Source organism: Stegostoma tigrinum, chromosome 1, assembly GCF_030684315.1.
Source record: "Stegostoma tigrinum isolate sSteTig4 chromosome 1, sSteTig4.hap1, whole genome shotgun sequence".
Classification (NCBI taxonomy): domain Eukaryota; kingdom Metazoa; phylum Chordata; class Chondrichthyes; order Orectolobiformes; family Stegostomatidae; genus Stegostoma; species Stegostoma tigrinum.
This window is the reverse complement of record NC_081354.1, coordinates 154,197,300-154,485,657: the sequence shown is the minus strand read 5'-3', so window position 1 is coordinate 154,485,657 and position 288,358 is coordinate 154,197,300. Positions and strand designations below refer to the sequence as shown.

The 288,358-nt window shown below is 42.4% G+C and overlaps 1 long non-coding RNA gene across 2 annotated transcripts; it reads right to left on the bottom strand.

Annotated features, from left to right (window-relative positions):
- Positions 1 to 95,768: 95,768 nt before the first annotated feature.
- Positions 95,769 to 243,569, bottom strand: LOC125456460 (uncharacterized). Of its 2 annotated transcripts, none has more exons than XR_009446745.1 (3): positions 243,325 to 243,569; positions 104,569 to 104,690; positions 95,769 to 96,182 (listed from the first exon to the last, which is right to left on the bottom strand). It is a non-coding gene; the product is annotated as an uncharacterized LOC125456460 (long non-coding RNA). The 2 variants fall into 2 exon arrangements; XR_007248450.2 differs by lacking the exon at positions 243,325 to 243,569 and adding an exon at positions 106,731 to 107,703.
- Between the last annotated feature and the right edge of the window lie 44,789 nt (positions 243,570 to 288,358).

Sequence of the window (288,358 nt, the reverse complement as noted above, 5' to 3'; positions counted from 1 at the left end):
TTTTCTTCATTTTATGCTTTTATTTCAGACTTTTGGTGTCCATGATATTTTGCATCTGCGTCGAAGGAATTCAGCCGCATTTAAATATTTTGACTATACATTCTGAGGCATTAATGAGAATGTGGGAAAAAATATGCACAAGCACACACAATGGCAACTGGATAGAATTTTATTGATGGAAAGAGCCAGATGCAAACATACCTAAAATCTGTTTGCTCAATTTGCAGACCCCCTGCACCTGTTCTTCACTGGGGCAACTGGTATAGGCGATTGGAAAATCGACACTGAAGATTAAATAATAGCGGTAATCTCAACATGGAATTTAATTCATAATTCTGAAGGGCAAAACTGGAAGCAGACGTTCTGTCAGCATTCGTTTTACTGAGTGGTCTTTGTCATAAAGTGACTTTCGGGGCATAAGTAAGGAAGTAACATACAACACAAGCAAAATATTAGTTGCATTGTGGGGAATTTCTTGAGCATTATATAATCATATTATACAGTTATATGAGAGTTACTCTGAAGTTTCTTTACTTTTCCATCATTTGTTCAATGGTAAAAATGTGCACTTTGCTCACGTATTGCAATCCAACAGATATGTTTGACATTTCTAGACAAGTTTGCTTTTAGAAATGAGTTATCAAGAGTTTTTCATATCAGTATAGCACTTGTTTTGTCATACAGAGCTTCAAATGACAAGAAATAAATTATCATTATCTTAAAAATATAAACACAACAGTGCAGTTTTTTAAAATAATTCAGCAGTAAAATTTCTGGCATACATCGATGTAAGGAAGGATACATGATTTTCTACATGTGCGCAATGAGTGAGCAGATAGCCATTCGCATCTCAGTCTTTGTGCACTGGGATATGACAAAACATAGGCCAGTTTGAGAAAAGTGTTCTCGCCTTGTCAGTACATAGTTTTTCCTGAATCTGGTGCCCATTTGTGGCTCACTGCCCACAAAAAGCTGGCATATTGACAATGTTCCCACTACAGCTCAGTACCGCACTAAAGGGACATGATTTACTCTACCTGAATGAGGCTAAATCACAATGCTGTGACAGCTCAGTCAGAAATCAGCCAAACAGCAGGCAGGTGCTGTAGTACACCTTACCATTGTCAAGAGAAGTCTCCAGAGGCTTCCACAAACTAGGAGGTGAAGCTCACTCACACCCACAGCCGCATCATGCTAAGTTCACTGAACTTTGCATCCTGTACCCACTGAATAAATTTCCAGCGTAGGTCCCATTTATTACCTGACATAACTTTGTCAAAGGGTCTTTGGAAAATCAGCTCAGTATCTTGCAGCCAGTAGCACGTTATGAGAATTTCGGTGTAAATGTCAGCTAATCCCACATGACGGACCTGTTGGTCTTCAACACACAAAGTCCCAATGTGTAGTCCTGCCAGGCAAAACTTTTCACCCAGAGTTCAAATGCACAGATTTAACCCAGTTGTGCATGACAGTGACCCAATTACAGTTACTTTGATAACCAGTTTTAATTTTCTATTCATGAAGGCAGTTTATCCATTCAGCGTGCTTTTCATGTCTGTAAGACATATGTGGACTGAGATTTTGTAGTGGTAATGATAACAAAACTCTCAGCACAGGCACTCATTATATCTCCAAAACTGACAGCGTCATCTGGAATCTAGGGCAGCACGGAAATTCAGAAGTAGTTGAGAGAGTGATTTTCTGCTCTTCCAGAGGATGCGGTTTTAAAACAATGCACACACCACCTCCATGCCAAACTACAATCTCATGAAATCAATTAAATTGATGAGCATTTCTACTTTTAACATTGGTAAAGTCATTGTAAAAAATCTTGAAAAGGTTATGGCTAGATGCATGAGGTGTAATTGAGTTCTTAATAGATTCAAGATTATTTCCAAATAGCTTTTCTACCCCAGAAAAACTTATTTTTAAATGTATTTGTAGTTTGTCAACTTTCTCCATGATGATTAAAGATGCCACCTATTTCTTTTAAAAAAAGCCATGTTTTTCTTTTCTGACATTTTAAACTTTTATCCTAGTTTCTATCTTAATACAATCAGAGTTCATTGTGCCATCTGAAAACCTAAATAAGGAGTGAAAAATACAGAATATTTGTAACTCTGAGACTGCGAATATTTCAATGTGAATGCCTGCTTAACTGATTCCTGCTGCACGCTCTAACGTCTAAGAGATTGAGAATCACGACCAACACAATTGCACTACAAATCCAACAGTTTTATTGCCCAGAACTTAAAGTTGAAAACAATACAGAGTGATTTAATACAAGTAATTACCCACTAGTTAGTCAGACTAGATTGACTGCAGGCCGATTAGATTCAATCCGGTGAGGACCAATTCGCTTCCAGTGGGAATTCTCCTGTTGCTGGACTTGCCTCGGTCAGCACCATCATGATGAAGGTTTTTATAGTTTGGCTGCTCAGCAGATTTTGCTGTGTTCTATTCCTTTGAGTCATTCGATTGGCAGTTTCAGATTGGTTTCTGGAGTGGGTGGTGGCATGTTCCAAGAATTGTCAGCTAATTTCTGCAGTAAATTTAATCCATTTTAGTGCATATTCTTATCTCTTGAATTGGTGCCAGACTGAAAATGTCATTTGAAAAAGGAAAAACTGAGTCAAAGATCCCAGGATATTTGTGAGTGTCTTTCTTCAAGGCGAGTGCTTGCTTTTGCTGCTGACTGGAACTTTGAGGCCAGAATAATAGATAAAACACATTAGGATGTTTGGGGGAGATATGGCTGGGGAGTTGGAGAAGGGTATGGAGAAGCACAGAAGCCAAATTAACTCCGTAGGGAGCATATGTCATGTACAGGGAATTAAAAACAGAGGAGTCTCTTCAAAAGTATGGCTCGAGTAGGAGTTTGCTTAAAGGAGATGTTAGGAGGGCAAAGAGGTGACACAAAAATATCTTTGGCATATGAGATCAGGGAAAACCCCAAGGATTTTTATAAGTATATTAAGTGTAAGGGGATTACCATGGCAAGTGTGGGACCCATTAGAGACCAAAGGGCCAACCTGTTGAAGCCAGTGGACATGGGTCGGGCCTTAAATGAATGCCTCTGTTCTGCATTTACAGAGGAGAAAGACATGATAGGGATTTCATTTGGGATGGTGAGGTTCTAGAACACAGTAAGATTAACGAAAGGAGTTATTAGATGTTTAGTGGGTATAAAGGTCCATAAATGCCCAAGTCCTGAGGAGATGTTTATCAGGCTATAATGGGAGGCAAAGCTTTGCTGGCCAAAGGAAAAATGCCAGATGACTGGGGGATTGATCATAGAATCCCTACAGTGTGGAAACAGGCCCTTTGGCCCAACAAGTCCACAATGACCCTCAGAGCATTCCACCTAGTGGAACCAGTTACACACCTATTCTACGCATCTATTCACATATCTATCAAGAAACCTCTTAAACATTGAACATAGAACATAGAACATTACAGCTCAGTACAGGCCCTTCGGCCCTCGATGTTGTGCCGACCTGTCATACCGATCTGAAGCCATCTAACCCACACTATTCCATGTACGTCTATATGCTTATCCAATGACGACTTAAATGTACCTAAAGTTGGCAAATCTACTACCGTTGCAGGCAAAGTGTTCCATTCTCTTACTACTCACTGAATAAAGAAACTACCTCTGACATCTGTCCTATATCTTTCACCCCTCAATTTAAAGCTATGCCCCCTCATGCTCACTGTCACCATCTTAGGAAAAGGGCTTTCCCTATCCACCCTATCTAACCCTCTGATTATTTTATATGTTTCAATTAAGTCACCTCTCAACCTTCTTCTCTCTAATGAAAACAGCCTCAAGTCCCTCAGCCTTTCCTTGTAAGACCTTCCCTCCATACCAGGCAACATCCCAGTAAATCTCCTCTGCACCCTTTCCAAAGCTTCCACTTCCTTCTTATAATGCAGTGATCAGAACTGTACGCAATACTCCAAATGCAGCCGCACCAGAGTTTTGTACAGCTGCAGCATAACCTCTTGGTTTTGGAACTCGACCCCTCTATTAATAAAAACTAACAGCTAAAAGCTAAAACACTGTATGCCTTCTTAACAGCCCTGTCAACCTGGGTGGCAACTTTCAAGGATCTGTGTACATGGACACCGAGATCTCTCTGCTCATCTACACTACTAAGAATCTTACCATTAGCCCAGTACTTTGCCTTCTGGTTACTCCTACCAAAGTGCATCACCTCACACTTGTCTGCATTAAACTCCATTTGCCACCTCTCAGCCCAGCTCTGCAGCTTATCTATGTCTCTCTGCAACCTACAGCATCCTTCGTCACTATCCACAACTCCACCGACCTTAGTGTCGTCTGCAAATTTACTAACCCATCCTTCTACACCCTCATCCAGGTCATTTATAAAAATGACAAACAGCAGTGGACCCAACACCGACCCTTGCAGTACACCACTAGTAACTCGTCTCCAGGATGAACATTTCCCATCAACTACCACCCTCTGTCTTCTTTCAGCAAGCCAATTTCCGATCCAAACTGCTATATCTCCCACAATTCCATTCCTCCGCATTTTGTACAATAGCCTACTGTGGGGAACCTAATCAAACGCCTTGCTGAAATCCACATACACTACATCAACCAGTTTACTCTCATCTACCTGTTTGGTCACCTTCTCAAAGAACTCAATAAGGTTTGTGAGGCACGACCTTCCCTTCACAAAACCATGCTGACTATCCCTAATCAATTTATTCTTTTCTAGATGATTATAAATCCTATCCCTATAACCTTTTCCAACACTTTACCAACAACTAAGGTAAGGCTCACTGGTCTATAATTACCAGGGTTGTCTCTACTCACCTTCTTGAACAGGGGAGCCACATTTGCTATCCTCCAGTCATCTGGCACTATTCCTGTAGACAATGACGAGTTATCCAGTTGTCTGGCACTATTCCTGTAGACAATGTTCTGCTTGCTTCTAGATGAGGAAGTTTGGGAGAGATTGTACATCTGGGGAGACATGAAGCTGCCAGAGAGTTAAATGTTGCATCATGGTGGGGAGATCAATGGGGAAGACATGGGACTACCATAACTGGATGGTCAGGAGATTACAATGGCTTTGTTTTGTCACGAGAAGAGAATCCCTTGAATGCCATGGTTTTGTTAGACAGATTTCTAAATAGGGTGTTTGGGAAAGGAACTGAAGTAAATACTTCTGTTCCTTTTCCCCCATAAGCAGTATTTAGATGCTGGAGCTGGCATTTCTCTCCTTACTAGCTGTCTGGTTTTCAGAGTCCTGGGAAATGTGGCTGGTAGCTGTTAGATCAACAGGGCTGCTAAAATCTGAGGCCTCTCACTTCATTTATCCATTGTAATTATTTACACAACTCTCAAGAGCAAGTTACTTGCTTGTATACTAACCCATCGTGGACCTGGTTGATTCACTGGATCTTTTTGGTTATATATCTTCCACACTGGGATTATGTAGAGAGTTCCAGGATATTGGCCCGACAAGAGTGAAATTAGAAGTCTTTGCCTCAGAAGGTAACTCTGATAGGTGTTGGTGTTCTCACAACATTTGGATTTTTGTTCTTCTTGGTAATGGAGGTTAGAGGGTCAAAGGGAAAGAAAGTGCTGTTGAAACATAAAGAAACAGATTGCCATGGAAGTCAATACTTATCTACTTCAGTTTACAAAAATTCTAGCTGTGTGTAAAAATAACGTAAATTTATTGTGTTGTGAATTGCAAATCATCACAATGCAGAAGAATTTGCATCTTGAAGCTGGTGGTTGAGGGACATCTCATGAGTCACAAGAAACTGCCTTGCACACAAGCAAGTTTAATAAAATGTGGGGCTGGATGAACACAGCAGGCCAAGCAGCATCTCAGGAGCACAAAAGCTGACGTTTCGGGCCTAGACCCTTCATCAGAGAGGGGGATGGGGGGAGGGAACTGGAATAAATAGGGAGAGAGGGGGAGGCGGACCGAAGATGGAGAGTAAAGAAGATAGGTGGAGAGGGTGTAGGTGGGGAGGTAGGGAGGGGATAGGTCAGTCCAGGGAAGACGGACAGGTCAAGGAGGTGGGATGAGGTTAGTAGGTAGCTGGGGGTGCGGCTTGGGGTGGGAGGAAGGGATGGGTGAGAGGAAGAACCGGTTAGGGAGGCAGAGACAGGTTGGACTGGTTTTGGGATGCAGTGGGTGGGGGGGAAGAGCTGGGCTGGTTGTGTGGTGCAGTGGGGGGAGGGGATGAACTGGGCTGGTTTAGGGATGCAGTGGGGGAAGGGGAGATTTTGAAACTGGTGAAGTCCACATTGATACCATATGGCTGCAGGGTTCCCAGGCGGAATACGAGTTGTTGTTCCTGCAACCTTCGGGTGGCATCATTGTGGCAGTGCAGGAGGCCCATGATGGACATGTCATCAAGAGAATGGGAGGGGGAGTGGAAATGGTTTGCGACTGGGAGGTGCAGTTGTTTGTTACGCTCAGTTCGTAACAAACAACTGCACCTCCCAGTCGCAAACCATTTCCACTCCCCCTCCCATTCTCTTGATGACATGTCCATCATGGGCCTCCTGCACTGCCACAATGATGCCACCCGAAGGTTGCAGGAACAGCAACTTATATTCCGCCTGGGAACCCTGCAGCCATATGGTATCAATGTGGACTTCACCAGTTTCAAAATCTCCCCTTCCCCCACTGCATCCCTAAACCAGCCCAGTTCATCCCCTCCCCCCACTGCACCACACAACCAGCCCAGCTCTTCCCCCCCACCCACTGCATCCCAAAACCAGTCCAACCTGTCTCTGCCTCCCTAACCGGTTCTTCCTCTCACCCATCCCTTCCTCCCACCCCAAGCCGCACCCCCAGCTACCTACTAACCTCATCCCACCTCCTTGACCTGTCCGTCTTCCCTGGACTGACCTATCCCCTCCCTACCTCCCCACCTACACCCTCTCCACCTATCTTCTTTACTCTCCATCTTCGGTCCGCCTCCCCCTCTCTCCCTATTTATTCCAGTTCCCTCCCCCCATCCCCCTCTCTGATGAAGGGTCTAGGCCCGAAACGTCAGCTTTTGTGCTCCTGAGATGCTGCTTGGCCTGCTGTGTTCATCCAGCCCCGCATTTTATTATCTTGGAATCTCCAGCATCTGCAGTTCCCATTATCTCTGACACAAGCAAGTTTGCCTTCTGCCCCTGTCCAAGCAACATTATAGATGTATCCCAGCAGATTGTTGAAGCAAAAAGTTGATACACACTGAAGCCTTACTGCATTCTCTTTATTTGCAAAGCTCTCTTCTGGATTTTTTAAAATTCATTGATGGGATTTGGGCATTGCTGGCAGATCAGCATTTATTGTCCATTCCTAATTGCACAGAGGGCAGTTCAGAGCCAGCTACATTGTTGTGGGTCTGGAGCTACATGTAGGCCAGACCAGATAAGGATGGCATATTTCCTTCCCTAAAGGACATTAATGAACAAGATGGGATTTTCCTGACAATCAGCAATGGATCTCTGGTCATGATTAAACTCATAATTCCAGATTATTATTGAATTCAAATTCTGCCACCATGAGATTTGAACCCAGGTCCCCAGAATATGTGTGAAAATATGAAAGAAAACGACAGGGGAGGAGAGCTCAGGAGAGGTTCTTAAAGTCTCCAGCACAGACACAAATAGAACAGAGTGTTTGGAAAAGGCTAGCAATCAAACACTGGAAACATGAATGAAAAGGAGAATAGGGACGGTTAATCCAGGACTGAAGGTGTTATATCTGAATGCATGCAGTATAAGGAATAAGATAAATGAGCTTGTGGTGCAGATTGAAATTGGCAGGTATGATGTGTTAGACATCATGGAGATATGGCTGCAAGGGGATCGGGATTGGGAACTGAATATCCAGAGATATACATCCTATCATAAAGATAGACAAGTGGGCCGAGGGAATGGGGTTGCCTTATTAGTCGAAATGAAATTAAATCAACACGAAGAAACGAAGTAAGGTCAGATGGTGTAGAGTCTGTGTGGGTAGAATTGAGGAACTGCAATGGTAAAAAAACCCACAGTTAGAGTTGTGTACAGGCCTCCAAACAGTAGTCAGAAGCTGGGGTGCAAGTTACACCAGGAGATAGAAACGGTGTGTAAGAAAGGCAAAGTCACAGTGACTACGGGGGATTTCAAGACGCAGGTGGACTGGGAAAATCATGTTGGTAGTGGATTGCAAGAAAAGGAGTTTGTGGAATGTCTATGATGTAGGGGAGATGACTGCCAGACTACGCGGACCCCTTGGCATCAGGGTAGCCCACAAACCCACCAACACACTAAAACAGCAGCTAATGAACTTAAAAGACCCTATACAGACAACAAGCAAAATGAACGTCATCTACAAAATTCCTTGCAAGAACTGTGACAAACACTACATTGGGCAAACAGGCAGAAAGCTAGCCACCAGGATACATGAACATCGACTAGCCACAAGACGACATGACCCACTATCCCTAGTATCCTTACATACAGATGAGGAAGGACACCACTTTGAGTGGGACAACATATCCATCCTAGGACAAGCCAAACAGAGACACACACGAGAATTCCTAGAAGCATGGCATTCCAACTGGAACTCCATCAACAAACACATTGATTTGGAGCCAATCGACCACCCTCTGAGAAAAAGAACAGGAAATGATATCACCAACACAGGAAATGACATCACCAAATCAAGGAAACCTAAACAGATAAACAGAACGCGGGACATAATACTAGTGCTTCACTGGAGGCTCACTGATGATGTTACCTAGAATGGTGACGGAACGTCTGAAAACGAACCTTCCAGCTCAGCGAGCAAACTTACATCCAGAACCTCAACCTCAGCTACAAATCTTCTCAAAACTCGCTAGTATGAAGGAGGAGCTGGGCAAAATTGATTGAAAAAGGAGCCTAGCAGGAAAGACAGAGGAACAGCAATGGCAGGAGTTCCTGGGAGTAATGCAGGAGATGCAACAAAAATTCATCCCTAGGACAAAGAAACATGGTACAGGGAGGATGAGGCAACCATGGCTGACTAAGGAAGTCAGGGACAGCATAAGAGCAAAAGGCAAAGCATATCACATGGCGAAGGTCAGTGGGTAACCAGAGGACTGGGTAGCTTACAGAGAGCAACAGAGGGCAACAAAAAAAAAGAAATAAAAACTGAAAGAGCTGCAGTTGCTGAAAATCAGGAACAGAAACAAAGTTGCTGGAAAAGCCTAGCAGGTCTGGCAGCATCTATGAAGGAGAAAATAGAGTTAACGTTTCATGTCCGGTGAACCTTCCTCAGAGGAAGGGCTACTAGACCTGAAACATTAACTTTGTTTTCTCCTTCATAGATGTTGCCAAAAAAAAAATAAGGAGGGAGAAGATCAAATATGAGGGTAAGCTAGCTAGTAATATAAATGAAGACTGGCATCAATTATGCAGCCAAATAAATGGAATAAAGTGAAAGGAGCTTTATCCTGCTTTTAATAGCAATTCTAACACCAACGTCTATAACTGGAAATTATCTAAATCTCTATTTCTATCATCTAACCCTTTGGTGAACCCAAAATTTCACCAGGAGAATATCTTATCATACTTAGTGCTGGCTGGACACGACATTTTTATTTCATTTTGTCAGCACACTGACCTGGACCATGAACAAGCCTAATTTTAACAAACGTATTGACGGTGACTCTTTTGTTGCATATCAATAATTTATTCAGGATTTCATTCCAATATTTATCCCTCAATCAACATCATTGAGAATAAAAAACAAATTAACTGATCCTTTAACATATTGTTTTTCCTGACATCGTGCTGTGTGGAAATTCATTCCCACACTTTTCCAGACTACATTTCATTTGCAACATTCTGAGTTAATGCTTGGAGATAGGTAAGTGAAAGTCCTTTCTTTCTATCTAATCTATGCACTTTAGAAACATTCTTTTGTTACTTTTCCATGCTCATGTTCTACTCCAATTAATGCAACAATAATTGCTTGCTGTATATTTTTTAGAATCCCTGAAGTGTGGAAACAGGCCGTTCAGCCCAATAAGTTTGGAGCAGCACAGTGGTTCAGTGATTAGCCCTGCTGCCTCACAGCGCCAGGGACCTGGGTTAGATTCTGCCCTTTGGCGACTGTCTATTTGGAGTTTGCACATCCTCCCCGTGTCAATGCGGGTTTACTCCGGGTGCTCCAGTTTACTCCCACAGTCCAAAGATGAGCAGGTTAGGTGATTTGGCCATGCTAAATTACCCGTGGTGTTCAAGGATGTGTAGATTAGAGGGGTGTATCTGGGTGGGTCGATGTGGGCTTGTTGGGCTGAAGGGCCTGTTTCCACACTGTAAGGATTCTATGATATTATGTCCACATTGACTCTCCAAAGAGCATCCCACCCAGGCACACCCCTCACCCTACCCCCGCAACACTGCATTTACCACGTCTAACCCACCTAGCCTACACATCCCTGTACACTATGGAGCAATTTAGCATGGCCAATCCATCAAACCTGCACATCTTTGGACTGTGGTAGGAAACCCACAGAGAGAACTTGCAAACTCCATACATTCATTTGCCCGATGATGGAATCAAACCTGGGTCCCTTGTGCTGTGATGTGGTGGTGCTAACCACTGAGCCACCATCTGCCCCATAATGCATTGCCATTAATGAATGTGGATGTTGTTTTTGAAAAACAAACACCTTGAATTCAAGATTGCTCAAATATATCATTCGCTTCAAATGACTAAGTGCCCATAACATAAAGGTTTCTATAACAACACAGTAAATTACTTGGCCTAACAAGCTTGTACCCCCATTTGGTTAAGCTCCTCAGTTCTATTTTTTTCCACATTTTCTACATAATCCCCACATTTCTTAAAACTAACTCTTTAAAACACCTCAACCAAATCTGCATCTGTGGATTTTGAGTGCAGGGCATTTCAGACATTTCTATGAGCAAATTTAATTCCCAGCTTGGCCTGCCCTTTTACCTACACTGTGAGGACATCAAACCCTTAAGTGGGCATCAATTTCATTTTTTTAAACATAGCTGCAAGAATTCCTGGCTTCCCAGCATGCACCCAACAATGCTGCTATTGGTTCTCATGGAGATGGTGGGAGTCATTGCTAATTGATTACCTTAGAAATTACAACACATTGTTCTCTTCAAGGCAAAGAGAAACATTCTTCAGAAAATCCTCAAGCCTTTGAATGACATCAATGACCTGATTCACCATTTAATGAGTTCATGGCTGATCAATGGCTTAACTCTTCTTACCTTGCCTTTGGCCCCACATAAACCTTAAAATCTTTGTCTAATAAGAGTTTATTTATCTCAGGGTTCTGAAATGTTCTCATACTCTTGGATCACGTATCTTGAGCTCTTAAATAAATCATTCCTGTGTAGTGGAATGCAGCCTGTGAATCTGTTTAGTGGAGATGTGTCTCCTGAACCTTGCAGCTTGCTCTTACAATACCACAGTGCCTAACCGGAAAACGGTGAAAGAACTCAAACTCTTTCTTTCAACCTCTGAGCAGTTTAAGAGCTGTCAAACAATAATGCTCTCAACTTTAAGAAGCATTAAATAAACCATGACTTTTTAAATTGAAAGAAGAATCCGTTTCTCATTTTACTGCACTGCTAGCATATTGTGAGGAAAATAAATCATTTGCTTTGGTTTCCTTTGGAATCTCCAGCCTGATCTCTAAGCATAATAATTGATGAACCTTTCATAGTTGATGGAAAAATCTGCATGCCTCAGAGGAGAAAATATTTGGGTTTCAAAAAGTAGAAATAAATTGTCTCATTTGACTATTCACAAAACGTCCCTTAGATTGCAAGTTGCCTATCAATTTCAACTTATTATTTATTATCTGAAGGAAATTTCCTGCTGAGAAACATTTACGATCACAAGCCAACAAAAAAAGTCACTTTTATTTTAAAAAATTGATATTTGATAGTTTTGTGATAAAGCTATAGGCTATTCCAACTACTGTATGATGGCAGCTGTCTTTGGTTGGGGCCAGTTTGAAGGGCTAAACATGTGTGTTGCTGCCTTTGTGCACTCTCATCCTTGTTTCCCTGTCAGTACACAGCACAGGGACAGACACCTACAGCTTAGCTGCCACATTTATCATTGGACCCAGCCAGCAGGACTAATTGCTTGAAGAATCTGAACAAACTATGAAGCATTTTAAAACTCCACTGAACCTCCTAATCATTTCACTTAAATATAAACAACATAGTGATTATTGCCATGAATGCACATTAAAAAGAAGGTGAGTTCAAACATCTGTATATCACCTTGTGGTCTTTCAGCAAATGTGCAACTCAATCTGAACACAACGGTCTTCTTGTACATAAGCTCATTTTATATTACAGTATTACCTCACTTTACTAGACGAATCCAAGATTCTAACAGGTTCCAGGCAAAACACTCCAGTCTGTTGTGGAAATGACTCTGTTTAAAAATGTATATTATGTATATCCTTCAGTGTAGACCATCTGTTCTTCCGATTCTAAGGGCCACTGGTTGCTACTTTTTAAGTATCCAGGGAAGTCAGAAATGCATCTTAAATTCCTTTAACTTAGTCATGGGTGACCCCTGGCTAAACTTGTTCATTTTTTTCCCTTAAAAACACCAACATATCAAAAAAAAGTGTCAGTATCGACGTGTAACAAAATAGTTATTTGAATAGTTTCTTTTGCACCTTTTTTTTGGCTTATTTAGAGTCAGTGTTAATTCGAGCATTTTATTTTGTTTTGCTTAAGAAGGTTGGGATATATAAAGAATTTTTTTTTTCTCCTGTATATAGTAGGTGCCATAACAGCAGAGTGGAACTGGAGGCAACTGTGATATAGACAGATGTCTCATGAATTTGACCCTGCTGATTGATAGGAAATGTAGAAAGATTTAAAGGAACGTTACTGGATTCAATAACAGCTGAGAAGGTTTCAGAATGGTAGACCCTGCTTTACTACCTTCTTGATTTATTTTTGAAACCAAATTGCAAGTAGTTGCTGTGAAGTCTTTACCCTGAAAGGAGAGGCTAATCTGAGGACCCCATGACAGTCAGTTAGTATCATTGCAGGAAGTGGTCAGCATGAAATTTCCTTGAGATCCTGAGGGAAAAGGAGACAGTGGGTCCTGTTGGGTGGTTGCCTGAGTAGACTGTCAAAGTCATTTAGCAGAATGCCTCATCACCAAAACTTTCCAACAAACACCAAGGCATCGCTTGGCTAGTGGTGAGAAGGGCACCATCTGTGAGATCCTTCATGTATTCCCAGTTGGTCTGCGCCACCCCATGCTGCCCTCAAAGTGGCAGCAGGGTGTTGAGTGTCACACATCTCCTTCTAGAATGTACCTCTGAAAAGGAAACTCGGAGAAAATGCAATGGTTTCTGTCGAGGTTCATCCTGAGTAGCTCTTTGATATAAAACTCTGCTCTACAGTCTGTTCCCGGGGACACACACGGAGACAACACTGACTGTGCCTGGAGGATCATACACTTGGTGAAAGATACTCTTTGGTCTGCCCAAAACTTGTGGGCCTTCCAGAACAATGCGTTGACCTCAACCATTGTTTACGATCTGGTACATTCCAAGGGCCAACATTATGTGCTGAGGGACGCGCTAAAGCTTGAGGGAACTACTGCCAAGGCATAGTGGGAAAAGACCACTCTCTGGGGTCCTTCCACCGAAGTTAACTTGGGGTTCATTCAGTTATCAGACCCTCCTGGTGACTCAAATTTTCATAAATATAGTCTGGTTCAAGTAACAGGTGCCTTCGGTTTGTTTGGATACAGTCAAACCCCAATGTTTGTTTGTTTCCTTGATACGTGACTGTGTAGAGCTGAACTGCGTTTGTGACTGTGCATATATATGTACACATAAAGAACGATAATTTATGAATAGAGCATATTTCAAAATAAAAGGAGGGCAACATCCTGAGACGAGCGGGTGAGGTGAGGACCCTGTGATAGACAATCAGTGTCACTGTGAGGAGCGGGAGGATTGGGACCCTGTGACAGACAGTCAGTATCACTGAGTGGATAGCCAGTCTCAGGATGCAGCCACCCTGCAGCTAAGGAAGTGCGGACAGAGAGGGAATGGGTAACTGTCAATTCGAAAGGGGGACCAAGCTGGTGGTGAGGAAATGCCCCAAGTGCGTCTCACTTCCAAACTGTTTTCTGGATGCCAGCCAGAGGTAAGATCATGGCATTGTGAATGATCCAGCTGTTTGGGGAGATGGAAGGAGTGCAGAAGGGATAGGCGATTAATTAGTGGTAGGAGCAGACAGGTATTTTTGTGACTGTGGATGTGACTCTAAGGTGGTATACTGCCTCCTATGTGCCGGGGTCAAGCATGTCATGGAATATCTTCAGGGCATTCTGAAGCGTGGAGGGTGAACAGAGGCCATGTTTCATGGTGGGACCATCGGCATAAGAAGAAAGAGAAATGAGATCCAGCAAGCAGACTTCAGGGAGTTAGGTGAGAAATTGAAAAGCAGAACTTTAAAGGTACTCTAAAGGAACTTTGAAGATTACTCTGGTGCCTTGCAATAGTGAATGTAGGAACAGAAAGATAGAGCAGATGAATGCATGCTAGAGACATGGTGCAAGAAGAGAGGGCTTTATTTAGGATCATTTCTAGGGAAGATAGGAACAGTACAAATTAACTGTGTCACACTTGAACAGGATCTGGGCTAACATTCTCATGGGGAGATTTGTTAATACTGTTAGGGGAGATTTAAATTACATTGACCCTGGCAAGTAGTTCAGAGAGGAGAAAAGCCAACATGTATTAGATGTTAAAGTATGAGTAATTGAATCTGGAAGGCAGAGGAAACATAAGCTAGACAAGAAAGGAATGAGTTTAACAATGCTAAATACAAAATATTGTAATGTAAGAAGTAAATTGTATCCAGGAGAACGTTTTTAGCCAGAATGTAGAAAACCCAACAAGGGAGGAGGCAGTTCTGGACTTAACATTTGTAGATGAGCCTGGCAGGTGCAATGCGGGGGAGATTTCTGCAAATAGTGACCATAACACAGCTGGATTTAGGGTAGAGTTGGAAAAGGGTAATGATGGGCTGGGAATTAAAGTTCAAAATAGGGGAAAGGCTAATTTTATTAAGGTAAAAAACCATTTGGTCCAAATGGACCAGGAGCAGCTATTTGCAAATAAAACTGTATCAGAGCAGAGGGAGGTATTCAAGATGGAAGCAGCAAGAGTACAGGGTAAACATGTTCCCATAGGGATAAAGGGTAGGATCAAGGCCAGAGAACCCAGGTTGTTAGGGACATTTTGTTTATGATTTTTTTTTTAAAAAGGCGATGCTTCTGGCAGATACCAAGGATTCAACATGACAGAAAAAGGGAGGCAATAGCCTAGTGGCATTATCGCTGGACTGTTAATCCAGAGACCTAGATAACATTCTGGGCACCATTTGGATCCCACCACAGCAGATAGTGGAATTTGAATTCAATAAAATATCTGGAATTGAGAATCTAATGTTAATCATGAATCCATTGTCGATTGTCAGAAAAACCTATCTGGTTCATGAATGTCCGAGAGGGAAGGAAACTGCCATCCTTACCTGGTCTGGCCTACACGTGACTCCAGACCCACAGCAATGTGGTTGACTATGAACTGCCCTCTGGGCAATTAGGGAAAGATAACAAAATGCTGCCTAGCCAGTGACGTCCTCAGTCTGTTAATGGATAAAGAAAAAAAGGATCCCCAGACAACTATTAAAGAGAGCAAGTGGGAGATCTTAAAATAGAAATTAGGAAAACAAAGAGAACCCATTAGTGATAATGGGAACTGCAGGTGCTGGAGAATCCAAGATAATAAAATGTGAGGCTGGATGAACACAGCAGGCCCAGCAGCATCTCAGGAGCACAAAAGCTGACGTTTCAGGCCTAGACCCTTCATCAGAGGTGGTTAGAATAAAGGAAACCCAAAGGGATTTTTTGGCATATAAAGACCAAGTGAATCACTGGGAAATGATTAGGCCCATTAGGGGGCATAGAGATAATCTGTTTCAATATGAGGATGAACATTAACAGTACTTCTGAATGAGTACAAAACTCTGGTTCGACCGCACTTGGAGTATTGTGTGCAGTTCTGGTCACCGCATTATAAGAGGGATGTGGAAGCTTTGGAAAGGGTGCAGAGGAGATTTACTAGAATGTTGCCTGGTATGGAGGGAAGGTCTTACGAGGAAAGGCTGAGGGACTTGAGGCTGTTTTCATTAGAGAGAAGAAGGTTGAGAGGTGACTTAATTGAAACATATAAAATAATCAGAGGGTTAGATAGGGTGGATAAGGAGAGCCTTTCTCCTAGGATGGTGACGGCGAGCACGAGGGGGCACAGCTTTAAATTGAGGGGTGAAAGATATAGGACAGATGTCAGAGGTAGTTTCTTTACTCAGAGAGTAGTAAGGAAATGGAACGCTTTGCCTGCAATGGTAGTAGATTCGCCAACTTTAGGTACATTTAAGTCGTCATTAGACAAGCATATGGACGTACATGGAATAGTGTGGGTTAGATGGGCTTCAGATCGGTATGACAGTTCGGCACAACACTGAGGGCCGAAGGGCCTGTACTGTGCTGTAATGTTCTACGTTCTATGTTCTATGAGTGAATTCTCTCCCAGGGACCTGGGAAGACAATATCTGCAAATCCCTTCCAAGTTATACACAATTCTGACTTGGAAAATATTGGCAATCTTGTATCATTAGAGAATTCAAATAGTGTCCCTACAGTGTGGAAACAGGACCTTTGACCCAACAAGTCCACACCCACCCTCAACGCATCCCACGCTCATTCCCCCTAATCTACACCTCTCTGAACACTACAGGCAATTTATCATGGCCAATCCACCCAGCCTGCACATCATTAGACTGAGGAAGGAAACCCACACAGATACAGGGAGAACATGCAAACGCCACACGCGCGGTCACCTGAGGGTGGAATCAAACTCACGTTCCTGGCAATATAAGGCATCAGTGCTAACTATTACACGACTTGATTCAGGCATTCAAGAATTGACTCACCATGACATTCCTCAGGCCAATTAAGAATGGCACTAAATACTAGCCACATTCATTCCCCAATTTTTTTATGAATTAGTTGAGCTGAATAGCCTCCCTTTACTGCACTATTTGGAACCATGGGGTATTTGTGGAGTTGCTCCAACAACTCAAGGTCAGCAAGCAAAACTAAAATCAAAATAATTGAGGAATCAAGAATATTAGAAGTAAAATAGGCAAAAAGAAAATGATAGTTAACTTTGTATTTGAGGTCCTGTGCATTTGGCTAATCGGCCTGTAATATTCCGTCTTTTGCTTTATTCCTTTTTTAAACAGGGTTGTCGTTCATGATTATCCAGTCTCTGGGATCCTCCCTGACTCAAGCGATTCCAGAAAGATCACCACTAATGCTTCCACTACCTCTTCAACTATCTCCTTTAGAACTCTGGGATGTAGTCCATTTGGTCCAGGTGATTTGTCCACCTTAAGGCCAATCAGTTTTACTAGCATCTTTTCCTTGGTGATGGTCACCATACTCAGCTCTGCCCTCTGATTCTTGAATTTTTGGGAGATTACTCATGTCTTTCACTGTGAAGACTGACATGAAGTAATTATTCAGTTCCTCAGCCATTTCTTTGTTCCTCATGACTATCTCTCCAGCATCATTTTCCAGTGGGGTCCAATGTCCACTTTTACCTCTCTTTTGCCCTTCATATACCTAAAGAAACTCTTACAGTCTTCATTTATATTACTAGCTAGCTTACCCTCATATTTGATCTTCTCCCTCCTTATTTCACTTTATTCCATTTATTTGGCTACATAATTGATGCAATTTTCCTGGAAGAATCTAAGATCTGCAGTGGGGTTCAAGCAGTAATCCTTGGCGTATTCTTCTCTTTAATATTGCCACATGCCCTCCGGTGCCTATTGATAGACTGGTGGAAAATTTTTAAATCTAGCCCAAAGAAAATCCAAGACAAAAATTTGCTGAAAGGAAATTATGTCATTGTATTAGTGGTGGAGAAGTCCAGGCTAATTCCTGATGCATAGTTTCAAGTATTAACTGGTAGAATTTAAATGTAATTAATGAAATCTCGATTTTAAGGAAAAGCTAGTCTCAGTCAACAGCTCACTGCCAATTGTCATAATATCCCATCCGACTCACAACTATATTTTAGGGCAAGAAATCATTCCTGCTTTGGCTGAACTCAGATGCAGAGATCCTTCAGCATGGTCTGGACAGGTTGGGTGAGTGGACAAATCAATGGCAGACGCAGTATAATTTAGATAAACATGAGGTTATTCACTTCGGAAGCAAAGTCAACAAGGCAGATTCCTACCTGAATGGCTGTAAATTAGGAGAGGGGAGTGTGCAGTGGGATCTGGGTGTCCTTGTGCACCAGCCACTGAAGGTAAGCATGCAGGTGCAGCAGGCGGTAATGAAGGCAGATGGTTTGTTGGCCTTCATTGTGAGAGGTTTTGAGTACAGGAGCAGGGATGTGTTGTTACGGTTGTCCAGGGCCTTGGTGAGACCACACCTAGAACATTGTGTGCAGTTTTAGCCGCCTTTTCTGAGGAAGGATGCTCTTGCTTTCAAGGGAGTGCAGTGAAGGTTCACTTGGCTGATTCCGGGGATGGCAGGTCTGACATATGAGGAGAGATTAACTAGGCTAGGATTATTTACACTGGAGCTCAGATGAATGAGGGGGATCTCAGAGACTTGTAAAGTTCTAACATGACTGGATGGAGTAAATGCAGAGAGGATGTTTCTGATGGTGGGTGTGCCCAGAACCAAGAGTCACAGTGGGCAATGAGAATTCAGGGTAGATAATTTAGAATGAAATGAGGAGACATTTCTACACCGAAAGAGTGGTGAGCCTGTAGAATTCATTACCACAGAAAGTAGTTAGAACATAGAACATAGAACATAGAACATAGAACAGTACAGCACAGAACAGGCCCTTCAGCCCACAATGTTGTGCCGACCATTGATCCTCATGTATGCACCCTCAAATTTCTGTGACCATATGCATGTCCAGCAGTCTCTTAAATGACCCCAATGATCTTGCTTCCACAACTGCTGCTGGCAACGCATTCCATGCTCTCACAACTCTCTGTGTAAAGAACCCGCCTCTGACATCCCCTCTATACTTTCCACCAACCAGCTTAAAACTATGACCCCTCGTGCTAGCCATTTCTGCCCTGGGAAATAGTCTCTGGCTATCAACTCTATCTATGCCTCTCATTATCTTGTATACCTCAATTAGGTCCCCTCTCCTCCTCCTTTTCTCCAATGAAAAGAGACCAAGCTCAGTCAACCTGTCTTCATAAGATAAGCCCTCCAGTCCAGGCAGCATCCTGGTAAACCTCCTCTGAACCCTCTCCAAAGCATCCACATCTTTCCTATAATAGGGCGCCCAGAACTGGACGCAGTATTCCAAGTGCGGTCTAACCAAAGCTTTATAGAGCTGCAACAAGATCTCACGACTCTTAAACTCAATCCCCCTGTTAATGAAAGTCAAAACACCATATGCTTTCTTAACAACCCTGTCCACTTGGGTGGCCATTTTAAGGGATCTATGTATCTGCACACCAAGATCCCTCTGCTCCTCCACACTGCCAAGAATCCTATCCTTAATCCTGTACTCAGCTTTCAAATTCGACCTTCCAAAATGCATCACCTCGCATTTATCCAGGTTGAACTCCATCTGCCACCTCTCAGCCCATCTCTGCATCCTGTCAATGCCAAAACATTGAATGTATTCAAGAGGTGACAAAGTATATGGGGTGAATGGGATCAAAGATTACGGGGAGAAAGCAGGATTAGGCTATTGAGTTGGATGATCAGCTGTGATCGTAAAGAATGGCAGAGCAGATTTGAAGGGCTGATTGGCCTCCTCCTGCTCCTATCTTCTATGTGTCTATGTTTACAAGTGACTTCAGACTTACAGCAATGTGGTTGACTCTTTCATGCCCAGAAATGGCCTAGCATGTTTCATTAAATTGTTGTGAAATCTGAAAGGAATGACAGCAGATGGATCCCTTTGTATTGATATTGGCAGTAGAAATGACCACGGCAAACACAGTCCTATTGACATTGCAAAGTCAACAGCTGGGGACTTATGCCAACATTGGGAGAGGTATCACTCAGATTGATCAAGTAACAACTTGCCATATCATACTAAATTAAACATAATGCGCACAACACCATCTCTGGGTGACTGCGCTATCATCTCTAGAGTGTCCTGTCCCACCCGTAGGACAGACCCACAAGAGATGATAGCATAGTTGCACACATCATGAGAGTGTAGTGTGCCCTCAACATTGACTCCAGATCCCATGAAGTCTCATGACTCTAAGGCAGAAATGGGGAAGTAATTACCAATTACTTCCTACCACCCTCTCTCCACTTCAGCTGGTAAATCAGTACCTCTTCATGTTGAACCCCAATTGCAAGAACTGTTGAGGGTGGCAAAGACTGAGCATTCTGAGGTAGCAGATTCATAGTAGAGATAAAGTAAAATTACATCTCTCACAACAGTGTAAATCTCTAGCATTCACTATGCCAGTGTGCAGTGGATACAGGGACATTAAATAAAATTAAGGAGGAGATAGACAGGTTTTTAATAAGTAATTAGCTGAAGGGCTATGGAGAGTGGATAGGAAAATGTAGTTGAGGTCGAGAGGAGACCAGCCATGAATTTTTGAAGCAGGCTGAAGAGAATGAACTGCCTACTCCTGTTCCTACTTCTGATGTGAACATGGCTATAAAGGTAGGTCAGAGGCTACAAAGTGTGCAAAGCTGTGAAGAGTAATTCATCTTTGTCTCACCAAAACCTATCCACCATCTGCAAGATATGAGTCAGGAGTGTCAAATCAAACACCCTCCTCTTGCCTCGATGAATGTAGCACCAACAACACTCAACAAGCTTGGTCCCATCCAGGTCAAAACCATTCACAACCTTCAAAATTCATTCCCTTCACCAATGATGCTCATTCGTTGCAAGTTGAACCAGCTACAAGGTACATTGCAGCAACTCCCACCTTCCATTAACAGCACATTCCAAATCCGCAAACTCGTTGCTCCACATGCCTGCCCTTGACTGTCCCCAGGCTATGATTAATTAAGCCTTCACACCCTCAAAGCCAGCAGTCGATCGCCCAGGTTTTCCGTTTCGCTCTGCTGCTGGAAAGACAGGTAATCAGGGCTGCTGATGGGTTAAGCCCCTTAAGTACCTGTTATTTGACTACTTAAATGGTAGTGTGTCAACAAGCCCCAGTAGACTAACTCACCCAGCACTTAATGGTTGAGGTGATAGGAAGGCGGTGAGTATCTCTCCAGGGCTAATGTGCACAATCATTTTCCCTTCTTGACACTTTGCTTGTCAACTCCAGGCAAAGAAAACTTGCATGTCCAGAGTCCTCAAAGCTCAGGAGGTGACTATTCAACCCATTGAGCCAATGACAGTTCTTCCTAAATGCATTTGGCCCATGAGCGTGGAGCTGAACCATTAACTCTGTTTCTCCCTCCACAGATGCTGCTGTCAGGTATCTCCAGTATTTTGTTGATATTTCAGATTTTCAGCATCCACAGTATTTTGCTTTTGCTTTTGCTTTTGTTGCCCTGGTGTCTGTCTATATTTGTACATATTTATTCCCAGGCGTGTTGCATCCTCTTGAAGCATGAAATCATTCCTTTCCAAAAAAAATAGACACAGTACACACCTAAAAATGATTTTTCGACATCGGATTCATGTTTTAAACAGTTCATTGAACTGGTTGAAAATGGTCTTGTAAAAATATGGCAAATGTTAAAAAAACTAGATTTATATTGACATGCAATTGAGCCTTGTTCAGTTGAAATACTGAAAAAAAACTATGAACAGTCAAAATTTAATTTGTAAACTAAATACTGAAAAAAAACTATGAACAGTCAAAATTTAATTTGTAAACTAAATACAGATATCCAGTTTCGGCATTGCGCCTAAACTGTATATGACCCTAAATGAAAGTCCCTTCTTACAATTTCAGCTGGAGAATTCCAAAGGCCCTTGTCAGAGTGGATGCAGAGAGAGTTTTTCCCCTTTTGGGATTATAGTATAGTTTAAAAATAGTGGGTTTTCTGCCTGCAATGGAGATGAGGCAGGATTTCTTCTCTCACAATACCATTGATCTTTGGTCCGGCATTTGTCATGAATCCATGATTAACTAAAAATTTTCAATGTGTTTTGATTACACACTCTAACAAATTCCTGAACTCTGTTTTTAGGCTAACTGCTCTGTAATTCCCTAGTTGTCCTCTTTTGGCCCTCTTAAAACACGGAGTGTCATGGCACAATTTTCCAATTCAGAGGAACAACTGCGTCTAGGAAACTGTGAAAGATTATAGTTTGGCCATCCACAGCGTGCTCCCCTGCTTCCTTTAACTCTCTTGAATGGAAGCCATCAGGTCCTGGGTGGTGGAGTGGGGTGTGAGAGTGTTGTTGGGTGGGAAACAGGGATGGTTTGTCCCTGCTTATTTCCATTAATTTTCTCATTACCAATGTTTTACTTCCAAAAGGACAAAGAGCAGCACAACATAGGAACAGGCCATTCAAGCTCACCACACCTGCACTGACACATGATACCTTTCTAAACTAAAAGCCTTTTGCTTCTATGCAGTCTGTGTCTCGCTATTCCTGGCCTATTCATATATCTGTCAAGATGCCTCTTAAATATTGTTATTATATCCACCTCCTCTGACAGTGCATTCCATGCAGTTACCACCCTCTGTAAAAAAATCTGCCTCTCACTTCTCCTTTAAACATCCCCTCTTTAACCTTAAATCTATGTCCTTCAGTGCTGTATTTGACATTTCTACCCTCAGAAAAAAGAATCCAACTATTCATTCTATCCGTGCCTCCCATAATCTTGTTAACCTCTGCCAGGTTGCTCCTCAGCCTCTGATGTTTAAGTGTAAACAAACCACGTTTTTCCAATCTCTCCTCATATCGAATACACTCCAAACAAGGCAACATCCTGATAAACTGTTTCTTTTTTTTAAATTCATTCACAGAATAAGGGCATTGCTGGCCTGGCAGCATTTATTGCCCATCCCAAATTGCCAGAGGGCAGTTACGAGTCAACCACATTGCTGTAGGTCTGGAGTCACATGTAGGCCAGGCCAAGTAAGGATGGCATTCCCTAAAGGACTTTAGTGAACCAGACAGGTTTTTCCCAACAATCAACAATTGATTCACCGTCATCATTAGACTCTTAATTCCAGATTTTTATTAAATTCAAATTCCACCATCTGCTGTGGCAGGATTCAAACCCAGGTCCCCAGAACATTATCGGGGTCTCTGGATTAACAGTCCAGCGATAATACCACTAAGCCATTGCCTCCCTTCCGTATTCTGTCCAGGGCCTCTACATTCTTCTGGTAAGGTGGCGACAGGAGCTCTATGCAGGATCCAAATTTGATTTCGTTTATTAATGTGGCCTAACTAAAATTCTATATAAGCTGCAACATGACGTGTCAATTTTTATATTTTGCTCTGACCAATGAAGACAAACATGCCATGTACTTTCTTAACCACCGTATCGACTTGTGCGGCCACCTTTAGGGAAATACAGACCTGAATGCCTGAAACCCTCTCTATGTTAACGCTTCTAAGGACTCTGCCACTTACTGTACTCTTCCTTCCTGCATTAGACCATCCAAAATGCATCACCTCACATTTGTCCAAATTAAGTTCCATCTACCATTTTCCCACTTGAGTCTCCAGCCTATCTATATCCAACAGTATCCTCTGGCAATCCTCCTTACTATTTGTAGCTCCACTAACCTTTGAGTCATCCGCAAACTCACTAATCAGCCCACGTACATTCCCTTTCAAATTACTTATATATATATTACAAACAACAAGGGTCTCAGCACTGATCCCTGCGGAACACCACTCGTCACAGATCTGCAGTCAGAAAAAACACCCTTTCACCTCTGAGATAGTAGGAACTGCAGATGCTAGAGAATCTGAGATAACAAGGCATAGAGCTGGATGAACACAGCAGGACAAGCAGCATCAGAGGAGCAGGAAAGCTGACTTTTCAGGCCTAGACCAATTTCTGAAGAAGGGTCTAGGCCCAAAACTTCAGCTTTCCTGCTCCTGTGGTGCAGCCTGGCCTGCTGCATTCATCCAGCTCCATACTTTGTTATCTCACCCTTTCACCTCTACACTCTGATTTCTATGACTTTTGTTCGTTTTTTTCAGTCCCTGTTCCTGATTCATTATTAATTTTCTTGAGACTTGCCGCAAGCTTTCCTCCTTTTCTGCACTAAATACTGAGGAAAAGTAATTATTCAACATCTGCCATTTTCCTGTGGTCTTTGACAATATCCCTACTTTCAGTCTTTAGTGGGCCATCATTCCTTCTGACCACCACTTTCCCTTGATGTAACTATAAATTAGTGATTTTGATGTCCCAAGCAAGTTTCCTTTCATGGCCCCTTTTAGTAGCTCTCATAAGCTGCACTGTTGCCCTTTGCTTGTCTTTATATTTTTCCTATTCAGCAGGATCTCTGTTGCTTCTTTTGCAATTTTGTAAGACCTGTCAGAGCTCTAAGGCTTTCTCTTATCTCTTAGTTGTCTGTGGCCATTTTTCTGCGAAGTGCCCCTCAGGGACATAAATTGGTTTTGTAGTGTGTTAAATGATTCTTTAAACGTCCTCCACTGTTCTTCAGTTGTTTTACCCATTAGCAGATTTTTTCAGTTTACTAGGCACTCTCCATCTCATCTTATTTAAGTCAGATTTACCTAAATCCAAAACTCAATAGCTGATTCATGATGAGAGATAATGGGAACTGCAGATGCTGGAGAATCCAAGATAACAAAGCATGAAGCTGGATAAACACAGCAGGCCAAGCAGCATCTTAGGAGCACAAAAGCTAGCGTTTCGGGCCTAGACCCTTCATCAGAGAGCTTTCTGATGAAGGGTCTAGTCCCAAAAAGTCAGCTTTTGTGCTCCTGAGATGCTTCTTGGCCTGCTGTGTTCATCCAGCTTCATGCTTTGTTATCTTAGCTGATTCATGATTTTCACTTTCAAACACTATGTTGAGATGGATCATGTTATGATCGCTATCTGTTAAATGTTCACACACAGTTAGGTTACTAACTATATCTGGCTCATTATCAATTACTAAATTCTAATATTGCTTGTCCCCTTATTGCCTTCAGGGCATATTTTACCAGAAACTACCCCGGACACATTCCATAAACTCATGACCATTCTGACAGGCACTTCTTCCCCTCAGCTAGAGTTGAAAGTGTTTTGTCTTTTTTGCCTTTCAGTACGGACACAAAGCCATGCAGCTTGTCATGACTGTCAATAGGTATCAGATAGAGGGTGGACATGTTAATGTATGGCATCATGTGCCTCAGGCATACATGATAAACATACTGTGTGTCCATAAAATGAGTGGCCATGTCTCACAGTCTTAGAGTTACACGCTCAGTCAGATCAAGGGAAACATCCTTCAGTCAGTATTCTGGGACTGTAAGTAAAGGACAGGTATCTGACCAGGTACTTGAACACAGTCAGCAAATCACCTGGGGCTGTCTTCGTCAGATGGCCCATATCTTTACAATCTGAGAAGAGGGCCATGGTCAGCCGTTTGGGTGCAGCCCAGAGAATTGCAGGGAGATAGATTGTACCGGTGTCCCTGCCCATCCATGTACCTGTCCAGATACATCTTAAAAGACAATATTGTGTCTGTGCCTACCACCTCCGCTGGCAATGCATTCCAGGCACCCACCACCCTCTGTGTAAAGAACTTTCCTCGCATATCTCCCTTAAACTTTTCCTCTCTCACTTTGAACTCATGACCCCCTAGTAACTGAGTCCCCCACTCTGGGAAAAAGCCTTTTGCTATCCACCCTGTCTATACCCCTCATGATTTTGTAGACCTCAATCAGGTCCCCCCTCAATCTCCATCTTTCTCATGAAAATAATCCTAATCTATTCAACCTTTCTTCATAGTTAGCACCCTCCATACTGGGCAACTTCCTGGTGAACCTCCTTTGTACCATCTCCAAAGCATCCACATCCTTTTGGTAATGTGGTGACCAGAACCGTACGCAGTACTCTAAATGTGGCTGAACCAAAGTCTTATACAACTGCAACAGGACCTGCCAACTCTTGTACTCAATACCCCGTCCGATGAAGGAAAACATGCCATATGCCTTCTTGACCACTCTATTGACCTGCGTTGCCACCTTCAGGGAACAATGGACCTGAACACCCAGATTTCATTGTACATCAATTTTCCCCAGGGCTTTTCAATTTACTATATAGTTCTCTCTTGAATTAGATCTTCCAAAATGCATCACCTCGCATTTGCCTGGATTGAATTTCAGCTGTCATTTATCTGCCCAACTCTCCAATCTATCTATATTCTGCTGCATTCTCCAACAGTCCCCTTCACTATCTGCTACTCCGCCAATCTTAATGTCATCTGCAAGCTACTCCACCAATCTTCATGTCATCCACGTTGTGCAACATCAGGAATTGATCTGCTAATGGCTGTAATGCGCAAGCAATGCAATGTGGCCTGGAAAGATTCACCTGAAATACCAAAGGAGCAATTACCTTCCAAGTTTCCATTGCTCACGCATTCTATAGGAGCAACTCCCATCTTTACCCTTAAAACATTGTGTAGTATTAAGTATAGCTAGACTCTACTTACATCAGCATAGTTATGGTTGAATTGATATTTACCCAAATGACTGATGAAGAAAAGTGAACATGCATTTCCAATTGTGCAGGAGTATTGTCAATGAATGCACTGAACTCTTGATACCTATGGCACTCTTACAAGACCTTCTTCCTTCTTTCCCTTCCAATGTAATATCGGACAATCCCAGGGTCAGCTGGCAGGGAGTCTGTCTAGAGTTTAAATGATGGAATCCATACAGCGTGAAAAGAGGCCATTCAGCCCAATAAGTCCACACTGACTCATTCCCCCCTACTTTGTAACCCTATGTTTTTTATGGCTAAACCACCTAACTTAAGCATCCCTGGGCGCTATGGGCAATTTAGCCAAACAACCTAACCTGCTCATCTTTGGACTGCGGGAGGAAACCTACTCAGGCATGGGGAGAATGTGCAAACTCCTCATAGACAGTTGCCCGAGGCTGGAATTGAACCCAGGTTCCTGACACTGTGAGGCAGCAGTGCTAGCCGTGCCTGGAAATTTTTTATCAGGCAACCCTAGGGATATTTGTGTTTCGAGGGACCAGACATGCTGAGTGTGCCCTGCCCAGCAACAGGTGCGCTCTCTGTGTTTATACCCAAGTTCAAGGGCTGAAAGTAGCAGGCAAGGTGAAGGCAGAAGGCCTGGATACCTCTGGAATATCCTGAAAGGAGACTTCTGGAGGGTCTTTATGTCGATTCTGCTCCAGGTGAAGAAAGTTCTCACCATCAGGCTCTTCCTTCCATAATCAGGTAAAATTCCCAACAGAGGCGTCAGTTTCTGAGCTGGTGGTGGGTGCAGCAGGCAGCCTTGCCAATGCTTCCTCTAAGATATCTTGGCTCTTTTCCTCAAGGGTCTTGTAGCTAACTCAGCTTGACCATGGAGCCTGAGGTAATCATTGTCACAGCTGCAGGTGACAAGAGGCAGAGTTCATCACTGACAAGGGGTAGATGTTGGGGAATGTTCACAGAGGAAATAATGGGGCAATGGCACAGCAATGGTCAATGGTTACTTGATTTCCAAAACATGGCAGTTCAACATCTCCACAGAACCAGTCCCAGTCATTCCTGGAAGATTGTCTCTTCACAGAGGGAAAGTAGGAGAATATCAGGCACTCCCACTACCTTTCTTGCTCTTTTGACTCCAATATGGGCCATTTTTTTCCAGAACGGGACAAAGGGAGGGATTGAGTCAGGTGCAAGACTGTTAGTGTTGGCGCTGGTTGGGGAAAGTGGAAGAAGTGTAATGAGATGCCCTGAATGAGTGAGTATGTATCTCAGAGGGCATGCACAGTTAGCATTGAGATAGGACTGAGCCAGTGAAGGAGGATACTCCAAGCAAAATTGAAATGGTAGGGCATGAGCCTTGGTGGGAGATGGGTACAGAAGTAGAGTTAGCATGAAAAAATGGTGACACCTCCCCTGGCAGAGCAGAGAAAGTTATTGACCATCTTGAGAAAATGCTGGACTTTTCCACTGGACGGTCAGTACTTCAGCGACCTGGGTGGTAACCTCCAATCAAGTTGACAGGTACTGGCACCCTCTGATGGTTCTGGAGGAAGAGAGTGGACCTCCTCTATGTCACTACCAGATGCCCCAGGTCCCTGTCTGCAAAGTGGGGCACCAGTTTCTCCCTGTGTGCCATCTCTGGACAACTATCATGAGCCATGCAGTGCAAATCTGGACTGTCAGCACTTGACCAGATGTGCACATCCTTTTCTGTATGACACTGCTCCAGGATTCCAAGGATATTCCAGCAGCAGTAAATGTGTCTGTCTACAGCGAGAGGATGATTGGCTAGCAGGTCACCACGGTGGCGCAGTATATTGTAAATAAAACACTTTGCTTATTTTGGGTAAGACTCAGCCTGATGTCTGATCAGGGTTGGAGATTGGGTTTCTGATCCTGATCGGAGGTTTTGGTGCCAATATTTTGTATTTGTAGTCCTTTCATTGTGACTGATCTACTATAATCCAACATTATGTTTGCCTTAATTTCAAAGGTCTCAGTCACAAGGAACTGTTCCCCTTATTGTGCTTTGTGTCCATGACATCAGGAACAAAAACAAAGTTGCTGGAAAAGCTCAGCAGGTCTGGCAGCATCTGTGGAGGAGAAAACAGAGCTAATGTTTCAGGCCCGGGTGTCCCTTCTTCAGAACTGTCCATGACAAGAGTTTAGTTGTGAGAAGAGAAGTTAAATGACGGTAATGCAAATTCTTCAAACGGAAAACTAAATTAAGAACTCAGGCCATTGCGCAAGGTTTACAATTTTTTTGGAAAATTGTAAAACCATACAAAGATTTGGAGAAGAAACATTTTAGCAGAGTTTTGCAGACTTGTGGAATAAGCTGCCACCTAGTGCAGTAAACTGTTGAATCTGCTGAGGTTTGCAGAAGGAGGCTGGATAGCATTTCATAAAAATAAGAAACAGAAGAAAAATATAAACCTAAAGCACTATCTGGCTTTAAGTTTCTACCATTTACATTGTTCTCATGCCTACATCTAAAGATGTATTGAACAATCTATGGAGTTCCCCAATAGGGCCAATCCACAATTACTGCTGCCCAGGTAGAATATAGAAAGGGGAACAAATCTCAATTGCTCAGCAACAAATAATAATTATATTTCGAATACAGAAAGAGAGTATTTTTATTTCTCCCCTTGTGGGAAGTGAGGTCCTGCAATTATCTTTCTCTGTCAAATAACTTGTAGCATTTCCTACCCGCAGAAATTTACAAAAGCTTTGCAACAAAGTGCCAAAGCCAGTTCAGTCTCGTGGTGGGCTGCAAACACTAAAGATTCAACGTTTATTCTTGAGCTCCTGGCAGACAAACAATGGGAGTTAAACAGACCATTTTATAGGCCCTGTTCTTTGTAGTCATTGTAGTAAAGTCAGCCAGGTGGAGATCGTAGAATATGAGTTCCTTGATTTGGGCTGTTAATCTGGTCCAATCAGGGACCCCTGTCTGACAGATATGAACAGGAGTGTCAGACATCCTGTTCACTCTGAGAGCTGGCTCAGAGTCAAAGATTTGCCATGTGTAAATATGGGTGGATATGATATCAGGTTACTGTCCCCTGTGGAGTTATTTTAATTGTGCCAGGAGAAAAGTGTGCTCCTGAAGAAATTCACTTGGCACAGTCATCTTTGAGTTGGGGTAAGCATTTCTAGCTTCAAGCTGTTATTTGGGAAACTTGACTCATTTGATTCTGCTGTCAAAGACTGGACCCAGCATGTAGAAAGAATGTATTACTGTTTCCAGACAAATGACATTGGAGCAAATGGAAAACAATGAGTAATTCTCCTGACAGCTTGTGGACTTGCAGCTTTTTTGGTTATTAGGAACCTAACTTCGCTGAGACATCAGATACTAAAGCCTTTCAAGAATTGATGGATTTAGTTAAGGAATATTGTGACCCCAACCTACTCTAATTCTGTGATGTGATCGGTTTCACTCTGCAGTTCAAGAACCAAGGAGCCTGCATCAGGATTTTTGACGAGGTAAAGACAACTGTCACAGTGATGTGACTCTAGTTTAAACCCTAATGATGCTGAGAGATGATTTGGTATGTAGGATTAATGATGTAACCTTGCAAAAGCATCTACTAGCTGAAGCACAGCTGGGCTTCAAACAGTCTCTACAACTGCATTGTCACTGGAAAATACAGCAAGTGGAGCATATGAGTTGAAGTGGGCACCCTTGCTGAGCTTGGGGAACACCACTTGAGTGAAGGCAATTGTGTAGCCTCATGCAGGACGTATCCTGAACAGAGGGACTCTAGGTTGGGCTATGGCAAAACCCCAAAACAGTACCAAGCTTCAGCCAAATGGTTAACATTTTCTTAGGATCTGAGCTGGCAAGCCATTATTGTTGCTGCTTGTATGCAGACTTGAGACAGCAAAAGAGTCCACAAGATCTAAGTTGAATAAGGAAACTCATTTCACAAGGTCTGCACAGGTTGCCACTTATCTGGACAACATGCTAATAACAGGGAAGACCAATAAGGAGCGTACAGAGTCCACCCTCAGGAAAGCCCACCCACAACTGATTGGATCAGTTAAATTGCTTAGCAGCATCTAAATCAGAATCAATCAAAATAATGTGGTTAAATGGTAACCTGGTTTTAATGGGGATTGATACTGGGGCAACCCGGTCTGGTGTCCAATCCTTAAATTCGTACAAGATCTGAGCTAGACTGAGATGCCATAACAGAGACCCTCACAGATTACGGGTCCAACATCGGTTCCAGTCTGTTAAGAGAAGCAGCTACTTTAGTTACCACTGATTGTAATAAAAGGCTCGGTCCCAAGCTTGATGGGGTGAAAGTGGTTGAGAAAAATTCACCTAGATTAGCTCAAATTCTTTTGATTAGAAAATAGCTGCCTGAGCGAAGTCCAAATTAAGAGGGATTATCAAATGAGCCAAGGCCACCTTACATGTTGACCAAGAGGCAATTCCATGATTCTGCAATATGCACCCAGTGCCATTTGTCTTACATGGAAAAGTACAGGCAGACATCAGAAGGCTGGAAAGTGAATGTGTCATCAGGCCCATCCAGTTTGTGCAATGGGCAGCACTCATCGTGCTGCTTGTGAGACCTGATGGGTTGGTTTGCCTTTGTGGATGAGGGTTCCCAGAAGTACGCTACAATTAATGCCCATAAGATTTTGTACCAATATATGTGACTGTCATTTAGGGTATTTTCAGCCTGCGCAATTTTTCAGCAGATGACGGAGAATATTTTATTGGAACTATCCCAGGTTGCCACTTATCTGGAATAAAAGGGAAGATGAATATGGAACGCTTAGAGAACTTGGGCATAGTCCCTAGGTGTTTCTCCTTGGTGGATGTATACCTGAGAAGGGAAAGATATGTGTTCCATGTCACCTCAAGTCACCTACTTGGGCTACAGAGTCAAGAAGATTGGGTTACACCAGCTGGCAGATAAAGTGAGGGCAATCAAAGATGCCTTGGTTCCCATATCTGTACCAAAGCTTAGGTCTTTCCTTGGCCTGGTGAATTATTACAGAATGTTAATTCATAAACTGGTCTAATGCTGGCAGCTTTGCATCAACTCTTTGAAAATGGCCAGGCTCGGTGGAATGGCAACAGAACGTCACAGAATGGCACAAGAGTCCAAGAAGCAGGAGAGACAGTTTGCTTTAGTGGATGAAGTTTGGTATAGGAACCACAGGAATGACCCTACATGAGTAAGAGTCATGGTTGATGCATGGTTGGGCCCAGTGACCTATAAAGTTCAGGTACGTGCGATGGGCCTGAACAAGCACGTGGATGATATGAAAGCTACAAATAGAACAAAATATGTCCGGCAATTTGATAGCCCTTCTGACTGTTCAGGAACCATGGGTTCTCCATCTCCATCAAGCATTGAAGATACCTCAGAATCTGGGATGTACACAGTGGATGACACCTTTTTCTGCCTGAAGAATAGAGTGAATTACTTTCATGGTGCTCCGGGCAGAGTTGGAAGAACCTGACCCAGTGATAAAATGCCCCAGGAAGAGCTACAAGAAAAAGAACTGGCCTATGCCCTCTCTCTCCAAGGGAGAGGGATATAGTGATTGTAATGAGATCAGGCAGGTGGACCTGAGAATGATTGACAGCCTCAGTCAGGGAACTCAATCTAATCAGGGAGCCCTGGCTGACAGATAAACAGGAGTGTCAGGGGTTCTAATCACTCAGAGCTGGATAAGCATTAAAGATTCTTCATGTGCGTATATAAAGTGTGAATGGGGACAGGATACTAGCCTCTGGAGTTATTTCATTCTCATTTCAAAAAGTCCTCTGATTCTATCAATTTGAAGTCTTTGTGGCTGCTACTGGTCATCTTGTTTCTGCTAGCTAAGAGCTCAGCAGTGGTTGTGTTGTGACTCATTAGCTTTACTTAGATTACAAGCTAAGTCAGGTAGCAAGACTGGTTAATAGTCATTTAGATCATTTCATCATAATGTAAGTAGAATTATGATAGTGATAAGATCGGTATTATCATCAGTTTTTACATTGGTGTTGACTTGCTAATCTATGCTATGAAGATTTTATGCTGAATAATTTAGACAGAATGCATGAAGTCTGCCAACGTGAATCAGAGACAGCCATTTGAAGGTGTTTAATTGTATTTCCTTACCCTTTCTCCACATCCTTTTATATGCTTCCTTTCCAAATACTTAGCAGTTTCCATTTTTGAATGTTACAGTCTCCTGTTCAATAGCCTTTGCAACAACTCATGCTATGTTCTAATTGTCTGTGTGAAATAATTAGCTCTGACTTCCCTCTTTGTTTCAATGTTGTGCCCAAAGAGGCCTAATTCTAACTATGTCGATGAATTTTTTGATTTAAATGAGCTGAAATTACCAATAAATTTGCAATGGACCACAAATTCACATTGTACATTAACGATCTAGACGAATGAACTGTGGGCATTTGTTTCTAAGTTTGCAGATGACACGAATATCGGTGGAGGGATACATAGTGCTCTAGAAATGGGGAGGCTGCAGAAGGACCTGGACAGGCTAGGAGAGTGGACAATACAATGTGGGAAAGTGAGAAGTGGGTGTGTGCATTAGCAGGTAGAATAGAAGCATTGATTATTTTCTAAATGGAGAAAGGCTTTAGAAATCTGAAATACAAAGGGACTTGGGAGCCATTGTTCAAGATTCTCTTAAGGTTAACATGCAGGTTCAGTTGGCAATTAGGAAGGCAAGTGCAATGTTAGCACTCATGTTAAGAGGGCTAGAATACAAAAACATGTACTGCTGAGACTGTACACAGTCTGACCACAGCCTTATATTTGAAATATTTTGAGCAGTTTTGGGCCCTGTATCTGAAAGGATGTGCTGGTGTTGGAGAGGGTCCAAAAGGAGGTTGTTACAAGATTCATCTTGAGGATGAAGAGCTTGACATGTGAAGAGCAGTCATTTTTATAAATGACATGGACGCAGACATAGGTGGATGGGTTAGTAAGTTTGCAGATGACACTAAAGTCGGTGGAGTGGTGGACAGTGTGGAAGAATGTTGCAGGTTGCAGGGATACTTGGATAAACTGCAGAATTGGGCTGAAAGGTGGCAAATGGAGTTCAATGCGGATAAATGTGAGGTGATTCACTTTGGGAGGAATAATAGGAAGGCAGAATACCGGGTCAATGGAAAGATAGTGTGGATGTGCAGAGGGATCTCGGTGTCCACGTACATAGATTCCTGAAAGTTGCCTCCCAGGTTGATAGTGCCGTAAAGAAGGCTTACGGTGTGTTAGGTTTTATTGGTAGAGGGATTGAGTTCCGGAGCCGTGATATCATGCTGCAACTGTACAAAACGCTAGCGCGGCCTCACTTGGAATATTGCATGCAGTTCTGGTCGCCCCATTACAGGAAGGATGTGGAAGAATTTGAAGAGGTGCAGAGGAGATTTATTAGGATGTTCCCTGGTCTGGAGCGCAGGCCCTATGAAGAAAGGCTGAGGGACTTGTGTCTGTTCTCATTGGAGAGAAGGAGGCTCAGAGGGGATTTAATAGAGACATACAAGATGATGAGGATTAGATAGGGTGGACAGTGAGAGTCTTTTTCTGAGGATGATGACTTCAGCTTGTACAAGGGGGCATAGCTACAAATTGAGGGGTGATAGATTTAAGACAGATGTCAGAGGCAGGTTCTTCACTCAGGGTGGTAAGGGCATGGAACGCACAGCCTGCCAATGTAGTTAACTCAGCCACATGGGGGCATTTAAACAGTCCTTGGACAAGCATATGGATAATATTGGGATAGTGTAGGGGGAGGGGCTTAGATTAGTTCACAGGTCGGCGCAACATCAAGGGCAGAAGAGCCTGTTCTGCGCTGTATTGTTCTATGTGCTAAGGCTGTGTGTATTTGATGGAGTTTAGAAAAAATGAGGGGTGATCTCATTGAAACCTACAGAATACTGAGGGGCCTGGATAATGAATGTGAAGAAGATGTTTCCATCTTCTAGGACGAGGACTCGAGAGCACAGCCTCAAAGTGAAGGGATGATACTTCAAAAATGAGATGAAGAGGAATTTTCTCAGCTAGCGGGTAGTTAATCTGTGTAAGTCATTGCTGCAGAAGATTGTAGAGGTCAAATCATTGAGTGTATTTAAGACAGTGATGGATGGGTTTTTGATTGGTAAGGAGCTGCTGGATTATAGAGAGAAGGCAGGAGAATGGTGTTGAGAAACATATCGGCCATCAAATGATGGAGCAGACTAGATGGGCCAAATGGCCTAATTTTTCTCATATCTTCTGATCTTATGGTATATGTTTCTTGCTCAGACTTGTCGTTTGTTGACTGTGCTGCTCTCAAGTGTAAATGCCAGAACTACTAGTTTTTTTGAGGGTATATATGTGACTTGTTTGTTGGTGTACAGAATAAAATCTCAAAAATTTGAGAATGATTTCATACTTGACTGATACTAAGAATGAAAGGGATTGATTGAAATAGGTATGGATAGTGTAGCAGAATGGGCAAACAAGTGGCGATTGGCAAAATACTTGAGGCAATATCAAACACAATAAGTCCTCACTTAAAGATGTAGTTGTGATCCAAAAAAATGCAAGGCCAAGAGAAAAATTCAGTGAAAAAGCTGGAGTTAGGTTCTATGAGGCTTTTCTTTATAAGAAAAGCAAACTTTGCAGGTGGGATTTTCCCTCCGTGGAGTGACAGGGCAGGTACCACACAGGGCAAACAGTTGTATGGTTTAGCACTCTGGAGTTACCTGCTCCCTTCTGCTAACTCAGCAAAGACTTGTGGCAGAAAGGCCCACAGGTGACTTTCCCAATCTAATAATGGTCTGAAATTGGCCAGCTCACAGCCATTTTGGGGCTCCAGTTCATCTCTGGGCCAATTACCTGCCTTCCACAGCCAAGTAAAATGGTTTCCACCTTCCATTTGCATAACTTGAGGCCAGCTGGGGCGTAGATGGTGGGCAGCATTCTGGCCACTGAAGACCATCTTTTGTCCTTGCCTCTGACATCCCGGGCATCCCCTCCCATCATGCGATCCTCTGTGGTGACCAGTAACTCCAGTTGTTAATAAATATCCCATGAAGTGAATCAAGCAGGCTGATGATGGAGCCTCAGATACAGCTAACCTCAGGTGGCACCTGAGATGGATCATTCATCCAGCACTCCTGGCTTAACATGTTTTGTGCTAATGCGCTTGGCCCTGCATCATTGAAGGTGGGAATACTCGTGTAGTCTTTTCCTCCTTCTCCTATTAGTTGTTTAATTGGCCACCACCGTTCCCAACTAGATGTAGCAGAAAGGCAGAGTTTAAATTTCATCAGCTCAAAGGGTCAGTTAGCTGTATCCATCAAATGCTGCTTCTGCTATTTGCTATGTAAATAGATCAGAACTGTCGCTTCACACGGTTGATACCTCACCTTTAGTCATGTTTCTGCTCCTGTGCAATTTCCTGTGCTCTTCATTGAAGCAGGGCTGTCCCTCACCTTAATTGTAATTAGTCATTTGGTCGTGGGGTGGGGGGAGGTGTTGGTGGAAACAAGTCGCATTTAGTTGAAGCTTTTTTGCCTTACCCTCATCAAGTCCATTCATAAGAAAGCCATAGGGAAAGGAAAACATAATTTAGACTGTACAGGAGAAGAGTACTAATTGGTTGGTTGGCAAGTGAGCTCTGGTATCACAGTTGCTATGGGGAATGTGTTAGTTACTGATGAATGACAGTTAATGCCTAGGTTTTGTTTAAACTTAAACCAGGTGAATTGACTTTAATTAGTCAAGGCATTACCCTGAGAAACGTTTCAGGGGATCTATTCAGCTCATCTATTTTGTTGTATAGAAATAGGTACTGTGATTGTACACGTTCTTTCCATCTGCCAAAGAGAAGGTATGTATACAATACATATAGTTTGCAGCACACATGTGCACCACAATGCAGACTCAACTGACATTTCTAAATTGGCCATCAGTGTAATTCTCCATATACTTCATAATTACGAAGAAAAGGTAGCCAGAGACTTTTCCCCAGGGCAAGATTGACTTCCATGAGGGGTCATAGTTTTAAGGTGTTAGGAGGAAGGTATAAAGGAGACGTCAGGGAGAGGTTCTTCACCCAGAGAGTTGTGAGAGCATGGAATACTTTGCCAGTGGAAGTCGTGGAAGCAGAGTCATTAGTGACATTTAGGCAACTGCTGGACATACATATGGACAGCAGTGAATTGAGGGGAATGTAGGTTAGGTTATTTTATTTTTGGATTAGGATTATTCCACGGCACAACATCGTGGGCTGAAGGGCCTGTACTGTGCTGCACTTTTCTATGTTCTATGTTCTATTAGCAGAATCGCATCAAATGTTGGACACTGCAATGTGAGTTTTGAGTGCAGGCTGGTTGGGTACAGTTAGTATCTTGCTTGTTATGAACAGCTGAAGGGACACATTGACTGATACAATCTACCAGTCTAGGGAATATACAGATTATATACCTAGCATCACACCAGTTCTGAAATTCATATACCATATCACTCATTTGTGGAATTGATAGAGCATTGTTTGTTTATGCCAACCAGTCATACAGCACAAATGTTTTCCCTTTACATTGGCATTTCTTGCAAATTGTCCTGATAATTGCAAGGTGATATGTTTTGATAGAAGTGTCCTTCTTGATGGTAATTGTAAAATGGGCAATACGCGTCACCATGAGGTTATAGATTATAATCGAATACCATTCTGCTACTGATGGTCCACATTGCCTTATGGATATCTAGTGCTGATCTGGCTCTGTTCATAGTCTACTTCCTACTCCACAGTGCTGTACCATGAAATGAGATGAAGATTGTCATTGATGTGAAGAAGAGATGCGATAATTAATAAACTCGACACCATTGTGAATAAAGCATTAATTGATGCCCCATTCACCACCTTCAACATTCACTCTCTTCTTCATCGATTATACAATGGCAGCAACGTGTACTATCCACAAATGCATCAAAACTCCTCTACCAGCTCCTTCTAAACCTGTGGTTTCTACTACCTAGATTGATGGTAAGGGCAGTAAATGCATGTGAACACTGCCACCTTCGAGTTCCTGTACTTGGAACCCACCATCCTGACATGGGAGTAGATAGCAATTCCTTTTTTGTTGCTGGGTCAACATCCTGGAAATCTCTTCCAAGTAGGGCTGTGCATGTCCCTTGATCCTCAGGACTGCACCAGTTCAAGGAAGAAGCTCACTATCATCTCTCCAGGGAAACTGGGAATGGGCAATGATTGCTGGCCCAGTTACCGGAACACAAATCACATGAATGAATCAAAAGGAGTCTTTCCTCAAAGGACAGAGAATTGCAAATACATTCGGCTAACATTAAACCAGTGATAAAGTTTATTCAACAGACATGGGGAATACTTCACAAAATATACACTGGGAGATAGAATCAGCAAGGGTAAAGATAAATTGTAACACTACATATGTTAACAATTGTGGCATACCCAGTTTAAGAATGACCCTGCTTTTAAGATTGCATCCAAAAAGATTACGCCTGCAGGGATGGTTGAAAGGGCTATCCAGCAGTTGAAGGATTATAGACAGTTTTTATTTCTTTTTAATAATCTTTTTTAAAATGCTTCTTTCAAAGGTTTGCTGAAATACATCATCTGCTCATCGTTTTAACAAAATAAAGTTCACTTGCAAAGCGCTCGAAACAATGGTTGCTGACCTTTTACAGATCAGAGGCTTTTCTTTTCTTTTGTAACCCAAAATTATGGGTGTTGATGTTGTATGAAACAGAGGGTATTCTTAAATTGACTGCTTTTTAAAAAAATAGTAGACTTTTAAAAGTGTTTGGATTAATTTGGTGGATGTCATGAGACCAAGGCTCCTGCAGGGGGAGAAGTAGTTCCCATGGAGGCAGAGGCTTGCAGGTTGACAACTGTCTATGGCCTATTTCAGTGGTTTAGTGGAAAGTAATTGATACAGCTTATAGGATAGCTGCAATTTGTAAGTTTATTGTTAGGTGTTTTGTTTGAAGACATGCCTTTGTAATTGGTTATAACACAATAGAAAACATTCTAGACCACTCAGAAGTTAGATAGTAGGAACTGCCGATGCTGGAGAATCTGGATGAACACCGCAGACCGATCAGGAGCTACATGCATTTTGATTGTCTGGTTGACATTGACTTCTGAGGAGTCTCCAGAAAGTTGTTGCTAAGCCTGAACACCTGATTAAAGCAGTCACCTTTGCTGGGCTGTTCCATGAGTTTTTAAAATGAACACTAATAGGTATGTATTACAATTTGTTTTTAATGTTCATGACAATGTTTGAGATTAGCCTTTCTTAAAAAATAACAGATTTACTAACCTAATTTAAGTTTCATAAGCTGCCATTGGGCAATTTGAACTTAGATCTTGACAGCATTATCCTAGGCCTCCAGATTACTTGGCTAGTGAATTTTGTCACTACACTCTCTCCTCCCACCAAAAGAAAGGATGATGGTCTTGTGTAGCGAGAAGAAAGGAACAACAAAAATAAACTGGACTAATATAATTGAAAATAAACGATCAATAATAGATAAACTTAGGTGGAACACAAACTGTTTATTTGAACATATGGTGTAAAAGAAAAGTTTGTTAGCACTAATCGATAACTGTTCCAGATGGAAAATAAGAAACGTGTACTGGGACTCACTCTTCATACTGATGATGCGATGATGACCTTCCTGTCTAAATGAGAAACCAGTTGTTCTGTTTTATTGATGATTAAACCTATTAAGACCCTTCTATATAGAGCTTTGCTGATCTGCTTGAAAGCACTTGGTTGTAAATCACTTGTAGAAATAGTGTTGAAAACACAAAAAAACCTCGACGGAGCATCATCTGCAAACTAGCACGGGCATCAGTCAAAAATTAGCTTGGAGCTGTCCATAATACACCTATTGTCTGAAATCTTTCAAAAGCATCAAGTTGGAGAGGATGTTTTTAATGCTGTTATTTCTGACAGTATATCTGGATGTGTGCACCATAGAAATCTACAGCACAAAAGAAATGCTCTTCTGTTCATCACTTACACATTGGTTGAAAACAATTTGAAGTGTTGAGGATTTGGGGTGGAAGTTCAGGAGAGATGTGCAATGAAGTGGTGAGGAATGCTTTTGAGTGCTGAAATCTACCATCAATTGACGTATTAGTAAGTAGGCACAGGCAATTAAAAAGCTAATCTGGGCAAATAGGGGTGCTCTGGATCATGGATACAACCTTCCCACCCAGCTTCTTTGTTGACACAAGATTTGAGCATGAAGGGGCACTGGGGTTTTCCAAAATTATATTTGACTCATAAATACCTTACTTTACATCAGTTTCACTTCATTGATATGTGTGCTACTACTGGTTTTTGAGGCTGAAATTAACCAGAGAGCTAAATGAACTGGAATGCTTTACTGTTGGCATACTTTGATGGTGCCTTTATTCTTGCCTTTATTGTGGCAGAAATAAACTTTGTTTAAAAACAAACACAAAGAACACCAGAGAAACTCAGCTGGCCTGGCAGCATCTGTGTACAGAGAAACATTTTTGAGTTTAGTATGACCATTCTGAAGACTTGAAGCGTGAACTGTTTCTCTTTCCTCAGATGCTGCCAGACCTTCTAAGTTTCTCCAGCATTCCCTGTGTTTGTTTCAGAATTTCAGCATCTGCTATATTTTACCTTTTATAATTATCTTCTTCTTTTTGTCCTCACTCTCTCTTTTTTTATTGAATGTTTATGTTAGCATCCAGTGTTGCAATTAGTACTGTGTGGTTGATGGCTGAAACTGCAGGCTCAGTTAGATTGTAAAGAATACTATCACTCTCAGGAGGGATAATTGAAATGTGTTAGCTGAGCTTAAAGCCCTGCAAGGTCCCTGGCAGCCAACACCATAAGGTGTGGGCATGTGGACAGTACTGGCACTGCCTTTTATGCCCTTCATCTTCTTAACAAGTTACTATTTCCACTATACCTCAGCATCCCTCTGAAGGCTGGCCCTTCCCATTAAACTCCTCTATGGGAATCACCCCACTCCACAATACCACAGGTACCACTGACTCAGAGCTGATGGTCCTGAGCTTTCGTACAAGCTGCTGTTCTTCTGCTCCCCTCCACTGTGCAGTAGAACAAGGAGAGCTGCTGATCTTACACACAACTGCATAAAAGCACCTAATGCCATCAAGAACTTGGTGTGATAAGATTCTCAGGCCCTGTTAACTTTATTGTGAAGATAAGCACATGTGATCTAGTGTGAGGTTCAATATGTTGCAAACATGTTCTGACTTTATTTCATTTCCGCTCCCCGCCCCCCCCCCCCCCCCGCCCCCCTGCCATCAGGAAATCCTACATTACCAAGTCAACACGCAGACCATATTTATTACTGTCTTGTTGGCTTCACCAAATCTGTCCTCCGTCTCCCCCCCCGCCTTAGATTTATAGGTTGTTTTCTTAAAAAGTTATCCAATTTCAATCCTACTTGTGAGAAGTAGGCCCTGGCAGTTGTCAGCATCTCCTTTTCAGTACCCATTCTTAATGTATGATCTTAGATAATTACTCTATGCAGACTATTCTTCTGCATATAGAGTACAGCTCTATTCATCCCTTCAAGTGGAGGGCATTATGTAACATTTTACTTTTGTCCACAGCCAACATCTACACTGTGCGGGCTTTTTCAATTGGACGGTTGAATCTTGCTTCTGCTTCTGAATCCACTTCCTGTCCTGCATTTGTTGAGTGATCCCTAGGCACAGTAAAATAGGTTGTCTGATATACATCAATGTTATGCCAATGCCAATTAGAAGCATTAACATAACCATTTATCCTCCACTATCTTCTCAGATTACCATTTTATGCTGAAATAAAAGAGCTTGTTGTTATCAAACCTGTTTAGGAGTTTTTATTTAGCAGCAGCAATGAACAACGCATTGTTAAAATGTTCTGAAAAATGGACGTACTTGTCATTTAGTTAATAGTCTGCTCTGTCACTGACATTGAGCATCTGAATCCCCATAATTAGAAATGGAATGTATGCATCAGTGAGACTGCATCTGGAACGTTGTGGACAATCTCTGCTCCCTTACTTGAGGAAGGTTGTAGTTATATTGGAAGTAGTTCAGAGGAGGTTCAGAAGATTGATTCTAGAGATGAGTTTGCCTTAAGAAGAGATATTGAGCAGTTTATGCCTATACTTTCTGGAGTTTAGAAGAATGAGGGAAGGTCAAAAGAAGATGTATAAAAGAGATCAATAAAGTAGACTGGAATGAGAGGTCATAATTTTAGGATGGGTGTGACAGGTTTAAAATACAAAATGAGGAGAAATTATTTCTCTCCATGGGTATTGTGAATCTGTGGAAGTCACTACCCCAGAAAATGGTGGATATAGAGACATTGAATAAATTTAAGCAGGAAATAGACAGATATTTAATTAATAATGGGTTCAGGGTTATGGGGAGTGGGCAGGCAAATGTAGTTGAGGCTGAGATGAGATCATCAATAATGTCAAATGGTGGAGCAGGCTCAAGGAACTGAATTGCTTACTCCTGCTTTGAGTTTTTATAGCATTCAAATGGAATCATGGAGGAAAGCATAGGGAATTGTACTAACTAAATTAGAAAGGACCCAGCTCTCCTCCCAAAACAGATGAAACAACTAATTCCTTTTGGAAGTAATGAATATTTCAGGAAAATCAAGTAAAACAAGATTATACATTTTGCTCCTGTCTATAATATTTAAATGGTAATTTAGGACAGTTATTTAGGTGCTGCCATGACACCCAAATCCTTGAGAGCTCATATGTTCCTGCTTTGCTTTACCTTACAAAGTTGGATTCTGAGGGACAAGAGGTGCCCTCTGCAACCCTAGTCAATGACTCCATTTTGCAAAACCCTAACTGGAATATAGATATAATGCAGCCCATTATTCAAACATGGCCATCAAGGAGCAGATGATAGGCCTCTTGGAGATAAGTTTCCAAGGCTTGGATATATATGAGAGTCCTGCATTACACCCAGGCAGAGTATGGTGCATAATCCTTATTGACTGTGCTATGCACAACTGGAACAGACAAAGAGGGGATATCATGGATACTGATGTCTTTTGAGTAGAACTATAGTCTTCAGAGGATGAAGATGAGGAAATCAAGTTAAAGGAACATCACCCTCGTCAGGATAGAATGGTGTGGTCAGTCATAAAAACTAGACAGGATTTCTTCTCTCTGATGAAGGGCCTAGGCCCGAAACGTCAGCTTTTGTGCTCCTGAGATGCTGCTTGGCCTGCTGTGTTCATCCAGCTTCACACTTTATTATCTAGGACTTCATTGATACTTGCTATCAATAGACATAAGTTATGTGCATTGATCCTTCACTAACTACAAACTTGTTGTTGCTCAAGGGGATGTGACATTTCTGTTCCCAGCTTATTTTTATCTGTTATTTTTCTCCACACTTGGTGTTGTTGAATAAAAGTGCGCACTTTAAACCATTTAAAGCCTTTTTCAGCATGTGACACTCCTAAATGGAACAATTAGGAAATGTATCAGAGATAATATGAATTGCAGACGCTGGAAAATCCCTGAAGGGTCTAGGCCCGAAACGTAGGCTTTCGTGCTCCTAAGATGCTGCTTGGCCGCTGTGTTCGTCCAGCTCCATACCTTGTTATCTCTTAATTAGGAAATGTTATGCAATGTTGGGTATTAGGGAAGGCATAGCAATTCCTTTGACAGGGTTCTACGATTGTGTGGCACTAAGGATGGGTAGCCTGTTGCTAGAAACATTCTTGTGGCTGCAATACAATGACAGGTAGTGACGTAGAATGGTGATACATTTACAATTTGTGCACTAGTATTCATGATGGTTGTCCCAGCCATGTGCCCTCAGAAGCATTTCTTTCTAATTTCCCTCCCCCTGCATTCCCAGTGAAGGGGACTGTCTGGTTGGCTGACCTTGACTGTGCATATTTAGCACCACTGCCACGACATCGCTATAGACTATGCAGTCCGACGTAGCTAGCCAGACAGGACTTCATAGATAATAAAATGTGAGGCTGGATGAACACAGCAGACCAAGCAGCATCTCAGGAACACAAAAGCTGACGTTTCGGGCCTAGACTCTTCATCTGATGAAGGGTCTAGGCCCGAAACGTCAGCTTTTGTGCTCCTGAGATGCTGCTTGGCCTGCTGTGTTCATCCAGCCTCACATTTTATTATCTTGGATTCTCCAGCATCTGCAGTTCCCATTATCACTGAGGTCTTCATTGATACTTACTATCATTAGACATGAACTGGATGCGTCCGCCATTGCTCAGTGTATGATGCATACCTAATGAAGCAAGCTGCAAATGTTACACAAAGCAATTTGCTCAACCTCATGGAAGGAAACCCTTCATGACATTGCCCAAAACTGGCACTAAGGTGATTAGTTTAAATTTGTATTTCTTATGGCAAACACAAAATAAACCGACAGACTATACCATACACACACTAATCTCACCTTTGGAGAAAAATATTCTGTTAAATGAAATTTTAAATCTGCATCTTCCTAGATTTTGTTGAACACCTGTAAAATAATGCTGTTGCAGCATGAAGGAGAAACAATGGAGAGCTATGACAGGTGATTAATAAAAATATAATACCATTTTCAGATTTTTTTCAGGGCAGCACTTGACAAAGAATAATAAATGCAAGCCTGGTGATACTGTCTTTGTGAATTCCCACAGAACACAATGATTTTGGGAATATAAATTGTAAATAAGGCTTTTTAAGTGGAATGCTGTGCACGTGTCTCTCAAGAACACTTTTAATAATCTTAGATAAATCTCAAATGTTATGGGCACTGGTTTAAACTGCTCACCTGTGCATTTATACAACATGAATAATGGGAATAAAACGATACATGGCATGATAGGACATTATGTGCTAACTTTACAATATACCCAGTAATTTCCTTGTCTTCTTCAGATCTCTGGGCTGCTTTAATGTTCATAATAACTATTTTCTGTAACACAAAACACAATTAATCCAGTAGGATTAAATAGTAGCGTAATGGCCCAAACAAGTAATAATTCACAAGAGTGCAAAAACAATGACCCCACCTCAAGACATTTAAGGATGGGGAAACAAATGCTGACTAGCTAGCGATATCCATATTATGTGAAAGAAATAGTAACATGCAAGCTGTAACAATTTATTGTAAATACTTTCCTTTTGTTCATGCATTGGGCATGGCATCACTGACTAGCCCACATTTATTGACCCCCCCCAGTTGCCCAGAGGGCAGTAGTTGCAAGTTACCACATGGCTATGGGTTGAGAATCACATGTTGGTCAGGCCAGAAAAGGACTAAAGGACATGATTGAACCAAATGGGTTTTTAATGGCAATCAACTGTGATTACATGAACGCTGTTAGACTAGTATTTTTATTCCAGATTTTTATTGAAGCTAAATTTCGCCATCTGCAATGATGGAATGCAAATCTATGTCTCCACAACATCAGCCTGGGACTGTTGGTTTAGTAGCAAGTAACATTACCATAACACCACTGCCCACTGGAGGTGGGAAAGGAACGGTGAATGGAAATGTTGTATTCTGATTCTTGCCAATTAAATTAAAATTAAAGCAAGAAAAAATGTTCTAGTGATGTTTTACGTTAAGTGTCCCATAGGATGAACAGACTAACTCACTGTTTCTTATAAATACAGGTGCTGTTTGTTGTACTCGTGTGAAAGAGTCACATAGCTCACTCGCACCTGCAGTGAGTAATAGAGCTTTCATGTTTTGCAAAAGAACATCCTTGTTTGCCTGAGTTACCCGAGGAAAAAAGGGAGAAAGCAAAAATAAATATTTTTTCAGTGACATAGTCTTTTCAAGCATGTCTTATTTATTTATTACCCCATTAAGTAATTCAGTAAAAATGAGATATTTGTGTGCACATGCTGTGATTTCCATTCAGAGGTCTAGGCCCAGGGCACCAAAACCACAAAATATGAATAATGTAAACAACCATCTAAATATGGCCATTGTTGTGTTGTAAAAGGAAAGGATGAGGTCATCATTCAGACCAAAATCTGAGTGGCCAGCAGCACAGCTGTGTTAGTTTATTGAAATGTTAACTCATAGAAGCTAGGAATAGCAGGAGGCCATTCAGCCCTTCAAGCCAACTCTGCCAATCATGATCATAGCAGATCCTCTATCTCCATGCCATAATATCTGCTTTACCCCTGGATGCCTCTAATGTCTAAAAATTTATCTATCTCTTCTCAATTACATTTGGTGACTCAAGTTTCACAGTCTTCTATGGTTGAGAATTTTGCAGGTCCATTACCCTCTAAGTAAAGGATTCCCTCCTCGTCTCAGTTCGAAATGATCAATACCATATCCTGTGACTATGTTCCCTTGTTCGAGACTCTCCGATTAGGTAAACATCCTCTCTGAATCTAGTCTGTCTAGCCCTGTTATACAGTTCAATCAGATCCCCTCTCATCCCTCTGAACAGTAGCAAACACAGGCCCAATCTCTCCTCATAGGACAGTCCTGCCATCCATGATGTCAACCTAGTGAAACTCCACTGCACTCCCTCTATGGCAATTGTAACTTTTCATAGGTAGGGAGATCAAAACTTGCATGTAATACTGCAGGTATTGTCCCACCAGGACCTGTATAACTGTAATAAGATATCCCTTTTTTTGAACTCAAATTCTATTGTAATGAAGGTCAATATGCCATTTGCCTTCCAAGTTACTTGCCTATCTACATTCATTGAATTGTGTACATGGACACACAGATCCCTTTGCATATCTACTTTTCATGATAAATAATACTCTTCCATTCTGCTTTTTGCACCAAAGTGCATAACCGTATTGTACTGCATCTGCCATGCATTTGCCACTCATTGGCTTGTCTAATAACCCTGAAGCCTCTTTGCATTCTTCACCCAACTCACAATCCTGTCCCTTTTGTGCCATCAACAAACTTGTAAAATCATCCATGCCATTTATATATATCATTTATAGCTGGGATCCAAGCACTTATGCCTGCAGTATCTTGCTAGTTGCTGCCTGTCACCTGGAAAAAAAGAACCAATTATTTACACTGTAGACAAACTGGAGGCTGGAAGAACACAGCAGGCCGGGCAGCATCTGGAGGAAAGGAGCAGTCAACATTTTGGGTATAACCCTTCTACATGACTGGAGGAGGGTAATACCTGAAATGTTGACTGCTCCTTTCCTCCACATGCTGCCCGGCCTGCTGTGTTCTTCCATGCTCTAGTTTGTGTACCTTGGATTCCAGCATCTGCAGTAATTTTTTTTGTCTCCAATTATTTATACTGTCTGGTTCCTGTCTGTCAACCAATTTTGAATCCATGTTATTACATAATTCCCAATCCCTTGTGCTTTAAGTTTGTTCACTAACTTCTTAAAAGGGACTTTATCAAAGCCTTCTGATAATCCAAATACAGTAAATCCATTGGTCCTCCCTTACCTATTTTATTAGTTACATCCTCAAAGAAAATGCCAGTTGACTTGTTAAGCATGTATTGTCCTTTAGAAATTGTTTATCTGTGTCTATTTTTATGTCTTTAAAAACTATGGACAGCAATGAGAAAGAACTCAGAAATTGTAACAAATAGACTTACCAGGATTGCTATATAATCTCACAGGAAGGAATTTCATACCTCTTGTGAGCTCTGTTTTTGTGGCTGGGTGCTACAATGTGCAGATGATCAGGAGCTGAGGATTTGTTTACAAGTTGAAGATATTTGTTTTCACCTAACTGATCAGGTTGGAATTGGAAATAGGTTACAAATATACAGCCACACAGGTCTCAGAAATGTGTGCAGTTATTCTGTCCAGCAGAAACTGTCTGTTCTCTGCAGTAAAGAAAATCAGTTTAAACTTGAAGCAAACAACTTATGTTTCCTGCATCAGTTGCTTGAGCTGTAACTTTAAGATTGACAAAGTAAAGACATTTTTCAAGCGAATCAGTTCATCTGTACTTCTTATAAACCAGTGGAAGCTTTGAGAAAAAGACAGCTGGACACCAAAAGCCCAGCTAGCCAAAGAAGGATCATCACATACTGGAATGGGGAAGGCAAAACTCACTGAAATGACTTACCATATTTTCCTGTGATAATGGGAACTGCAGATGCTGGAGAATCCAAGATAATAAAATGTGAGGCTGGATGAACACAGCAGGCCAAGCAGCATCCCAGGAGCACACCTGGGATGCTGCTTGGCCTGCTGTGTTCATCCAGCCTCACATTTTATTACCATATTTTCCTACCTTGCTCAAACTATTTTCTCTGTTTATTTGTTTGTAAGGGTTTTAGGGGCTTTTTTTTAGAAAAGGGGGTTTAGCAATGTTATACGCTAATGATTTTATCTGTTTTCCTTTAGCTATAGTCTAATTACTTACACTAAATAATAATTCTTGTTTAGTACAGAAATCTGGTCAAGTTTTCTGTCAACTTCAGTCTGAAATTCTGGTAAATTGAAACACTGTGCATATACATTAAAAAAAACCTTTATCATTTGTTACAAAAAGTGGGCTGCCTTTTTCCAATCCCATTAATCCCATAAGCATTCCAAATGTCCTGTTATGTCATTTATAATAGATTGTAACATTTTCCCCAGTACTGATTTTAGGGCATCAGGTCTGAAATTCTCTGCTTTTTCCTGTACTCTCACTCTTTTTAAATAGTAGGGTTATGTTTGTTGTTTTGACATGAAAATCGAAAAATGTTAAGTACAATACTGTTAATGAAGGTAAAAATTTAGAGTATTACCAATAGGAGTAAAGCCAAGGCATATCATACTATGCATCTTCATGCCATGTTAACTATATAGATTATCTGCAATTATTTGTTTTGCATTGGGATTTTAATAGGAATTGGAAGAATCGACTTATATCCCAACTGTTGAACAAACAATAAATCTGGCTAAATCCCTGAATAAAAATCATTGGAGTTTAGCTTTCTCTTTTTTCGGCTTCCTAATTTCAAAAAGAGGAGCCAAATCCTCCTTTCTAACTTGTAACTCATCTAAGATCCACAGAAGTTTATTTTGCTCTTCATTTTACATCAGTCCTTAACTTTTCTGTGTGTTGTAATTAAGGTAACTTGTTTTAGAATTGGTGTGAATTTTCTTTCCTTCAATTGTACGGCAATCTGAATAAATAGGTTCGAACAGTCTGCCATTACTTACAATTCTGCAAGTATCCCAATGGCAATTAGGGATCGGCGTCATGGTTTTGCCAACAACACTTACATCCTTTGAACGAATTTTAAAAAGGCAATAAAAATGGCTCAGTAGTTAGTAAGGGAAGATTATCTAATTATAAGGTGCATCAAAACCGATTCTGACCTCCTCTAACATCCACACCCAGGTTAAAAGCCCAATGTCACCATTCAACCCATTATATCTTTCTAACGTCTTTTAAGAAATGAAACATACTATTCTTGACAAATCTGATTTACGCTTGACTCTAAATCATCAGTAATCTGGACTCCCAACGGGGCAATTAGGAATGAGGAATAAATGCAGGCTGTGACAGCAACATGAATGAGTTGAAAAACATACTTCCCTCAAAAGATGCAAAAGCCTTGGCTTTGATTTCTTTTGATTTATTATTCTCAAATGTTTCTCAATACAGGGAAAAGTTTTGTTTTGCATGCTAACCTGACAAATCATACCTCATCTGGGTAATAGAACAGAATGCAGAATATGGTGCTACAGAACAGAGAAGGTGCAGAGAATGCAGAGAAAGTTCAACTGTAATTTATGACAGGTCCACTTGTAATAACAACAGGGAAGAAACTGCTTTTGAACCTGTCAGTACATGTTTTCAAACTTTTTTATGTCCTGCCCGATGGAAGAAAATGGAACAGAGGAGAAACTTACCCTATGTCAGTACATTGTATGAGGAAATGATTGGCTGATTTAATAAAGACAGAGATGGCTCAGCCTTCTGAGAATTAGTATCTATGGTTAAATTCATGGCTATGAGAGTAAGATGTAGAGACAGAGAATATCGGAACTGGAGGTGGGATTCTCCCTATTAAACCTGCTGCAACATTCAAGATGATAATGGCTGACCCTTTGTCTCAACCTGACACTCCTACACTTTCCCCATGCTTTCAACATCTTTTTATTCATGAAACTATTTCTTTCTTAAACATGCTTAGTGAGTTAAAAGAAACATATGTCAGGTCTCAGAGAATGGGAACTGACAAAGCATATAAGGAAAGTAGAAAAGCATTTTAGCAAGGAATCAGAAGGGCTAAAGGGAGTCATGGAATGTCATTAGCAAACAGGATTAAGGACAATCCCAAGGCTGTTTATACACATATAAAAAACAAAAGAGTAGCCAGGGAAAGTATTGATGCACTCAAGGACAAGTGTGGACCCAGAGGAGGCAAGTGAGGTCTTAAAATAATATTTGGTAGAAGCAGGCACAAGAACATCATTCAAGTATTCATCCAGGTGTTTCTTGAATAGGAAGTGAGTAGAGGGATACGGATGCTGTAAGTGAAGACAGTTTTAATATGGAATGGCAAAACATATTGGTGCCAGCTTGGAGGGCTGAAGGGTCTTTTCCTCTGCTGTCTGTGACACTACCCATACCTTCCACGTCCTCCAGGACTTCCAATTCCCCAGTCCCCAACACCTCACTTTTACCATGGATGTCCAGTCCCTATACACCTCTATTCCTCATGCAGATGGCCTAAAGGCCATCCGCTTCTTCCTGTCCCACAGGCCCGACCAGTCCCCCTCCACCGACACCCTTATCTGCCTATCCGAACTCGTCCTCACCCTCAACAGCTTCTCTTTCGATTACTCCCACTTCCTACAGACAAAGGGGGTGGCCATGGGTACCTGCATGGACCCAAGCTATGCCTGCCTCTTTGTAGGTTATGTGGAACAGTCCCTCTTTTGCACCTACACAGGTCCCAAACCCCACCTCTTCCTCCGTTACATTGATGACTGTATTGGCGCTGCCTCATGCTTCCAAGAGGAGCTCGAACAGTTCATCCATTTTGCCAACACCTTCCACCCCAACCTCAAGTTCACCTGCACCATCTCCAACACATCCCTCACCTTCCTGGACCTTTCTGTTTTCATCTCAGGCAACCAGCTACAAACCGATGTTCATTTCAAGCCCACAGACTCCCACAGCTACCTGGAATACCCCTCCTCCCACCCACCCTCCTACAAAAATTCCATTCCCTATTCCTAATTCTTTCGCCTCCGCCGCATCTACTCCCAGGATGAGGCATTCTACTCCCGCATTCCCAGATGCCCACGTTCTTCAAGGACCGTAACTTTCCCCCCGCAGTAGTCGAGAACGCCCTTGACCGTGTCTCCCGCATTTCCCACAACTCATCTCTAACACCTCATCCTCGCAATTACCACCCCAAGAGAATCCTCCTAGTCCTCACATACCACCCTACCAACTTCTGGATACAACGCATCATCCTCCGACACTTCCACAATATACAATCCGACCCCACCACCCAAGACATTTTTCCCACGCCACCCTTGTCTGCCTTCCGGAGAGACCACTCTCTCCGTGACTCCCTTGTCCGCTCCACACTCCCCTCCAACCCCACCACACCCGGCACTTTCCCCTGCAACCACAGGAAGTGCTACACTTGCCCCCGCACCACCTCCCTCACCTCCATCCCAGGCCCCAAGATGACTTTCCACATCAAGCAGATGTTCATCTGCACATCCGCCAATGTGGTATACTGTATCCACTGTACCCGTTGTGGCTTCCCCTACATTGGGGAAACCAAGTGGAGGCTTGGGGACCGCTTTGTAGAACACCTCTGCTCAGTTCGCAGTAAACAACTGCACGTCCCAGTCGCGAACCATTTTAACTCCCCCTCGCATTCCTCAGACGACATGCCCATCTTGGGCCTCCTGCAGTGCTATAATGATGCCACCTGAAGGTTGCAGGAACAGCAACTCATATTCTGCTTTGATACCATTGGGCTGCAGGGTTCCCATGTGGATTTCACCAGCTTCAAAATCTCCCCTCCCCCCACTGCACCCCAAAACCAGCCCAGCTCGTCCCAGCCTGCCTAACCTGTTCTTCCTCTCACCTATCCTTTCCTCCCACCTCAAGCCGCACCTCCATTTCCTACCTACTAACCTCATCCCGCCCCCTTGACCTGTCCGTCCTCCCGGACTGACCTATTCCCTCCCTGCCTCCCCACCCATATTCTCCTCTCTCCCTATTTATTTCAGAATCCTCGCCCCATCCCCCTTTTCTGATGAAGGGTCTAGGCCTGAAATGTCAACTTTGGTGCTCCTAAGATGCTGCTTGGCCTGCTGTGTTCATCCAGCTCCATACTTTGTTATCCTGCATTGTTCATCTCTGTTCTATATAAACAATTTAGATGAGAAGAAAGGGAGCATGTTAAGCAAGTTTGTGGATGACTCCAGAATTGGTCGTGCAATGGGCACTGAAGAAGGTTATCTAAGAGTAAAATGGAATCTTGATCAGCTTGGCCAAAGGGTTGAGGAGTGGCAGATGGAGTTTAACTTAGATAAATACAAAGTGTTACATTTGGCTAGACAAACCAGGGGAGGACTTACACAGTTGGTGGTAGGGCCCTGAAGAGTGTTGTATAACAAAGAGACCTTGGGTTCAGGTGCATATGCCCTTGAAAGTGGCATCACAGGTAGACAGGGTGGTGAAGAAGGCTTTTGGTATGCTTGCCTTCATTGGTCAGAGCATTGAGTATAAGAGTTGAGATGAATTGGTACAGTTGTCCTGGATGTTAGTGAGGCCACTTTTGGAGCACTACTTACAGTTTAGGTTGCCCTGGTACAGGAATGATGATATTAAATTGGAAAGGGCTGCAGAAAAGATTTACAAGGCTGCTACTGGAGTTGGAGGGTTTGCATGATAACGAGAGGCTGGAAAAGCTGGTACTTTTGTTTTACTGGAACATAGGAGGTTGAGGGATTACTTTACAGAAGTCTATAAAATCATGAGAGGTGCAGATAAAGTGAATAGCAAGGTCTTTTTTCCCATGGTAGAGGAGTTTAAGACTAGACAGCGTAGGTTTAAGGCGAGAGGGGAAAAATTTGAAAAGGTCCCTAGAGGAAAGTTTTTCACACAGAGGGTGGTGTGCACAGAGCAAATAGCAGAGGAGGGTGCAGTTCCAACATTTAAAAGATATTTAGACAGATACATGAATAGGAAATGTTATTGAGTAAATGGGCACAAAGCAGGCAAATGGAACCAAGTTTGGGAAACATGGCTGACATGGACAAGTTGGACTGAAGGCTATTTTTCCATGATGTATGACCACGACTTTGAACAAATCAGCCCCAACCTTCTTAATTCCATAGAAAACAGCCCTAATTTGTATAATCTCTCCTCATGAGTTAACTCTTAAAGTCCAAGTATCATTTGTGTAAACCCATTTTACTCCCTCCAAAGTCAGTATATTCTTCCTGGGGTGTGGTGTCCAGATCTGTTGACAGTACTCCAAGTGGGGTCTAGCCAGGTTTATATAGCTGCAATAATGTCTACATCCTTGTACTCCAGCCCTCTAGACATAAAGGCCAGCATTCCATTAGCCTTCATGACTAGATTCTGTACCTGTTCATTGCATTTTAAAGGTCTATGAACTTGAACCCCCCAAGTTTCTTTGAACAACCATTGCATTTAACTTCATACCATTTGGAAAGTACCCTGATCTGTCCTTTCTCTGTGGATAACCTCACACTTACTTACATTGATGTCCATCTGTCAGATGGTCATGCCTCTAATAAAATAAAGGACTGCAGATATTGGAGATCTGAGACAAATACAGAAATGGCTTGAGAAACTCAGCAGTTCTGGCAGCAACTGTGGGAATTAAACGGAGTTAATGTTTTGAACCCAATGACTCTTATTTAGAACTTTATCGGAATGACTTCAGACAAAAACTTCTCATTTTACAGTGCTAAGCCTGTTCCCTCATTTATTTCTCTAAAAATCCAGCATACGCACACTCTCAGTTTTCATTCAGTTAGATTACTACACATATTTTTGTCAATGTGTTAATGAAAATCACTTGTGATTAATTGTCATGGTCTGGCTGTGTGCATCTCTGATTCCCTGCTACTATCCCACCCCTACCTAGTTAGATATAGAACATTACAGCACAGTACAGGCCCTTCGGCCCTCAATGTTGTGCCGAACTGTCATACCGATCTCAAGCCCATCTAACCTACGCTATTCAATGTATGTCCAATTGCTTATCCAATGATGCCTTAAATGTACCTAAAGTTGGCGAATCTACTACCGTTGCAGGGCAAAGCATTCCATTTCCTCACTACTCTCTGCTTAAAGAAACTACCTCTGACATCTGTCCTGTATCTTTCACCCCTCAATTTAAAGTTATGCCCCCTCGTGCTCGCCGTCACCATCCTAGGAAAAAGGCTCTCCCTATCCACCCTATCTAACCCTTCAATTAAGTCACCTCTCAACCTTCTTCTCTCTAATGAAAACATCCTCAAGTCTCTCAGCCTTTCCTCGTAAGACCTTCCCTCCAGACCAGGCAACATCCCAGTAAATCTCCTCTGCACCCTTTCCAAAGCTTCCACATCCTTCTTATAATGCGGTGACCAGAACTGTACACAATACTCCAAGTGCGGCTGCACCAGAGTTTTGTACAGCTTCACCATAACCTCTTGGTTCCGGAACTCGATCCCTCTATTAATAAAAGCTAAAACACTGTATGCCTTCTTAGCAGCCCTGTCAACCTGGGTGGCAACTTTCAAGGATCTGTGTACATGGACACTGAGAGCTCTCTGCTCATCTACACTACTAAGAATCTTACCATTAGCCCTGTACATTGCTTTCTGGTTACTCCTGCCAAAGTGCATCACCTCACACTTGTCTGAATTAAACTCCATTTGCCACCTCTCAGCCCAGCTCTGCAGCTTATCTATGTTTCTCTGCAACCTATAGCATCTTTCGTCACTATCCACAACTCCACTGACCTTAGAGTCGTCTGCAAATTTACGAACCCATCCTGCTACGCCCTCATCCAGGTCATTTATAAAAATGATGAACAGCAGTGAACCCAACACCGACCCTTGCGGTACACCACTAGTAATTGGTCTCCAGGATGAACATTTCCCATCAACTACCACTCTCTGTCTTCTTTCAGCAAGCCAATTTCCGATCCAAACTGCTATATCTCCCACAATTCCATTCCTCCGCATTTTGTACAATAGCCTATTGTGGGAAACCTTATCGAACCATATACACCACATCAACTGGTTTACTCTCATCTACCTGTTTGGTCACCTTCTCAAAGAACTCAATAAGGTTTGTGAGGCACGACTTTCCCTTCACAAAACCGTGCTGACTATCCCTAATCAATTATTCTTTTCTAGATGATTTTAAATCCTATCCTTTATAACCTTTTCCAACACTTTACCAACAACTGAACTAAGACTCACTGGTCTATAATTACCAGGGTTGTCTCTACTCCCCTTCTTGAACAGGGGAGCCACATTTGCTATCCTCCAGTCATCTGGCACTATTCCTGTAGACAATGACGAGTTAAAGATCAATGGCAAAGGCTCGGCAATCTCCTCCCTGGCTTTCCAGAGGACCCGAGGATAAATCCCATCCGGCCCAGGGGACTTATCTATCTTCGCCCTCTGAAGGATTTCTAACACCTCTTCCATGTGAACCTCAATCCCACCTAGTCTAGTAGCCTGTATCTCAGTATTCTCCTCGACAAAATTGTTGTTTTCTAGAGTGAATACTGTTGAACAATATTCATTTAGTGCTTCCCCTATCTCATCTGACTCCTCACACAACTTACCAATACTATCCTTGATTGGGCCTAATCTTACTTTTGTCATTCTTTTATTCCTTAAATACCTATAGAAAGCCTTAGGGTTTACCCTGATCCTATCTGCCAACAACTTCTCATGTCTCCTCCTGGCTCTTCTGAGCTCTCTCTTTAGGTCCTTCCTGGCTACCTCGTAGCCCTCAAGTGCCCTAACTGAGCCTTCACATCTCATCCTAACATAAGCCTTCTTCTTCCTCTTGACCAGAATTTCTACCTCCTTCGTAAACCACGGCTCCCGCACTCTACAGCTTCCTCCCTGCCTGACAGGTACATATTTACCTAGGACACACAGGAGCTTTTCCTTGAATAAGCTCCACATTTCTAATGTGCCCATCCCCTGCAGTTTCCTTCCCCATCCTATGCTCCCAAAATCTTGCCTAATCTCATTGTAATTGCCTTTCCCCCAGCTATAACTCTTGCCCAGTGGTATACACCTATCCCTTTCCATCACTAAAGTAAACATAACAGAATTGTGATCGCTATCACCAAAGTGCTCACCTACTTCCAAATCTAACACCTGGCCGGGCTCATTACCCAGTACCAAATCTAATGTGGCTTCGCCCCTTGTTGGCCTATCTACATACTGTGTCAGGAAGCCCTCCTGTACACACTGGACAAAAACTGACCCATCTATAGTACTCGAGCTATAGTGTTCCCAGTCAATATTTGGAAAGTTGAAGTCCCCCATGACAACTACCCTGTCTGTCTCACTCCTATCAAGAATCATCTTTGTTATCCTTTCCTCTACATCTCTGGAACTATTTGGAGGCCGATAGAAAACTCCCAACAGGGTGCGCTCTCCTTTCCTATTTCTAACCTCAGCTCATACTACCTCAGTTGACGAGTCCCCACACATCCTTTCTGCAACTGTAATACTGTCCTTGACCAACAATGCCACACCTCCTCCCCTTTTACCATCTTCTCTGTTCTTACTGAAACATCTAAATCCCGGAACCTGCAACAACCATTCCTGTCCCTGCTCTATCCATGTCTCCGAAATGGACACAACATCGAAGTCCCAGGTACCAACCCCTGCTGCAAGTTCACCCACCTTATTCCGGACGCTCCTGGCATTGAAGTAGACACACTTCAAACCAACTTCTTGCTTGCCGGTGCCATCTTGCTTCCCTGAAACTTTATTTTGGACCACCCTACTCTCAACCTTTTCTATAGTCGAACTATAGTTTTAGTGCCCATCCCCCTGCTGAATTAGTTTAAGCCCACCCGAATAGCCTTAGTGAATTTCCCCCCCAGGATATTGTTACCCCTCTGGTTCAGGTGAAGACCATCCTGCTTGTAGAGGTCCCACCTACCCCAGAAAGAGCCCCAATTATCCTAGAATCCAAAACCCTCCCTCCTGCACCATCCCTGTAGCCACGTGTTCAACTCCTCTCTCTCCCTATTCCTCGCCTCACTAGCACGTGGCACGGGCAACAAATCATTCATTGTTTGAAGGCCTACAGATAATACACATTTATTGTTGACACTCTTTGATGCCTCTTAGTTTCATCTGGGCTGATTCTACGTTTAGATCCAAGTATTACTACTAACTAGGTAGCATGCTGGAAATTTCTAGGGACATCACAAAAGTTAAAGGCTTTTAAAAGTGTGCAAAGTTCCTCAATTTATCTATTGGCTTAGGTTTCTGTACTTAACAAGAATTACCATACATTAATATTTTCTATTTACTAGTAATTTGATTGAAGCCTCAGATAAATAGTTATAACTATCAGCTATTTTAATTTGAACTATATTCCCCTTATAAATTCCATTGCACACACAGATACAAAGAAACAAACACGGAAAGTAACTTATTGTACAGAGGGAAAATTGGAAAGATTGTGCAGTAGCCTTTATCCCAGGTCCTATGGCTGAGATGATCCTTATGACTCTTCTGCTTGCCAGCATTTGTTTCAGTCATCTTCCTATGGCTGTTTCCACTGGCTTGTAAGGGACACAGGTGGCCAATTCAATTTTATATGCCTAAAAGTTACTGCATATATTAACTGTTACAAGAAAGATAAACTGGTTTTCTTCAAGTTTGAGATAACAAAATGTGGAGATGGATGAACACAGCAGGCCAAGCAGCGTCTCAGGAGCACAAAAGCTGACATTTCGGGCCTAGACCCTTCATCAGAGAGGGGGATGGGGAGAGGGTTCTGGAATAAATAGGGAGAGAGGGGGAGGCGGACCGAAGATGGAGTGAAAAGAAGATAGGTGGAGAGGAGAGTATAGGTGGGGAGGTAGGGAGGGGATAGGTCAGTCCAGGGAAGACGGACAGGTCACGGAGGTGGGATGAGGTTAGTAGGTAGGGAATGGAGGTGCAGCTTGAGGCAGGAGGAGGGGATGGGTGAGAGGAAGAACAGGTTAGGGAGGTGGGGACAAGCTGGGCTGGTTTTGGGATGCATTGGGGGAGGGGGAGATTTCGAAGCTTGTGAAGTCCACATTGATACCATTGGGCTGCAGGGTTCTCAGGCGGAATATGAGTTGCTGTTCCTGCAACCTTCGAGTGGCATCATTGTGGCACTGCAGGAGGCCCATGATGGGCATGTCTTCTAAAAAATGGGAGGGGGCGTTAAAATGGTTTGCGACTGGGAGGTGCAGTAGTTTATTGCGAACTGAGCGGAGGTGTTCTGCAAAGTGGTCCCCAAGCATCCGCTTGGTTTCCCCAATGTAGAGGAAGCCACACCGCGTACAGTGGATACAGTATACCACATTGGCAGATGTGCAGGTGAACATCTGCTTAATATGGAAAGTCATCTTGGGGCCTGGGATGAGGTTGAGGGAGGAGGTGTGGGGGCAAGTGTAGCATTTCCTGCGGTTGCAGGGGAAGGTGCCGGGTGTTTTGGGGTTGGAGGGGAGTGTGTAGCGGACAAGGGAGTCACGGAGAGAGTGATCTCTCTGGAAGGCAGACAGGGGTGGGGATGGAAAAATGTCTTGCGTGATGAGGTCAGATTGTAGTTGGCGGAAGTGTCTGCAAGTTTAAAGTTAGTTTTGACTGAAGCGAATAGAGGGACAGTTCTTAAGCTGGGGAAGGAACTAAATATTTCTCTCTCTCTAAAACTTGTTCTTACCTCAAAGCTTTTTAATTACCTGCGAATGTCTATACAGTTGTTGATGGGCTAAAAACCTGTCATTGAAAACTGGTCACTAATCCATAGACCAATCAATGTCTTGTTACCAACAAGAGCCACATCTGTGCACCCTTCTCAGCTCTAAATCATCTTCAACTCAAAACTCATTTACTGCTTATTCAAAATTTTGCATACTAAATGCCTGCCATCACTGTCAGATTGCTTGCTTTCAAAACATAAATTCATTCTTTCAAAGACTGTTTTATTAAAATAGTCCTTTAGCATTTAAACAGTTTAAACAAAAATCAGAAACAAAATGATCCTGACAAGACCCAATATCCATTCTCATCATTGCACAAATATAGTCGTTCACTAATAATGCTCCTCACCTATTTTTCCTTTATGTCTGACCATCCAAAATATGTATTACGTTTGCAAATTCAGTTTCCACCCTGGTCGCCCTAAACCAGCAATAATATTATGACTGATCACAGCTATTTAATCTGCAAATTCATTCACCTTATTGCAAGTGCTCCATGTTATGATAAACAATACCTTTACATTTGTCATCTTGAAAATTTTATTTGCACTAAGATCATATTTGCTGTTAGCCCTTGTTTCCTTCCAATGTTGCTTTGTGGTTTTTGTTTATCTTTCAGCTCTAGCTTTGTTTACCTTTCTTGAATCACCCAGATCCTACTCCTCTGTACTGTTCCAGCAGGGGGTGAACGTCCCTATGAGCATAGTCATCCTGGCTCTATTGGCTTGCAACTGATCAACTTCATCCAGGTTCCATGTTCCCCAGAATCAATCCCTATGTCAAAGAAATCTAAAGCCTTCCTTCCTACACTATCTTTCCAGTTTTGTATACATCTGATATATGTTTTGGTATTTTCCCGCAGAACCTGAGCTGCTGTGGGTAAATTCACTGCCACCTATCCTTCTTATTGGCATTAATCTTGAATTGCTGATGCCAAATTCTGAAGATGCCAACACAAACTCTTCAGCAGAAGGGAGGATTGGTCTTGAGAAAAAGCATTGGTTTATTACATAGAACTTCATAGAGTCATAGAGATTTACAGCATGAAAACAGACTTGTCCATGCTGAACAAATACCATAAATTAATCTACTTCCATTGGCCAGCATTGGCCCATAACCCTTTAAACTTGTCCTATTCATGAACCCATTCAGATGCCTTTTAAAAGTTGTAATTGTACCAGCCTTGACATCATCTCTGGCAGCTCATTCCATACCCGGACCACCCTCTGTGTGAAAAAGCTGCCATTCAGGCCCCTTTTAAATCTTTCCCTTCTCACCTATGCCCCCTAATTTTGGAGTCCCTTTTTGTAGGGGACAAGATTATTCACCCTTCCCATGCCCCTCATGATTTTATAAACTCTATGAGGTCATCCTTCAGCCTGCGATTCTCCGGGGAAAATAGCCGAAACCTATTCGGCCTCTCCCTATGGCTCAAACCTCTAATCGTGGCAACAACCTTGTAAGTCTTTCCTGAAATCTTTTCAAGTTTCATAATACCTTTCCTATAGCAGGGAGACCAGAATTCTAGTTACATTACATCTGAGACACATGATTGTTCCTTGTGAGACACCAGGTTCAAGTGTAAATATATGGTAGTATTACTGAAACATTCTGGTGGCATAACTTAGACAACAGCTCACACCAGTAAACTCCTTTAAGGATCAAACCTTTCTATTCTAATGGGCAGGGTTATCGCAGGATGTCACTTAACCCTTTCAGGTGCTAACTGTCTTAAACAAAATCTCCTACCGCGATTTTTTCTGATTATTAAATTCTTTAACACTACATCATTTTTCCTCACTTTATAAATGGCTGACAACTTGTTAGAAAGTTGCTTGTTAGAAACTTGTTGAAAGTCTGCTGCTGGAGGACATTTTGGGTTTAGTTTCTTGCTATAACCTGTTTGGATCTTTGCTTTCCTGAGCGCTCCGTGCAGAATACATTCTCTGGCATCAATGTCATTGTTGTATGTTTGTTTCCCTTAGAGTGTCTTCAGTTTCCTCAAATCATGTCAGAGAATATAGTTTCTAAAAGCAACAATCTTTTCCGTTTAACATTGTAATAAGGTAGACACACAGGTGAACCTTCTGTATTCTTTTGGGTAGCATTATTATTTTACCATCTTCATTCATGGACAGGAAGTGTGCCATTTTGGTACTGTTTCTCCTGAACAGCTGAACTGGCTGCATCGAGAGCCTTTTACTAACTCTGGGTGGTTACGGTGTCAAGGATATCTGATGATCAGATTTTGATGATTCTTCTCTATGGCTGGAAGATAGGTGAATAATTCTTCCAAATCAATGAAATCAGTAATGTTCTGTGATCACTCAATTGTGAACAGTTGTCAGAACCAATATAATTAATCTTGAATGGTGTATGATTTCTTATAGGTTCAGCAAGTGTTCTTCTCAGATCCATGTAGTCTTTCCCACGTTGGGTGGGGTTACTTTGACCACTGACACTTGGTTCCTAAACTGGTTGAGTTTGTTCAACGTACTGGTGAGGGCGTCAGTGTGAGTAAATGAAGGAATCATGTAGGGTCAGAACAGGTTAGTTTTATAGTTAGATAGGAGTTAGAGTTAGGTTTTAATTCCTCTCTCGTTTCCTAGCTAAGGCAGCTTCTGAAGCTCCTAACTCCAAGTTAGAGCTGGGGACATTATTGGAGAATTGAACTTCCTGTGGAGTCAGCAAGGTCAGTCTGAGGGACCACAGCACATCATTTAGGGTCACCCGGTTGCTAACAATGTGGAGATTGGAAAACCTGGACTGATGTGTTTTGAAGAAGAATTGTTCTAACCATGAGTACTGTGATACTTAATAACAGACATAGACAAGTTTCTTTACAAAACAAGAAAAGCTAGGTTCTTTTTCAGGTAGTTTCCCTCTTGGCTGGCCAAGAGTACATCACTGCTGATGCTACCTGCCCCGCTACCATTTGATGCTCCAACAAATGCAAATGCCATTGAGATGAGACTTCCGCCCTTCACTCAGGAAGACATCCCAAGTCAGAGAGCTGCAGACTAATCTGATCCGGCACCATCTCTTTGATCACAGCAGTACTTGAAACTGTAGTGTAGGTTGCAGGGACGTCAAGCAAGGCCCAAAAGTCCTGGAGTCCAGAACTGTACGGGCATCTTAGAGTGGATATGGAGATTTGGAGGGATTTGGGGATATCAGTGGAGGAGCTGGGGGATAGGAAGGGGATTGACAGGAACGCCTGAAGCGATCAGCCCATATTACGGAAGGCAGGAGGCAACTGGGAAGGCTTGAGCAGGATCACTTTCAAATACCGTCCTACTCCTGTGCTCTTCCTTCTAGTCTGAAAATTAAGGCTGGGCAGAACATACTCTTTAAGTGGCCATTCATTGATTAAGTAAACACCTCTACTGGAATAAGGAGAGGTGAGCTGCCTAGTCTTGTTTGTCTGACTATGACATTGCAGAGAAGTCGGGTGAGTGGAGCCCCATGGCAAGGCCAGCAAAGGAACTGAATTTACTCTGCACTCCCTGAGACTCCCGCACCAAGACTAGAACAGATGGAGGTAAAATATTAACAAATTGAATTTTAATTATCTAAACAGTGTTGAGTCTGAGTAACTGTAATAATTTTTAACCTCACAAGCAATAGATTTTTAGTTGTTAGTAAAAGGAAATGAATGTCAGATGGTGTCATTTGTTTTCAACTGACCCAAGCAAATCATCATTTCACAAAAAAAATATAATCCCTTTAACCACCAGGTCAGAGAAGCACTCTGCAGAATCTCTCATACTCTCCTCAGCTCAGAGCTGTAGTTCTCTGGTACTACATCTGGACATCAAGTTTCATGACATAATCTCATAGCACTTAGTTATGTTTGATGCGTTGTCATATCAACAATTTTACTCCTTAGTTCGCGCTGTAATTTCTGTTCCTTTGCAACGGTGTCATATCAAAGCAAATATAACATGTTATATATATTTTCTTATACTTAAATGCTTGTGTGGCAGTTACATGATAAAAAGGGACGGTTAGCATAGAAGGCTGCCATTCGGAATAACACCAGAATCATGTGTTCAATTCCTATTCCAGTTGAGGTAGACTTGGGACACGACTCTAAGTGAGGAAAGCAATGGCAAATCACCGTTGATTAAAAAAGTAAGAACAGCAGAGGATGAAGCCTCATCAGACAATGAGCCAAGGATGTGCATGCATGAATAAATAAACTAATAAAACAGAAATAGTATTGATGTGTGTTGACTGCTGAGTGCAACGTCTCGCATGAAACTCACATATCATGAATGCACTTATACTGTCGCCAAAAGTTAAACTTTTTCAGCAACAGATGTTAAAAATATATCTCACCATGGTAGTAAAAACACTCAACACAGGACTATTACTGTTACGAGTGCTTTCCATCAATGTATCAATTCTTCAGTCAAACAGATGGATCAGCTGAAGTCCTCAATCAGGGAAATTAAGTTAGTTAAATAGCGTTTACAAAATGAAATAGTGGTCAATACAACTTCCACTGGAAAGCACTATTTCATAACAGCATTGATTTTTATTTAAAGGAAATATTTCAGCTTGCCTTTTTTGACTGCAGCTATGGTATTTGCATTCCCGTTAAACACGAGTTTAAATGAACTGCAAAAAGGATGTTACATCAGAATTCAGTTAATTCTTCATCCACTGGAGTGGAACACAACAGATGTAGATCCACTATGTAATTGCTTGTCTGCTTTCACTGGGTCTGATTAACTTGCGTTGCTCTTTTGTCAAAATGCACGAATAAGCAGCGTCCCATAGTGCACAGCATGGGACTAATCACTTTTACAGCCAAGCAGTTTTCTGCACCCTTACTCCTTACTTCATTGCTAATACCACAGCTGATAACACTGCTGGGTTTACCCCCAGAAAGTCTACTCTATTTCTTTTCCCCAAGGTCATCTGAGTGCTTCAAGGATGACGTTTTTGTCATTTATTTTCTGGTACCCACACTCATCAAGATGAGTGATGACAGTGTCATGAATAGAATATCCTGCTCTCAGTGACAGCATCCAGCACTCCAAAGTCAGGTATGGCACACATCACATGCAATTAAGAGTATCACTTTGACATTCCCATTTCCCACACTCTCTATCCTTATGGCTTCTCTGGGGAAGTTTGTCGAATTAGTGCCAATTAGTGCCGAATTTAAGGACACCGGGAAGTGGATGGAGACTGCCTAAACTCATTTCACTTAAGACCCTCAACATCCATCAGGCAAAGATCTTCATCTAGTCTGTCTGGACTGAATTTAAACCCAAGTCCCAGAGGTGTTTGAACACACAGTGCCACTCAGTCTCATTTTAATTAATTATTTTTAAAAAAACTCATTAATGTGTGAGCTGGTGAATAAACAGATTTATAAGCTATATCTTGTGACAGCACTTGGCACACCCTGGCCAAGTGAGGTGCGAGCCAATATCAGTATATGCTGCCTGAAAAGTTGCCTGAAAAGTTGCAGTCTTGGAGTGTCATTCCAAGTGCCAGAAAAATAATTCCTGTCTCTCACTGTAAATTGCACATCCTTTCAGTTGCAGTTAAACTGGATTTAAAATATATCTTTAAGCCCGCTGTTCTACCTGCATATCAATTCTCTTGGGAATATTTGAAGCATGGGTGTACGTATACATTCAATTCTGCTTTGTAGTGACATGCATGAATTCGTTTGAGAAATTATGTCCAATGTAAAGATACTATAATGGGCATTCACTGCTACAGTGAAGACCTGAAGATACTACAAGTCAAAAAGCAATCTAAGGATCTAACGCTGGAAATGCAATTCATATTTTGAACAGCCTGGGGCAATGAAGAATTCCTACTCCAGTTACTGATACCTATTCACTGGTGATTTACATTGCACTTCTGCTGTGGGTAGCTCTCTGTGGCTTACTGGGGTGTACACTCAGCTAACCTGTGGTCCAGATGTACAGAGGCAAGAAAAATCATCTCACAAGGGGATTTTTACTCATATAACATTTGAGCTCCTACTATGAAAAAGCACTTGGTTTGAAGCTGATATCTCAGTCCCAGTATGGAATTAGATTACTGGCTACTCTGCTGGCTTCTATCAACTATGACAACAATAGTAGGAGTTTCTGGGTATAATTGAGGACGCAGTACAGAGGTTCGTCCCAAAGAAAAGAAAGATTATCTGGGGTGGGATTAGACAGCCATGGCCGACAAAGGAAGTCAGGAAATATATCAAAGAAAAAGAGACAGCCTATAAAGTGGCCAAGAGCACTGGGAAATCAGAAGATTGGGAAGGCTACAAAAACAAACAGAGGATAACAAAGAGAACAATAAGGAAGAAGAGGATCAAATATGAAGGTAGGCCAGCTAGTAATATTAGAAATGATAATAAAAGCTTCTTTCAATGCATAAGAAACAAACGAGAGGCAAAAGTAGATATTGGGCCGCTCCAAATTGATGCTGGAAGGCTAGTGATGGGAGATAAGGAAATAGCGGAAGAACTTAATAAGGACTTTGCGTCAGTCTTCACAGTGGATGATGTGAGTAGTATGCCAACTATTAGGGAGAGCCGGGTCCAGAGTTGAGTACGGTAGGCATCACAAAAGAGAAAGTGCTAGAAAAGCTAAAGGGTCTAAAAATTGATAAAACTCCTGGCCCCGATGGGCTACATCCTAGAGTTCTGAGGGATGTGGCTGAGGAAATAGCGGAGGCTTTGGTCATGATCTTTCAAAAGTCACTGGAGTCAGGGAAAGTCCCAGATGAATGGAAAATTTCTGTTGTAACTCCTTGTTTAAGAAAGTATCAAGGCAAAAGATGGAAAATTATAGGCCGATTAGCCTAACCTCGGTAGTTGGTAAAATTCTAGAATCCATTGTCAAGGATGAGATTTCTAAATTCCTGGAAGTGCAGGGTCAGATTAAAACAAGTCAGCATGGATTTAGTAAGTGATAATGGGAACTGCAGATGCTGGAGAATCCAAGATAATAAAATGTGAGGCTGGATGAGCACAGCAGGCCAAGCAGCATCTCAGGAGCCCAAAAGCTGACGTTTCGGGCCTAGACCCTTCATCAGAGAGGGGGATGGGGTGAGGGTTCTGGAATAAATAGGGAGAGAGGGGGTGGCGGACCGAAGATGGAGAGAAAAGAAGATAGGTGGAGAGGAGAGTATAGGTGGGGAGGTAGGGAGGGGATAGGTCAGTCCAGGGAAGACGGACAGGTCAAGGAGGTGGGATGAGGTTAGTAGATAGGAGATGGAGGTGCGGCTTGGGGTGGGAGGAAAGGATGGGTGAGAGGAAGAACAGGTTAGGGAGGCAGAGACAGGCTGGACTGGTTTTGGGATGCAGTGGGTGGAGGGGAAAAGCTGGGCTGGTTGTGTGGTGCAGTGGGGGGAGGGGACGAACTGGGCTGGTTTTGGGATGCGGTGGGGGAAGGGAAGATTTTGAAGCTGGTGAAGTCCACATAGATACCATTGGGCTGCAGTGTTCCCAGGCGGAATATGAGTTGCTGTCCCTGCAACCTTCGGGTGGCATCATTGTGGCACTGCAGGAGGCCCATGATGGACATGTTATCTAAAGAATGGGAGGGGGAATGGAAATGGTTTGCGACTGGGAGGTGCAGTTGTTTATTGCGAACCGAGCGGAGGTGTTCTGCAGAGCGGTTCCCAAGCCTCTGCTTGGTTTCCCCAATGTAGAAGAAGCCACACCGGGTACAGTGGATGCAGTATACCACATTGGCAGATGTGCAGGTGAACCTCTGCTTAATGTGGAAAGTCATCTTGGGGCCTGGGCTAGGGGTGAGGGAGGAGGTGTGGGGGCAAGTGAAGCATTTCCTGCGGTTGCAGGGGAAGGTGCCGGGTGTGGTGGGGTTGGAGGGCAGTGTGGAGCGAACAAGGGATTCACGGAGAGAGTGGTCTCTCCAGAAAGCAGACGGGGGTGGGGATGGGAAAATGTCTTGGGTGGTGGGGTCGGATTGTAGATGGCGGAAGTGTCAGAGGATGATGCGTTGTATCCGGAGGTTGGTGGGGTGGTGTGTGAGAACGAAGGGGGTGGCCATGGGCACCCGCATGGGCCCCAGCTATGCCTGCTTCTTTGTAGGTTACGTGGAACAGTCCCTGTTCCGCACCTACACAGGCCCCAAACCCCACCTCTTCCTCTGTTACATTGATGACTGTATCGGCGCCGCCTCTTGCTCCCCAGAGGAGCTCGAACAGTTCATCCACTTCACCAACACCTTCCATCTCAAACTTCAGTTCACCTGGGCCAACTCTAGCACATCCCTCACCTTCCTGGATCTCTCAGTCTCCATCTCAGGCAACCAGCTTGTTACTGATGTCCATTTCAAGCCCAACGACTCCCACAGCTACCTAGAATACACCTCCTCCCACCCACCCTCCTGCAAAAATTCCATCCCCTATTCCCAATTCCTCCGCCTCCGCCGCATCTGCTCCCATGATGAGGCATTCCACTCCCGCACATCCCAGATGTCCAAGTTCTTCAAGGACCGCAACTTTCCCCCCACAGTGGTCGAGAACGCCCTTGACCGCGTCTCCCGCATTTCCCGCAACACATCCCTCACACCCTGCCCCCGCCACAACCGCCCAAAGAGGATCCACCTCGTTCTCACACACCACCCCACCAACCTCCGGATACAATGCATCATCCTCCAACACTTCCGCCATCTACAATCCGACCCCATCAAGACATTTTCCCATCCCCACCCGTGTCTGCTTTCCAGAAAGACCACTCTCTCCGTGACTCCCTTGTTCGCTCCACACTGCCCTCCAACCCCACCACACCCGGCACCTTCCCCTGCACCCGCAGGAAATGCTTCACTTGCCCCCACACCTCCTCCCTCACCCTATCCCAGGCCCCAAGATGACTTTCCACATTAAGCAGAGGTTCACCTGCACATCTGCCAATGTGGTATACTGCATCCACTGTACCCGGTGTGTCTTCCTCTGCATTGGGGAAACCAAGCGGAGGCTTGGGGACCGCTTTGCAGAACACCTCCGCTCGGTTCGCAATAAACAACTGCACCTCCCAGTCGCAAACCACTTCCACTCCCCCTCCCATTCTCTAGATGACATGTCCATCATGGGCCTCCTGCAGTGCCACAATGATGCCACCCGAAGGTTGCAGGAACAGCAACTCATATTCCGCTTGGGAACCCTGCAACCCAATGGTATCAATGTGGACTTCACCAGCTTCAAAATCTCCCCTTCCCCCACCGCCTCCCAAAACCAGCCCAGTTCGCCCCCTCCCCCCACTGCACCACACAACCAGCCCAGCTCTTCCCCTCCACCCACTGCATCCCAAAACCAGTCCAACCAGTCTCTGCCTCCCTAACCTGTTCTTCCTCTCAGCCATCCCTTCCTCCCACCCCAAGCCGCACCTCCATCTACTACCTATTAACCTCATCCCACCTCGTTGACCTGTCCGTCTTCCCTGGACTGACCTATCCCCTCCTTACCTCCCCACCTATACTCTCCTCCCCACCTATCTTCTTTTCTCTCCATCTTCAGTCCGCCTCCCCCTCTCTCCCTATTTATTCCAGAACCCTCACCCCATCCCCCTCTCTGATGAAGGATCTAGGCCCGAAACGTCAGCTTTTGTGCTCCTGAGATGCTGCTGGGCCTGCTGTGTTCATGGTTTTAGTAAGGGGAGGTCTTGCCTGACAAACCTGTTAGAATTCTTTGAAGAGGTAACAAGTATGTTAGATCAGGGAAACCCAGTAGATGTTATCTATCTAGACTTCCAAAAGGCCTTTGATACGGTGCCTCATGGGAGGCTGCTGAACAAGGTGAGGGCCCATGGTGTTCGAGGTGAGCTACTGGCTTGGTTTGAGGATTCACTGTCTGACAGAAGGCAGAGGGTTAGGATAAAAGGCTCTTTTTTGGAATAGTGATGAGCGGTGTCCCACAGGGTTCAGTGTTGGGGCCGCAGCTGTTCACCTTATATACTCATGATCTGGATGAAGGGACTGGGGGCATTCTGGCGAAGTTTGCCAATGATAGGAAGATAGGTGGACAGGCAGGTAGTACTGAGGATGTGGGGAAGCTGCAGAAAGATTTAGACAGTTTAGGAGAGTGGTCCAGGAAATGGCTGATGAAATTCAATGTGAATAAATGTGAAATTTTGCGCTTTGGAAAAAAGAATACAGGCATGGACTATTTTCTAAACGGTGAGAAAATTCGCAAATCACAAGTGCAAAGTTATCTGGGAGTGTTGGTCCAGGATTCCCTAAAGGCTAACTTGCAGGTAGAGTCCATAATTAAGAAAGCGAATATAATGTTGTCATTTATCTCAAGAGGGTTGGAATATAAAAGCAGCAATGTGCTCCTGAGGCTTTATAAGACTCTAGTTAGGCCCCATTTTGAATACTGTGTCCAATTTTGGGCCCCACACCTCAGGAAGGACATACTAGCCCTGGAACGTGTCCAGCGGAGATACATACGGATGATCCCTAGAATGGTGGGTTTAACGTATGATGAACGACTAAGGATCCTGGCATTGTACTCATTAGAGTTTAGAAGGTTGAGGGGAGATCTCATAGAAACTTACAAGATAATGTATGACTAACAAGGGGTGGACGCTAGGAAGTTGTTTCCGTTGCGTGGGGAGACTAGGACCTGTGGGCACAGCCTTAAAATTAGAGGGGGTAAATTTAAAACTGAAGTGAGACGACATTTCTTCAGCCAGAGAGTGGTGGGCTTGTGGAATTCATTGCTGTAGAGTTCAGTGGAGGCCGGGACTTCAAGGCAGAGATCGACAAATTCTTGATCTCAGAAGGAATCAAGGGCTACGGGGAGAGTGCAGGGAAGTGGAGTTGAAATGTCCATCAGCCATGATTTAAATGGCGGAGTGGACTTGAAGGGCTGAATGGCCTTCCTTCCTCTTCTATGTCTTATGGTCTTATGGACCCTCACAACATGTGTTTAGTGAGAGTGCTGCACCTTTTTGATGGTGCTGCAGTGAGGAGAAATGTAAAAAGAAAATTGAACGCTCAAAACTCAGGAACCTTTTGTCACTATTTCCTCAAACTAGATTTGAACTTCAGCAGTGTCAGCAGTACCATTAGCCACATGTACAATGTAGAACTTTTCAAAGTTGCTACCAAGGCATTTATGTTCCAAATCCACTTTTCCATACAGTTATCTAGTAGTGTTAAGCATATTTTCTCCAGAATAAGTGTAGGCTATGATAATAATGTGTTGTGATTTCTCCTTCTTAATGGGAATTTTCTTTTCCATGTTATCTTTCAAGATCATTTAAACATCTCTGTATTCTTTTCCCTCATGTTTTTTTACTTGGTCCTGCACATTTTAGCCAATAGTCCTGTTTATAAAGTGGCTACACTATGGATTAACTCTGCCAAGTTCCAATGCAAGGCCTTTAAGTCTTAATCTGTGCTTCAACATCCATGAAATTTGAATACATTTATTTAATTCCTCACTAATTGATTCCTGTGTTCTGGTAATCCACCTAATAAAAATGATTATATTGTTGGTATTTCTTTCAGCATTTTATCCCTTCTTCTTTTGCTGAAGATTTTGTTTTTACTTATTCACTTGTTGGATGTGGGCATCACTGGCTGGCCAGCATTGATTGCCCATCCCTGGTTGCCCTTTTGAAGGTGGCATTGTTTTGCTTTCTTGAACTGCTGCAGTCCACATAATGTAGGTCCTTAAGGAGGGAATTCCAGGAGACCCAGCTAAAGTGAAGGAATATACTTCCAAGTCAGGATGGTGAGTGGCTTGGAGTGAAATTTGCAGGTGACGGTGTTCCCATGCATCTGCTGCCCTTGTCCTTCTAGACAGAAATGGTCGTGGGATTGGAGATGCTACATTTCTGTGTGGCTTTGGTTAATTTGGAACTTCAACCATTTGGCACTTCAACCCAGTAGCATTCTTCAGATTTGAAGATTGACAGACTACTTGATCAGAGGAGATGTAACAAATGATTCAATCTGTGTATCTTCCTGATGTCTATCTCTGGAGGCTTGGCAACATGGTCACTGACTTGTTTGTCCTTTCCCCAGCTTTGGGCAGCAGGGACAATAACTTGCCTTCAACTGCTGCCGTGTTGACATAATCTAACTTAACAATCAAATTTAAGATCATATAGTAGTTCATTTAATTCTGTGGTTCATATCTGTTTGTGATGGAATATGGTTGCTGGTTTCTTTCATTCAATGGCATGTTCTGAGGATTTGTGAATGAAGCAATGTAGGGATTATTGTGAGAAATAAATTAATAGGAAATTAGATTAAGAGTTTCGATTAAAAGAACAATTCTGGTTGCTTTTTGATTTGTGTTAAAACTCAACCAATTCTCTGTTTAAAAGAGGCCAATGATCCATAAGTTGTCAGAAGCATATGTAGCTGCCCCATTGATGAGGTACTTGTGGGCTTAATGTATCTTGGAATCTGTAGCTCAGGATGAGTCAACATCCTAAAGAGAGGAGGGCAGAAGACTGACAAAGAATATGCTTGTTTGATTCCTTAAATGCTTATCTTATGTTACACTAACTAATATTCTAGATCATTTTAAAGATTTTTGTTCTGAAATTCAAACGTCATTGATGATTGCAATAACATTAAATATGTTGTATCAAAGAATCAATATGCAATTGAAACAGCAAGTGGCTAGCATTGTTGCCTCACAGTGGCAGAGGCCCAGGTATGATTCCATGCTCGCTTGAGTGCCTGTGAGGAGTTTGCACGTTCTCCCTGTGACTGCATGGATATCTTCCGGGTGCTCTGATTTCTTCCCACAGCCCATAGATGTGCAGGTTTGGAGGATTATCCATGCTAAATGCAGGGTTATGGGGATGGGGATGGGGATGGAGTTTGTTTGGGTCTGGGTGGGATGCTCTACAGAGGGTCAGTGCAGACTTGATGGGCAAAATAGCCTCTTTCTGCACTGCGGGGATTCTATGGCTGTATATGAGCTTTGGCTCATATTAAATGTATGTACTAAATGTGTTAATCTCTGAAAGAGCAATAAGAAGTGTTATTATAGTTGACAGTGGCGTGTCTGGATTACAGAAAGTTGAAGTGAGACAGGTTGTTACTTTTCATCAATGAGGATCTGCATGTAAATGTGTATATAGCCATCAAGTGAAGACAGGATTGGGCCCAGCTGTGGTACGCTGCTGACATTGTTTGAACTCCAATACCACTTGGACAAGCTTCCTGAGTTTGGTGTTCTTCATGGAATTCTGAGCAAGCAGGATTACCTACATCAAAAGAGATGGGGATAATTTTGCAAAGAGAAGTGAAATACATTTTCATTCCTTTGAATTTCTACGAGTGAGCATCTGATATGATCAATAATGGAGGCCAGCACCAAGCAATGACAATAAGGCAAGAAAAAAAAATACAAGAACATGTCGTCCTGACAATTATGTTTTACAGTTTCAAATGTTAGGAGAATGCTTCCAGTTCTAAAGTCATAGAGTCATACAACACAGAAACAGGTCCTTTGGACCACCATGTCTTAGCTGGCCAACAAACTTCAAAATACACTCTTGATAACAGAGTGTGGAGCTGGTTGAACACAGCAGGCCAAGCAGCATCAGAGGAACAGAAAAGCTGATGTTTCGGGTTGGGAGCCTTCTTCAGATTTCTGAAGAAGGGTCCCAACCCGAAAGCTGCAAAACATCAGCTTTCCTGCTCCTCTGCTGCTGCCTGGCCTGCTGTGTTCCTTCAGCTTCACACTCTGTTATCTCAGACTCCAGCATCAGCAGTTCTTGCCACCTTCCAAACTACACTAATCTTGTTTATCTTCACTTGATTCCTGGAATTTGAAGTGCTCATCCAGCTGATTCTTAACAGTTGCAGAAGTAGCTACTTCCACAGCCCTCTCAGGAAGTGTGTTCCATTTTGCATTTACCCTTTGGGTGAAAGCAATTTTTCTTCAGATCACCTCTAAATCATTTACTCCTCGCATTAAACTTGTGCCCTCTGGTCTTAGACACGACTGCAATAGGTAAAGATTCTCACAATCTAACCTGTCTATGCATCCCATAATTTTGTATACCTCAGCAGACTAAAGGGAGATCTGATTCTGTTCTAAGAAAACAAACCCAACTAGAAGGAGAGAATCTCAGGCAGGGATGAGGACAGAAGAGGAAAGTGTAGAGAAATAAATAATAGCATAAGTGGTTGAGAAAGCTAGACGAAGAGCTACCTTGCAAGACAATAGCAAGTCTAAAACGTGCACCAGGGAAAGCAAAGTAGATCATTTAGCAGTGATTAAATGATAGCAAATAATTATCCAACCTGCATAACCATTGAATTATTAGCTGTTTTTAATCTAAGGATGATATTTACAAATATTTAATGCTGATTTTAAAAGAAAAGGAAACTGTCGAGTCTAATAATTATTATTAAGCAACATTGACAAAGAAGGATTGCATTATCATTGAATAATACTCTTTAGGATTAGTGTTGTTATGGCAACAAGAATAATGCCCAAATCTAAATCTGAAGGGGCATTATTAACCGACAAAGCACACATTCCAATTGATTATGGCTATTACGTAACACTTCCGTTCAGAATATTTTTGTGTGTGTGTGTCTGTTTTTTGATGGGTTCTCTGTTTTCCAATAACTTGCACTTCTCAGGCAATCACATTTCAGTAAATTGACCGTGGCACTGCATGATTTTCCCCTTTGTATTACTTTAGGTCTATCTGACCCCTCTGATTAAATGTCAAAGCCTGTCAGCGCTTGTGAAGAACTAACTGTAGAAAGCAGCAAACAGAAAGGTTCCTTCTTGACTCCATAAAAAAAAGATGAAATAAATTCCACTGGCATCTTGTAAATTTTTATTTTGCACAATGATTGCAGGTCCCATCTGCAACCCAGCTGTTATTGAAGGGAATGCTGGCCTCCTGCATTACAAATAGCATTCTGCAGTAATTGCTGGTGGTGGAAGGGATTAAATGTAGTCGATGAAAATGTGCACTAGCGATGAATATGCATTACAGTCAGTATGAAATGGCACTAGAAGATTAAAAACAAGGGGTTTTGTTTACAAGGATGAAGGAAGCAGAATGTCGGCTGGCCCAGAGCCTAAAGTGGGGAAGAGAAAACCTTTGGGCAAGGCATTAGGGAGAAAAAAACAGATGGTTTGTGAACCTTTTATTAAGCAGAAAATCATTAATCAAACCCAGGCTGAAAACAGCAGGGATTTTTTTGTGGCACCACATATTTTATTTATTTTTTTTTCAAAGCTTCCGTAAGAAGTAATATTTCAGACGATTAAAATCAAAATGTTGTTAATGTTTCTCCATATTTTAGGTCCAACTAATTAGCATTTAGCTTTTTTTAAAAACCCAACATAACAATGGAATATATTGATGTTGTTGTAATACTTAAAATGCACACATTTCTAATCCATATGTTTAACACATTTCATGTCCTGGACTTTTTCAAAGGAACCAGGTTTCATGTGGCCAGACAGGCAACCATTTGCAGTTGAACCTAATAAACGTACAACTATTTTGCCAAAAACTTGAAGGTAAACGGCGGCTGACTAGGGAATTCTGTATAATGATGGTAGATTGGAATGCTACATTGAGTTTTACACTTGGACCTGAATTATGCCTGCATCATATAGGTGTTTATCTAGACTTGACTACAATTAAACAAATGCTTCCTCTGTGCCGTCATGTGTGCATGCATGCGTGTGTGTGTGTATGCACGCGTGCCCGCATATGTGTGTGTGTGTGTGTGTGTGTGTGTGTGTGTGTATCTGCATTTGTGAGTAAGAAACAGTTCCTGTTAATCACAGAAATAACTCTTGCTGATTGTGAGAATGTTTTTAGATCTGTCTGAGCATAGGAGCTCTCTCAAATACTGCATCACAGAGCTCTCAACTTTCTACCATTGTAATGCCAATATGAAACTGTTATGACTTGATTCAAATGCTGGGGAAGCAAAAGTATGATGTTTCTGTTCTCTGTCCACCCTCTTTTGCAATTTTCCTGTTTTGTCTCCCAAGTTGTACAGAATTGTATTGACTGACTCCCCCTGGCCCCCACAGTTCTTTCCTAGGATGGCTGTTCACCGGTAATGATAGAAGCTGTTGTACAATTATATCTGGATACCTTTGTTTCCTTCTATGGTTAGATAATTAATATTTGCGTCTATTATACTGAATTGCCTGTGATTAGAAATATGATAGTATGAGAAAACAACCCAAACCTGAGTACTTCTATGTCGAAGTAAAAATTGAAAGGACAGCGGATGCTGTAAATCAGAGACAAAAATAGAAATTGAATGAAAAGCTCAGCAGATCCGGCAACATAATTGGAAAGAAATCAGAATTAATGTTTCGGGTTGAGTGACCTTCCTCAGAACAGAGATTCTAAGGAAAGGTCACTTGATCCAAAGCATTAACTTTGATTTCTCTGCACAGATGCTGCCAGACCTGCTGAGCTTTTCCAGCAATCTCTATTTTTTTGCTTCTATGTCCGATAGTTGTTCATTGTTAATTCCTGAACAGTTTTCTGTTCTTCTCACCAGAAAGCATACAGTCATATAGGAATATAGACTCCGGCAAACCTTTAACGCTGGTCCAGATGTGACCCAAAACATTTAACATCTGGAGTCTTGACATATGTAGCTTGCTCAGAAAATGCAATATTGAGAATTTCCTGCAATCGCTTTTCAAGAAGAAAGCATGTTATACTCGGAACTCGATTAGAGAACTCGTATTGGAAAACAGAAGAGATCTGTTGAGCATTCCTTCCTTCTTTTCCCTAACTAATTTCAGGTGCCAAAGTACTTTCCATCCAGCTCCAGCAGGCGTCAACCTTCTCACTGGTGATGTTGAGGAAGCCTTGAAAGAAGAAAGTCTCCATGTCATTTAAAAACAAGGCTCCAGATATTTCCACAAAGCTAGAAATAAATCCATTATTCCACAATCCTTCGAAACTCATGCTCCAAGGAATAACAATCATTAAGCATCTTTGTAATAATTCTAACAGCATTGCCGCACTGAAAACGCAGTTAACTGAAGCATAACAACTCTATTTTCAATGAAAATAGCAGAACTGACTGTGATTGAGAGTTATTTGCTTCTTGGAGTGGAGCTGTGCCTAAGGGGTTGAGATGAGCATATATGAAATACATATGGGTATAGTAAAGTAGTTGTTATTTCACTAGAGTCAAGGCCTGAACTAATCTTTCATTCAATAAAGCTTCATTTTTTTCCCCAGATCTGTAAAGGGGCTATTTGGGGGTGGGGTCAATATACATTTGGAAAGATGCACATTAGGTCAACTCCCATGTGTTCCTGCCTGGGTGTTTTGGCAGAGGTGGACTAGAGGATTTGAGAGAAACCCATGCAGAAGTGGGATTTTAACTGAGGCAAAACAGACCCACTTATCTTCAACTGTCCATATCACAGGGCAGTTTTCCAGTGGCAGACGGGTCCTTACAGTTTTGGGAGCCCAGCAATTAATCAGAGTTGGCTGTGCAGTCGGAAGCCCAAGCTGCAGCTGAATGAATTTATGTGCCAGCAGAAATTCACAAAGAGGATCCTTTACTAGGCAGATGACGTACCTTTACAACCATTTCATGGAGACTACATCTGCACTGATGCTTGTCCTGCTTCAATGGCAGGTACATACTTCCCAGTGGATGTGCTTCATGACAGTTCTGCTTAGGCTCAGTCATTATTCCCCCTTCCTTTCCCCCCCACTGCAGTTCTACAGAAAAGGGGGTTTTTGGTCCTATCCTACTAAGTACTGTCCCCTTACCAAACACTGTCCCAAATTAACCAGCCATCTCCAGGGATATCAAATGTCTGGTCCCACCAGTGTCACTCCTGGGTCTTGATCCAGAATTCATCACAATATTAAGATCATGGTCCTTTGGGAAAACATAGCTAGTCTGCAGGCCTGGGAAAATTCAAGCTTTATTGACACATTGGTTAAGGCGTTTGGTCTGGTGAAATATTTTCATTTTTTAAAAAAAAAGTGACCCAGTCCATCCTATATATGGTGCTTGTTCTACACCAAAATTGCTGACTCCTAGCCAGAAGTCGCATCAAATCACATTTTTATAGTTTTGGTGGGGCATGAGACTCAACATTTGAGACATCACCACCAGGTTTTGCCATACTGATTAGGAATGTATGTGCTATGAATTTGCTATAACTTAGGTAGTAATGAAAACAGGTACTACTTTATCTTATCACTGTTTTTCAGGTCTATTTCATGAATTTACCATGTTTAGTCAGCAGATCACTGATCAGTCGATCTGCGTCTGTTAAAAACCAGTAATGGCAAGTGAAACAGTTGCAAAATTTTGCTGGATTCCCAATGACCTGCTACCATTGGCTCCTACAAGATTAGGATGAATTTTCATTGAATGAGTTACTTTTTGCTTCATTAAAAGGATACAGTTCAATAACAATGCAGGTAGTCCTTGATGCCAAAAATATAGTCATCCACAAATTTCCAAGAATTTAGTATTTTATCACAGCTAACTCTTGGGCAATGTTCCCTGTAAAATGCTGGGCTTCCCAGCAACTCAAATGTTCTCAACGCGAGCTGTACACATGTTGGCCCTTTACATTACCACATGGGATACATACGCATGAAACAATTTAAAGGGGCTTCACGCTTAAAGAAATCAGATGCACTTCAGAAAATTAGGGGACTTTGCTGTTGTGATGCATATAATATCAGCAAAGCAACATTTATCACCAGTCTTGAGTTGGCTTGCGGGCATTCAGACGCAGCTAGGGACTGAAATCAGAGGTAGGTTGGAAGAGGGAGTGCATTTCCTAATTGGCATTGGGGAACTACGAGTGTTTTTACAAAATGTAATAGTTGCCATTGTTATTTTTCCTGTATTGTTTTTTAACTTCCTTGATTTATGGATATTAATTTTCAAAGGTGTCTGGCATGCTCCCTTGCTGAGTCCATCCTTTGGTGCATTTCACTGGGAAGGAATTGCTTTGCCTTTCTCAAAGCTTTGCACTTATCTATTAACTTAGATCCTCTGAAGATCTTAACCAATGGTGCAAAAAAATTTATTATGGAAGGCAAGAAAGGAGGTGCAATAAATGAAGACAAAATATCTTGCTCAAGTTGTAGATGCAGCTCTTGATTCAGTGGAAATACACCTAACTCACATGGGTAGGTGGTCAAAAGCACCATTAGGGAGCATCCCCTTCGCTTAAATGCCCCATGGAGGTGTAAAGTGAGCAGGTACATCAACAGCACCTATCCTGACAGTGAGCCTAAATGTCAGACCACGACTGTGCTAACGAGATAGCTGCCAGACTATCCTCAGCACTGATTGTTTATTCCTACAATTTAGTGCTTTGGAAGGTTCAGCAGAAAATTCCAACAGAGCCCACAGGAAGTAAGCCGGCCACAATTTCTTAACTAATAATGAGAATTCTCCTAAACACAACCCTTTGATGAGGGAGGGTTTGGCAGAGAACCCACACATACTCCTCCCACCAACCAGCAATTCTGGGCCCCTTCTGAATCCCAGAGGCATTAGGGTCTGTTCAATTCTCCAAATTGCCTCTTGAGGAATTCTTAAGACAGAGTTATGTCAGGGGCCAAATTAGAATTGTGGTCCTATTGTGCTTCGTGGTGAAGAGAAAGCTGCAAAGATCTATACTATCATCACTTTAGAAATATACACAAATGCTATGTATGATTAACAGCTTTTACACACAGTCTCTGCAGGTTAACAAGCTGTCCTTTTCAGCCTTTCTAATAATAGATGAAACAGGATTGAATTATTGCTTTTTGTTGTTGGAGATTCCATAATTCCTGAGTTTTACACCAGTGTTTCCAACTGGTCTGCTGATTTTAAAAGCAGGTGCACCTGTAACACACAAGGGAATCTTACAATGTAGCTCTCTACACACACTTTATAAAACAGTGGGAGTTCTGTTTCCCCCCAAACAGATGTATGTAACACACTGTTGGAATTGTGAGTTCCTGGGAATAAATGTCCATATGTTTATGTTCAAACAGGTGGGCCATTAGAAATTTACTAAAAATGAATCATTAAATGCATTGATTGAATAATAATTAGACTAATAAAGAGAAAGGTCGTGTCAAAGTGAAAGCCGTTATTGCTATTGAACTCAAAAGTACCAATGTTTTATAAAAAAAGTCTTAAAACATATATATGCTGAACTTGCTTGAGAGATCTGTTTTTATTTTATTCCCAAGCTTTTTAGGTCTCCCAGGACAATGCATTAAACAACGGTTGAGATGAACATGTAGCTCTCATCTAAGTCTTTTCTTTGTTTCCCGTTTTTCCTCCCTTGCCTATATGGGGTGGATTGATTGAGGAATACTACATTTTGGGATCGGTAAAAGTGTAATTTCTGATCTAATGTTCAGATTTATGTTAAGGTATGAGGGCCAATTCCCCACAATCTTTGGAAAACTGGCCCTGGGATCATCAGGTGGATGGGGAATAATTTGGAATGGAAATGCAATGACCTTATCAAATTCAGCATGACTGAACCCATTTAAGTTTTCAGACCACAGAATGGATTTTGCTCAACAATCAGCAGAAATAAGAGGAACCCATTGTTTTCAAAGTGTTGCTACTCTTTAGGAAACTGGTAGTTGTTGTAGCTCAATGGTACTGTAAAAATGAGCTCATGCCCAAAGCAAGGTGGTAGAACGTCCTCTTGCAATGTGATTTTGGATGTTATATAATAGAGAGGGTTATAATATTTTGGGTGAGGAATACAGTCTTCTTTGAACAGAAGCATAGCAAGAGAGTACTAAAAGATGAATAATGTTTGCCATGCTGATAGAAATGAAGAGCATACCTCCAGGGATGTGGCTATCCGTACAAGACCAACAAGTTGCTTGTTTTAGCAATACATTTTTGTAGGCAAGGCCTCATGTTGACCAAATTGGAATCACTGATTGGGAGGTTCTCTCTGCTAACTGCAGTGCCTACAGACGTGCAAACAGTGCAAAAGGCAGACAATGAAAGGAATATAGGTGGCAGAAAAGAAAGCCCATAGAAGGAAAATGCCGACTCCATTAGCTGTGATAGCTGCACATGGAACTGTCACACACAAGTTTGCCCTATATCTGCAGTGACCAATGTTCAGCCCAGAAGCAGTATAAAACCCTGGTGCAGTCCATCATTTATCATAGTGGATGGATGCCATCATTATCTTCAGATCAGAAGAAGAGTAAGATGCAGCTTTAACAATGTGTATGGGAAACAATGATATATCTTCACTCTACATATTATATCTTCATTTTAATCACCAACTTGATATTTAGAGATGCACAGGGAAAGTGTTTTAATATCATAAAGACTGTTATATGCTATATGTCCTCAAGCAGTGTAGCCTTCCATTCATGTTTGAATTGTTAGAATCAAAACTGAAAACATGGGCTAAAAATCCACATTGGTTTTGGCAGGTTACTCACATCATGACCAGAAAGGTTGTGGAGTTTAATTTCTAGGCTAGATGGAGAAAGTGTGAGGCCTCTGCCTTCTTAGCAGTCCAACTCACATTAGAATTGATTTGATGCAATTTATGATTGGCATCCTTCTGTCTCCACGAAATGTAGCTACTGTGGTGAAGCCAGACAAGATAACATGCTGCACTTATTCTTAATGTCAGAATACGTTAATTTCTCAATTAGGCTTGGGCAAGGCTGGTATTTGCAATCCTCTTGAACTGAATAGCTTGCCATTTCAGAAGGCAGTTAAGAGTCAACTACATTGTTGTAGTCTGGAGTGAAGCGTAAGCAGGACCAGGTAAAGTTAGCAGATTTTCTTGTTTAAGATTTTCTTAAAGGATACTCATGAACCTGATGAGTTTTTTTGACAACTGATGATAGTTTCATTTAGTTTCATCAATGCTGAGACTAGCTTTAGATTTCAGATTTTGTTGATTGAATTTAAATTCCTCAAGCTGCCACTGTGCCCAGATCATTAATTTGGATCTCTGGACTACTAGTCAGGATTACAGTGACATTACAAACATGGTGCTATATCCCAACTGAGAAAGGCAAAGACTGTCATAAACGCCACGCATGTAGTTGTAGTTTGCCAGCAGTGCAGGATGATTTCTGCTGACACCTTGTTTGCATTGCCGACATCTGCTTTGGAACTTCTGAAACCACACGTCATCATTGTGGCAAATTCATGCCGACAGCTGATGTCTACATTTGCATCAGCCATCAACACGAGTGTCCCACTTGTCACGATTGATGTTGAAAATTTCCATGTCTTTTTGGACTGCATCCTTGAATCAGACTTTAGGGGTGCCCGGCTGACATCTTGGTTCAAGCTACCTTCCCGAAAATGGTATATATCCTTGGACATGTGGCCATATTCCATGCCCAAGCCGATGATGCCCTCTTTACTTCTATAGTATTAGTATGCTTGGCATGTCTACCTTGCAAAAGACTGATTCCTTCGTGAATAATGCTCAAGATGTGTTGTTACTTTAACAATAATTTGTTATTTAATATTTCTTATTATGTGATAATTGGGCACTGAGGAATCATAATACGTTGAGACTGGGTCAACATGGTTTTATGCAAGGAAATTTTTTTGGCTACGTAAAAAGCAGTGTAGATAATAAGAAACCAATGCATGGGTATATTTGGATTGTTAGAAGGCATTCGATAATGGGTCACACAGGATTAAGGCGAATGGGATAAAGGAGAAGGTGAAGAACAGAGTGAAAAAGAATGGAGCAGCAACAAAGTGACCCTGTGTAGTCTGCCAGTGAATTGATGATCATTGCCACTCTCTACATTTCACCTAGAATTTCAGTTCAAATCCTTACATGGACTCATGCTCCCTACTTAATCTCCTGCAGCACTATAGCCCTCTGCAGCTCTGCACTACTCCAACGCCATCGTCTAAAGATTCTCCTAGTTTAATCAGTCCACAATATTGGGAATTGTGTGTCCAGCTGTTTACTCCCTAAGTTTTGGGATTTGCGCTGTTCTATCCTTCCTGTAGTACGATGACCAGCACTGCCCTGAAAGCTTTAAATGATCTAATTAGTGTTGTACACAGTTCTACTATAGCCTTCCTGCTCTTATATTTTCTGCCTCAGGTAATAGAGGATAATATCCTGTTTGTGCTTTTAACTATCATACCTGCTACTATTTCATCTACTCTCAGGCTTCCAAGGTCCCTCTGTTCCTTCACATATTTCTATATCCAATCAGTTATGTGTACCTTTTGTACACATGTATTATTGATAATGAAAACAATTAACAGAAGCAAGCATGTTTCAAAGCCTTGATAGAGCTGGTGAGAAAACTAGTGAAATTGTCTTGGGACCAATTTACATATGTTTGCTGATACTTAGGAAGGATAATAAGACCAATACATATTTTGTGTTTAGCCTTAAAAATCTGCAAATGTCAATGGGTACCCAGGTCTATTTTCCTGTATCAGCAAAGCAAGTGAATGGAGTACACTTTCTCTAACTGAATTGTCTGGGAATTGGATGCAGGCAGCAGTTTGGTAACTCAAATGGCTATCCTTCCTCTGGTAGCAATAACGTGAGCTGCTGCAGTCTATTTAATTGTAGTCACCATCAGTGAGCTCTATTTTATTCATTCTATAAATTCATATCTTTATAAGTACCAGTGCAGTTTTTGCTCATTGACCAGAATGGGGTTGTTCTTTGCCTACCTATTTAAAGGTGCCTAACTTATTAGCCTCATCAGGCACACCCCTATGTCTCCTCCTGCAGAAAGTACTCAAGGAATCAGAAATTTGTTGTACAACAAATGGATAAAGTTATGGCAAACCCTTTCTACCATTAGGGTGCAACAACATTATCCTGAAGCTATCACAAAGCAGTTAAACCATTCCCTTTCATATTGTACCATATCTCATTTGATTCAGTAGCTCTGGCATTCGAATTCACATTTAGAGGCTAAATATTGGCATAAAATTATACATAACAGTTGTCTCACCTAGCCTCGATCTATCTTTGCATACCTCCTCTGCAGGCCAGACAGTTCTATGGGAATAGTTCTGAGGAAGGGTCACCAGACCCGAAATGTTAACTCTGTCTTCCTTCACAGATCCTGCCAGACGTGCTGAGCTTTACCTGTGCAGGTGTCGCCTGTATGCCTCATTTTGTCTAAGTACCCTATGATCTGGTATTTTCTTGTTTGTTATGATCGACCTGTACTGCTCGCAAAACAAAGCTTTTCACTGTACTTAGATGTGTGCGATTGCAATAAATCAGATCAAATCAAATCAGCACTGCCCTCAGCAAGATTATTTGATAAAATACCTTTGATGGCATTATCTCATATTTTAGAGATGTGCGCGAATTAGCTAGGAGAAGACTTTTGCCTCAAAATGGGACTTGGATTAACTGGGATTGAGAAGCAGTTTTGCTAGCATTGGTAATGCCTCCGGTGGATGTTGGACAATCTGCAGGTGCAGAGTGGTGGGCAGAAGGTAGAAATGGTTATAAAGGCAAGAACACTGACATATAGCAAAAAGAATCTCATATGAAGGAAGATGTCATTCACACAGCAACAAACTACTGAAGTAACATGAACTGTTATGATTGTTTAAAACAGTGTGAACATTTTGTAAAGACAACATTTTGAGAAACCATAAGGAAAAGGTAGAGGAAAACAGTGAAGAAGTATTTTGAACAGTGCCACCACTGGGTAAGAGATGGTTCTCCACATGCTTCATGATAATTAGATCAAAAACTCACTCCATGACATGAAAAAAGGGCTAAAGGAGCAGCTCATTAGTTTGCTAAAACCATTTGAACAATCACTTAGGATGCCTGGCCAACAATCCAGTGATATGGATTCTCCAACAGATGGTGGATAGCTTCATAAAATGTCCTTGTGAAGTGGTGATGGATGCATTTAAATGTTTTAAAGATTGAATCAAAAGGTGCTTTAATGGCAGTCATCAGAGGAAGAAATACACTTTAATCAGATTAATAGTTCTCTGATTCAAACCTCCTGCACTTTGGTTAGAAGTGTCGACAGAACACTCTTTAATGATTTAAATATAATGAAGGGCAGATTCTTGAACACAGCTGCCTTTGAGAAGATGGGCTTATCGGGTCTTTGATTTTTCATAACCTCTCCAGTTGACATATCACCAGTTGGTCAAATGAAAGAGAAGTGTGGGGTTAGGTGCATGACTTGCAGCCAACTGTGCACTGATGTATCAACAAGTGATGCTGTTGCCAGGGCTAACTTGTTCGGGCATTCCCTTCCTATGAAAAGGAAGCAGCAACACAATACATTATGCATATCACGAGCTTCCCAAAAACGAAGGGTACTATTGTTGGCACGTGCACCATATCTCTGCATCCTCTGGAGAAAACTAGGTGTGAAGTTAAATGGGTTGCTGATTCAACATCCTCCCCATTTCACACTATGCTTATTCTAATTTAGCCACAATCTAACCATATTTGTACTTAGTACTTAAGAAGAAAGTGACACTGTCCTGTTGTTACAGGGGTGGGGTGAGCATTGACTTTTGCATCTCTTCATCAATATAACTAAAATTTCAGAATATGCTGGAATGCTATCAATGAGCCTTTGCTTCAAACAGAGCTCACATGTCAAGGTATTGGTGTTGAATTGAATGCATGTTCTTAGCTACGTGGCAACTTAAAAATTCCACTGCAGCATGCGCAGGAGATGGTCCTATAAAGTTACACACACGCACATTAAACTAAAACAATTTCAAGAGCACACACGCTTAAATGAATTGACCACCTTCTTCAAGAAATACAGCCTATTTTGGTGGAATTCCAGAAGAGTTTCAAGATCTCCAACTTTATTTTTGGCTCGACACTGGAGAGACAGCGCATTGTTCTTTTTTAATGAAATGTTTCGATCAGATATAACATACTTGTGGGCCTTTCTAGATCTCCTGGATCAGAGGAAGGTGCCTTACTACTTTGCCTCAAGCGCACATATTTTTGAATTCACCTGGTCAGAAATTTCCTTGCATCGCTCTGGAGAGGGTGGGACTTGTTCCCAGGTCTCCTTGGACTAGAGGTAGGGACACAATCACCAAATCATGGGATTCCCCTGCAGATTGTGGAGATATTTTCCTAACCAAGCGGTTCAGTGATGTTTTCACAAACCTTTAGAGCAGGTGATCCACAGGAAGTGTGATGGTACTGTGCCTTTAAGAAATATATTCTGTCATGTCTGTCTTGCAGAGGGATGTTGCTACAGTGGTGACAAAATACCTTCTGCAAACCGGACGTTGGTAAACAGCTTTAAGTTCTTTCTGGCTTTTTTTTAGAAATGAGACAAAGGGATCATGAGTGGATGAATTCATGGATGACACAGACCCAGGAAGATTTTTAGTTTTACTTTCAATTAGTTAAAGATTTCTGCTCGCTGCTGAAAGCTGCTAGAGCGAAGTCTTAGACGGTGGGGTTTCCTCTTAAAACCTAAATGGAGCAGATTCTTTTTATTTCTGGACTGGAGAGAAACAGCACATGAGAGTCATGATGTTTTGCTGAATTGCATTTTTGCCAATTGGTGTGTTTAGCGGATGCTACCTGTACTGAAAAAATTATGACTGTAGTCAAATAACACATTATCTCCTTAGCTATTTCAGTTGAGTAAAGTTAGGCTAATTCTTCTGCTTTTTGTATTTTAACTGTGTTGCAAAAATAAAATGTAATTTGACTAAAGAATGGTGGTGGACCAATCAGAACATAACACCTAACACATGCCTTTAAATAAATACAAAAGTTAAGGTCGAGCTATCTCCTTACAATTCTTTCTGTAGGATAGGGTCCGGTCTAATTCTTAATGGAAGGGGCACTACCACTGTCTCACATGTGTCTCGAGTTCAATCAGATCGGATTTGCCTGCTGCAAAAAAGACCCATAAAAGCCTCAATTGGTGGCTCAGCGGTTAGCACTGCTGCCTCACAGCACCCCAACCTGGGTTCGATTCCACGCTTGGGTGCCTGTCTCTGTGGAGTTTGCACATTCTCCCCATGTCTGCATGGGTTTCCCCCATGTGTTCCAGTTTCCTCCCACAGTGCAAAGATTTGCAGGTTAGGTGGACTGGCCATGCTAAATTGCCTGTAGTGTTCCGGAATGTATAGATTAGGTGGATGGATCTGGGTGAGATGCTCTGAGGTTTGGTGTGGACTTATTGGGCCGAAGGGTCTGCTTCCACACTGTAGAAATTCTATGATTGTAGCTGTATGCTATAACTGTACCCCAAGTAGAGAACTAAAATGGAGTTCAATATTGATAATGAATGCCATCAACAGCTTATGCCAGGGGATATTTCAAAATGATGCTCACCTCCACATACAGCTGGCAACTGAAAGATAATCTTTTGTATATGCAACATCAACATAGATTTTATTAAGCCTACAACATTAAGTTGGAAAAGAACAATAAAGAGAAAGGGAAAGACCCTCCCAACAAGTGGGGAGGAAGAGGTATAATTCATTAGCTCCTATGCTTAAAATTTACAGTTTTGTTTTCATTAAGGAATTTATATTAGAGTTTGTCATGTATACCAGAGTACAGGAATACAGGAATGCAATGAAAAGGGTACAGAGATGCCACTGTCTGGCGCCAACTAAAAATACAACAGTTAGAATTAGAAACAAGAACTGAAATGAAAGAAACAGAAATAAATGGAAGTGAAAATGCCCAGATCAGCCCAGCCATGAGTCTTCAGCTGGAGTCACCAACACCATCTTCAGCTGGGGTCACCAACATCGAAGTCACCATGTTCTGGCACCATCTCTCACCACTGGGTCCACCAACATTGAAGTTCACCATATTCTAGCACCCTGTCTCACTGCTGGACACACCAACATTGAAGTCACCATGTTCTAGCACCGCCTCTCACCACTGGGCCCACCAACATCGAAGTCACCATGTTCTAGCACCGCCTCTCACCACTGGGCCCACCAACATCAAAGTCACCATGTTCTAGCACCTTCTCTCACCATATGATGTTGGAAGTGGAATCAGTTAAGGTTAGATCCTTTGCTGACTCCAGAGGCAGCTGTTCAGGGGAAACTAAAAAGACAAATAGAACATAGAACATAGAACATTACAACACAGAAAATGTGACACCACTGTTTTAAAAAGGAGGTAGAGAAGAGGCAGGTGACTATAGGCCCTATAGTTTATCTTCTGTAGTTGGGGAAATGCTTGAATCTATAATCAAGGAAGAAATAGCGAGAACAAAAACAAAGTTGCTGGGAAAACCCAGCATGCCTGGCAGCTATTCTGTTACACAGTTCTGAGGAAGGGTCGCCGGAACTGAAATGTTAACTCTGTTTTTTTCATCACAGATGCTGCCAGACCTACTGAGCTTTTCCAGCAACTATGTTTTTGTTTCTGATTTACAGCATCTGCAGTTCTTTCAGTTATTATTAAGAAATAACGAGGCATCTGGATAGGAATTGTTGATTTAGGCAGATGTATGGGCTCATGAAAAGCATGTCATTTAAATTAACTGGAATTCTTTGAGGACATATGTGCGATGAACCATGAGGAACCAGGGGATGTGGTGTGTCTAGATTTCCAGAAGGCAATCAACAAAGTGCCACACAAAAGGCTGCTGCATAAGCTAAATCTGCACAGTGTTATGGGTAATGTATTAGCATGGATAAAGATTGGTTAACTAACAGAAAGCAAAGAGTGGCGATAAATAGGTTTTGTTTACTAATTGCCTATCAATGGCTTGTGGTGTGCTTCAGGGATCAGCATTAAGACCACAATTGTTTACAATTTACATAAATGATTTAGAGTTTGGGACCAAGTGTAATATGTCAGAGTTTGCAGATGACCCTAAAATGAGTGGGACAGCAAAGTGTACAGAGCTCACTGAAAGTCTGCAGAGCGACATAGATAGGTTAAGTGAGTGAGCAAGGGTGTGGCAGATGGAGTATAATGTTGGTAAATGCGACATCACCCAATTTGGTAGGACTAACAGCAAAATGGACCATTATTTAAATAGTGACAAATTGCTGCATGCTGCTTTGCAGAGGGACCTGGGTGTCCTTGTGTATGAATCACAAAAAGTTAGTTTGCAGGTGTGGCAGTTAATTAAAAAGGCATATTGAATATTGTCATTCATTGCTACAGAGATGGAGTTTAAAAACAGTGAGGTTATAACAGGAGCTATATAGGGCGCTGGAGAGGCCACACGTGGATTACTGTGTACAGTTTTGGTTTCCTTACTTGAGAAAGGACTTACTGGCACTTGAGGGGATGCAGAGGAAGTTCAGTAGGTTGATTCCAGAGTTGAGAGGGTTGGCTTTTGAGCAGAGATTGAGTAGACTCATTGGAATTTAGAAGAATGACGGGGGATCGTATAGAAATATATAAAATTAAAAAGAAACAGCGGAGGTTGTTTCCACTGGCAGGTGAAACTCGAACAAGGGGGCATAGCCTCAAAATAAAGGGGAGCAGATTTGGGACTGAGTTGAAGAGAAACCTCTTCACTCAAAGGATTGTGAATCTGTGGAATTCCCTGGCAAAAAAACAGTTGAGGCTTCCTTGTTGAATTTTGTGAAGTCAAAGATAGATAGATTTTTGATCAGTAATAGTGAGTGGGTGGGTAAGTGGAGCTGAGTCCATGAAAAGATCAGCCATGATCTTATTGAATGGCGGGGCAGGCTCAATGGGCCAGATGGCTTACTCCTGCTTCTAGTTCTTATGTTCTTATATTCTTATGTAAGTAGACAAGTAATAGTGTAACCTAGCAAAGATGGGCCTTGAGTAAATGGAGACAAATTATAGGGAGGAAGGGAAGGTATTTGACTAAGTCGAAGGTTGCTGAGGATTTGCGAGGGACAGTGCATTGCAGTCACAGTGTCAAAGCTTAGGATTTAAGGTTTGGACTCCTTCATGACATGAGCATGTGCGACAAAGGTGATGAGTTTTAAACTCATTCCAACTTCAAAATAACTAAAAATTGAATAGAGCTTTTCCTACTCAGCCATAAACCAGGGAATTATCTTTCACTCTGATTGACATTGCTATTGCCTTAACTATGATGCAACAGCTTGGGATACTTGTAAAACCTTTTGAGATCCAAGTTTAACAAACTAACATTAGTAAACAAAAAATAATTTTACGTTATAACACTTTTGAAAACTGATAAAACAATCAATTATTGAGTAAGTGGGTCTAGCAACAAACAGTTCCATGTTTTTGACACCTTTTCATTGAGGTGTGCAAGACTGGCAGCATTAGAAGATCACTTTAATCTCTTTCCAATACTTTTAAACAAAATAGAGGAAGAAAATACCATCAGATTGCACATATTGGTTTCACTACCTTCATATTTTCTCATCTGCTCCATAAATATGGGAATGGTTAAGTGCACACTGAAATAACACCCCTGACTTTGAAAACGCCAACACGCCCAGTTAACTCATGTTTTCCAGATTGTCAATTACACTAATGACACAAATCATGTCAAATTCTATCATGAAAACAAATATGTGTGGACATATAGTTTTGAGAAAAATTCATTTTGAATGTTTTGTGGGTGTCACCTCAAGTTTCCTTATAATGGGTACAGGGACAATGTGTCCTTTTATAGGGGCTGCTAGAGGACAGTGTAATTGCACAGTCTGCAATTTTCCTTGACTGTAATAGAAAATTGAGTTGAATTCATAGGCTCCGTATATAGATATTCTTCCTTTGTTCCCACTGCAAGAGCCAAAATAAAGAGTTCGGATTTGTTTTCTTCCCTTCAACATTAAAATGAATAATCCTGTTTCAGGGAAAGGGGGAAACAAAAGGAACCAGGACTGGCAGTGCACTGCAAATACCCCAATCAAAGCCAAGGTGCTGTCTCCAATTCCCCTCCAGCATAACTCCTTTCCTGCTTATACTCTATTACCTCCCATTCCCTTACAAGTAGAGTGGTGCCCCTTTCACTCTTGTAATTTCCTCAACACCCTGGTATACTGTCTCCAGTTCTTTAGCATCCTTCCTGAAACCGTTGGCCTTTGGTGAACAGACAGCGAGGACCGATTGTAGCCCAATCCTTCACTGACTTAGTGAGACGATCACAAATGTTGAGTGACCGAATCTTTGACTGATATCTGTACAGGCTCCTAGCTGTCTACCCACAAGTCCCTAGATGATGCAATGGATCCACAGCACTGACAGTAGCCCAGTGCCCCCAACCGCAGAGGCACTGAACTCCTGACCATGACACCCTCCACACAGCTTGCCGACAGTTCCCAAGCTCCTGAACTGATTGTGGAGTCTCCCTGGACTTGATTATGGACTATTCTCCTTAGATTTTGAGACTTGGCGTCTAAGTTGATGTACATGCTGTGTGTTTGTTGTGTTCGCAGGTGGCACATAATGCAGGTCTGAGATTGATGTCGGATTGTTGCAGTATTCAGCAAAATTCGACAGCTTGACTGACAACTGCTGACAAGCATGACAAGTTGCCTGGCTTTGTATCCTAAAATCTACCTTTGTTCTAAACTGCAAGGCAATTCAGAATACAGTGAATCTTTATGGTGCAGCTGAAGGCACAGAGAGCTAAAACATGAGGAAAGGTAATGCAAGGGAAGGCAAGACAGATTCTAAATGATGCACTGAGGAAAGCAAGCAAGAAACTCTGAAATGCAGCCTCAGTCCATGAACTGGTTGTCTGTCCCTGCCCAAAGTGTGATCTTGCAACATCAGTACAATGGCCAATGCCAGTGCACACTTAAGTGCAGAATGGGACTGCGAATGCATACTCTCAGTAGAGCAGAGATGTGCTGTGATGAAGCAGACAGGTTGTCACATGTCAGGTACTAATGTACCACTGCATGTGGGGTGCATGATATCACTGCCTATGGAGAGTGCCATAGGACATTGATACCAAGTGTCTGAACTAGACATCCAAAAAGAAAGAAGTGAGCTGGAGTCATCAGTTACCCACTCAGACCTTCTTGATGAGAATTCTCGGCATCTTGTTTTTATCTGACAGGTAGGGAGTGGGGATTGGCATATTACTGAGGTAGGATTAAACAGTATTGAAAATGATAATGATCAATGATCCCCGTTAAAGATCTCTCATCAGTCAGCAGAGAGAATCTCGCCTTCACTTCTGTGACCTATTTGGAAGATGCAACTTGATGGGCTCAGTGTGGAGAAAGCCCTCACTCAACACTCCATGCAATTCTCCCAATGTTTTACAGTAGCCCATGTCATTCAAGGGCCTGGAAAATTCTTCCCATGGAGACAAGGCCTATATCAGTCTTCTCCCAGCACTGGGAGAAGCTGCACTGATTAAGACAGATCAAGGAACTGGCTGGTGTGGGATTTCCACCCACCAGTGGTGGGATGCTGTTTAGGAGCATTAAGGAGCTGGTTCACACCTATTAACACTGAGCTCCACTAATCTTAACAGTGGCTCAGGGATTAAAAGGGATCTGAATGGGCTTCCAGTGTGTCCAAAATGCTATTCAGCAGAACCCTGCCCACCCAGAGGTCTCTTCGTGATGGGGATATGGAAAGGAGATTTTTTTTCCTTAGTAGCCAAGCTATATCAAGCAATCCAACATGGCGATGTAATGGATGAGGTATTGAAAGCTTCCATCAACCTTGAATTTCATTCGTAGAATCAGAGTCCCTACACAACTATTAGAGGCCATTTGGCCTATTAAGCCTGCACCCACCCTCTGAAAAGCATTCCACCCAGATGCCACCCCGCAAGAACCCTACTCCCCTTAACTCCACATATCTAATGGCTAATACACCTAGCCTTCACATCCCTGCCCAGTACAGGCATTCTTTTAGTGTGGCCAATCCACTGAGCCTCCACACCTTTGCACTGTGGAAGTAAAACCAGACCACTTAGCGAAAGCCCACGCAGTCATGGGGGCAATGTGCAAACTCCACACAGGTAGTCACCCAAGGCTGGAACTGAATCCGGGTCCTTGGTGTTCTGAGCCACCATGCCACCCTTCTCCCACCCTCTTACATATTCTCTCCTCCACCCCCTCCATGATAGCCCCCACCACACACCCCATCTTTGAGTTGGAACCTAGAATGATCCTTGACCCTGGTGGGTGCATGGCTGTTTCCTGCCTCCATTTGCATTGACAGCTGCTGCTGGGCAGATGTCCCATTATTGGGGTCATCAAATATAGCAGAAGGTCTGGACAGTGACCACAAGAATGTCTGAAGGACATTTCTTTCCATCTGGCCCCAGCTGCAGATCACATGAGTTTGTTAACTGCTTCTCCCAGCAGTGGGTGAAACCCAACACATCTGCCCAACAGAATCTTGGCCAATATTTCAACTCTCCAAACTTTCACTTCAACATAACCTCAAAACATGACTCCTGCTTGAAGAGGCTTGTCCAGCAGAATGGCTTATAAAGAAGGAGGCTAAGTTAAAAGAAAACGAAGATGGGTTAATTATTCAGTGGGCTGAATTTTGATAGCTGTTTTGGGGATAGGGTGGGTGGTTGGCAAGTTGGCAAAATGATTTTGCCACGGCCTCACGGTAAAGGCGGCAGATGGCCCACTCTTGCTTGGAGCCCAATTGAGTCACACAAGTGACCAGTTGGGGGTTATCTGACACCCTCTACTAGCACTTTACCAGCGGCTGGGACACTCTGCTCCGTCGGGAGCCATCAGATCATCCCTGGTGGCATCCCAGTAGGCTCTGAGTATGGTTGTGGTCTCCATTTTGGGACAGTGTTTGCCTCACAGCTTAAGCCCTGAATGGTAACAGCTGTTTCTGCACTTCCTGCTCTCCCAGCCTCGGCATTTACCCCACCTCAGCAGGCCTGGCCTGATGTCCCAGATTCCACTTATCTGACTTTGGAGGTAAATCTCAGTCAACAGTGCCTCATCCTCCAGGTGCAATTCCAACAGTGACCACCAGCAGCAGTGGAGCTGATGAAGCTGGTGATTTGCTGACTGTTCAATAGCTATATGGTTGCATGGCAGGACACCTTTTTTTATTAGGGTCAGCAAGCTTGGCAGCAGTCATTTGGCCCCAGGTCCTGCTATCTACTGAAGCCGGACTTTTTGCACGGATTTTGCTTCTGGTGGTGGGACCCCTAACAGCCATGTAAGATTGTTTCTATGTCAATTTCTGTTTGCACGAATAAGATAGTTTAACAAGCTACTCGTGTTAACATCATTGGGTTAATACTTTGCATCGTTTTTTTTTGACAGGCAAGGCAGTGTTACTAATGCTTTAAAGAGGCCAAGAAACCTCAACGAATGTCTCGCTCGAGGACCAGGTTCTGGAATGCTGCAGCATACGGCACCATGCGGTGATGGGAAACAGATCGGTGTCTGCAATTCCTTACACAGGGTGCTCCTGATTTTAATCACACCACTGTAGGAGGTTGCTAAACACACTGAGCATGGAGGCCAAGCATTGCTCTGCGAGAAGAGAGAAAACATAAATGCCTAAAACAAATAGCTCTATGAACTGTTCCTTCCTTTCGTAAGAACACATTTATTTCCAACCTGGAAACCGATATATCCCTGCTTTTGCAAGACAACTCACTTGCTTTTATTTTGGTACATGGCAAGAAAAAACAGAGAACTGTACACATATCAGCATCAATATGAATAGAGTTTAAATGGAATAGAAAATTTGCCAAGGCCTCCATTGCAAGTGCCAATGATGTAAGTGAGCATCAATACAAAACACCATTAATCCAGACGGTACATCAGCTGTGTATATGTTAATTCAGATTTTTCATTTCATGGCGCTCTGTGAATGTTCCAAATGATTCCTCCATGATTCACTCACCTTCTCAATAAAAATGATATTCTTTTATATTTAAACACCGCAACTGACAGGGAAGGAAGTTAAGAAAATCAAATTCATATTTGATCCTTATTCAATTTAACTTTTCTTTTACAGAAAGGTTTCCTGATGGTGAGAATGCTTTTTCAAATATAAGCCTATTAATTGTGCAGTTTAGTTTCAAAGCGGTTTCATCGATAAAGAAGACACATTAATGGTTAATAAAATGTGAGGCTGGATGAACACAGCAGGCCCAGCAGCATCTCAGGATCCTGAGATGCTGCTGGGCCTGCTGTGTTCATCCAGCCTCACATTTTATTATCTTGGATTCTCCAGCATCTGCAGTTCCCATTATCACACATTAATGGTTTGTAGTTAACAATAGTTTTGATGCCTGTGACTCTTCAGGAGCTAGTTGGGATACCTTTGTACTGCCTTTGAGTGGAGAGCAAAAATTGTTTTTATTCAAAGGCTCAATTGAAATGGTTGTATGCTGTTGAATTAACTCTTTCATCCCATGACAAACTGTGGATGTGGACTACAGAAGGGAGTAAGGACTGTGTCTCTGAAAATGAGGTAAACTGATGAGGGAACTAAAATTGAACTAAAGCTATCAGCCTCAACATTAATGTAACAGCTCAGGAACTCAGGCACCCAAAATGATAAATGGCAGTCAATATCGTGGAGAAAACCAGCTGAAAGAACAAGGATGCCTATGCAACTTTTTCTACAAAGATCCTTACAACAGAGGTATGCCACCTCTCATGGTGAGCTTCGCCATCTATGACCAGCTTCTCTGGCACTCATTGACTCTGCCGTGCAATGATTCTACACTGACCTTTAGCAATTCGTAGGGCACAGTGGATACCACTGCTGCCCCATGGTACCAGGGATCTGGGTTCAATTCCATTTTCCGTGAGTTTGGAGTTTGCACATTCTTCTTGTACCTGCGCGGGTTTCCTCCAAGTGTTCCGGTTTCCTTTCATGGGTCAAGAGATGTGCAGGTTAGGTGGATTAGCCACAGGAAGTGTAGGGTTATGGGATAAGATGGGGTGCTGGGTTCAGGTGGAATGCTCTTTGGAGGGTCAGTGGTAACTCAATGGGCTAAATGGCCTCTCTCTTCAGTGTAGGAGTTCTATGATTCTAATCAACTTCAGAGATGCTGAAGATGGAATCTGGAAGAATGCCACTTTCTGGAATGGTGTCATAGGCAAGGAAAGAATAGGAACAGCAAATTCCAATCGTTGGTAGGGAGTTGGTAGTGGCCAGCCTTCACAAATGTTATTTAAAGGCATCTCTCCTTTGTTTTGTTCATTCGCACACCTTGCGATCATCACTACAAAGGCCATCATTTTTACATAAACAGCCCTGCTTGATAACTGTTCGAAAAGTGTGAGTGCTGTATGAAAAGTGGGGAAATTAAGGAATAACTTTACAGAGAATGGTGGGTGTGGAATGTGTGAATAGCAGCAGATGGAGGTCGACTGCTGTCTGAAGCAGTTAGAAAGCCAGGGAAAGAAAATGGCAGAGGTCTTGAAGTACAAGACCTCCTGCTTGGACATTTGCTGCCTCTCCCTAAATCGCTCATGAACTGAGTGCCTTGCTGGGCCATTTCAGAGGGCAGTAAAGAGTGAGCCAGATTACTGTGGTCTGAGGTGACATGGGGCAGACCATATAACAATGATGTGGAGGTGAAAACAGAGTTGACGTTTCGGGTCTGGTGACCCTTCCTCGGTTCAGACATTCTGAGGAAGGGTCACCAGAACCGAAATGTTAACTCTGTTTTCTCCTTCACAGATGTTGCCAGACCTGCTGAGCTTTTCCAGCAGAGATAATAGGAACTGCATAGATGCTGGAGAATCTGAGATAAAAAGCTGTGGAGCTGGATGAACCCAGCAGGCCAAGCAGCATCTTAGGAGCACAAAAGCTAACATTGAAGAAGTTACCGTCCTCCCTGCGGACAAACCTCAGGGTATCTTTCTCCCACTGCAACTCTCTTGTAGTCTCTTCAAGCTTTTCCAGCAGTTTTGTTTTTGCTCCTGATTTACAGCATCCACAGTTCTTTTGGTTTTTAATGATGTGGAGGTGCCGGTGCTGGACTGGGGCGGACAAGGTCAAAAATCACACAGCACCAGGTTATAGTCCAACAGGTTTATTAGAAGACACAAGCTTTCGGAATGTCAACCCTGTGCCTGAATTGAGATTTTAGACATGTAACAATGGCAGATCTGCTTCCCGAAGAGGTATAAGCAAACCAGAAGGATTTTCACAACAATCAAGGTGACCATTACTGACACTAGCTCTCAAGTGCAGATTTATTCATTGAATTTAAATTTCATCAGCAGCCACAGAAGGAATTTGAACTTTGGGTCATTAGCTTCAGCCTCTGGATTATGAGGCCAGCTTTACTTTGACCATGATACCACCATCTCTCCGACAGCTTCCTCTGACTTTTCAAGCATGCCCTGGGCGCAATGCTCCTAAATTTGACGTCCTCTGCAAACTCCAGATTCTACAGCTTTGCCACTTAGTTGACGACTCCTTAAAGCCCCAGTTGCAAGAACAACCTATGAGTCATCCTATGAATCATATCTCCAACGCAGCATTTCCGAAAGTCCACAGCAGATTTTATTCAACGTGCCTAATATATCCAGTGTCAGCATTCACAGTGCAGCTTCCCTGTAAGAAACAATGGCTACTTTTAAAGAGTGTAATGGACATGTCATTTGTAGCTCCCTTTAATTAACATTAATGAAGCACGGGAGCCAATTTCCCTTAAAAATAATGCACTCGTGTCTCAAGCCTAGTGACGCACTTAATTCCTTATATTTGTTAAAAAAAAGTATAAGGAAGTGAAATTGGGTCTTTGAAACTATCTCACCGTTCCACAAGATCCTCACTGATACTTAATCTCAACCCATCTTCTTGCACAATCCCCACATTCTATGATTCTCTTATTATCCAAAGGGTGAGCATGAGTGAAGAAATCTCTCCTCATTTTAGTCTTAGACTGCTGATGCCTTATTCTGAGACAGGGAGCCCTCATTCTAGGCATTCCAGCCACAGGAAACAGCCTTTCAATATCTATAGTGTCAAACCCACAAATAACTCTAGACCGATAGCATTGCAGTTGACTCTTAACTGTCTTCTGAAATAATCTAGACAGCCAATCAGTTCAAGGGCAACAAATGTTGGCCTTGCCAGTCATGCCAACAGCTCATGCAAGAGGAAACATTGTTAAATGTTCAGATGTTGCAAACTGAAGGAACAGACCTACATGTGCGTGGCCCACTAGAGGCTATTCTATTGTAATTGACCACTTTCTTACTTCCCGGTAAAACCCTTTAAATGTGGGAATGTGCCAAGTTTTCAATTGTACACTGAGGCTTGATTGCATACTGTGCTGAAGCTTGAGAAAATAATGATCATTAATGGAAGAGCATTGATTCAGACGTTAGTGAAGAAAATTCACAAAATGAATTGGGTCAAGTGGATAGACCATCAATTGACAAATGTTACTCAGTTGCTTCCAGATTCACTCTAAGTATCTGACAAATGCCACTTTTTGGGAATCTTACTTCAGCACCTTCGATCATCTTCTGTATCTGTTCCCAGTGTTTGAGCCTATCTGGTAGCTCTGCCAGGCATGCTGCACTGATACCATCTGGGCAACCCCCACCCCCCATCCCTTTCTACCATGTCCTGCAGCAGCATCTCCATTTTGCCAGTCAGCCAACAGCAGATGCCAGCAATCTCAGTTTCTCGATTCAGAATATATTTTGGCTGTCATTGATTGACAGCTGCTCTTTTGCCCTGTAAAGACTTTGGAAAAGATGAAACTTAATTTAATTTGCAGCTTTTTAAGGGTTGAAAAAAAATCATTCTTACTGTGTTAACAACCTTTGTAAAGGGAATAATCAGTTTTATTGCATAAAGAAAATATGTAAAACCTGAAAATACATGCAGCCACTTAATTTAAAGTGGCCAATTCTATTTAAAATTTACAGATAGTCCTTTTAGGGCTACTGACATAGTTATCAATCTCTTATTAAACAATCATTCTTGGAATATAGATGAAAGGCAGCATTTTTTGCCTATCTGTGGCTGCCTTGAGAGAATGGCGATAGGTCTTCTTTAGACATTGCTCTCCAAAGAAATTCTTTATCGTGTTCTTTGTGATAAAACTGAATTGCTCATAGTCCAATTCAGAAATCAGTTACGAGCCAATCATTCTGATATAGGACTAAAATCATACATAGGTCAATCTGAAGTCAGGACCGGAAGGATGGAAGAGAAAACTGTATTCTGTTTTGCATTTCTGATTTAACTTTTGTTTCTTTTGAACAAACACAAACTTGCTGGAGTCATAAAATGGTGCAGGCTGATGAAATGATTGTATTTCCAGATGCTTCTGAAACCATTGGATTGTGTAGACCTTCCAGTTGAAGCTGATCCAAAGGGTTTGGAGATTAGTCATAGTAACATGGAAACATAAAAATAGCGACTGGAGTAGGCCATTCAGCCCTTTGAGCCTGTTTCACCATTCAATATGATCATGGCTGATCATTCAACTCAGTACTCTGTTCCCAATTTCTCTCCATTCCCTTTGATCTCTTTAATCCTAAGATCTATATCTAAGTCCTTCTTGTAAATATTCAAAGTTTTGGCCTCAGCTGCTTTACATAGCAGAGAATTCCTCAGGCTCATCATTCTCTGGGTGAAGAAATGTCTCCTCATCTCAATCCTAACTGGCCTACCCCATAATCGAAAACTAAGATCCTTGGTCTGGGCTCTCCAGTAATCAAGAATATCTTTCCTACATTTACCCTGTCTAGTCCTGTTGGAATTTTACAGATTTTTACATGATCCCCCTTCATTCGCTAAAGTCCAGTGAATATAAGTCTAGTTGATTGGTCTCCCTTCAAACATTAGCTCTGCCATCCCAGGAAGCAGTCCGGTAAACCTTTGTTGCACTCCTGCTATAGCTAGAACATTCTTCCTCAGGTAAGGAGGTCAAGGCTGCACACAATATTCCAGGTGTGGTCTCACTAAGGCAAAGTGGTAAGGAGATCAAAACTGCACCCAATATTCTTGTTGAGGTCTCACTAAGGTACTGTACAATTACAGCAAAACATCACTATTCCTGTACCTAAATCCTCATGCAATGAATGCCATTTGTCTTCTTCACTGCCTACTACACTTGCATGTTTTCTTTCAGTGACTGGTGTACGAGGACACCCCAGGACTCATTGCACCTTCCCCTTTCCAACCTATGCATGCACTTGCCCACTCTCTCAGGTTTTCTAATTCACACTGAAGCATCTCAGCATCCTCCTCACAGCCCACCTTCCCACCCAGCTTTATATCATCTGCAAGTTTGGAATATTATATTTATTTCCCTCATCCAAATCATTGTTTATTCCTATTGAGAGACATTAAGAGCTATTGATGCTGGAGTCAGAGATAACACAGTGTGGACTTGGAGGAATACAGCGGGCCAGGTAGCATCGGAGGAACTGGGCTGAAGAGATTACCAGAGGGTTGCAGTGAGAGAGATCCACTGAGGTCTTTCCAGAGGGAGGAGGACGACTTCTTCAAGGTAGGCCTCCGTAGAAGAGGCTTCGCGGTGGGTTTATAACTCACTCAGAGATAATAAGAACTTCAGATGTTGGAGTCAGAGATAACAAGTGTGGAGCTGGAGGAACACATTTATACATTCCTTCATTCCTCTTCTTTGCTTCCATTCTGCCAACCAGTTCTCTATCCAGTACAGTACCCCCCAGTTGCATGCACTTTAAATTCCCATGCTAATCTCTTACATGGGACAGCATTGAAAGCCTTCTGAGAGCTCTATGCTTCCAGTCTGACAAAGGAAAACACTAAAATCCATTCTGTCAAAATGGACACAAATGCTTTTAAATTTCCTTTGCAATGGAAACTCTGTTGAGAGATGTAAGGCTGCAATGTTAACAGTTTTTCAATTAACCCACCAAGGGGTGCCACAGCATCTGAAAATGCTGGCTTTACCACATGACTGAAATCTGAGTTTGTTGTATTGCTTATGTATACAGATTTGGGGTTCTCAGTCAGTTGCTGTTTGATATCCAGCAGGAGACTCGGGTCTCCAATCTGAGTTAGCAGCTCATTCTATCTCTGTCTCCAATTTCCTGACAGGAAAATGGTCTACATCTGCAACAAGGGGAACTACTGGGCCCAGCTCACTAAGGAAATTATGATTGGACACTGATGTCTTGGTAAGTTGTAACTTACATGAGCTGATAACTTCCTGAGTGCTTACGCATATATAGAGTACTGAAACAATTCCTCATATTTTGTATGCCTTGTTAATAAGTCCTACCTTTTCTTTCATTCTAAAGAATTTTGCTGTGCGTTTATTTCAAAAGTTGGAATTCAAAACAAGGGCTTGTGGAGCATGCTTTGACTTACACCAGTAAGGAATGGGAATATCAAAAAGGAATAAATCAAACAATATCTAGATGTGTTGAAATTTAAGAAAGCAAAAACAATCATAAATTGAAATCACCTCAAAGCTGTGTTATTACAAAAAGTTAACTCACAAATCCACATGATTGCTATTCTGAGTGTGAGGCTTTAGCTTCCACCACAACAGTATGCATTTACATAGCATGGTTAATAAGACACAATTAAATGTCCCAAGGTGATTCAAGGAACATTATCAAACAAAATTGGATGCCAAATTGCAAAACAGGTTATTAAGACATAGAATAGATGAGGTTTAAGGAGTGCCTCAGTAGGAAAAATGTCGAGATAGAGGGTTAGCAGAAGAATCCCAGAATTTAAGGCCTTGTCACCAGCAGTGGAGTAAAATTAAGGATATTTTAAAGCCAGAACTGGACTAGCACAGATGTCTCAGAGAGTTGTAAAACTGGAGGACATTACAAAGAATATATGGTATGACCATGGAGGTTTGAAATCAAGAATGAGAAATTTATGTTTAAGGCTTGCTCAGACAGGTGAGCTGGCAAGTTTCCTCAGTTACAAAATTGAACACATTTCAGAAGTAACAAAGTGTGGAGCTGGAGGAACACAGCAGGCCAAGCAGCATCAGAGGAGCAGGAAAGCTGACATTTTGGGTCAGGATCTTTTTCAGAAAAACATTTCAGAAAGTACCTTGCTGCTTTGTGAGGGGTAGGTCATGCCTTACAAACCTTATCGAGTTTTTTGAGGATGTGACTAGTAAGGTTGATGAGGGTCAAGCTGTGGATGTGGTGTATATGGACTTCAGTAAGGCATTTGATAAGGTTCCCCATGGAAGGCTCATTCAGAAGGTCAGGAGGAATGGGATACAGGGGAACTTAGCTGCTTGGATACAGAATTGGCTGGCCAACAGAAGACAGCGAGTGGTAGTAGAAGGAAAATATTCTGCCTGGAAGTCAGTGGTGAGTGGGGTTCCACAGGGCTCTGTCCTTGGGCCTCTACTGTTTGTAATTTTTATTAATGACTTGGACGAGGGAATTGAAGGATGGGTCAGCAAGTTTGCAGACGACACAAAGGTCGGAGGTGTCGTTGACAGTGTAGAGGGCTGTTGTAGGCTGCAGCGGGACATTGACAGGATGCAGAGATGGGCTGAGAGGTGGCAGATGGAGTTCAACCTGGATAAATGCGAGGTGATGCATTTTGGAAGGTCGAATTTGAAAGCTGAGTACAGGATTAAGGATAGGATTCTTGGCAGCGTGGAGGAACAGAGGGATCTTGGTGTGCAGATACATAGATCCCTTAAAATGGCCACCCAAGTGGACAGGGTTGTTAAGAAAGCATATGGTGTTTTGGCTTTCATTAACAGGGGGATTGAGTTTAAGAGTCGTGAGATCTTGTTGCAGCTCTATAAAACTTTGGTTAGACCGCACTTGGAATACTGCGTCCAGTTCTGGGCGCCCTATTATAGGAAAGATGTGGATGCTTTGGAGAGGGTTCAGAGGAGGTTTACCAGGATGCTGCCTGGACTGGAGGGCTTATCTTATGAAGAGAGGTTGACTGAGCTCGGTCTCTTTTCATTGGAGAAAAGGAGGAGGAGAGGGGACCTAATTGAGGTATACAAGATAATGAGAGGCATAGATAGAGTCGATAGCCAGAGACTATTTCCCAGGGCAGAAATGGCTAGCACGAGGGGTCATAGTTTTAAGCTGGTTGGTGGAAAGTATAGAGGGGATGTCAGAGGCAGGATCTTTACGCAGAGAGTTGTGAGAGCATGGAATGCGTTGCCAGCAGCAGTTGTGGAAGCAAGGTCATTGGGGTCATTTAAGAGACTGCTGGACGTGCATATGGTCACAGAAATTTGAGGGTGCATCCATGAGGATCAATGGTCGGCACAACATTGTGGGCTGAAGGGCCTGTTCTGTGCTGTACTGTTCTATGTTCTATGTTCTATGTTCTATGTAAAATGCTTTTGGAATGCCAAAAGGTGCTGTATAAAGAGTACAATTAACAATCTTCAACTACTTCATCAAAACTTTCTTTTTACTGTAAAATCAGAAGTAGGGATATTTGTGGATGATTGCAAAATGTTTAGCACCATTGTCCAGTTTCATTTGCAACACCTGGATTTTGTGACCACATGCAGCAAGATCTGAACACCATTTAGCCTTAGACCGACAAGAGACAAACATCATCCACATCATCAGAAATTGCTGGGAAATCTCAGCAAATTGAGCAGCATCTATAACGAGAAATCAGAATTAACATGTTGGGTCTGGTGACTCTTCCTGTTCTGATTTCTCTCCACAGATGCTGCCAGACTTGCTGAGCTTTGCCAGCAATTTCTGATTTTGTTTCTGACTTACAGCATCCGCAGTTCTTTTAGTTTTTGTCATGCATGTCATGTAGGTTATCGGAGAACAATCATCTCCCACAAGAGAAAGTTTAAACATCTTGCTAAATATTCAAAAGCACTCTTATCATCCAGTCCTCCATCATCAACATCCAATTGGCGTGCTGTTGGGGAAGCTGGAGTAGGTAGTTATGTTTTGTTACTACTGACCAAAAATCTAGTTGTAAACACCATTGTAAATGCTGAGGATGCAAGAATAAGGCTCAAGCTGGATATTCTGTGATGAGTGACTTACTTCCATAAGTCAGGAGCATTATGAAATCTCTCCACTTCCCCAAATGAAAGCAGCTCCAACAACACTTAAGAAGCCTGACACCGTCCAGGATAAAGCAGTTCACTTGATTTGTATCCAGCACATTACCTGAAGTATTACCTCCATCCATTACTGGTGCGCAGTTGCAGCAGTATGTACTATCTGCGAGAACTGCTGCTGAAACTTGCCATGGTTTATTTGATAGAACCTTCCAAACCTGTAACCTGTAGCACCTAGAAAGTGACAAATAGGCAGGAGTACCAACTACCAATTCGCCTCCTAGCTGCATACTAGCTTTGTTTGGAAATAAATTGCTGCTCCTTTGCTGTTACTGGGTCAAAATTGTGGAACTCCCTAAGAGCATGGGGAGTGTACCCACAGCAGATGGATGACAGTATCAGCTCATACCCACCTTGTCAAGGATAATTGGTGATCTTGGCTTTACCAGTGATCTTTATATCCCACAAACCAACAAGAGATAATGGGAACTGCAGATGCTGGAGAATCCGAGATAACACGGTGTGAGGCTGGATGAACACAGCAGGCCAAGCAGCATCTCAGGAGCAGGAAAGCTGACATTTTGGGCCTAGACTCTACATCCAATGAAGGGTTGAGGCCTAAAACGTCAGCTTTCCTGCTCCTAAGATGCTGCTTGACCTGTTGTGTTTATCAGAGGATCACAAGAGTTTCTAGCATTTCTTTTTGTACTCAAAGCTGATGTGATAACGAACCAGTCTGACTGAGATGTTGGCAGAGTTTGTGATTTGATTATAACTGAATGACAGTGGAATCAAGGAATTCTGAGTTTTAAAGCAAAGCACAACCTTTAGGATTTCTGACGTTGACCAGAGTCCATCTGCTGGAGAAACAACATGTAGATGACAAGTGAGAACATGGTCAGGTTTGGCTTAAATGCCACCTTAAATGCTTGGTCACCGTAAGTTACATTTGATGCCACCATCTCCCTCTGAAGTTGTGTACTACAGGGCCTTTTTTGTTGAGTGTGCCACAAGAAAACACTAGTAATCTCATAATAAGAAATGGCTCTTCCGTTAGTCAGATACAAGTTAATTGGTATGACAAACTTCATTGCTAAGACTGTGAAAAGCCTTAGATAGTGAGTCTATCTTCTTTGAAATCCAGAGCTATTCTTCCACCTTATAACATTATAATGGAGGAGGGCTTAATACACTTCTTAATATTAACATTTTCAGAATGAAACACTATGTACAATATAATCTCAGACTAAGAGGTCAACCCATTAGGACAGAAATAAGGAAGAATTACTTCACTCAGAGAGTAATGAACTTGTTGAATTCTTTAGCACAGAGGGCTATAGGAGTTGTGTCATTAAGCATATTCAAGACTGAGATAATCAGATTTTTAATCAGTGTGAGAATCAAGGGTTAAGGAGCAGAGATGGGAAAGTGGAATTGAGGGCCTCGATTTCATTGAAAGATGGAGTACAATCAATTGGTTGAATAGCCAATGTCTGCTCCAGCATCTCTTGGACTTGACCAATGATCTTGAAATGAAGGATGGTGCATTGTTTGAGACCCTTCTGAACTCCAAACATCAGTGAAGTAATATGAGTCAATATTTCAGGAAATGAAGGGTCAAGCAGATACATTGGACATACTTTAAAGTTGCCATTAAGGATCATTTAAGCCAATCTCTTTAAGTCTTGCTATAGCAACAAAATGAACTATATGTATTACAGACATATACAGTGACAGACCATGGCAAGTTTATTTTAGATACTCCACATAATTTTACATTCATGTGGAGCAGGTACTGATAATGTGACCAATTTTGGGTGATTTTTGAAGTTGCTGTCTTCTGCCAGGATGTGCAATTAGATTTAGTCACTGTATGGAAATCTTTATACTTTTTGTCCCCTGGTCCAACTTGTTTTCCAGCTTATGATGCAATGTATGACTTACCCTCCCAATGGTTCCAGCTAGAAAATTCCTGCAGATTCCTTCACATATGAGATCTCTCCCGTTCTGGCATTGGGTCATAGTTGTTGCTTTGTCGTGGAATTACATTCTGTCTCAGAGGCTTCCTGTGTGGATAACAGAGTTTTTTATTCATAGTTTATGAGTTTCCACCCATGCAGTATTGAATCTGTTTCTCGAGGAAAGCGTTAACATCATGCATGATCTACAGCTAGGAAGGCCATCAACTAGGCAGAATTGGGTTTATATGTACTGGGAAAATTTGAAATGCTGACACATTGAGAAATTTGCCTTTAGGTAAGAACTAACCTAATATCTTATGTTCTAAATTTACCCTCTGTACCACAGTCCCCTAACCATCCTCTCCAAAGATGCCTTTACATGCTGGGAAGGCTCTAGCCTTGATGTGCTATTAAGTAGGAATGGTAAAGAGGTTGTGTTATTGGATGAGTAACCTGGAGGCCTGAAATAATGATCTTAGAATCATACAGTACCAAAGAAGCCTTTCAGCTCCTTGAGTCTGCACAAAGAAAACTACTATAAATCAACACCACTGATCCAGTGTATTGAGTCAAAATTGAACCATGGCACCTGGGAAATTTAAATGCAATTAATTCAGTAAATCTGGAATAATCTAGTGTGATGAACATGTAATGACTGAACTGTCAATAAAACCCATTGTGTTCGTTGATGTCCTTTGATGCAGGAAATCCGCTGCCTTTACCTGGTCTGATCTGAATGTGATTCCAGACCTATAACACTGTGAATGCGAATCTAACTGCCTTTTGAAATGACCTTGACATTTGTCCTATTGTGATCAGATAAATAGCTCACCAGCACCTTCTGAAGGGAAATTTGGATTGGGCATTAAATTACCAGTGAAACCCACGTTCTGTCGGTGTAGTTAAAAAGGTAACCAATAACGGCACAAATAAAAACTGAAAGTACTGCAGATGCTGTAAATCAGGAGCTCAGCAGGTCTGGCAGCATCTGTGAATAAAAAACAGAGTTTGCATTTTGGGTCCGGTGACCCTTCCTCAGAACCCATAACATCACTCAGTTTTGTTAATATACACTTGAAACTCAAAGCGCTACTAGCACCTTCTCCTGTGAACATCTTACTAGCAAAGCATTTTCCTCAAGAATGGTTAAAACATTGTGAAAGAAGATAGCCACAGAATTCTAGGAATGCATAACTGAAGTCGGAATCTTGGTCCAGTGAGTGTCAGTCCTTTCTAGTCCACAACCAGGGCGTTCTGTGTCCTATTTAAATTATGAGGTGTTAAGTGGTCATCTTAAAGAGATGAAGAGCAATGACTGGGTTAATAAAAGATGCCTGAATAAACTTAATGAATATATTCCTACAGAGTCAAACTCAAACCACAAAATGACTCATGGAGACATATGTTTTCATGAAGAAATACAGACAAAATCAATCAAGTGCCGTTTGTTCTTGGGCTCCACTTGAAAGGAAAATTCCTCATTTTTAATGCATATTTTCACTAATAACAGTTATGGTTTAATATTCAACAACTTTATTTGCAGTAATGTGACGCAGGTGAGAGGCAGCCAGAATAACTCTTCATGTACTGGGTTGTGATGTTCTAACATTTTAACTGATGCAAGTGTGTCCAAATTAGGTAGCATTATTGCAGTGCTCATATAATGACGGACCTCGGACTGTGGAGGTTGGCCCTTTAACTAATTGTGCCAATTTTAAAATGATATCACATTTTCATATTCAGACATGTTAAACTTTTACTTCAGAAAAGTATAATTGAGATGGAGCTATTGATAATATGTTCAGTAATATAAGTACTGCAACAAACTAACCATCTTTGCACATATCACAACACAGAATTCTAAGTGGCTCCTAATTAGTTAGTATCACTGCAGTGTTTATATAATGAATTTGTATTTCAAAGTAAATTTCCATTTTGCACTTATGTAGGCAGCTTGTTCTTCATTTTCTGTAAATCATCGCAGAAACGTGTTATTAATTCATTTTAATTAATTACTTTTATAATTTATACATCAGTTCATATCAGATGAATATGCATACAGGTGTTTTCCCAGTGCCTACTTCCATTCACATACCTGCAAAATGTAAGTAATTATACCATGTGAATATTGCATTCTGTACTTACATAAAGGTCCCAGTCTGGACATACAGGTGTGAGTGCTGATTCCCAGCTTCAATCACCTTCCCGCTGAAGCTGCAATCTGTTTTATAAGATGCTCAGGAAAATAAAAATGGCAAGTAAGCCAAATGGTGAACAATACTTTAAAATTTTAACAATGAGGCAGAAGAGAGCAAAAATTTGAGAAAAGGAGGAGGTAGGGTCGTGGTGGGATGTAAGAGAGTACGATCAGAAAAAGAGGATATATGTTGGAAAATGAAAATGAGTTGAGAGAGAAAGAATGAAAACAAGAGACAGGATTTTAGTGTGCAAGTTGAAAATTGAGGATGAGTGGGTGTTTAATACTGGAGTGAATAGCTTTCTAGTGAAGTTAAGGATAGTACTGGACAAAAGTAGGTAAGTGACAATTTAATGACCACCCCTTTACATTCATTAGCATTATTATCATCGAAACCCCTTCTGTTAATGTTTTGGATGGCTAAGATTAACAGTTAAACTAGCCATATAAATACAATAACCACAAGAGCCAAAACGTGTCTCAGATGCTAGGAATTTGTGGTGAGTAAGTCACCACCTGACTCCACAAATCTATGAGGCGCTAGTACAATGAAATAGCCCCTCCTCGCCTGGGTGAGTGCAGTTTCAGCAACTCTCAAGATGCTTGACAAAACCAGCATAAAACAGCTGGCCCACACATCCACAAATACTGACTCCCTCCACCATGGACATTCAGAAGCAGCAGTGTGCACCAGCTACCAGATGCGCTGCAGAAATTCACTAAGCCTCCTTAGAGAGTAATTTCCAAACCTATGATCATTACCACCGAGAAATACAAGGGTAGTAAATACATGAGAGTACCACCACTAACAAGATTCCACACAAACCACTCACCAACCTGATTTGGAAATGCATCACCGTTCCGTCAGTGCTGTTAGAACAAATTTCTGGAATTCTCTTCCTAACGGCATTGTGTGTATAATTGCAGGACATAGACTTCAGAAGTTGAAGAAAGCATCTCACCAGTAACCTCTCAAGGCCAACTAGAAATGCATCACCCCCACCCCCGTGTTGCCCATGTCCCGAGATTAGAGTCATAGATTCATAGAAATGTATAGTATGGAAACAGATCCTTCAATCCAACTTGTCCATGCCAACCAGGTATCCCAAAGTAATCTAGTCCCATTTGCCATCATTTGGCGCATATGTCTCTAAAAACTTCCCATTCAAGTACCCACCCAGATACCTTTAAAATGTTGTGTTTAAACCAGTCTCCATCACTTCTGCTGGCAGCTCATTCCATACATGCACCACTCTCTGGGTGAAAATGTTGCTCCTTAGGTCCCTTTTAAATCTTTCTCCTCAAGCAAATAAATAAACTGGAATGTAAAAAATATTACGAATGCCACAATCTTTTTAGAATTGTTTGAAAGAGTCAGCAACAAAAGTAAACATTGCTCCCTTTGAGGAGAATAATATGGCGGCAGAAATGTTGAATGAGTATTTTGTGTCAGCCCTTATAGTAGAAGACACAACTTGAATACAAGTAATAGAAATAAGTCAATAGACTAATAAGAGTCTAAAATGTAAAACAACAAATATCACAGAAAAACAAACACTGAAGACCATTAATAGACTTAAAGAAAACAAATCCCTAAGACCTGATGTCCTACTTCTTGACTTTATAATCATAATTGCTCAGATTAGTGGATATAAGGCCAATGATAGGTAGTTCTCCTATAACATGATAGTTGCGTTCTTGCATGACCTCACGCTATAGAAAATCACATTACAGGGAAATTGCTATAATCTCTAAACTGTACAACAGAAAGTTTGTATTATCCAAACAGAGTCTGCTATTCATCAATTGCATTACAGCTAATTCGCATTAATGAAACATGCTTTATAGCAAAGCTACATGGATTTTTGAAGCTCCCTGGATTGTAATTTGGCTCCAGGAGATTATAAATCAACAAATGCAACACCACTATTCAAAAATGGAAGGAAAGAGTAAAACAAGAAACCACAGGTTAGTCATTCTGTCGTTAGTCATCAGAAAAATGCTGGAAGCTCTTAAAGATATCTTAATAAAGTTCTGAGGAAATCATGGTTTGATCAGGGCAGTCAATTGGTTTTACAAAAGGGAAATGTTATTTGTGGATCAGGAACAAATTGACAGGCATGTTTTATTAATTTCAACTAACATTCAATATTAAGTAGGTTTTAATGCAATGATTTGCTTTGGACATTGTACTAATCTTCAGATCCTTTAGAATACGTTGTCCAGTGGATAAAATGCACATCACCATTCAGTAGTGCTGTTAATCTAATTTTAAAAAATGTCATTCTGGACAGTGTGATGTCATTTTTATATTGCCTTAAGGTTCAGAAATCTTTTGAACCTTTAAACATTCTTCATGGCTGGGGCAGAGCACAGACTCATAACAACCTTGCGTCATGCTTTGAAATGCTTTTGAAACAACAAAATAAATAAGCAACTGTATAAACTCTTACTGAGAAAAGGGTTCAATCCCACTAAGAGTTCAACATCTGCCAAAATAAATAAACAGGCATTCAAAACCATATTAAAGCAACATAATCTCCCAGCAGCTAAGAAAAATGTAAATCAAACAAACTTGATATCCTCTCAAAGGCTGCGTAGACAACCATACAGAGCCTTTTTCAACAGCCTGTAACATTGAATACATTGAAATTTGTACAACAGGCTGAACAGATAGTCAAAGAGTATTTGGGAGTATTTTCTTTTCATTTACAGGGTGTGAGAATCGTTGGCTAGGCCAGCATTTATTATCCAAAGGACAGTTTAAGAGTCAAATACATTGCTGTGAATCTGGAGTCACGTATAGGCCAGACCAGGTAAGGAAAGCTATTTCCTTGGCTAAAGGACAGTAGTGAATCAGATTGGATTTTGCAACAATCGAAATTATTCTGAGAATAGAATTTGAGTTATTTGGAGAGACTGAATAGGGACTTTTTTTCAGTGGAGCAGAGAAGGTTGAGAGGTGACCTAATAGAGATTTAGAAAATAATGAGGGGTATAGATAAGGTGGCAGGTGTCTTTGCCCGAGGGTGGGGAATTTCAAGACTAGGGGACATATTTTTAAGGTGAGAGAAGAAAGATTTAAAAGGATATGAGGGACAATTTTTTACACATAGAGTGGTTCACATGTGGAATAAACTCCAGAGGAAGTGGTAGATGTGGGTACAATGACTACATTTAAAGGACGTTTAGATAAGTACATGAATAAGAAATACTTGGAGGAATATGCGTTAAGTGCAAGCAGGTAGGACTAGCTCAGTTTGGGATCATGGTATGGACTAGTTAGACCGTAGGGTCTGTTTCTGTGCTGTATGACTCTATGACTATGACTTATTTCATGGTCATCATTAGACTTTTAATTCTAGATTTTTTTTATCAAATTTATATTTCACCAGCCACCAAAATAAGTTTCCTAGAACATTGCCTATGTCTCTGAATAAATAGTCTAATGATCAAGCTTAATGATAATACCACTAGGCCATTGCCTCCCCAAAGAAGAAGGCAAGATTGAAGCACGAAGAAGTTGAGTTACAGTGTTCCTGAGCTTGGAACATAGGCAAATTAAGACACAGTGACTATTGGTGGAGAAGTTAAAATCAGGATTGCAAAAAAGGCCAAGATTAGAACACAGGTTGAAGGATTGTGGGGATGGTGGGGATTATAGAGATTGTGAAAAAATAGACCATGGAGGACTTTGCAAAAAAGGATGAAAATTTTAAAAACACAATGTTGCTGAAATGGATGATAATGTAAGTCAATGAGTACAGGTCTGTTAGGGAACTGGAACTTGATCTGAGGTAAGACAGAGGTGGCAGAGTTTTGGATGACTTTAAACTTGTGAGGAGCAGAATATAAGAGACCAGCCATGAGTAAATTGGAGTAGCCAAGTCTAGGGGTAAAGAAGACACAACTGAAAGTTTCTGTGGGGCACATAAGCTGAAATAGGGTAAATTTGAGTGGTGTTACATTGATAAAAATAAACCTTCATTGTAATAGTGCATGTGTATAATATCTGATTCTCTTTTATAAATGACACTGTCAAGGACCATTTTACTAGCACTGTTTCAGAAAGTATGCTACTTCAGTGAATACTATACTTTAAAGGTATAATTTTTATATGTCTGTTTTCCCCAAAAGTACACCCAGGGAGCTGATCTACTAAAATAAAATGTTAGTTGCGAGTAAAGTTCAAATCCCAGTCTTGACAGTCATTCCTGTGGATTCTCCCGAGTTTTGCATAAAGTGTGACTTTGCCAGATTTGTCTGTAAACAAAGGCTAGAGTTTGACTTGAAGTTCTCAAACAGGCTGCAGACTAAATTCAAACTCTCCATTGATGGGATTAGGGAAAGAATGTTTCAAGAAAGAACATTCTTAGGGAACATGCATCAGTTTCAGGTAGGAGGAGATTTTTAATACTATTATCATGGCCCTATGCTGTTTGTTGGATATCTCTGTAAGTTTCTGTTTTAAATATGCCATCCCTTGTCCTAAAACTACGACCTGTTGTTCTAGATTGCCCGGCGAGGGGAAACCTCGACAATGTCAATCTCTTTAGGATCTCATTTGCTTCAAATGGATCCCCTCTCATCCTTCTAAACTCGAGTGAGTCAAAACTGTTCAATCCCTCCTCATAAAGCAAGTCTTTCAACTTAACAATACTAACAAAACTAGGCTAATGTGCCATTTAGGGGACTTTGCTGTGTCAAAAATGGCAGCTGCATATACCTTTTTAGGGAACGATTTTTCCTGTCCATAAAGTGATGAGAATAATGATGCATGATGTATTAATCAGGTGAGGGACAAGAAAAAGTCAGATTCTTGCCATTGTGATTAACTTTCACAATTGTTGTCTAGTCTCTTCTTAAAACAATTCAGACAACTCTGATTAGAGATACAGGCGACTCTTGTAATCAGGAGCCCAGTGATTCCACAATGAGATCCATCTGTCTTTATTTCACACTCAATCAGTATGCCAAAACAGGCCTCGTACCATCTATCATTTAAACTTTTGACTGAACTGGCCTACATTCAGATGGAATTTCACATTGGCTGCAGGCCATAAAAAAAACTTCATTGGGAACCTGTACTACATAGTTTGAATCATCTTGTGTGAATTCCCTCTATGCCTTTTCACTTGGCGTAGAGAGTTATTTTGTACGGGCTGCTGCAGTGCATTTTCAACTTATTAGAACATACGAACATAAGAAATAGGAGCATTAGGGTGGATGAATCCCCTAAGCCTGATCAAGTCCATTCTCGGACGTGGTGGGAGGCTAGGGAAGAAATTGCAGAGACACTTACAGAGATTTTTGCTTCATCCTTAACCAATGATGAAGTCCCAGAAGACTGGAGGGTGGCTAATGTTGTTCCATTGTTTTAGAAAGATAGCAGAGACAAACCAGAGAACTACAGGATATTGAGCCTGACATCAGTGGTAGGCAGGTTACTGGAGACAATACTGAGGGACAGGATCAACCAACATTTAGATAGTCATGGACTAATTCGGGATAGTTAGCATGTTCTTGTGTGTGAGAAGTCATGTCTGATAAAATCTTTTAGAGTTTTTTGAAGAGGGAATCAAGAGGATCGACGAGGGTAGGGCATTGGATGTTGTCTATATGGGCTTTAGTAAAGCCTGTGACAAGATCCCCCATGGCAGGCTAGTCATGAAGGCTCAATGGTAGAAAGCAGAAGGTGATGATTGAAGATTGTTTCTCGGACTGGAGGCCTGTGACTAGTGGTGTGCCACAGGGGTCAGTGCTGGGACCTTTGTTATTTATTATTTACATAAATGACCTGGATGTGAATGTACAAGGCATGATTAGTAAGTTTGCAGATGATACAAAATTAGGAGGTATCATTGACAACGAGGAAGGTTATCAAAAATTGCAGAGGGATCCGATTAGATGGGGAAGTGGGCTGATGATTAGCAAATGCAATTCAATACAAATAGGTCTGAGGTGTTGCACTTTGGAAAGTCTAACCAAGGTAGGACTTATTCAATAAATGGTAAGATCCTGAAGGGTCTTGTGGAACTGGGGGACCTAGGAGAACAAGTACATAGTTCATTGAAAGCTGATTGATAGGTGAACAGAGTGGTGAAGAACGCATTTATCAAGCTGGCCTTCATCATTCAAGGTATTGAGCATAGAAACTGGGACATTATGTTACAGTTGTATAAGTGGTTGATGAGGCTGCTCTTGGAGTATTGTGTACAGTTTTGGTCACTCTGTTATTGGAAAGACATAGTTAAACTGGAAAGTGTACAAAGAAGATTTACGAGGATGTTGCCAGGACTAGTAGGCCTGGGGTACATGGAGAAGTTGGCCAGGATAGGACTTTATTTCTTGGAACGTGGAATATTGAGAGGTGACATTATTGAGGTGTATAAGATCATGGGGGGCATAGATAGGATGAATGCATACAGTCTTTTTCCCAGGGATGGAGAGTTGAAAACTAGAGGGTACCAGTTTAAAGTGAGGGGGGAAAGATTAAAGAAGGACCTGATGGAGAGCGTCTTTAAGCAGAGAGTGGTGAGTATATGGAATGGGCTGCCATAGAAAGTGTTTGAGGCAGGTACAATAGCAACATTTAAAAACACATTTGGATAAGTACATGGATGGGAAGGATTTAGAGGGAAAAGGACCAAGTTCAAGCAATTGGAACCAAATAAGTGCACTCCATGGTCGGCATGGAGCAGTTTGAGCCGAAGGGCCTGTTTCTATACTGTATTACTCTAAGACTCTATGTCTGTAAGAGCTGGCCTGTTGAGCCAGCTCTAATATTCAATAAGATACTTGGCTGATCTTTCTTTGGACTTAGCTCCACTCACACATCCACTCACTATACCACTTAATTCCATTACTGTTCAAAAATCAGTCTTTTTCTTAAAAACATTTAACGAGGAAGTCTCAACTACTTCACTGGACAGGGAATTCCACAGATTCACAGCCCTTTGGGTGAAGGAGTTCCTCCTCAGTGCTCAATTTGCTGCCCTCTAGTTTGAGGTGATTCCCCCTAGTTCTAGTTTCACTCTCAGTGGAAACAACCTCCCTGCCTCTATCTTATCTATTGCCTTCATAATTTTATATGTTTCTATAAGCTCTCCCTTCATTCTTCTATTGTACCAGTATACTCAATCTCTCCTCATAAATAAATCCTTTAAACTCTGGGATCAACCTAGCAAGCCTCCAGTGCTAGTACGTCCTTTCTCAAGTGAGGAGACCAAAACTATACACAATACTCCTGGTGTGGCCTCGCCGGCACCCTATACAGTTGCAGCATAACCTCCTTATTTTTAAATTCCATCTCTGTAGCAATGAAGGACAATATTCCATTTGCCTTTTTAATTACCTGCAAACCAACTTTTTGTGATTCATTCGCAAGGGTGCCCAGATGCCTTTGGACAGCAGTATGTTGCAATTTTTCACCATTTAGATAATAGTTCATTTTGCTGATATTCCTACCAAAATGGATGACCTCACATTTACGAACATTGTAGTCCATCTGCCAGACTAATTTACCTTCATCAACTGTCTGGATGCACCGGGACATTTCGATCCTCCCATCCAGAGGTGAGTAGGGCCAATGGTGGAAGGCTATCTATGTCCAAGTATTCTCCTTTCCATTTTGGATTTGGACTTATGGACTTATTGCAGCAGTCCCCATCCATTGGAAAGCCAAGCTGTGTCATGGATTCCCAGCTGGCCTGTATTTTTTTCCAGTGGTGAGGAGTCTGAGCTCCATGTCAACCTTGGATGCTCTAGACCACAATCCCTTTTACTCTTCCTGAGGGCGCTGCTCCATCAGCTTCATGCTCCTTACCTTTTGTGCTCCTGGCATTGGAGAGATTGAAAGATCTCCTCATAAGTCGGCTCCTTGGTTCGGCATTGGTGGCTTTGAAATTCTGACAAAGTGCCACTGGACTCTGCTTTTCTCTTTCTACAGTCACTGGCAGATCTGTTGAGTTTCTCCAATGCTTTCCGCTTGTGTCTCTGGGGAATTTTCATTGGCTAGGAACTGAACTGGTAGCTCACATAAACACAATGGCTACAGGAGCAGGGTCAGAGTTTGGGAATTCTGCACCACATAGCTTACCTCCTCTCTCCCCAGTGTGTGTCCATCATCTAAACAGTGCAAAGATAATAAATGTACAAGCAGAAGAGGAATGGGTGATCACCACACAGGGTAAACCACCAGGCAAATAGTACAGGAGTTCTCTGGAGCTTTTGTCTTTCTCTCTCTCTCTCACCGGAGGAAAGATTTTTCCCTGATTCCCACAAACTTCAGTTTTACTCGAGCTCCTTAAATCTATATTCAATCAAAATGCTGCTTTGATTTCAAAGGCTTGTTACTCACATCTGGAGTTCAGCTCTTCATTTTTTTGATCAAGGCTCTAATAAGGCCAGTGCCCTGATTGTACACAAACTGAGTGTCAGTGAGCAAGTTATTGCTGAGCAAGTGCAACTTGACAGCGTTGCTGACAACCACTTTCAAGAATGTGCTGATGACCAAGAGTAAACGGATGATACAGCCACTGGTCAGGTTGGATTTCTCCTGCTTTTTGTGTACAGAACATACCTTGGCAATTACCACATTGCCAGATACATGCCAATGATGTAACTGTACTGGAACAGTTTGGCTATAGGTGTTGCAAGTTCTGGAGCGCAAGTCTTCAGTTTACTTGCCAAGATATTGTCAGGACCATTGCCTTTGCAGTAAGAGTGCCCTCAACAGTTTCTCCATATCATCATAGAATCCCTACAGTGTGGACACGGGGCCCTTCACCTGACAAGTCCACACTGACCCTTAGCATCCCACCCAGACCCATCCTCCGATAACCCACCTAATCTACATATCCTTGAACGCTACAGGCAATTTAGCCTGGCCAATCCACCTAGCCTGCACATCTTTGGACTGTGGGAAGAAACCAGAGCACCCAGAGGACGCCCACACAGACACAGGGAGAACGTGCAAACTCCACACAGACAGTCACCTGAGGGTGGAATCGAACCTGGGTCCTTGGTGCTGTGAGGCTACAGTGTTAACCACTGAGACACCGTGCCGCCCTATCATGTCGAGTGAATCAAAGTGGCTAAAGATTAGCACCTGTGATGCAGGAGACCTCAGGAAGAAGCCAAAATCAATCATTCACTTGGCATTTCTGGCTGAAGTTTGATGGAAATCTTTTGACCTAGTCTTTAGCACTAATGCGTTGGGCTGCTACATCATTGAGGATGGGAATAATTATGGATGAAAGTATTTGTGGAAACTCCTCCTCCAGTTAATTAAAGTTGTTTAATTAATGGCAGCACTGCAGAGCTTAGCTCTGATCTGTTTTCTTCTCTTTTGATCTGAAGAAAAGTCAGGCATTAACTCTATTTCGCTGTCCACAGATGCTGCCAGACCTGTTGAGTTTTTCCAACAAACTGTGTTTGTTTTAGATCTGTCTCATTCTGAGATCATTTAGCTCATGCTGCTACCTATGTTTGGCATAGGAATATTGGAACAGAAGAGAGCTATTCAGCCCACCAAGCCTCTTTTGTCTTTCATCACAATCATAGCAGATCACACACTTCAAAGCACTATTCCCATATTTGTTTATGTTATTCATGTTTAGAGACCTGTCAATCTCTAACACTCATGAAGATTAAGCTTCACAAGTTTTTTGAAGAAGCAACAAAGAAGATTGATGAAGGCGGAATGGTGGACATTGTCTATATGGGCTTCAGCAAGGTGTTTGACAAGGTCCTGCATGGTAGACTGGTTAGCAAGGTTAGATCAAGTGGAATTCAGGGAGAGTTAGCCATTTGAATACAAAATTGGCTTGAAGATAGGAGACAGAGGATGGTGGTGGAGGGTTGTTTCTCAGACTGGAGGCCTGTGACCAGTGGTGTGTCACAAGGATCAGTCCCAGGACAACTGCATTTTGACATTTATATAAATAATTTGGATATGAACACAGGAGGAATGTTTAGTAAGTTTACAGATGACACCAAAATTGATGAGAGTTATCTCAGAGTATAACTGGACCTTGATCAGATGGGCCGATAGACTGAGGAGTGGCGGATGAAGTTTAATTTAGATAAATGTGAGGTGCTGCATTTTGGAAAGGCAAATTAAGGCAGGATTTGTGCCCTTAATTGTAAGGTCCTGTGGAATGGTGCCAAACAAAGAGATCTTGGAGTTCAGGTTCATAGTTCCTTGAAAGTGGAATCGCAGGTAGACAGGATACTGAAGAAGGCATTTGGACACTTGCCTTTATTGGTCAGTGCATTGAGTATAGGAGTTGGGAGGTCATGTTACTGCTTTACAGGACTTTGGTTAGGCCACTTGTGGAATACTGTGTTCAGTTTTAGCCTCCCTGCCATAGAACAGATGCTGTTAAACTTGAAACTGTGCAGAAACAATTCACAATGATATTGCCAGCGTCGGAGGGTTTAAGCTATAGGGAGTGGCTGAATAGGCTAGGGCTATTTTCTCTGGAGTGGTAGAGGTTGAGGAATGACCTTACGGAGGTTTATAAAATCATGAGGTGCATGAATACGGTGAATAATGAAGGATAGGGGAGTCCAAACCTGGAGGGCATAGGTTTAAGCTGAGGAGGCAAATATGTAAAAGGGACCTAAGGGACAGTTTTTTCACGTAGAAGGTGATCCAGATATGGAATGAACTGCCAGAGAAAATGGTGGAGACTGGTACAATTACAACATTTAAAAGGCATCTATACAGGTACATGAATAAGGGGTTAGAGGGATATGGACCAAATGGACTAGATTAATTTAATGAACCCGTTCAGCATGGATGAATAGAATAGAATCCTTCCATTGTGGAAGCAGGGCATTTGGCCCATTGAGTTCTCACTGATCCTCCAAAGACTATCCCACTCATACCCAACCCCTTACCTTAGCTAATCTATCTAACCTGCATGTCCCTAGACACAATGGACAATTTAACATGGCCAATCCACCTAACCTGCACATCTTTGGACTGTGGAAAGAAAGGCATGCAGACGCAGGGAGAATGAGCAAACTGCACCCAGGTAGTCACCCAAGGTTGGAATTGAACTCAGGTCCCTGGTGCTGAGAGGCATCATTGCTAACCATTGAGCCATCGTGCTACCCTTGGATTGAGCTGAAGGGTCTGTTTCTGTGTTACACAACTCTATGGCTGTTCGACCTTGTATAGTACAGAAGAAAATTTTCTCATCTCAGTTCTTAGTGGTTTGTCCCTTATTTTTAAATTGTGTCCAGTGGTTCTAGGCTTCCCAACGAGGAAAAATATCTTACCTGAATCTACTAGGGCAACACAGTGGTTTAGGGGTTAGTACTGCTGCCTCACAGCACCAGGGACCCAGGTTTGATTCCACCCTCAGGCAACCGTCTGTGCAAGTTTGCACATTCTGCCTTTGTCTGCGTGCGTTTCCACGGCGTTTTCCAGTTCCCGCCCACAGTCCAAAAATATGTAGGTTAGGTTAATTGGACATGCTAAATTACCCATAGTGTCCACGGATGTGTATGTTAGGTGCATTAGTGTGGAAAATGCTGGGATGCTCCTCAGAAGGTCGGTGCATACCTGTTGGGCTGAATGTCATGTTTCCATACTGCAGTGGTTCTTTGGTATCTGTCCTTTTACATATTTTGTAGATTTCAAAAAAATCACCTTTCATTCTTTGAAATTCTAGAGAATACAAACCTGTTAGCCCAAATTCACTTAGTTGCATACTCTCACCATTTTCGAACATTGTTGCTGCATCTTCTTTGGACTCCTTCTATGCGGATAATGCCTTTCCTAATGTAAGAAGATTATAATTGCAGACCGTATTTCAGGTGCAGATTAATCAAGTTTCAATACAACTGAAGCAAGAATTTGATACTCCTGTACTCAAATCCTCTTGCAATAAAGGCTAATATGCCATTAACCTTCCTACTATTTTGCTCTACTTGCGTGTTAGCCTTTAGTGATTTACTAATGAGGACACTCAGGCCTTTTTGTACATTACACTTACTGCAGTCTTACAATGTAAGAAATACTCTGCACATCTGTTCCTCCTACCAAAATAGAAAAATTCACATTTTTACACAGCGACCCAAATATTCCTATTGCTGTCAGGAATCCTATTTCTGACCCTCTTCTGATTAAAAATTAGCAACTTATCTGGAGATGCCATCTGAGATGGAGATTCCTGGACAGTGGCCTTCTTATAAGATCTATCCAGGAATTCATGAAACCAACAGCAGAGAGAATCACCATGGAAACATTTCTTCAGTACTCAGTGTGCTCGATACTGAGCTTTAAACGCTCAGCAGCAGAACCAGGCACTTTGACTGCTCCTGTTCATTGTGAGTGTATAAGTTAACGTTTGGGATGGGGTTTTGGGGAGGTGCTTAGTGTCACTGATGTGTCTGGGTGTGGTGTTGGGCCCGTTGGGTGTATGGTATGCATTGTCGAGTGGGCGGGTTGCCAGCTACGAATAGGATGTCAGGTCAGTAAATGAGTGCTTAGAGTAAAGGAGTTATAGATAACACTGTGTGGAGCTGGAGGACCACAGTGGGCCAGACAGCATCAGGGTAGCAGGAAAGTTGACGTTTCAGGTTGGGACACTTCTTCAGAAATCTCCAGCATTTGGCAGTTGTTACTATCTCCTTAGAGTAAGGAAGTGTCAGTTGGGCAAGGGAAAAGATCCAGAGAGCTTCAGGTCTGGGTAGGAGAGGTTAGTCCAGGAAAAGGTCAGTAGTAGGAGGAATGGGATTGGGATGGTTTAATTCTGGGGAGTGGAGAGACCTCAGGAGGTCAGATCCAGGGAGGTGGAATGAGGGTTGGGCTGGGGGCGGGGTGCCGGTGGTCAGTTCAGGCTTAGGTCTGATCACTGCAACATAGGAAGGATGTGGAGGCTTTGGAGAAGCTGCAAAGAAGTTTACCAGGACGTTGCTTGGATTGGAGTGTATTAGCTATGATGAGAGATTGAACAAACTTGGAGCGGTAGGGTGATGGTGAGGGTCAGACTGGTAGAGCAAAGTGTAGGGGGAGTTTAGGGTGGCATCAGTTCTGAGGTGGAGAGGGGCACATCACTTTGGAAGACTGGGCGGGGTGTTCAGATCAGATTTTACTTATTCATTCACAGAATGAAGACATTGCTGGCCAGGCCAACATTTATTGCCCTCCGCTGATTGCCTAGAGGGCAGTTTAAGAGTCAACCACTTGCTAGATTCATAAATAGGCCACCAGGTAAAGATGGCAGCTTCTTTCCCTAAAGGACATTAGTGAACTAGATTGCTTCTTCTGACCATCAGCAATGGTTTCATTGTTATATTAAACTCTTAATTTCAGATTTTTAATGAATTCATATTCTACCACCTGCCATAGTGGGATTTGAAACCAGATCCCCAGAACATTACTTGGGTCTTCAAATTAAAATCCATCAATAATGGGACTAAGCCATCACCTCCCCTTTCGGATCCTGTCAGCAGTGACAGGTGAGTCTGACAAGTCAGTAAGAGTACTGTTCTTCCAATGGGGGAGGAAAGTCAGGTTGGTGGGCTGAGTGTTTTGCATTACAGCTACATTGAGGTGTGGGGGGGTTGTCAATGATTAGGTTTATGGGCAGGGGTTCATGGGGACTGGCTGTTGGTCTCAGGGAGCAGTGAGGTCATCTCATTGGGGTTTGAATAGGCTGGGTGTCAAGTCTGGCAGGATCAGGTAGTGGTAATTCGTGTTAGATCAAGTCAAGGGATAAGCTCTGCTCCTGGGGCTGTCAAGGGTGAGGGAGGGTGCCATTGGGGGTATCAGTTATGAGTCAGGTGCTCAGTTTGAGAGATACACAGGAATTGCAGTAGGTTTTTTAATCCTATAACATTTTCTAGTAGCTGTTATGCTGAAGTGAGTCGGAACTTTCTGAATTCTCTGACTTGAATATACTCGTTTGCCACCAACTCACAAAGCTTTGCGCATTTGAGAATGTTTAAAACACCTGGAAATTTCTGGTGGTGATGATAGATGATGCTACCACGAAATGCTTGTTGGTATATACAGAAAAAAATCATACTACAAAACTTGGCAAATTTTGAATTTATGTTAATCTGTGGATACCTGCACTGGAACTCCTAGTGGCAGAAGCCATAAACTCAGTTACAATTTCCTTCTGAACATTTTGACTATTAATATACTATTATTCCTCATATGCTTACATTTGTGAAATAAATGAACACAGTCAAATAAAAGCAAAGCACAACCTAACATTTTTTATTATTATTTTCCAATTTCTCAAACAATATTTTGCATGGTTCAAGACAAAAATTTCAAAAACTATGATAGAGAATGATAGAGAATCCATGCATAATAATGAAATGACAGAGAAGTTTAATGAATACCTGAAATCAGTCTTCACTGTCGGTGACACTAATAGCATCCCAAAATGACTAAATAATCAAGAAATAAAAGGAGGAGAGGAAATAAGTACAATAACCATCGCTAGGGAGTAAATGCTGTCAGGGTTGATGGATTGATGACTGATATGTCCCCAGGATCTGAGGGGATGCAACTTAGCATATGGAAGGAAGTAGACACAGAGCCACTGGATACAGTGATCGCAATCTTCCAGGAATCCTCTGATTCTGGAGAAGTCTCAAGGGGCTGGGAAATTGCTGACATAACACCGTTATTTATAGCATAGAATCCCTACATTGTGGAAGCATGTCATTCAGCCTGTCAAGTCCACAATGACCCTCTGAAGAACAGTCATGAGCTGATTGAATGGTGAGCAGATTCGATGGGAGGAGGTAGCCTATTTCTGTTCCAAATCTTATGGCATCGAGCATTCTCTGAAACGTGCTTAAGAATCAAGGCAGCTTGCTTTTCTTTTTCCTAGGCTGATTATAATCAATCGTTTGCAGTACGGCTTTAAACCTTCTTTTTCATTTTCCCCCTCTCGCTCTTCAAATTCCATCACTTTTTTAGATTTATTTGCACAACTGGAACGGAAAATTCAATGGAGAACACTTGTTTCTCAGCAGCTGAATTTCTGCCTCAGTGTCCATTGGGGGACCCAAGTGTGGCATTTCACTTATATATATATATATATATATATATAGATATGTAGGATTCAACTTTGTGCTGTGTGGGGATGAGCTGCTTTTTTGAAGTTTAGATGGTGTATGCACACCCACAGTGATGTTAGGGAGAGAGTTGATTTTAACCCAAAATTTTCAAATCAGAGGACAACTGTATATTTAAGGTATATTCACTCTCAATTATCCTGGGTACAAGGTTAACATGGTCAGATTTTGATAATGAAAAAATTATTGGAAATTTCAGGAAATTCAACATCTATTTGTTGGCTAAAACAAATAAACAAATGCATTTTTCTTGAGTAAATCTGTCAATTTTGATGAAATAATGCAATGCTCACTGGGATTGTTAGAATTTCAGAAAAATCCAGTTTCATGATCTATCTATTCTTGAATCTGCAATCTACAGTTTGTTTCAGTAATTTGTCTGGTACTTTGCATTGGAGAGAGGTTGGCTTGACAGCTGATTTGCGATGCAGAACGATACCAACAGTGTGGGCTTAAATCCTGTCTCATCTGAGGTCACCACGAAGGTGCCACCCTCTCAACCACGCCCTTTGCCTGAGATGTGGCCACTCTTGTGTTAAACCACCACCAATCATCTGTGTCTAATGAGAGAGCAGACCTATTGTCCTCCAGGATTATTGCCACTTTACATTTGCTTTGAATTCTTTGCTGCATTTTAAACAGGGTGAGTACGAAGCATTACTAGCTATAGAATTCAACAAAATGTCTGCCAGAGGAAGTAGACATTTAAAATAAGCACATTATGCTCAGTGTCTCTGCAGGATCAGGGGCTATTCATTGGTTTTGTCTCTTCTTGAGTAGGAAGGATGCCCAACTAACAGTGACAAGTGCCTGGGACCATTTCAGAGGAGAGTATGACAGCATCCCATCTGAATTGCTCAGGCATCTCAGGCACATTCTTAACATCCCAAAGACTTTCTTGCTGATGTTATGTGTGGAGAGGAACATCTGACTGTATAATTATTCAGCAGGTGAACTGGGATTTGGGAGAGGAGGTGATCAATCAAGCCTTTATGTCATAATAGTTGTCATCCAACAGCTTCCCGTGTAGATTTACTTCTGCCTCAGCTAAATGGGGTAGGCTTGATTGTGACAGAACAAAGGAACCATGGCAAAATCTTGGGAAACTGCCAAGCACATAGGGAACAGTACTTGGAACATCACAAGCTAGCTGTATGTTCGGAGAATAGTGATTTTTTTTTGTCTGAGTTGATCCAAATGCAAAAATGCTTTTATGGCCATGTAATTCCAAATAGGCTATGACACCTATAACTCTGTTCAGGCTAGATTTTGTGTTTTATTTCAGTTGTATGTTCCCTTGTTGTTGAGGGACTCAAGTGACCAACATCCTAGTAGCCTGGTTGGTACAATTACACCATACTAACTGACTCACTAAAATCGTATAACTGTTAGAGACTGGAACATGCCCATGTTGCAGAAGGTGAGGCCACTGTTCATCTTCACTGTAAATATATGCTGCAGGCCTCTGCGCAATTCAGCTCAGAAAACCTGGCAGAGATCCACTATTGTCTGCCTACATATAGACAGCACTGGCTGTCTGTTAGAGCTTGGGAAATAAAATGCTTTTCAACATTTATAGTGTTTATTTCCCAGTTTCCTAGGGTTGCCAGCTGTCTGATTACAGATCAAGCAACCTGGCTTTTTGAGTGGGATGTCTGGACAATTCTAAACTGTAAGATATCATGCGTCTGATGAGAAAATTTTCTGATATGCATCTTTCTGCTGTGAGTGCTTAAGGCAATTGCAACAAATTCCTGGCAGCATTATTTTGAGGGAGGCCTTAATATAACACTGCTGAGAATTTGGCATGAATGCCTTAACTGCTCACATCAAAAGATCGTTTTTTTTTTCCTCACTTCTATGCCTTGTGATGTGGATGCAATCATTTTTGATGCACTAATGTATTCAAGGAGTTTTCATCAAGAGCAAAGGAAACATCAGAATTCAAATCATGATCCCACTCCCTGTTGTGCCAGTGTTCTGTTGTCTGTCTGACTCAGATATAGCAAGCAATGGCACAAATTATATCTACTTATTTTAACTCTCAATATATGTGAAGAAAACTTATTTCGTACACCTATACAATAGAAAATAGGAACAAGCCATTCAGCACCATGAGCCTACTCCACCATTCAACTAGGTCATGGCTTGTCTTCTACTTCACTTCAATTTCCTGACACTGCCCCCATATCTTCTGATGTCTTTAATATCTAGAAATCCATCAATCTCTGCCTTGAACGTAATGACTGTGCCTTCACAGCTCTCTGTGGTAGAGAATTCTAAAGAATCACACTTTTGAGTGAAGAAAATGCTGTTAATCTGACTCCTAAAATGGTCTGTTCTTTAATCTGAAACTGTATCTTATTGTTCTGGAGGCTTTAGATGTCATTTCTGCAGCTACCCTGCTAAGCCATATAAGAATTTTGTATGCTTGTATGAGACTGTCTGTCTTTCTTCTAAACTCCAGAGAATACGGGCTGCAGTCCCCAACCTTTCCTTTACGGACATCCTTGGAATTAAGTTGGTGAAATCTTCGCTGCTCTCCCTTGCTGCAAAGTACATCCTTCCTTAGAGGAAAATGTAAACTTAAAAGCGAACAGTAATACTTGGAAATGGGCAGACTGGTTTTGCTAGAGCTCCATATTAAAGTATATATCAAGCAACCTGGTATTTTGAAAGGAATGTCTGGAGTAAAGAAGTAAAGAAGACAAGTCAATCCATATTTCCCCTCTCACCAGTTTTATTGGCATTCCCTTTGAGGAGACCAAAGCTGTGTACAATATTCCAGATACGCTCTTACTCGGGATCTATGCAATTAAGACATTTCTTAGCCCAGTACACAAATCCTGTTGTAATAAGGCCAATACATCAGTTGCCTTTCTTATGTCTTGCTGAACATGTACACGAGCTTTCAGAGACTCATGAACAATAGCTCCTAAGTCCCTTTGGAGATCAACACCTCCCATGTCTCACATTTTTCTGTTTTAGCTACCAAAGTGGATGAAATCATATTTATCTGCATTATGTTCTTTCTGCCATGCCCACTCACTCAGCCGGACTAAATCCCTTTGAAGCCTTTTTGCATCTGCCTCACAACTTACATTCCCACTTAGTTTTGTCACATCAACCACTTGGAACTAAGACATTGCGGCCCCAAACCAAATCTTTGATGTAGTTGGTGAATAGCTGCGGTGCAAATATTGACCCTTATTGTAAACCAATAATCACAGTCTGCAAATCTAAGGCTGACACATTTGTTACTATTTGTTTTCTGTCTGTTTACCAATTCCTACTCAATACCTTTGTATCTTACTCCTGATCCCACGTGTTCTAACTTGGTTTATGAACCTCTTGCTTGGTGCTTCAACTATTGAAAGCCTTCTGAAAATCCCAAATGCACCATATTCGCAGGTTTCCCCCTATCTATTCTCCCAGTTACATCCTCATCCTAGACAGCAGGATTGTCAAGCAGATTCTCCTTTCTTAACTTTATGTTGATTCTGGCCAAGTCTGTTGTTGTTGATCAGAAATTGTGGGAACTGCAGATGCTGGAGAATCCGAGATAACAAAGTGTGGAGCTGGATGAACACAGCAGGCCAAGCAGCATCTTGGGAGCACAAAGTGAAGGGTCTAGGCCCGAAACGTCAGCTTTTGTGCTCCTAAGATGCTGCTTGGTCTGCTGTGTTCATCTAGCCCCACACTTTGTTATCTCTGCTGTTGTTGGTCTGTATTCAGTTCTCACATTCTTTTCACTAGATTCCAACTTATTTCCACTACTGATGTGAGGTGCTTAGTTATTTTTTCTCACTCATTTTCAGGATGTGAGATTTTATGGCTAGGCCAGCATTTATCCTGCATCCCCAGTTGTCCAGAGGGCAGTTATGAGTCAATCTCTTTGCTGTGAGTCCAGAGTCACATGGGGCCTAGACCGGGTAAAGATGACAGACTTCCTTTCCTGAATGACAGATGGCTTTATCCAACAATCGATAATAGTGTAAATGGTCATCGTTAGGCCCTTAATTCCAGGTTCTGGTCCCCAGAACATTAGCTAACTTTCTGAATTCAGTCTTGCAATAATAACACTAGACCATTGCCTCCCCTACTGTTGGTCTCCCATTCTAGTTTTGCTTCTTTCTTAAATAATGGGGTTACATTTGCTACTTTCTACAAGAATCTTTGTTTTTTGCTTCTAAAGAATATCTACAGAATGTTCTGAGGCAAGGGAAACATAAAACTTCATTTAACAAACATCTTATCATGCCTTCATCTTACCACTAAGTTGCAAGAAGGAATAAGATTATGTAATATTGCATCACTTACTCATATATTTGTTACATTAGCATAGTGCGCAGTCAGATGTATCCACTTACACTACACCTACCAAGCTGTGGGAACTATTCCAAAACCCATGGGAGATGAGCATCAATTCATCCATTATCTCTATCATCACATCTTCAAACACTCTGGGATGTAAATCATCAAATCCAGGGGATTTGCTAACTTTCAGCCCTATTACTTTCTTCAGTACCACATTTTCAGTAATATCAATTTCTTTTAGTTCCTCATTCCTGTGGACTTTCATTCTTCAGTATTTCTGGAAGAATTTTTGTATCATCCTATGTGAAAACAGACTCAAAACATTTATGGTAACTCTCCTGAATTTCTCATCTCACATAACCTCCCTATTCCCAACTGTGCTCAAAATACACAGGGTGACAGGAAAATCTGCCATGGACTAGTGCCTGGGAGTGACCAATCAGAGAAAAGTTGACACTACATATGTGGGACAGACTTCACTTGCAGTTACAGATTTTGTGTCGAAAATAATGTAAGGGGTGTGGACAGAAAAGTGACCTGCATGAAGAGCTAGAAGGGTTCTACCTCAGATAATAAAATGTGAGGCTGGATGAAGACAGCAGGCCCAGCAGCATCTCAGGAGCACAGAAGCTGACGTTTCGGGCCTAGACCCTTCATCAGAGAGGGGGATGGGGTAAGGGCTATAGGTGGGTAAACAAACTTGCAGTGGGACCTCTGTCCCACACTGGGAAGATGTGTCACACTCTAGAGCTGTTGGCTAACCTGGTTGACTGGCAGATTCAAATGTCCCACTGCAGTTCTATGGTGGATTGTGCCAATACATAGGGGACTTGATAGAACCTTCAACTCCAACTCCTTTTGTTTTATCTCCTAATGTTTTGACCTCAAACACTTTCTGTGGTAGTGAATTTCACAGGGTCACTGGATGGGTGTGAAGCTGGTAATTCTGAACTATTTTGCTTGTCTCCCAAGCCTCTGCCTATAAAAATACCCAGTGGGTGTATTTAATATTCAGCTCACAGTCCCTCCCATGCTGATTGCTCCACTTCAACCAATCAATGGTTCCTGTTCTCTTGCTCTTGCTGTTTCTCAAGAGGCAGGATCTGTGATTGGCGAAACAGCAAGGACAGGGGAGACAGATCTTGTGAGTGGAGGTGTTCTGGCTGGGGCTGTTGTTACCATGCAGGAGACTTCATCTGTGTCATTATCAACTATTCCTGTAGAAAAGAGGTGCAATTTGGAAACAAATATGTTGGAAATACAATGGCGATCTCTAGGGGTTCGAGAAAGCTTTGTGGAAATTAACAAATGATTGCACGGAAGTGTGCAAGAATTCAATATTGTACACAACATTTTTGAACTGCAACAGGGGTTATGAGGGTCAACAGTGGATCCTTGGCTGCCTTGGGAGTACAGTACAGAAGAAGAGCATGTGCTTACTTGGGTTGGTATAGTAGCTGAATATAATGTGTGTGTGGCTGTGGGAAGCCAGACAAATAATGTTCATTTGATATTTTACCTGAGAAAATGCTTGGAAGTCATTCAATCCCTGATGAGTTGTCAGATATTCAATAGGGCACTCCTGTCCTAGTTCTTAATACAGCACAAAATTCAAATAGTTCAATACTACTGCATCAGCTCAATGATCCCATTTTGGAAATAGGATATAGGAGATTTATTTACCATAAATTAACAAAAACATCGCATTCAAAGATCCCAAGTTAAGTATGCAGTCTTTAGGTAATAGAACATAGAACACAGAACAATACAGCGCAGAACAGGCCCGTCTCCCCTCGATGTTGCGCCGACCTGTAAACTAATCTAAGCCACTCCCCCTACACTATCCCATCATTATCCATATGTTTATCCAAGGACTGTTTAAATACCCCTAATGTGGCTGAGTTAACTACATTGGCAGGCAGGGTGTTCCACGCCCTTACCATTCTCTGAGTAAAGAACCTGCCTATGATATCTGTCTTATATCTATCACCCCTCAATTTGTAGCTATGCCCCCTTGTACAAGCTGAAGTCATCATCCTTGGAAAAAGACTCTCACTGTCCACCCTATCTAATCCTCTGATCATCTTGCATGTCTCTATTAAATCCCCTGTTAGCCTCCTTCTCTCCAATGAGAACAGACCCAAGTCCCTCAGCCTTTCTTCATAAGGCCTGCGCTCCAGACTAGGCAGCCTGGTAAATCTCCTCTGCACCTTTTCCAATGCTTCCACATCCTTCCTGTAATGGGGCAACCAGAACTGCACACAATATTCCAAATGAGGCCGCACTAGCATTTTGTACAGTTGCAGCATGACATCACAGCTCCGGAACTCAATTCTTCTACCAATAAAACCTAACACACCGTAAGCCTTCTTAACAGCACTATCAACCTGGGTGGCAACTTTCAGGGATCTATGTACATGGACACCGAGATCCCTCTGCACATCTACACTACCAAGAATTTTTCCATTGACCCAGTATTCTGCCTTTCTATTATTCTTCCCAAAGTGAATCACCTCACATTTATCCGTATTAAACTCCATTTGTCACCTTTCAGCCCAATTCTGCAGTTTATCCAAGTCTCCCTGGTTTTCTGGTTACTTATCTCTGTAAAGAAGAAAACCCTAAATTAACCCACTCAAATTCAGAAGATAATGTTGCTCCCTAACTGTATCATTCAATAAAGGCATTAAAGAGGATGAAAAAGGAATCTCTTAAAATGAACAAAATTGTGAGGAGGTTAAAAGTACTGATAAAAGTAAGTTTGATTCATCAAAGTGGAAAACTACGGTGCAAAAGGTTAAGTGGACATCATGAAGGAGCAGGAGAATCCACAATTCAGTCTGTCAACTCCAATCCATTCTGAAACACAAGGCAAACAGCTTGAAACAGCTTGGCAAATAGATCAGAGATAATGGGAACTGCAGATGACAGAGAATCCAAGATGACAAAGTGTGAAGCTGGATGAACACAGAAGGCCAAGCAGCATCTTAGGAGCACAAAAGCTGACGTTTCCGGCCTAGGCCTGAAATGTCAACTTTTGTGCTCCTAAGCTGCTGCTTGGCCTGCTGTGTTCATCCAGCTCCACACTTTGTAATCTTGGATTCTCCAGCATCTGCAGTTCCCATTATCTCTGATCTATTTGCCAAGCTGTTTCAAAGACAGTGAGGCAGCATCAGTGGAGAGAAAGCAAGCTAACGTTTTGGGTCTAGATAACTAGTCAGAGCCAAGAAGATCTAGTGTAGATAAACATCCTAGCTGCCAGCCTTTGTGAGTCATAGCCAGCTTATTTCTAATTTGTGGTCACTTGGCTGAGACAGGAATCTTAGGAGCTAGCTCAGTTGCCTGAATCTTAGTGCAATACCCACAGATTACTGTGATGACCGAATGATTTCTAACGGTCACTAACTGGACTCTGGTCTGAAAAGTGGTCATTTTGGTGAAGCATCAGAGAGCTGCTGGAACTGGGAACTGTGCCTCAGTTTGGCGTGAGCTTGTTGTTTCAGGACCTGTGGAACAGAAAGTGCATGGAAAGAGAGAAATATTTTCTGAAACAGAGGGACCATGGTTTTCTGTTGGTGGAATCACCAGCCTGCATTTGGCACCACAAGGCTGTTGAATCATCCCTTTTTCGAAACTGATTTCAATGCACAGGAAATCTGTGGGCTAATGACTGTGCAGCTACTAGAAAACCATCGCTTGAAGTTATCTATTTCCTTTCCTTTGAAGTGCAGTGCAAGGTGATCTTCCCTCCTTGGGAGTTCAGGGAAAGATGAAACGTATGGAGGAGTTCTCCTGCAGCTGCCGTAGAGCTCTCAGTTTGACCGGTAGTGATGTTGATGTGGTGCTAAAGTAGATCCTAAATGCCATGTTCTGTGCTGCACCTGACAATTCAAGAAAGATTGCCAACTTGCCAAGCAGTTGAAAGCTTGAGTACTATTTGTTGTAATTATGCTGGTTGTGAATGTCACTCTCAGTTGAGTCCATTACAAGTTGCTAGAAGTACTACCTCAATAGCCTGATAGTTGATTGCTTCTGGTGTTGTTGAGTAATGAAGAAACCATAGGGGTGTAATTATCTCATGATCTTAAAATAAGCTTGTGCTATGAATAACCCATAAGCTTCAGCACTCGCCATTCATGCATGATGCACTGACTGAGGTTAATGCTGTGTAAGTTGGTACTGATGGCAGGGGGAGTAGACAAAATAACATAGAAATAGAAATCATTAGCAATTCTACAATAATTGATTGAACTGACCCATGATTAACAGCTTAAATAAAAGTTTCTGTTTTGTTGTTGAAATACTTTATTGCAGTACTGAGGCACAATTATTATGAAATGTGGTACAAGATGTTGAGCATTGGTGCCTTATAATACATTCCCTGGCAGCAGAAACAAGCACAATTTTACAATACACTCATTCAAGTAATGCAACAAAACAAAATATTGATTGGGTGACATTAGGAATGTGTTCAGCAATTTTAAAGGGATATTAATGAGAGAATTTAATGAAAACATCAAACTTAAGAATAAAGCAGAGAGCTACAGAAAAGTACATGGCAGCTGATTGGTTTGAATATAAAGATTGGTTTTGAATGACCATAAGGTTAATCAGGAGGAAGAAATTAGAGTATAATAGGAAACTAGCTAAGAATGTATACATGGATAGCCAGAGTTTCTGTGGGAACTTAAAAGGAAAAGAATAAGTAATGTTCTCTAGAGATTGAGAATGGCAAGCTTTCTTTGGATTTGAAAGTAGTGGTGATGAATTGGATGAATATTTTGCTTCTGTCCTCACTGTAGATGCATTGGTGTCAATGTTCCAAAATTTCCTCGATTCAGGAAAAGTTCTGTCAGATTGGAAAAGTAGCAAACATAGTCCTTCTATTTAAGTCTGTTCATTTGGCTAGATGGCTGGTTTGCAAAACAGAGAGGTGCTAAAGGTCAGGTTCAACCCATGCGCCATAAAGGCACTTCCTTCTCAGCCTCACCTAAGATGTGGAGATTTTCAGGTTAAAGTTGCCAGTTTCTCCCTAATGAGAGAGAAGCCTACGGTCCTCCAGGACCAAGATGATTTTCACATTTCTATTCAATATGGAAGGAAGATAGGAAAATTTTTAAAGTGGAGTTTGATAGATTCTTAATAAAAACCCAAAAGAACTGCGGATTCTGTAAATCAGGAACAAAAACAAAGTTGCTGGAAAAATTCAACAGGTCTGCCAACATCTGTGGAGGAGAAAACAGAGTTAATGTTTCAGCTCCGGTGACCCTTTCTCAGAACTTGATAGATTCTTGTCAGGCAAGGAAATCCAAGGTTATTGGGAGTAGATGGGAATGTGGAATTTAAAACAAAAATCAGACTTGATTGTATTGGATGTTGGAGAGGTCTCAAACATCCAAGTGATCCATTTCAGCTCTTATTTTATAATGTGTATGTCCATAATTTGGATCAGCCACTCATGTAAAGGGTAGCATTGGCCTTGAGAAGTAAACAAAGAAGAGTGGATGTCAGAAATGTTTTTGGAGTTGAAATTGTTTTCAGTGAGAAAGAAACTGCACAATAGTTTGTAATGAAACAAAGTTGACAAGGGAATTGAAGGCAAATTAACCCCATGGGCACAGTGACCATAATGTGATAAAATTCACACTAGTGTTTGAGGGTGAGAAGCTGGAATCGGATGTAACAGTATTACAATTAAGTAAAGATAACTACAAAGACATGACAGAGGAGCTGATCAGTGGTAATTGAAAGGGGAACCTAGCAGAGATGACTGTGAAGCAGCAATGGCAAGAGTTTCTGAGTAATTCAAGAAACATAGCAGAAATTCATCCCAAGGGAGAAGAAACATCCTAATGGCATGATGAAGCAACCATGTCTGACAAGGGAAGTCAGGGACAGCATAAACGGAAAAGAAAAAGCATACAATATGGTTAAGATTAGTGGGGAGCCAGAGGATTGAGGAGCCTTCAAAACAAGCAGAAGATAACTAAAAAAAAGTAAGGGGAAAAGATAACATATAGGGTGTGATAGCTAGTAATATTAAAGAACTTTGCAAGAGTGTTTTTAGATATATAAAATGTAAGAGAGGGGCAAGACTTGGCATTGGACTGCTGAAAAATGAGGCTGGAGAAGTCGTAATGGGAAACAAAGAAATGGTAGAGGAACTAAGTTGATGCTTTGCAACAATCTTCACAGTGGAAGATACCTGTAGCATACCAGAACTTTAAGAGTGTCAGAGGCAGAGATGACCATAGTGGTCATCACTAAGGAGAAGGTACTTGGAAGTTAGAAGGCCTGAAAGGTGAATAAGTTACCATGACCAGATGGACTACATCTCAGAGTTCTGAAGGAGATAACTAAGGAGATTAAGGAGTCATTAGTGGTGATCTTTCAGGAATCATTGGAATCAGGGAGGATCCCAGAGGACTAGAAAATTGCTAATGTATTGTTTAAGAGGGAAGGTGATGGCAATGTGGTGTTATCACTAGACTGTTAATCCGGAGACCCAGAAAACATTCCATGGCTGAAGGGGGAATTTCAATTCAATAAATATCTGGAATTAAGAGTCAAATGATTGCCATGAACCCATTATTGATTGTTGGAAAAACCCATCTGGTTCACTATGTCCTTCAGGGAGGGTAACTGCTATCCTTACCTCGTCTCACTGACATGTGACTCTAGACCCACAGCAATGCAGTTGATTCTTAAATGCCTTCGGAGTGACGCCGTCATCTCAGGAATGAATAAAAAAAAGGAGGGAGGCAGAAGATAGAAAACCAGAGGTTAAGTAGCCTGAATTGAACCATAAGTAAGGTTTTCAAGACCAATATGATGGCTGAGATTGCAGAGTACTTAGAAGGACATGGTAAAATAAGGCTAAATCATTATGGCATTGTCAAGGGGAGATCATGTCTGACAAATCTGTTTGAATTTGGTGAGGCTGTCACAAGCAAGCTAGATTAAGGAGATCCAGTGGACATGATCTATTTAGATTTCTAGAAGGCCTTTGACAAGGTGCCACAAAGGAGGCCTCTAAATAGGTTAAGAGCACATGGTGTTAAGGGCTAGTGCTAGCATGTATAGGGGAATGGTTGATTGAAAAAAGGCAGTGAGTGGAGAAAAAGGGGATGTTTTTCAGGGTGATAGCCAATGACTACTGGAGTCCACAGAAGTCAGTGTTGGGATCACAATTATTCACATTCTATCGTAATGATCTTAGTGTCGTTGCTAAATTTGCAGATGACACAAAGATAGACAAAGTTTGATTCGGGATTGTCAGTGTGGATTTATGCACGAGAAGTTATGTCTGGAAAATCTGTTAGAGATTTTTAAAGAAGTAACCAAGGATTGGAAAGCCAACTTGAGGTAGGACTTATACAGTAAATGTTAAGGTCCTGAGGAGTCTTGTGAAACAAAAGGACCTAGTAGTACAAATACATAGTTCATTGAAAGCAGTGTCACAGTGGACAGGGTGGTGAAGAAAGCATTTAGTACGCTGGCCAGCATCGGTTGAGACATTGAGTATAGGAGTTGGAATGTTATGTTACAGTTGTATAAGTGGTTGGTGAGGCCGCACGTGAAGTATTGTGTACAGTTTCATCACCCTGTTATAGGGAAGACATAGTTCAACTGGAAAGTGTACAAAGAAGATTTACGAGGATGTTGCCAGGACTAGTAGGCCTGAGTTACAGGGAGAGATTAGCCAGGATAGGACTTCATTCCTTGGAATGTAGGAGAATAAGAGGTGACTTTATTGAGGTGTATAAAGTCATGAAGAGCATGGATAGGATGAATGCATATAAACTTTTTCCCAGGGATGTGGAATTAAAAATTAGAGGGGACAGGTTTAAGGTGAGAGGGGAAAAGCTTAAGGAGGACCTGAGGGGCAACTTCATCATGCTGAGAGTGGTGCATCTATGGACTGGGCTGCCAGAGAAAGCGGTTGAGGCAGGTACAATGGCAACATGTAACAGCACTCCATCACTGAAAGAATGTGATATTTTCACAGATGATTTCTGCTGTTATCTTGTGGTATTTGCTGCTTCTACCAGTACATGGTGCTGGGTAAAGATTTTTTGACGTTGCTCAGTGCCACCATTACTTTTCTGTCTTTAATTTGTCTTGGGCCTATCTAGTAATTAGTGGTAGAAGATGCACAATTTGTAGAGTACTTACAAATATAACAAGAAGGCTTATTAGTACAGTAACATAGTACAGTTCATTTGGTCAGGCATAATAGTTTGGACCTTAGGGAACTGGCACAGATCCTCTTAGAAAGCTAAATCCTCAACTATCTGTAACACAATGTATTTAAAATTAGTGTTTAAAATATCCTTAAATGTAGGGTTTCTTTCACATTGATGGAAAACCAATGCTTCACACTCAGCAATTATCCAGTGGACTTAGCCACTTCAAATTATTTTGGTCACTTTCGCGCACTCACTGTTCATTTTCCAAAAGCACAGAAAACACTATGATCAAATGTAGGAAAGCAATTGTAGTGCGTTCAAACTTTACTGTTGACATGGTGAAGTTGATCACTATTGATTCTGATTTTCATTAGCAAGGTGAATTCAGAAGCAATTCAAATTGGTCAAACATTCAGATGATTTGAAGTTGTTGGAATGACGGAAATTAACAAATGAATTGGACAAAATCTAAATGAGCAGAATAATAACATAAGAAATTTAATTATTATTCCATAATGGGTCAAAAAGGAATCATATATGCACTGTGTGAATGGCGTTGAAACAGAATCAAGAAACTTAGCCTTGACATTGAAATGTCCACTGAATAAAAAGCAGAAATCTATAGCCAATGCAATAGAGTATGTCAAAAGAAGCCTTGATTCATCACATTGTACTGCTGTCCGACCATACAATAATTTCTGTGTTCCGTTTCGGTCACTTTAGAACTGGAGACATATTTAAAATATTGTAGCTGTATAGAGCCACAGTGGTAGAAATCTGAGTAATAAGGATCATTTGAAGCTTGAAAAGAATTTGAGTAGTGCGGTAGAAAAGGTTTTACCAATACAGAAAAGATTAATCATATAAGAATATAAAAATGATACAAGAATACTACAGCAAATGAAACTGTCGGCATGAGACAAGGATATTTGATTAAATTAATTCATGAAAAGTTTTGAATTGGCCTCAAGCGGTTTTGCTTCATTCAGAAATTTATCAATGTATGGATTCTTATGAGCTTTGACAGGGTAAAACCTGAGAGGATCTTTTCCCTCATGAGACAGTCTAGAGCCAGAGGGCATGTCTCAGACTAAAGTGGTGCCAATTTAAGGCTCTGATGAGGAGGATTTTTTTCTCTCAGCACTCGGAACAACACAACAAAGGTTCGGACCCTTCGGCCTGTGCTGACCATCGTGCTCTTCCAATCTAATCTCCTTGCCTGCAAGTGGTCCGTACGCCTCTGTTTTCTGCATGTTCCTGTGTCTTTCTAAATGCCTCTCTAAACTTTGCTACCATGGAGGCTGTGAGCCTTTGGAACTCCTTGTCACAGGAAGCTGTGGGCAGAGTTCTTGTGTGTACAGATGTGCAGAATGTCACATCAGCCGTGGTCCTATTGAACGCACCAGGCTCAGGCGGCAAAAAGATCTACACCTGTTCCTATTTCATATTGCCTCATGGAATGGGCTCCCAGACAGAGAGTTGAGGTGAAAGCCATCATTTTGAATCTATGAAGTAAGTTGGGCTGAATGCTCTTCCTTATTGATGGATGTTTAATCGATGTTTTGCTGCTAATTAACACTACAACATGCAATCTCGCTAGGGGTTAAAACTGTTCCTTTCATTGAGATCTTCTTGTTGCTGAGGAATCATCTCAGAGAAGCAGAAGGACTGGTCAAAGAAAGCACTCCTGGTGAAATGCATATAGGGCACATAAGGAGGTCCAAACTGAAATGGCAGTTGCTTAGAACAAGGGTAACATAGACAGACTTGGTACTAAGTTAATAGGATTATCGTTCGACATCTTAAAGACTAGATGTTGCTGGGCCGCAGTGTTCAAACAATGAGGAAAGGGTGTAGCAGTGAAGGTTGAGGGAGGACCTGATAGAGATGTATAAGTTTGAGGAGCATAGATCAGATGATTAGGAAACCATATTTTGCATTAATAGAGGTATGAGTAACCAGGGGCATAGAGTTAAGGTCAGAGTTAGAAGGCTAAGAGGAGAGTTGGGAAGAAATTCTTTTAATTAGAGAGCAGTGGGAGTCTGGAATATACTGCCTCAAAGGATACTTGTGCCAGAAACCCTCATAACATTAAGTGGTGCTGAGATATTCACTAGCTTTGCCATCATCCAAAACAGGAAAATGGGATTAATGTAGTCAGATTTTTGGTTGTCTAGTACAGACATGATGGACTGAACGGCCTTCTTTTGTACCGTGAATGTCTATGATATATTCTTGCAATCAAAGTGGAGGTCTTGGGAAGCCTGTATCTCTATTGATATCTACAGAGGACATAGGTCCATGGGGCTGACACACTTTAGAGTGAAGTGACTGGCTATTAGGACAATGCGTGAAATCCAGCTAAGACATTTGGGGTCTCATCAGCTGGCCAGAACACCAGCAAGGGATCCGCGCAACCTATCCATTGAACCATTTGTCAATCAAAGTGGGGCGTCCCCTTGGAATCATGTCCCCAGGGGTGGATGTGCCACCTAACGAGAGCTGTCAGCCATCGGAGGATAGCAGCTCTTGGACTCAGCAGTACTGCAGAGGACGTCATGGCTGCTGGCAGAAGAGTGCCTGGCAGAGTCTGGGAGGATCCGGGATAAGTTAAATGATGTGAAGAAAGTTGGGTGACACCCACAAGTTGTGGGGAGAGGTGGGCAGAGGCAGAAACATTGACAGGGAGTGGCATCCAATGAGTCAAAGCCCAATGTCGGGTCCCTTAATCAAGCACTCATTCCAACTTCCAGATTGAATATGTGAAAAGATTAACAGGCTCCAAAGTTCTAAGTAATGTCCAAGGCTCTGTTTGCACACGGATCACAAGAAAGATTAACTGCTCGAGCCAGTCAGAAGGAGACACTTATAAAACACATAGATCTTGTGTCGTGGGTGCCAGGCATCCAGGCTGCGAGCAGGCCTGCTTTTGTTCCTTCTGCTTGTACTCCATCCATCACTGCCATCGAGCGGCCCAGTACTGAGAACTATATTTATTGCTGAAGAAGCTTCTGTTGTCAGCAAAACACTTTTGCTTTTGAAAGGTACCTTGAAACACCAAAATGCAGCAACAAACGGAGGCGGACAGAAATTCTCAAAAGGTGCTACAGATGTTGCTTTCTGAAAAGCTCATAAGATTGATGAAATAATACTACCTGCCAATCACATCTTTAAGAAGCCAAGATTATTGACAATAGCTTCATTCAACTGTAACATTCTCAACTCCAAGTTAAAGTACCATGCATTGAAGTCCATTCCAGGACATGAATACATGATTGAGACCAATACTTTAGGGAGTGCTGCATTTTTGCAGCAGTTGCTTGGTTGGATAATATGTGAAGCTTGTTGTATAACTGATCCAATTTTTATTTTTTTCATGGGATTTGGTCTTGGCTGGCTAAAGCAGCATTTTTGGCCGATCCCTAATTATCCTTAAGAAAATGATGATGGGTCGTCTTCTTGATCTGCTGCAGTCCTTCTGGTACAAGTACTCTCACGGTACTGTAAGGAAGTGAATTACAGGAATTTCACTCAGACACAGTGGATTAATGATGATATAGCTTCATATAAAGATTGTATGTTGATGAGAGAGGAACTTGCATTTGGCTGTGTTCAGTTGCCTCTGTTGTCCTTGCTCTTATAGATGGCAGAATTCATGTGTTTAGAAGACACCATTGGAGGAGGCTTGATGAGTTTCTGCTTGTCGGTAGTACATGTATTTTGGCATTGCATTGGAGCAAAGGGCGGGAATAGTTAAGTTGGAGAAGGGGTGCTTCCTAAATGGTTCATTTCTTCCTGGATGGTGTCAATTTATTTTAATATTATTTGTCTATTCTCATCAAGGCTTTTGGGAAACATTCTTTCTCACTCTTGGTCAGATCGTAATAAAATGATAGACAGACTTTGGGGATTCAGGAGGTGAGTTAGCCACCTCAAAAATCCAAGTCTCTGACTCAATCTTGGAGACACAAATGTATGAATTTAATTCAGATTCTGCCTACTGATAACTCATGGGTTTTAGAGATAGTCAGAGATGGTAATGTAATTGATAGGGAAATAGATTCAGTCTTGTTGGAGATGCTCACTACTTGCCCTTTGTATGGTGCAAATCTTAGATATTATCCAGTTGTTGCTGATTATCAGCACATACTGTTTCAATAACGAAGGACTTGCAACTGGCAACAGTGTGCAATCATTAGTGAACATGATCTTATGAATGAGAAAAAATCATTGGTGAAGCAGTTGGAGGTAGCTGGGCTGAGCCCACTAACCTGAGGATCTTTTGCAGTCATATCCCTCGGTTGAAATGAATGGCCTCCAACAACAACTACCTTCCTTTGTGCTAGGTGTAACTCTGGCCAGCTGTTCCCCAGATTCCAATTGATTTCATTTTTGCTTCAATATCACACTGAATGAAGAGCTTTGTCAAGGGTTATGGTCACAACACCATCTGGGTCTGCTCATAACATCCTCAAGGACCTGAGGGGAGAGGAAGTGGTGGGTTCAGTCAGATGGTTTTCAAAATCATTTGATAGAATGTCTTTTCACCAGAAAAAGCATCAAGATGTAACTTGGCTGGAGGAAAATAGGGTTCTCCATTCTTCCTGCTGGCCTGGGCTCTCACCTTCCCTGCATGTTCTACTTCTGACAGATGTGGTGGGGAAGACACCATCTCCCACAAATTTTTTTCTGGCATCTTCCTTTGCAGGTGAGTCTTCTTCAGGAAAGAAATGTTTTTGTTTTTATTGACGTTCATCTGAAACAGATGCATGGTTCAGGATTTCGTGCCCTACGGGCTGTTTTCAACAGTGCAAATTGAGTTATGCTTCAGGACTACTGGAGAAACATTAACTTTGAGAAAAACTTTGGTCCACCCAAAATTTGTTAGTGTTTCTGTACAAAGAGTTATCGGTGATGAGCAGTGTGGATTGGCACATTTCATATTTCCAGGACTATGAGTTGAGGAACAGACTAAAGCTTACAGCAGCTGTTGTAAACAGAATACGCAGTACAAAGAAAAAAAATGAAAGAACTGTGGATGCTATAAATCAGAAACAAAAGCAAAATGTTGCTGGTAAAGCTCAGCAGGTCTGGCAGCATCTGTGACAAAAAAAATCAGAGTTAGCGTTTCGGGTTCTGAGGAGAGTCACCAGACCTGAAACATTAACTGATTTCACAGATGTTGCTGCACCTGCTGAACTTTTCTAGCAACTTCTTTTTTTGTATGCAAAAGAGGAAGACTCTTGCCTAAGACTCTCCTGCCATGTTACACCGAAGGGTTAGAGCCTATGTAAAACCCACCCTGCACCATCCTCGGGATTGAATGTTTGACAGGAAATGAACATTGTAAATACTATCTGTTATAAAAATAATGAGGTACCTCAAAAAGCCACACACTGCACCAAAAAATTGATTTATCTTGCACTTTATGAAATGTTAGCTTTGATTGGTGATGTAAAATCCTTTTAGAAACTTCGTAACAGCAGTGAACAGATGTATACGTGTCCTATGTGGGGATGCCTCATCTTGACCCTCTCACCTCTGTGAGGGGTCATATTGAAGCCAGTAGAAGTTGGATCCACTTACAGATGTACAGAAGAGTCATCATAAACCCTCTGGGTGGAGCCCCTTTAGTTTAGCTGAGGTGTCAACATCCAGCTTTGTTGTTAGATCATAGATCATAGAATGCACCACTTTGCTCTAAGATATTCAATCCCACTTAAATCAAGTCTGAGCAATTCAGACTTGCAATCTGCCACTCTGTACCAGCATGCTGCCATTCCTAACTCATATCCAGTTCCTCTCTAAAATTGGTAACCAAAAACTAATATGGCTCCTAGCTGGAACAAATGTGTAAGTGCGGAGTGTTTGGACCAGAGGAAACGGAACAGCTGAAAAATATTCTGAGCAAATGAAGAGATGAGTAAGTAATGTGATGAAAGAAATTTACCACTGAAGCTTAAACCCCTTCAGATTTTTGTAGCTTCAAGCCTGCTGCTGGGAAATTTATTTTTATAGTAATTGGTAATTAGCATTCCAGTCTTGACAGTATTATTTCCTGGCATTAAGATCGGTAATTATTACAAGCTGCTTTTAAAAATAGAAACTTTTTTTAGCCTATGTGGCAAGAGTATTAAAATATTTCAGGATAAATTATTTCATTGGCAAACAATATTTGTTATCACCAGCTGAACTCAAGAATTTTGGGCCTCAAAGATATCCGCACTTTGGAATTAAAGGGTAATAAAAGTTTGCAGTGTACTTTTATTATGTAATATTGCGTGCATTAATGAAGTGATAGCAAACACAGAAAACTCTGGAAATTGAGCAGGCCAGCCAGCCCAAGAGGGAAGTTAATGTTTCAATGAAGATCTCTCTGCAGAACTGCAAGGAGATATTGGGCTCAAAATTCATTCACTCTCACGTTTGAGTTCAGGGCACATGGCTTACAATTATTCCATTGAGGTAAGCAACAGTGAGTGGCATGGTGGTTCAATGGTTAGCACGGCAGCCAAGGACCTGGCTTCAATCCCAGCCTTGGGTGACTGTTTGTGTAGAGTTTGCATGCTCTTCCCGTGTCTGTGAGTTTTCTCCAGGAGCTCCAGTTTCCTTCCACAGTCCAAAACTAAGCAGGTTAGGTTGAATGGCCATGGCAAATTGCCCTGTGAAGTTCAGGCTAGATAAGTTTCGTACAGTAAATGTGGGGTTATGAAGACATGGCGGATGCTCTTCAGAGGATCTGTATGAACTTGATAGGCTAATGGCCTCTATCTGCACTGTTCATATTCTATGAATATGCAAATGATGTATTGTCTATTTATGTGTACAGTAAAACAGTCTGCACTGTTTGGCGACTGTATGTTCAAATTGGCATGATACCATGTGAGGCTAGCATACATTCCAGATAGTATCCAGTTCTTAAACATGATCTGTCACTCTAGCTAAAAGTTAAACTGACTAAAAGAGGGCATTGTTGCTCTCTACCAGTACTGAAAATGATTGTAATTGAAATAAAGTAATTGAAGAAACAGGTAAACAGATGGAATCCAGACTGCCAGATGTAGCATTGAAGTCTGTTCCAGGGACATGAATACATAATGGAGACCAATACTTGAGGGAGTGCTGCATTCTTGCAGTATTGCTTGGTTTGGGTAATGCGCGAAATTTGTTGCATAAGTGACCGTATTTTCATTTTGTCAGGGGTTTGGACTAATATTAGAGATTTTTAATGAGTCATGGTTTGGAGATAAGGCAGGGACATGGAGTTCAGACTAATCAGATCAGCCATGATCTCATTGAATGGTGGAGCAGTCTTTGTGGACCAAATAGCCTACATCTGCTGGTATATCTTATGGTTTAAGTTTAAAAGACCAAATGACTTGATTGAGACATAAAATCCTGGAAGGGAGGTGATGGCCTAGTAGTATTATCAATTGATAATTAATCCAGAGATCCATGTAATGTCGTGGGGCCTGGGTTTGAACTCTGTCGAGGCATATAATGAAACTTGAAAGTTCTTGGGGATCCGCAGGAGGAGAGAGGCTACATTTCCACATGTGAATACAAAGCCATCGAGGAACAGTGTCTGTCAGAAATGAAAGCTGTTTATCAGAGATTAATGCAAGCAATAAAAACAAGAAGGTCCAGAAAACCTCAGCTGGTCTGAGAGCAGTGAGAAGAAGAGAGTTAACAACCTCTCATGTCTAGTTTAACTCCTCTTTAAATTGAAGAGAGCTCTAAATGTAATAGCTTTTATGTTTCAAAAAGTTGGGAGGAGCAAGTGGAACAGATGAGAGAGGAGGTGCCCAATGGCAGCAGAGAAGAATATATGAGGGGTAGGTATTAACAGCAGAAAATAGGTCAGCTGTGTTGAGTGTAAATCCATGCAAATAAGACATGGGGAGCGGAATGATGGGTGGGCGAATTCAATGTTGAGTCCTGAAGGCTATAAAGTGTTGAAGCAGAAAATGAGGTGCTGTTTCTCTAGGTTATGTAAGGCTTCACTGCTAAATCGCAGCTGGCTCAGAATGGCATTGTTAGCAAAAGAGCAAAATGATGTATTTAATTGGTAGTCAACTGGAAGGTTGGAATAACTCCTGCAAACAGAGATAGAGGTTGTGCTGTCTGCTTTTTGTCCTTGAGGGGGCCACACTGTGAGCAGCGAACACAGTGGATTAGCTTTAAAAAACATAAAGTCAATTGTCGCTTCACCTGGAAGGAGTGTTTGAGCCTCGAACATTGAGCAAGGAGGCAGTAGTAGGATAAGTGTTACACCTGCGTTTGCATGGGAAGGTGACTCGGGAATGTGATGAACTGTCGGATGTGACTGAGGAGTGACTAGGGTTTGCAGAGGGTACAGCAGAATGCTGACAAAGGATGTTTGTTTGTGGAACCCTGTTAGAAGTGGCAAAAATGACAGAGGATGATCCTTTGGATGCAGAGGCTGGGGTAGGGTGTGAAGTGAGGACAAGGGTAACACTTTCATTGTCTGGGTGCGAGCAGAAGAGCAGGTGTACAGAAAATGGGTTGGGTCACTTTCTGGACTTATTTTAGATCTCCAGCATCTGCAGTAGTTTGCTTTTATTTTAGAGGTTAACGCAAGGACTCTTACTCTAAGAACCTGACAGCAGTGCCAGAAAATAGTTCAATTACCTCACAAAGGTGGTCAAGGCCAGTGAATGCATCTTCACATGACATCATAAATCAGCTGCAGCACAGACCTCTTGTCTTTTCCAATGCACCACACTCTCATCGCTCATCACATGCCATCAACAGCCAGGACACAGGCTTGACATTCAGACACTCTACTTCAACATCATATGCCTAACGATTACTCATGCCTCACACCCACTTTCTTCTGCCTCCAATAACCACCAGCTACTCAGTTATGGCAAACACATCACCGAGGACAAATTGCAAAAGTGACCGGCATTCTCTGCTTTCCCTGCCAGTAGAAGGGGAAAGTAAGACAGCAGAGAAGATGTAGTCAATGGTGCAGACATGCCTTTTTCTCCTCAGCCTTATGGAGGAGATGATGACCCAAGTCATGGGCTGGCTGTGACCAGAGACCATTGCATTCAGAGTCCCCAAGTACATTGAGGTTCATGGTTTAGAACCGAAACAGAAACTGCTGGAGAAACTCAGCAGGTCAGATAACATTTGTGTAGAGAAACAGTGTTAAGGTTTTGATTCAATGATCCTTCTCTGGAACTGGTTCTGAAGAAGGCTCATTGGACTCAAAACCTTAACACTGTTTCAGAACTGGTTCCGAAGAATTTTAGATGAAGGGTCACTGGACCTGAAACATTTGTTCTGCTTTCTGTCCACAGGAGCGGTCAGACTGGCTGAGTTTCTCCTGCAATTTTTGTTTTCATTTCAGACCTTCAGCATCCACAGTTCTTTGTTTTCTTGTTGAGCATCATGGTGTATTACTTTTACTGCCATTTTGCCCTTCTTAGTGGCCAGCCCACAGTGATCCTGCTATCTGTAGCAGTGGAAAAGGAAAAGTTGAACTCTCTAAGTTATCTTTCTTTATTTGAAGTTTTATTCTAAGTTAATGAGAGTGGTGCCTATGCATGTTCACGGTACATGCTTTTCACTGTATTTTATATTGAATACATATGACCATTAATGATTTAATTCAATTCAATGTCTGCCATGAAATGCAAACTGCCAGACATTATGATTGGGGGTCTCTTGCTTTCCATCCCACCCCTCCCTCCGCATCCGGATCATTGGATAAACAAATGGATGACAATGGAATAGTGTAGGTTAGATGGGCTTCAGATTGGTTTCACAACATCGAGGGCCGAAGGGCCTGTACCGCGCTGTAATATTCTATGTTCTATGTTCACCCCAATCACCCCCATCCCATAGCAAGCCTGATTTCCTTCCTGATTTTCATGCTTTCTGACACCCAAAGGCCATGGCCTGTTCTGTCACAGTAGATTAAAGAGGATCAGGAATTAGCAACAGCACAGCACTGGCACTGAACATCATCGTTTGGTCTGCCGATCGCACTCACTTGAGGAGAGATTGAGATAGGCGAATGCTAAGCCAAATATTGCAGCACCATACTGGACCTGTTTACACCAGGGCAGCTCCTGCCCAGCTCACCACCTTCCCATCCATCTGGAGCTATCCCTTTTCATACACTGGTTACTCAGCTCAATATCCCACCTGCTATGCTTAAGTAAGCAGTTCATAGGCAATTGGCTTAGTTACATTAAAATATTATACTGCCCATCCCATGAAAGGGTTGGTGTGGGACAATCATGCTATTTTTTGAACACAGCTATAAAAAGGCAGAGAGGTGTGGGTGGGACCTGTGCACATGAGGGGTTACCACCCTCAAAGGTGTTACACCCTCGATAATAAGGTGTAGAAGTGGATGAACACAGCAGGCCAAGCAGCATAATCCTCATTTTCTCCCTTCCTGCCTGATCTCCAAAATCAATCACCTCATTCCTACCCCGTCCCTGCATATTCCGATTCCTCTCTTTATTAAAAGGCCAGGATTTCCCTCTCTTGGAGTCCATTGAAATCTGGACGTCTCTACTTAAGGCCGCAGCAGTGCCCACTGCTGAGCTGTAGCAGCTGGTGGGGATGATGGATGAGCTCCTACTGAGGGATTGCAATCCCAGCATCAGCAGCAGCATGTTACAGCAGTGGGTCAGGTGGTTGGGTAAGGTTCTTTCAGTTGAGCCAGCTGCCAGCCAACACTCTTTCTGGAGGATATGGGACCAAAGTGGGCAAATAGTCCATCTGAGTAAAATGCAGCCGCGACAGTACCTGGGTTCATTTGGGCCACAGCAAGCTGGGGAGTGTCTCTGCCAGCTCATTAGAGGGCAGGCTCACAGATGGGTTCTCCTGTAGGTGACTTGGACGCACACTCAACAGGAGCATACTGGTGAACACACACCCCAAGATACTCACAGCATCAGCAGGCATGCCAGGTTCACCTTGTGTTGGCACCAAGAACCTTCCAGCTCCAGTGAGGCTGGGGATATTGCACAGAGCTTGGAGGCCATCTGTCCTGGTGAGAATGTGTTGGCTGAATCCATGATAGAACTGATGGATTTGGTCACAGAATCATCAGATCATTATGGTTCAGAAGGAAACCATTCACCCATTGGGCATTCACCAGTTCTGTACCTAGTGCCAATTTCCTGCCTTTTCCCTGCATTTCTATCCAAATAATCATCCAATGCCCTCTTGAATGCCTCAATTGAATTTGCCTCCACCACATTTCCAAGCAGTGCATTCTATACCCTAACCACTTGCTAAGTGTAGAAGGTTTTTCTCACATCACCCTTGCTTCTTTTGCACATCACCTTAAATCATTGCACTTTCATTCTTTCTTTCCTTCTAGAAGCAGGATGCAGTATCCGACGGTTGTTCTCTAAGCTTCAGTCCTGCAACTTGAACGATGCTTTGAACATGGTAGGCAGATGCTTTGAACAAAAATAAATTCACACAATGTCCTGCATTAAGGGGTTTCAGTGCCATGATAGAGGAGTTTCAGTCTTAACAAATGGCAGACTAAATACTACATACATTCAGTGACAATAAAAATGAACTGGTGAGTGATCAATGACTGCAACAGAATTTCAAACACTTCAAGAATTATGAGGTGAAAGACAGCACGGTGACAGCGATGAGAGAGAGTGAAGAGTGGGACAGGATGGTGAGGAGGGGGAAGACAGCATAGTGAGAATGAAGAGATCATACTGACAGGGATGAGAATGTAGTGAGAGATTTGAGAGAGGTGAAGTGGGGAGAGAGCACAGTGCAAGTGGAGAAAGCACAGTCAAAGTGGACAAAGCATGATGAGATCCATGAGCAAAAGTGGCAGGAGGGATGGAAGAGTGGTAAGGAGGGGAAAGAGAACAGCTAGAGTGGAAAGAGAGAGCAGCAAGAGGATAAAGAACACAGTGAAAGGAGTGAGACAGTGGTGAGGAGAGGAGAAAACACAATGAGAATGGACAGAGCGTGATGGGAGGGGACCGAGTCATAGAGATATGTAGCACAGAAACAGACCATTTGGTCCAACTCATCTATGCCAACCAAATAACCTAAATTAATCTAGCCCCATTTGCCAACATTTGGTCCGTATTCCTCTAAACCCTTCCTATTCATATACCCCTCCAGAAGCTTTTTACATGTTGTCATTGTACCCACCTCTATCACTTCCTCTGGCATAAGAGCAGTACCATCTGTGTGAAAAAGTTGCCCCTTAGGTCCCTTTTAAACCTTTCCCCTTTCACCTTAAACCCATGCCTTCTAGTTTTGGACTCTGCTACCCTAGGGTAGCTATTCACCATACCCATGCCCCTCATGCTTTTATTAACCTCTCTAAGGTCACCCCTCAACCTCTAATGCTCCAGGCAATTTGGACTCTCCCTACTGCTCAAATCCTCCAACACTAGCAACATCTTTATGAATCTTTTCTGAACCCGTTCAAATTTTGCAATATCCTTCTAATAGCAGGGAGACCAGAGCTGAATGTAACAATCCAAGACTGGCCTAACCAATGTCTTGTGCAGCCACAACATGACCTCTCAACTCCTCTACACAATGCACTGACCAATAAAAGCAAGATTACCAAATGCCTTCTTCACTATCCTGTCTAACTGAGACTCCACTTTCAAGGAAATATTAACCTACACTCCAAGGTTTCTTTGCCCAGAAATACTTCTTAGATCTTACCATTAAGTGTATAAATTCTGCCCTGATCTGCCTTTCCAAAATGCAGCACCACACATTCACCGAAACTAAACTCCATCTGCCACTCTTTGGCCCATTGGCCATCTGATCAAAGCCCCATTATACTTCTTGGTAACCTTCTTCGCTGTCCACTACACCTCCAATTTTGGTGTCATCTGCAAACTCACTATTCATACCTCCTATGCTCACATTCAAATCATTTATATAAATGACAAAAAGCAGTGGACCTAGCACCAATCCTTGTGACACACCTCTAGTCACAGGCCTCCAGTATGAAAAACAGCTCGCCCTTACCACCCTCTGTCTTCTATCTTCAAGCTGGTTCTGCATCAAAATGGCTAGTTCTCCCTGTATTCCACACAATCTAACCTTGCTAACCAGTCTACCATGTGGAACCTTGTTGAACACCTTGCCAAAGTCCATATAGATCACATCCATTGCTCTGCCTTCATCAATGCTATTTGTTACTTCTTCAAAAAACTCAATTAGGTTAGCAGGACACAATTTCCCATGCACAAAGCCATGTTGACCACCCATAATCAGCCCTTGCTTTTCTAAGTACTTCTCAATCCTGTCCTTCAGGATCTCTTCCTACAACTTGCCCACCACTGGTGTCAGGCTCTCCAGTCTACACTTCTCTGATTTTTCCTTACCACCTTTTTAAATAGTAGCAGCACATTAGCCAATCTCCAGCACCTCACTCATGGCTATTGATGAAAAAAAATGTCTTAGCAAGAGGCCCAACAATCACTTCCCTTGCTTCCCACAGAGTTCCAGGATACACCTGATCAGGTCCCAGGGATTTATCCATCTTTATGCATTTTAAGACGTCCACCATCTCCTCCTCTGTGACATGGACATTTTTTAAGATGTCACAATTTATTTCCCTACGTTCTTTAGTTTCCATATCCTTCTCCACAGTAAAGATTGATGCAAATTACTCATTTAGTATCTCCCCCATCTCCTGCAGTTCCACACATAGGCAGCCTTGCTGATCTTTAAGGAGCCGTATTCTCTCCCTAGTTACTCTTTTGTTCTTCTACCGCCTTTATACTCCTCCAAGGATTCAGTCAATCCCTGTTGTCTGTACCTGACATACCCTTCTTTTTTTTAGCCATAATATCAATTTCTCTAGTGAACCAGCATTCCCTACATCTTCTAGCCTTACCCTTCACCCCAAAAAGAACATACTATCTGCTGAGAGAGATAAATGATTAACGAGAAGGGTGAGGAGGGGACAGCTATCAGTGAGAGGGCAGTAAGGGCAATCCATCATGCAGTCTGCACCACCTAGAAAGTGCTGTATCACAGGGAGCCGGGTAAGTTATTGTTTGGTGAGCATTTTGCTTGCTTCTTTCGCAACATCAATGATTTATGAAAGCTCATCAAGAAGGAACAGTGAGAAAAGAGACATCACACCTAAATTTTAAGTGGTGTAGAGCTGGATGAACACTGCAGCCAGGCAGCATCAGAGGAGCAAGAAAGCTGAAGTTTCGGGTCTGCAGGTTTCACTTGGGAACCCTGCAGCCCAATGGTCTCAATGTGGACTTCACAAGCTTTAAAATCTCCCTGCCCCTGCCCTCATCCCAAAACCAGCCCAGCCTGCTTGACCTGTCCTATCCACTCCTCCCACCTCACTCATCAACCCCTACCCCTACTTCCTACCAACTAGCCTCATCCCTGCCTCCTTGATCTGTCTGTCTTCCCTCCGACCTATCCACTCCCGCACCTCACTGACCAACCCCCACCCCAACATCCTACTTATTAGCCTCATTCCTGCCTCCTTGACCTGTCTATTTTCTCTCCACCTATCTGCTCCTTTATCCACCTTCCATGATCACCTCCCCCTACTCTCCCTATTTAATTCCGAATGCCCTTACCCTCCCCCATTTCTGAAAAAAGGTCTAGGCCTGAACCATCAACTTTGCTGCACCTCTGATGCTGCTTGGCCTGCTGTGTTCATCCAGCCCCACACCTTGCTATATGTCAGATTCTCCAGCATTGGCAGTTCCTACTATCTCTAAATTTTAAATGGACTGGTGTGTGTGCAAGTATCTGGACTAAATTCCTATTTACAGGAAGGTTAAGTAAATCATTAGATAATAGAAAAAAATATTTGGAGAGCAATAGTTCCTCAGAGGAACATAGCAAGAGTGAAGTTCATGATTCAGCAGCTCAGGTTGGGGTAGGGGCAGGGTCTGGGGGGTGTGCTGGAATGTGTGAAAGTGAAGAATGGAGGGTTACTATGAAAGGAGATTTTACAATTAGAATTACAAACTGGCATTTCTGCATCCATAACCATGATTCCAGATGGGATGGTGCCTCCCTAGGTTCAAAGTTAAGGATGTCACTGTGTTTGTGGAAGGATGAATAGGCAGAGTCATGGTTCACTTGATATAGATGGCAAGAGATCATGAAAGCAGAGTTTAGAGAGCTAGGAAAGTGATTTGAAAACAAAACCTCAAGGCATTAAGCCCAGGGCTATTTCCAGTCCCACATGATGAATAAGACTGAGAGAGTGAATACGTAGCTGAATAAATTGTGTAGGAGGGTAGGCTTTAGATTTCATGGGCACTGAGACCTGTATAAGGAGGACGGATTATACTCCAGCTGAAGGATGTAACCTAGCTTGCCAAGGGAATACAAATCCCTGGGGATTTCAGACAGGAGAAAAATAATACTGACTATGAGAAGTGGGAAAGTAGTAAATAAAAGTGGAAGGCAGCAGGAACCAATGTCAACATCCAAGAATCATAGAATCTTAGAATTTTACAATATAGAAGGAGGACATTCAGCCTATCATATCTGTACTGGCTTCCAGCATGAGTTCAATAGAGTTATAGGCAAAATAGTGTCATAGAATGCAAAATTCAGAGTGTTTTTGACTTGGTAGAAAAGTCTTTTGCAGGAATAGAAGTAAATGTTTATGATCTTGTTGCCATTACAGAGATATGGCTGGAGCATGACCTAGGCTACGATCTGAATATTCGGATATTAGGCCTTTTGGAGTGACAGGTAAAAAGAACAAGGGGATTAAATTATGATGTTAATAGGGGATGGGATCAGTGCACCATGAGACAGGATCTTAGATTGGCAGAGTAAAATTTTGAATCTGTTTGGGTGGGGCTGGGATATCAGAATTCAGCAAAGGTGGACTGAGAAATTGATCAAGGCTAGAAAAACAATTAAGCTGGAAAGTAACATCAAAATGGAGTGTAAAATCTTCACAGGTAAGTAAAAATGAAAAGATCCACAAAGACATAAAATCAGAACTGAGGAAGGGTCACCGGACCTGAATCGTTTACTCTGATTTTTTCTTCACAGAAGCTGCCAGACCTGCTGAGTTTTTCCAGCAACTTAGCTTATTTTTTTCTTGATTTACTGCCACCGCAGTTCTTTCAGTTTTGATGGTGAATGTGGGTTCATTGCAGGCTGAGAAAGAAAAATTTATATTGGGAATTGTAAAATGGCAGGCAAGCTAAATAATCACTTTGTATCCAGCTCCACGAAGGAACATAGTACATAGAACAATATAGCACAGAACAGGCCCTTTGGCCCTCAATGGAAGATACAAGAAAACTGCTGAAAAAAAGCACAAGATCCAAGGGATTAGCAAGAACGAAGAATTAAAATAAATTATGACTAGCAAAAATGTAGTACAAAGATAAAATGAATGAGATTAAAAAGTGACAAATCCACAGTCCTGAGGATCTGAATCTTGAAGTATCGAAATAGGTGGCAATAAAGCTAATGGACGAATTGGTGACCACCTTTTAAAAACTATAGATCCTGAAATCGTGCCTACAGATGAGAAGGATGCAAATGTTACCTTGCTATTTAAAAAGAAAGAGAGAGAGAATACAGAGAATGATATACCCGTTTGCCTGAGATCAGCAGTATGGAAAATTTGAGAATCTATTTCAAAGAATGTGCTAGCTGGAAAGCCTAAGAAATAATAACTTTTGATTGGGTCAGCATGGATTTATGTAGGGAAAAGTATGTCTGACAAAAATGACACTTTTACTTAAAGATGTTACTAAAAGAATACATAAGAGGGAGCCAGTGGATGCAGTGTATTTGGATTTTTAGAATGTTTTCAATAAAGGCCCACATAGGAAATTAGAAAATGAAATTAGAACACATGGAATAGTGGGCAAAATACTGAAATGGACTGAGGATCGGTAAATCTGGAAATTCAGTGATAGTTCCTGACTTTCAGGATTTTGGAGTGCATGTATTTGTTATCCTTCCTGAACAAGGCTTTTGTCATTTCCTTGAAGCAATGGTGAACTGTTGACTGGGATATCCCACACATGACCCCAATGAATCCTTAAAAAGAAGCAGATGCATAAAAATTACAACAGTCAAGGACAACCACATAAAAGGCAGAAGCCCAAGTTGGCTTGAACTCTGTACCTGAGGAACCATGCAGGAGCTTCATTAAAAGACCTTGATTGTAGCACCATGACTGAAGTGGAATAAGAGAAAATTGACAGAGCATTTTATTGAACAAGAAAGGATTGCAGACCAGTATCTTTTCAAGTCTTCTCCTCAGGGAAAAGCAAGTACAGAAAACTTCAATTTAATTGGCGCTCTTGTTAAACCAGCAAAAATTGCATACCTCAAATACCACAAAGATTACTGTACTTTTCTGTCATTATGGTTTTTGTATTAAATTTATTTCCCTTAACGTAAATACACCTGCTGTTCAATCAAATAGCAGGAAAAATCAACGGTTGATTCAATTTCAAGTCAATTTTTCCTCAAGCATTGTAATCTATTGTGATGTCTGAATAGTCAGTTGAGGTTGCGAGTGAGAAAGTTCTCTGTTGGTTAGTTTTATTTAAGCCCAAGTTGCATTATGAATTAAGTGATTTATACTTAAACTAAAGTATAGCAGTGATGTGTATACCCCCTGCATTACGTTACTATTATTTGGTGTGAGTTTTTACATTTTTTACGTGGACTTCTTGATTATTGGAATGTTTGATCAACTGACATACTCCTGGTCCCATAATTGTTGGTTAATGACACATTTGCTGTACAATGGAGAACTTACACAATCATAAACACGTGATACTTTTATAATAATAACTTTTGGTAATTAGGTTACATTCCTACGTTTCTACGTGCAGTGCTTGTCCAGACAACTAAAAATTCTGACTCATTCTGAATATTTAATTTATATCTTTGCTTTTTAAGCCGCATTTATGTCATATGTGATTGCTTACAAGTTGTGCTATTCTAGTGCTGCAGACAGGGAAAATGACCTAAAATTATTATTGGCTGCATTTGTAGACAAATTGTCGCAAATGGAACAATGACAAACAAAGTCTTTGGCAACATTTGATCTTTACTAATAACGGATACTGCTATTAGCTAAAGGTCTTTGAAAGATATCCAATTAATTGCAGGATTCAATCAAAGTTAATCAGTGGTCATTTCTGTGGCTTTAAGATATGGCCCAATACCTCACATCATTGATGGAGTATGTCTGGGATCTATGTTAATAAATGATATAGAATCAAAGATGATAAACATTATCTAATTTAGACAGATGGTCAAGCCCTTATTTCTTTTCCTCTCCCAGTAAAATTAATCAAATCCAAATGTGAAACCGTATAATTACTGGCTGATATTTGTACTTTAAACTGTTTAAAAGTAATTACTTTTTTCTCATCTATACTTGGGAAGCAAGCTTATTGATGTGGCCATAAAGGTTCATAATACATGATTATAACTTGAGAACTTGGATTCTAAAGTGGGAGAAAATGGATTTTATGTTTTTAGTTCTGTGAAGATCTGAACCTTTTTTTAAAGGTCTGAAAGTCATTTTGAGCACTGCATTCAAACAAGAAGTCATGCGATTTCAATCAAATGGCCAAAATGACCCAGGCCACCTGGGGAGATAATGGAAAAGATTTTTTCTGGCTTGACTTTTATGCCACAGAAAGAGGGAGAGAAAAGCAGCAGGTCATGCAGGGTAGGAAAGAGGCCCATAAACAGGAGAGGTTTCCAATCAGTCATGGTTGTAGAGAAATCCAAAGATGCTTAAGAGACAATGAAAAGAACGCTGTACAAGCAGAAGATTGAGGAGTGGGGTGGTCAGAGAAAAAGATGGCTGACATTGACATAAGCTTAGGGAAACCATGCTTTAATAAAGCAAGATAACAAAGTGTGAAGCTGGATGAACACAGCAGGCCAAGCAGCATCTCAGGAGCACAAAAGCTGACGTTTCGGGCCAAGACCCTTCATCAGAGAGGGGGATGGGGAGAGGGTTCAGGAATAAATAGGGAGAGAGGGGGAGGCGGACCAAAGATGGAGAGGAAAGAAGATAGGTGGAGAGGACCGTATAGGTGGGGAGGTAGGGAGGGGATAGGTCAGTCCAGGAAGGGGATAGGTCAGTCCAGGACAGGTCAAGGAGGCGGGGTGAGGTAGTAGGTAGGAAATGGAGGTGTGGCTTGGGGTGGGAGGAAGGGATGGGTGAGAAAAAGCACAGGTTAGGGAGGCGGAGATGGGCTGGGCTGGTTTTGGGATGCAGTGGGGGGAGGGGAAGAACTGGGCTGGTTTTGGGATGCAGTGGGGAAGGCGAGATTTTGAAGCTTGTGAAGTCCACATTGATACCATTGGGCTGTAAATACAATTTTAATGAAAAAAGCTGAGTGAGCAGTTTGTATAAGGCTCTTGTGGAAAGGATGAAGAAAGTAACATCTAGCAAACATGCAGAAATTTGCTGACAACCATTCTAGTAAGAGGCTGTAATACATATGAAATAGGATCACTACAGCATGGAAGCAGGCTATTCAGCCCACACAGGGCCACCAGAGAGCATCCCACTCAGATCCTGCCCCCATACTCTATCGCTGAATCTCCCATGGCTAATCCACATAACTAGCACATCTTCAGACTGTGTCTGTGTAGATGCACATAGGATGTGCAAACTCCATACAGTCACCTGAGGGTGGAATTGAAACCAGGACCCAAGTACCGTGAGGTAGCAGTGCTAACTACTAAGTCACCTTGCCACTCTAGATGACTCTTCGTTAGATCATTTCAATAGTTCTTGTGTAGTATAATGTAGTTCATATTTTTATTTTGAGTAAGAAACTTTCATTTTCTTTCAACTGAATTAAATTGAGAGTCTCTTGAGAATGCAATGACTGATATCCAAGGTAATTGAAAATAAAAGTCAAACTTATGCTTTGTCAAGCCAGGATTTCACTCAGGGATTAGATTTGTCTTGGATTATCATCATTAAACTAGGATCTGAACAACGTGAGATTCCAACTGGCCATTATTCAAGTGTAGGTTCAGTGAAACTCAAAGCAGGTTGTTAAGTAACTGAATTTCAAACTAGTTATATCTGAGATAACAAGGTGTAGAGCTGGATGAGCACAACAGGCCAAGCAGCATCAGAGGAGCAGGATGCTGCTTGGCCAGCCTTCCTGCTCCTCTGATGCTGCTTGGCCTGTTGCATTCATCCAGCTCTACACCTTGTTATCTCAGATTCTCCAGCATCTGCAGTTTCTACTATCCTTGACTTACTCTTGACAGGACCTACTGACAGGACCTTCTGGAAACTTCTCGTTTTCAGTGGCAGCAGCGTGAGCCAGGATGCCAGTGTGGGTGTAGGGGTATTTTATTCCTCGTATAAAAACGTACCTCGTGCATCAGTGGCCTTCTTATTTTCAGCCACTGGTGTGTGGAGAGAGCGTGAGCCAATAAGGAACTGATGTGTTTCGGCATTGGCTAAACCCGAAACACTTCATATGTAGTGTCTCCCGCCCAACCTCCTCCTCTAACCAAAAAAAAGGACTGTGTGCAGGGTCAGTAAGGTAAGGCTTTGTTTATATTCTTCTGGAAATCTTTAGGAGACAGAATGGAAGCTAGGGCAGTTGCATGCTCCTCTTGCAGGATGTGGGAGGGAAGGGTCACTGCTGGTGTCCCCCTGACTTCACCTGCAAGAACTGCACCCAACTCCAGCTCCTCACAAACCATGTTAGGGAACCGGAGCTGGAGCAGGATGAATTCCAACTCATTCAGGAGGCTGAGGGGGTGATAGAGAGGAGTTATAAGGTGGTGTTCACACCCAAGGTACAGGAAAAAGGTAGCTGGGTGACTGTCAGGAGGGGGAAGGCAGAGAGTGCAGGAGTTCTCTGTGGCTGTTCCCCTCAATAATAAGTATGCCATTTTGGATGCTGTTGGGGAGGACGAACTAACAGGGAAGGTCATAGCGGACAGGTCTCTGGCACTGAGCCTGGTCCTGTGGCACAGAAGGGAAGGGGGGAGAATAGGAGAGCAATTGTAGTGGGGGATTCAATAGTAAGAGGCACAGACAGGCGATTCTGTGGGCGTGAACGAGATGAACAGATGGTATGTTGCCTCTTGGGTGCCAGGGACCATGATGTCTCAAACTGTGTCTTCAAAATTTTTAAGGGGGAGGGTGAGTAACCAGCAGTCATGCACACACCAGTACCAATGACATAGGTAGAAAAAGGACTGAGAATGTGAAAAATGAGCACAGGGAGTTAGGTTGGAAGCTGAAGTCCAGGGCAAACAGGGTAGCTATCTCTGGATTACTACCAGAGCCACGTGATAACAAGGTAAGAAATAGAGAGAGAGTGCAGCTAAACACGTGGCTACAGGGCTGGTGCAGGAGGGAGGGCTTCCCTTGTATGGATAATTAGAACACATTCTGGGGAAAGTGGGACCTGTACAGTAAGGATGGGTTGCACCTGAACCGGAAGGGCACAAATATCCTGGGAGGGAGGTTTGCTCTAACTATACGGGATGGTTTCAACTAGATTGGCAGGGGGTGGGGAACTGGATTTGTAATTTAGAGTATGAGGTATTCAGCCTTCTAACAAACACAACAGGGAATGAGGTTGTTAATAAAGAAATGCAGTTGTTGGAGCATAATTGTGGACACAGAGATGGTTTGAAGTGTGTATACTTCAATGATAGAAGTGTCAGAAATAAGGCGGATGGACTTAGAGCATGCGTCGGTGCTTGGAACTACGATGTTGTGGCCATTACAGAAGCTCGGGTAACTCAGGGACAGGACTGGCTGTTGGAAGTTCCGGGATTTAGTTGCTTTAAAAGAAATAGAGAGAGTGGAAAAAGAGGCGGGGGAGTGGCATTGCTAGATAGGGCTAGTATAGCAGCTACTGAAAGGCTGTTCGAGAATGATATGTCTGCAGAGACAGATTGGGTTGAGGTCTGGAACAAGAAAGGAGAGGTCACTTTGCTGGGGGTTTATTTACAGACCCCCTAATGGTTGCAGAGAAGTGGAGGAATGGATTGGGAGGCAGGTACTGGAAAGGTGCAGAAGTCATAGGATTGTAATCATGGATGAGTGATAATGGGAACTGCAGATGCTGGAGAATCCAAGATAATGAAATGTGAGGCTGGATGAACACAGCAGGCCAAGCAGCATCTCAGGAGCACAAAAGCTGACGTTTCGGGCCTAGACCCTTCATCAGAGAGGGGGATGGGGTGAGCGTTCTGGAATAAATAGGGAGAGAGGGGGAGGCGGACTGAAGATGGAGAAAAAAGAAGGTAGGTGGAGAGGAGAGTATAGGTGGGGAGGTAGGGAGGGGATAGGTCAGCCCAGGGAAGACGGACAGGTCAAGGAGGTGGGATGAGGTTAGTAGATAGGAGATGGAGGTGCGGCTTGGGGTGGGAGGAAGGGATGGGTGAGAGGAAGAACAGGTTAGGGAGGCAGAGACAGGTTGGACTGGTTTTGGGATGTAGTGGGTGGGGGGAAAGAGCTGGGCTGGTTGTGTGGTGCAGTGGGGGGAGGGGACGAACTGCGCTGGTTTTGGGATGCGGTGGGGGAAGGGGAGATTTTGAAGCTGGTGAAGTCCACATTGATACCATTGGGCTGCAGGGTTCCCAAGCGGAATATGAGTTGCTGTTCCTGCAACCTTCGGGTGGCATCAATGTGGCACTGCAGGAGGCCCATGATGGACATGTCATCTAGCGAATGGGAGGGGGAGTGGAAATGGTTTGCGACTGGGAGGTGCAGTTGTTTGTTGCGAACTGAGCGGAGGTGTTCTGCAAAATGGTCTCCAAGCCTCCGCTTGGTTTCCCCAATGTAGAGGAAGCCACACCGGGTACAGTGGCTGCAGTATACCACATTGGCAGATGTGCAGGTGAACGTCTGCTTAATGTGGAATGTCATCTTGGGGCCTGGGATAGGGGTGAGGGAGGAGGTGTGGGGGCAAATGTAGCATTTCCTGCAGTTGCAGGGGAAGGTGCCGGGTGTGGTGGGGTTGGAGGGCAGTGTGGAGCGAACAAGGGAGTCACGGAGAGAGTGGTCTCTCCGGAAAGCAGACAGGGGTGGGGACGGAAAAATGTCTTGGGTGGTGGGGTCGGATTGTGGATGGCGGAAGTGTCGGAGGATGATGCGTTGTATCCGGAGGTTGGTGGGGTGGTGTGTGAGAACGAGGTGGATCCTCTTTGGGCGGTTGTGGCGGGGGCGGGGTGTGAGGGATGTGTTGCGGGAAATGCGGGAGACGCGGTCAAGGGCGTTCTCGACTGTGGGGGGAAAGTTGCGGCCCTTGAAGAACTTGGACATCTGGGATGTGCGGGAGTGGAATGCCTCATCGGGGGGGTAATCATGGGTGACTTCAATTTTCCAAATATTGATTGGAAACATTTTAGTTGTAATAGTTTAGATGGAGAGGATTGTGCCCAGTGCGTTCAGGTAGGATTCCTGACACAGTATGTAGATAGACCAACACGAAGAGAGGCCTCTTTGGATTTGGTGCTTGTCAATGAACCAGGCCAAGTGTTAGGCCTGTTGGTAGGACAGCATTTTGGCAGTAGCGATCATAACTCTGTTACTTTTACAATAGCCATGGAAATGGATATGTACGTACAGCAGGGTAAGGTTTATAATTGGAGGAAGGGTAATTACAATTCTGTTCGGCAAGAACTGGGTAAATAAAATGGGAACAGATGCTGCCAGGGAACAGCACTATAGAAATGTGGAGATTGTTTGAGGAATGCTTATTGTGTGTGCTCAATATGTTTGTCCCTAGCAGGTAGGGAAGATGCAGTCGAGTGGGGGACCCTTGGTTCTCAAGGGAGGTCGAACGACTGGTTTAGAGGAAGAAGGATGCATATGTAAGGTTTAGGAAACAAAGATTGGAAAAGGCTCCAGAGGGATACAAGTTAGCCAGGAAGGAGCTGAAGAAACAGCTTAGGAGAGCTGTAAGGGGGCGTGAGAAAACCTTGGCAGATAGGATCAAGGAAAACTGCAAAGCTTTTTATCCATGTGTGAGGAATAAGAGAATGACCAGAGAAAGGGTAGGGCCGATCAAGGATTGTAAAGGGAATTTGTGCACGAAGCGGAAAGAGATTGGAGAAGTTCTTAATGAATACTTTTCTTCGGTATTCACAACAGAGAAGGACCTAGTTGTAGAGGAGGACAGTGTGAAAAGGCTGGTAGGCTAAAGGAGGTCACTGTTAGTAAGGAAGATGTGCTAGGAATTTTGAGGAAGTTGACGATAGATTTGTCTCCGGGCCTGATGAGATTTATCCAAGGATTCTATGGGAAGTGAGCGCAGAGATCACAGGGCCTTTGGAGATGATCTTTTCGTCCTCACTGTCCACAAGTATAGTGCCAGACGATTGGAGAGAGGCAAACATCATTCCCTTGTTCAAAAAAGGGAATTGGGATAATCCTGGAAATTACAAGCCAGTTAGTCTTACATCAGTGGTGGACAAATTATTGGAAAGGGCTCTGACAGATAGGATTTATGATCACTTGGATAGGCACAGTTTGATTTGTGATAGTCAGCATGGATTCGTGAGGGGTAGATCATGCCTCACAAACCTTATTGAATTATTTGGAGAGGTGGCCAAACACATGGGTGAAGGTAGAGCAGTGGATGTGGTATACATGGATTTAAGTAAGGCGTTCGATAAGGTTCCCCATGGTAGGCTCATGCAGAAAGTAAGGAGGCATGTGATAGGGGGAAATATGTCAGATTGGATTCAGAATTGGCTGACCCTTAGAAGACAAAGGGCGGTAGTGGACGGAAAATATTCAACATGGTGCTCAGTTACAAGTGGTGTACCACAAGGATCTGGGTCCTCTTCTATTTGTGTTTTTGTAAATAATTTGGATGTAGTAGTGGAAGGCTGGATTAGTAAGTTTTCAGACGATACGAAGGTGGGTCGCGTTGTGAACAGTGCGGAGGGCTGTTCTAGGTTACAAAGGGCCATTGAGAAGATGCAGAGCTGGGCTGAGAAGTTGTAGATGGAGTTTAACAATGAAAAGTGTGAGGTAATTCATTTTGGAAGGAGAAACTTGAAAGCAGAATACAGGGTTAATGGAAAGATTCTTGGCAGTGTGGAGGAGCGGAGGGATCTTGGGGTTCAATATCACATTTCCCTGAAAGTGCCATCCAGGTGGATAGAATTGTTAAGAAGGCATTTGCTGTGTTAGGTTTGATTCATAGAGGGATTGAGTTCAAGAACCGTGAAGTTATGCTCCAGCTATACAAAGGCCTGGTTCAGTCACATCTGGAGTATTGTGTCCAGTTTTGGTCGCCTCATTACAGGAAAGATGTGGAAGCATTGGAAAAGGTGAAGAGGAGATTTATCAGGATGTCGCCTGGAATGGAGGGAATGTTTTAAGAGGAAAGGTTGAAAGAGCTAGGGCTTTTCTCTTTAGAACTATGAAGGACGAGAGGTGACTTGATAGAAGTGTACATGATGATCAGAGGTATAGATAGAGTAGACAACCAGAGCTGTTTTCCTCGGGTGGAGGTAGCTATTATGAGATGGCATAGTTTTAAATTGAGTGGCGGTAGATAATGGGAAGATGTCAGGGGTAGGTTCTTTACGCAGAGAGTGGTCGGGGCGTGGAGTGCATTGCCGGAGAGGGTAGTGGAGTTGACCTCATTAGGGGCATTTAAGCGGCTACTAGATAGGCAGATGGATGACAGTATAAGGCAAATGTGGAAGTTAGATCTTAGGATTAGGGTAAAAGTTCAGCACAACATTGTAGGCCAAAGGGCCTGTACTGTGCTATATTGCTCGATGTTCTATGTTCTATGAAAGCTAGTCCCCTTCCTTGACTTGACTGAGTTCTATCAACAGCTATGACAAGCTTCCTATTTTGTTTTGTTGGCAAGATGGCAGTGAAATGAATTTGGTGTGTCTGGCTGAGGAGGAAAAGTGCGTAAAACCAAGCAACGAAGGTTAGCGATGCTGTGAGCATCCAGGTCAAAATGAATGAGTGCTATGAGAGTGAGCATTGATCCCAGTGACACACCCAGGTCCGGTCCATTAAGAAGGTATTTGTCTAATGGTAATGTCACTGGACCGGTACTCTAGAATCAGACCTGCTGAGCTTTTCCATCAACTTTGTTTTTGCTCCAGAATCTCAGGAGTGTTCAAATTTCACCTCAACAGATTGTGAAGTTTGAATTCAGTAAAAATTGGAATTTAAACATGTCTGTGTCAATATGCCCATGGAACCATTACCATTAAAAGCCCATCTGATTGAGAATCTTACCTGAACTAGCATATGTGTGACTCCAGACCCATAACACTCCACTGCACTTTGGGCAATAAATGTAGACACAGCTAGCAATTGAAATACCCATCAGCCATGATTAAATGGCAGTGTGGACTCGATGGGCAGAATGGCCTTACTTCTACCCTAATGTCTTATGGTCTTGACACCATATCTGATGGGCAATGTCTTTTTTTTTAAACTGATCTGTGGGTTTTTAGAGACTGGCGCATGTCAAATGCCAATTCCCAAGAACATGAGCATGTGTGTGTTGCTGATGCCCATGAATTATGCTCTGAAGTGTTTCACATTTCCAACATGGCGGTTGTTTGGTGCCAGCAGTGAGCTGAATTCACTCGGTATTCGGTCTGGTTTCCTTGCTCCTGACATCAAGCTGCTTTATGGAGTCATAGAATCATACAGCACAGTAACAGACTATTCAGACCAACTCATCCACATGGATCAGACATTCCAATCTGACCTAGTCCCATCTGCCAGCATTTGACCCATATCCCTCTGAACCCTTCCTATTCATACATCCACGCAGATAACTTTTAAATGTTGTAATTGTACCAGCCTCCACCACTTCCTTTGGCAGCTCATTCCATACACACACCGTCATCTGTGTGATAAGTTTGCCCCCAGGTCTTTTTTAAACATTTCCCCTCTCACATTAAATCTATGTCTTCTATTTTTGGACTCCCCCATCCTGGGAAAAATACCCTGACTATTCACCCTATCTATGCCCCTTATGATTTTGTGTACTTTTTGGGTAGGATGCGAGGTTGAAGATTAATGAGGTGAGTTGTAATTTTAGTAGGGACATTTATTAAGTGTTAATCCATGTCAATTAACACCTGACCGCTGCCTAGCGAGAATCTTGCCCTGTTAAATATTAAAAATTATAAAAGATAGAGCCAGTTGCTCCTGACATCGAGATGGTTCTCACCATAACTTGTCATCTGATTCTGCCAGACATCTCATCACTCTGACACCTCTCACATTCCACTCTAAGAGCACATTAAATGTCTTCTGAAAGCTCATGACAATGATACCAATCGCCATACCCCTGCCCATGCCTTCAGACACCTTTTCAAAAATTTATCATGTTCACAAAGCATGATCTAACCATTTACAAATTGAAGTTAGCTCTTTCTGATTAACCAAAATATGTCCCTCTGAGACAGGCAAGAAGGGGTAAGATTAGGGAACCTTGGATGACGAGACCGGTGGAGCTTCTAGTGAAAAGGAAGAAGGTAGCTTACATAAGGTGGAGGAAGCTAGGGTCAAGTTCAGCTAGAGAGGATTACATGCAGGCAAGGAAGGAGCTCAAAAATGGTCTGAGGAGAGCCAGGAGGGGGCACGAGAAAGGCTTGGCAGAAGGAATCCGGGAAAACACAAAGGCATTTTACACTTACGTGAGGAATAAGAGAATGGTCAAAGAAAGAGTAGGGCCGATCAGGGATAGCATAGGGAACTTGTGTGTGGAGCCTGAGGAGGTAGGGGAAGCCCTAAATGAGTTTTTTTTGCTTCTGTCTTTACGAAAGAAACCAACTTTGTAGTGAATGAAACCTTTGAAGAGCAGGTGTGCATGCTGGAATGGATAGAGATAGACGAAGCTGATGTGCTGAAAATTTTGTCAAACATTAAGATTGACAAGTCGCCAGGCCCGGATCTGATTTCTCCTCGGCTGCTTTGGGAAGCGAGAAATGCAATTGCTTCGCCACTTGCGAAGATCTTTGCATCCTCGCTCTCCACTGGAGTCGTACCTGAGGACTGCAGAGAGGCAAATGTAATTCCTCTCTTCAAGAAAGGAAATAGGGAAATCCCCGGCAATTATAGACCGGTAAGTCTCACGTCTGTCGTCTGCAAGGTGTTAGAAAGGATTCTGAGGGATAAGATTTATGACCATCTGGAAGAGCATGGCTTGATCAAATACAGTCAACACGGCTTTGTGTGGGGTAGGTCATGCCTTACAAACCTTATCGAGTTTTTTGAGGATGTGACTAGAAAAGTTGATGAGGGTCGAGCTGTGGATGTGGTGTATATGGACTTCAGTAAGGCATTTGATAAGGTTCCCCATGGTAGGCTCATTCAGAAGGTCAGGAGGAATGGGATACAGGGGCGCTTAGCTGCTTGGATACAGAATTGGCTGGCCAACAGAAGACAGCGAGTGGTTGTAGAAGGAAAATATTCTGCCTGGAAGTCAGTGGTGAGTGGTGTTCCACAGGGCTCTGTCCTTGGGCCTCTACTGTTTGTAATTTTTATTAATGACTTGGACGAGGGGATTGAAGGATGGGTCAGCAAGTTTGCAGACGACACAAAGGTCGGAGGTGTCGTTGACAGTGTAGAGGGCTGTTGTAGGCTGCAGCGGGACATTGACAGGATGCAGAGATGGGCTGAGAGGTGGCAGATGGAGTTCAACCTGGATAAATGCGAGGTGATGCATTTTGGAAGGTCGAATTTGAAAGCTGAGTACAGGATTAAGGATAGGATTCTTGGCAGCGTGGAGGAACAGAGGGATCTTGGTGTGCAGATACATAGATCCCTTAAAATGGCCACCCAAGTGGACAGGGTTGTTAAGAAAGCATATGGTGTTTTGGCTTTCATTAACAGGGGGATTGAGTTTAAGAGTCGTGAGATCTTGTTGCAGCTCTATAAAACTTTGGTTAGACCGCACTTGGAATACTGCATCCAGTTCTGGGCGCCCTATTATAGGAAAGATGTGGATGCTTTGGAGAGGGTTCAGAGGAGGTTTACCAGGATGCTGCCTGGACTGGAGGGCTTATCTTATGAAGAGAGGTTGACTGAGCTCGGTCTCTTTCCATTGGAGAAAAGGAGGAGGAGAGGGGACCTAATTGAGGTATACAAGATAATGAGAGGCATAGATAGAGTTGATAGCCAGAGACTATTTCCCAGGGCAGAAATGGCTAGCACGAGGGGTCATAGTTTTAAGCTGGTTGGAGGAAAGTATAGAGGGGATGTCAGAGGCAGGTTCTTTACGCAGAGAGTTGTGGGAGCATGGAATGCGTTGCCAGCAGCAGTTGTGGAAGCAAGGTCATTGGGGTCATTTAAGAGACTGCTGGACATGTATATGGTCACAGAAATTTGAGGGTGCATACATGAGGATCAATGGTCAGCACAACATTGTGGGCTGAAGGGCCTGTTCTGTGCTGTACTGTTCTATGTTCTATGTTCTATGTTCTATGTTTTTCAAAGTGTTCAATCGCCTTATCTCAAATTAAGGACTCTTGTAATTCACTAACCTCAGATGCAGGCCTAACTGGTCTATAATTTCCGAGTTCTCCCTCTGACCTTTCTAAAATAGCCAAGAGACAAGTGTAATTTTCTAATTTAGAGTTGATCTTGTTTGTTTGGTTGACATTCTGCCCCTAAAATGCTTTTTGAGCAATCAGAACCTAGCCTGTAAAACAATTTGCGCGACTGTGCTTTTCTATAAAGGTATCCACAGCCAGAACTACCTTTCATTTATATCATTTAAATTAATGTTGGAAATGAAGGATCATTTGAACAATGTGCCCATTTACTTCCTCTCTCTTTCTGGGAGATGGTTTATTATATTTAAGTCTCTGCAGGCATTTGATTGTATGAATTCCTTCAAAATTGTTGTTTCACTTGTGTTGTTTGTGTCAGGTGGTCAAGATGGTTAGACACTGAAATGCAACCTTTATTTGTTCTCAATTTCTCAGTGCTCGGATACACAAACTATATTAGCAGACGTTACAAAGTATTTATTATATTTCTTGCTTCACTGCATAAAAATTCTAGGATTTGCCCAATACAAATAACTCACAGATAAATGCTTTGAGTGTTGTTACTAAAAAACATTATTGACATCAACATACATTAAACATTCCTGATTCAATTGAGGGAAACAATATATATAATGCAGCTGAAACAGCAACATTGCATTTCTACTCAACTTACCCTGTAATCGCCTATCTGTTCTCTAAAACCGCTTTGTACAAAATAAAATAGTATTTCCAAAGCAAAATGCTGAAGATGCTGAGAATTGAGAACAAAAAGTACTGGAACTACGCTGCAAGTCTGACAGTATCTGTGGGGAAAGGAACTGAATTAATAGCATTCAAGCATACAAATTCGAAACAGGAGGAGACAACTCAGCCTCTTTTTACTTTGCTAGTCAATAAGCTTGTGGCTCAACTGGTACTCTACAGTCCCACCCAGCCTCGACAACTTTTCAACCCTTTACTTATAAGAATTTAGCTCTCCGGAAAATATTCAAATACTCTGTTTTCACCACCTTTTAAGAAAGCGAGTTCTAAAAATTCATTTTATGTGAGAAAAAAGATCTTTATCTCTGTCTTAAATGGATAATCTTTTTCTAAAGAATGGCCCCTAGTTCTAGAATCTCCCGTAAAAGGATATACCCTCTTCATATCTACCCTGTCAAGACTTCTTCGGGTCAATCAAGTCAATTCTTACTTGTCCACAGTGCGATATATGCAGTCCAAACCTGTCCAACATTTTCTCACAAGACAGCCCATCTATTCCAGGCATTTGTTGATTGAAACTCCTCTGTACTACTTCCATTGTATTCAGAATATTAAATAAGGAGATTTGTATTATACAAAGCACTTCAGGTAAAGTCTCACCAGTGCCCTGTATAAAAAATCATTATCATCCTACTTTTGTATTCAATTCTGTTCATAAAAATTAATATCATTTTATTAGGTTTCTTGGTTATTTCATGTTCTGAATACTAATTTTTGCAATTTATACTACTGGACTCCCAGATTCCTCTGCATCTCAGAGCTCTGTTATCTCTTATTCTGACAATACACTTTTCTCCTTCCTACCAAAATGGATCATTTCAAATTTCCCACGTCTACCAAATCTTTTCCTACTCACTTAACCTACCTATATCCCTTTGTCATTATGTGCTCTCCACAACATACTTCCCAATCCATCTTTGGTAAAAATTTGTAACTGTAGAACCCCTGCACAAAAGTCATTTAAAATGTTAGATGTTGAGGACTCAGCATTGATACCTGTGTACACCACTTCATTACGCCTTGCCAAACAGAAAATTAATACTTTGTGATGATTCTCTTATTTCTTGTTGGCCACCAAATCTTCTGTTCATACCAATATGCTAATCCCTATACATGAGCTTTTATTTTCTCCAATAATCTTTCATCAAATTTCATTTCATTTCATTTGGGGTTTCATCAAATACCTCCCAGAAATCTGAATACTGTACACCGACGTGTTTCCCTTTAGTCACAACACATGTTACCTCCTGAAAGATCTCTCACAAATTTGTTAAGCATGATTTCCCTTGCACAGAGCTATGTTAACTCTTCCTGATTAAGTTACACTTTTCTAGGTGCCCTGCTGTAACATCTTCAAAATAGCATCAGGCAGCTTACCTGTGACATGTTAAGCTAACTGGCCTATAGCTTCCTGCATTCTGTCTCCATTTTTAGTAAAGAAGTTCCATTTTCTATTTACCAATATAATGGAGCCTTCCTCAATTTAAGAATCTCAACTGATTCACATTCATAATGAACTATTTGGGTTTGCTAAAATGCATTTCATTTTGAACACGCATAAAATACATAAAGTAACACAAGGGGCCAGAGTTTGTGTGCTAAATGATTTGGGAAAGTTTGTGGTTCAAAAAAGTGTACAGAAGTACAAATTTGAAGTTTTCATTGGAAAGTAGGTCAAATCATCTTCACCGGAAAGTGGGCATGAGGAGTGAGAGTTAACAAGGTGTAGAGCTGGATGAACACAGCAGGTCAAGCAGCATCAGAGGAGCAGGAAGGACTTTTTCTGAAGAAGGGTCTAGGCCTGAAACGTCAGCCTTCCTGCTCCTCTGATGCTGCTTGATCTGCTGTGTTCATCCAGCTCTACACCTTGTTATCTCAGATTCTCCAGCATCTGTAGTTCCTGCTATGTCTGGGCATGAGGGATGTTGGATCAGCCATGTTCCTATTAAATAGCAGGATTGAGGGGCTGGACAGCTTATTCCTGTGTCTATTTTTAATAGTCTTATCTTCACATAGGTAGGAAGGGATTCAGATCAGGTCTAGATTGCAACTCTGGAAAAAAGTACTCTGTTCTCAGATTGCCACCGAACTCTTCTAGAAAAGGTTGTTTCTCATATGTGCCCTCCAGCCACCCAAATATTTTAGTAAGGTTTGGTAATTATGAAGGGAATAAACAAAATAGAAGCAGGGAGGTTGCTTCCACTAGTGGGTGAAACTAGAATGCAGAGACATAGCCTCAAAATAAGGGGGAGTAGATTGAGCACTGAGTTGAGGAGGAACTTCTCCCAAAATGTTTTGAATCTGTGGAATTCCCTAACCAGCAAAGCACTTGTGGCTACTTCATTGTATGTTTTTAAGTCAAAGATAATTTTTTGAACAGTAAAGGAATTAAGAGCTATGGTGAGTGGGTGCATAAATGGAGCTCAGTTCCCGAGAAGATCAACCGTGATCTTACTGAATGGCATGGCAGGCTTGAGGGGCTAAATGGCCTGCTCCTGCTCCTATTCCTTATATACTTATGACCCATTTTGTATCAGAAGTTGGAAACTTTCAGGGAAGTCTATGAGGGGATGTCAGAGGCAGGTTCTTTACGCAGAGAGTTGTGGGAGCATGGAATGCGTTGCCAGCAGCAGTTGTGGAAGCAAGGTCATTGGGGTCATTTTAGAGACTGCTGGACATGTATATGGTCACAGAAATTTGAGGGTGCATACATGAGGATCAATGGTCGGCACAACATTGTGGGCTGAAGGGCCTGTTCTGTGCTGTACTGTTCTATGTTCTATGTTCTATGTTCTAGGAGTTGCAAACGTTCTGACAGATAAGTAAAAAGTTATTAGACAACTATGATGTTCACTGGATGCTGCATTATATGTTAGGTGTGTTTGTACAGCAGTAATTGAGAATAGGTTTCTGTCTTGCAATGTTAAATTGACAATTGCATTGAACTTTGGAGTTCATTTCTACTTGTGAAAAGATTCAAGAGTGAATTGAAAATTGTTTGAGGACACTCATGTCGTGTCTGAAGTGATTTAAACATCCACAGCCCTTTAAATTTGAAAGAAATAAAGTATCTGCATCTTTGACCATAAAGATAGTGTCGCAGTTATAATGAAGTAATTCAGATGCCCAACAATGTTCTGGGGACAAATGCCCCTGAAATTATGTGTATGATACTCAAATGAATCAAATCGCTATGAAGTCTAACAGTAATGGCCTGGTAACATTGACCTAGGCACTTGAATTGACGAAGGCAAACCTCATCCTCTTTACACTGCAAAGGGTGCCTTATTGTCCTCTGGTAGCTTGTACCGAAATGAGGAGAACTACCCCATAGACTCATCAAGCAACAGCTTGATATAATCATTAATGCTCAAATATAATCTCACAGATAACCTCCTCAACAATGTCTTAGATAGCACCATTGTCATTTGTTGGCACATTTTGTCCCACTGGCAGGTCAGACCCAATAAAGGCAGTACATGGTTGGGTAGGAATACCCTCAGGTCTTCAACATTGACTGTACACTATGTAAAGCCTCATGGCATCAGGTAAAAAATGGGCAATGAACCTGCCCACTGAATACCATCGACTTCCACAGACCCTCTGCTGATTAATCAGTATCTCTCCATGTTGAACAAGGATGGAAAGGGAAAAAAATATTATTCTTGTTGGGAGTTTTCAATATTCCTTTCCAAGCATGGCTTGATTAATAATGACCAAGTTGTTCAAGTCCTGAAGAATATGTCTGGCAGACTGGATCTATGCTCAGTCAATTGTTGCCCTAATATCATTCACAGTCTCCTCAGCTTGAGGGCTTTTATGTCTTTTTTGTAATTGGGTCAAGACTTTTTTCGGTTTAATTGTGTACGTTTATCAGAGATATGTCTATTCGACTGTTGGAGCTCTGCTTTTCAGTGTCTATTTCAAACAATTCTTCCTCCTATTTCAAGGCTCCTGAGAACTTTGGATATTGCAAATTGGGTGAGTGACTATGAAGGATAAATGAATCAGGTATGGGACTGAGAGTGCCTGAAGTGGGTATATGGAACAGGAGGATGTCTGGGGAATTTGAAGGGGTATAGGATTGGGTGTTTAAAGCTGCTGCAATCCTTTCTTAATTCGTAATTTGTGCAAACATCAAAGTTATAATAATACTGAGCTTCTTTGATTTTAACACCCAGCCATTACTTAATAACAATCTTGTTGAGTTATCTTGTTTGTCCTTGAAGTTTTTAAAACATGTTTTTTTTTCCTGAGTAAAGGTTTCAGTTCATATACTTCATGATTTAAAAAAGAGTTATGACATTGTGAATGAGGTTGAACTCTGTGTATCTCACTGTTTCTGCTTGGTTCTTCTATTACCAGAATTTGCGAGTGGCCAGGGAATGAGGTATCTGCATTCCATCAAGCTCACACTTCGCTGCAGTGAATGTTTAGGCATCTGTGTCTGATGTATTCCACATTCCAGCAGCATCATTTTTCATCCCCTTAAATGTTTGTGGATTGAAAAGCAAAATAAAATTATGCAGGGATAAATGTCAAAGTTTAATGTACCAAATTGTACAGAATTTAAAAAAAAATACCAACTTAATGAGATGGTCCCCATAAATAAAAGATAGCAGATTTGCAGCTGTCTGACAATTAGTAATTTGAGAAAATTCTCAACACTTTTAACATCATGGAAACATTTATCTTGACTGCACTTTTACACTCTCCTCTCTATAACACAATTCACAATTCGTTCTCTCACAGCTTGTTGCTTTTAGGCTGCAGGTAAAATGTGTTTGATGCAAATTAACAATACGAATAATTGAAATGATGTTCATCTTGCACTCATTAGGACAGATACAAGAAAGGAAAATTTCAAAGGGAGTAACAATCTCGGCTGTGGAGGAAAAGGGTGCTGATTGGTTGGGAAGTGATAGGTCAAGGTGTTGCCATGGAGAATGCACCAAAGAATTATTTTCCCCAGTGACTTTTTCTTAATCCAAAAAGATACCTTGTCTAGATGTGTAATTTTGCCTGCTGAGGACATGCCCCTGCATATGGATGTACGTCCCTTATAGAATGCATGAATGAGCTCCATTGCAAGCTTGTTTAATAATCTTGAATTAACTGATTGTTACACATTCATGATTGCTCAGCATTTCTTTCTAATTGAGGAAACAGGAGAAATTACCTTCTGAAGTTTGCAAGCTTGAGCTGATTGAATATATTCGTACTCTGTCTGTTGCATATCTCTGAAGTGATGTATGTATATATGATATGCCAATCATTGTGATCTACGGCTTGTGTAGCTAGCAAAAATGTATGTATACTTCAGTACCAGTTTGCCATACATATGCAATAAATTTGAAGCTGTGTTCAACCATGACTCATACCACAATCAATTCCATGCCTTTCCTCACTTAATGTCCAGAATTCATATGAAATTAGAACAGGGGGAAATCCATAGGGCTCATTGAGCTTTGCTCAGCTATTCAGTATGATCATGTTTGATCTTCAAATTCAATCCCATTTTATCCCTTAGTCCATATACATTGCTCTGCCACTTCCCATATTTCTTTGTTCCAACGGAGGTGAAATCTGCCTTTCCCAACCTTAAATATTTTAAGACAAAACCACCAAAAAGTTTCTGAAGAGCACTGGGCCCAAAACATTAATTCTAGTTAGTCTCCACAGATGCTGCCAGACCTGCTGAGTTTCTCCAGCATTTTCTGTATTTTTAAAAAATATATATTCAATGTTGGTATACCCATATCCCTTTGGCATAGAAAATTCCAAAGATCCACAAACTTGTGAATGAAGAAATTTCTCACATCAGTCTGAAATGATTGGCCCCTCATTCTGAAACTGTACTGTCTTCTTCTAGGTTAGTCAGCTCTTGGAAACAATATCTCAGCACTTCGCTTCCAAGTCTTTAATGATATTGAATGTTTCGATGTGTTCTTGCGGTCTTTCAAACTCCGTAGAATTTAATTTTCCTTTAGCCTTTCATATTAGAAAAATCCCTTTCATCTTTGGGGCCAATCAAGTAAAGGTCAATGTACCATTTGATTTCCTAATTACTTGCTGGACCTGCATGTTAACCATCTGTATCCTTGTGCCTTGATAATCACCCCTTTTGTTGGAGAGATGTGGTGCAGTTGTAATATCAGTATACTGTAAATCTATATGCCATAAATCTAGAAGTGCTGGTTCAAATCCTATCACAGCACTAATGGGATTTAAATTCACCTAATAGAACTAATCTTTAATTTAAAACTAGTTTTGCTGATAGTAACTGGGAAAATGTTAGCAAATTTCATAGAAAATCATGCTGGTTCCAGGGGTCAGTACGGTGTCTCCGCAGTTAGCACTGTTGCCTCATGGTGCCAGGGACCCGGATTCGATCCCATCCCTGGGTGACTATGTGGAGTTTGTACTTATCTCCCAGTGTCTGTGCAGCTTTCTTCCAGGCGCTTTGTTTCGTCTCACAGTCCAAAGATGTGCAGGCCGGTGGGATTAGCCATGAGAAATGCAGGGTTACAGAGGCAGAGTGTGTCTGGATGGGAAACACTTTGGAGGGTTGATGTGGACTTGAATGTTCTACTTTCACACTGTAAGGATTCTGTAGTTTAATGGCTCATCATCGCCATTCTCAAAGAAAGTTGGATATCCTTATCTGGTGTGGTCTGCATGTGACTTTGGATCAGTAGCAATGTAGTTGATTCAAGAGAAATTAAAAATAAGTACAGACTGCTGGCCCTTTCGTGATACCTATATCTCATGAGCAAATACGGAAAAAGGTGAACATTTACAAGTATAACTCTGTGGAATGTCCTTGCATCCCTCACCATTTTCAGGCCCACATAACTTTGTGATATCATCAAAGGTAGAGATGTTATAATTAGATTCTTTGTCAAAGTTAATACTGTAGATTGTAAACAGCTGGGGCTGCAGCACTGATCCTTGTGACACTCCACTGGTCACAGCCTGCCAACTTTAAGATACCCAATATATTCCAACAATTATTTTTCTTTCCATTAGTCGATTATCTATCTATAAAAATATGTTTCCCCAATTCCACAAGCCTATTAATCTTGCATAGTAATCTTTTCCTGTGGGACTTTATTTCATCCTTTTTGAAACCCCAAGTACACCATTTGTATCATTCTGCCTTTAACAATCTTTCTAAGTATATCCTCAAAAAACTCCAATAAAGTTGTCAAACATGATTTCCCTTTTGTAAAACCATATTGACTTTGTTGGATTTTGCCATGGTTTTTGAAGCCCATTGTTCAGAGGTCCTTAATAATAGAAGCCCATGAAATGTAATCAGAGATAGGAACTCCTTTTCATCAATTATAGCCATCTAACTCTTCATGTGGGTAAAGTCAGCAAACTCAGCAAACAGATAACATGCTGAAAAACCTATTTGCTCTATATGTCCATTCAGTTACTGAAGTATTGGTGGAGATGCCAAAACCTGTTCATAATCTAGTATAGCAACCTATGGAGTATGTGTTGGAAGTTTAGCCATTGTAGGGCATATCTCTGCCAAAAAAAAGTGTCGAATGAAATGACAGAGGAGATAGATGAAGTGAATACAGTTAATGTTCTCCATAAATGTTCTTCAAGGCTGATTAACAAAATGGAGGTTTATGGAATAGAAGGGTCCAATTAAGAGTTAGATTAAGATTTATGTAAAATTGCCACTTGTACCTGAGTACAGTAAGAAGTGGATATTGTCACTATGTTCTGGCACCATCATGGATTAAAGAATAAATTACTGAATAATTGCACATGTTTGTAAAATAATGAATATTACTTTGCTATTACTAAAACTGAAAGAGCTTCAAAAGTTCATCTTTCCCTCTGAGTAGCCTTCTCTTTTGCTGGTCCTCCATTTGCCAACATCCAACATTGTCCCCAGGGTCCTGGCAAGGTGCTCCTTTCCTGTTACCACTGTTGCTTCTGCGTCCACTATATTCGAGCTGCAGACAATCACACCTCATGAGTCCCACTCCATCTCTGACACTGGACATCGGCCAATTGCGCCAGCTGAGATGGAGTGAAGGTGGAGTTACACGGAACCCTGGACTTCGGAAGGAAGCCTGTGGGCAGGCAAAACAAAAGTTACCAAACAACCATGCTGGAAAGGCAATGATGTCGCCGTGTGGATGCAGCCAGACTGCCGCATAAGCCCATGAGTGACTGAGCCCCATGCTGAGGTGCTGAACGCTGCCATCCCCACTATCACAATCTTGGAATCAGAAGGGCATAACTCTAAAGACTGGCAAACAGGAAGCTGGAAGACCACAGCAAGACAGGCAGCTTCTGGATGAAAGGAGAAGTCAACGTTTCAGGTATTACACTCCTTCAGAACAATCCTAAAAGATTTGTAGGGGCACAGGTACCTTGTTCAGTTGAGCATCAATCTTTGAAGATGGCAAGACAAATTGAGTTAGAAAAGCATATGGGATCTTGAGGTCCACAAATACAAAAGCAAAGATGCAAAGCTGAAATATTTAGAAATGTTGAAACATTTGCATTTCTAGTTAAGTCCCAGCTGTGGAATGGTGTCCAATTCTGGTTGTTGCATTTTAGGAAACATGTGAACTTCCTTGAGAGGGAGTAGAGGAAATTTCCGAGAATGGCTCCAAGGATGAGGGAATTTTAGTTTGAGGACAAAGCTGGAAAGGCAGAGAATGTTCTACTTGGAGCAAATGAGATTGAAGTGTATTTCCAGATATAGATGTACAGTATTATGGCAGACTTGGGTAAGGTAGACAAGGAAAAAGTCTTCTCTTTAGTCAATTATGTAAGGGCTTGGAGACACAAATTTCCAATTTTGGGAAAATGGAAGAATATTTTTCTGCAGTGAGTATAATAACCTGATTATTTGTGCCCTTAAGAATGATGAAAATGGAAGAAATCAATGATTTCTAAAGGATGGACCCTTGAAAGAAATAAATTTTCAGAGCTATGCTGACTGAATGGTGGAGTGGCTAAGATTAGATGACTTCATGGGGAGCTGGCATTGGTTTGATAGGCTGAATGACCTCCTTCCTTGCCATAAATTGCCCTGTAACTCTTTATAACTGTGACCATTCGTTAGGCTTTAGTGATGGTGCATTTTCTACATGGGAAATGAAAGTCTGCCAATGAACAATATATCACTAGGTGTGAAAGGAACATCTCAGTGGGATAGTAGGAACTGCCAATGCTGAAGAATTTAGATTGCAAGGTGTAAAGCTGGATGAACACAGGAGGCCAAGCAACATCAGAATAGCAGGAAGGCTGACATTTCGGGTCTCAACCCTTCTTCAGAAATGGGCGAGGGGAAGGGGATTCTGAAATAAATAGGGAGAGGGTGGAGGCGGATAGAAGATGGATAAAGGAAATAGGGAGAGGGTGGAGGCGGATAGAAGATGGATAAAGGAGAAGATAGGGTGAGAGGAGACAGACAGGTCAAAGAGATGGGAGTGGACCCAGTAAAGGTGAGTGTAGGTGGGGAGCAAGGGAGGTAATAAGTCAGTCCAGGGAGGATGGACTGGTCAAAGAGGTGGGATGAGGCCGGTCGGTATATGGGGGTGGGGCTTGAGTGGGAAGAGGGTATAGGTGGGAGGAAGGACAGGTTAGGGAGGTGGGGACAAGCTGGTGATAATGGGAACTGCAGATGCTGGAGAATCCAAGATAACAATGTGTGGAGCTGGATGAACACAGCAGGCCAAGCAGTATCTCAGGAGCACAAAAGCTAACATTTCGGGCCGAGACCCTTCATCAGAGAGAGGTTTTTTTGTGGGAGGAAGGGATGGGTGAGAGGAAGAACAGGTTAGGGAAAAGGAGACGGGCTGGGCTGGTTTTGGGATGCAGTGGGGGGAGGGGACGAGCTGGGCTGGCTCGCTCTGATGAAGGGTCTAGGCCCGAACCGTCAGCTTTTGTGCTCCTGAGATGCCGCTTGGCCTGCTGTGTTCATCCAGCTCCACACTTTGTTATCGGGGACAAGCTGGGCTGGTTTTGGGATGCAGTAGGTGAAGGGGAGATTTTGAAGCTGGTGAAGTCCACATTGATACCATTGGGCTGCAGGGTTCCCAAGTGGAATCTGAGTTGCTGTTCCTGCAACCTTTGGGTGGCATCATTGTGGCACTGCAGGACGCCCAGGATGGATATGCCGTTCAAGGAATGGGAAGGGAAGTTGAAATGTTTCGCGGCTGGGAGGTGAGGTCATTGTCGTGAGCCGAGTGTAGGTGTTCCACAAAGCGGCCCCCAAGCCTCTGCTTGGAATCTCTGATGTAGAGGAGGCCACATTGGGAGCAACAGATACAATATACCACATTGTGTGGGTGAACATCTGTTTGATGTGGAAGTTCTTGGGGCCTGGGATGACGGTGGTGGGGAGGTGTAGGGGCAAGTATAAAACTTCCTGCGATTGCAGGGAAAAGTGCAGGGGGTGATGGGGCTGGTGGGGAGTGTGGAGCGGACAAGGGAGTGATCCCTCTGGAAAGCAGATAATGGTGGGGAGGGAAAAGTGTCTTTGGTGGTGGGGTCGGATTGCAGTTGGCAGAAGTGTCGGAGGATATGATGCATTGGATCCAAAGGTTGGTGGAGTGGTATGTGAGGACAAGGGGGCTTCTGTTTTGGTTGTTATTGCTGGGAGGGGTTGTGAGGGATGAGTTGCGGGAAATGCAAGAGACATGGTCGAGGGCATTCTCGACCACTATGGAGGGGAAGTTGCAGTCATTAAAAAATGAGGACATCTGGGATGACCAGGATTGGAATGCCTTATCTTGGGAGCTGATACAGTGTAGGCAAAGGCATTTATCTCTATTTATCTTGACTCCATTTTTTCCCCATTGGTTCAGGAACTCCCCACCTATGTCCATGACACCACCCAAGCCCTCCACCTCCTCCAAAACTTCCGATTCCCTGGTCCCCAACACCTCATCTTTACCATGGGCGTCCCTATACACCTGCATTCCCCATGCAGATGGCCTAAAGGCCTCCACTTCTTCCTGTCCCACAGGCCCGACTAGCACCCCTTCACTGACACCTCATCCGCTTATCCGAACTCATCCTCACCCTCAACAACTTCTCCTTCAATTCCTCCCACTTCCTAAAGACAAAGAGGGTGGCCATGGATACCCACATGGGCCCAAGCTATGCCTGCCTCTTTGTAGGTTACGTGGAACAATCCCTCTTCCAGAGCTACACTGGCCCTATTCCCCACCTCTTCTTCCGTTACATCGATGACTGTATTGTTGCCGCCTCGTACTCTCACCAGGAGCTTGAATAGTTCATCCACTTCACTGACACCTTCCACCCCAACCTTAAGTTCACCTGGACCATCTCTAATACCTCCCTCTCCTTCCTGGACCTCTCTGTTTCCATCTCTGGCAACCACGATCCATTTCAAGCCTACCGACTCCCACAGCTCCTAGAATACACTTCCTCCCACCCACCTTCCTTCAAAAATGCCACTCCCATTCCCAATTCCTTTGCCTCTGCCACATATTCTCCCAAGATGAAGCATTCCACTCCCGGACATTCCAGATGTCCTTGTTTTTCAAGGGCCGCAACTTCCTCTCCATAGTGGTCAAAAACGGCCTCAGCCTTGTCTCTCGCATTTCCCGCAATGCAACCCTCACACACCCTCCCCGCAATAACAACCAAAACAGAATCCCCCTTGTCCTCACGTACTACCCTACCAACCTCCGGATCCAACGCCTCCCCACCCTTATCTGCTTTTGGGAGGGACCACTCTCTCCTGGACTTGCTTGTCCGCTCCACAATCCCCACAAGCCCCACTACCCCCGGCACTTTTCTTGGCAATTGCAGGAAGTGCTACACCTGCCCCTTCACCTACCCCCTCACCCTCATCCCAGGCCCCAAGAAGACCTTCCACATCAAACAGATGTTCACCTGCACATCTGCTAATGTAGTATACTGTATCTGCTGTTCCTGATGTGGCCTCCTCTACATCGGGTTTCGAAGCGGCGGCTTGGGGACCGCTTTGTGTAACACCTATGCTTGGTTCGCGACAAACGACTGCACCTCCCAGTCGTGAACCATTTCAACTTCCCCTCCCACTCCTTGGATGACATGTCCAGCCTGGGATTCCTGCGGTGCCACAGTGATGCCACTGGAAGGTTGCAGGAACAGCGCCTCATATTTCACTTGGGAACACTGCAGCCCAATGGTAACAATGTGGACTTCAGAGGCTTCAAAATCTCCCCTCCCCCGAGCACATCCCAAAACCAGCCCAGCTCATCCGTCCTCCCTAACTTATACTTCCTCCCACCTATCCCCTCTTCCCACCTCAAGCCGCACCCTCATCTCCTACCTACTAGCCTCATCTGCCCCCTTGATCTTCCCGTCCTCTCTGGACTGACCTATCCACTTCCTAACTCCCCACCTACACTCACCTTTACTGGCTCCACTCCCACCTCTTTGACTGTCTGTCTCTTCTCCACTTATCTTATCCTTTATCCATCTTCTATCTGCCTCCCACTCTCTCCCTACTTATTTCAGAATTCCCTTCCCCTCCCCCATTTCTGAAGAAGTGTTTTGACCTGAAACATCAGCTTTCCTGCTCCTGTGATGTTGCTTGGCCTGCTGTGTTCATCCAGGTCTACACCTTGTAATCTCAGTGGGGTAATTAGAAAACTTTTTTGGGATTCTCACGAAAATACACCAAGACTGTGGAATGTTAGTAAATAAGTGGCCATGACCTATCTACGCTCCACAAGTGTGACCAGAATGTACAATGGACCTTCTCAGAGCTGCAACTTGGCTTCTGGTCCCTTTGCTTTCAGTCCACCTGATTTTAACTCCAACCAGAAGCAGAAGTCTTTGGATCTTGGTTCAAAGTGCTGTCTTTGACAGAGCTTGCAATGTGTCACTTATGCAACAGGAAAACAGTTCTTTAGCCTTTACACATGCTGGCTTAGGACAGCTTGTGTGGAGTATAGATGTGTCTGAAATCTACAACTTTGGAAAGTGTTTCTTTAACACACAACTCAAGTCGGTTCCTTTATTTGAAGTTGAATAAATAATTCCAGACTAGGCTTGGTTCCCCTGCAGTCCCCACATCATTTTGCTATTTTAGTTCACACAGTAGAGAAGCATCTGTTCGAACAGGGAGCTGAGACAGTTCCTGTTTGCTGAGCATTTCCTGCATCAGGGAAAGAAGGTGAGAGAGAGACAGGGAGAGAGAGAATTTTGAGAGTGTGCTGCCAGAATATTCAATTCCTGTTCTTGACTGTGTTAGTGAGGCTATGAGTAATCTTTAGAAGCATGATGCATCAATTGTTAAAGATCCATGTTCTTGGTTGTTTGATACAAGGACCCTTGCTTGGATTTTCTGCTGCTTTGCTGTTGTGTAGACTAGTTGGAATTTCAGACAGGATTTATGCTCCACTTCTGGCAGCTGCACAAAGCTATTTTTCCTCTTCTGAGATCAGTAGTGGAGCATCATTGACAATGATTGATAGCATATAATATTTGCATTGGTTTGGATATTAAACAGTGAAAGGAGTTAAGGAAAGAATTACTATTCAAATTATGTTGGGAACAAAAGATCATCCTGACTGTAACATTGCTCCTGGCAGCACTGTCCTGTGGGTCATTACAAAACTAAGAAAAATTACTTTTTTTAGCGTAGCATTTATACAAATGAAGATGGGTAACAACAGCAACAACTTAAATTTGCATAGTGCCTGTAACATAATGAAACATCTTAGGGGACTGCATGGGAGCATTTCAAAGTATGACAGGAAGGAGACATTAGGTCAGATGGCCAAAAACGTAGTTATGTGTTTTTAGGAACAACTTAAAAGAAGAAAACGAGATAGAGGTGTTGAACACTGTAAGGACAGAATTCCAGAGATAGGGTCTAAGCAACTGAAGACAGACCCACTACTGGTGGAGCGATCACATTTGTGAACCCATAAGAGGCTGGAACTGGAGGATACTTGAGAGGAATGTGGACAGGAGGAGATAACAGAAATAGAAAGGGGCAACACTTTGGAGGGACTTGGAAACAAATAGGGGAGTTGTAAATTCAAGATGTTGTTTGGCTAGGGTTCAATATTGATCAGTGAGTGCAGGCATGTTAGAGGAAATGAACTTTCTGTGAATGACAGGCGCAGTCAGCAGAGCTTTGGATTGCCTCGAGTATACAGAGTGTAGAAGATGACAAATCAGCTTGGAGGGCGTTAAAATACCTGAGTCTTGAGGTAGCAAAGGTATGGGCTCAGCAGCAGTTGAGTTGAGGCAGGGGTGAAATCAGATGGTTGTATGGATGGGGGCATGGGTGAAAATGATGACAGACATATGACGTTCGAAGCTCATCTCAGGGTCAAATGTGACGGCCAACTCTGCAAACTGACAGGACTAAAACTTGGAATCATTGAATCATAGAATTTTACAGGACAGAAGGAGACCATTCAACCCAGCATGTCTGTACTGACTCCTGAAAGAGCTACCCAGCTAGTCCAACTCTCCAGCCCTATCTTCTAGCACTCTAAATTTTTCACCTTCAGATACATATCCAAAGTTGGAATATTGCAAGGAATTAAAATGTATTGGTAACCAAGGAACAAAGATCAAAACAATGACTTTGGTTTCTCTAATATTGATTGGAGTATAATAGCTGAGTATAAATTACCATGGTTTAAGTAACAGCTGGTGAGTCAAGACATGTTTGTAATAATCAAACATCTGAAAACTAACACAGTGCCTTTGAATGGTGCTTCTGATAGTCTACATGTAAAAGGAAAACAGGAAAAGGCTAATGAAAGACCCTTCGGGGGTCTCAAAATATAACAAGGTAGAAGAAGGAAGAGAATGCTTTGTATGTGATTCTCTGGAGCTGAATATGTAGGTAAGGCTTGAAGAAGGTGAGACCAGTCCCATTCAGCTGGATGGATTGGAGAAGCATTGAAGGGGAAAGGAATGATGTTAAAATCTGCATACAGGTGGGAAAGGATGAGATGAGAAAGTCCACCTTTGTGACTGTCACAACTTTGTCATTTGTGTCAGCCATGGCTAAATCTTTTCTGCCTTCCACTTACCAAGCTGCTACCTTTCTGACAACTGCTAAATCAGTTTCAAGTTAAGGGGCAGTGTTATGGACCTCTGTCTGTTTTAACTGGATTAAAACAATCCAAGCTCATTTCATGCAACACCTATCCAATTACTTGAATTAGAGAATTTCATATGTCAGCAGTTTGTACAGCAGATCATTTTGTGCATCTCGTACACCCATACATTTTTCCATATTTGTTTTGTTTTACAAACCATCATTTGACCATGAGACAATCAAGCAATTAGTCAAAATTTGACATGACACCATCCCAAGTACAATTCGTTACTAGCCATGGTAACAAGATATTAAACAAATTCTTGTTTACTTGGTAATGCAATTAATTTGGATTTGCTGCACTTGACAGAATTTTACAACCCTAACTGAACCAGCATACATACATTTTTATAAAGCTTTTGTGTGACACAGTGCAACAGAACAATGTGTGTAACCATTTAATATTCAAGTCTGACTGAACTTGCAGTCTGTATTTTGCTACCACCATCCATTTTATAATGTCAGCCCAGGAAACAAATGGCCCCAGAAAAACAGCATTTCTAGCAGTATCTCTCCAAATCTCACATATTATAAATATTTACAAATTGTAATTATTTTTCAAAACAATAGTTACAAATGCTTTCTAGTAAAGTCGTCTCACCAAACAACAGATGTATCATGCTTTGTTTATATCACAGTATTGCCTCTGGAAGTAAGAGAGAAAGTTTGATGCTTCAGAGTACAAGTGTTGAGAAATTGCACATATGAAATTTGCATAACCTACATTGATTTAAAGTCACTATTGTTTCAGCTTGTCTGTAGGTCTGTTTTCTCCATTGCACAATGTACGTAGAATACAAGTTGTTGATTATGCATTATCAAATGCTGCATTTCAGCTGTCGCCTTAATTTGATTTAAAGAAATCGGCTTTAGTCTGCCCTTGAAGTTATATAACTCGGAGTTCCATCGGGAGAATATAATTTGTAAAATCTTCAGACTTTGTTATGGATAGTCTAAAATCCAATCTTTGTGTATATTTTACAATAAACCTTTCAGGTATTTTCAAACCAACCTGTTTAGCAAAATCATTACATACCCCTAGAGCAGGTGGGACTTAAACCCAGGCCACATGGTACAAAGGTAGGGATGTAACCAGTGTACCACAGGAACCATTATTTAGCATGTTATGCAATGCAAAATGTGTTCTAACTTAATTGTATCTTAGTTATCAAGTGATGGCCAGTAGATGTTATGGGAAGCAAGGTACCAATAATAAAAACACACCAGGCAACATTGAGCTAAGGTGATGATTATGGCAGACTTTTAAGTGGGAAAGACTTTCTTGTGTCTAGTGCATGTGTTTGTGAGGAGATGAGTCAGTGTATGTAACAGCTGTATCTGTACCCAATGAGCAACATGTAAACAGTTTGGGAAAGAAATGATCCAGGAGATACCAGGCCTTTACAGCCTGGACATCCATTTACCTTCAATAAGTGTTGCTTGCTTTACCTACTCTCTTCATGCCAGCGCAAAGGAAGCCATGATCACATTACTTCTGCAAATGTTAGTTGACACATGGCTCAGCGACATAGCTATAAAAGGTTTACAAAATACCTATGCTGTGACAGAAAAGGGATCTTCTTGTGGCACAGTAGTAGTGTCCTTACCCCAGGACCAACAGACTTGGTTCAAGTCCCACCTACTCCTGAGCTCTGTAATAAAATCACTGAACAAGCAGATTAGAAAAATAGATGTTCTGACAGAAACCTGTTACAGAAAGTAGTAGTCTGCATGATCAGAGATAATGGGAACTGCATGATGCTTGGTTTACTTTAATGATGTGGAAGTGCCAGTGCTGGACATGGTCTGAAATCACATGATACCATGTAACAGTCCAACAGGTTTATGTGAAATCACCAGCTTTCAGATGAAGGAGCAATGCTTGATTTTTGAGATTTTTACTTTGTACTTTTAATGGCAGTCCAGCAGATTTATAAATGTGCATTCATTTGCTTGGAATCTCCTAATATTTAGAGTAGAATGTTAACCATATGTTACGCACTTTGAATTCTGTATCACTTCTTTTTCTCCTCAGACAATGTCATTGCACCTCTATAAAGGTTTCTATGCTGAGATAGACATTATTGTCAAGTTCAAAGCTCATGTCATCTAGCTTTCACAACCGGGACTCAATAATCAAAAACTGATAGGCTTTTTCTCTAAAGAACCTGGGGACACTGAGGCCAATATCCTAAATGCCATGCTGGTGAGGAGTATTAATTCAAAACTGCCTGGAGATATGGTCTTTTATGGTCTATGAAAGTGCACTAAGCAGCTAAGCAATCCAAAGAGACTTCAAGTAAGGAACATATGAAATAGGAGTGACTGTAGTATTTGGCCTTGAGGCTGCTGTATCATTCAATAAGGCAATTTGAATATATCTATAAGCAGGAGTAAGCAACTGAGCCCTTCAAGCCTGCTCACCCACTCAAGAAAATCATGGCTGATATGATTACAGCCACAACCACATATTTTCAAAAACTCAATAATGTTTGGCTCCCTTTTTAGTCAAGAATCTATGAGTCTATTGTCGTGAAGTTGGGTATGGTACTTGTGGATTGGGAGGCAGGAAGTTAGAATTTGGTGTTTATAAAATACTAGGGGAAAGGGGTGATGGGCTTTTTCTCTGCTGAGAGATTTAAAATGGGTGTGAGCAGCAGCTTGAAAGTTTGCAAATACTCAGGGAGCACCAGAAAGGCCAATTAGCAGGTCAAGCAGCAGTTGTTAGCAAGACAACAGGTTTCTGAATTTAGCCAATCAATTTAAACCAGGCACTTAGATACCCAAAACCAATTAAATTTAAATCTGATCATTTTGATACTATAGGACCAATCATATTGTAAGAAACTGAAATGTCATCAATGATATAAGAGAAGAGGGGAGTCGGACAAAGAGACAGAGGTAGCTGCCATATGCCAGAGCTAACAGCCTGCAGTTCTCAAGAGAGATTCCTGCCTCTTGCTGCTGCCTCTATGCCTTCGAGAAAGCACCATCTAAATAACATCAGTACCAATGGCACGACTAGTTAATATTCCTAACAGAAGAATCATTGGCAAAGACATTCCTGACAGAAGAATCGACACAGAAGGCACAGAACATTCTGAAAGATATGTAACCTGGCTGTAATTTTGAGAGATTGATTTTTTTTTTAATAAGTGGGACTTGTATTTATTGGAACAGCGTACCAAGAGAATCTTGCTTTATTCAGGAATAGTCATCAGTTAGAATGGATTTATTTGGTTTGTTAATAGTTCAGTTAAATTGTTCATTGTTAGAGTTAAATAAATAAATTGCTATTGTTGATTTTAAAGTGAATGTGGGTGGTTTATGTTATTTAGCCACTAGAAATTGCTGAAAAGAACATTACACCATTTTTCACACTCCTTTTACAGATTATAGGATGATGTGCTCCTCTTTGGTATTTTGGTTTTAGTTCACAGAGGGGGCTCAACTTCCACTTTATAACACTATCTCTGCCTTCAAAATATTCAATAACTCTGCCTCCATCATTGGCTGGGGAAGAGAGGACCAAATACATCATAAACTTCTGAGAGAAAGCACATCTTTAAATGGGAGGCTGCTTAACTTTAATTTTTGTCTCCCCTTTCTAGTTATGGTTGATCTTTTCTCTTGAAGCACTTTCCTTCCCTATTCCCCTGTCCCTTTAGATTCATTTAGTGTCCACTAAACTGAAAATCTTAGTCTTGATTATTGCAAATGACTGAGCATTTGCAGCATTCTGGGATGGAGAATTCCAAAGATTAACAAAGCTTAGGTGATGACATTTGGAGAGTCATAGAGTCATACAGCACAGAATCAGACTTTTCAGTCTAATCCGCCCTTACTGACCAAACTCATCTCAGTCAATTTTGTACCATGAAATTACAAACTCCAGTTCAAGACTCTTCAGGAAATATAGCAATACAGCAGTATAGGGGCCAGGTATCTTTTGCTGAGGAGGCAAAGTGCAAAAAGGCAAAACAATATAAGGCAGGGATGCTGTGAATATCTAGATGGGCTCAAAGTGAATAAGTATTATAGCAGCATGCAAACAACTGGAAGTTGCAGCCTGGTCCAGTCCATTACCTGGGTGAGTGTTCCTGAGATGCTGGTGCAGCCCAGGGTGCAAGAGGAAAGTGGCTCAGAGAGGGGCATGAGGACCCCTAGAGGCTGGCATATATTGAATGCCAATGTCAGAGGATGTGGAATATGTTTGGCTGGTGCTCATGGAACATGACCTGAGATGTTGGTGCCCTGTATCCAACAGGAGGCCCATTTGAGCAAACAGGAAGCTGAGATCACCTGATATATACCTTAACTTTCATGTTGAGGACTCTTGGCATCACGTTTGTTAGGTATGTTTGTTAAAGTTGGAAGCTGCTTATTGATGAGATAAGATATACTATTAAGCTCCTTGTTTACCACGAGGGAGTTTGAGTATTTCCAAAAGTGGAATGGTGTTCAACATTTAATCCACCATCCAATGGGATGGCAGTCTGAACTTTGAAGGTAGATTTAAAGAAACAGTTTACAGCTTCACTCGGTGTGGAGGTTGTTTAGTGATCAGTTGCTACAAATAATGGATAGGTTTGTCCCACTGAGGCAAGGAAGGGATGGTAAGGTGAAGGAACCTTGGATGACAAGACATGTGGAACACCTAAAACATAGAACATAGAACATTACAGCGCAGTACAGGCCCTTCGGCCCTTGATGTTGCGCTGACCTGTGAAACTAATCTGAAGCCCATCTAACCTACACTATTCCATTATCATCCATATGTTTATCCAACAACCATTTAAATGTCCTTAAATTTGGTGAGTCTACTGCTGTTGCAGACAGGGCATTCCACACCCTTACTACTCTCTGAGTAAAGAACCTACCTCTGACATCTGTCCTATATCCATCACCCCTCAATTTAAAGCTATGTCTCCTCATGCTAGCCATCACCATCTGAGAAAAAAGGCTCTCACTGTCCACCTTATCTAATCCTCTGATCATCTTGTACGTCTCTATTAGGTCACCTCTTAATCTTCTTCTCTCTGACGAAAGCAGCCTCAAGTCCCTCAGCCTTTCCTCTTAAGACCTTCCCTCCATACCAGTCAACATCGCGATAAATCTCCTCTGCACCCTTTCCAATGCTCCCAGATCCTTCCTATAATGCGGTGACCAGAACCGTATGCAATACTCTGCGGCCTCACCAGAATTCTGTACAGATGCAACATGACCTCATGGCTCCAAAACTTATTCCCTCTGCCAATAAAACCTAACACACCATACACCTTCTTAACAACCCTAACAACCTGGGTGGCAACTTTCTGGGAGCTATGCACATGGACACCGAGGTGCCTCTGCTTCTCCACACTACCAAGAATCTTACCAGGTTGATGTTAGGAAGGAGGATGTACTAGAAATTTTGAAAAAAAAAAGAGAATAGATAAGTCCCCTGGGCCAGACAGGAAATACCCAACATTTGTACAGGAAGTGAGGGAAGAGATTGCTGCCCCTCTGGCAATGATCTTTGCATCCTCACTGTCCACTGGAATTGTATCAGAAGGTTGGAGGGTGGCAAATGTCATTCCCTTGTTCAAGAAAGGGAATAGGGATGATCCTAGAAATTACAGATTGGTCAGTCTTGCTTCTGTGGTAGACAAATTATTGGAGAGGATTCTGAAAGATAGTATTTATGATTATTTGGAAAAGTACAGTTTGATTAGAAATAGACAACATGGCTTTGTGAGGGACAGTTCATGCCTTCAAGTCTTATTGAATTCTTTGAGGACGTGACAAAACACGTCAATGAAGGTAGAGCAGTAGAAGTGGTGTATATGGATTTTAGCAGGGCATTTGATAAAGTTTACATAGTAGGCTCATTCAGAAAGTAAGGAGGCATGGGATTCAAGGAAATTTGGCTGTGTGATTATAGAATTGGTTGTCCAGTAGAAGACAGAGGGTGGTAGTATATGGAAAGTAGTCAGCCTGGAGCACAGTGACTAATGGTGTGCCTCAGGGATCTGTTCTGGAAGCTCTACTCTTTGTGATCTTTATCAACGATTTGGATGATGAAGTGGAAGGGTGGGTTAGTAAGTTTGCCGATGACGAGAAGGTTATTGGAGTTGTGAACAGCGTGGAGTGCTGTTGTAAGTTGCAACAGGACATTGACAGGATGCAGAGCTGGGCAAAGAAGTGGCAGATGGAATTCAACCTAGAAAAGTGTGAGGTGATTCATTTTGGAATGTTGAATTTGAATGCAAAATACAGGGTTAATGGCAGAATTCTCGGAGTGTGGAGGAACTGAAGGATCTTGGGGTCCATGTCCATAGATCTATGAAAGTTGCTACACAAGTTAATAGTGTTGTAAAGTTGGCTTTCATTGGCAAGATAATTGAGTTTAAGAGCTATGAGGTTATGCTGGAACCTGAAGGGCCTGTACTATGTTGTACTGTCCTATGTTCTATGTTCAATCTGTCCTGGCTCCTATTTGATTATAGAACCAGCCCTTATGTAACTACGTGGATTCCTCCAGTAGAGTTGCTAATCGTGAGAAGACCTCACACCAGGTTAAATCTGATCTTCCCGGACTTGCGGGGGTTGGGGGGAGGAACGCGACAAAGGACGAAATGGCTTCAGGAATGTCAGTGCCAGACACAGAACGCTGCTTGGTAAGAGTGACAGTTTACTTCAGGGGACAAAGTCTGATATAGAAACATGGGAATGGCACTCCAGAGTAAGGGACATGGTCAACGCAAAGTCAGGTCCAGTGTCATATAAAGTTCAGGTAGGTGTATGGGTCCTGAATCAGTACGTGGACCATGTGAAAGGTGCAAACTTGCAATCACTACAGGGGAAAAATGTGCCCAGCTCCTCAACCGCCTTTCCAACTGTTTCCAAACCCACAGGTTCTCCCTCTCTGTCAAGTGTTGAAGACACTTAGGAATCTGAGATGGACATGGTGGCTGTCACTGCCTTGATGTCTTTGCCACCTGAAGAAAAAATCAACTTCTTCCAATACTCTTGGCACAAGTGGTGAGCTACTGTTTGTTGCATGCTGCCTGTGTCAGAGAAAGAGTTGGAGGAACCTGACCCAGTGCTAAAATGCCCCAGGAGGAGCTGGCACATAAAAGAACCGGACTATGTTCCAATACTCAGAGGGCAGGGTTCATTGTAATGAGATCGGCCAAGTGGTCCTCATAGAATATGAGTTCCCTGATTGGGGCTGTTAATCTGGACTAATCAGGGAGCCCTGAATGACAGATATAAACTGGAATGTCGGGGGTTCTGTTCACTCTGAGCGCTTGCTCTGAGGGAGCTGGATCAGTGTTAAGGACATGAAAATAAAGGGTGACTTGGTGATGGGGTATTGGACTCTGTGGAGTTATTCCAACTGAAAGTTTCATCACTGCCATTAGACTTTTAATTCCAGGTTTTTTTAATTGAATTCAGTACGCATTCATCATCTAGTGGGATTCAATCACGAATCCCCAGAACACTACCTGGAACTCTGGATTACTCACCTGGTAGCAACACCATGTGGTCATTGCCCCCACTATGTAAATGCTGTAAATGGAAAGATTGGGACATTTGGGCTAGGGTAATGATGAGGCAAGACCCCTTGTATCTAACCCTTGGATCCTGTCATAACCCTGGTCCATTTTCCTGGGGTGGGTTGTATTTGGCATTGTCCTGTTACTGATATGACCATTCTTTCAATGTAAATCTCGAAAATGAATAACAGCGAATTAATCTGTTATGGGGAACATGCATAATTGACCAAGGTTTTCAGACGCTGGCTCTCAATAACAATCAGGAGGGATGTTAGATAATTGTAGTACTCATACCTACGCTGGCTGGGATGAGTTCATTACAAACTGGAAAGTGAACTTCCTGAGAAGCAAGAATCACAGAAGTGTTGTGGTTCAGAAGGAGGCCGTTTGGCCCATTATGCTCCCACTGGCTCATTAGAAGAGCATCATTATCTAGTGCTAACATCCTGCCTTTGCCCCATGCCCTCCGATGCCAGCTCCATACAAAATACCATCCCATTCCCTCATGAATACTTTGGTTGAACCTGCCTCCATCACACTTCCTGGCAGTGCATTCCATCAGCATTTCACTCACTGCTATTTGTTGAGCCATTGACAGAATTTCACCCATATAGTGTCAATTCTTCAGCACTTATCTGTAATGCCACAGAAGGTTCTACAAATGTATTAAGTTTATTCATTTTTGCATTTTATTGCATATTTTTCCCTCTAAGATATCTGAAGTTGATTTATATTTATTTCACGAGATAGGATATCACAGGCATAAAAATAAATATGAAATGGTGTTTGTCTTAAACTTCAAGATTATTATTGTCAAAAAAAACCAGAAAATGCTGGAAATACTCAGTGGACCTCGATAATATAATTGACAAATTGAGTCTAAGATCCACTGGCCAACAAGTTTTAAAAATGAGGGAAAAAAGCCAAGAAGAAGTGATTACATTGGAGCTAGTCTGTGTTGTAAAAACCTGCAGATTTAAAAACCTGAGAGCTAAAGCATGCAGCTGAGAAAGAATAAGTTAGTCGGGTATCGGAAAGACTAATATTTTGAGAACGCTCAGAAGGAGATTTTATAGAAATACAAGGAAGATTTTACAATAAGCTTTCCTTTTCACTACCAACGGTCCAAAGTGGTAATCTGAATCTATCTTGGAGTTGGCACCCCACTGTGCATCTACCTCAGGAACAGATGTACCACAGATACTAAGCCAATATCTCCCGGCTCAGATGCATCTAAATTTGTGCAAATGGGCTGGAGATTCAAAGTAGATGGAATTCATTTAACTCTCTTCGAGGAGCCCATACGCCAAAATCAAAATCCTGCCACATTTTTCTATTTGCGTTCAGTCTGAGACTTTGGTGAATTAAGATGATAGAGACATCAGGTCATAAAATTCTTATTCAGCAGTAGGCATTTATGGTGAATCCATGACAGCAAGACCGAATTCCAGTTGTTTACAACAATACACTGAGAATATTGGAAGTGAATACTTAGTAACATACTGTTAAGCACAGACATATAATATGTTCACATGATCTAATTGTGAAAACGCTGAAAGAAACAAATGATGCAGAGGCAGGCAAATTATTTAACTTGGCTTGTGAACATGGAGCTGGAGGACATAAGTCTAAAATTGTAAGCTGCTTGCAAGATTTGAGATTGGAAGGATTTATTTGGAACAGGCTCCCAGCTAATGCTGCGTCAATTAACACCTTTAATAAAAAGAGCTTGATGGTAAGGAAAGGGATTGGGGGTTATGAGGCAAGTACAGATGGAGATAATTGAATGCTGTGTGGAATGTGAGCTGCCGGGACTATGGAAATGTCATACCAAGGAAGGAAACTGGTCTAGGATGAATAATGTAATAAGTAAAGTGGGACAGAAATTCTGGAGGTTTGCCTGATTGCTAAATGGTGGCAGGGAAAATCATTGCAGAACTTTTCTGTAGAATGTGGAAGGGTGGAGCAAAAGTGAAAAGCGTTGTTGCTTTATGGAAAGAATAAACTTGTTGAATCGAGGAGCAAGGGGTCATCACACCACTAGTTCACCCCAAAAGTTCAAAGTGAGGCAGATAAGCAACTAAGTGGGCAAAATGGTGAGTTGTGGAAACAAAAGCATGATAAAAGTAAGGGACCTCAACTCCTTTAATGCTAACTGGAATATAATCAGCAAAAACATGATTCAGAGGGTATTGAATTCTTAATGCATTCAGAAGAACATTTTTTTTGCCAGTTTGTAGCAAGACCAACAAAACAAGTGACACTTCTGAATTTAATTTTAGGAAATAAAGCTGGGCAGGTGAAAGGTAGCAGTGGGGAAGCATGAGGTAACGATAGTGTGGATCTGAAAAACGACAGAGATAAGCCAAGAGTGGAAGTGTTAAAAGTGCTAAATTGGGAAAAAGCACACTTTATTAAGTGGAGATGTGATAATGTGTCAGTCATGGGCTCCGATTCACAAGGTTCTGGGTTCAAGTTACATTTCGGGGCTTGAGCAAATAATCAAGCCTGACACTTCAGTGTAATACTGAGAGAAGCATTGTCAGAGGTATTTCAGATAAGGCATGAAACCATCTGCCTATTTGAGTGGATACAAAAGAGCCTCAGGCAAAACTTTGAAGAGTGGTGGAACCAGCCCCGCCGTGTTCTAACCATCACCACAATACGACAGATTATCTGCTTATTATGATGTATGTTTTTTGTGAAATTTTACTTTATCAGAATTGACTGACACATTTCCCACATTACAATGGCGAATCACTTCAGAAGTGCATGGATGCATTGGAAACAGCTGTTTGAAGGTAAGAGCTGTGGAAGGCATTCAAGGAGGAGATAGGAGATGGAATGGGTTCTATGAAGAGAACTTAAAGTTAGACCTATTCTGGCACAATGCCAAAGAGTACATAGGGTGCATCAAAGTAAAATAAGGAAGGTTATTAAAAACTGAAAACTGCGGGTACTGTAAATCAGAAACAAAAACAGAAATTGCTGGAAAGGCTTAGCAGGTCTGGCAGCGTATGTGGATAGAAATCGGAGTTAATGCTCTGAGGAATGGTCACTGGGCTCAAAACCTTAATTCTGATTTCTCTCCAAGGAAGGTTATGTCAGGTAACAAGACCTCAATATTATGGACAGCCTAGAGAAGTATAGAAAGAATTAGAAAGGATATTAGAAGAAACTATGGCAAGCATAGATTTATATTTATATTTATATTTATATTTATATTTTATTGTCACGTGTACTCAAGTAAAAGGGTACAGGAATACAGTGAAAACTGTACAATGTAGCTATTCCTGGCACATCTTAGGAATAAAGGTATCTAGGCAGTGAATCTTGTGTACAAATACAGAAAATAAAAAAAAATTCAACACTACGGTTCTTCTTAATATAAAGTAGAAAAATAAAAAACATAAAGCTGAAAGTTAAACATTACCGTCCTTTCCCCTTGAGGGCTCAATCCCCCTCTCCCCACACTGGGCGCACTTTCATCAACATTGGACTAAATCCTGACTGGGCACATCAACTGTTTCACCATCGGCTGCCTTTTAGATTCACTAGGCTTTGCTACTGACCACTGCTTCGTCACTGACCACCATCAGGGCTCACGTTGGCCCGCAGTCATGGGTGCTGCCTCCACAAACAAGCTCTCTATTGAAAGTAATTTTAAAAAAACACTAAAAACTAAAGAAAAAAACTGAAAAAATGAGAAGAGATAAAGCGAAAAGCAATGGAATGGATGAGACCTGGGCTCTAGAGCCTGGACAAAGCTTACTCTGCTGCCATCTTGACTTGGTGCACAAGAAAGGATTGGCAGATAAAAACCAAATCGGAAACTAAGAGTACGGCAAATCGAGGACCAGTTGAATACTTTGCTCCTGATTTCGTAAAGAAGAGGAACAATGCATTGTAATTGAAGACGAGGAATGTGAATTATTGAAGGGAGAACAGAATTGAGAAAGGCAACATACAAGGGATTAGTATATTTCAAACAAGATAAATCACCAGACATGAATCAATTGAAATAACAAAGTGTGGAGCTGGATGAACACAGCAGGCCAAGCAGCATCTCAGGAGCACAAAAGCTGACGTTTTGGTCCTGAACCCTTCTCATCAGAGGGGTCTAGGCCCGAAACATCAGCTTTCCTGCTCCTAAGATGCTGCTTGGCCTGCTGTGTTCATCCAGGTCCACACTTTGTTATCTTGAATTCTCCAGCATCTGCAGTTCCCATTAACTTTGAATCAACTGAATCTGAGGCTGAGAAAAGCAAGAGAAAAAAGTTACAATGACTCTATCATTTTCCAACCCTCTCTGGATGCAGACAAGTTACCTGAGGACTAATGCAATGCCAATATTTAAAAAGAAATGAGATAGGCCAAAGTAATTAGCGACCAATCAAGCAAAGCTTGATGATTGATAGATTGTTGAAAAAGTTTTGATTATAAATCATCATTTGAAAAGGCATAGATTAATTAATGCAGTCAGCATGGGTTGATTAGTGTTAAGTCATGATATCTAGCTAGATTGAATTTTTCGGTGGCTTAAAAGCAATAGGACAATTTAACTTCTGGATGTCTATATGGATTTTACCAGGCTTTTGGCAATGTTGCATATGATAGAGTGGTCAAAGTGAAAATCCATGGGAAGTAAAGGCAACAGGAAAAGTGGAAACAAAATTGATTCATTGTCAGGAAACAAAGTGTAATGTTCAATGGGTAACATTAAAGATTTCCAGTGGGTTTCTGTAGAAGTTAGCACTGGATTCCCTTGTTTCTGGTAGTATGGGTCCTTGTGTTAAATTTTAATGCAAAAGGTATGATTAAGAAGCTTGCAGATGATACAGAAAAATTGCCATGTGGTTGTCAGTGAGGTGTTCATAGTCTGCCGAGACATTTGGCTCCCCATTTCCTTGACACTGCCACACCTCTGTTAGTTTTATTTCTTTGTCTAGCATATAACCATCATAAGGAAAACTGTAGAAGGTATCGATCAATCATTCAAAAGAACAAAAGAAACCAAAAAATCCATTCTGGAAAAGCCTGAGCTAATCAAGAGGTCAAGCAAGGCAAGAGAATGCAATGTAAATGGTTAGGGTATTAGGGTAATGTGAATGGTTAGGGTATTATATGCCCACGGATCTCTGAAAATAGCAGGAGAAATCGATAAAGTGGCTAAGAAGGCATAGGAGATACTTACCTTAGCTTAGTCATGGAATATAAAAGCAGTGTGATTATTGTATAAAACTTTGATTAACATCACAATCTTCTATCTGAGATGAATTCTGCCTATTTCACAGCTCTCCTTTGCCCATCACTTTGACTCTTTACCTCTTTCAATTGTACAGACTACAGCATGCAAGGATTATGTGGTGCACACTGTCAGTAGTGTACTGCAGTGCACGCCCCGATCTGGTGCCAACATGGGAACCTCATCATGAAGAGGTACTGGCGGAAGAATGTGAGAGTGTGTTACATTGTATCTACACTCAACCCCAGTGAAGGAGTTGTTAATGGAGCCATCAGCCATGGTCAGCTTTAGCTACACAACTGCATGCAAGACTGGTTGTGACATAATTAAAACAGCACGGTGGCTCAATGGTTACCACTGCTGCCTCACAGTGCCAGAGACCTGCATTCAATTCTAACCTTGGTGATTCTCTGTGTGGAGTTTACCCATTTTCCCTGTATCTGTGCAGGTTTCCTCCAGGGGCTTCAGTTTTTTTTTCCCCACAGTCCAAAGACATGCAGGTTAGGTGGATTGGCCATGCTAAATTTTCCATAGTGTCCAGAGATGTGCAGGCTAGGTGGATTAGCAATGGTAAATGTAGGGTCTCAATGGGATGCTCTTTGAAGGTTTGGTGCGGACCTGATGGGTCATAGCTTCTTTCTGCACTGCAGGGATTCTATGTTATCAAGCAAGGACATTTACTAGGATGGTAGCAGGATTGGAGTATCTTCACTATCAGCAAAAATTAGATTGGCAGAATTTTTTCTCCGGGGAGTAGCAGAGGCTCAGTGGAGGTTAAATTGAAGTGCATAAAATTATGCTGAAATACAATGGAGAGGAAGATCTATTCATACTAATTGAGGGATCAAAGATTACAATTTGAATGTGATTCATAATGAAAATGGGGCAGGTTAAGGTGGTCTTAAAGTTATTCTTTTCTCATCCAGAGCAGAGGGCATTCTGGAAGTTACTGTCTGAAAGGGTAGGAAAGCAGTAAAGGTCACCATGTTTAAAAAAAAAACACACTTTAGTTGTATACTTGAAGCACTATTGTGCATGGGCTACAGATAATGAGCATCAAGGTGAGATAAAACAGGCCTTTTCTATTTAGAACAGATATGATGGGTTGAATGGCCTCTCTCTGTGCCATCGAATTTCTATGGGCACAGCCTTTGGATGGCTAGGTTTCCTTGGCCATCACCAAGAAAATTTAGCGTGGAATGCAATCCTCCTCCCGATGGCTATCTTTCACACAATGAACATTCCATGAACCTGAATCAGTTTACCCACTCTGGAAAAGAAATCCTACCTCAGAGAACTACTGACAACTTTAATGACTACAGCTTTCTAATCCCATTGTCACCAGCACCTGGCTGCCACTGGTCAGAGCACACTATACCGAGTTCTACGGATTCTGGGACCGCAGAATGCAGTTCAGTGCAGGGCCTCTTGGCAAAGCTAGGAGAGGAGACCCTGGGGGTGGGGGTTGGGGGTTAGAGGTCAGGGAGGGAGGAATACGCTGATGGGGAAGACTGTGGGGACAAAGGAGCAATGGGAAATGGGGCTTGCAATGTTGACAATCTTGATCGTCTCCAAGATTCCAGCCTGTTAGCGTATAAAGTGTGCCCCAATCCCTGACCTCTTCACACTGTTTAAAACTTCATATCAAGCGGGAAACCATAGTTAAGTGGCCTCAAGGTAGTGGCATATCCTTGGTGACATCTGGCCCTCAAAGTCACTGTAATTCTTCAATTCCTCCTGTACTGTGAAACTCCTTTCATTTACATCAGAATACAATACATTATCAAATATAGTTCTCACTATAATAGATTATATTTTCCTTTGCTTACTCTCAGCCACTCTAAGATCACACTACTAACTCAGCTTCCCCTCCGTTCTGCCTACTCAATCATGTGGGATAACTCATCGCCATGCTCCCAGCTGCTCCAACACGAACAACTGCCCCACGCAGAGGTGGCCAGGTCTTCCATCAGAATTTACCCTGCCTGCCACCCTCACTGCTACTGGAGTCCATGCCCAGGATGGTACACCTGCCAATGACCAGCACACACTCAGCACTTTCAGACCATCAAGATAAAAATACCCATCCAAACCTCAAGGCCAATGGGCTCCATTGTAGGGCAGGATCCCTTCAACCCAAGCTATAGAACCTGGGACTGTACTGAGACTTAGTGGCAGTGTTAGAAAGATGACAGATGGCATATTGGTGGGACAAATGAGATGTCCATGTAATTCCGTTTCCAGTCTTGTAAATTTATGTTCACTTTTCACTATCAGCCATGTGTGACAATTGCGGCCTAGCTATAACCACAAAACTGAAGTTCTGGAGTCTATGTATCATTAGTGCTACACAGTGATCAGTGGTTCAAGGTTTGACGTGAGCAGCTCCTGCACCACAAATAGGCCATAGGTCAATGCCAGGTGATTGCCGCTTTGGCAACTAGGGTCAATACTTCCAGATAGACTAACATTCCTATTTTATCACAGGCATTAGAAGAAAGATATGAATGTATTGGAGGCACTTCAGGGAATGTTTATTAGATTTTACCTTGAAGTAGTCTTGTGAAGCAAGGTTGGTCAAGCTGGGCTTTTCACTGGAGTTTGGAAGAGAGATGTGATTTTGATTGATGTGTATAAGATTCTTAATGATCTTGACAAGGTGGATGTGGAGAGAAAGTTTGCTGTCATGGTTGAACTCAGAACTAGGCAGCTGAGCTTTTAGAATTAAGAGTTGGCCTTTCAGGACAGAGATAAAGGGAAATTTTTTCCCTGCACGTTTGTGGCTTTGGAACTCTCCATCCTAAATGTGCAGTAGAGGTGCATTAACTGAACATTTTTAAGTCAGAGGTAGGTTGATTCTTATTATGCAGGACATGAAGGGTTATTGAGGGTAGATGGGAATATGGAATTCCAAACACACAGAGCAGCCATTGTCCAATTGGTGGAACTCTCTGAAGGGGCTGGATGGTCTACTTCTGCTCTTATTTTGTATGTTTGTATGGTTTACACTAAAACTTTTATGGTGTCTTCTATCCCAAGGTATTTCTCATTTCAGATAAAAACACCAGTCCCATGTTGCTTAACCATCAATCACATTGTGAACACATTATTACCTTCACCCTCAAGTTTCAATGACTAAGAGAATTATGGATTACTGACCAATAATAGAGACTACTGTCTACCCATTGAAGGTAAAATTTGACCTTTGGTTCCATGACTAAGTAACTTCTGAATTAGAATCTGAGAATCTATCTATCTTATTAAAATTTCTGGTGATGTTACACATCAAACTCAATTTGGCAAGAATGGCAAAATCAGAGATAACAAGGTCTAGAGCTAGATGAACACAGTAGGCCAAGCAGCATCAGAGGAGCAGGAAGGTTGACGTTACAGGCCTAGGCCCTTCTTCAGCATTTCTGAAGAAGGGTCTAGGCCCAAAACGTCAGCCTTCCTGCTCCTCTGATGCTGCTGAGCCTGCTGTGTTCATCCAGCTCTATACCTTTTTGCCTCAGATTCTCTAGCATCTACAGTTCCTACTATCTCTGGCAAAATCAGAGTTGTGTTATCCTATATCATGGCTCCTATGTTGTAAGTTTGTGACAACCCTAGTGCATAGTTAAAAGACAGAATAAACAAGATGAACATGGTAACTGATTATAGCTCTCAAAATTAAGCATACCAACATGTATGTAACACTTTTTGGATTACCGTGAAGAACATGACTCTGGGAGGAAGCATTCCTTAGGGGAAAACCCTTTCTCAGTTAGCCTATGTGTTTGGGTATACAGCAATGGAAAATGGCTGTCCTTGGAGCTGAAAATCTGCTCTATTTAACAAACTTGCATCGATAGAAAAAGCTGAGTAATTGATCTATATGTGTCACAACTGGGATCAGCAATAGAAAAGGTTCAGCAGTATGAGAAAAGACACAATGTTAATGTTACCCACTTTTATTCATTCTATATGATGGAAAAAATACACCACAAAAGCTGCCAAACAGATGCATAGACACTAAGTTTCAAACACAAAACCTTATGTCAATAAAAGTAAACAAGTATTGATCATTTTATTTGTCCTATGTATACAATATGCACAGTGAGTATGGTTTTGGAAATAGAAGTGTTAGAGAGCTTAAATGTGCCATTTCAGTTACAAGAAATGTACTTGTATTAACATTCCCATGTCTTCTCAGACCCCAGTAAAGTTACTGGGCATCAAGTCTCCTCTGAGAGCACAATAACATAAAATATATGTATCTCTGGTAATGAAGCAATATACCGTTACAGATTTATCAGTAGACCATCTCCATACTGATTGCACATAATCTGTGGATATTTCAGAGTACAGCCCTTCCGAGGAATGCTATTACATGGTGTATTTCAGTTGTATCCCCACAATTATCAAATCTCTGGAGCACAGCTAAACCACCATCTGTACGCCATTAGAAACTATGCACCCAAAGTTGTGCAGAACATGTGTAACCAAAAGCCAAAAGATATAAATGTATGCTTGTACTTCGAATGTTACTTGAGAACTAAATGAAGAAAACTCATGTATAAGATAATAAAATGTGAGGCTGGATGAACACAGCAGGCCAAGCAGCATCTCAGGAGCACAAAAGCTGACGTTTCGGGCCTAGACCCTTCATCAGAGAGGGGGATGGGGGGAGGGAACTGGAATAAATAGGGAGAGAGGGGGAGGCGGACCGAAGATGGAGAGTAAAGAAGATAGGTGGAGAGGGTGTAGGTGGGGAGGTAGGGAGGGGATAGGTCAGTCCAGGGAAGACGGACAGGTCAAGGAGGTGGGATGAGGTTAGTAGGTAGCTGGGGGTGCGGCTTGGGGTGGGAGGAAGGGATGGGTGAGAGGAAGAACCGGTTAGGGAGGCAGAGACAGGTTGGACTGGTTTTGGGATGCAGTGGGTGGGGGGGAAGAGCTGGGCTGGTTGTGTGGTGCAGTGGGGGGAGGGGATGAACTGGGCTGGTTTAGGGATGCAGTAGGGGAAGGGGAGATTTTGAAACTGGTGAAGTCCACATTGATACCATATGGCTGCAGGGTTCCCAGGCGGAATATGAGTTGCTGTTCCTGCAACCTTCGGGTGGCATCATTGTGGCAGTGCAGGAGGCTCATGATGGACATGTCATCAAGAGAATGGGAGGGGGAGTGGAAATGGTTTGCGACTGGGAGGTGCAGTTGTTTGTTGCGAACTGAGCGGAGGTGTTCTGCAAAGCGGCCCCCAAGCCTCCGCTTGGTTTCCCCAATGTAGAGGAAGCCGCACCGGGTACAGTGGATGCAGTATACCACATTGGCAGATGAGCAGGTGAACCTCTGCTTAATGTGGAATGTCATCTTGGGGCCTGGGATGGGGGTGAGGGAGGAGGTGTGGGGACAAGTGTAGCATTTCCTGCGGTTGCAGGGGAAGGTGCCGGGTGTGGTGGGGTTGGAGGGCAGTGTGGAGCGAACAAGGGAGTCACGGAGAGAGTGGTCTCTCCGGAAAGCAGACAGGGGAGGGGATGGAAAAATGTCTTGGGTGGTGGGGTCGGATTGTAAATGGCGGAAGTGTCGGAGGATAATGTGTTGTATCCGGAGGTTGGTAGGGTGGTGTGTGAGAACGAGGGGGATCCTCTTGGGGCGGTTGTGGCGGGGGTGGGGTGTGAGGGATGTGTCGCGGGAAATGCGGGAGACGCGGTCAAGGGCGTTCTCAATCACCGTGGGGGGAAAGTTGCGGTCCTTAAAGAACTTGGACATCTGGGATGTGCGGGAGTGGAATGTCTTATCGTGGGAGCAGATGCGGCGGAGGCGGAGGAATTGGGAATAGGGGATGGAATTTTTGCAGGAGGGTGGGTGGGAGGAGGTGTATTCTAGGTAGCTGTGGGAGTCGGTGGGCTTGAAATGGACATCAGTTACAAGCTGGTTGCCTGAGATGGAGACTGAGAGGTCCAGGAAGGTGAGGGATGTGCTGGAGATGGCCCAGGTGAACTGAAGGTTGGGGTGGAAGGTGTTGGTGAAGTGGATGAAGTGTTCGAGCTCCTCTGGGGAGCAAGAGGCGGCGCCGATACAGTCATCAATGTACCGGAGGAAGAGGTGGGGTTTGGGGCCTGTGTAGGTGCGGAAGAGGGACTGTTCCACGTAACCTACAAAGAGGCAGGCATAGCTGGGGCCCATGCGGGTGCCCATGGCCACCCCCTTAGTCTGTAGGAAGTGACTCCTCCCACTTCCTACAGACTAAGGGGGTGGCCATGGGCACCCGCATGGGCCCCAGCTATGCCTGCCTCTTTGTAGGTTACGTGGAACAGTCCCTCTTCCGCACCTACACAGGCCCCAAACCCCACCTCTTCCTCCGGTACATTGATGACTGTATCGGCGCCGCCTCTTGCTCCCCAGAGGAGCTCGAACACTTCATCCACTTCACCAACACCTTCCACCCCAACCTTCAGTTCACCTGGGCCATCTCCAGCACATCCCTCACCTTCCTGGACCTCTCAGTCTCCATCTCAGGCAACCAGCTTGTAACTGATGTCCATTTCAAGCCCACCGACTCCCACAGCTACCTAGAATACACCTCCTCCCACCCACCCTCCTGCAAAAATTCCATCCCCTATTCCCAATTCCTCCGCCTCCGCCGCATCTGCTCCCACGATAAGACATTCCACTCCCGCACATCCCAGATGTCCAAGTTCTTTAAGGACCGCAACTTTCCCCCCACGGTGATTGAGAACGCCCTTGACCGCGTCTCCCGCATTTCCCGCAACACATCCCTCACACCCCACCCCCGCCACAACCGCCCCAAGAGGATCCCCCTCGTTCTCACACACCAGCCTACCAACCTCCGGATACAACGCATTATCCTCCGACACTTCCGCCATTTACAATCCGACCCCACCACCCAAGACATTTTTCCATCCCCTCCCCTGTCTGCTTTCCGGAGAGACCACTCTCTCCGTGACTCCCTTGTTCGCTCCACACTGCCCTCCAACCCCACCACACCCGGCACCTTCCCCTGCAACCGCAGGAAATGCTACACTTGTCCCCACACCTCCTCCCTCACCCCCATCCCAGGCCCCAAGATGACATTCCACATTAAGCAGAGGTTCACCTGCACATCTGCCAATGTGGTATACTGCATCCACTGTACCCGGTGCGGCTTCCTCTACATTGGGGAAACCAAGCGGAGGCTTGGGGACCGCTTTGCAGAACATCTCCGCTCAGTTCGCAACAAACAACTGCACCTCCCAGTCGCAAACCATTTCCACTCCCCCTCCCATTCTCTTGATGACATGTCCATCATGGGCCACCTGCACTGCCACAATGATGCCACCCGAAGGTTGCAGGAACAGCAACTCATATTCCGCCTGGGAATCCTGCAGCCGTATGGTATCAATGTGGACTTCACCAGTTTCAAAATCTCCCCTTCCCCTACTGCATCCCTAAACCAGCCCAGTTCATCCCCTCCCCCCACTGCACCACACAACCAGCCCAGCTCTTCCCCCCACCCACTGCATCCCAAAACCAGTCCAACCTGTCTCTGCCTCCCTAACCGGTTCTTCCTCTCACCCATCCCTTCCTCCCACCCCAAGCCGCACCCCCAGCTACCTACTAACCTCATCCCACCTCCTTGACCTGTCCGTCTTCCCTGGACTGACCTATCCCCTCCCTACCTCCCCACCGACACCCTCTCCACCTATCTTCTTTACTCTCCATCTTCGGTCCGCCTCCCCCTCTCTCCCTATTTATTCCAGTTCCCTCCCCCCATCCCCCTCTCTGATGAAGGGTCTAGGCCCGAAACGTCAGCTTTTGTGCTCCTGAGGTGCTGCTTGGCCTGCTGTGTTCATCCAGCCTCACATTTTATTGTCTTGGAATCTCCAGCATCTGCAGTTCCCATTATCTCTAAACTCATGTATAAAGCCATTAAAGAAATTTTCTCTTCCCAGCTTTTGACTGCCAAAGGGAAACAAGAAAGGCAGATGTTTTCATTGCTCACCTTTATCCCCCTCCACCCACACATCAACAAATACCAGTCACGTTTGGACATCGAGCAGTTTTTCCGCGCCTTCACCTCCACGCTTACTTTTCTAACCGTGAGCCTAACCCTCCCTACACTGACCCCTTCACCTGCCTCCAACACAAGTCCTCCTCCTGGACACCACCCCCAGGCCTCCTACCCTCCCTCGACCTCTTCATCTCCAACTGCTGTCAAGATATCAATCGACCCATTGTCTCCACCTACTCCTGCCCCAACAAACTCATCTCCACCTATCTGGACTCCATTTTCTCCCCTTTGGTCCAGGAACTCCCTGCCTACATCTGTGACACCACCCACACCTCCACCTCCTCCAGAACTTCCAATTCCCCGGACCCAACACCTGATTTTCACCATGGACGTCCAGTCCCTGTACACCTGCATTCCCCATCCCAATGGCCTAAAGGCCCTCTGCTTCTTCCTGTGCCGCAGGCCCGACCAGTCCCCCTCCAGCGACACCCTCAACCACCTAGCCAAAATCGTCCTCACCCTCAACAACTTCTCTTTCGATTCTTCCCACTTCCTACAAACAACGGGGGTGGCCATGGGTACTGCATGGGCCAAAGCTATGCCTGCCTCTTTGTAGGTTCTGTGGAACAGTCCCTCTTTTGCACCTACACTGGCCCCAAATCCCACCTCTTCCTCCGGTACATTGATGACTGTATCGGCGCCGCCTCTTGCTCCCAAGAGGAGCTTGAACAGTTCATCCACTTCACCAACACCTTCCACCCCAACCTCAAGTTCACCTGGGCCATCTCCGACACATCCCTCACCTTCCTGGACCTCTCTCTGTCTCCATCTCAGGCAACTACCTAGAAACCGAAATCTATTTCAAGCCCACCAACTTCCACAGCTACCTAGAATACAGCTCCTTCCACCCACCCTCCTGCAAAAATTCCATCCCCTATTCCCAATTCCTTTGCCTCCACCGCATCTGCCCCCAGGATGAGGCATTCCACTCCCATACATCTCAGAAGTCCTCGTACTTCAAGGACCGCAACATCCCCCCCAAAGTGGTCGAGAATGCCCTCGACCACTTCTCCCGCAACTCATCCCTCACACCCCGTCCCCGCCGTAACCGCCAGAAGAGAATCCCCCTCATCCTCTCATACCACCCCACCAACCTTTGGATCCAACGCACTATCCTCCGACAGTTCCGCCATCTGCAATCCGACCCCACTATGAAAGACATTTTTCGATCCCCACCCTTGTCTGCTTTCTGGAGGGACCACTGTCTCTGGGACTCCCTTGTCCGTTCCACACTTCCCTCCAACCCCAACATACCCGGCACTTTTCCCTGCAACCACAGGAAGTGCTACACTTGCCCCCACACTTCCTCCCTCACCCACATCCCAGGGTCCAAGAAGACTTTCCATATTAAGCAGATGTTCACCTGCACAATGTGGTATACTGCATCCACTGTACCCGGTGTGGCTTCCTCTGCATCGGGGGAACCAAGCGGAGGCTTGTGGACCGCTTTGCAGAACACCTACACTCGGTTCGCAATAAACAACTGCACCTCCCAGTTGTGAACCATTTTAACTCCCCCTCCCATTCCTCAGACGACATGTCCATCCTGGGCCTCCTGCTGTGCCAGAACGATGTTACCCAAAGGTTGCAGGAACAGCAACTCATATTCCGCTTGGGAACCCTGCAGCCCAATGGTGTCAATGTGATTTCACAAGCTTCAAAATTTCCCCTCCCCCCCCGCACTGCATCCCAAAACCAGCCCAGCTTGTCCCTGCCTCCCTAACCTGTTTTTCCTCTCACCTATCCCCTCCTCCCACCTAAAGCCGCACCTCCATTTCCTACATACTAACCTCATCCCGCCCCCTTGACCTATCCATCCTCCTCAGACTGGCCTATCTCCTCCCAACTCCCCACCTACGCTCACCTCTACAGGCTCCATCCCTGCCCCTTTAATTTGTCTGTCTCCTCTCCATCTATCTTCTGCTCTACCCATCTTCGATCCGCCTCCCCCTCTCTCCCTATTTATTTCAGAACCCTCTCCCCCTCCCCCTTTTCTGATGAAGGGTCTAGGCCCGAAACATCAGCTTTTGTGCTCCAAAGATGATGCTTGGCCTGCTGTGTTCATCCAGCTCCACACTTTGTTATCTTGGATTCTTCAGCATCTGCCGTTCCCATAATCTCAGCTTTCAATGCATCTTTGTCTTCACCATTTTTGAAAATGTATATCAACTTTATATTTGTTATTGGCACATTTAGAAAAAATTGTATGACAAATGTCCTTGTTATGGAACTTTCAGCTAAAAGCTACTATACTTTGATTGGAAAATTAGCTTTTTTATTCTGTAGAAAAAATTTGAAGAGCAGAATTCATCAGAGAAGCTTTGATCTTAGTCCTGTAGGTGACCTGTGGTAAGCTTAGCAGTACTCTATGTCCCTCGTCCTGGCCAATAATTCCCAGCTCATGAGCTATTTATGATAGATCATTGAATCAACGATCACTGAAAAATATTAGATTATTTGTAGGTCTCTGGAAGTTATCCTTTCATCATTCTGAGCCATTGAATTGGTCACACACATTTGTTGACAGATAAATATTTACCTTTACCATTATATCCATATTAAGCCATATGACAAGAAAAACAGAGATGAAATCGATCAGTCAGCTCCAGAGATGTGTAGGAACATAGATTCGGAGATAGCTCAGACTTTTAAACCTATTCCATCATTCAGATGTGTCATGCCAGATCTGTATGTCAACTCCATCTACCCACCTTAGTTCCATCCTAAGGTTGTTCCCATTGTTTGAACCAAACAACTTCTATTTGACCACAAAATGCAAGCCCATTCTCACTGAAATGCTTGATCTTGGGCATAACATGCTTAGGAATTTTTCAACAGATGCTTTCAGACCTATTGAGATTCTTCAGCGCATTCTTTTTTTCTATTTCAGATTTCCAGCATCTGCAGTATTTTGCTTTTACACTTGGGAGTAACTCTGCCCTCGTGACATTATGAACTTGCCGAGCTCAGCGTGCATCCAATATAGCTATACATTTGTAGGCTATGTCCATGTCAGTGTACAGATTCTTAGTTTGAAACATTTCCCAAGTTTGCAAATGCTCTCAAAGTACCTCCAGTTGCTGAATTCCTTCATGAAGGCATGCACTCTCTTTTCTTTAAATGTTTGACAGAAAAACATAAATGTTTCCTGCAAATAAGAGCAACTTAACTGGAGTATAGACAACGTATCTTGAACAGCTTGTCAATATCTTCTAAATTTTTTTTTTGACAAGAAGCAGAACACTTAGCAATTCGAATCAAACTTTTGAAACTTTCAGCAATATAATTGCACCACATCGGATCACTGGTAAATCCATTTGCTTAACCATTTGGAATATTGCGTGCAGTTCTGGTCGCCCCATTACAGGAAGGATGTGGAAGCATTGGAAAATGTGCAGAGGTTATTTACCAGGATGTTAGATTACAAAATGTGGGGCTGGATGAACACAGCAGGCCAAACAGCATCTTAGGAGCACAAAAGATGACGTTTCAGGTCTAGACCCTTAATCAGAAATCCCTGTTTCTGCTTTTGTGCTCCTAAGATGCTGCTTGGCCTGCTGTGTTCATCCAACCCCACACTTTGTTATCTTGGATTCTCCAGAATCTGCAGTTCCCATTATCTCTTTACCAGGATGTTACCTGGTCTGGAGTGAAGGCCTTATGAAGAAAGGCTGAGGGACTTGGGTCTGTTCTCATTGGAGAGGAGAAGGCTAAGAGGGGTTTTAGCAGATGACATACAAGATGGTCAGAGGATTAGATTGGGTGGACAGTGAGAGCCTTTTTCCGAGGATGATGATGTCCGCTTGTACGAGGGGGCATAGCTACAAATTGAGGGTGATAGATTTAAGACAGATGTCAGAGGCAGGTTCTTTACTCAGAGAGTGGTAAGGGCATGGATCGCCCTGCCTGCCAGTGTAGTTAACTCAGCCACATTAGGGGCATTTAAACAGTCCTTGGACAAGCAGATGGATGATGATGGGATAGTGTAGGGGGATGGGCTTAGATTAGTTCACAGGTCGGCGCAACATCGAGGGCCAAGGGGCCTGTTCTGTGCTGTGTTGTTCTATGTTCTTAACCTGCATGCCCCTTATCATTGCTCAATTGTGGAGCAACCTCTTTTCAGTTTGTTCATGGGATGTGAATGTTGCTGGTTGGAACAGCATTTATTATCCATCACTAGTTATCTTTGAAAACGTGGTTGTGAGCTGTCTTCATGAATTGGTGAAGCTAAATGCTACGTATAGACCCACGCCACCATAATGGAGGGAATTCCAGAGAACTCCAGCTTTTCAATAACCACAATCTGTAGTCACATATCTACGTGCGACCTCTTGTGAATGATATATTCCTGAGCTTTCGTACGATCAGAATTTGCATAAGCAAGATTAACATTCATTAGAATCCGATTAATGCATCCCCAACAATCTATATCCCAGAGGTTATCATTGACCAGAAACTGAACTACTCTAGCCAATTTAAAAAATGCCAATAAGCGTGCCAGATGGGAACTCTGTAGTGAGTAACTCAATTGAATCCCTAAAGCGTGTTCGCCATTTACAAGGAACAAGGCAGGAATATGACGAAATTCATCTGCCTGGATGAGTACAGTCCCATTAGCACTCATGAAGCTTGACATCATTCAGGATAAAGCAATTCACTCCAACAAAACACATTCCAATAAACATCTTATTCCCTCCATCGCCAGCTCACAATGGCAACAGTGAGTACCATCTACAAGATGGCACTGCAACAACCCACCAAGGCTCCTTCTACTGCAAAATCTAAACCCATGTCTTCTACCACCTTAAAGGACAAGGGCAGCAGATGTATAGGTTCATCACCACCTGCAGGTTCCCCTTCAAACCAATATACCATCCTGACTTGGATTGACTTTGTTGTTGAGAAAGTCCTTTCCAAATAGCACTGTGGGTGTACCCACCAGGATATATCAAGAAGCCAACTATTATATGAGCAGCTTTAATCTCCAACCACGTATTCACCAATAGCAACACGTCTATGCTCGATATTTATTCAGACAGAGTTAGGAAGAAGCATCTGCTGAAGCATTCTGAACAAATGAAGTACAACACTTAGAATAGGAACCAGTTGAATGGTGGCCCACACCACTCTACTACTTCATGGGCCCACATCGTTACCAGCTTGATGACATAAAAATGTGTGCCATTTTGAATTAGAAACAAAAACAGAAGTTGCTGGAAAAGCTCAGCAGGTCTGGTAGCATCGCAGGGGAAGAGTCACTAGACTGAAACATTAACTGATTTTTTTTTACAAGTGCTGTCAGACCTGCTGAATTTTTCCATCAACTTCTGTTTTTGTTCCTGATTTACATTCCACAGTTCTTTCAGTATTTATTCAGCCATTTTGAATTGCTGCTTGTAGCATACAACAGCGAAGTGTGACAGTAGGAGCATTAGAAATCAGATACAAGGGTTAATGTGTAGCATACAAAAGTGAATTCTGAAGAGTCGCGACAATGCTGCTCCTTTTCATTTGAATTCATCCCCTCAAATTCACCTTCCATAGTTTCCTCATGAGGGAAACATTCTAATTTTCTTTACACCTCAGAATAAAATGCCTTAGTCTTCAGACATTCAAACCCTTTCAATGGACCCTGCAGGGCTTTTTCTCTGAATAAAGTTGTATTTTCAAACAGCGCACAATTACGGAGTTATTTCAAAGGCTGATATTAGTTTAAATCAGGAAAGGTTCCAATCTAAAACATCAACTTTCCTGCTCCTCTGATGCTGCCTGACCTGCTGTGTTCCTCCAGCTCCACACTGTGTTATCTTTGACTTATAGTTGTTCAGTTAGCCAATGTGCCAATCACTAATTGCTTGAATACTGTACAAGCTCCAATAGACCAATCAGCCCTACAGGACAGTTTCCCCAAATCAGTGAGCCTCCTGATGGAGGTGACTAAGCACAGCAAAACCTCAGATGATAAAGAGCCTGAAACATTTTTAGTTTTCCTAATCACTAAGTCTGCATTATCAATCCCCCATTGCAATTTTGATTACTTCATTTGATCGATTGCATTTCACTGGCAGAGATGGGAAATGCAATTTTAAGTTATATGTTTGTTTTATTCTATCCCATTCATTGGAGCTTTTAATGTCAGTTGGAAAAACCTCACATTTTTATTCACTTCAGTTGGCTGAATCAATCATCCTTGTAGAACAGTGTATTATTTGAATGTCAATTGTTTATACTTAACAGATAGTTGTCTAAATTAGCATTTTACAAGCATTTTTACTTTCAGCTCATAATATGCACAATCTACACCAATTTCCATTTTAATGACAGAATATTATTAATAAAGCTATCTGGATGGTTACAGCATTTGTTCTTGCCTTTACAATATCCATAATGACTGATAATATTACACAGTGTCATTTTGCAGTTATTATGCAGTGGAAATTGTGTTGCTATGGCACAGGCTACAAAAACACCCATAGTAATTAATGTGTAAATGTTCTTAGTGACTGGATCAGATGTGTACTCACTTGGAAAGGTGGCCTTATGTTAAAAGAAACACCTTTAGGTCTGTCACCTCCACACATTGATGCAGTTGCAACCTCCTTCCTCCCATCCCCCATTTGATCAGGTTCTTTCTTTTTCTTTCCTCTCTATAACTCCCCTGCCTGAGAATTTACTTTAATCTTCAATCACACCAAGGTTTTGAATTAGGAAATAGCTGATTCCTTGAGTACAGATAGGAAGCTTTCTGTGTTCTTGATTTACATAACCATTTTTCTATTCTCTTTTTTATAACTTCATTTTTCTTCATCGTTCCCAATGATCTCCTTGATTTTAACTTTTCAGTTTATCAGGTCAACCTGTTTTGATCTATTTTCCCATCCTTTTTGTTTTTGAATTCTCATTCCTCTTTTGTTTTGTCTCCTTCTGACTGGCCTTTGTGGCCTCCCTCATATTTGCTGACCCATTGTTTTTGCTCAACTACAGAAGTTAAGTTGGTTACAGTTGAATCTCACAGTCTGCTGTATATTGACTAGAAGTTACTTTTTCATGATTATATCTTATAGCCTCTTTGTATTTAAGTCTGATTCACCTTTATTATAATACTCTTGATGTGTGGTTTTACACCTAGATCCACAAGTTTAGGCTCTAAACAGACTGTTCAAGGTGAAGGCAAGGACACAAACCCCTCTTTGAGTTTGGGCTTCTAAACTTGTTTTTATTCATGGAAGAGATGTGGGATTCACAAACTGGGGCAGTATATATTGCCCTACCCTAATTACCCTGAAGGAACATGAAGGCACTTAACTACCTTCATTAACCAAGGCAGTCCATCTGGTGTAGGCACATTCAAAAAGTTGCTAAAGAAAGAACTCTGGGAGTTTGACTTCACAAAAATGTAGGAATAACAACATAGTTTCAAGTCAGGATAATGAGTAGTTTGTGCGGGAAATTGTCAGCACTGGTGTCCCCATGTATCTGCTACTTTTCTCCTTACGGATTGTAATGGTCGTGTTTTTATAAAGTGTTATTGAAGGAACATTTGTGAATTTCTGCAGTGCAACTTAAAGATCGTGCACATACTGAGCATTCGTGGTGGAGGCAGTGAATGTTTGTTTGTGGATGAGATGCTAATCAACTGGGCTGCCTTGTTCTGGATGGTGTCAAGCTCTTTGACTGTTGTTGCAGCTGCACTCATTGAGGTGAATGGGGGAGTATTCCATCATATTCCCAACTTGTACATTGTCAAGTATGGGCTTTGAGGAGTCAGGGAATGAATAACTCACCATAGGATTTGAGCCTCTGGCCTGCTCATGTAGTCATATTATTTGTTTGGCGAGGGCATTTCAGTTGCAGGTCAATTAAACCTCCATGATGTCGGGATTGGAAAATATCACTGAATGTCAAGGGATATGGCTAGACTCTTTCTTGTTGGAAATGAATTTTGCATGGCACTTGTATGGCTTGGAAGTTACTAGTCACTTGTCAGCCCAAGCCTGGATATTGTCTAGATTTTGCAAGATGACATCACTGTGAAGCAAACTGAGAAAGACGGAGGTGAAGACTGTGCCTCTGAAACAGTGTGAGAAAGAGCAGAGACAACAGCTTCATAAAGAGAGCGTGAGAGTGGGGACAGCGGCCCATAAAGAGCAGGAGAGAGGTGAGTCAGCGGCTTCTCAACCATATGAGAAACTGGGTAAGAAAGGTCATAGAGGGAAGAGAAGGGCAGGGATTGCAGGAGATAAAGAACAAGCAGCAGGGAGCTCCTTCAAATGATTTCTCCCTTTAAAACAAAGTGTGTTATCACAGGAGAACAGGTAGTTTTTTTTTGTTTGGCCAATTGGTTTAAAACAGGAGATATTATTACAGTTGAAGAGCACATTTAGGAAATTCATCTTTAAAATATTTAACATCCAAATTAATTAGTTCAGGGTAATAGAGATGACTGGTGCATGCCGTGGGCTGCAGCTGTAATATGTGGGAGGTGGTGGACACTGGTTCAATCCACAGCGACCGCATTGACAGCAAATATTGGCAGCTTAAGGAATCTCAGCTCAGAGTGGATGAACCACAGCCTGAGCTGCAGATATTGAGACACATGAGGGAATTGGAAAGGTATCTGATCACTGTTCCAGGAGAAATTCATACCCCTTAAATTAATCAAGTTTGGTCCATGGTCAGGTGAAGGAGGATTTGACTATCAATGAAGCAGATAAAGGGATCCAGAATTTAGTTTTGGACGAACCTCAGCCACTGCCCCTAGCCAATAAGTGCAGATTTCTTCCTCTGATGTCACTGAGGGCACAGGCTTCAGGGAGATCCAGGGGACTGTTCTGTGTATGGGCAGAAAGAAGGGAAAAATATAGCAGCAATACAGAATTGCATACCAAGAAGAACAGATACAGTTCTCTGCAACAAACACAAAGTCCCCAAGGCTATATTGCTACCTGGTGCCAATGGTCATGATATCTCTTCTGGGTTGGAATGGAGCATGGATTGAGAAGGAAAAGACTGAGTTTTTATAGTAGGATAAATTACAAAGCAGAATCGCATAGGTAATAATTTCAGGATTATGAGTCATGTGCAAATTAACGTAGAGTAAATAAGATCAGAAAGGTAAATGTAGGACTCAAAGGTTCGTGCGGAAGAAATGAGTTATGGTTCATGTGACAATGACATTAGTACTGGGGAAAGAGAGACATGTCTATTATGATGAGCTTCACTTGAACCAAACTGGCACGAGTGTCCTGGTGAGTCGTGTACCAGGGTTGCAGATAATGCTTTAATTTGAATTAGCTTTAGCTTTATTGTCAAATTTACTCAAATGGGCACAGCTTATAAGTCGCTACATTATGGCATCATCTTAGGTACAAAGGTGCCATGGTACAGATTCTTAAGAACAAACTCTTATGAAAAATAAAGAAATAAAAAATTCAGAATAACAGTCTTTACAACCCAGTCCATGCCAGCACCTAGCCTCCAGTAACCACTGCCGGGCTGGATCCACTAATATACAGGAGAGACGATGGCCTACTGGTATTAATACTGTTAATCCAGAGACCCAGATAACGTCCTGGGGACCCAATGTTCAAATCCTGCCACGGCAGATCATGGAATTTTATTGCAATAAATATCTGGAATTATGAATCTAATGATGACTGCGAATCCATCGTTGATTGTTGGAAAACCCATCTGATTCACTGAAATCCATTTTGGGAAGGAAACTGCCATCCTTAACTAGTCTGGCCTACGTGTGACTCCAGACCCACAACAATGTGGTTGATTCTTAACTGCCCTCTGGGTGATTAGGGATGGGCAATAAATGCTGGCCTGGCCAGTGACACCCTCATCCCATGAATGAATGAAGGATGTAGGAATCACCACATTTTAGGCACCATCTCTTCAACACTGGTGCCACCTTGCTGACACCGCAAAAGCCACACTCGGCAGCAATAGGAATCCCCAGCTCTTCTGCTGCTGCCACCTCACTGGTAACCAGAAGTAAGTACCTCAGGCCTACCGCCCTGTGACCAGGAGTCCCCGGCTCCACTGCTGCTTCAATGACACCAAGAGACCCCACTCCAGGCATAACTTGCCGCAATGACTCCCATGCTAGAGACAGGAGCCTCCGCCCTGGGCCTACTGCCACCAGGAATCCCTGGCTCTGCTGCCACCATCCCAAAGTCCTGCTTCAGCTGCAGATGCTACCTTGCCAGCACCACCATCTTAAAGAGTCTACTGCCGCTGGCATCGCTGCCACCAATAGCTGGAGGTGGAGGAGATTTGCTGGGACTGCTAATGGTCTTGAATGACAGGAGGACGTCCTTGCCACCACCTCTGATTGCTGGGAGAAACTGTGTCCACTGAGCACATGGCCTGCTGCCGCTGCCAAGCTGATGCTGCAGATCAATCTGTCACAGAAAAGATTTCAAAAAAAGGAAATAAAGAAAAAGAAATAAGAAATAAGGAAATATGTCCCTCTGAGACAGGCAAGAAGGGGTAAGATTAAGGAACCTTGGATGACGAGAGCGGTAGAGCTTCTAGTGAAAAGGAAGAAGGTAGCTTACATAAGGTGGAGGAAGCTAGGGTCAAGTTCAGCTAGAGAGGATTACATGCAGGCAAGGAAGGAGCTCAAAAATGGTCTGAGAAGAGCCAGGAGGGGGCACGAGAAAGGCTTGGCAGAAGGAATCCGGGAAAACACAAAGGCATTTTACACTTACGTGAGGAATAAGAGAATGGTCAAAGAAAGAGTAGGGCCGATCAGGGATAGCATAGGGAACTTGTGTGTGGAGCCTGAGGTGGTAGGGGAAGCCCTAAATGAGTTTTTTGCTTCTGTCTTTACGAAAGAAACCAACTTTGTAGTGAATGAAACCTTTGAAGAGCAGGTGTGCATGCTGAAATGGATAGAAATAGACGAAGCTGATGTGCTGAAAATTTTGTCAAACATTAAGATTGACAAGTCGCCAGGCCCGGATCAGATTTGTCCTCGGCTGCTTTGGGAAGCGAGAAATGCAATTGCTTCGCCACTTGCGAAGATCTTTGCATCCTCGCTCTCCACTGGAGTCGTACCTGAGGACTGGAGAGAGGCAAATGTAATTCCTCTCTTCAAGAAAGGAAATAGGGAAATCCCCGGCAATTATAGACCGGTAAGTCTCACGTCTGTCGTCTGCAAGGTGTTAGAAAGGATTCTGAGGGATAAGATTTATGACCATCTGGAAGAGCATGGCTTGATCAAATACAGTCAACACGGCTTTGTGAGGGGTAGGTCATGCCTTACAAACCTTATCGAGTTTTTTGAGGATGTGACTAGAAAGGTTGATGAGGGTCGAGCTGTGGATGTGGTGTATATGGACTTCAGTAAGGCATTTGATAAGGTTCCCCATGGTAGGCTCATTCAGAAGGTCAGGAGGAATGGGATACAGGGGAACTTAGCTGCTTGGATACAGAATTGGCTGGCCAACAGAAGACAGCGAGTGGTAGTAGAAGGAAAATATTCTGCCTGGAAGTCAGTGGTGAGTGGAGTTCCACAGGGCTCTGTCCTTGGGCCTCTACTGTTTGTAATTTTTATTAATGACTTGGACGAGGGGATTGAAGGATGGGTCAGCAAGTTTGCAGACGACACAAAGGTCGGAGGTGTCGTTGACAGTGTAGAGGGCTGTTGTAGGCTGCAGCGGGACATTGACAGGATGCAGAGATGGGCTGAGAGGTGGCAGATGGAGTTCAACCTGGATAAATGCGAGGTGATGTATTTTGGAAGGTCGAATTTGAAAGCTGAGTACAGGATTAAGGATAGGATTCTTGGCAGCGTGGAGGAACAGAGGGATCTTGGTGTGCAGATACATAGATCCCTTAAAATGGCCACCCAAGTGGACAGGGTTGTTAAGAAAGCATATGGTGTTCTGGCTTTCATTAACAGGGGGATTGAGTTTAAGAGTCGTGAGATCTTGTTGCAGCTCTATAAAACTTTGGTTAGACCGCACTTGGAATACTGCGTCCAGTTCTGGGCGCCCGATTATAGGAAAGATGTGGATGCTTTGGAGAGGGTTCAGAGGAGGTTTACCAGGATGCTGCCTGGACTGGAGGGCTTATCTTATGAAGAGAGGTTGACTGAGCTCGGTCTCTTTTCATTGGAGAAAAGGAGGAGGAGAGGGGACCTAATTGAGGTATACAAGATAATGAGAGGCATAGATAGAGTTGATAGCCAGAGACTATTTCCCAGGGCAGAAATGGCTAGCACGAGGGGTCATAGTTTTAAGCTGGTTGGTGGAAAGTATCGAGGGGATGTCAGAGGCAGGTTCTTTACGCAGAGAGTTGTGAGAGCATGGAATGCGTTGCCAGCAGCAGTTGTGGAAGCAAGGTCATTGGGGTCATTTAAGAGACTGCTGGACATGTATATGGTCACAGAAATTTGAGGGTGCATACATGAGGATCAATGGTCGGCACAACATTGTGGGCTGAAGGGCCTGTTCTGTGCTGTACTGTTCTATGTTCTATGTTCTAACAGAAGCAAAAGGAAAAAAACAGGCGAGCAGACGAGAGTGGTTGAACCCTGGGCATAGCCTGCGCACAGCCCTGCTACTCCACCACTGTTTTGAATGTAGGGTGGAGTGGGGGGTAGTTTCAGTCAAAAGAAAGTTTAAAAAATCAAAATAAGCAAGACAGCAGAGGTTAGTAAAGAAACAAAAGGACAGAGTATTGCTTCTATGGAGAAAAACTGAAGAAATCTGTAACACAAAGAGACTTGGGGGTACTTGCGAATGAAACACAGAAAGCTAACGGACAGATGCAGCGGGTAATCAGGGAGGCAAATGAAATGTTGACCCTTATTTCAAGCAGGTTGGAGCATAAGAGTAGGGAAATACTACTGCAACTGTACAAGGTGCTGGTGAGACCATGTCTGGAGCACCATGAGCTCTTTTTTGGCCCCCTTTATTGGAGGAAAGATATTATTTCACTGGAGGCAGTTCACTTGGATGATCTCTGGCTTGGAGGGATTATCTAATTAAGTTGACTTGATAACAATGACGGAGATGTGGTGACCAATACTCAAGAGGATTACATTTCCCAGAAGAATAGGCAAAAAGGGAAAGGAGATGGGGTAGCCCATCAAGATTGGCTCTGACATTCAATGAGACCATGCCTGATCTGATAATCCTCAATTCCACTTTCTTGTATTTTCCTATAACCTTTGATTCTCTTCCTGATTAAAAATCTGTCTATCTCAGTCTTGAAAATATCTATTGCCTTAACCTGTCTAGCCCTGAGTGGTAAAGAATTCCATCAACTCACTACCCTCTAAAAGAAAAACATTCTTTCTCATCTCTGCTTCGATGTGTGACTCCTTATTTTGAGATTATGCCCTCTGATCCTGACTCTCCCACAATAGAATACCAAGTTTCCACATCAATGCTGTCAAGTCGCCTCAGAATCTTATGTTTAACTATGGTTGCTTTTCAATCTTCTGTGTACCAAGCCCAGCTTAATAAAATCTTTTCTCATCAGACTATCCCCCCCTCTGTTACCTGATATCAGTCTATTGAATCTTCTCTGGACTGCCTTCAATGTTAATATTTCTTTCCTCAAGTAAGGGGCAGAAAACTGTTTACAGTATTCCAGCTGAGGCCTGATTAGTGCGTCATATAGTTTTAGGAAAACCTCTCTACTTTTATAATCCATTTCCTTTGAAATAAATGTCAACATTCCATTTGCCTTCCCATTTCTAAACTTGGACGCTAGCTTTTTGTGATTCATGCACAAGGACCCAAATCTCTGTTCAGCAGCTTTCTGCAGCCTTTTTCCATTTAAATAATATTAAGCTCCTGCATTCTTCCTGCCCAAGTATACAATCTCACAATTTCTCATATTATATTATACCTGTCATGCTTTTGCCAGCTTGCTTAACCTGTCTATATCCATCTGCAGACTGTGTCATGCTTCCTACTTGTCTCCTTTTAATGTCAATATAGTGCATTCACTTTCCTCATTTAAGCCATTAATGTATATAATACTAATTGTGACCCTCGCACTGATCCCTGTGGAATCCCACTAGTTAGAGGTTGCCCCCCCCTTATTCCAAACTGTCTTCTAAACATAGAAACATAAAAAATAGAAACAGAAGGAGGCCATTCAGCCCCTCAGGCCTGCTCCATCATTCCATATAACCATGATCGATCATTCAACTCAGTTTCCTGTTCCTATTTTCTCTCTGTACCTTTTGATCCTTATAGTCCTAAAAAAACTATATCTTCCTTCTTTTTGAAAACAATCAAACATTGTCCTCAACCACTTTCTGTGGCAGAAAACCTGATTGGCTCACCACTGTCTGGGCGAAGCATTCTTTTTCTCATATCAGTCCTAAGTGGGCTACCATATATCCTTAAATTGTGAGCCCTTGTTCTAGACTCCCAGCAACTGGGAATCTCCTTCCTACATTTAGCCTGTCTAATCTTGTTAGAATTTTATAGATTTCTGAGATCCCCCTCAATCTTCCAAACTCCAGTGAATGTAGTCCTAACTGATTAAGAGTCCCTTCATACTCCAGCCCTGACATCCAAGGAATCAGTCTGGTAAACCTTTGTTGCACCCCGTCCAAAGTCATTACATCCTTCCTCAGTAAGGAGACTAATACTGCACTCAATACTCCAGTCATAATCTCCCCAAGCCCCTGTAAAATTGCAGCATGAGATGGTTCTATACTTGAATAATCATGCTATGAAGGCCAACATACCATTTGCCTTCTTCACCAAACTTTGCGCAGGCATACTCTCAGCAACTGGTGTACAAGGATATACAAATATCATTGCACCTCTCCATTTCACATTCCAATAATAATCTGCTTCCTGTTTTTACTACTAACGTGGATAACCTCATACTTACTCACATTATACTTTATCTGCAATGCATTTGCTTGCTCACTCACTCAACTGCCTGAAGGTGCTTTCACACCGAAGCATCTGTGCATCCTCCGCTGAACTCACCCACCCACCCAGCTTTGTGTCATCTGCAGACTTAGGAGATATTACATTTAGTTTTCTCATCTAAATTATTGAGATGTATTGTGAAAAGCTAGGGTGCAATCCCGATCCCTGTAGTTATATTCATTCCACCTTTGAAATTCAACTGTTTTGTCCATGAATGAGAGCAGGAGCTGGAGGGACCTGTGTAACACTAACTGAAAGCCAGTGAGAAGGTGATTCCAAAGTTGACTCTGCTTGATAGCGCTGTTGATGAACTCTTCTGTGGTTTTTCTGAAGATTGAGGTCAGCAACTGGCGAGTTGGGATTTGCCTTACTTTTGGCGTATTTATCATGCTTGCGATAATTTTCTACATAGCTGGGAAAATATTAGTGTTGCAGCTGTAATGGTATAGCAAGGCTAGGGATGCAGCAAGTTCTGGAGTATGAATTCACAACTACTACTGGAATATTATCCTGGATTCTGAATCCAGAGAAAGTTAAAAAGTGGGCAAATCTATACAGCAATTTATCTTACAGCTCAAAAAATCCCTGATGGCAAGGGAAGGAAGCAGAGGCAGTAAGAACTGCAGATACTATTGTCAGAGATAACAAGGTGTAGAACTGGAAGGACGCAACAGGCCAGGCAGCCTCAGAGGAGCAGGAAAGCTGATGTTTCGGGTCGGGACCCTACTTCAGAAATAGGGGAGGGAAGGGGGCTCTGAAAGCGATAGAAATAATTATTGTTTAGGTTTAAGTGTAAGAAGAAGGATAATGGGACTGATGGTATTAAGTGAATAATATGCAAATGATCAAGGAGTTTCTGCTTCCCGTTGAGCTCTTATATGGTAGTGACATTGATTTAGTGGCAATGAGTGTATGTGAAATTGTGACTGCATGCAGTGAGGTTGAAATGAGATTGGAGACTACAGGGTGTGGAACTCTGGGCTCAGGTAAATTTAAATCTAGGTGAGCAATTGTTTAGTATAAAGGCCATGTCAGTTGAGAAGACAAGAGGTTTTGACCAAGTTTGTGTGAGCTTGGCAGAATAAGAAATCCTGAGGTTCATTGAAGCAGAAATAAGTCAGTGCTTCAGAGCAGGAGAAAATATCAGGGGAACAAAAGAGAGGACAAGGAAAAAGAACAGGCACAATTGTTCCCCTGATATAACAAGGTGTAGAGCTGGATGAACACAGTAGGCCAAGCAGCATCGGAGGAGCAGGAAAGCTGATGTTTCAGGGTCTAGGTCTGAAACGTCAGCCTTCCTGCTCCTCTGATGCTGCTTGGCCTGCTGTGTTCATCCAGCTCTACACCTTGTTATCTCAGATTCTCCAGCATCTGCAGTTCCTACTATCTCTGAAACAATTGTTCCCCTTTTGTCTCAGTTCGTCAGGGTCTCTTTCTCTCTATAAAGGCGCACTCTTTGCTCAACAGGTAAAATAAAAGTTTAGCAATTTAAATTCAAAAGTTGGCTTGATAAACTTTAACACACGTTCCATAAACTTGTTTTCGAATCACATGGGGAGGAAGAAACTTGGGTATCTGATACAACAGCAAGGAAGCCAAACATCAAGATATAGTTAAAGAATAGCACTGAATTAGGAGCACTGGTGAAGTTATTAATCCCTTTCAAGTAGCAGTGTAATAGGTCTGAGAAAAATGCCAACTGCAAATTCTGGATGTTGTGAGAAGCTGAGACATCCAATTGTGAATGAATTTATTTTAAAATACACTATGGATGGAAGCTTAATTGTATAATGGTGCAAAACTAATAATTCATTCTTGTTAGAATCATACTTTAAATGTAAATATATTGATGCTTGTGGAGAAAATAAATAGCTGTTATGTTTGATAAAGTCGTACACAAAAGACTGTTAGGTTGAAGCTCACAGAATTGAGGGCAAGTTACTGACATGGATAGAAAGTTAGTTGAGTGGCGGGAAAGAGAGTTGGAATAATGGGTAAGGACTCAAATTGGCAGGATATGATTAGTGGTGTCCCACAGGGATCTGTCCTGGGGCCTCAATTATTCACAATATTCATTAATGACTCAGATAATGGCATAAAAAAACACATTTCCAAATTTGCTGATCACGCAAAATTGGGCAGCACTGCAGACTGTTGACAAAGCATAAAATTACAACAGTATATTGATAGATTTATGAATGGGTAAAGCTGTGCCAGATGGATTTTAATATAAGCAAGTGTGAGGCTTTCCATTTTGGATTGAAAAAGAATAGGTCAGGGCATTTTTTCAAAGGCAATAGTTAAATACAGCAGATGTCTGATGAGATTTGGGGGTTCAGGTACATTGCTCTTTAAAATGCTGGATGCAGAAAATAGTCAAGAGGGCTAATGGCATGCTGGCCTTAATATCTAAAGGACTGGCGTATATCCATGAAGACATAATGATGCAGTTATACAAAACCCTCATTAGACTTCAGTTGGAGTACAATGAGCAGATCTGGGCCTTTGGAAGCATATGTTAGCCCTGGAGTGCAGGGTTACAAAGCAAGTTTATAAGGATGATACCTGAACTTCAGGGGTTAAGTTATGAGGAGAGATTAGACACATTAGGTCCTTATTCTCTCAATTTAGGAGGTTAAGAGGTGATCTAATTGAGGTCTGCATGGCAATAACAGGAAAAGATTAATTATTTCCACTGGTTGAAGCTTCTAGAACCAGGGGACATAGTCTAAGAATTAGGGCCAGGCCATTCCGGAAATGTTGGAAAGCATTTCTACATACAGAGTATCGGAGGTTTGGAACTCTCTTACTTGTCAGTGGTTGATGCTAATTTAACTGTTAAATTTAAATGTTTGATAGGTCAAAGTTTTATTAATCCAGTGTTTTGAAATAACTCCACAAAGTCACCCTTTATGTACACATGCATAGTACATGACACTGTACCCAGCTGGTTCAGAACCCAGTCATAGAGTGAACAGAACCCCTGACACTGCTGTAATAGCACCAGTCAGGAAACTCATACTCTATGAGGTCCACCTGGTTTACTTTGTTACAACCACTACAGGCATCAAAGGATTTGGGCCCAAGGCAGGCATATGAAGATCGGCCACATTTGAGCCATGATATCATAGAACAGCTACAGTATGGAAGGAGGCCATACAGCCTATTGAGTCCACACCAACCCTGCGAACAGCATTCCACCCAGACCCAACCCCCTACCCTCTGTAACTCCACATTTCCCAAGGGCAATCCACCTAGCCTGCACATCTTTAGACTGTCAGAAGAAACCAGAGCACCTGGAGGAAACCTGCACAAACAAGTGTCCAAACTCAACAACAACAGTCTCTCAAGGGTGGAATTGAACCCATGTCCCTGGTGATGTGAGGCAGCAGTGCTACTCACCGAGCCATCTACTACTATTGAATGGCAGGGCAGGCATGAGCTGCTGAATTGCCTACTGCTTTTCTCATGTTCCAAGTTGTTTGGAAAGATATTGGGAGTGATTAGGATTATTCAGTCTTTGCTTTTTTTCCTTCATGCTTTTTACAATTAAAGCCTTTTGCGTTGCTGCAGCCAGAATAATTTTTGATACATTTAACTGATTGAGTTACTACTTTTTAGTGATAGATGTTAATGCTTCACATTGTCATAAATGCCTGAACTGCTATTCTATAATTTAAACCTGTCAAACACAAGGTAGGGTTGTTGTCAGCAGTGTACCGTTCCTAATAGTGTAGCTGGTGGTGTACATCACTGTTCATTCTTGCTTTTTGCCATTTCCCATATGATTACAATTATAGCTTAAAGTGCCAGCAGCTCGCATGGAAAGCACATGAGATCATGAAGTGAGGGATACTTTTCCGGAGATCAGATGAAAATGTTATGGGTTCCAACAAAATATAAAAGAGTTTCCTGGACAAACAGGGAGGCTCTCAATCATAATCACAATTTTCTTGCTGAACTCCAATGGCATTTGCATAAGACTTGAGACAGCACAAAGCTAGTATGAGGTGTAAAGCTGGATGAACACAGCAGGCCAGGCAGCATCGGAGGAGCAGGAAAGCTGAGGTTTTGGATCTGGACCCTTCTTCAGAAATAGGGGAGGGGAAGGGGACTCTGAAATAAATAGACAGGGGGAGGCAATGATGGAAGATGGATAGAGGAGCAAATAGGTGGAGAGAAGACAGACAGGTCAAGGAGATGGGGATGGAGCCAGTAAAGGTGAGTGTAGGTAGGGAGTTGGGATGGGGGTTGGTCAGTTGGGATGGAGGGGCGGGTAGGTGGAAGGGAGGATGGACAGATCAAGGAGGAGGGGATGAGATGAGCAGGTAGGAAGTAGCGGTGGGGTTGGTCAGTGATGTGGGAGGAGCAGATAGGTGGGAGAAAAGACGTACAGGTCAAGGAGGCGGGGATGAGGTGGGCAGGTCTTGACATGAGGCCGGGGTGGGGAGATTTTGAAGCTTGTGACGTCCACACCGAGACCACCGGTCTGCAGTGAAGTAAGAGGCGCTGTTCCTCTAGCCTTTGGGTGGTATCATTGTGGCACTGGAGGAGACCCAGGATGACCATGTCATCCAAGGAGTGGGAGGGGCAGTTGAAGTGGTTCGTAACTGGGAGGTGTTGTCATTTGTCACAAACCGAGCGTAGGTGTTACACAAAGCAGTCTCCAAACCTCCACTTGGTTTCCCTGATGTAGAGGAGGCCACATCGGGAACAACGGATACAGTATACCACATTAGCAGATGTGCAGGTGAGCATCTGTTAAATGTGAAAGGTTTTCTTGGGGCCTGGGATGTCAGTGAGAGGGAAGGTTTGGGGCAGGTATAGCAATTCCTGTGGCTACAGGGAAAAGTGCCAGGAGCAGTGAGGCTGGAGGGGAGTGTGGAGCGGATGAGGGAATCACGGAGAGAATGGTCCCTCCTGAAGGCAGATAATGGTGGGGAGGGGAATATATCCTTGGTGGTGGGGTCAGAATGCAGGTGGCAGAAGTGGCGGAAAATATGTGTTGAATCTACAAGTTGATGGGGTGATACATGAGGACAAGGGGGATTCTATCTTTGCTGTTATTGCGGGGAGCAGGTGTGAGGGATGAGGTGCGGGAAACGCGAGAGGTGCAATGGAGAGTGTTTTTGACTACTGTGAAGGGGAAGTTGTGGTCCTTGAATAACAAGGACATCTGGGATGTCCAGGAGTGGAATGCCTTATCTCAGGAGCAGATGCGGAGGAGGTGAAGGAATTGGGAGTAGGGGATGACATTTTTGCAGGAAGGTGGGTGGGAGGAGCTGTATTCTAGGTAGCTGTGGGAGTCGGTGGGTTTGAAATGGATATCAGTTTCCAGGCGGTTGCCAGAGATGGAAACAGTGAGGCCCTGGAAGGAGAGAGAGGTACAGAGAAAGTCCAGGTGAACTTAAAGTTCGGGTGGAAGGTGTTAGTGAAGTGGATAAACTGTTTGAGCTCCGTGTGGGAACACAAGATGGTGCTGATACAGCCATCGATGTAAAGGAGGAAGAGGTGGGGGATGGGGCCAGTGCAGCTGTGGAAGAGGGACCGTTCCACGTAACCTACAAAGAGGTAGGCATAGCTTGGGCCCGTGTGGATAGCCATGGCCACCCCCTTAGTCTGTAGGAAGTGGGAGGAGTTGAAGGAAAAGTCCCATGGACACCCCCTTTCCTGCTTTCCTGCTCCTCTGATGCTGCTTGGCCTGTTGTGTTCAATCAGCTCTACACCTTATTATCTCAGATTATCCAGCATCAGCAGGTCCCATTATCACAAAGTTAGTATGCGTGTTTTTGTAATTTTATCCTCACTTTACAATATTTCAGATTATATTTGTTTCTCTTTGTTCACGTGTGCATCATCATTGCTTGTTTAGACCAACTGAGACGGAATACACTAAAGCTAAACAAAGTAGTCTATATGTACTAGCACATCACATTGTTTGTAAGCAGTGATGGTTACAGGGGAATGAGGAACATTTCCTTTGTTGCATAACAATTTTGTGTTTTTCTTTACTCTTTATTGAATGTTCATGTTGTGAACAAATGATCAACAAACAAGAAAGAGTAGGCCACTCAATCCACCATTCTCCACCATTCAATAAGGTCATGGCTGATCTGATTTTAACATCATCTCTGTCCTATATTGGACTCACTAGTCTGAATGATGTCTGAAGCTTCAGGCTCAACAGCCCTACTTTCTATATGTTGGAAGCTTATTTTACATTCTCAGCAGAGTTAATTGAAATGATGTAGGTGAACTCAAAACCCTATAAGGACATTTTAACAGAACCGACACTCCTCTTTAAGCTCGTCATTTTGCTACTGATTGTTCAAATTATGAAGAGAAATCGGAGACTTTGGATGTGTACTTGATGGAGTTTGGAAGGATGAGGGGAGATCTGGTTGGAACTTACAGAATGAGAGGCTGAAGTAAAGTGGATTTGGAGCAAATGTATCCATTAATAGGAGACACTAGGGTCTGAGGGCACAGCCTTAAAGTGAAACGATGATGCTTCATAAATGAATTGAGGAGAAATTTCTTGAGCCAGAGGGTCATTAGCCTGGAACTTATTGCTCTAGAAGGCTGTGGAGGTCAAGCCATTGAGTGTATTTATGACAGAGATAGATAGGTAGATTTTTGAGTGGTAAGGTGATCAACGGACACAGGGAGAAGGCAGGAGAATAGGGTCGAGAAATGTATCAGACATGATCAAATGGCAGAACAGAATTCAGTGAGCCGAATGACCTAATTCTGCTCCTGTATCTTATAATCTTATGGCTTTATTGTCTTTCCTTTCCACGCTGCCAAACTTTCTGTCTCCCTTTTTTGTTGTTAATTGCCCTTTTAGGTTAATCCTGCATCTAGGCTCATTGAGCTCTTTTCTTATTGAGCCCCTCTTGCCTGGCCCAGTCATTATGCTGAAATCAACTAGTGAGTCTACCTCATTTGCAGAGGCGATTGGACCAGTGAGACCTTCAGTCATAACATTAAATGTTTAAAGAGAGGCTGGTAGACTCAATCTGAATGAACTTTCTATTGAACAGTCAAACCTGGAGAAGCTTCAGCCCTCACACTGTAAGTATTCACATAAAAAAGGAAACTTGCCCCAGTGGGAGCCAAGCTAGTAAATAAGTTTTTACACTTTAGAGGTTGGATGAAGCAGTGAACCCCAGCAATTGGTACTATTACAACATTTAAAAGGCATCTGGATGGGTATATGATTAGTAAAGGCTTCGAGGGATATGGCCCAAATGCTGACAAATAGGACTAGATTAATTTAGAGTATCTAGTTGCATGGGCGAGTTTGACTGAAAGGTTTGTTTACGTGTTGGAACATAGAACATAGAACATATGTTCTTCAGCCCACGATATTGTACCGACCATTGATCCTCATGTATGCACCCTCAAATTTCTGAGACCATATGCATGTCCTGCAGTCTCTTAAATGTCCCCAATGACCTTGCTTCCACAACTGCTGCTGGCAACGCATTCCTTGCTCTCACAACTCTCTGTGTAAAGAACCCACCTCTGACATCCCCTCTATATTTTCCTCCAACCACTTAAAACAATGACCCCTCGTGTTAGCCATCTCTGCCCTGGGAAATAGTCTCTGGCTATCAACTCTATGTATGCCTCTCATTATCTTGTATACCTCAATTAGGTCCCCTCTCCTCCTCCTTTTCTCCAATGAAAAGAGGCTGAGCTCAGTCAACCTCTCTTCATAAGATAAGCCCTCCAGTCCAGGCAGCATCCTGGTAAACCTCCTCTGAACCCTCTCCAAAGCATCCACATCTTTCCTATAATTGGGCGCCCAGAACTGGACGCAGTATTCCAAGTGCGGTCTAACCAAAGTTTTATAGAGCTGCAACAAGATCTCATGACTCTTAAACTCAATCCCCCTGCTAATGAAAGTCAAAACATCATATGCTTTCTTATCAACCCTGTCCACTTAGGTGGCCATTTTAAGGGATCAATGTATCTGCACTCTAAGATCCCTCTGTTCCTCCACACTGCCAAGAATCTTATCCTTAATCCTGTACTCAGCTTTCAAATTCGACCTTCCAAAATGCATCACCTCGCATTTATCCAGGTTGAACTCCATCTGCCACCTCTCAGCCCATCTCTGCATCCTGTCAATGTCCCGCTGCAGCCTACAACAGCCCTCTATACTGTCAACAACACCTCCAACCTTTGTATCGTCTGCAAACTTGCTGACCCATCCTTCAATCCCCTCATCCAAGTCATTAATAAAAATTACAAACAATAGAGGCCCAAGGACAGAGCCCTGTGGAACATCACTCACCACTGACTTCCAGGCAGAATATTTTCCTTCTACTACTACTTGCTGTCTTCTGTTGGCCAGCCAATGCTGTATCCAGACAGCTAAGCTCCCCTGTATCCCATTCCTCCTGACCTTCTGAATGAGCCTACCATGGGGAACCTTATCAAATGCCTTGCTGAAGTCCATATACACCACATCCACAGCTCGACCCTCATCACCTTTTCTAGTCACATCCTCAAAGAACTCGATAAGGTTTGTGAGGCATGACCTGCCCCTCACAAAGCCGTGTTGATTGCATTTAATCAAGCCATGCTCTTCCAGATGGTCATAAATCCTATCCCTCAGAATCCTTTCTAACACCTTGCAGACGACAGACGTGAGACTTACTGGTCTGTAATTGCCGGGGATTTCCCTATTTCCTTTCTTGAAGAGAGGAATTACATTTGCCTCTCTGCAGTCCTCAGGTACAACTCCAGTGGAGAGCGAGGATGCAAAGATCTTCGCAAGTGGCGAAGCAATTGCATTTCTCTTTCCCAAAGCAGCCGAGGACAATTCTGGTCCGGGCCTGGCGACTTGTCAATCTTAATGTTTGACAAAATTTTCAGCACATCAGCTTCCTCTATCTCTATCCATTTCAGCATGCACACCTGCTCTTCAAAGGTTTCATTCACTACAAAGTTCGTTTCTTTCGTAAAGACAGAAGCAAAAAACTCATTTAGGGCTTCCCCTACCTCCTCAGGCTCCACACACAAGTTCCCTATGCTATCCCTGATTGGCCCTACTCTTTCTTTGAAAATTCTCTTACTCCTCACATAAGTGTAAAATGCCTTTGTGTTCTCCCTAATCCGTTCTGCCAAGCCTTTCTTGTGCCCCTCCTGGCTCTCCTCAGACCATTTTTGAGCTTCTTCCTCGCCTGCCTGTAATCCTCTAGAGCTGAGCTTGACCCTGGCTTCCTCCACCTTATGTAAGCTTCCTTCTTCCTTTTGACGAGAAGCTCCACCGCTCTCGTCATCCAAGGTTCCTTTATCTTACCCCTTCTTGCCTGTCTCAGAGGGACATATTTATCCATCACTCGCAACAACTGTTCCTTAAACAGTCTCCACATGTCTTTAGAGCCTTTACCATGGAACAATTGCTTCCAGTCCATTCTTCCCAACTCATGTCTAATCGCATCATAGTTTCCTCTTGCCCAATTAAATATCCTCCCATTTTGCCTAATCCTCTCCTTCTCCATAGCTATGTAGAATGTGAGGCAGTTATGGTCACTATCACCAAAATGTTCTCCCACCACAAGATCTGATACCTGCCCCGGCTCGTTTCCGAGCACCAAGTCTAGAATGGCCTCTCCCCTCGTCGGCCTGTCAACGTACTGAGTTAGGAAACCCTCCTGAACACACCTTACAAAAACAGCTCCATTCAAATCTTCTGCTCGAAGGAGGTTCCAATCAATATTAGGAAAGTTAAAGTCACCCATTACAACAACCCTACTGCGTCCACACGTTTCCAAAATCTGCCGACCTATGCTTTCTTCAATCTCCCTGCTGCTATTGGGGGGCCTGTAGTAAACCCCTAACGAGGTGACTACTCCCTTGCTGTTCCTAATTTCCACCCATACTGACTCAGTAGGCAGATCTTCCTCAACAATGGAAGCTTCTGTAGCTGTGATACCCTCTCTGATTAGTAGTGCTACACCCCCTCCTCTTTTTCCCCCCTCCCTATTCTTTTTAAATGCTCTAAACCCTGGAACATCCAGCAACCATTCCTGCCCCTGAGAAACCCATGTCTCTGTTATATTAGTCTTGCAAAGCACCAAGCTTCAGCACATTAAGAGTCCAATTCTCACCTTTATGAATGTTAATCTGTTACTTTTTCATCTAAATGGGTCAGTTTAACACCTCGTTATTCACCAACAGTCACAATTTAGTCAGTGAAGATGGTCTAATTATTTACATTATTTTTTAATTCAGTGTTTAGTAGAATGTAATTATTTTCATAAATAATTTAGTTTTTTTGTGCTACTGAATACTTCATACTCCACTTTCAATTCATAACATTATGGAAATCAATTAAACTGAAGCAATGCTTTGCATCAGAATTTACACAAATTGAGATTTTCAAATTTTCATGTGGCTGCACAGTACTTTCCTGCAGACTTACCATTTTGCCAGTTTTCATCATGTATTTAAAATTCGCTCATCAGTTGAATCTTTTCAGTTCAATGTGGTTTCCTTCATACATCACAGGGGTGTGTTGAACACAAGACTCATCGTACTGTTTCTGAATATTGCCAGAATACATGTGAAAACTAATCCTGCATTTCTAAATGTTAGATGGAGTCAAAAGATTGCCTTTACCATCTCTGTAACATTGCCTGACTTCACTCCTTTCTCAGCCAATTTGCTGCTGAAACCCTTAAACATGTCTTTTTAACCTCCAGACTTGTTTATTTTCCATTCCTACCTCAGTTTCCACATTCTAGACTTCAATTCATCCAAAACTCTCCTGTCTGTCTCTTAGCATATAGCAAGTCCAGTTTCCCTTTCACTCTGTGTTCACTGACCTATTGACACTCATTTCGATGTTAGGATTGTTATCCTTGTTTTCAAATTACTCCAAAATCTTGCCCGTCAGCATCTCTGAAATCTCCTCCAACCCAGAGCCTTCCAATCAATCTGTGGTCCTCTAGTTTTGTCCTCGTGAACGTCCATAATTTTAATTGCTCCACTGTTAGTGGCCAGGCATTCAGTTGCCTCGGCCCCAGGTTTGGAATACCCTCCCTATACCTCTGTTATTCAACCTTACTTTCCTCATTTAAGACTGACATTAAAATCCACCTTTCACACCAAGTTCTCTTCATCTGACCCAATACCTCCTGTGTGACTGGGTACATAATTTGTTATGTACAGATCATCTGAAGGACCTGGGAGAACTTATTACGTTAAATCTGCAGGATAAATGTCATTTTTGTTGTTATTTGCATGAACTCACATGCTTATGGAATTGCTTTCCAATGTTATGGTCATGGGAAACATGGACTATTGATATTCAACATCATCTGATTTTAGTGTTGAGACCTTAACCGACATAAAATGTATTTTGAAAAGGACAAATACTTAGGTAAAATGGCTGCTGTGATCACCTGAACACAGATTAAGACAATTCTAGGGATCCCATTTGAAGTGAACCAAGTCCATCTGCACAGAGATTGCCATATTATCTAAAGACTGAAGCCAGCCAACTAAATCAGCTTCAAGAAAGTTAGCATCCCCTGCTTTTATTCAGACTGGAATGGCATGAATTGGGGCCCAAAGGGTTGTTTGCAATTGTCAACTTGGAAGGGCAATGGAGCAGAGTCAGTGAATACTCACAGATCTATATAAATTATTGTGTTGAGCAGCAAAAGAGAGAAAGGTAAATGTAAATTGATGTCAGGAAAAAGCTGCCACCCAAGCACAGTATGTAAAGGCTACTGTCTGAGATCCTTCTGCTGAAGTTAAATGGGGGTCTCCAAGATAATAAAATGTGAGGCTGGATGAACACAGCAGGCCAAGCAGCATCTCAGGAGCACAAAAGCTGACGTTTCGGGCCTAGACCCTTCATCAGTCTAGGCCCGAAACGTCAGCTTTTGTGCTCCTGAGATGCTGCTTGGCCTGCTGTGTTCATCCAGCCTCACATTTTATTATCTTGGAATCTCCAGCATCTGCAGTTCCCATTATCTCTTAAATGGGGGTCTGTTCAGTTGTTGGACCCTCCTGGTACTTCAATTATATGTAACTATAATCCAATGAAGGTTGGTGATGTCTTTGGTTTGTTTTTTGGACAGAGTCAAACTCCAATGTTTGTTTTCTTCATATGCTACTACATAGAATTGAACTGTTCTAGTGATTTTTTTTGTGAATAAAGCATATTTTTGAAAACAAAAAGCTAAGACACCCTAACCCACTCCTCCATCACCTTGCTTCACTGTGGCACCTGGCAATGCATTTTCTGAAAGTGGAACACATATTCATTCACCTCCTCCCTTCTCACTGTCCAAGGCCCCAAATACTCCTTTGAATGTGCTACTGGGCTGTTGTGTTCATCGAGCTCCACACCTTTTAGTCTCACACCTTTGAATGAAACAGACTTTTACTTGCACTTCTGTCAGTGTAGCCCAGTGTATTTGCTACTCTCAATGAGTTCTCCTTTATGTTGGCAAGACCAGACATAGACTAGGTAACCCCTTCGTAGAACATCGCCATTCTGTCCATGGAAGTGACCCTAACATTCCGGTTACTTGCCAAATCAATAAATCACTTTGTTTCCACGTTAACATTTCTGACCTTGTGCTGCTATAATGTTCCAATGAAGCAAACCACAAGAGGGAGAAACATCACATCATTTTCCGCTTAAGCACTTTATAGCCCTGACTTCTGCAACTTCAATATATGACTTCTGTACTCCATTCCTTTTACATCCTCCCAACTCTCATGTCTTGTTTGTGTTTGTGTTGGCTTTGTTTTCAGCAGAGCAGGCCCGCTCTCTCCTTTGTTCACAGCTGACATTTACACCAATTTCGCATTTCTATTTCTCCTTCACCATTGTTATCATTGGCTTTTTTAAAATTCATCCACGGGATGTGGGTGTCACTGTCTGGGCCAGCATTTATTGCCCAGAGAGTAGTTAAAAATCAACCACATTGCTGTGGGCCTGGAGTCACACGTAGGCCAGAGCTGGTAAAGGTGGCAGTTTCCCTCCCTAAATGACATTAGAGAACCAAATGGGGTTTTCCTGACAACCAACAATGGATTCATGATTACCATTAGACTCTTAGCTCCAGGTTATTCCTGATTATTCAAATTCCACCATCTGTCATGGCTGGTTTCAAACCCAGGCCACCCAGTATTATGTGGGTCTCTGGATTAATAGTCTAGCTGCTATACCACTCAGCCATCACCTGCCCTTTGACTTTGGTTCTGGGTACCCTCACAATAAGCTCCATTTGTTACTCTTCCACTTCTGTTAACAGCATATAACCACCATTTTCGAGATCTTTTCAGTTCTGAACAAGATTCAGATGGACTTGAAAGATTATCTCTATTTCTCTCAACACAGGTGCTGCCAAGTTTCTCCAAAACTTTCTGGTTTTATTTTGCTTTTACTAGAAGCTCTCTCCTTGTTTTTCTCAATCTCAAAGGTTTGTGCCCAGTTAGAAAACGTCTTGGGATAACAACGATTCACCACAAACACAGAACTACGAACATCACCCCAAATAAATCAAATGCGTTAGCATGTAATCTAATAACTCAAAATCTCTAAGGATTTGTTTTTAAAAACTGCATAGGCTATTCTTCAGGTCCATACCAGACACTTTCTCCTTTTAAATATCTCACCTGTGTTCAACGTCATGTTTCAATTATTTTTTGGAGCATTTTATAGGTAATAAAATTCTTTTGTCTTCCACTCAAGAGAACCTCACAATTTGACCAATCATTTCAATCTAGTTATTTATGTTTTAATTGAAGTGTGTTAGCTGTATGCTAAAGATAGATAAAATAAAAATATTGAGTGAGATTACTCAGAAGAAGGTACAACAGAAAAGAACTGAATATCTTTCTTTTCATGGAGAATGAACGAATGAATGAATGACTTATTGTCACATATATCTTGAAGACACCATGAAAAGTGTTTTGTCACCACAACCCAGCATCATTTTGAGTTACACTAAGGGTAAAAAGAAATTATTGAAATAGAGTTCATCTCTGGGCTACTGGCGACCACCTCTGTTGCACTGGCCACCCCTGCTCTGCTCCAGGGAGCTGGTAGAAGAGGAAAAAGACAGAGATTTAAAAAGAAAGAGAGGAAAAAAAGAGAAAAGAAGAAAAGGGGCAGATGGAGCAGAGGACCTCCAGCTGGAACATCCTACTCTGCCACCATCTTGTATTTTATTTCTATTTCAGTTGTGACTCTTAAGGCACCTTGAAAAACGCTGCTTGTTGAGTAATACTGGTGAATGCAAATATAATGCAAAGATAGAATTCTAAAGGATTGCAGCACCAGAAGAGACAATGTAATCTATAATAAACACAGTAAATGCTGGGAAAACTCAGCAGGTCTGGCAGCATGTGTGGAGAGATAAATAGACAAGTTGTTTTGAGTCTGGTATGACTCTTCTATTGTGATTTTAATTAGCTCTTTTCTCAAAGGATCCAAAATCATACTGACTGCTTTGCTCTCACTTCATAACTGTGTATCTTCATTTGTTAGAAATACATATTTGTTACACCCTTTTCTTCAACTGCTCTGATCCACCAATCTTGAATGTCAAGAAATTTCTCTCATCTTCTTGCCTTCACTGCCTCTGAGTTTCCAGTGAAATTTGTCTTTAGCTAGTCTTATATCAACGCCTTTCATCACTATTAAATGTATTTTTAAAAATACACTGTTAAATGTTCTTTTGACCGTACCTGCTCAAGTAGAAATCCTCCCAATATTTTAGATTTTTCTGTGTTAACTGGTGTTATATAAGGTGGTCAGTACCTGAAAGGGTTATCTGACATTACAGGGTATGCTGTACCCAGCGGAACATAAAGGGCTGTTCCTGAAAGGGTTCCCAATCTGTTGCTCTTCTTGTTAAATAGCACAGGGCTAAAATTGTAATGGGTACTTACTCTTCAGTTGAGTGTGATATCTCACAAATGGCAACCGTGTATTAAAAATAGAGATAACAAGGTGTAGAGCTGGATGAACACAGCAGGCCAAACAGCATCAGAGGAGCAGGAAAGCTGATGTTTTAGGCTTTTAAGCAATATGGAATAAACCTACTTACACAAGATTAATTATATCTTCTGCCTAGGACATAGTGTGGTCAGATAATGGGAACTGCAGTTGCTGGAGAATCCGAGATAACAAAGTGTGGGGCTGTATGAAACACAGCAGGCCAAGCAGCATCTTAGGAGCACAAAAGCTGATATTTCGGGCCAAGACCTTTCATCAGAAAAGGGGGATGGGGAGAGGATTGTGAAATAAATAGGGAGAGAGGGGGAGGTGGACTGAAGATGGATAGAGGAGAAGATAAGTGGAGAGGAGAGTATAGGTGGGGAGGTAGGAAGGGGATAGGTCAGTCTGGAGAGGACAGACAGATCAAGTGGGCGGGATGAGGTTGGTAGGTAGGAAATGGAAGTGCGGCTTGAGGTGGGAGGAGGGGATAGGTGAGAGGAAGAACAGGTTAGGCAGGCTGGGACGAGCTGGGCTGGTTTTGGGATGCAATTGGGGGAGGGGAGATTTTGAAGCTGGTGAAACCCACATTGATACCATTGGGCTGCAGGGCTCCCAAGCGGAATATGAGTTGCTGTTCTTGCAACCTTCGGGTGGCATCCTTGTGGCCCTGCAGGAGGCCCATGAAGGACATGTCGTCTAAGGAATAGGAGGGGGAGTTAAAATGGTTCGCGACTGGGAGGTGCAGTTGTTTATTGCGAACCGAGCGGAGGTGTTCTGCAAAGCGGTCCCCAAGCCTCCACTTGGTTTCCCCAATGTAGACGAAACCATGCCTGGTACAGTGGATACAATCTGTTGCTCTTCTTGTTAAATAGCACAGGGCTAAAATTGTAATGGGTACTTACTCTTCAGTTGAGTGTGATATCTCACAAATGGCAACCGTGTATTAAAAATAGAGATAACAAGGTGTAGAGCTGGATGAACACAGCAAGCCAAGCAGCATCAGAGGAGCAGGAAAGCTGATGTTTCAGGCTTTTAAGCAAGATGGAACAAACCTACTTACACAAGATTAATTATATCTTTTGTCTAGGACATAGTGTGGTCATCCTTCCCCACACAGTATCAGTGGCCTAGATTAATATCAACAAGAAGGATTGGTGGCAGCAATTTTACAAGGTTATTCCACACTGTATCCAACATTACTATATGCTGGCAGCAATGGACACAGATATTAAAACATGATGAACAATAGTGTGGATTTTGACCAGACAGCACGATCCTGAAAAAATATTCAGTTCTGCAGCAGCCATAGCCATTCAAGGAGAAGAAACTAGGGACAAAAATCGACTCAGAAAATCGAGAGTATATTTTCAATTATTCAGCATTTTGAAAGCAGACGGATCCTGTCAACATCTGTGCAAACAGCAGCCAGCAGAACAAAGCTGCAGGAGGCACAGCAGCTTTGAGCTTACCTGTAAAAGCTCAGATCAGCTAGAATCAATGGAAAAAAATCCATGAAGTTTGTGAAGAATATGTAAGATGTCACCAAAGCTGCAAAAGAAAAAGATCCAAATTGTAATTGCAGGATACTGTGGGTGATATTGTACAATCGATTGTGAGTTCAGAATATTAAAAGAAGGATGAAAAATTGTGTTTAAAATGAAAATCCTATGCTGAAGAGTTAAATGACTTAAAATACAACATTTAGCAATACGCATCATTTTAATTTTGCCTAATCATTTGGAAAGCTGTGAGAAGCATTTTTGAGCAAAATTGACACTTGGTAACAAATTTGGGAAATAGCAATATTAATTGGCTAACAAACATGGAGAAATTTAAGAAATGAAACCATTTATTAAAAAACATACTGTTTTGAAAGGAAGAATTATTTTTCATTGATCTCATGGAAATGTATCTTTAAGAAGCTCAATGCTTTTCTTTTGCAATGTGAAACAATGCAAAAGTTTGGAAAAGCTGCAGAAATAGCATGAAAATGGTATCAATCATTTTTAATACTAAAAGAAGTTTGAAAATCATTGAAAACAAGAAACCAGTGCAAATAAACAGAGGTGGAATCTTCTAAGTCCCTGAGCGACGTGGGTAAAGGCGAATCAGTTTGAAAAAACTGATGGAATCGGAGAAGTTGGATCTTCAACATCAACAAAAAAATCCCAATTCTGCAAATAAGTTTTGAAAGGCAAGATGAGAGTTTTGCAAGTGACCAACAAGAGTTCTATTGTGGAGACAAAGCCCTGCCTTCATGTTGAGAATCCCCTCCATCATGTTGTTTGGCACTACCACCATGCTAAACAGGACAAACTTCAAATAGATCTAGCAACTCAAGACTGGGCATCCATGTGGCACAGTGTACCATCAACAGCAGTAGAATTGTACTTCAGCACAATCTGTCACCTCATGGCCCAGCACATTCTCCACTCACACGTCACCATCAAGCCAGGAGATTAACCTGCAGGAGGGCATGCCAGGAGGAGCACCAGGCATATGTAAAAGTAAAGTGTCAACTTGGTGAAGTTACCAAGCAAGGCTACTTGCATGGAAACCTTTATAAGCAGTTAGCGATAGGCAGAGCTAAGCGATCCCATAACCAACAGATCAGATCTAAGCTCTGTGTGATCCTGCTACATCCAGTTGTGAATGGTGGTGGATAGCTAAATAACTCACTAGAGGAAGAGGCTCCCACAAATACCCTCATTCTCAACAATGGAAGAGCCCAACACATCGTGCAACAGGTAAGGCTGAAGAATTTGCAACAAATCTCGGCCTCCTCCCGTTGTCCCCAGCATTAAAGATACTAGTCTTCAGACAATTTGCTTCACTCCTGGTGATATCAAGAAGCATTTGGAGATATTGGATGCTACAACAGCCAAGGGCTGAATAACTCCCCAGCAAAAGTACTGAAGACTTGTGCTCCAGAACTTGCTCTAGCCAAGCTCTTCCATACAGTTGTATTTTGACATCTACCCAACAATGAATAAAATTGTCCAGTTATGTCCTGTACATAAAAAGAGGGGAAAATCCAATGTGGCCAATTACTGTCCAATCAGTCTAGTCTCGATCATTGGTAAAGTGATGGGAGGTGTCATCAACAGTGCTATCAAGCAGCACCTGCTCAGCAATAACCTGCTCAGTGATGGCCAGCTCGGGCTGCACCAGGCCCACTCGGCCCCTGACTTGAATACAGCCTTGGTTTAAACATGGTCAAAAGAAATGAATTCCAGCTGTGATGTGAGAATGACAAACCTTTGACATCAAAGCCACATTTGACTAAGTGTGGCAGCAAGGGACCCTACCAAAATTGGACTGAATGGGTATCAAGGAGCAAATATTCTGCTGGTTGGAATCATACCTGGAACTTAGGAAGGCAGTTATGGTTGTTTGAGATTGGCCATCTCAGCTCCAGGGCATCTCTGCAGGAGTTCCTTAGGGTGGCATCTTCGGCACAACCATCTGCGACTGCTTCATCAATGACCTTCCCTCCATTGTAAAGCCCAAACTGGGGTTTTTTTTGATGATTACCCAACATTCAGTACCATTTGTGGCTCCTCAGGTACTGAAGCAGCCCATGTTCAAATGCAACAAGATCTGGGCAATATCCAGGCTCCGGCTGTCAAATGGCAAGCAACATTGCACTGCACAAATGTCAGGCAATGACCATCTCTGATAAGGGACGATCTAACCACAGCCCTGTGACATTAAATGGCATTACCAGCACTGAATCCCGAACTATCAACACCCTAGGAGTTACCACAGGCCAGAAACTCAACTGGATTCACCATATAAACACTATGGTAATAAAACCAGGTCTGAGGTTAGGAATAATGAAGCATGTAACTCACTTCTGTTTCCCAAGCCTATCCATCATCTCCAAGGCACAAGCCAGGAGCCTGATTGAATACTCCCCACTTACCTGGATGATTGCAGCTCCAAGAACACTCAGGAGTCTTGACGCCATCCAGAACAAAGCAGCCCGCTTGATTGGCACTACATTAGGAAGCACCCACTCCCTCCACCACCAATGCTCATTAGCAGCATTGTGTACTGTCTACAAGATGTACTGCAGAAATTCACCTTAGGTACTTCGACAATACCTTCCAAATGCATATTTTATGAGTGAATAAGAACATTTCATTTAGTTGTATGCCTTTAATACATAATGTTGCCTCACTGATATACAATTTTCTGTTTTTCTGGTACTTGGTGCTCTAACTCTCTGTTTGATTCTCCAGACCTTTACCTGAATATTAATCACCAGCACCTCAGGTTACACTCCACTGGCAGAGATTGCTTGTAGCCCCCACCAGAGGCTGACATCGGACTGATACCATCTTTTCATCTTGGCACATCTGCACTCCACTTATAATACTGTTCTCCACTTCAGTGCTATACTTTGGAGCACACTGGCTCCTTTTGTGCTGTTAGCTCTCACTCTGCATTATTTTAGACTCTCACATCATCTCCGTCATTTTGTCTTTTTGACCCTTTGCCATCTCAATCAGAATGTAGCACCAGACAGTACTGCCGTCTTATTCAGTGCAGACACAAAGCGAGGCCGCTCATCATGGTGGTCAACAGTGATCACTCTTTTGGGGCTGGGAAGGGAAGACATTGGCCGAGTCGTATTGTGGCTAGATCTTTAATCTAGAGACCCAGGTAATCATCTGGGGATGATAGCTTGAATCCCACCATGACAGATGGTGAAATCTAAATTCAAAACAAGAAAATCTGGAATTAAGAGCCAGTGATGACCATGAAACTATTGTCAATTGTAGGGAAAAATCCATCTGGCTCATTCATTTACTTTAGGTAAGGAAACTGCCATTTTTACCTGGTCTGGCCTGAATGTGACTGCTGGTCCACAGTAATGTGGTTAATTATTAACTGCTGTCTGCGAAATTAGAGGCAGGTAATAAATGTTGACCTAGTCAATGATACCCATACCCCATGAATGAATTTTGAGTCCTTGACATTGAGGCTGAATTTGACTAAGTGTAGCTTCAAGGAGACCTGGCAAAACTGGAATCACCAAAAATCAGAGAGAAGGTTCCACTGGTTTGAGTCATACCTGGCACAAAGTAAGATGGCTGTTGGAGGCCAATCACCTGAGTTCCAGGACAACCCAACAGGAATTTCTCAGAGAATTGTTCAACACGAAGCCTTCTACAGCTGTTTCATCAGTGATCTTCCCTCTATCATAAGGTCAGAAGTGGGATGTTCGCTGATGATTGCACAATGTTCAGCACCATTTGTGATGCCTGAAGCAGTGTGACTGAAGCAGTCCATGTTAAAATGCAACAAGAGCTTGGGCTCACAAATGCTAAATAACATTCACACCACGCAAATACCAGACAATGGACATCTCCATTCAGAGAGAATCTCACTGCCTCCTCTTGATATTCAATGGTGTTTCCATCATTGAATCCCCCACTGACAACATCCTGGGAGATGACCAGATACTGAAGTGGACTCGCCATATTAATACTGCGGCAAGAAGAACAGTTCAAAGGCTAGGACTTCTGCAGCAAGTAACTCACTTTCTGATTCCCCAAACCCGCCCACGATCTACAAGACACAAGTCAGGACTGTGTGGAATATTCCCCAATTGCCTGGATGGGTGCAGCTCCAAAAATGCTCCAGAAGCTTGAACATTTCCAGGGCAAAGCAATTAACTTGTCTGGCACCACATCCTCAAATATTCAACCACTGATGCTCAGTAGCAGCAGTGTATATCATCTGCAAGTTAAGCTGCAGAAATTCACCAAAACTCTTTAAATAGCATCTTTCAAACCAATGATCACTTCAATCTGGACAGACAAGAGCAATAGACACATGGAAACACCATAAACTACAAGTTCCCCTCAAAGCCACTCACCATCCTGACTTGATAATACGTTGTCAATATTTCAGTGTTGTTGGGTTAACAGTTTTAGGGGGCTACTTGAAGCAAATAGACTGCAAGAAGGCTCATGACATTCAAGAAGGCAGATTAGCACCATCTTATCAATGGCATCTAAGGATGGGCAATAAATAAATTTTTAAAAGTCCAGACTTAAACAAGTTAACACAATCTGTACATGCTGAAGGTGAGGTTGTAACATTTCTCACAGACCTGCTGATGAGAAATGGATGATTATTCATCAGTAATTGGTGCCAGATAGCATAAGGAGATATAGAGAGTAACACATGAAACTCCTATGGTAAAACATACAGAAAACATATGCATTGGTTAAAAAGGTGTATTGACTTGGCCAATATTTCAACAGAACTTGTTGTTGTTCTGTAAAACATGCAAACATATGAGTTAGCAAAAATCATAAAAAGGAACCAAATTGGCACTGTAAATAGTTGTACCAGTTATTGAAGAACTATTCATTAAACTGTGTATGACCATGACCAAAAATGAAAACAGGACTCCAATATATCCTCATATTTAAGAATATGACAACTTAATTTTGAAACTTCGTTCCTTAAAGGACAAATATGGTGAAAATTAGCTTAGTATTTTTTTTAACTCTTTATGGACTACTAAGGGAGCTATAGTTAAGTTTGCATGTTAATAATTAACTATTTGGTTTTGAAATAACCTAGAAGATATCTTTGTTATGATCCATGAGTTTTTGTTGTGTTACTCATTGCTGAAACCTAATGTGAGTTTCTTTTACATTTGTTCGTGGTCACAGTCAGACTTTAATCACCTGGTAATTAAATTGGTCATATTTCACATTCGGGATGTCTCATGGGATTTCTAGCAAATTTCTTCCCATCAGGGTAATGACACCATTTGAAATTTTTTGATTACCAATGACACCTCATGAGTGAGACATCAAAAACATCAGGGATTTCAGAGCTTTAAAACAACTATTCGATTATCTTCCAAATGCAGAAAAATCCTCAAATTTGAGTCGTTGGATCTCTTTGACTCCACAACTACTGGGAGTTAGTAGTGAACTCTTGATATAGTTAAATCTTCTGTTTAGAAGCGGTGTTCAATGGTTATGCTTGAACTTGTGAAGAGACAATGTCAGCCAAAAAATTACAAAGCGTGAAAGGTTACCTACAAGTATGTGTTGTTACAGCATCAAAAGGGGAGGGTTAATACAATCAGAAGTACAACTATCTTCTCTGACATGATTTGAGGAAACTAAAGATCCTCCAAAAGAGACAAGTGTTCAACAGTGATTTCAACGCCAGAGGGTATCCTCTGCAAAGGACATCAAAGCTCCCCCAAGCTTTCAATGTGGAAAGAAATTATACCTGAATATTTCATCTTCTGCAGGAATATCTCTGAACTCAAAGGTCCACCATGGTTACAGAGTGATAAAGACATGTCCCAGAATGCTTCATCCTCAAGTAGCAGATATCCAGCTCAAGCTAGCTGCTAGTGCTTTATAAAGTCAGAAGTCTAATGACACGAGGTCAAAGTCCAGCAAGTTTACTGAAAATTTCAGAGCACTGCTCCTTCATCAGGGTAAAGTCAGAAGTCTCGTGGCACCAGGTTATAGTCCAACAGGTTTATTTCAAATCACAAGCTTTTGAAGTGCAGCTCCTTCATGAAGGTGCAGCACTCTGAAAACTTGTGATTTTAAATAGACCTCTTGGACTATAACCTGGTGCCACAAGACTTCTGACTTTGTCCACCCCCATCCAACATCAGCATCTCCATACCATGTTATTTATAAATTCGTAGACTTGGGGTGAGATAAGGTAGGGACAAACCTACTTTACTTACTTGAAGCAATAATATAAGGAATTTAACAACTGGAAAACTCCCTGCAGGGTGATGGTATGTAATGCAGTTAGTAACTTAAATGAGTTAACTGACATTATAAGATAAGTTTCATCCATCAGGATGTAATGGATAATTTCTGGGAGAATCTAAACATTATGTACATGTCACAACAGGTTACTGAGTTATTGTTCTTTGTGCTTACAGCATGTAGCTAGGGGTATAATGTTCACTTCCTCTTATGTTAGGCCTGATGTCATACAACAGTTTCTTGGATCATGTTTCTTAGATGCAATGTAACCAACTATTAAGCAATATGAAATTAATCTATTTATTGTTTCTCACGATTGATCCCATTTTCTGCCTAGTCCATCACGTAAGCAAGCTTCACCAGCTGGTACCAATAGCATAGACTAATACCGGTAAGAAAGATTAGTGGTAATGAATGTAATCACGATACTTCAGCTTCTGTCTGACATTACTATAACTAGAGTTTCTTCCCTTTACAGCACCCAAATATTCTAAAATCAGCTGCAGTCGCTTACTCATTTTTGGTTGCAATAAGAAGAAAATTCTTGAAGTTATACTGCACCTTTCATTCTTCAGGGTATTTCAAGGCAGATACGGCCGATTAATTACCTCTGATGCAAACTTGTTGTTTTCTAGTCAAGCACAGCAGCTGATTTGCATACACAACAAAGTCCCACAGAGAGTAATGAGATGAATGACTAGTTATTCCTGATTGTTGTCAGGTGATGGATAAATATTCTCCCTGATAAACTTTTCTCTTCTTTGAATAATGAGGAGGAACTTTTTATACCTGAGTGAAAGGGCAGCTTAATGTTCTGTCCTAAAGACAATGATTGTTCAGTGAAACATTGGATTTCAACCTGAATTGTACAACCAACTATTGGAGTCGGTTTTAAAGTTTAAAGTCATAACCTTTGTTCATTTCTACTAAAAACAGAAAATGCTTAAATTACTATACAGGCCCAGGAGCATCTGTGGAAAGCAGAACAGAGTTAGCATTTCAAGTGGTAACTTTTTTTCAGATCTTCTTTCCTTATTTTACTAATAATGGCATAATTGATGGAAAAATCGTGAACAGGGATGTACTGCTGAGGCTGTATAACACTCTGGTCAGACCACATTTGTAATATTGTGAGAGTTTTGGGACCCATATATGAAGGAAGTTGTGCTGGCATTGGAAGGGGTCCAAAGAAAGTTTACGAGCACAATCCCAAGGAATGAGGGACATCATACAAGACTTTGGTTCGGCCACATTTAGAGTAATATGTACAGTTCTGGTTGCCACATTACCAAAAGGTTGTGGATGCTTTGGAGAGGGAGGAGAGGAGGTTCACCAGGATGTTGCCTGGTATGGCGGGTGCTAGCTATGAAGAGGGGTTGAATAGATTAGGATTATTTTCATTAGAAAGACGGAGATTGAGGGGGACCTGATTGAGGTCTACAAAATCATGAGGAGTACAGACAAGGTGGATAGCAAGAAGCTTTTTCCCAGAGTGGGGGACTCAGTTACTAGGGGTCATGAGTTCAAAGTGAGAGGAGGAAAGTTTAAGGGAGATACGCGTGGAATGTTCTTTGTGCAGAGGGTAGTGGGCACCTGGAACGCGTTGCCAGCGGAGGTGGCAGACGCAGACATGATAGTGTCTTTTAAGATGTATCTGGACAGGTACATAGATGGGCAGGGAGCAAAGGGATACAGACCCTTAGAAAATAGATGATAAGTTTAGACAGAGGATCTTGATTGTCACAGGCTTGGAAGGCTGAAGGGACTGTTCCTGAGCTGTAAATTTCTTTGTTCTTTGTTATAAAGCTAGGGAAGAAATCACAGGGCGCGTAACAGAGACATTTGTCTCATTGACATTCATGGGTGAGGTGCCGGAAGACTGGAAGGTGACTAATGTTGTTCCATTATTTAAGAAGGCTATAAAGAAAAGTCAAGGAACTACAGACTGGTGGCTGTGATGTCAGTTGTGGTTAAGTTGTTGGAGAGGATTCTGAAAGTACCTGCGCGCATTTGGAAAGGCAAGGGTAGATTAGAAATAGTCAGACTGACTTTGTGCTTGGGAAATCGTGTCTCACATATTTGATTGCATTTTTTCAAGAGGTGACTTAGAAGCAGAACAATGGAATTTATCTACATGGACTTTAGCAAGGCCTTTGACAAGGTTCGACATGGTGGACTGTTTCGTAAGGTTAGATCACATGGAATCCAGGGAGAGCTGCCCAATTGGGTACAAAATCGGTTTGACAGTAGGAAACAGAGGGTGGTGGTGGAAGCTTGTTGTTCAGACTGGAGGCCTGTGTTCACTGGTGTCCTACAAGGGTTGGTGCTGGGTCTACAGTTTTTTGTCATTTATAGAAGCTATTTAGATAAGAATATAGGAGGCATGGCTAATAAATTTACGACGGCACCAAAATTCGTGGTATAGTGGACAGTGAAGAAGGTTATCTAAAAGTACAATGGGATCTTGATCAATTGGGCCAGTGGCCTGAGGAAGGGGACATAGAGTTTAATTGAGATAAATCTGAAGTGTTGCACTTTGGTAAGACAAACCACGTCAGCTGTTAATGGTAGGGCCTTGGGTGCTGTTGTTGAGCAGAGAGATCTCAGGGTACAGGTACATCGTTCCTTGAAAGTAATTTCACAGGTAGACAGATGGTGAAGAAGGCATTTGGCATGCTTGCCTTCATTAGTCAGAGCATTGAGTACAAGAGTTGGAATGTCATATTACAGCTGTATAAGACATTAGTAAGGTCATATGTGGAGTTCCGTGAGCAATTCTGGTCTTCATGCTATAGGAAGGATGTTATTAAACTGGAAATGGTGCCAAAATAATTTATGACAATATCATTGAGACTGGAGAGTTTGAGTCATAAAGAAAGGCTGGGTGTGCTGGGACTTTTTTTCCCTGGCGTGTGTAAGGCTGATGTTATAGAGGTTAATAAGATCATGACAAGCATAGAAAAGGTGAATAGCCAAAGTCTTTTACCCAGGGTAGGGGAGTCCAGAACTAGAGGGTATAGGCTTGAAATGAGAGGGAAAAGATGGAAAAGGGCCCTGGGGGGTAACTTTTTCATATGGAGAATGGTGTGTACATGGAACAACTGCCAGGGGAGTCATAAAAACGGGTACAATTATAACATTTAAGAGACATTTGGATGGGTACATGAATGGGAAAAGTTTGGAGAGATATGGTCCAAATGCAGGCAAATGAGACTAGTCCAGTTTAGGAAACCAGGTCGACATGGATATGTTGGGCCGAATGGTCTGTTTCTGTGTTGTATGACTCTATGATTCATGAGGTGGGTCAAATATCAATGGGTAAACACATGGGAGATAGCAAACTTTGTTTCATAAGGCTCAGGACGATGGCAGAGAATAAAAATGATCAATTCAGAGTGAAAACAATTAATTGGTAGAGAGTTGACTTCAATGTGGCACAACACAGTCAGCAAATAATGTTTGATTGGAAATTCAAATTGCTGATGAGACACATCATTTCTAATGAGGAGTTGTCAACCTCAAAATGTGAACTCCCCTTTCTCCTCACAGATGCTGCTGGGCCTGCTAAGTTTCCCCACTAATTGCCATTTATGTTTCAGATCGCTCGCTTATACGATTCATCATTTTAACAATATAACAATAACTATATAGCAAGTTCCTTCCATAGCATCTCCATTTCTTTTACTTCTAAAGTTTTTTTTCCAACATCCTTGGTGAGGCCATATTTTTGGTTATTGCACAAGATGAATGAATTCCTTCTTTCGGGGTTTGTTGCACCACTCCAGTGTAGTTTCTCCACTTACTGAATTACTCTTTAACCCAACTATGTGCAATGGGATTGCTTTGCGGCCTCCCTGTCTACTTCTATCTAATATTTTTCTCCTTCATTAGGCCCTCTGAAAAACAAATAGCATCACCAGCCAGTATCACCAATGACCTTCTCCAATGTCTCAGGGCACTCTGAACCTTCTTTTTAAGATAGCTTTTAACTCTGTCCTCACTTAGTATAAAGAATAAATGAGGATTTCCAGTAAAATCAAATCTCTTTGGAATCTGAAGAATTCTCTGGGCTTCTACTTCTTTTTTCCTATTCTCCAGCCAAATCTTGCATGCGATTTTTCTCCTTCTTTGGAGTTGTAGTATTTTAACTACCATTGCTTTCGTTCCTTTACTTTCTCCCCACTTTCTTATTTCCATATCTTTCTATCTGACATTTTTCCTTCTCTTTCTGAATCACTTAATCACTTAAAGCATCTTACCCTTATATGATAACAAAGTGTGGAGCTGGATGAACACAGCAAGCCAAGCAGCATCTTAGGAGCATAAAAGCTGACGTTTCGGGCCTAGAAGAGTCTAGGCCCGAAACGTCAGCTTTTGTGCTCCTAAGATGCTGCTTGGCTTGTTGTGTTCATCCAGCCCCACACTTTGTTACCTTGAGTTCTCCAGCATCTGCAGTTCCTTACCCTTATATGATCGTGCTTTTAATTTAACCTTCACATAAACTGCTAACTTTCAGTTAAGCCTTAGTCACAAATTTCAAATAATCCTTTGATCCATTTTCTACTCCTGGAAAAGACTTGAGACAGTCAGTAACATTACAACTTGTATTTTTTTATGCTTTGTGCTTCCACATACTTGTTATCAGAAATTCTGATACCTTTTAAATTCAAAGAATTTTGATCCTACAAAACGTCCCAACTTTTCAATGTTACAGATCATGATAATATTGAACAAGATAGGTTCCAGAATGAAACTTGGTTGATAGATCATAGGTTTTAATGTTTATTATTTGTTTGCCATGGCATTCAGCCAATGAACATATTCACAAGAGGCTGCCAATGTACTTGTAACAAAAGAACATAAATGTTTATTGCCTTTAATTAAAAAAACGCACAGGTTATGTCACACTAAACAAGAACTATTTAAAATGTTCTTAATGCAATATCAGAAATAATGATACAACCGTTATATGCTCAAAAACAATTGTGCAGACACACAAACCTCAATGAAGAATCTTTAAGATCCTGCTTCATTTGGCATGACAGTCATCAAATCCTTTTTCAATAAATTCCACTTGATGCAATTTTCTTGAGATACTGTCTTTTCCGGGGACTGTTAAAGAGCTGATAGTACTTGTTATCTGATAGCATTAAACTGTAGTTTTCAATAAACTTTTTGTTCTGGAGTTTGCATCTAATCAATTTAGGACATTTTCCCCCAGTCTTGACTGCTTGTTAACAGCATGTCCACTGTCACAGCCCATTTTTTCTCTGCATAAACCTATCTATTTCCTCACTGCCTTCTGGACTGTTCTGATTTTCTGTGTTAGAGGACTGTTGTCACTAGGCAACTGCAATTTTTTTCTTTTTTCTATCTGTTTTTCCCGTGCACTGAACTATTTAACTCAAAGGTTTTAAAGACCCCATTTAAATACATGTAATGAAACAAATCTCTGGACACCTTGCTACCACCCATAGCAATTCTCAAAATGATACTAAAAGCTATGTGCTCCCCTTCTTAACATGCACAACATGAAATTACAAATCAAACTTCAACAATCCTTCATTTAAGAATTCAATTTCTCATTAAAAATATGTTATGTACCTTTATCATACACTGAAATATTAACTTATTCCTAGTACACAAGTTCTGTTTTTTTTATCTAATAGAGCTTTATTATTTTGGGGAAAAGGAAAGGCATTCATATGTGTTTTCCTTTTGCTGAACTCGAGCACTGATAATTTCAGTCAGCAAGTTATTCCACTCTGGAATTGTGCTCCTACAAATCTTCCCGTATCTTCAAATGTTTATTTTGCACCTACATTTCCTTCGCAGGTTGAGTCAATTCATCTAAACCTTCTCCTAACTCTTGCTTGTTGTCTGGCCTCTTTTACTTGCAATGCTGTCAAATATTTCAATACCTATCAGTGCATGTTGTTGCTCTTGGATCTTGTTCCTCTGGGGTTGTAAGGATGCTGAATGAATGGGTTGCTCTGTGTACTTCATCACTTCTGCAGATTCTGTCTGCTCCTCTCCACTTTTCTTTGTTGTTATCTTTCCCACTTCCACCAAAGTGGCTATGATAGCACTTAATGAGGTCTCCTAGGACTTGGATATGGGACAATTAACAGTTGGTTTAAAGAATTGTTTTGATCACTTGACTTATGATCAAGCATCACAGACAGTGAATATAATTGATTAATTTTCTTTGAATTTACTATCAGTGACAAGTAGATCATACAATAAAAATGAAATATTGGTATCACTTATCACCGTTTATGATTTTTTTCCCTCAATTTTCAGCTTATTTCGTCTAACTGGGGATTTAGACAGACCAAAAAAAAACACAAAATGACATTCTCATCCATTTTTCCACGAGCCTACAAGATTTCTATCTTGTAGATATGGAAACATAAGAAAAGGAGAATTGAACAAGCCATTTGGCTCTTCAAGCCACAAACCATTCAGTTAGAACATAACAGCTTTTCTACCTCAATGTCAATTTCCAACATTCCTTCGTACCTTTAATATTTAGAAATCTATTAATCTCTGCCTTGAATATACTTAATAACTAAACATTTAAAGTCCTCTGAGATGGAGGATTGCAAGAATTCACTGAAGAAATTCCTCCTGTTCTCAGTCATAGAGTCATACAGCACAGAAAAAAGCCTTTTGGTTCAACAAGCCTCGGTCAATCTATCTACACTGATAATAAAGTGTGAAGCTGGATGAACACAGCAGGCTAAGCAGCATCTCAGGAGCAAAAAAGCTGATGTTTCGGGCCTAGACCTGCTGAAGATGCTGCTTGGCCTGCTGTGTTCATCCAGCTTCACACTTTATTATCTTGGATTCTCCAGCATCAGCAGTTCCCATTATCTCTATCTACACTGATCCCATTTTCCAGAACTTGGCCCATAGCCTTGAATGTTATGACTTTTCAAGAGCTTATCCAGGTACTTTTGAATGTGTGACGATGCTATCACTTTAAAAAGGTTATTTTGTCATTTTTTTTTGAAGAGACGTTCTAAAGGCAGTGGCGCAAAACTGGCTACTAAAAATGGCTTAAGTAACTAACTGAGGAGGCCTTTAGGTTCTGGTAAAACAGTTGTAGGAATGGAAGGGGAGTGGCTAGCTCTCACAAATGAGGCTTTCTAGTTTTAATTTTTAGCTGTCAGAAGCTGCTTGGGGTCCCAGAAGGGTTGGAAGCATCAGTAAACGATTTCTAGATGCTACTTTCTCTGAAATCTCTTGATGTTGTTTCCTCCTAGATTGGAGAATTGCATATAAGAATCTGTGTCTGCATTTACCCTTTTGCCAAGGGGTGTGTTTTTGGGATGCTGCTATATTGGAACAGTTAATTAGTAATAGGTACTGCATCTATCATTTGGTTCAGTTGTCCAGTAGTAAAATTATTCTAAATTCCTCTTTCTGTTGTTTGTATTTTAACAACCGCATTTAATTAAATTGTATTTTGCTTAAAGTCATGCATTCCACATCTACCTTTAAAATAAGAAAAAGTTAGGGTCTAGGCTATTTCTTAAAATATTTTGAGGGGGTCTGCTCTGGTCCATAACAAACGTCATGAGGATTCCCCCATACTCCCTCTCAGGCATTGCATTCCAGATTCTCATAACTCTCTGTGTGAAAACATTTTTACTTAAGTCCCCCCAAGCCTTCACCTTCTAATTAAGCCCCTTTGTTACCAACCTTTTAATTAAGGGGAGTAACTTGTTCCTACCCACTCTGTCCATGCCCCTCATATTCTTAAACACCTAAATCAGGTCCCCCCTCAACCTTCTCTGGTACAAAGAAGTCAACCCAAGCTTATCCAGCCTCTCTTCACAGCTAAAATGCTCCAACTCAACCAACATCGTGGTAAATCTCTGCTACATCACTTCCATTGTAATCATATCCCCCTGGTAGAGCAATGACTAGAAATGTACACAGTACTCCATCTCTGGGTTAACGAAAGTTATGTACAGCTACAACGTAACATCCCTGCTCTTATAATCCACGCCAAGGCTAACAATGACAAGTGTCCTATATGCTTTTTTAACCATCTTATTAACCTGCCCTGCTATCTTCAAGGATACGTGGATAACCTCACAAAAGCCTTCTGTTCTTCTGAGCATTCTGGTGCCCTGCCATTCATTGAGTACTCTCTTATCTTGTTACTTCTTCTAAAGTGCATCATTCTTATTAGTGAAGGCTAAGTTCCATGTACCACTGACCTGCCAACTTGACCAGCCTGTCTATATCTTCTTGAAACCTAAGAACTTCTTCCTCACTGTTGAAAAAAAACAGCCAATCTTTGTTTCTCTGTGTCCTAAAAGATCCACCCGCTATCCTGAGCAAGTGTCCCTGGTTCTAAATAGTCCCAGATAGGGCAAATAGCCTTCCGACCTTTAACCTGTAGAGCCCTGCAAGAAATTTTCATGTTTCAGTGAGATCACAGTAGTATTTTCCTGGTACATTGGAGTATTTGTTACGTCTACCAGTGCTTGAATTGTGAAAGGATGTTTGACGTAGTTTGCTGCCACCAAACCTTCTTTGTCTATGCTTTGCCATGGTCCTATCTACTGATCAGTGGATACAACACTGCATAGTGTACCAGCATAGCGTATCTATAGAAGAGGTACTTTTCTTTGGAGACAGGTAGGTTTATAATAGGACAGCAATAAGAATGTCTACATTTGGTCAGGCATAATTACAATGATCTTAGACAGCCCTGTGCAGCTAAATCTGCACACTCCAAAAGCGAGACTTTGTCCCCAAACACACTGCGTAGTATCAGCAGAATGGGTGAAGGCAATATACTATGAAGATTAATCCCTTTGGAATCATCACCTCATCTTTCTGAACTAATCTGACCTAATCATCTTTATTAAACTTTAGTGTGAGCCTTCTGAAAATCCAGATACACCATGTCCACTGGTTCTCCCTGATACATTCTGCTAGTGACAACCACAGTAAGTCCAATAGGCTTGTCCAACATGAGTTTCCTTTTATAAATCTATGTTTAATTGCTCAATCCTGCTATTGTTTTCAAAGTAACATAGTGGGGAACCGGAAGAACACAACAGGCCAGGCAGCACCAGAGGAGCATGAAAGCTGATGTTTTAGGTCGGAACCCTTCTTCAGAAAATGACTCGACCCGAAATATTAGCTTCCCTGCTCCTCTGATGCTGTCTGTCCTACTGTGTTCATCCAGCTCCATACTGTGTTATCTCTTCTCCAGTATCGGCAGTCCTTACTATCTCTCATTGTTTTCAAAGTATTTGGTTATCAGTGTTTTTGCCAATACTGATGTCGGGCTGAAAGGTCAGTAATGCTCATTTTTCCATCTTTGCTCCATTTTTAAAAATGGTATAGCGCGTAAAAATAGAACAGTATCAAAACAACGGCTTTCATTCACGTGCAGTACAATGACACAGTTACGGAGTATGGTTTTTCCTACAAATAACAATGCTCTTTTAAATTACCATGCATTATGCTGAACTTAGCTGCAGATTTTATCTCTTTATTTCAGCTTTTGTCTGTACCATACAATAGTTTGAAATATGACTTCTTTTCCACAATGTTAAAAATATTTCTCAATACTCTTCCGTGAGGGGTTGAAACTTTTCCCAGTATTGTGATCAAAATGCTAAGACTGTCAAAACAGACTATTTCACATTATAGCTGTTTGTGAGATTTTAATGCAAGTATTAGCTGTCACATTTTCCAAGCTTGCAGGGACTACACTGCACAATTAAGAACTAATTAAGAATGAAGAATTGTCTTCAGGCTTAGACTTTAAATTAACACCATTTATAATGTCCCCCCCCCAAGCTTTTTCTCCCTCATCATACTTATTGATTAACAGTTATATAAGGCAGAAACTTACAGGGGTGTGAGTGACGTGGACTGTGGCAAGATTTGAGGAAGAATTAAACAAAAAGTCCACAAGGCCAATTGGAAGCATCTTCCTTTATCTTTTATGCTTTTCCACATGCGATTTAGTTCTCGCGAGGCAATAGCAAGTTGCCAATTAAGGGGATTATTGCTTCATAAGCATCTTGTTAATGGCCCAACTTGTCTCATTAATATTCAGCTTTCATTCAAACCAAACTCGCAAAACAAGCTAGATTTTGAGAAGTCTCGACACAGAAACGAGAGCAGGTACCTGATGAATTAAGCTCACGGTTTGATCCAAACAACCACCATGTTGAATGCTGGTTCCAAACATCTCAGGGCACACTGCTGAGGCATGGACTACACACACCCAATGCCCAGAAAAATTGGAATCTGCTATGTGCCAACTGCAAATAATCCTCATGGCACATTTCTGATCCACTGCAATGCTGCACCTCAGACTGACCAGCAAGTATCATGAGAATACTGCAGCAAGGACACTGTGTGGTCAGGGACTTGCACCCAACTCACAGACTGGACCAGGCTGCATTCCCCAATTCCTTTGCATGCTGTCAATATGCTCACACAGTTCAACCCGACACTCATTCAGTGCGCATGGCATTACTTTCTTGCGGTGCCTCGCCCAAGCTTTTTTTAGCATTTTACCGCCAGTCAGTGTTAAAAAAAAATTGTTTCTGTCTTTCCGCCTTTTAGCACAGAGGCAAAGGAAGGATGCTTTATGTGGTTTATCTACAGACCTCATTCAAGGCAAGGGGGAAAGCCTTCAATAGGGGTTCCTGTCTCAATAAGACAAGCACTCCAGGGGATTGGAAACGGTTGGTGAGGCATCTGAGCAGTCAGATTCTGCATGCTCTCTACTTAAAGGGGTGGCAAACTGAATGTTGGGCAGCCCAAGGCCAGTATTGATTTGTTTGCTTTATTGGAAGCTGCCTTCCTCCGGGAATGAGAGGCCGTGTTGGGGAAGGTGAAATTAGGTGGCACAGCTGTGGGGGTGGTGTCCAAGGCAAGAACTAACATCATCTCGAGTTAGTGTTGTTGGGGATTGTTTTGGGTGACAGCAAGTGAGGGAGGATGTTGCAAACTGATAAATCATGAACCGTGGCAGGAGGTGGATACAGGAGCAGAGACGGAATGAATGTGAAGTTTCAGAGAGAAAATGGTGGCACCTGCAGTGGCTCAGCCAGGTACTGCCTAGTATTGTGGCTTGTACTGCTGGTTGTGGGGGATGGAGAAGTCCCTGCTCTGCACCACACTTGTACCTCATGTCCAGAGCAAATATCAAGAACTGTATAGGGCAGCCACTGGACTGACAGCGCTTATCCGAGTGCACAACAGCCTTTTAAAGATCGGCTGAGACAAGCGATGCTGGTGAATTCTATGATGTCTGCTGAATGGTGAGTTGTTGGCCCAACGGTGCATGCTGGGAGTAGGGCATGAAGCTCTGGTTAACAACAGACTGGGGACTTGGGATCTGGCCAGCTCAGGTCTGGGATTTGGACAGGTTGGGACAGATTGGGTCTGGGATTTGGATGATTTGGACAGATCTGCAGGGATCTGGACAGATTTGAACAGATCTAGGGTATCAACTGTCTCAGCAGATTTAAATGGACTTTGAAGCAAGCATCCTAGATCTCTAAGTAAAACTTAGGGGAGAAGTGGAAAATCTGTTTAATTTTGGTCACTTGTTGTTGGTTGAATCAAAAGCGTGGTAATGGCTCTTTCAGTCACTAAGAGTTTTCTGGGAGGGGAAGAAATGACTTTGGGGGTTTTGCAAAAGGTGAGCAAAGAAATGCTGCTGGAATTGGCGGATAAGATGGTTAAGATGGTCTTTCACTATGAGAAGAGGTAATTACAACAATGACATGACATTGAAAATTGCTGGAAAGGCCATCAGAATCTTTGGAAATGGCTAGAATTCAATTGCAGATGAAGCAGCTTGAACAGGAAAGGGAATTGTTTATATTATGGTTATAAGCAGAGGAAAGACAAAAGGAAAAAGAGAGAAAAAAGGGAAGAAGAAGAATAGGAGAAAGAAAGAAAGTTTGAACTTTAGAAGGTGCAAAATAGGTAGGATATCTGACTGAAAATGATAGAAATGGTACCAGAAAAAGTACTCAACCATTGAAAAAGAATTATTGAGTTTGGTAGTGGCCTTACAACATTTTAATATTTACATTGCAAACAATGAATCAGAGACGGTTGTGTATACTGATCACAATACTTTGACATTTCTGGAAAGATTAAAGGATAAAAAACGCCAGATTATTTCATTGGTATTACATGTTACAAGCATTTAATTTACAGATTATACATGTTACAATTCGTGAAAATATTATCACAGTTGCATTATTGCAGGTTTAAAAGAAAAGTTCTTAATAAGATAGAAACAGTTGTGTTCAATGTTATATATAAATATAATTTGTATAAAATGTGTAACTATGGTCTAATGAGCTATGGATCTAGTAATTTGATTGAGTTAAAGTTTTAAGGGAAAAAATGAAGCCATATTTTCATAAAGATCATTCATAATTTTAAGGGGGGAGATATTGGAAAGTTGGATAGTAAGAAGGCAGGAAGTTAGAATTTGGTGTTTGTAAAATGTTAGGGAGGAAAGCAATGCGTGGTCCCTTTGAAGGTGATGTATGTTTTTCTATGCTTAGAGATTCAAAAGGGATGCCTTTGGGCAGCAGCATGTGGGTTTTTGGGTGCATAGAATTGAATTGAAATATTTGTATCAAAAAACTGTGCTGTTAGCAGGCCAAACAACAGTTTTGTTTTGTTAGCAAAACACAAGTTTTGAATTTAGCTGCTTAATTTATATCAGGCACTCAGATGCCAAAAACTAGTTAAATTTAAATCTGAGTTAATAGGAGCTGCAGATGCTGGAGAATCTGAGATAACAAGATGTAGAGCTGGATGAACACAGCAGGCCAAGCAGGCTCAGAGGAGCAGGAAGGCTGATGTTTCGGGCCTAGACACTTCAGCCCGAAACATCAGTTTTCCTGCTCCTAAGAAGCTGCTTGGCCTGTTGTGTTCATCCAGCTCTGCACCTTGTTATCTTAAATTTAAATCTGATGGTTTTGGTAATATAGGACCAATCCTAGTGTAAGAAATTGATAAGTCACCAAGGGTATAAAAGAAGAGGGCAGTCGGAAAAAGTCAGGAGAGTTAACTACTATGTCCCAGAGTTAACAGCTCTCAGCTCTCAAGAGAGAAGTACACAGGCACAGAATTTATAGGCAGAAAGGTCAGGGGCAGAGAGATCAAAAGATTATATAAATGCTGTGAGCTGTTGAATAATAAGTCTTGGCAGGGATCAAAAGTGTTAGACGGTATGAGTAAAGTGTCAACAGCTAAATAACAAGCAAAAAGATGACCTGTAATCCAATTAATGAGACAGAGATGATTACAAAAAATGAAAAATAAGGTGGTTCTGAAGACCAAGCAAATGGCCGGAATAATGTGATCATTACAAGAGCTGCATGCCGAGGGTCTAACCAAAGCAATCAGTAATCCAAAATGGGACAAACTAATTAAGGTAGAGCAATTATAACAATTTTTCAAGGTGATTGTGTCAAGACAGGACAGTAAGGAAGATTTTACAAATATAGAACAGTATGGGTAGGGTCATTGTAGATATGAACCCAGGGTCACTGTTGAGACCATCTTCATGGATATGGAGATAATGGGAACTGCAGGTGCTGGAGATTCCAAGATAATAAAATGTGATGCTGGATGAACACAGCAGGCCAAGCAGCATCTCAGGAGCACAAAAGCTTGTGCTCCTGAGATGCTGCTTGGCCTGCTGTGTTCATCCAGCATCACATTTTATATTCATGGATATGGAACTTGGTTATCAGTTTCTGCTCAGTGATTCTGTGTTGTCGTGTGTTTCAAAGGCTGCCTTGGAGGAAGCTTACCCGAAGATCGGAGGCTGAATGCCCTTGACCGCTGAAGTGTTCCTGACTGGGAGGGAGAATTCCTGACTGGTGTCCATTCATCCATTGTCACAGTGTCTGCATGATCTCACCAATAAACAAGCCTCAGGGCATCCTTGCCTGCAGCATGAGATGGACAACATTGCCTGAGACATATAAGTATCTGCCATGTATGTGGTAGGTGGTGTCCCCATGTGTGTAGTCCATGTCGATGATCTGACATGTCTTGCAGAGGTTGTGTGGTGTTGTGGTCGATGTCCTGTAGGCTGGATAGTTTGTTGCGAATGATATTCTGTTTAAGGTCTGGTGGTTGTTTGAAGGCGAGAGGGGATGTGTGGGGATGATCTTGGTGAGATGCTTGTCATCATTGTTGACATGTTGAAGGTTGCGAAGAACATGGCATAGTCTTTATGCTCCAGGGAATTACTGATCAAGGGTACATTATTGGTCATATCGTGTGTCCGTCTCCTGCAAAAGTTGTTTCTCTGTGGCACGTCGGAATTGGTGATCAATGGAGATTATGAGGCGTCCTTCAAAATCTTCGCGTGTCTGAAACATTCCTCCTCTCATCTGAGTGGATCCTCCATATGCATAGGGCTTGTCTGTAGGGAATGGCTTCTTTAATATATTTAGGATGAAAGCTAGAGAAGTGCAGCATCATGAGGTTATCTGTGGACTTGCGGGAGAGTGAGGTACTGATGTGTCTATCCTTGATAGAGATGCATGCGTTCAAAAATTATTCTGAAGAGTAGTCCCTGGTAAATCTGATGGTGAGATGCAACTAATTGACATTGTTGTGGAGTTGTTTCAGTGATTCCTCACTGTGAGCCCAAAGGAAGAAAATATCATCAATGTATCTGGTGTATGGCATCGGTTGGAGGTCCTGCGCAGCAAAGAAGTCTTGCTCGACTTTGTGCATTAAAATGTTGGTGTATCAGGGAGGAAAAACATGGCTGTCCCATGCTTATGGATGAAGAGCTGGTTGTTAAAGGTGAAGACATGATAATTGAGGATGAAGTGGATGAGTTGTAGGATGGCTCCTGGAAATTAGAAGTTGTTGGTATCGAGTACTGAGGCTGATGCAGCAATGCTGTCATCAAAGGGGATTCTGGTGTAAAGTGCCAAAACGTTGTGATGAGGAATGTTGCTGGTTCGACAGGTCTGTGGGTGCTGAGTTTGTATAAGAAATGTATAGTGTCATGAAGCTGGGGGTTCCCTGTCCAATGGTCTTCAAGATGCCCTCGATATAGCCAAAGACGTTCTCACACACGGTCTCATTGCCTCATATGATGGGACGTCCAGGTGTGTTGGCTTTGTGTATCTTTGAAAGACAGTAGAAGTCCCCAAGCATGAAATATGTTGGATGAAACTGCATAGGATAATCTGAAGTTCTGGATCAAAGGTCTTGAACAGACTGTTCAGTTGACAGTTGTGTTCTTCGTTTGGATTAGCAGGTAGTTGTCTGCAGTATTCCTCGTTGTTTCATCATCAGTATGCTTCTTTGAAGTAGTCCATTCTATTCTATATGATTACAGACAAAAAAAAACTGCAGATGCAGGAATCCAAGGTCGACAACAGGAGACTGGAATAACACAGTAAGCCAGGAAGCAGCTGGAGGAAAGGAGAAGTCAACATTTCAGGTATTACTCTTCTTTAGGACTGATGTGAGAGTAGGGGGAGCTGCAGTTAAACAGTGGGGAGTGGGAGCGGGGTGTTAAAATGGGTGGTGACTAGGAGGTTAAGTTGACTGTTATGGGCCAGGCAGAGATGTTCGGCGAAATGGTTGCCTAGTCTATATGATTATGATCTTTTGTCTACTGGTTTGATGTGGATGTTGTGTTTGGTCTTGACAGCGTAGATGGCATTGCGTTGTGATTGGGTGGTGTTCTGCGCTATCTTATGCACGTAGCTGATGAATCTGGTGTTATAGTATCTCATGAAGGCTTCAACATACATGTTGGTCTGAGGGCTGTGGCCTTTTGGTGGCTTTTGAGATAGAGTCCGTATTCTTAGCTTGTGTTCAGGATACAATGGACCAACTATCAGACACTGTCAAGCAGATGAGGCGATGGACCTACACCACCAACATGCACACACAGAACAGGAAACTGGAGAACTTTGGTGTCAGCACCAGCGATAACCAAGCTTCCCCTGGTACCACGGTATAAACTGGTACCACCACAGGGAAAGCCATCATTATCTTGTCTGATCACACCCTTCAACTTGACGATAAAATGTGAGGCTGGATGAACACAGCAGGCCCAGCAGCATCTCAGGAGCACAAAAGCTGATGTTTCGGGCCTAGACCCTTCATCAGAGAGGGGGATGGGGTGAGGGTTCTGGAATAAATAGGGAGAGAGGGGGAGGTGGACCGAAGATGGAGAGAAAAGAAGGTAGGTGGAGAGGAGAGTATAGGTGGGGAGGTAGGGAGGGGATAGGTCAACCCAGGGAAGACGGACAGGTCAAGGAGGTGGGATGAGGTTAATAGGTAGGAGATGGAGGTGCGGCTTGGGGTGGGACGAAGGGATGGGTGAGAGGAAGAATAGGTTAGGGAGGCAGAGACAGGTTGGACTGGTTTTGGGATGCAGTGGGTGGAGGGGAAGAGCTGGGCTGGTTGTGTGGTGCAGTGGGGGGAGGGGACGAACTGGGCTGGTTTTGGGATGCGGTGGGAGAAGGGGAGATTTTGAAGCTGGTGAAGTCCACATTGATACCATTGGGCTGGACGAACTTCAACTGGACGAACTTGAAGTTCTCAGCCGAGGGCTCAATTTCTGCCCCACAACCAAAATGGACCCCGTTGGTCTCTCAGCAGACACAGGAATTCATCAGGCAAATGAATCTCTGGGAATTCTGACACAAACCCCATGATGTCAGCACAGAGCCCAATGAGACAACCAGCCAACAGAGAGATCTGTGGTATAATGACCAAACAAGAGAGTTGAGTTGGACTCCTCCAGAAATGTCTGTGTTCAGGAATAGAATCTTTATGAAATTTTGGCTTAATGAGAGCGGAGTGGGGAATAGCGCAGGCAGCTGAATTGTTTCAGACTCAGTGGCAAAGAGGCTATTGATCTTTTGGCTCTTGAAGAAGGTGGAGTGGGAAAGAGTGGTTAAGGAGATAGACTGTAATGGAGACAAGAAACAGAAAGTTATTGTTACATTCCCAGATGAACACAGTCAGCAGTTTAGGAGTTGATGGTGTTGAATTGGCCCAGTCAGATTCCTGCATTTATTAGCCACCTGGAGACAATGACCAATTTAAAATGTGAGGAAGTGCCTGTAATATACTCGTGCGTAAAAATTTTGAAGACTGTATCAAGCAGCCATCACATACAAGACAGGAGTTCCTTTAGGTTATAGGTATGTTGTTTATACATGTACAAGTGGAAAGAAACTGAAGTACACACAATTTCTGTGTTAATACTTAGTTAAATCATATCTTAAACAGATTTCCTTTTGTCCATCACTGATTTAGGGTGTTGGTTGATATTACTGTCAGTAATCCTGTTTCACGTAAATCTGGCCGTTGCAGAGTATCAGTGTATAATAGGATTCTGCTGCAATTGTCTATTGTAGTACCTTTCATAATTGTGTATTGTAGTACCTTTCATTCAAATGTCTTCTCACCCTTAGGGCTGTTCTTGTACTGGGGATAATTGTTTTACAAAGCAGCTTATGGAGCCTGATCCAATTTCCCATGGTAAAATGCCTTTATTTATTCAAAGCAAGCTCAACTCTCAAAAGCAGGTGTTGCCATTTTGTTGTGGCCCCAATGATCCACGAGCTGACAATGTAACATCGTAACTGTTTATCCTGACAATGGGGAATCTCCCAAACAGATTGAAAAGATCCAATCGGGCAGCTAGAATTTTGGTTGTGACTGTTGGATTGAATGTTCAATCTAAAATCTACAGTGAGGATTTATTGGGTTAAATTGTCATGGGGTACAGATACCACTAGGGAGTGATATTGATCAATATAATAACTCTAGCAGCACCTACTGGTAAAGTCCAGCTACTGCAGCATTGCAGGTTACAGTTTTTCAAATATTGTTTCCAGAGTTATATTTTATGCAAGTTCAAATTACACAGGAAGAAAGCCCTTAGCCTTCTGCAGAGTTATTTTCTATCTCTGGCCAAAAATAGACTAATAAACTGTAAACATACAAAAGCAACACATGTTTACAGTGTGGTATTGTGTGTAAAAGCCAAAATAACTGCAAATGCAGATACATCAGGAACAAAACCAGGAGTTGCTGGAAAAGCTCAGCAGGTCTGGCAGCATCTGTGAAGAGAAAATCAGAATTGGTGTTTCGGGTCTGGTGACCCTTCCTCAGAACTGACGAAGGGTCATGGGGCCCGAAATGTTAACTCTGTGTTATTTTGTGTTGTAAGCCATGATGTAAAGTCCAGGATACCAGCAGACTGATGCACACTTTTACATAAAGAGCTGAAGTGCCGAATGCATCATGTCATGAGGTTCATGGTAATTGCGAATCTATATTTATTACTGCCTGACATTAATTCATGCTTGGCACAGCATCTGTCTCTTTAGGAAAGAAAAGTTAACACTTATATGGAGCCTTTCATGGCCTTTGATCACCCCAAAGCACTTCACATTGCTGTACTTTTGAAATGTAGTCACAGGTGCACAGCAACCAATATGCTCTAAGGTAACATGGACAGGAATGTGATATTGATTGGGTATTATTGATTTTTTTAATTGTTAGTTACCTGATAAATATCTGACAGGATAACTCCCAGGGAATGCTCTCATGGATGTCTTTGTAATGGTGCTGTAAGATCTGTTTCATCCACTTGACTGAACATGCAGGGACTCAGTTGGATATCTCATCTGAATGACAGTACCTCCAACAGAACAGAACCCCCTCAGTATTATACTGAAGTGTCAGTTTGGATTATGTGCTCAAATTTCAGAGCGGGACTATGAATCCGCGTCATTCTGAGTCAAAATGCAAGAATAATAACAACTGAACTCCGGCTGACACTACGTAGGAGCGAATTACTGCTGGAATGTGAACTGAAAACAAAAAAGTGCTGCAGATCACAGTGGGTCAGGCAGCTTCCATGGAGAGGAAGCCAGCTAACGCTTCAAGCTGATGAAGAGTCACCTAGACTTGAAGCTTACTTTGCCTTCATCGATGCTGCCTGACCTGCTGTGACCTCGTGCATTTTTTTGTTATCAATACAACTGATACTATTTCACGTAAGGGAAAGTTTTTCAATGAACTGCCCAGATTTTGAAGATTGTTTGACTTTATGCTGCAATGCAGTCAATCCAATCTTTTACATTATCCACTCGTTATATAATAAGCAGGAATGGACACTGCCTTCATGATTCATTACAACATTTTAATTGCCTTCTCATTGTAATAAAAACTGAAAGAACTGATGATGCTGTAAACCAGGAACAAAAACAAAGTTGCTGGCAAAGCTCAGTAGACCTGGCAGCATCTGTGAAGAAAAGAAAGGGTTCTGACGAAGGGTCACCAGACCCGTAACATTAGCTCCGATTTTTTTTCTTCACTGACGTTGCCAGGCCTGCTGACCTTTTCCAGCAACTTTGCTTCTGTGCCTTCTTATAGTGATACATTAACAAAGAACAACAACTAATTTGGTATGTGGGAGAAGGGCATTAAAAAGAGGTGAAAAAGAAGTGAGGAACTTAGAAAAGTAAGTCCAAGCACAAAATATCTGTTGCAATATTCTGTGTAACAATACGGTATATTCATAAATAGCCAATGTAATAACCTGTGGCTCTCAGATAGCTCTGAATTTACAATTGCAATTACATGCCACCCAGAGATGAAGTTTTACTGTTATGAGTTTGCTGCTTTGCTGTATATATTGGATATCTGATTTATCACAGAGCATTTCAAAGATGATGCTAGTTCCAGGTCAACAATAGTTTTATTTGTGCAACTCTAAATTATCTCAAACTTACAGAATTTCACATACACCTGGGGCAGAAACTAACTTGGAAGCAGATACTGTCCCCACCCAAACCCCACACCCCAGGAATAAAAGTTGAAGGAGGAACACCATAGATCTAGAACAAGCCTGACCTACAGCTTTTCAGCACTGTGGGCAGGCTAAATTAGTACAGTCTTCGACTAATTTGTGGTACATCCCCTAGTTGCCCTTGAGACGGTGGTGACAAGCTGCCTTCTTGAACCAATGCAGTCCCCACCTATAGGTGGATCCACAATGCCACTAGTGAGTGAATTCCAGGGTTTTGACCCGGAAACACTCAAGGAGCAACAATACACTTCCAAGTCAGGATGGTGAGTGGCTAGGAAGGGAACTTGAAGGCAGTAATGTTCCCACGCATCTGTTGCCCTTATCCTTCTAAATAGAAGTGGTTATGCATTTGGGAGGAGCTGTCTAAGGATTTTTGATGAATTTCTACAGTGCATCTTGTAGATAGTACACATTGCTGCTACCGAGCAGTACTGGTGGTGGGAATGGATGTTTGTGGATGTGATACCAATCAAGTGGGTTGCTTTGTCTTGGATGGTGTCTCTGTGAGTTTTGTTGGAGCTGCACCAATTCAGACAAGTGGGAAGTATTCTATCACACTCCTAACTTGTGCCTTGGAGATCATGGACAGGCTTTGGGAGTCAGAGATGAGTTATTTGCTGCAGTATTCTTAGCCTCTAACCTGGTCTTATAACCACAATGTTTACATGGTGAGTCCAGTTAAGCTTCTGGTCAATGGTAATCCCAGGATGTTAATAGTTGGGAATTCAATGTCAAAAGTGGTGGCTAGATTGTCTCTTATTGGAGAAGATCATTGCCTGACATTTGTGTTTTGTGGAGCATAAAAGGTTGAGGGGTGGCCTTTTAGAGGTTCATAAAATCATGAGCGGCATAGATAAAGTGAATAGCAAAGGTCTTTTTGCAGGGTAGGAGTGTTCAAAACTAGAGGACATATTTTTAAGCTTAGAGAAGAAGATTTAAACGGGACCTGGTTGGGGGGGGTGCGGGGGGTTTGGTAGAAGGGGGGGGAGTGTGTTGGTGGTGGATGTAGGGGTGGCAACTGTTTCACACAGAAGGTGGTTTGCATGTTGCTTATGCTGCCAGAAGAAGTGGTAAATGCAAGTACGGTTACAATATTTAAAAGACATTTGGACAGTTACATGAGTAGGAAAGGTTCAGAGGCTGTACATGCCCCAGTACATACGCCAAAATGCAAGCAGTTGTTTGGGAAACTTGTTCAGCATGGATGAGTTGGACCAAAGGGTCCATTTCTACGATGCTTGACTGTAGGGCTGTATAAATGTTACTTGCCACTTATTAGGACAAGTCTAGATTAAGCCCAGATCTTGTTTCATTTTAACATGGACTGCTGCACCATCTGACGAGTCATGAATTGTGCTGAACATTATGCAATCATTGGCCCACATGCCCACTTCTGACCTTATGATGGAGGGAAGGTCATTGATGAAGCAGCTGAAGATGGTTGGGCCTAGGACACTACCCTGAGGAACTCCTGCAGAGATGTCCTGGAGTTGAGGTGACTGACATCTAACATATAAACAATCTTCCTACGTGCCCCAGGTATGACTCCAACCAGTAAAGTTTGCCCCAGAACCCATTGATTTCAGTTTTGAAAGGGCTCCTTGATGCGGGTGTGTAATATCCAATACCAGGAAAACTGTGAACAAGTGGGCTCTAGTTGTCACAGTAATGTCAACACTTCTTAATTAAGGGCTTCAGGTAAGTCAGCTTTGAAAAGGGGTTGTGGTTTTTCCTCTCACTGTTTAACTGACCTTGGGATGTGGCAATGGTCACATGTGGTGCTCATCCCTAAAAGTGGTCAAAAAGTGTCACTTTTCCTTACGTTTCCTGATGTAGATGCCAAACAGATAGGCAGATAAGACAGTCGGATGGCATCAGAAGATGTGAGGCTCAAGTATAAAGGTACCCACAACGCGTTTAGCAGCAGTAATAATTGTAGTAGAAAGCTTATGTTCACTATATCTTTGATGTATTTAGTCAGAAAGCACAGAAACAGACCACACGTAAGTTTCAGATCATATAACTGGTAGTGAAAGGCCAGTATTTATTGCCCATCCCTAGATGCCCATGAAAAGCTGGCGATGAGCTATCTTCTTGAAACTTTACAGTCAATGCGATGTAGGTAGACCCATGATGCTGTTAATGAGGGAATTCCAGGACTGTGAAGGAACAACAATATATTTCCAAGCCAGGATGGTGAGTGGCTTGGAGTGGAATTTGCAGGTGCTGGTGGTGTTTGCATGTGTCCACTGTCCTTGTCCCTCTAGATGAAGATGGCCATGAGTTTGGAAGGTGCTGTGTCAGGCTCTTTGGTGGACTTCTGCATTGTATCTTGTAGAGATAGTGTGCACTATTGCTAGTAAATGTCAGTAGTCAGTGACAGTCAATTGGGCTGTTTAGTCTTAGTTGATGTCAAGCTTTTGGAGTGTTGCTGGAACTGCATTCATCCAGGTAAGTGGGGAGTATTCCTTCACCCTCCTGACTTGTGCCTTGTAGATGGTGGATAGGCTTTGGAGAATTAGAAGATGACTGCAAAATTCCTCATCTCTGACCTGCTCTTGTAGTCCCAGTATTTATATGGCGGGTCCACTTCAATGTCTGGCCATTTCCCAGGATGTTGACAGTGCAGGATTCAGTAATGGTAATGCCATTGAATGTCAAGGATCATGGCTAGATTTTCTCTCACTAGAGAGGCCATTGCCTGGTACCCATGTGATGCAAATATTGTTTGTGTTGTAAAACATCAATGGAATAATAATATTTGTCCAAAACAGCATGACGTATTACTTAAACAGGAATTTGGACCCAGATTTTCATGTGTGTGTTCGTGTTGAAATGGAGGCACACTGAAATATAAAATGTGAAAAAGGAAGTAATTGGTGCAGAATTCCTGCTCTCATTTCCAGTTGCACAAATTTTCATTGGCCTGGGCAAGAGTATGAGGTGTGTATCATATGGGAGCTCAGAGAGAGATTCAAGGAGTTATGGAGCATAGTGGGGTTGAAAAAAAAATTCCCGGGGCTCCCACGGTCCATTTCAATGACAAAAATCTGATCTTTGGAGTTGATCATACTTCCATGAATTTGGGCCCAGCTCACAGAAATCTTTCAGCATCTGTCAACAGAGCAGGGGTGAAAACTGAAGCTAATTTATTAAAACTGTTGCTTAGACAGCTAGGATAACAAGGCTTAGAAGACTGTATCTCATAATTCTCTTTTTTCTCTGCTTGCTCACAATTTATTCATTATAATTGAAAACATCCTCCATTCTCTGGAACTTTTCCAGCTCCCTTTAGAATGACGGCAAAGAATGATTTTATCCCCTTAAATATCGAGATCACTTAATTCCCTCTGTTCAATCGATCTGAATTGAATTAGTCCGGAGTTTAATGTTTCCTTCCTCCTATTAATTTCAGGCTTTTCAAACTTAAGCTTCATGTAGTCTTCACACCGCTTCTTGAGTTTTCTCAATTTTTCTCCATTGTTTTCATTCCTGGCAATAATCCTTATTAGAATGCATTTTTATAAAATTCTACTTTAGGAAGGTTTGGCTTTGGTCTTAAAATAAAGGCAACTCTATTTCCAACTCAAACTTCAACAGTTTAAAACTCATTTGTAAAGCAATAAAGTTTAATTGCACTTTCTATCATAACATCTTTTAATAACTTTTCAAAATATGAGTACATTTTGGCAAAATTCCAAGTCAACAGGTTATAGGCTATGAACATAAAAAGTAGGAATAAGCTGTCTGGCATCTTAAATTTGCTTTACCACTCAGTAGGATTATTGCAGATCTGACATTTCTCACATCCATTTTCCTGCCTCTTCCTTGTAACTCTTGATTCCCCCAATGATCAAGGATTTATCTATCTCAGCCTTAAATATACACAAGGACTCTGCTCCCACAGATCTCTGTCACAAGGTGTTCCAAAGACTGGCAACCCTCTGAGAGAAAACAATCCTCCTCATCTCAGTCTTAAATTGGCGGCACTTTATTCTGAGACTGTGTCCTCTGGTCCTAGACTCTCCTATGAGGGGAAACATACAGTCAGTATTTATCCTGCCAAGACCCTTAGAATCCTGCAGGCTTCAAAGAGATCGCCATTCATCCTGCAAACTCCAGTGAGTAGAGTCCCAACAATTATGATGGACATCAAACAATTAGTTAGCATCAGCTTACATGCTGCCCAATTCTTGATAGAGGGACCTGAGCATGCAATTATTGTTTGTTCCAAATTGAAAACATGTACTAATATTTGTATTGTGTCTTTTATGACCCCCCTGGATACTTAAAACTGGCCAATGGTTCAAAGTGTAGTCACTTTTGTAATACAGGAAACCCTGTGTACGCAAGTTCTCACCAATATCAACATATTGGTCACCAGAATGTTTTACTCTGATTTTCTGGTTTTTTTTGGTCCTGAAGAAGGGTCTCTGGACTTGAAAAGTTAATTCTCCTTTCTCCATACAGATGCTACTAGACTTGCTGAGTTTCTCCAGCAATTTGTTTTTGTTTCAGATCTTTGTTTTATGTAAATATTTTTTTGATATTGATTGACGGATATGTATTGGCCAGGACAATGATTACTCTGTTGATTTTTCTTCAAAACAACATTTTAACATCCAACTGAGAGGGCCTACATGGACATCTAATCAAACGGGCACCCCACCAGCACTGCACTAGAATGTCACCACGCTTTGTATGCTCAAGTATTGGCATCAGACGGTACACATACTGAGATTCCTGATCCTTCCTCAGAGGATAAAGTTGTTCCCTCGGGGATGATGTCTGCTTGAGCTGCTGAGTGACCAAAAGAAGGATTGAGATAAGTGCAACTCAACAATGAGGAGGATGGAGATAACAAAGTGTGAAGCTGGATGAACACAGCAGGCCAAGCAGCATTTCAGGAGCACAAAAGCTGACATTTCGGGCCTAGACCCTTCATCAGAGAGGGGGATGGAGAGAGGGAACTGGAATAAATAGGGAGAGGGGGGAGGCGGACTGAAGATGGATAGAGGAGAAGATAGGTGGAGAGGAGAGTATAGGTGGGGAGGTGGGGAGGGGATGGGTCAGTCCGGGGATGAGGGACAGGTTAAGGAGGCGGGATGAGGTTAGTAGGTGGGAAATGGAGGTGCGGCTTGAGGTGGGAGGAGGGGATGGGTGAGAGGAAGAACAGGTTAGGGAGGCGGGGACGAGCTGGGCTAGTTTTGGGATGCAGTGGGGGGAGGGGATGAGCTGGGCTGGTTTTGGGATGCAGTGGGGGAAGGGGAGATTTTGAAGCTTGTGAAGTCCACATTGATACTATTGGGCTACAGGGTTCCCAAGCGGAATATGAGTTGCTGTTCCTGCAACCTTCGGGTGGCATCATTGTGGCACTGCAGGAGGCCCATGATGGACATGTCATCTAAAGAATGGGAGGGGGAGTTAAAATGGTTCGCGACGGGGAAGTGCAGTTCCTGCGGTTGCAGGGGAAGGTGCCGGGTGTGGTGGGGTTGGAGGGGAGTGTCGAGCGGACAAGGGAGTCACGGAGAGCGTGGTCTCTCTGGAATGCAGACAAGGGTGGGGATGGAAGAATGTCTTGGGTGGTGGGGTCGGATTGTAGATGGCGGAAGTGTAGGAGGTGACTCCCTTATCCGCTCCACACCCCCCTCCAACCCCACCACACCAGGCACCTTCCCCTGCAACCGCCAGAAGTGCTACACTTGCTCCCACGCTTCCTCACGCAATCCCATCCCAGGCCCCAAGATGACTTTCCATATTAAACAGATGTTCACCTGCACATCTGCCAATGTAGTATACTGTATCCACTGAACCCATTGTGGCTTCTTCTACACTGGGGAAACCAAGCGGAGGCTTGGGGACCGCTTTGCAGAACGCCTCCACTCGGTTCACAATAAACAACTGCACCTCCCAGTCGCGAACTCCTCCTCCCATTCTTTAGATGATATGTCCATCATGGGCCTCCTGCAGTGCCACAATGATGCCACCCGAAGGTTGCAGGAACAGCAACTCATATTCCGCTTGGGAACCCTGTAGCCCAATAGTATTAATGTGGACTTCACAAGCTTCAAAATCTCCCCCTCCCCCACTGCATCCCAAAACCAGCCCAGCTCATCCCCTCCCACCACTGCATCCCAAAACCAGCCCAGCTCGTCCCCGCCTCCCTAACCTGTTCTTCCTCTCACCTATCCCCTCCTTCCACCTCAAGCCGCACCTCCATTTCCCACCTACGAACCTCATCCCGCCTCTTTGACCTGTCCATTCTCTCTGGACTGACCTATCCCCACCCCACCTCCCCACCTATACTCTCCTCTCCACCTATCTTCTCCTCTATTCATCTTCGGTCGCCTCCCCCTCTCTCCCTATTTATTTCAGAACCCTCTCCTCATCCCCCTCTCTGACGAAGGGCCTAGGCCCGAAATGTCAGCTTTTGTGTTCCTGAGATGCTGCTGGGCCTACTGTGTTCATCCAGCTTCACACTTCATTATCTTGGATTCTCCAGCATTTGCAGTTCCCATTATCAATGAGGAGGAAGGAGAAGTATCTCCATAGATCCATACAATGTCAGAAACAGACCATTCAGCCTAACAAATCCATGTCGAACCTCTGAAGGGCATCTCATCCAGACTCACCCCCCTACCCTATCCTTGTAACCTTGCATTTCCCACAGCTATTTCATCTAACCTACACATCCCTGGACCATACAGGAGATTTAACCTGGCCAATCCACCTAACCTGCACATCTTTGGGCTGTGGAAGGAACCTGGAGCACCTGGAGGAAACCCATGCAGACACAAAAAGAATGTGCAAACTCCACTCAAACAGTCACCCAAAGCTGGGATTGAATCTGGGTCCCTGGTGCTTTGACGCTGCAATGCTAACCACTGAGCCCCTGTGCTGCCCCAGCCTTGGCTACAGACATGCCAAGTATGACACATGACTCAGATGCAAGATACATGCACTTTGAACTTTACCTCCAGGCCTGGCCTTGAGCTGGCTTTCATTGACAGTGTCCTTTTAAACCTGCCCACTGGCAGCTGCTTCTGTTAGCAAGTCTATCCCGATTGTGGTTTCCAGCCTGCTCTGGGCCTCTCTGTTACTGAGTGTCCTGTGACTGGCCATTAATTAGCCAGTGTGAGTGATGTGTGACCACAGAGCAGGACAGGAATGAGTGATACAGCTCCTCCCAATTCCACCCTGCCCACTGCCTCCTCCCCCACCCACTCATATAATTCTGCTCCACAAGATTAAGAAATTATTATTGTGTTAAGTTAGTTTTAATTTCTGCCTTTCATTAACTGCGTTTTCCCAGTTGTTCATTATTCTGTGATTATCAGATCATAATTCCATGCTCGCTTTCTTACTTGCTTAAATATTTAATACAATAAATAGAGTAAGAGTTATTGGGTTAGTATTGTATATTTGGATGGTTTGGATTGTAAAGCATCAGTAGTTCAAATTTTATCAATGGCAAGAAATGAGTTTTGTTAATCTCCTCAAAAGTGGTTTCACTATCTAGCTCTGCCATGACCAACAGGCCTTCTATGGTGACTAGTGCTTCCACAATAATTTTGTCTCCCTAAACTATAAATCTAGTGCTCTGTACATCCTTCCAACTCGATCGACTCCACTGTCTATCCCTACAATGGAGCTGTTCTTTGCTGATGGATTTGTCTTTTTTTGCTGCTTTGTATGTGGTCCTAACATTCCCCGTGTCAAAAGGTATCTGGAAAGACAGATACTCTGTGGTCCATGAAGCATTGTCCTGCCTTTATCAACCTCACCAAGTACTCAAACATGTGAACAGAAATGGTCTATTTAAGCTGCTGGACAAAATTAATTGCCTACTGAAGCTGCTCAATTTGATCTCCTCTTCCCATGACAACATGATGAGTAAAGTCATCTTTCATGGGCCAACATGGAAGTCTCTGTGATCTGGAGTGAGGTGAAGCCCTCACACTCTTCGGCATGTCCTTCTCTTTGCTGCCATATGCATTCAGGCAATCCACAAATGATGTCTCCTTACATATCATAACAGACTAAAAGCTGTTCTAGAGATAATAGGAACTGCAGATGCTGGAGAATCCAAGATAACAAAGTGTACAGCTGGATGAACACAGCAGGCCAAGCAGCATCATAGGACAGGAAGGCTGACGTTTCAGGCCTAGACCCTTCATCAGAAAAGCTGTTCTACTTTGCTCATATGAGATCCAAGACAAAATATTTGGTCAGTTCCCATCAGAGAGCTAATACATGATAATGACACTGCACGAGCATTCCAGACTGAGGAACACCTTGAATGGAAAATGGACTGACTCTCTCAAACCTCTAAAAAGTTTGCTTCATCCATCAGCATTAGGCAGGCAAATGTCATGATCCAGTATGCTACTACCTGCATTGACAATATGGCTCCACTATTATCAGCAACCCTATCACTTGATGCTGAGATTGGAGAGTTTGCAGCTGTTGTGTCCAAACCAAACATGAATATGTGGCATAGCAAAAACCTGACTGAGGACATCAGATTGAGTCTACCAAACCTACATCCTCTGCCATTGTGAGAACTGGGCAGCATTTGCTAGGAAGTCAAAAAAGGCTGAAAAGTTTCCATTTCTATCTTTCAGATGCAACCTCAGTATTTGCTAGAAAGACAGGAACAGCAGCTTGGAGGTTCTGCAGTGAGCTCATTCCATCAACATATACTTGTTGCCAAGCGAATTATGTCTGTTCTGTCGTGTTCACATTCATCGAATAGATGATGTCCAAATACCTGAAGATGTTATGGGTAGTAAAATGGGCACAGAGTCCCGGCTTTCTGGGCACCCTTACCTCCACTAGAAGAAGACATACAGTCAGAGATAGTCTTTAATGGCTGCGACCTCTGCAGGCTGACTGTTTTTCAGGAACGTTGGAACATGCAAGGAAAAGCAAAAAGCTCGGCATGGCCGACAAGGGGTCTCAGTGAAAACAGAGAACAGTGAATCCCTTTCTATCTCAGCCCACTCTCTTCATCTGCGGCAAATACAGCAGAGATTATCACGAACAGAGCAGGGCTCCAGAACCATACCAGACATTGCTTAACACAGTATAGACTACCATGGTGCAAATCATCACCTAGAGAGACAGAAGGCTGACACCCAAATAACTGAGCTCATTATTTGATGCTAGCCATTTAGCTTCTCTGATTTGTGAATAAGAAACCTTCTTCACTAAGAAGCAAAATGAGAACTGGTGTTATTTTGAAGTTCAGATTTAAACCTGAGCTCTTTTGCTGAGAAAAAAATGTAGTATCACTCAGGCATTCTTCTCATTTAATGAAGAGAATTTACATTTTCTTTTACAAAATGTGCATTTCTACATTAAAGCACACGTATTTAGAAACTATATATAAAATTAAAATACATGTAAACAAGACACTCAGAGATAGTTGTATTAATCAAAAAGCCAGTGTCCAGAGCTTAATTAGAGTGAGGCCATTGGAAAGGAAGTTGAGAATCCTGCACCATTGCCAAATGAAATTAAGTCACAATTATTGATAAATGAACACTGGTTTATGCTAGAGTTTGGCCTGGAGTTGAGGAAGTACATCTGTCATTTGGCTTACAGGAGTCATTCATGTGTGACACTACATCCTGCGCATTTATCATGCATCTGTAGATTTTTGTTTTTAATTTGGTTAGCTGTCTAACTAGATTCTCGACTGTGCATTGTATACACAGTTTGTATTTGGGATGACAGATGTAGTTCTTGTCTAAAAGTGCATGTGACATGGCTTACTGTGCTGCATGCTAATTATGAATGATACCATTGCTACCCTTCTACTTGCATCAATAAATGTTATTGTAATCTATGAGTCTTACGCATGCTTCTGAACTTCTTCATTCCATTGTAAACAAAGTAAGTACCAAATAATTGCAAGTAATATTAATTATAATAATGATGTTTTGGTCTTCTTTTCCTTTTTGCCTTGTAATATTATCTTAACTCCAGGCTTCCTTTATTAATCCGGAAGAATGGGTAAATGGTGCATGGATTCATCTGTGACTTGTGATTTAATTACACCTGTTACTCTGATATTCTCCACCAGTTTGTGTAACTAAAGACCTAGAACTGAAAGTGGCATTAGTGTGATTGCATTATTCACAAAGCCACAGCCTCAGCAGCTGGATGGCTCAATATCCTAGGTTACATCTTCCCATAATGTCTGTTCTGTTTTATTCATGCACAGGATATGAATATCACTCACAAGTCCAGCTTTATTGCCTGCCCTAAATTGCCTTTGAGAAGGAAGTGGTGAGCTGGCTTCTTAAACAGTGCAGACACTCCCACACTGCTGTTAGTGAGCGAGCACCAGGACTTTGGCTCAGTGACATTGAAAGAATGCTGTTATAGATTCCAGTCAGAATTTTGTGTGATTTGGAGGGAAATATGCAGATAGTGACATTCCCATGCACTTGCTGTACTTGTTTTCAAGGTGGTAGCAATCACAGGTTTTGGAGATCCTATTGTTGGGGGCCATCTCAATTAGTGTCTGATGGCTGTAAATTGGGAGAGGGGAATGTGCAGTGGGATCTGGGTGTCCTTATGCACAAGTCGTTGAAGGTAAGCATGCAGGTACAGAAAGAAAATGGTGTGTTGGTCTTCATTGTGAGAGGTTTTAAGTACAGGCGCAGGGATGTGTTGTTGCAGTTGCACAGGGCCTTAGTGAGGTCACACCTAGAATACTGTGAGCAGATTTGGCTTCCTTTCCTGAAGGAAGATGCTCTTGCTTTTGTTGGAGTGCAGTGAAGGTTAACCAGGGTGGTTCCAGGGATGGCAGGACTGACATTTGAGGAGATAATGGGAACTGCAGATGCTGGAGATTCCAAGATAATAAAATGTGAGGCTTCACCATGGACGTCCAGTCCCTGTACACCTGCATTCCGCATGGAGATGGCCTCAAGGCCCTCCGCTTCTTCCTGTCCCGCAGGCCCGACCAGGCCCCCTCCACCGACACTCTCATCCGCCTAGCTGAACTCGTCCTCAAACTCAACAACTTCTCTTTTGACTCCTCCCACTTCCTACAGACTAAGGGGGTGGCCATGGGCACCCGCATAGGCCCCAGCTATGCCTGCCTCTTTGTAGGTTACGTGGAACAGTCCCTCTTCCGCACCTACACAGGCCCCAAACCCCACCTCTTCCTCCGGTACATTGATGACTGTATCGGCGCCGCCTCTTGCTCCCCAGAGGAGCTCGAACAGTTCATCCACTTCACCAACACCTTCCACCCCAACCTTCAGTTCACCTGGGCCATCTCCAGCACATCCCTCACCTTCCTGGACCTCTCAGTCTCCATCTCAGGCAACCAGCTTGTAACTGATGTCCATTTCAAGCCCACCGACTCCCACAGCTACCTAGAATACACCTCCTCCCACCCACCCTCCTGCAAAAATTCCATCCCCTATTCCCAATTCCTTCGCCTCCGCCACATCTGCTCCCACGACAAGACATTCCACTCCCGCACATCCCAGATGTCCAAGTTCTTTAAGGACCGCAACTTTCCCCCCACGGTGATTGAGAACGCCCTTGACCGCGTCTCCCGCATTTCCCGCGACACATCCCTCACAGCCCGCCCCCGCCACAACCGCCCCAAGAGGATCCCCCTCGTTCTCACACACCACCCTACCAACCTCCGGATACAACGCATTATCCTCCGACACTTCGGCCATTTACAATCCGACCCCACCACCCAAGACATTTTTCCATCCCCTCCCTTGTCTGCTTTCCGGAGAGACCACTCTCTCCGTGACTCCCTTGTTCGCTCCACACTGCCCTCCAACCCCACCACACCCGGCACCTTCCCCTGCAACCGCAGGAAATGCTACACTTGTCCCCACACCTCCTCCCTCACCCCCATCCCAGGCCCCAAGATGACATTCCACATTAAGCAGAGGTTCACCTGCACATCTGCCAATGTGGTATACTGCATCCACTGTACCCGGTGCGGCTTCCTCTACATTGGGGAAACCAAGCAGAGGCTCGGGGACCGCTTTGCAGAACACCTCTGCTCAGTTCGCAACAAACAACTGCACCTCCCAGTCGCAAACCATTTCCACTCCCCCTCCCATTCTCTTGATGACATGTCCATCATGGGCCTCCTGCACTGCCACAATGATGCCACCCGAAGGTTGCAGGAACAGCAACTCATATTCCGCCTGGGAACCCTGCAGCCATATGGTATCAATGTGGACTTCACCAGTTTCAAAATCTCCCCTTCCCCTACTGCATCCCTAAACCAGCCCAGTTCATCCCCTCCCCCCACTGCACCACACAACCAGCCCAGCTCTTCCCCCCCACCCACTGCATCCCAAAACCAGTCCAACCTGTCACTGCCTCCCTAACCGGTTCTTCCTCTCACCCATCCCTTCCTCCCACCCCAAGCCGCACCCCCAGCTACCTACTAACCTCATCCCACCTCCTTGACCTGTCGGTCTTCCCTGGACTGACCTATCCCCTCCCTACCTCCCCACCTACACCCTCTCCACCTATCTTCTTGACTCTCCATCTTCGTTCCGCCTCCCCCTCTCTCCCTATTTATTCCAGTTCCCTCCCCCCATCCCCCTCTCTGATGAAGGGTCTAGGCCCGAAACGTCAGCTTTTGTGCTCCTGAGATGCTGCTTGGCCTGCTGTGTTCATCCAGCCTCACATTTTATTATCCTGACATTTGAGGAGAGATTGACTAGGTTAGGATTGTTTTCACTGGAGTTCAGATGAATTAGGGTGGATCTCATAGAGACTCATAAAATTCTAACAGGACTGGACAGGATAGTTGCAGGGAGGATATTCCCGATGGTGGTCATGTCCAGAACCAGGGGTCACAGTATGAGGGTAGACCATTTAGGACAGAAATGACAGGGCATTTCTTTACCCAAAGAGTGGTGAATCTGTGGAATTCATTACCACAGGGAGTAGTTGATGCCAAAACTTTTAATGTATTCAAGAGGCAACTAGATATAGCACTTAGGATAAATGAGATCAATAGTTATGGGGAGAAAGTGGGATTAGGCTATTGAGTTGGATGATCAGCCATGATCATGAAAAATGGCAGAGCAGGCTTGAAGGGCTAAATGGCCTTCTCCTGCTCCTATCTTCTATGTTTCTGTGTATATTGTAGATACTGCTGTCAGTTTGCTGCTGGTGGATGGAGTGAATATTTAAAGGAGTTGATGGAATCAGGCGGTTTTGTTCTGGATGATGTTGTGCATTTGATGTTGCTTGAGCTGCACTCATCTGGGCATGTGCGAGTATTTACTCACACTTTTGATTTGTGAATCGTAGATGGGGTGAAGGCTTTGGGATATCGGGAGCTGATTTGTTCACAACTGAATTCATAGTCATCAAATTGTTTATAAATATTATGGCACACTTCTGGAGCAGTTAAAATGAACCTTAGCCTTCTAGTTCAGAGGTAGTGATACTTCCATTAGCTCCCTATGGTTATTCATTCATCCTCTCGGTTGGTCACAAAAAGGTTAACTTGTAAAGTATCTCTCCAAATTTGGGCACCTTTCTCCCCCACACAAATAGACTTGGGTTTTGAAAGGAACCAATTGAATCAAGCTTTCTTGAATTAACAGAATGAGTGAGTTTATTAATTACTAAAGTCATGACAAAATACGAACAAAACATGGCACATGGATTAGAAATAATAGGTAATGATAAAAAGAAAAAAGCTTTAATAAAAATGACAAAGAGATTACTCTCTGAATTGTTTGTGAGGACCAGATAATCCAATTTTGCAGCCATTGCATTGAATGTTACTGATAGCTTTGATATTAATGATTGAACAGCCAACTTTTGAAGTTGTTGCCTTTTTTGATTGATTGAAACCCATCTGTCCAAATTCCTTTTGGCAATGGCTGACTGTAGCATTAGAACACCATATTAGCCACCCGCCGGTCTTCTGGCATGTCACCTGTAGTTATTGATGATACAAGTATCTCAGCAAGGGGCCCAATCACTTCTATAGCTTGCCACAAATTTCGAGGTTACACCTGGTCAGGTCCCGGGGATTTACCCACCTTTACGTGTTTTAAGATGTCCAGCAACTCCTCCCCGACAAAATGGGTATTATTCAAGATATCACTGTTAATTTCTCCAAATCTCTAGCTTCCTTTCGGATCCGGTGACCCTTTTATCAGAGCTGCAAGTTCTGCAAGTTCCAGTTCTGAGGAAGGACCCGAAACATTAATTGCGCTTCTTCCTTTGCAGATGCTGCCAGACCTATTGAGCTTTTCCAGTAACTATGTTTTTGCTCCTGATTTACAGCATTCGCAGTTCTTTCGGTTTTTATCTGAACTGATTCCTATCTTGATTACAATGTTGGTGTGAATGATGTGCAGAGCCATGCAGCTGTGGGTTGTGGTGAAATGCAATTCATATTCCAGTTGATGGGCCAGTAATCCTCATTAAGGCACAGTTTTGAGCTGCTAGATCTGTTATGAATTGACATCATGTTGCATGTTGTCTATTCGGACATAATGGATGGCATTCATACCAGGAAGTTGGGATTTTGTGATTGGATAGGTACAGTCACATCAGGTGGATTAGTGAGGATGAGGTGAAGGGGGATTTCCCTTGTGTTGGCTTTCATACCACCTACCATGGACTCAGTGTGGCAAGTACATCCTTCAGGACTCAGCCAGCAATAGAATGACTGGTGCATTTAGTGATGGACATTGAAATATATTCTGTGCCCTGGCTAATCTAGGGCAGAATTTACTCAAGGCCAATGTGATAGCAGCAAGAATAGTTACACTTGTTTAACAGTGAGAAGGATCCAATGTTCAATTATCTGACGAACTCAAAACTTTCCCTGACTAAGTCAGAGGGTGAAGGTACCAAATGAAAATTCCCAATGTTTGTAATGTCAGATATGATCTAGGATCTCTTGGTTGGGTTTGCTGCCACTGATTCTTCTTGCTGGTATTAGTCTCAGCTATAGTTGCCTTGTGGGAAGGAAGGTTCAATCTTGATGGAAGAGTAGTAGATTTACTACATCTCACTTAACAACTAGTTACACTAGATTGAAGATGCACAATTGTCTCTTGTGTGACATTGGATTCAACTCACAGTAGATTCATGCTCCAGCTGTAACATCATTCTCATTCAGCATTGAATGAGAACAGGAGAACAGAACTCTAATAACTCACACACTGGATAGCTCGTTCCAGAAAGAATCATTTTTCATATAAATAGCCCACCATCAATTTAATCAATGAACTAATTAAACAAATAAATTACAAGCACTGCCCAGTAGGGGTGGTATCACCAATAACAAAAGTGATGGAGAAACAAACCAAAATAGTGATGGAAGGGGAGATAATAAACTGTAGCCCTTCTGTGCCCACCTCTCTCTCAAGTGGTACAGTCATTTATATTCTACTGGGTGGAGACTATCTCATAATGTCAGCCAACCAGTCCTGAACTTCTTACACTGGATATGTTCTTTCCAATCTGTTAATTACACACCTTAGGAACAACTGGGACTTGTTTCAGCAACTTGTTTGAAAAACTGGATTTTCTGGTCTGGAGGTAGGGACACCTCAAGAGACCCCTCAACTGACGATTACAATATTTTCGCTGTTGGTGGCCAATCAATTAGGCTCATAATTAGCAAATTGACACCCACTATTCCTGAAACCACAGTAATATAGTGATGACTAAGGAATTAAGTGGAAGTTACACAGCTTGCCCATAGCCTCAGAAGACAACCTGTTTGTTAGCTGCTTCATGGTGGGATGGGGGATGTCCTTCATTATCAAGCATTAGAGGAAACCAGCATTTGGGTGTGGGTGTGGGGGTGCAGGGTGTAGTGGAAGCTGACCCCTTCCCCTGGTCTTTGCCCCCCTTGTCCTCATATCCTATGACCCTACAGTGCAATCCCTGTCCACCTTGAATTCCATTGGCCTTGTCACTCAGTGAGCCTGGGCTTCTGGTGTGTGCGTGTTAGCAACCACAGCTCTTCGTGACACTGAAAACTATGAGGGGCTGCCAGCCTCTGACTGGACAATAGCTCTCAGCAGATGGGACTTGTGTCCCTGGGCCAGAGGGTGTGGGAAACATGGGAAGGTAGGATGGTTGCCATATAAATGTCTGAAGGATCTTTAATAACAACATGAAATTGCCAGGGGATCACTGCTGGTTCTCTGAGTAGTGGGTGAGGCTCCTGTAGGCTGAATACTCCTGGCCCTCATTGCTTCCTAAAGTGATTTTCAACATTGTACTGATTGGAGGGCAGTAGGTGGTCATGAGCAGGAGGCATCCTACTGACCTAATGCCAAGAAGTTTCATAGGGTCTGGATTCCACTGAGGATTTCCAGGGTCACTCACTCTTGACTACAAGCCGGTGCATCACCACCTCTTTTGGGACACCCACAATGATGAGGGTGGAGGTGTCAGGAACATTGCCTTGATTTGATTGTGGGACAGCCCTCCCGATTTTTACATGAGAACACCATGGCCTACAAGTTCCCCTCCAAGCCATTCACCATCCTAACTTATAAATATGTTGTCGTTCCTTCACTGTTGCTGGGTCACGCTCCTGGAATTCCCTCCTTAAAGGCATTATATGTCAACCTATTACAGGTGGACCGCAGTGGCTCAAGAAGGCAACTCACCACCATTTTCTCAAGGGCAACTATGGGTGGGCTTAAATGCTGGCCCAGTCAGCGATGGCCACACCCTACAAATGAATAAAAAAGGATTGCCACAATACGGAATTAGCTTTTATCAAAGTCAAAAATGATATCCTATTTGAATGTGACAGAAGTAGCTTTACCTCCTTGTCTTTTTTAACCTATTGACAGCCTTTAACATGTTTGACTCTTTTAAGTTTAACAATGTCCTTCTTATAGCAGGAACACCAGAATTGAACACAACATTCCAAACACCTCACCAATGTCCTGTACAGCTACAACATGACATCTCAACTCTTCCACTCAATGCACTGACGAATAAAGGCAAGCATGGACTTTCAAGGAACTATGCACCTATGTTCTGAGGGCTTTTTGTTCAGCAAATCTCCCCAGGGTCCTACCTTTAACTGTATAAGCCCTACCCACCCTGGTTTTCCCTTACCACAATGCAACATCTCACATTTATTTAAATTAAATGTTATCTGCCACTCCTATTATCCTCCTCCCATTCCCTTATCACCCCATGCTTAAAATCCTGCATTAACTCCCAATCAAGCAATGTATCAAATCTAAAATTCTTATTTTTGCTTCAACTCCCTTCAATACCTTCCCTCTTCCTAACTCAGTAATTCCCTGCAACCTCACAACCCTCCAAGATATCTCTAATTCTACAAGTTTGTGGTTTCTCAATCATAATCATCCATCACCCGAGGCTGTGCTTCAGATATCTGGGATCTGGACTTTCCTTCTAATATTCCTCTGACTTTCCACCTCATTTTTCTCCCTTAAGACTTTTTTTTAAACTGACCAGGCTTTTGATGATCTGCCTCACCATTTTTTCTCCAAGGGATTTTTAAGACTGCTGAGGTGTCTCTCCAATAGAGTGGCAATGGCTGTGGAGCAGGCCTTTGTTTCTCCTACTATGACAAATGCATTCATGCTCCCTTTACTGCTGGACTGCCAGTGTTCTTGTCTTATGATGAGGCAACTCCCACTGGAACTAGCCGTTCAACCATAGGGATTAGGTCATTTGGCCTGTAGAGTCATGCTGAGATATTGCAGTCTCAAGCTGGGCCCACAAGGGTCACAATCTCTTGACAGCATCCTACAAGGTCATCCATGGAGGCTGCAGGGAGTTAGGCGTCTCCTACCGGCCATGCTGCAGCTGCTGAAATAGTGCTGTGTGGGAGCACCTAGGCTAAAGCTAAGACTGCAACAGGGAGCAAATTTCAATCAATACCTCCTTAATGAAGTGTAATATCAGACACACTGTTTCTCACTGATGTTCAGGTCAGAGAATTGTTCTTTGAAGATCTAGGGTGAATATTGTTTCCTTCTGTGTCACCTCTGATCATTCTCCTTTGTATACTGCACGTTACACCATCAGATGAATGCTGAATGCAACTGTGGACCACTTCCACCTATTTTTCATACACTTGTGGACTTAGGCTGTACTAGCGGAACCAATACATATTGCTCATCCCTCGTTGCCCTTGGGAAGTTGGTGGTGATCTGCCTTCTTGAGCTACTGCTATCCACGTTCAGTAGGTAGACCCACAATGCCTTTAGGGAGAGATTTCCTGGATTTTATCCTCATGACACCAAAGGAACAATGATATATTTCCAAGTCAGAATTGAAAGTAGCTTGGAGGGGAACTTGTAGGTGATGGCATTCCCATTTATATGCTGCCCTTGTCCTTCTCGATGGTAGTGATCATAGGTTTCTAGGTGCTTTCTAAGGAGCTCTGTGAAGTTCTGCAGTGCAGTTTGTGGATGATACACACTGCTGCCAGTGGTTAAAGGATTGGATGCTTGTAGATGTGATGCTAATCAAGTGTGTTGCCTTGTCTTGGATGGTGTTAAGCTGCTTGGGTGTTTTCGGAGCTGCACGCATACAGGCAAATGGTGACTATCCTATCAGATTTCTGACTTGTGTGTTGTAGATGGTGGACAGGCTTAGAGGAGTCAGGGGCTGAGTTACTCTCTGCAGTATTCCTCGCCTATGGCTTGCTCTTGTAGCCATTGTATTTGCATGGACAGTGCAGTTCAGTTTCTAACTGAGTAACAGTAAATAAAAATCAATCTGCAACCGAACTGAAAGCAACTTGTCAAACAGCATCTTAGGAGCAGGAAAGCTGACGTTTCGGGCCTAAACCCTTCCCCCTGCCCCTCCCCCATTTCTGATGAAGGTCCAAAATGTCAGCTTTCCTGCTCCTAAGATGCTGCTTGGCCTGCTGTGTTCATCCAGCTCCACACCTTGTTATCTTGAAAGCAACTGATGACTTCTTTAAATAGTGTGGAGGAGTGAGTCTTTTCTGCTGCTGAATGTATCCTCACTTAGGAAAGCTTAAGACAGAGAGTTAGTTGAAATGTTTAGGTGAAAATGGTGTTACTGGCATCAAAATAGCATTATACTCTGACAGATGATATGATCTGCCTACTCAGCATGCACGTGCCCAGAAACTCGCTAACGCATCATAAACAGCATCATAAGTGTATGTACATGCTGTGACAACATTTTCAATGCAAAATGGCACTTGTCGTGCCAAACAGGCATTTGACTGGCAAACTGTAGCCAAGGTATTTTGTTCCATACAGAATTTCCCTTCTGAAGTGCATTGCAATTCCATCATGGCCTCTGGAATTTACAAGTGCATTTTATTTACACTGATACACCTTTTAAAAAATATTCTTTCAGCAATTGCAGCTTTTTTTTAAATCAAGTAACCATAACACAGCTGGACACCCAGTGGGAAAGAGTGCTGAATGGGTGAAACTGGGAGGACCCACTATTAAAAGCTACAGAGAGATTCACCTGGAATGTCCTATTCCTTCCTACGTCCTCCATTGTCATCTCCTCTTCTGAGCTGGAGGAACGCAGGCGCAGCTCTTCTTTAAATATGCACTCATCATGAAGCCATACCCGCAATTTAAGTTGCAGCCCGAAAGAGAGAAGCTATCCTGTCTCCAGTGAAGACGGCAAAGCACTGGTCTGAACTCAGGAGTTGCTTCCATTTTTATGTATTTGCTTACACAGAGTAAGGAGGAGCAGGTGTAATTTGACGTCAAGGACAGGAGGAACAAAGACCAAATGCTGCAGGTGCTGGAAATCTGACAACAAAACTCCAGAATGAGTAAAACACTGATCAGGTCTTAATACATGTGCAATGAACAAGTGTTGATACTTCAAAACCCAGAGGAGTGCCAACTTGGTAGGTGGTTACACTTCCTTTGACTTCCGTTTGTAAAGCCAGGAGAAACAGGAATGATTCACCTCAGGATGTGCCGTTAGACGTACAGCCTTTCTATCATGTGAACTCAGCACCAATCACCGAAAGCTATGTCTGAGATATCAGTATGTCACTTTGAGCAGTAGCTGAGAGGAGAGCCCACAGTTTAATTTTGACATTGGCAGTAGCTAAGTCTCCTGTTAAACACCTCTCCCACTGAAATCTATTGGCCAAACCAATTTAATGCATTTTGCACCATAACCAAATGTCAACATTATATTGTATACTGGATAGTGCACGTCTATGCAGACAGTAAAGTTCTGGTAATTTTTTAAAAAAGAATACAATAGGTACTGGAAATAGAAACTAAAATCAGAAACTGTTGGAAATGTTAATTAAATTTAGCAAAACCTATACAAGATGAATAAAATATCCAAGTGTTTACTTGGGCTACTAATCTTGTGATTTAGGCTACAAATCTTGAAATGAGAGTAGAAATACCCTGCGGCATTTTGTGAATGAAGCTTTTGGATTTTTGTAATTGGCTTATTATTCTCTTAAGTGAAGGGAACTTGTGGTCTGTGAGGACAGTTAGGAATGAGCATCAAATACTGTCTTTTCCAGTGATACCCACTTCTCCTCCATTCGTATCTAAAAATAGATTCTGATTTTTCAGGCACAACCATTCATTAGAACACACTGTGTTTTCTGTTTCTACGCTGTTATAGTGCAGACTGTTCCTTTCTCCCACATGGGAGAAGTGCAATGCCTTCAACCTCACTTACAAGTTGAGAGAGAATTAAAAAGGAGATTAAAAAGTGACAAGGAAAGGAAGTACATTCTAAACGACACAAGAGATCCCAAAACCAAATCCTGGTTCTGTTAGAGTTAAATGCATCAGCTGTGTGTGCTGTTATCTGCAAGGTCAAATTTGGATCTTGGCCGAACTCCTAAGCTTCACATCCGTTCAGGGATAAATTTGGCCCAGAAGCAGCACCAACAATTACCCTTGGACAGTTAATATTTTTACAGCTGTTTTACTAATACAGTGAGTGTAAATGCATGATTTGCAGAGACACCTTAGGAAAATAAGGAATGTAAATATCATAGGAATTACAAAAGATAACTTGATAAAGGTCATTTATTGCATAAAGAGTTAGTATTAATCACTAATAACATTCCATTTGAGGTAAAGTAAGGAGTTTCATGGATTAGTATGTTCCTAAATGCTCTCTTTCTCTTCTTCTGTATTTCTCACACTTTGAATTGTAAAATGGAGAAATACATAATTTTGCAGCAAGTTTGCAACCAATTTGGAGGTACAGGCCCATGGGTCTTACAGAAATTTTACCCAGTAAAAACTTCCTGAACTCCATGCTGTGGTTCCCAAGCATGTGCTCCCAGCTGGAGGAACTCTGCACTGGGAGTGACACAAATGCCAAAATGTTATTCTTCAAGCAAAGATTAAAACGGCCCGTTCTCCGGAAAAGGTTCAGCAAATCTTCTGTAATAAAGTGTGAAGCTGGATGAACACAGCAGGCCAAGCAGCATCTCAGGAGCACAAAAGCTGACGTTTCGGGCCTAGGCCCTTCATCAGAGAGGGGGATGGGGTGAGGGTTCTGGAATAAATAGGGAGAGAGGGGGAGGCAGACCGAAGATGGAGAGAAAAGAATGTAGGTGGAGAGGAGAGTATAGGTGGGGAGGTGGGGAGGGGATAGGTCAGTCCAGGGAAGACGGACAGGTCAAGGAGGTGGGATGAGGTTAGTAGGTAGGAGATGGAGGTGCGGCTTGGGGTGGGAGGAAGGGATGGGTGACAGGAAGAACAGGTTAGGGAGGCAGAGACAGGCTGGACTGGTTTTGGGATGCAGTGGGTGGAGGGGATGAGCTGGGCTGGTTGTGTGGTGCAGTGGGGGGAGGGGATGAACTGGGCTGGTTTTGGGATGTGGTGGGGGAAGGGGAGATTTTGAAGCTGGTGAGGTCCACATTGATACCATTGGGCTGCAGGGTTCCCAAGCGGAATATGAGTTGCTGTTCCTGCAACCTTCGGGTGGCATCATTGTGGCACTGCAGGAGGCCCATGATGGACATGTCATCTAAAGAATGGGAGTGGGAGTGGAAATGGTTTGCGACTGGGAGGTGCAGTTGTTTATGAACTTCACCTCCCAGTCGCAAACCATTTTCCACTCCCCCTATTTATTCCAGAACCCTCACCCCATCCCCCTCACTGATGAAGGGTCTAGGCCCGAAACGTCTGCTTTTGTGCTCCTGAGATGCTGCTTGGCCTGCTGTGTTCATCCAGCTCCTCACTTTATTACCTTGGAATCTCCAGCATCTGCAGTTCCCATTAACTCTCAGCAAATCTTCTCACTGCTTGTGCAAAGTCATGATTTATGGCTCATGTCAAAATGCACCAGCCCATGCTATTGTTGTGCGATCATTTCTCAATAAAAATTAACCACAAATCGTCAGATTCTTCTGATTCTGTTGCCTGCAGATGGAAAAGTACACTTTGCGAAATACAAAAAAAGCTGATTTTGCTGAGTAAGTGGAAGGGCATAGTGATTTTTATTTGAATATATACATAAGTCAAACAGGAAAATTGTATGGTGCAAGCATAGAAAGTGATTGAATAGGTATGGATGTTGCCAATGGTGCATTTGCATTTCCCAAAAATACAAAAACAGAAAACTTACACTCTTGCTCATTTGGTGATAAGTTTTCAATTCCACATCTAAACTGATAATGGGGCCATGCGTCCAAATTCCCAATATATCCAATTGGCATTCAATTCTCTTTGATATGATCACTCATGATTTAAGATCACCCAGAGCATGCAGCTAAGTTATACACAAAAGGAGGGTGTCAGGTTTGTTCACAGCTTGCTTCTCATGCTGTGTTTTGAGTTAACTTATATCAGTTTGAGCAGCAGTTGAGATGGTAGAAATGGTTCAAGAGCCCTGGGTTAGAGTCAGAAGTATCAGCCAGAGTTCACAGTCTGATTGTGAGAGATTGTGAGAGTGAGCGAGTGAGAAAGAGTAGACGGATCGTCGTCAACAAAAGGACATAGAAAATGGCTATAAAGGAAGATGCCAAGCGCTTGTGAACCTTAGGTCAGTGATAATGTTTTCCAGAAAAGCGGTGAGATTAAGAGCAGGAAATTGCAATTGGAGTAAATTGCAGATTGGAAGCTCATGTGGAATTTGAATGGAGCTTACATTTAGATAATTTTTATTCAAGAGCTGAATTTGCCTGAATATTCTCCAATACATCAACACTGCCCCTTTATTAATGTCAAGTTTTGTGCAAATTAGGCACTAATCATGTTAGCACTGCGTATATTTTGCACAAAAATTAAAATCACACCTTTTTAATGCAGCAAAAACTCAATGAGTATGTAATTATAAGTGGCTGTAAAAACTAAAAACCAATAAGCCACCAGTTTGTTTAATTCTTCTTGTTTGGAGTAGGAGTGTTCAGCTTCCAACTTCTACCAAAATTGACCTAAATTGATCCCTAACCTCAAATGGATCCCCAAGAGACCAAAAGAATTGATACCAAACAGGACTTCAGTAGTTATTTCAGAAACCAGTATCACAGCAATTTAGCAGCCTTCAGCCATTAGATTGAAAGCTCGGGAAGACATCCCACTATCATCTTCACTATTTCTGATGAAGAACATGCCAAATACTTGTGAACCTTATGTCAGTAATAATGCCTTCCAGAGACACTGTGAGACAAAGAGCAGAAAATTACAAGGTGAACCGAAATTTTTGGAGAGTGAGCTGGTGTGGAATTTGCATGGAGCTCACTTCTCGACTGTTGGTTGGTATTTCAAGAGCTGAATTTTAATGTGCCTGCTCACTGTAGTTATTAATTTGTGAAAAGTAGATGGGTCAGATTGATGCGTGGCCAGGGGTTACATCGCTGCCAACGCATAATTCTGCAGCTTGGCAAACTGCAAATAGAACTTGCACACTTTAAGTGCAACGGCAGAGTCCCACTTTCATGCAAGCAAATGCTGGTGAAATGTTCATGTCCTCTGAGACAGCTTATGCTCCCTTAGTATTAAATTTTATTTTGTCCCTAACGTAAAGCTGAAACATGTCACGTGGCATTTGCTCTCCTAGGATATTTTTCATTTATTTGTGGGATGAAGCAGTTGCCATTGGGCCAGCATTTATTGTGTGTCTCTAGCTGTGATATGTTTGGAAGTCAGGATGATGAATGGCATGGAGGAGAAATGCAGGTGGCAATGTTCCTGTATGTGTATCTGCTCCTGTCCTTGGTACACATTGCTGCTACTGAGTGTCAGTGATGGAGTGAGTACATTTTTGATAACATGGTGCCAATCAAGTCAGCTGCTTTGTCCTGGATGATGTTATTGGAGCTGTACTCATCGGACGAATAGGGAGTATTCCATCACACTCATGATTTCTACCTTGTAGATGATGGGCAGGCTTTGGAGTTACAGGCAGTGAGTTACTCACAGTTGGATTAATAGCATCTGGTCGTGATATTTTTATGACCAGCCCAGGTCAGTCTCTGGTACATGGTAACCTCTGGGATGTTGATAGTGGGGGATTTCAGGGATGGTACTACTAGTAAATGTCAAGGGATGGTGGTTAGATTCACTCATGTTAGAGATGATTATTCCCTGGCACTTGTGTGGTGCAAATGTTACTTGTCACTTTTAAGCCCAAAACCAGGTCTGTTGTATTTGGATAACAAAGTGTGAAGTTGGATGAACACAGCAGGCCAAGTAGCATCTCAGGAGCACAAAAGCTGACGTTTTGGGCCTAGACCCTTCATCAGAGAGGGGAATGGGGAGAGGGTTCTGGAATAAATAGGGAGAGAGGGGGAGGCGGACCGAAGATGGAGAGAAAAGACGATAGGTGGAGAGGAGAGTATAGGTGGGAGGAAGGGAGGGGATAGGTCAGTCCAGGGAAGACGGACAGGTCAAAGAGACGGGATGCGGTAGTAGGTAGGAAATGGAGGCGCGGCCTGAGGTGGGAGGAAGTGATGGGTGAGAGGAAGAACAGGTTAGGGAGGCGGAGACAGGCTGGGCTGGTTTTGGGATGCAGTCGGGGGAGGGGACGAGCTGGGCTGGACCTTCCCTGGACTGACCTATCCCCTCCCTACTTCCTCACCTATACTCTCCTCTCTACCTATCTTCTTTTCTCTCCATCTTCGGTCTGCCTCCCCCTCTCTCCCTATTTATTCCAGAACCTTCTCCCCATCCCCCTCTCTGATGAAGGGTCTAGGCCCAAAACATCAGCTTTTATGCTCCTGAGATGCTCCTGGGCCTGCTGTGTTCATCCAGCTCCACACTTTATTATCTTGGATTCTCCAGCATCTGCAGTTCCCATTATCACTGTTGTATTTGGACGCAAACTGCTTCAGTTCCTGGGAATTGTTGAGAAAATTGTGCAACCATAAATGCACATCCCCACTTCTGATGTTACGATGGAGGGAATGTCATTAGGGAAGCATTTGAAGATGGTTGGGCCTTGGGAACCACTTTAAAGATATCCTGGATCTGAGATGGCTGACCTCCAAAAACCATAATCATCTTACTTTGTGCCAGCAGAAAGACTATTCCCCTGATTCCTGCTCGCTCCAGTTGCCAGACAGCAGATTTTACTTGTCTATTTTGTTTCAGAATCTTGTCCACTGCTATCAAATCCCACTCCACCTTACAACTTATTTTTCTCTAAGAAGAATGACCCCAACTTTTCCAACTTAACTATGTAACTTATCCCCATCCAACATTGAAACTATTCCAGTCAATCTCCTTTGCTTTCACTCGAGGGACATCACATTATTTGGGAGATGGTGATATACTGGTATTATATAAGTACAATTCAAAAGAATACAAGTCCCACTTGAGACATCTGATGAAATTTAGGTTCAGTGAATAATTATGTTTAGTTGGAATTGAAAGCCTGACTCACTAATGGTTAGTTGAAACTAGGATTATCGTTAAAATCTTATTTGGTTCACGAATGCCCTTGAAGGAAGGAAATCTACCAACGTCACCTTGCATGGCTTATATGTGACTCTACACCAAGAGAAGTGGACGTTAACTGCCTGATCTCTGAAATAGACCCACAAGTCATTCAGTTGCACTAAACTGCTACAGAAAAAATAATTTGGAATAAAAACTAGCATCAACTAAAGTGCCAGAAGTGTTATCTGTAAACCCAAACCTGCCAAGAGCTGCTTAATTACATCAGGGGGTTGGAGCTAAAATGGGACAGCTGACTCAAGAACTAGTCAAACAACAGCCTGAGATGGTCATCCTTATGGAATTGTCAGACTTCCAGGCACAACCATCTCATCAGCCTTGGGTACATTCTGTGCTACCTGCAGGACAGCCTCAGGAGAAGTGTGGCACAGTAGTACATAGTATGGATGGGGCAACCTTGACAGTCTCAACATTGAATATAAATAACAAGCTGAACAATGCAGCAGTGTTTCACCAGAGGTGCACTGACGATGTTACCTAGCAGAGTGATAAAACATTTGCAACCAAAGCCACCAGCTCAGCGAGCAAGTCCACAACCTCAATCACAACCAGAGCTGCTAATCTTTTCAAAAACACCATCGTCTCTTTGCTGTGACAGGCTGCAACAAACTCTTCTGGCTTCTGACTGTGCGACATGTGAAAAGTTAATTCTGAAGTTAATTCTTACCTTGAGCTGGTCTTCATGTACCCTCCAGATCATTTATGGATCTTTCTGAACTTCCATGGAAATGTCAGATGTACTGTTTTAAAGAAAGCCCTTTTCAATGATAATAAGCAATATTTTCAGTAACCTGTCCTCAGAATCATTTATCACTTGATCTGTAAAATGAAGCTGCATATATTGCTTGAATAGATGTAATTCAGTAAATTTATTTATTAGCTATGCAGTCCATAATGAAACACTTGTCTTCAATTCCTTGTTGAAGGTTTCTTTGTTTCTTTTGAGGAGTGGAGGTCAGTGTTTGTACCTTTTTACCCCCCTTTTATTAAGTTTGCTTTCCTCTCCTTTTGTTTTTACTTCTTTCACTCTTTCATTCCTGCTGCTTCATTAAGAAATATAGGCCTATAGTGGTAGCCATTTAACAGCATTTATATTAAAAAAAAGTGATGGCACAATGTGAGCTTTCCTTTTCTTTGCCAAATTAGAGAGACAAGTTTGTGAAACAAGCCAACCTTTGGGCACAGGTAAGATGCCTTAGTTTATAAGGCCGCTTTTCAGGAGACCTGTGAATAGTCTTTGACTGTCTTTGTTTATTTGTCAACTGGAAAACAGGCTGATGATTTTTTTTTAAGGGAGACAGATCTTTTAACTTGTCAGAACATAGATTCTAAGCATACAGACCATACTCCGGCCATCTGGCTATTCAAAAATTGGTGTTGTTAGTTTTCTGAATGCTTTGAGCTCCAGGACTATTGTCTAGCATGTGGGTTCTAAGTGTCTACCATGTTCGTCCATTTTACTTAAGACTTTGCCTTAAGCAGGGTATTTGCACCTGATGCATTGATGCTTAAGTTAGCTCTCATAAATGTGTAAAGTAGAACTGAAAAGATAAACAGTTGTTTAATACAGTTTCTGGTATATGGATACATGGGCACTTCAGTACCTGGGTTATTATTCAGGTTATTTGGTCATAAGGAACATCAACGTGTCATGCCCGAGTGGCCCGAGTTAAGATGGAGTCGCTTCAGGTTGCATTGTGCTAATACCATGAGCATATCTCTGAAAGGTATACATCATACTAGCTGTGAGACATAACAGAACAACAATAAATCAATGGAGATTTTCTTCTGCATTTGATTGCTGAAGTTCATCTTGTCAACAAGAAACACTTGGCTTAAAAGTCCCAATTATGTAGGATGGTTTTGTTTATCACTTTTTTTCGTAGTTTCCATTTTCTGCACCTGTCCTCTTCATGTTCTCTGGATCCACTGCAGTCAACTGGCAGGAAGCCATTTGTTTTAATAAGAGATGAATGCACGAGTCATGGAAATGGAGCCATTTCCATAGTAACAAACAAAACTAAAACTATTCAGCCAATGAGCATAACAAGTATGATTATGCTGAAAGTGCTTCCACTGCCAATTCCCGACGAATCAATTTTCTGAACTCAATACTCAGGAATAAATCTTTTCATTAAAATATGAAGAATACCCAAATCCCAAAAGAAATAGGAATAGGAATATGCCATTTGCCTTATGTGGCTGCTCCACCATTCAATAGGATCGTGGCACATCCAACATTTCTCACATCCACTTTTGTGCCCTTTCCCCATAGTCCTTGAAATCCTACATACATTGGACACCTTCTAGCTACATCCACCATAAATAAATTGTCCTACAGTGGCAGCATGTTAAAGGAACAGGCATCTTGACTGAGTTAGGATCGTAGAAGCCCTGTAGTGGGGAAGCAGGTCACTCAGCCCATCAACCCCACACAACCGAGCCAAAGAGCAGCCCATCCAGACTCACCCCCTACCCTATCCCTGTAACCTTGCACTTCCCATGGATTATTCACCTATCCCACGCATCCCTGGAAACTATGTGCAGTTTAGCATGGCCAATTCTCCGAACCAACACGTCTGTGGACCATGGGAGGAAACAGAGCATCCAAAAGAAACCCAACAGGAGGAATGTGCTAACTCCACACAGTCGCCAGAGGGATAGAATCAAACCCTAGCCCCTGGTGCTGTGAGGCAGCAGAGCTAACCACAGGGGCACATGCTGCCAAGCTTTTTGATATCTATCTTTTCTTTCTATCAGTGTTTTAACGAGTTTCCCCATTTGGGGCGGCACGGTGGCTCAGTGGTTAGCACTGCAGACTCCCAGCGCCAGGGACCCGGGTTCAATTCCAGCCACAGGCAACTGTCTGTGTGAAGTTTGCACATTCTCCCCGTGTCTGCGTGGGTTTCCTTCAGGTGCTCCGGTTTCCTCCCACAGTCCAAAGATGTGCAGGCTAAGTGGATTGGCCATGCTAAATTGCCCGTAGTGTTCAGGGATGTGTGGGTTATAGGGGGATGGGTCTGGGCGGTGTGGACTTGTTGGGCCGAAGGGCCTGTTTTCACACTATAGGGAATCTAATCTAATCTAATTTCTTCTCAGAATTAGAAATTGCATTTAATGCAGATAGCATGAAGGAAAGTTATGCAGTTCTGTGAAAATAAATATATCAAAATAAATGTGAACCAGCACTTTACTTCTGGATAATTTCATGAACTGCTGACTCTGAAAAGCATAATACCTAACATAATGGCATAAATTTCTGTAAATATTAAGAACCTAAAACCTCATACAGTCAGCTATTTGCCCATATGTCTATGGTATTGCTGATGCTCTGGAAACGTGAACATGACAAAGGTTTAATTGTTCAGTTATCTATTGTTGGGCATATCCCAAGTAAAATTGGACTAATGTGACAAGAGTGGCAGGTGTATGATGAAAGCATCCTGACTGCGAACAGGATATTGACAATTCACCGAAATGTGGCCAAACGTCAACTGCACCGTCAAGGAGTTGGAATCTTTTGGAATTCCAGTGGAGTTCTGTTGAGTAGGAATACTTGCAGAGCCACATAAGTGCAACCAATGGATTGCCGAATGATGGATAAATTCACTATCCTGTCATTGCTCCTCCTGCATCCCTCTGTTTGGAAAAAGGACAATAAAGTCCCCATACATGGGCCATTGTTGTCCTCGTAGAAGTTGCAGTAAATGGGGAACAAATGTAATTTTGGCAATACAGCTGGCAGCTGTAGGAAGCCTGAGACATTGATATTATGGAGCATGATGGACTTGATGGTAACTGGCAAAGAGTTAATTTAAAACTGTGCCCTTTTGTTCTTGACTCTTTTATGAGTGGGAACAGTTTCTTTAATTTACTCTGTCTGGGTGATTTCATGATTTTAAACATTTCTGTTGAATCTTCTCTTAAATGTCTTCTCATGTGACACAACTTCTCTAATCTATCTTCATTGCTGAACTTTTCATCCCTGGAACCACTTTTGCAAGCCTGTACTGCACTCTGTACAATGTGTTCACATCCTTGCTGATGTGTGGCGCCCGGAATTGTACACAATACGCCAGCTTAACTAGTGTTTAATACAAGTTTAACGTGACCTCCTTGTTCTTGTAGTCTGAACTTCTGTTGATAAAGCAGACTGCTCTTTGTTTTACTAACTGCTCTTTGAACCCATTCTGCCACCTTTAATAACTTG